We start from the raw sequence: 262,765 nt of genomic DNA on the forward strand, positions 1-262,765 counted from the left end.
GACTTGGGGATCTAAACATTAGTTAAGGTAGGTTATTCCTTCTGTTATTTAATGTGTATGTTTGAGAACTGCATAGTAGTAGGTGGGTAGTAAATAGTAAGTTGGAGTGTAGTTCATTTTTAATTACAGAAACATTTATATTAATTATTACCCATCTGCAAAAATCTCCATTCCACCCGAAACAAAATCTATGAAACTGCCCTACACTTGCAATGCAGTGGTACTAAGAGGTAGCATAACTGCAGCTACACTGGAATGAGAATGCTGTTAAGAATGACACCACAGTATGCTAACTATACCCTTCACAATACCCCACAATCTTCAATTGCAAAGCAGACAGGCAGCGGCCTCACAACGCCAATGCAGTGGTTCTGCTAAGGGGAATGGCAGCACAGTATGCTAACTGTACCCTTTACATCATGACAGTAAACAATGTTTGTGTACTGAGGGACAGCAGGATGTCTTCAGAGGTGATGTCAAACCAGCGAAATTAAACCGAAACAAGGAATGGCGGGACAAACTGAGGCGCCACGGCACTCAGCGTTTTATTAAATAATAAAAAGAAATATTTAAACAGAACAAAAACACTGATATAAACAAAAGGGCACAAGGGCCAAACAAAACAACACAGAACAATGAACACAAGTAGTATGCTGGTTCCAACTCCCAGCATACGTAGCAATTGTATTTTAGATGTTTTTCAATAGACTCACGTCTCTTGTCTCGCCTCTGACACTCTCAACACTGTGCAGCCAAACTGCGGGTCTTTTATATTCTGTCCAAGGGGTTAATTAGCTAGTTATTATCGTATTACCCCTCGGCCAGAGTCTGCACGAGTTTAATAAGGATGCGTGACTGTCATCTAATTAAATACTCAGTAGCTGATCAGTCACGCATCTTCACAAGGTATTTAAAACAATGGCTTTTCGTCCACGCCGCAAACAATAATATAATACAAATAATACATAATAATATTGGCTTTTAGCCATAAATCATAATAATAACTAATAATAATAAATATAAAAAATAAATATATACAAAGGGGCGCCACACCATCACATCATGACAATGACAATGGTTGTGTACTGAGGGACAGCTATGTTTTATGAGGCTCTTTTTGGTTGAATGGCATCACAGTATGCTTACTATACCATTTCCCAGTTATCTACAATGACAGTGGTTATCTATTGAGTGATAGTCCAGGGCAGCACAAAGAGAAGTAGCTACCATTGGTCGTTAGTGCTACCAGCAGTACCAATGGTTTGAACATACAGTGTACACTGTGAATATATTGCAGTACCAATGGTTTGAACATACAGTGTACACTGTGAATATATTGCAGTACCAATGGTCTGAACATACAGTGTACACTGTGAATATATTGCAGTACCAATGGTCTGAACATACAGTGTACACTGTGAATATATTGCAGTACCAATGGTCTGAACATACAATGTACACTGTGAATATATTGCAGTACCAATGGTTTGAACATACAGTGTACACTGTGAATATATTGCAGTACCAATGGTCTGAACATACAGTGTACACTGTGAATATATTGCAGTACCAATGGTTTGAACATACAGTGTACACTGTGAATATATTGCAGTACCAATGGTCTGAACATACAGTGTACACTGTGAATATATTGCAGTACCAATGGTTTGAACATACAGTGTACACTGTGAATATATTGCAGTACCAATGGTTTGAACATACAGTGTACACTGTGAATATATTGCAGTACCAATGGTTTGAACATACAGTGTACACTGTGAATATATTGCAGTACCAATGGTTTGAACATACAGTGTACACTGTGAATATATTGCAGTACCAATGGTTTGAACATACAGTGTACACTGTGAATATATTGCAGTACCAATGGTTTGAACATACAGTGTACACTGTGAATATATTGCAGTACCAATGGTTTGAACATACAGTGTACACTGTGAATATATTGCAGTACTGTGGTACCATATCAGCACCAGACGGACTGCTGTGCTAAAGGTTCCCCCTTCAGGGGAATACACTGGGGTTATAACTGCAGCCCAGTGGGGTTTATCAAACATCTCAGTAGTTCAGGGGATATGAGGTTAATCAGACACATGCCATTAGTTTAGTGGCAAGGGTTTTCCCCTTATAAAAGTGTGCCACTGTATTTTTGCATGGTATATTTACACTTTTTACCAGGCTTTTCTCATGGTTATACTATTCATTTACCATAGTTTACCCTGGCTTGCCATGTTTTTTTAATATGCTTTACCATACCTCCCTGTGCTTTACAATGCTTCCCTATGCTTAACCATGCTTTCACTGTGCTTTATTATACTGTGCTATGCTTTTACTATGGGAAACTTTTCTAAAGGTTCCCTTTCAAGTACGAAATGTAACCATTACCTCATGGGTATTAATTCTTTGAAGTCGTGCCCGGAGACAGCAAACACTCAAAACATCGTCATTTTTTCTTTTATCGCCTCAGAGAGAGAGAGATCTACGAGCAGCTCAAGGCACTACGGCTGGTGAATAAGAACCTGCTCCGATATCAGCCTCGGCTGAGGTGCCGTGTGGAACGGCAGGGGAGCGCAAGGAGTATGGAGATCCTGCCACAGGCAGTGTTTCTAGCCTTGAATTTTTTTTTTACAGGAGGTTCAGGGCTGACATGTGCTTGTCCGGACGGACAACACTACTGTGGTGGCATACATAAACCACCAGGGCGGCCTCAGGTCCCCCAGTCTCCACCGGGTTGCTCACAAGCTGTTGCTTTGGGGGCACTGTCACCTCGTTGTGGGCAGTACATGTTCCCAGGGTGACGAATTGGGCAGTGGATCTCCTTTCAAAGACAGTCCCCAGTGCTTCAGAATGGAGGCTTCATCCAGAAGTGGTGAGCCTCATTTGGCAACAGTTCGGGAGAGCACAGGTGGACCTTTAGTTCTCAATAATGGGAGCTGGGGACCCGCTGGTAATAAATATCTTGGCACACCAGTGGCCGAGGCAACTTCTGTACGCCTTTCCTCTACTCACCATGCTTCCTCTGTGCTTAGAAAAGATCAGGTAGGACTGGGCCAGTGTTTTATTAGTAGCCCCTTATTGGCCCAGGAGACTGTGGTTTTCAACCCTGATACAGCTCCTGAGAGGCCAGCCGTGGAGTCTACCAAAACTCTGCGACCTGCTCAGTCAGACGCAGGAGACCTTGTGGCATCCCGACCCATCGAGCCTGCAGCTCTAGGTCTGGCCCCTGAACGGCACCATTTGAGCCGTCTGGGGCTTTCTAATAGAGTCACTGACTCTACAGAATGCCAGAGCGCAATCCACGCATTCCCAGTATGGGTACAAGTGGGGCGTTTTTCAAGTGTGGTGCCTGCCTAAGGGGTTAGACCCTACAACCTGTCCCATAGCAGTTATACTGCAATTTTTACAGGACCTATTCGATCAAAGGTCTAATTAGGCAGCCATTTCGGCTTGTCATATTCAAATTGATTCAGTCTCCCCAGGAGCTAATTTCCTGGTGGGGCAATTTTTAAAGGGTGCTCGGCGGCTTCAGTCACCTGTGAAGGACATTGTCCCTCGTTGGAGGCTTAATATGGTGCTGGAAGTGCTTATGAAGCCTCCCTTTGAGCCCCTGCATTCAGCAGAGCTGAAATATTTATCAATGAAAGCGGCTTTCTTGCTTGCTGTTACATCTGCTATGCGGTTGAGTGAGATGCAAGCTTTTTCAGTTGCAAAAACCTGCTTAATTTTTGCAGAAGCCAAGGCAAAATTCACACTTCACACTAATCCTGCTTTTTTGCCAAAAACCATCTAGGCATTCCACATAAACCAGATGGTGGAGCTTGAGGCTTTTCATCTGCCTCCTTTCCAGTCTGATAGAGAGCGGCAGTTCCATACGCTTTGCCCGTTGCGGGCACTAGCATATCCTATGGACAAAACCAAAAGTTGGAGGCAGTCTGAACAGTTTTTTATCTGTTATGGGGCTAAGTCCCATGGGAAAGCTCTGTATAAACAGAGGCTATCAAGATGGATCACATATATGGTTCAGACTGCATATGATTGAACCAACTTGCCCGCTCCAGAAAAGCTCACTACCCATTCTACCAGGGGCATGGCAACTTCGTGGGCTTTGTTCCAGGGCGCATCTGTCAGGGACATTTGCGATGCAGCGGTGTGAGCTACTACCCACACTTTTACACGGTTCTATCGGCTGAATGTCGTGGATCCACAAAACCCTGGTTTTTGAACAAGAGTGTTAAGGGCGGCCTAGAGCTCAACCATTACAGCATAAAATGAGTGGTGAGTTTCTCTCAATCTTTTAGCCCTGTTACTTGTACTGGGGTTCCTCATGGTAACGCGCAAGGTGGCCTTGTCCGAGCCTTGTAGCTTTTCACTTGGTCTGCAATTTTCCTTGCGACAGCTTTGGTATGTCTACCCATGAGGTAATGGTTACATTTCGTACTTGAAAGGGAACGTAAGGTTATTATCATAACCCTGGTTCCCTGAAATAGAAATGTATTAACCTTCAAGGTCACTGCATCTTACTGCAGCAGCCTTGAGGGAAAAATGATGACGTTTTGTGTGTCAGCAGTCTCTTTTATGCCCTCAGGGGCGGACGTGACTGCATCACTGGCACTACGTGCAGCTTTGGATTATCTATTCAGGTTAGACGGTATCAAAGGGTTAATACCCATGAGGTAATGGTTACATTTCTATTTCAGGAAACCAGGGTTATGATAATAACCTAACATTATCATATATTCTCAGTGATCATTTACTGTGGGAGTTGAAGCCATCATCGCAAATGCTTGATAAGTGACTCTGAAACCGAGCCAACAACACTGTCATGAATATAGCAGACATATTTTATTCATAAAAACAAAATGCAGTTTGATATTCATAAAAAACTTGAAAAAACTCATGAAACATATTATTGGTAGCACTTTATAATAAGGTCCAATAATAAACACTTTATTAACCATTTATAGATGATGAATACATAGTATATAAATTATGGACAAACAGGTTATTCATATTTATAAAGCACCTTATTAATGCCATTATTAATGCTTTATAAGGTCAGCTAATAAACACTTTATTAACAATTTATTAATGATTAATAGATGTTACATACGTATGAAAGAGCAAGCTATAAATATCTATAAAGCCATTTATAAATGAGATTATTAAGGGCAAATCAGCATAGGGAGCTGAGATTATTCAAGCACATTATAAATGTCATTATTAAGGCTTTGTATGGTCTACTAATAAACACTTTATCAACCCTTTATTCATAATTAATAAATGAGAGATAAAATAAACAAAGAACATGAAATAATGGTAGTATATTATTTTTTCCATGTTTGTATTGCAGGACAAAGCTGTTGCATCCCACCATTTCAAGCCATAAGCCATGCGTATTGTTCATGTCATATCAATCAAGAAAGGGAAAAACTTGAGAATACTGTTAAAAAAACAACAACATCGAGGTCCTGAAATAGCATAACTAATGTGATAATAAGAAAATTGGATATATGTATGACAAAGAAAAAGAATGAATGTTACAATACATAAAAGTTACACAATGCATTTAAGTTATGTTATTTTATTATTTCTAGGTACACACTGCTACCGTGAAACATTTCTCCATGACTGCTAAAAATACAATTCAGTAAGGCATGCAGATCAGCGAAAGTGGTTGAGCAGAATGAGGAAAGCTGAGGAGCACTATTAAACCAGTTGCCAAATGACCTCTTCTCTGTCTGTAAATCCAGCAGTAACTTACCATTAGATTAAGAGGACACCCATTGATGTTCAGTCCTCTAGGGTTGCTTAAGATGCGCTGGGGTGAAGTTATATGCACAATATACCTTCACAACACTAGAATACACAGACAACACTAGAACGACTGTGTTTATACACATACCTAGAACAACCATGACCGGTCAATTTGACAGACGTTTTAAAAACAACATAAATTTTATAATGAAAGGACAAACAATTGAATATAAGTCATAGTTTTATTCAGGAACGTCATATAAAGCATCTACACAACCGAAACATTGTAAATAAACTGATATTTGAACAGAAATGTGTTTAGATACAGACATAACACGCAAACTCAAAAAATGGTTAAACATGAAATAAACAAATATTTGAAAATAAATGTGTGTATATACAGGTATGTCATGTACATACAAAACTGTACAACTGAATGATGTAAATAAGTATAAAAAATTAAAATAAATGGGTTTATATTGCCTATATAACAAAGCTATGCGTTTATACACAGACGTACTATAATTGAAATGACATGAATAAATACACTTTTTAACAGAATGGGCCTCATTTGCAATCGTTTACAAAGTCTTAAGTGCTGGCACAAATCACACAGATCCTGCGCTTTTCAAAATATGCAGTGCACTTACCACAGACTGTCTTTGCGCATTGGCACAGCTATCAACAGTAACCTAGGTTTCTGGCACCAAAAGCTCTACGGGTTTATACTAGTACAATGAAAACTTCTAATTCCTCCAAGGGCATTGACCAGGGATCATCTTGGTGTCACTGCTGGAAGATTCATCTTCGCAAACCCAGTCTGCTTCAGAGCCACATTTGTCATGGTCCATTTCTGCTGCATCAGAATCTTGTTTGGTAAAATTTGCAGTAATTCTGTTTTGCTGTCCTGTGTCTTCAGAGATCCATTTGCAATGTGTATTGGGGTAACAATTGATTTCTTAGAAAAACAAGTGACTTATAGTAACCAGACTGCAGACAGACAGCCTGGCACTGTGAGCTGTCAAGGCTGATTGATGGGCTATCAGGAGTCTCATTGAAGCAATAAAAATGTCAGAAGGCCTCACTTGAGGAAAGCAGACTGATATAATCAAACTTCAATACATGGATGGAAGTCCCGACTGATAAATACAAATAATACTGCAACATTTCATTGTTATAATATGTTTTATATGTATGGGTCAATTTGACCGCCCCTGGTCAGAATAGGCATGACAGTATTTTATCTCCCTCATTTTTGCAGCTACGTGATTCTTTCTTTGTCAGGGGAATTAGTACATATATTTAGGAAAAGTCAGGAAAGCACAGCTCTGTATCTTAAACACACGCCCCGCAATTTCAATTTAAATTCCAAAAATGGTCAAAATGACCGCCTTGGTCATTCTTAAAGGTGATCAGAGATAATGTAGCTACTTGAAAACCCCAGTGTTACCTACCTCTGTAACATATAACACTCATGAATTATCAAATATAATTTTGAAGTCTCAGGTTCCCCATACTACTCAAATGTATATGTATATCAATAAACAATAGATAGATAGACATACATAGATAGATAAAGACGTTTAAAAACACAACTATAAAGTGTGTGAAATACAGGTATATAGTGTAGAACCCCCCGGGGTAACACTGTTAAAATGTGTATCTATGATATAATGTAATTTATAATACATTAATAAATTAGTTATAAATAGGCTTGCTACTTTTCAATATTAATCGGTAAAGCTTGTAAAACGTCGAATTCCGAAAAAATATGAGTTTGACTGAAATAAATTTATATATGATAAACGTCAGTAAAACCTCTCGCTATTTTTTTTTTCTTACCAAAAACGCTCCTGTGTTTATTTATAATATTTGCCAGTAGCCCCAGCGCCTGTTGGAGACCGGCGACTATTTGAGACTCTGTGTTTATTATGTAAGGTCACTAACATCTGCAAATACTTCAGATGCAATCATGAAAAAGCTGCCTGCACACAACCTTATAGAAACGAAATACGTAAATTACATTCCAGCAACGTCATTAAAGGTTGTGTCAGTGAGTAATAACAAGTTTGTATTGTAATAATAATAAAAACAGTAAAATCCACTAAAGACAGCGCTGTAAATATCAGAACACAAGCGTGCGTTAAGGTAGACTTGCAGGACAATAATAAAAAATTAATAAAAGCAATAAGTATCATCTTTATTAACACATATTATATTTATTGTTCATGCTCAAAGTATGTACATTGGTAAGTATGGACAATCGATGAAAAATTAACCAGCAACGAATCTTCATTGCAAAACAACCGCATGAAATACTGTGTTAATACGAAAAATAAGTTCATACCGTTGGCCCACAAGTACAAATATACTAAAATGCAACCCTGTTAATATCAGAAAACAAGTTTGTATTTTACTTACTTTCAGCACGCTTAAAAAAGCTTCACAACTGGTTTTAAAATGAATAACGTCATAAAAAAAAATATGCATTACGTGTACCTTAAAATAAATTAAATTCAGTTTTCTTATCATTCATTCTGAGCCTCAGGGTCTCGTCATCACTGTTGAAAAACAAATTGGTAAGCTTGCTGTACAGCCGTGTGTGTATTGGCTGGACCATTCAGTATGACACGCATTATATTATTATTCATAACCTGGCGTTTAACCTGGAGTTACCATATTTCCCAGAAGCCCTTGCGCTTATTAGAGACCTGGCGAGTATTGGAGACCAGCGATTATTTGAAGTTTTACGGTACATTAATACATGAGTTATACATCCTTAGACATCTATAAAGTCTCTATAAGGCAGCTACAGAGTGTTTTGCAGATCCCAAACTGAAGTGTACAATTATTAATATCTATAATGCATGAATACATCTATAGATCCTTAATAGGCATCTATAGACATCGAATGAGTTATAGCACTAAACACAGAAATGCTGTTATCTTAAGTACCACCTACCTGGATTATGTGCAATAATAAAAAAAGGCTGCAAAAAAGACAATTGTTTAATAACAACAATATTCCTTTAATCACAGCAGAATGTTACACTCACGACACAGGAGATGGCTGAAACTTCAGTCGTGTTTCTATTAATGTATTTGCTTATGATTGTGACATTTACACATCTATATCACTAAAAGTCTGGGTGAAAATAACTTTTTAAGTTCATAAACCCGTGGAGACAAGCAGATCGGTGTGTGATCATTGCAACCCCTGTCTGTACATAGCAGGGTTTAGGACCCAGGGGAGTCCTGTGCAGGCATGCATTCAGTGCACAAGGCAAGTTCACATACTTAGCCATGCACCTGCACCCCCCACCACCCTCCTCTTGATTTTGTATTTTCAGAAGTTGACAGGTCTGAGATTTCAGTTTACAAAAGCTCCCGTGTTTTGAAAACTCAGTGTTGAGAGGTATGCACACTACACCACAGAAGCCGCTAGGCCCGAAATGGGAGTCTGTCCTGGCCTGTCCTGGAGAGACTGTCTTGTGCTCAGAGATCTGCAGTTTCCATTGTGCTGCGATCTGGAAAGTGTATTCGATGGAAAGGGCATTATTGCACTGCTCCAACAAGACACAGGGTGATCCTTGTATTTTAACAGCGTCTAAAACATACTGTTAAGAAATAAAATGTAATCCAGAACAAACAGATCCACTGTCCTCTATACATATCTTAGTATAATAAAATATATTCAGTAAAAGCTTGCAGCACAGAAAGGGTTTTGTTTGTAATGATTTGCTCATCTCTCTGTGCTGTCAGGCCCTGCTATAAATCAGCTCAGTTTGCATGTGTTTCTTCACAAGGAGCCAGTCTCACACTCACTCTGCAGTAATCACATCACACTCCTCACAAGAGCCTTACTCTCCGCTGCGCTGCACCCTCGGGGGCCACAGTTATGTAAGGAACAAGCTGGCTTTGTGAATCTTGTCTGTGAAACATGTGCCTTGAAATGGATGTAGCCTTTGTTTAAGAGCAAGGGCATGTACTTCAGCACAATGACTCAAAAACTGCTATATCTTGGAAAGGAAAGGTTTTGCAGTTTTACAAGAAAGAGGACACATAATTGTGTGGCAGTATGAGTTGCAGGTTTGGGGGCAGGACCTAGGGGTCTATTCATAAAGGGTTAACGTCTGTCGAAATGAGAAAACAGGAGTACATGATCGGATTTCATCCATAGCCGCCTATTTAATGGCAGTTGCTATTCGTAAGAGATAATTCAGATGTGTCGTTAAGCCCCAGCGATTTTCGTCTATGAAGACATGTTTTTAACAAATTGAGAGAAAGGTTAAGATGACCTCTTTAGCATAAAGTTTTCATCGGTCCTGAGCGTCAGCCTGCTATTCATAAGAGTGAACGACAGCAAAATGCTGTCGATAACTAGGAGTTATTGAACGCTTTCTATCGTCAAGTCTAAACTAACGACAGCCTCGGCAGAACATTTTTTTAAAGACATATTTTATTACTACTCTTACTCTGTTATGCAGTTTGATATACCCATGATTAATACTGCCTATTTTGAAAAAAATAAATAAATCTGTAGCTTTATATGAAGGAACATGTTTAATATAAATATATACTCACACAAGAACATATTCTCTGGCATAATCATGTTGAAACAGCGCTGTGAAGCGGAGAGCAAGTGAGAGACTGAGAATAGACAGTTATTTTATTATTATTCTTTATTTGCCATGATCCGCGGCTGACAGCGGTCCTTTTCTTTTTATTTATTTTACATGTGTTCACAGTAAACAGTTTGGATGAATACTGCCTGTGTAAACCTGTTTACTTTCATGGAGCGTTACAATATACAGTATACCAGTGCTGCTGATGCAGTCGGTGGGGAATTTGGGCTTGCTTGGTATTGCAAAAAACACTGGAGCCTCAGTGCGAGACGCGCGAAACGCGTGTTCGAAAGGGAGTCTTTGTTTTTTTGTCGCGCACCACAAAACGATCCATTTTGTGTACAGTGTGCAATACAGCGTGAAACCTTCACTGATTCATAAACATACTCGCCCCTGATTGATTATTATTATTATTAATATTATTATTATTATTATTATTATTATTATTATTAATAATAATAATAATAATAATAATAGTTGAGAATTTGTAAGATTAACATTTAAAGTTTTCAAAATGATGATGATTATTATTATTATTATTATTATTATTAATAATAATAATAATAATAATAATAATAATAATAATAATAATAATAATAGTTGAGAATTTGTAAGATTAACATTTAAAGTTTTCAAAATGATGATGATTATTATTATTATTATTATTATTATTATTATTATTATTATTATTATTATTCCAATGTCCTCCTACAGTGCTTTTTGTTTATTTTTTTTATTTTTTATTTGGTCCTGCAGTTAAGAACGGAAATCTTATGTGTGCATATGGAAATATGTTTACCAGCGTTGCCAAACAAAATGAAAATACAAAGTATTTATTTGAAAAATATTTTTTTTCTAATTTATGACATGTCCCGAATTTTTGGCAGACGTGATAGGGGCATCAGAATCAGGTTTTGCAAACTGCCTGTGCCTGGCAGCTGCAGACTCGGGTTTCAGTAGTACTGTCATTGGATTCCATTTCCTCAGATCATTCTCAGATCATTTTATGAATAGCAATATGGACGACTTTTGTTAGTTTTAAATGAAATTAGTTTTATTACGGCAGTCGGCAAGTACTTCTATGAATAGGGCCCATAGTGATTTACTTTGTCATTAAACTGATAGCTCTAATTTAGTAGATTTGTAGATTTGTTTTAGTGTGTATATGTACATATTAAGCTATTTATAAATATTGGTAAAACTAGGAGTAAAACCAATATATGATATTATTTTCCTTAAGGATTGATTGTATTCAGCTGCAGCCAAGTAATAGGAAGTGTGCAGATGTGGATGTAATGACCCTTTACTAATGGGTTACTGTACCTTTAAATAATGTATATAGTTCAATTGCACCACCTACTGGGTTGAGCTCTGCTGAATATCCGAGTTGCAAAGAGAGCAGAGAGCGGTGCAGACATGCCTCGCTTGTATCCAGAGTAACTAGCATGATAAATAATACAAGTAACTCACTGTGTGACATGTACGTTACAGAATCGAAGTATGGAACTAAGCTGTGTCTGGTCTGAAGCAGTGTACTACTAAAAGAAATGTGTTCTGTGCTTGTACCCACAATCTGTGTCTGTGACTCTGTACTGCCTTCTGGCCTTGATTAACCTCAAGCAGCCTGCCCAGCGTTACAGGTAATGCAGCAGCTGTTACTGTACCAGGTGAAAGAATCCGGCACTAGCCCTTGTTTAAAGGGACAGATATATATCTTGGTTAAGATGTTTCGACTATGGTGAAGGGAGCTTGTTTACGTAGGGGTCATGACCTTTTGAAAGCCCTGTCCTGATAATTCCGTCTGGGTTTGTGAGCATTGTCTTCCGCTTCAGTGTCACTGGAAGAGTGAAGGAGATCTGACACACAGCAAGATTATATTCAGCAATATTACAGCAACTCACAGGCAAAGGGACATGTGCTATAAAGGAATGAAACTAATTGAACGGCTCCTGTCTCCAACTATTATATTTTTTGCTTGTATTTTACCGCTAATCCCAGCCAGTGGTCTCATTTAGACTGATCTTCATCTGCGAATCCTGAGCTACTTTTGCATTCAGATATTGTGTAAAAGTAACTGTTACAGAGTACAGTACATCCCCTTCAGTCACGTTTTTTAAATTACATTTTAAGAAAGTTTGTGTGAACTCTATGGAGTTCGAGAAGTTGCCCTGCCAAAACTTAAAAAAAAAACACATTATATATTATAAAATAGATACATAGATAGGAAACCTAACATGGTACAATTATACAAACAGTGACTGAAAAGGATATACAATACAGTGACATGTACTAAAGATTCCAGAGCAAAGTATTGATCAATATTCCTAAAACTACTTAGTAGTAAAACCAATATATGAGAAGTATTTATTTTTTCCTGTAAGGATTGACTGCATTCAGCTGCAGCCAAGCAAGTGGAAGTGTGCAGATGGGGTAGTGGAGTTGCTGTTACTCTGCAAGTTGAAAGAATCCCTCATTAGCCCTTGTTTATACTGGCTCTGCTTTAATTCAGCCCAGCTGTGTGCGATAGAGAGAGCGCAGACGAAAAACAATGAAACAAGCAGGATAGAGAGGCTCTTCAATTCAGAAATGAAAGAGCACAGAAGAAAAACAATGAAACAAGCAGGATAGAGAGGCTCTTCAATTCAGAAATGAAAGAGCGCAGACGAAAAACAATGAAACAAGCAGGATAGAGAGGCTCTTCAATTCAGAAATGAAAGAGCGCAGACGAAAAACAATGAAACAAGCAGGATAGAGAGGCTCTTCAATTCAGAAATGAAAGAGCACAGAAGAAAAACAATGAAACACGCAGGATAGAGAGGCTCTTCAATTCAGAAATTATTATTATTATTTATTTCTTAGCAGACGCCCTTATCCAGGGCGACTTACAATCGTAAGCAAATACATTTCAAGTGTTACAATACAAGTAATACAATAAGAGCAAGAAATACAATAACTTTTGTTCAGCAAAGTACAAGTGTGACAAACCACAATTCAATAATACAGCAGATAATAGTGATAGTTACATCAAGATATGATTAAATAGTGATAGTTACATCAGGATGTGATTAAATACAAAGTACTACAGGTTAAACACTTGGCAGATTACAGTATTCTGAAGTACAGGATTAAATGCAGTAAAATAGGGGGCAGATGAGAGCAAAATAAAGCACATTTACATGAAGGGTGATAGTGTCCCAGGATACAAACAGAGGAGTTCTACAGGTGCTCTTTGAAGAGGTGAGTCTTGAGGAGGCGCCGGAATGTGGCCAGGGACTGGGCAGTCCTGACATCTGTAGGAAGGTCATTCCACCACTGCGGAAAAAAACGGGCTCGTCCGGGATTTGAACCCGGGACCTCTCGCACCCAAAGCGAGAATCATACCCCTAGACCAACGAGCCAGCTGAAATGAAAGAGCGCAGATGAAAAACAATGAAACACGGGGGATAGAGAGGCTCTTCAATTCAGAAATGAAAGAGCACAGAAGAAAAACAATGAAACAAGCAGGATAGAGAGGCTCTTCAATTCAGAAATGAAAGAGCGCAGACGAAAAACAATGAAACAAGCAGGATAGAGAGGCTCTTCAATTCAGAAATGAAAGAGCGCAGATGAAAAACAATGAAACAAGCAGGATAGAGAGGCTCTTCAATTCAGAAATGAAAGAGGATAGAGACGCTCTTCAATTCAGAAATGAAAGCACAGACGAAAAACAATGAAACAAGCAGGATAGAGAGGCTCTTCAATTCAGAAATGAAAGAGCACAGACGAAAAACAATGAAACACGCAGGATAGAGAGGCTCTTCAATTCAGAAATGAAAGAGCACAGACGAAAAACAATGAAACAAGCAGGATAGAGAGGCTCTTCAATTCAGAAATGAAAGAGCACAGAAGAAAAACAATGAAACAAGCAGGATAGAGAGGCTCTTCAATTCAGAAATGAAAGAGCACAGACGAAAAACAATGAAACAAGCAGGATAGAGAGGGCTCTTTAATTGAGAAATGAAAGAGCACAGACGAAAAACAATGAAACAAGCAGGATAGAGAGGCTCTTCAATTCAGAAATGAAAGAGCGCAGACGAAAAACAATGAAACAAGCAGGATAGAGAGGCTCTTCAATTCAGAAATGAAAGAGCGCAGATAAAAAACAATGAAACAAGCAGGATAGAGAGGCTCTTCAATTCAGAAATGAAAGAGCACAGACGAAAAACAATGACACAAGAAGGATAGAGAGGCTCTTCAATTCAGAAATGAAAGAGCGCAGACGAAAAACAATGAAACATGCAGGATAGAGAGGCTCTTCAATTCAGAAATGAAAGAGCGCAGACGAAAAACAATGAAACAAGCAGGATAGAGAGGCTCTTCAATTCAGAAATGAAAGAGCACAGAAGAAAAACAATGAAACAAGCAGGATAGAGAGGCTCTTCAATTCAGAAACGGACCTGAACAGTAACTAGACTGGAAACATAAGCAGCTTTTAAAGACACAGCTTTAGAAGTGCAGTTGACATTCCCCTATACAGTAAATGGATGTGGCTGTGTGAGTTCTATATGCTACAGGAAAAAAAAAAAAAAATATATATATATATATATATATAATTTACTGGCTCACTATGTGAATACATTTTCAATATGAATACAATCTAGGTTGATATTTCTGAACAGTCTTTAACAGTCTAGAGTTGTTGACCTTTATTTTGTTATATGAACTCATACTCTGTTTTCAATAAGAAGTCTCCTGCTAATCCCAACCAGATGGGACATGGCCCTATTCAGATTACTGATTAGTTCATTCTACTGATCCTAATCTGAACCATACGGAAAACGCCTTGTCTAGTCTTTGTTTGACGTTTTTGATACTAATAATCTTTTGTATGGGAAGTATAGAGATGAGATTGCTTTAAGTGCCCTTTCATTGTGGTAGCATGTTTCAGATGACAGGTCTGTTCAGAACAGCAGGGTTCAGATCACTCACCTCGTTTGCTGACTTGATGACATCTAGGTCACATATCAACCAGAGAAACCTAAAAGGTCACAGATGTTTGATCTAATACACTTGGCAAAAAAATGGCTACAACCCAAGGTCCGCACTGCTGCAAAAATCGTCGAAAGGGTCGTGATGGAGCATTTCCTTAGAGGTCTACCGCCACCTTTGCGGAAATGGGTTGGACAAGGGGACCCCTCAACTGCTGAGCAGCTGATTGCACTTGTAGAGCGATACCCCGCAACGGGCGAACTACTCCAAACCACCGGACCAGAGCGACCCCCAGAAGGTAACCTTAGTGGCTGAAAATTTAGTAGACCACACTAAATTGGATCAGTCCCGTAAACTCAGCATTCCCATATCCGACTGCTGTAGTCCACATACAAACCAATGGCGGGTCTGTGGATTATCGAGTGGATGAAGACATTTCTGAGTCAACATAAACTCCTAGGTCTTTTTCATAGATTCCTTCTTCAATTTCAGTATCTCCCACGTGATATTTATAATGCACATTTTTATTGCCTGCGTGCAGTACCTTACACTTTTCTCTATTAAATGTCATTTGCCATGTGTCTGCCCAGTTCTGAATGATGTCTAGATCATTTTGAATGACCTTTGCTGCTGCAACAGTGTTTGCCACTCCTCCTATTTTTCTGTCGCCTGCAAATTTAACAAGTTTGCTTACTATACCAGAATAAATGGATATTTCTACTAAATGGATATTTCTACTGCCCTTGTGGGATGGAGTGCTCATTAAAATCCTTTGCATGCATTTCAAGAGAGGATGATTATCTATTCAGGCATATAAATCATTCTGTCACGTCTATAGAAATGGGAATGAACTTACAACTAATGGTCATACTGCATTTATTCATCTTTCCCATTACTTGTTGGAAGGAAGTATACATCTGTATGCGTGTCGGAATATGAAGGAGCTTTGCTTGAACATTATCTGTAAGATGTAAGTCATGCTACGTCTGTCTTTTCATATGCTACACTTTTGAGCTTTATCTTAAAAACCATTCATCTATCAAACTTGGTATGGTCATTCCTTAACACCACTGTAGTCCCAATTGTATATACTCTTGTATTACCAGTATCCCTTCTTGCAGTAGCATTACATTTCCATTGTAGATCCATTGTCTATCTGCATGGTAATTTGGTAAGGGTACATCCAGGCTTGATAGTTATTAACAAATTGCACAGACTGTATCTAATTATTGTTTCATGAGCTTTTTTTTTCTTGTGGAATCCAGAGAAGGCTAATTAATACCGCTCTGCCTGTTGCTCTAATGGCGAGAGTTTTGTAAACTAGAGGTATTAGCATGGTGTTAATGTGCTTGGAGGGAGATGGCTGAGTGAAGAGAATTAACATGCAAGAAATCTGATTAAGAGCAGCCCTCCATCTGTAGAAAGCGAGTTAACAGCATTACACCTAATTGATGTGGCCATGCTGTTCCAGTAAAGGAAGGGCTTTATTTATGTTTTAATTTGTGAATTTAGTGCTGATGAGAGGTGAGGGACAGTGGCTTTGACTACAGTCAAACACAGGGCTGACAGGCAGGCAGGCAGGCAGGGAGAAGGGAGAGAGAGAGAGAGAGAGAGAGAGAGAGAGAGAGAGAGAGAGAGAGAGAGAGAGAAGGAAGGAGAGAACGACAGACAGAGAGGGAGGAAGAGAGGGAGAGAAATGGAGAGATTCAGACAGAGAGAGGGAGAGGGGGTGGCAGAGAGAGAGAGAGAGAGAGAGAGAGAGAGAGAGAGAGAGAGAAAGAGAGAGAGAGAGAGAGAGAGAGCACCTCAATCCTGACCTGAACACCCCCTGCCTGCCATTCAGTCCTGGGCCTCTCTTAAGTAGAGACCTGGGCTTGGAGTTGCAACCAGCTGCTCAGGTTTCCTGGTGTTGTCTTAAAGTTCCATGTTCATCAATATGGTCCCAGGACTCAGTCTGCTCAGAGATGTGGTTCCTGTTAGAGCAATACTTTCAGTTATCTTTCCTTTTTTATCTTTTGGAATGATTTTACTAGTAAGCTGTAACATAATTGCTTTTTCATTTTGTGTTTCTGTTTACTTTTGTAAGTTTTCTGATGTGTCTGAGGCTTTTGATGATCTCTATGAATTCTATGAATTCTGTTAATTGTGACATTTGTATTTTGTATTGATCAACTTATACATAAGAAGATAAGAAGAGCATAAGAAAGTTTACAAACGAGAGGAGGCCATTCGGCCCATCTTGCTCGTTTGGTTGTTATTAGCTTAATGATCCCAGAAAAAAAATAAAGTGACATATGTATAATCTTATATCTTGTAACAATTGTAAGTCGCCCTGGATAAGGGCGTCTGCTGAGAAATAAATAATAATAATGCATTGTAAAGTTTTAACATTATTTCCCTTGCTTTAAATTCAACACTTTTCACTATATATCCACGTATCTTGTTGGCCTTTTTTATAGCTTCCCCACATTGTCTAGATAAAGACATTTCTGAGTCAACATAAACTCCTATGTCTTTTTCATAGATTCCTTCTTCAATTTCAGTATCTCCCACATGATATTTATAATGCACATTTTTATTGCCTCCTCAAAAAAATCAAGCAGGTTAGTTAGACACGATCTCCCCTTCCTAAAACCATGCTGACTGTCTCCCAGGATACTGTTACCATATAGGTAATTTTCCATTTGGATCTTATTATAGTTTCCATAAGTTTATATATAATAGAAGTCAGACTTATTGGTCTGTAGTTACCTGGTTTGGTTTTGTCTTCCTTTTTGTGGATCAGTATTACATTTTCAATTCTCCAGTATGCAGCCCTAAATCAGCTCAGGTGCAGATGATTTGTTTAAAAGGTCACAAAATTAGTGAAATGGTTTCAGCCTGTGTGTATTCAGAGTGGTTTATCTTGTAGACAATTTCCCTCAGGTATACAAAGACTTCCAAGCTGCAGCTCACATAGTGATACAACAAAGCAACCATGAAGACCAAGGAGCTTTTGAAACAAGTCAGGGATAAAGTGTAGAGAGGCACAGAGCAGGAGAAGGGTACAAGAAAATTTCAAAGGTGCTGATTATCCCTCTCAGCACAGTGAAGTCCATCATTAAGAAGTGGAAGATCATACCACCAAGACACTACCCAGATCAGATCGCCCTCAAGCAGGAAACTGGTTTGGGATGTCACTCTGAAGCCAACAATGACCTTGAGAGATCTGCAAAGTTCTGTGTCTGAGATGGGAGTCAGTGTTCACACATCAACAATATCAGTGATCACACATCAACAATATCAACGGGTGGCAAGAAAGAAGCCATTACTCAAAAAGCCTCATATTAACCCTTTGTGGTCCATTTATTCAGCACGTCTCAGATGTGTCAGGTCCAATTTATTTTCACACACGCAGTTTATTTTAGACGCGCTGTAAAACAGGTTTAAAAGGTACTGCATATCAACAGGACACTCAGTACTGCATCTCCAGCCCCGCCCCACCCCTTGTTCACTGTATTTTTCACGTACCTCTTCATAGTCGTGCATACCGATAAATCATCTCCTGATCACTCGTTTTATCACCAAATTCCTCAATAATGCGATCCAGGTCATTATTTTATTACTATAACATCTCAAAAAGCTCTGCAAATGTCTGTTATATTCTTTGAGCACTGGATGCAGAAGCAGCTATCTTGTTTGTTTATGTCCGTGTTATCTCTGTGGTGACGGGGCTATGTGTATTGCTGAGATTTTTTTTTCCTGGCTTCACTCGGCTCCTATCGGTCTCACTCGACCATTGAATGGTTTTCTCGGCTTTTTCCAGAGAAAAAAACGACTAGAGACCTGTGTTTTAAGTCTTTTTGATGATGTCGGACAGGGTCCGACATTGGAGCGGAAAGGGAAAATTGTAATGTCGGACCTGGTCCGACATAGGACCGCAAAGGGTTAAAGAATGTATGGAGTTTGCGTTACAAATGTTTGGCGCAAGCCCATTCCAAGTGTTTGGTGCAAGCCTACACTGCACATCACCCAGTCAACACCATCCCAACTGTCAAGCATGGTGGTGGCAGCATCATGTTATGGGGATGCTTCTCTTCAGCAGGGACTGGGAAGCATGTCAGGATAGAGGGGATAACACTATGTAACACAATTTTTGTTCCTGGGTAGTAAGTGTTATTTCCTAATTGCTTATGCCTCAAAAGTATAGAAAATGGCTATTATTCCCCACAAACTTTGCTTTTGTGACCAGGACAGTGATATTTTGAAATTTACCTATTTCCAATGAGAAAATGGACGAATTTGTGTCTTTTCGTTCACATAAAGTCAGAAAAAAACAACATATGAATCCAAATGACATGTATTTATACTAAAGTAATACAAAAATGACTACAAAAGATTTAGAAGTGAGTAGTTTTTCGAGATTTACGATTATACTGTAAATCACTTTCACGAATCAGCACCCAAATGTAGTCTCCCATCATGTTCTCGTTATACTGTCCTTGGTAGCGGCGTTCAAAGTCCAGTATATCCTGGTGGAAGCGCTCGCCTTGCTCCTCCGAGTACGCTCCCATGTTCTCCTTGAATTTATCAAGATGAGCATCAAGGATATGGACTTTGAGGGACATCCTACAGCCAATTGTGCCGTAGTTCTTCACCAGAGTCTCAACCAGCTCCACATAGCTTTTGGCCTTGTGATTGCCCAGGAAGCTGCGACAAAGCCCACTGCGACAAAGCTGTTCCAAGCCGCTTTCTCCTTACTAGTGAGCTTCTTGGGGAATTCATTGCACTCCAGGATCTTCTTTATCTGTGGTCCGACGAAGACACCGGCTTTGACCTTTGCCTCAGACAGCTTAGGGAAGAAGTCTTGAAGGTACTTGAAGGCTGCCGACTCCTTATCTAGAGCTCTGACAAATTGTTTCATAAGGCCCAATTTGATGTGCAGTGGTGGCATCAGCATCTTCCAGGGGGTCCACCAGTGGCTCTCACTTGACGTTGTTCCTCCCCACAGAGAACTCGGTCCGCTGTGGCCAGTCCCGTCTGTGGTAGTGCGCCTTGGTGTCCCTGCTGTCCCAAAGACAAAGATAGCAGGGAAACTTGGTAAAACGCCTTGGAGACGCATCAGGAATGCCACCATTTTGAAGTCTCCTATGACCTCCCAGCCGTACTCATCATACTTCAAGGCATCCAGCAAGGTCTTGATGCTGTTGTAATCCTCTTTGAGGTGCACCGAGTGAGCCAGGGGAAGAGACGGGTACTTGTTACCATTATGGAGCAGCACGGCTTTGAGGCTCCTGGATGAGCTGTCAATGAAGAGGCGCCACTCATTCTGGTTACAGGCTATTCCGATTGCCTCGAACAGACTGGTCACATTGTGGCAGAAGCAGAGCCGATCTTGACGGGTGAAGAAGCTGGAAAAAAGGTTGGTGACGCTTCCTCTGATCTGCGACTTGCACACTTTCATCCAACAAATTTCACTGCTTGAGCCTAGACGTCAAAAGCTCGGCATTGGACTTGGTGAGACCAAGATCTCTAATCAAGTCGTTGAGGTCTTTTTGGTTGGGGTAGTATGGGTTTCTCTCCTCAGCTCCACCTCTGAAATTGTCATCTGGATCTACAACGTCTTCCTCGCTCCCTGACTTGCTGCTCTCTTCTAAAGATGGCTGCTCTCTCTCCGGAGGAGTGGGTACGGGGAGCTCATGGCAGTGTGGCACCGGGGCGATGGATGAAGGAAGGTCCGGATACGTGATAGCAGGTGCATTCTTGCCAGTCCGACGTTTGGAAGGGTCCACCATGCAGAGGTAGCAGTTGCTTGAGTGGTCAGTGGGTTCCCGCCAAATTTTTGGGATAGCGAACTTCATGGCTCTCTTTTCCCCTCTGTACCATCGTACAAAAATACATTTATTTCACCCGTGACTAATGTGTAAGAGATTCTCGCAACATTTTTCATATACAATATATTTTTTCAATAACATTGAAAATTGTAAAACATTTTAAAATTAAAAACTTTTACAATTTTAAACATTTTAACAAATTTTATAACATAAAATTCCGAGCAACAATTGTCCATCATACCTTCCAGAGTTTTTTTGCAGTGCTCGCAGGTGAAATGAGGTGCCCAGGGTTTGTCTTGATCCCTGACAGGCATGCCGAAATATGCCTTGTAGGCCTCACACTTCTTAGCAGATGCTTCCACTGAGTACTTTTGCGCTCTTGTCTTGATAAATTGGCCGCAGACATAGCAAAATGCGTCTGCCGAATGCTTGCAGCCTCTTGATACCATCTCAGAAAAATGCAGATATGTATCCACTTAGGCAGCTGGAACTAAACTGAACTGGTGGGCTTAAGGCCCCTGTATTTATACTACTATTTATATTACTGGAAAGTTCTAGAAAGTTCTAGAAGTTACTCCAAGTTTACTCAGCACTGAATCTATCTGGAATGTTCTGAAAAATGGGTAAATTTCAAAATATCACTGTCCTGGTCACAATAGCAAAGTTTGTGGGGAATAATAGCCATTTTCTATAATTTTAAGGCATAAGCAATTAGGAAATAACACTTACTACCCAGGAACAAAAAAAAATATAAAAAATTGTTACACGGTGTAATGGATGGTGCAAAGTATAGGTGAATCCTTGAGGAAAACTTGTTTGAGTCAGCCAAGACTCTAAAACTGGGGAGGAAATTCACATTTCAGCAGGACAATGACCCGAAGCACAAAGCCAAAGCCACACTGGAGTGGTTGAACAAGAAGAGAATTAATGTTCTTGAGTGGCCCAGTCAAAGCTCTGACTTGAATCCAATCGAAAATTTATGGTGAGACTTGAAGATTGCATTCCATCGACGATCCCCAATAAACTTATCAGAACTGGAGCAATGGGCAGAATGGGCAAAAATTTTACTGTGCAAAGCTAGTAGAGACCTATCCAAAAAGACTCATAGCAGTAATTGCTGCAAAAGGTGCTTCTACCAAGTACTGACTTAAGGAACTGAATACTGCAACCAGTAAATTTCATTTTGTACATTTTCTTCGCAAGTTTTGCTGACATTTAACCTCCTCCTCATATAATAGTGTTCAGGTTAACTACTACAGCTTTGAATAAAAACATTTGTTTGAAAAACTGTGCATAAATTATTTGTAATTCAACCAAAAGGCACGGGGCCCGGGCTGGCGAGGAGGAAGGTAGGCACTCTATCTTCAGTGGAACACAGTCCTCATCTGAACTGCGGTTTCTATGAGAAAGCCTGAAGCACAGACCCTGGGGTCTAAACACAGCTGCAAAAGATGGCAAGGTAACCTTGGCTTCCTGTGCTGGCTTGAACTGGCCGCTCATGAACTCTTTACCAGTGAGAGAGAGTGCGAGAGAGATCCCTCAAACGTCAACGTTACTCCCAGTGTAGTTCTCTTAGCTCCCATTTCGCACAAACAGAGAAAACCAAGAGCAAATATCACCTCTCGTCATTTAGATCTTGTTAGAATGTTTCCCAAAAAAGAATGAACCAGATTGGCTGGACCTTTTCCGTGATGTATGATGCACATTATACTGTGGTGAATTAGGTATTATATTCTGTGAGTGGAATGGACACTGCAGTGAATAGATCAATGGTGGCTTCAGATGCAGATGCAGTCAATTTATCAACTGAAAAGGACTCCAGGAATATCCGTGCTTCCAGGGGTTTCTCACAGACTTTACATCACTAAGGGGTGGGCACCAGTGCATTAGTAGCAGCCTGAACTCTTTAAGTGCTGGGAGTAGTTGCTAAGCAACCTGGTATATTGTGTGACATCCTGGCAGTTTTCTAATGTCATTCCTAAGATAACACTTCAGCTACTGACTGCTCGAACACTCTCTTTGAAACAGGCGCCCCTGGGATGATAACCACAACAGTACACAGCATTGTGAACAGCCCTGCTAGTGAATGCATTCTCAATACTGACAGTGTGGCTTTCTCTAGAAACACAATGTTCTACATCAGCAGAGATTGTTGTCCAAGTCATTGCACTGCCCACCCACTCACATTACATTCGGTACCAGTCTTGACAGCCAGTTTGCAGAAAATGAAGAACAAATATATCCCCCCCACCCACCCCCCCATCAATGTGCATTGGTAGTCCATGGAAGATATTTGGGTTATCTACTGCATATCTTTTGCATGTCAACTCCTCTTCATATCATTCCTGTTAACACCATCCTCCACTTATTATCAGCACAGTGGAAAGTCCCATCCAGAATATTATGAGTCAATAGGGACAGGCTCCTGAAAATATCTCTCTGGTTATTATTTGGTTAATATCAATCACATTTACTAATCATGCAGCTGTTTTCCACCCCATTTAATATCATTTAAAATTAAAAGATTTACAAGTTGATGAACAGTGGTCTCACTTATAAAGCACAATAGCCCAACATTGCATATCTGCATTGCATCGTGAATGTTTACAGCTTTATTTTGTACTTTTTAGAATATGTTGTAGAAGTATAATATGCTGCAGTAGACTTATTTATTAATGAACATTATTGTAGTGATTGCACTGTATTATTTTTCACATTCCACAGCAACTCCACTTACTTCCCTTTGAAGTCATATTAAAGGGGAGATTATCTGTTCAGGGATACCAAGAGTACCTTTAGTAAGCAAGGAGACCAATGATGGCAACGTTTGTCTGTTTGACCTATAGTACAATTTTATAATCCCCATCACTCTGCGTTGGTCAGAGACACTGTTCAGTAGTACAAAAACATACTTTACAGATCCAAATAATGTAGTAATTACAAACAACCATTACAATGGTGTGCTGTACATACATTCATTTACATATTGTATTACTTTGCATGTGGTATACTAAGTGCATTGGTTTATATACAGTCGTTAACATCATAGAATTCTGGGCTGTTAGATGATAACGCTCCAGACTAAATGTTGAGAAATGCTGATTTATGACTCATGATGTGTGATTAAAAATGTCAAAAGAGTCGGCAATATAATAAAAAAATATAATGCTGCAGTATTGATGACATGGCACACAGCAAAGATAACGTAATGCGTTTCTTGTAACTTTGCAGAGTGTTCTCTAACACTGTAAACTGTTCACGGCACTTGTGCCCGTCCCCCCACATGCACCCTGAGCTCCAGCACTGCTGCTGACAGGGATGCTGCTGGCAGCAGGGGCTCAGCTCCATAATGGTATTAATTACAGTAATGACTGCCACTTATCCACAGATTGATCTTATTCACTCATTTACTCCCTGCCTGTCTGTTGCTGTTTTACACTCTGCTCGTTGGGACTGTGTCCCAGTTATTGATTGGCTGTCATCTGAATGAGCTGGCCTGTCATTATGATGTCAATCAATAAGTGAATGGATTTGATAGTTGTGAAAATAGGCAATGTGTGTTTTTAGGTGCAATTCACAGCCAGTACCTAGAGCAGGGGTTCCCAACCCAGGTCCTGGGGACACATGTGTCTGCTGGTTTTCATTCCAACTGAGCTCTCAATTACTTAACTAGACACTAATTTAACTAATAATTTCCTTAATGAGACCTTTTTAGTTGTTTTCAGCTCTTAAACAGATCCAGATTTCAAGTTAGCTATAACATTTGACAAGTAACTTGAACTGCAACTGTTTGTGTGTTTTTGTCACAGCAGTACAATTGCTAGAATTCAAATCATTTTTGTTTATTGCACATATTTTAGTTCTAGTGACATAGGACCCTATTCACAAAACTTTTAGGACTGTTGTTTTCACTGTCCCCTTGTCTGTTTTTATGTTTGCAGTCATTCCGCGTGGTTCTGATTGCAGTTACTCAAATATATATATATATATATATATATATATATATATATATATATATATATATATAGGAGCTGCTCTAGTCGCCTGACACAGAAATCTGTTTCAACCAAACTGTCTTCATATATCGGTTATATATGTCTCTGACAGGCAAGTAGAATTAATAACAGCTCCTGAACACATGTCAAAGCATCTTAGCACAAAAAAATGTCAAGAATAATTTGTAATAAGAATCTCCATGGCTACCTGCAGAGTCCCTTAACCACCTAAAAATAAACAAAACCTCTCCGATCGCACGTACTGGGTGTCCTGGCATGGCTTACCCTCTGCTTCTTGATCTCTTTTGACAGGTGTCCCCCAAGGCTCAGTCCTAGGACCCCTCCTGTTTTCTCTCTAAACCCGCTCCCTGGGTCCCCTCATCTCCTCCCATGGCTTCTCGTATCATTTCTATACTGACGATGCCCAGATTTTCTGCCCTTTCCCCCCTCTGACTATCAACATCTCCTCCCATATCTATACCTGTCTCTCAGCCATCTCCTCCTGGATGCATTCGCATCATCTCAAACTCAACCTCTCCAAATCAGACCTCCTTTTCTTCCCCCCTTTCCTTCCCCCGCCACTGATCTCTCTATCTCTATTCCTCTTGAATCCACCACCCTCTCTCCCTCCTCATCTACCAATAACCTTGGTGTCACCCTCAACCCATCCCTCTCCTGCTCTCTCTACTCTGGCACACTCCTGTCGCTTCTTCCTCAGCAACATATCCAGAATTCGCCCCTTCCTCCCTGCCTCTGCTATCCGTCTGCTCCAGCTCATCCAAAACTCTGCTGCCCGCCTTGTCTTTTCCCTTCCTTGTTTCTCCTACAATGCTGCGCCACTCCCTCCACTGGCTCCATATCGCTGCTCACATCCAATTCAAAACTCTTGTACTTGCCTATCTGCCTCGACCTTTCTGCTCCCTCTTATCTCCAGACTATCATTTCTCCCTACACCCCCTTTCGCCCCCTGCGCTCCTCTACTACCAGCAGATTAGCTGTACCCCCCGTCTGCTCCCCTGTTCCAGAGCCTGCTCCTTCTCCACCCTTGACCCTCAGTGGTGGAACAACCTAGCCACGGATATCAGGACTGCTCAGTCCCTGACCACTGTCCAGTGCCTTCACAAGACACACCTGCTCAGACAGTATCTGTAAACCTCACAACTCCGGACTATACTGGACTAGATGGCAACCAATTGTACCACTACTTGCATCAGCTTGTACTTGCACTGAACTGCCCCATATTTTGCCAAATTCTACTACTGCTCTTAATTATAACTATTTTCTGTATCTTGTAGTTGATTTTACTCTTAATGGTATCCGTATCCACACCTTTTGTAATTGCTCTTATTTGAAATCGTTCTTATCCGTTTATCGTACTTACTACGTGCTCTTAATGGAATTTACTCTTATAAGCAAATATTTTTACTATAAATTTAACTGCTCTAAGTCAAATTTGCTCTTAAATGTAATTATTTACTGTATTTATTTTGCTCTTATTTGAATTTGATCTTATTTTCTACTGATTTTACTGTACTTTATAACTGTTCTTATCTGCAAAGTGATATTCTGTAATGTGATACTTTGTAACAACTGTAAGTCGCACTGGATAAGGGCGTCTGCTAAGAAAAACATAATAATAATATTAATAATAATGTGGAGTGGGCAGTTAATTAAATTGATGCGTCTAAGTGTTACCTGAAGAAACCTACATTCAAATTGCAGAAGCTGCATTTTCAAAAAATGGTGAGGGACTAAACTATGCCACTGGTAGCCATGGAGATAGCTTTACAGAATGAGGAAGCGTAAGAGAAATTACAAAACATTTCAAAACCCTTTCTTAGGTCATACAAAAATAATAATACGGCTCCATTTAGCACTTGTTATAATGATTACAAATATGATAGAAAGTGAAGGAAAGGTAAAGGAACCTCGTTCAAATGTCATGTGAAGATACTGTACTGGCTTTTGAAAGAGGTCAGGCATCTATCTGAAGACAGCCTGCTGATCAATCTGCAGCCTTGTGTTTGACAGATCCATTGAGGAGCTAGCATAGCTGACATCCTCTCTTTGCAATGGAGTGGGAGGCTGCACTGGCTCTGGGAAGAACATGGTTTGTTTGGATAGGAGGCTCGGTGAATACACATCGTAGGAGTTTTAGCATACTGCACCGATAGACTTGTTTCTGCTGCAGTGTAACGCGTCACTGTCTGAAGTCTGATAAGAACGCTGGTCTTATTAAATGACCTTTAATGCTAACGTCATGACGCTGAAATGACAATGAAGTTATACAATGGTGTGCCATTGGAAGAACATTTCACTGGTACCAGTAGCAGGCAGACAGTATGGCACTGTATCAGTTTCACTAGTGTGCAATATTAATTCCAAAACCATTGTGATGTCATTGCTGGTAGTGCTGTGGTCTGTAGTTGACTGGAAGAGGCCATAAGGAATTACTATGTTACACTACACATGTGGATGTTCTGAAGTGTCTTCATATTTCAATAGCCAGCCTGTAGCAGTATGATGTCACAGTATCGAATTCGCCAGGAATTAAGAGCTCCCTACAGCAATGTTTAATAAAGTAAAACAAAAATAAATAAATTCAATCAATCTGTCATCAGAAACAAATGTACTTATGAACAGAAATACAATGGTTCTTCATGGGTAATAATGAATTTGTGAGTATAGAGACTTTATCTTTCCTCACTCATTGATTATGTTTACATAACCCACCTAGAACCATGGTGTATCCTCTGTATTTGAAACTGGTACATGTCCTTATAGAGAATGACATGAGGAGTCACTGTGGATGAAATCAGCGTTTTCGTTATTTGAAATAGAATATGATTGAGAGTAACACTGTGAAGACAAAGTGGATCAGAGGTTAGCTTCTCTTCTCTCTCTCTTAATCTCAACCCCTCTGTGTGGCTTGATGGTGTCAGGTCACTGTCTTTATGCAGTATTTGATGGTTAGTGAGTTAAAGGACTCAGCAACTAATAGCGCTGCTTTACACATTTTTTTTTTTTTTTTTTATAAATTTAGTCGTTGCCAATTATTTTTTATTATTTTCTCCCAATTTGGAATGGCCAATTATTTTATAATGCTCAGCTCACCGCTACCTCCCCTGCGCTGACTCGGGAGGGCGAAGACGAACACACACTGTCCTCCGAAGCGTGTTCCGTCAGCCGACCGCTTTTTTTCACACTGCGGACTCACCATGCAGCCACCCAAGAGCTACAGCGTCAGAGGACAACGCAGCTCTCGGGCAGCTTACAGACAAGCCCGCAGCTGCCCGGCCAGTCTACAGGGGTTGCTGCTGCGCGTTGAGCCGAGGACACGCTGGCCGACCTAGCCCTCCCTCCCCCCGGGCGGCGCTCGGCCAATTGAATAGCCTGGATTCGAACTCTCGACGTCCAGACTATAGAGTGCATCCTGCACTCTACACGAGTGCTTTTACTGGATGCGCCACTTGGGAGCCCGCTTTACACATTCAAGTGTCGCTTCAGAGCTGTTGTTTTTTATACTGTCATTTGTATGGTGTTTCTATCACCAATGGTTCTGATTGGTCACTCGACTGTTGGGATTTCATTACATTTTTGATGTGCTTTGAGCTGAGTTCACGTCAGCTTGTTGAAAAGATCCTTTACAATTGGTTACTGTACCTTTAAGTAACGTATATTGTTCTTTAGCTGTACCTGGGTTGTACTCTGTGGAATATCTCTCAGTTGCGAGGAGGACAGAGAGGTGTGTAGCCTCAGATGTATCAGGATACAAAGACTGGTGAAGGTGTGGAATGGGTTACCTGGCCATGATCTTGATGATTGGGTTTTAGAGGTACTGGACAAGCACTGATAAGTCGAATAACCTCCTCGCTTTTGTGCATTTATGTTCTTAATATTAATACTGATGTGCAATTTGTAAAAAAAACTGAATTTAAGCTTGGCACACAAATGTATAAATTGCACACATTTATAAAATGTAAAAAATAAAAACAGTGAAGTGGTTATTCTACCAGGAGCTATAGAAGCTGTGGTGAGCAGTGTTTGCCAGCTGCACTGTGCAATACGATCTTATTCCATGGCCCTCAACAAAGCAAACAACTGCTGCTAACTGGTGGTAATGTCCTCTTGGCTGGCTGTTATTAGTGCATTAATAGTCTGCTTCCCATTAAAGAGGGCTGCTGGATTGCTGTTGGATGGATACGTCAGCTGTTTAATCTAGTGTTTATGCATGTGACATTAATCCAGGCTTCTTTCTTCATTTATAACTTCGTAACCCTCCTGCTAGGATCCCAAAATGGGACTCTTCAGTTTCAGAGCCATTCATCTGCTTGGTTATGACGCTCAGGTCTATCCCAAGTGGGGTTTAAAACAAACAGCCTGTGATTTTCTCACTTGACAAATGAGAAGAAAAACGCAAAAACAATAAATAAGGAGTAGTGATGGCAACTCATATGAAAATACACAGTAATTGTTACCCAAACGTCTTACCTCAGCATTAGCATCTTTATCTATCAATGTGTGGACAATATTTTCCATTCTTCATGTTTTTGTTTGTTTGTGCAGATTTTTCAAGCATCACGCTGTAACAATACAGGAGTGTTTACCGAGCTGTAGAGGGTTCTTGATTTAAAGTAATATAAAATAGTCCAAAGTATGTTTTTTTTTTCAACTATAAAGTACCAGTTATAATATTTCTTATGCTGGTTAGAAACGCTCCCTTCGGCGGTGGAGTTGACAGGAACATTCACAGACGCTGCATGTCACAAAGACCTGGAAGGCATCAGGTCTGACAGGGAGCTTGGAGTGATTTACCTCTCTTATCGCAGACAAGTGGCACAGCTATTAGACTGGCATTCTTTACCCGGCTTTTTCATTTTTGTTCTTGTTGATTTCTTCTGTCATTTTATCTTCTTTCTTTCTTACTAAATTTAATGATAAACGTTTCAACTAAAATATTTCTTTACTTTTCTTTCCTTCTTTCTTTCTTTCTTTCTTTCATGTGTCTTTTCATTTAATTTTTGTTGCACACATGTCACTGAGTTTATTAGCACGCATGCAGAATGTGGGTCAAAGGGTTTGGGGTTAGTGAGACCCCTTTTATTCCATTTGTATTAAACTTATGAGCTATTTTTACACTGTATTTCAGTGGAAATATATCTTAGGATTGGGAGGCTTGCTGTGATTCTAGGGGTGAGGCTGCATTGCCTCCCTATCACATCATTTGTCAGTTTAAATTCAGTGCGTCCCTTTTCCAGAAAGCCTGGAGTTTCTTTCTCCTCCTCCGCCCCTCGCCTCCTTTGTAGCTGTCCCTGTAGGGGGTCGATGGGTCCCGTCACACAGCCTGGTGCCCTGTGACTGCTGTCAGAGGCTCCCCTCAAGAGAGAGTGGCTCCCATTGGCCCTAAAGAGAGATCCTGGGTCACAGTGTTGTAATATAACACTGCATCTAATACATGTTATTATTCCTAATCTTTATCTGAGCTGTTGCCTCGCTCATTGAATCACCAGGTGAAGCTTAACCAAGCTAAATGAGATTCCTGACTGTGATAATTTGCTCACCATCTGTCCAGGTTTTATCCATTTAAAATCATATTAAAACCATTTATAGTTTATAGACTCTTGTCAGGTGACTGTGTTCTGTGATTTTGAGTGACTAAACAAGGTGTTCTGGAATGTTCTGGAAGCTGGCATTTTAAATGGCCGGGAAGGATGGGAGGATTTATAATACATAGAAGCAAGAGGCTGAATTTCAGCTGAGACTTCCTGGGGCAGAGAGGAGAAATGTTTCTGACTTGGGTTTGGACAGATGGAGGTACAAAGTGTCCAAATGAACAGCAATAGCAGCGAGCCCTGTGTGTCACTACCCCAGGATTACATTTTAAGTTAACGGTGCAAGACATGTCTTCATAATACCATTTCAGAGCAGTGTTGTTTTGTTTTTTTTTACGTCTTCGCTCCATTTATGCACCACTGAATCGGCGTTTGTAGGAGGAGGGAAAAAACATGTTGGAGTAAAATATGAAGAGGGGGCCTGGGGCTTCCCTCCTCATCCTGTTTGTGTTTGAAACAGCATGGTTTTTCAATTAGAGGGGGCTCTGAGGGGGTTTCCCAGGTCTGTTCGGAGACTGAAGAAGGAGAGAGAAGCCAGCACTGGGCTAGCATAGCAGCCCTCTTTCTCCATCTAAATAGCTATTGTGCCGGAACCAATGAATTATAAATGAGACACAGAAAGATAAGAGGCAGGTTCAAACCGCTGCAAAAGACACATAATATAGTACAGTATTTCATGTTAGATTTCCAAATGTCACATTTTTCAATTTTTGTCTGTTTTTCGTTAAGTATAAGGAAAATTACAAAGCAGTATGTGTTTCAATAAGTTAATGTAACATTATTCAGCAGGTTTCATTCGACTTTGTGAAACAAAATGTGTTAATTCTAAGAGTGATGCAAAACTTTTGTCAATGTCGATGTATAGGATTTTAACGTTCATAAAACATTCAAAATGCACATCCCCAGCAGCTTATTAAATAGCTTAATATTAAAACAGGTTTTCATATCTTACATGAATAGATTCATATTCATTAACCAAGATGTATTCTTTTATTGTTTTTTTTCCCTGAAAACATCCAGATTGAAAACTATAATCATTAGTTTAAATAAAGCTTAACAGTTGTATTTCTTAGAGCATGGCAATGTTGAATAATGATTAGAATTGAAAAACTATTTGCCAACTATTCATACCTTACAAGTTACAAGAAAGAAAGTTTCACGAGTTGGATGGGACAAAACGCCCATGTTAAAAACATCGATAATACATACGATTTCCAAAGGAATTAAAATACACATTTTTAAACTACTGCCATTTGTGCATATACAAAGCAGTAGTGATTTAAAAACTGTATTAATCATATTTTCAGCATGGTTCAACTGTGCCTTTTTCCCAGTCCCAAACGGCACTGCTGGCAAAGCAACACTGATAACAGGACCAGTTTATCTTTCCTTGCGATATACAGTAGTTTTGAGTTATCTGAAAATAAGTTATAGGAACTCACCAGTATTGCTTTTCTGGTCAGCTGTCTGAATGGGTCCATGTTTAGAATGCTCTTGAATGAGACGATCTTTTGTCACTGCATCACATTAAAAAAATTCTAAACATGCACATTTAACCTCCTCTATACTGTACTTTGTGTAAAGATTTTTTAAACTGTGTGGAGTCGGCGGTTAACGTATTTCCAACGTCTATCCAGCCAATCAGAATAGCTTAATAGGCAAGCTGCTGGAACTGTTTTTAAGAAAGTGTATTTTCGAGTGTATGGCTGAGACATCCAGCCAATGGGAGCACTGCTATCCTGATACCTCCCCAAGAACAAATCTCATCAGCCCCATCAGCCCCTGGCAAAAGTAAATAAATACATTTAAAAAAATTTAAAAAACTGCGTTACCCATCCTGACGTGGCTACTGAGGCAATGTAGCTACGCTAGTGCGCACACACACAGATTCACACTCACACAGACACACACACACAGATTCACACTCACACAGACACACACAGACACACATGGACAGACAGACACACACAGATTCACACTCACACAGAGGAACAGACACACATACAGACACAGACAGACACATACACACACACAGACTGACACAAACAGATTTGCACATACAGACAGACAAACAGACACAAAAACACACTGACACATACACACACACAGGCAGACACACAAAACAGCCTCATGTGATAATCGTGGGCTTCATTCACACTATTCAATGTGAGTCAGGTGTCTCTCAATTGAGCAGTTAATAGGTATTTAGTGTGATTTCCCATGAATGCAGGGCTGTCAGCCACAACTCTTTATAGGATATGTGAGGAGCGTGGGGGGATTTCACGCTAGTCTGTCTGTCTGCTTACCATTCTCACAGGAAGCTGTGTGCAGTCAGTGGATTTTTGATACCTGTTCACAGTGGTGTGGTGGAATACATGATGATAATAAAGGACTTGTAATGCAAGAATGTTTTTAATGATCTATACTGTATGGGTCTCAATATCAGCACCATTTCAATTTATATAACAGCTTCACAACATGGGACGGTAGGGTCAGTGTGCATTGAATCTGAGGGCTGAACAGCTTCACATGGACGGTAGGGTCAGTGTGCATCGAATCTGAGGGCTGAACAGTTTCACATGGACGGTAGGGTCAGTGTGCATCGAATCTGAGGGCTGAACAGCTTCACATGGACAGTAGGGTCAGTGTGCATCGAATCTGAGGATTGAACAGCTTCACATGGGCGGTAGGGTCAGTGTGCATCAAATCTGAGGGCTGAACAGCTTCACATGGGCGGTAGGGTCAGTGTGCATCGAATATGAGGGCTGAACAGCTTCACATGGACGGTAGGGTCAGTGTGCATCGAATCTGAGGGCTGAACAGCTTCCCATGGACGGTAGGGTCAGTGTGCATCGAATCTGAGGGCTGAACAGTGACCTCGCTGTAGAAAACATCACTCTTTGCAAGCTGTGCCTCTCTTCAAACTTGTATTATCTCCTCAAAAAAAGAAAATAATAAACACTTCTTCCATTATGAACAAGGGATAGGGGAGGGGGTCTTTTATACAGACAATTGTAAGTGCTCACCTGCCTGGTTGCCCTGGTAACTGTGACAAATGGTCTCTGTCAGAGGGGTCAGCGGTCAGTGTTAAAATCAATACATGATGGGTGAGCAAGCACACAGCTCTTAACAATCAGTCTCAATGTCACACTCATCCAAATGCAGTAGACAGTGGTTGAAATGGGCATTGCCACAGCCATTCTGCATTGGTAATAAGTGGATTTTTGGTACCACTGCACTGGTAAAATTGCCTGAATAATGCAAACACACCACTCTCAACAGAGAGACTGACTCATATGCTGGATGGATAATTAGAAACACCTGCCATACCATTGTCAATAGGGTGAAGGGCCACCTTGGGAAGCCAGTCCGGCACTGATTGAAGGTGACTTCATTTTATTTTTTAAATATACAGTACCTTTATGTTTTTGTATTGGCATATCATCCCTCACAGATTACAGCCTCTGAGTCCTTTTGGGAAGTTGTATTGGATATTGTCCACTATAAATGTGTACTTTTTTCTGCTTGATTCATTGCATGTGTAAGGACGGAGGGTGACGTGACCAGTGACAACACACATGCCTGTTTGTGGTTATAGAGCTTGTGGTTATAGAACTGGCACACCGACAGGGGTTAGAATCCACAACAGCAGTGCCTCACACAACATGAGCACTACAGCTTTCATTTAGTAGTCTCTACTTGTTTAATTTATGTTTCAATTTCAAAAAGGTGCCCTCTGATCTGGAGCTTCTCTGTCTGTGTATGCCTCTATGCCTGGTATTTATACTCTAGTAGGCTCAGAGCTTTTAAGTCTAGTAGGCTCTAGTAGTAACCAATGCACTTAGAGATAATGAATGAGCAATTAATAATTAGCATAATGAAAATGCATGTTTTATAGTCTAATTTAGCAGCACTTACAGTGGAAAGTGCTTACGTATTAATAATGCAGAATGTATTATCAAACAAACATGTATTTTATACATAATGGGCCTTTTTTATTTGTAAAGCACTCTGTATGTTTTGAATATAATTATATATTATTATATAATATATTTCCAATGTGTGACTGCTTATTGTGCTGCTGTGTTAGTTAAGATACAGATATGTTGTCTGTGTTTCTTTTTCTTCTTTGTCTTTAATTTCTGTCTTTATTACATTTTGCATCTTTTCTTTTTTTACTTTCTGTGTCTGTAATCGTATGTTGGTTTTTCCTTTGTTTACATATTTTTCTTTCACAAATTCTTTCATTCTTTCTTTTTTTCTAGCTTTCTTGAGCCATTTTTTCAACACAGTAACTTTCTAGATTCCTTTCCCAGGGATACCTGCATTTTAAATAAGTGATATAGCCACCCATTTTGTGTGATTGTTTTATGAGTTCTCCAGGGGTTGTGCTTGTTTGCGTGCTGCATTGTGTCTTTTGATTCCTTGACTCCTGTCCACCTGGTTTGAGCGTGCCAGTATGCTGGTGATCCTGCTGAACTGTGTCACTCTGGGAATGTTCCACCCCTGTGAGGACAGCTCCTGCGCCTCGGAACGATGCACCATCCTCCAGGTGAGAGTCCTCCCTCTGTTGCACTGCTCCTTGGAGCTGTCTTGCTCTGTAGTGAACTCCAAGTGTAAGTTTTAAAAATGATAGTAAACATGGAATTAACTACTTTGTTGCGCTATAAGGATGAGACCAGACCATGCTTCAAATCTTAACAATGAGTTATTCAGCTGTTACTCCACTCAGGTGCAACCAACCAATAACCACTCTCCTTTGCAAGGTTACTGTGGTTTACCATACTTCTCTTTTCTCATACTTTCTAGCACCTGCTTTATCACTCAAAATTCTAAGCCTAAAGCCAGGTGGGTCAAGGCCTTAGCAACTCTACTCATGCCAAAGTCACTTTCAGCCAACTGGTTTTCTGCCACTCACTCTAATCATTAACATTTCCCTACACAAGGATGAAGTCCCTTGAAGAACAGACTTAAGTTCATACCGACGTGCTCTTCTCTTGCATGCACACACGACTCCCACAAGGGAACGATTCTCTCATCACATGTGGTTCCTCTAATCGAGGGAGCACCTCAGTTTAACTTGAGCCGTCTTGACCCTATGATGAAACTTGGTAAGGGAATGTATTAGCTACAGAGTACTAGAAATACATGGAGGGCCGTGTCTTGGTCTGTACATTGCTGAGCACAAGTTATTGAGCGTGTCACTATCTGGAGTATATATGAAGGCATCTGTCCAGTCAACTAGTGGATATGCAGGTGGGCATTGCTAAAGTTCTGTTTGTTAAAGGGGAGTTATCCTTCCTGAATGTAATATAAATGGTAATAACTACCAACAGTTTGTGCTCTTGCATGGTAAGTGCTGGTGTAATACAGTATGTGTGAGAATGAACTGGGCCACTATGTTATCATGTAACTACATCAGGTTCTTATATACAATGATATCAGTATGTAACTGTTTATGAGAAATTATAAGACACTTAGTCAACTTATAAGAAACTTATAGAAACGTTTTACCTTGGAATTATGATTGAGCGTTTTGAAGTTGTGGTTAATTGACCACTGTTAAGTAACTCTTATTACAATGTAATTAGATGGCTATGTATGCTCTATAACCTACAGTAACATGCATCCCCCACCATGGAGGTCTAAAAAACAAATGGACGTACAAACTGACATCACATATCCCCACACCTGATCACTGGATTAGTGGTGTAAGTGTGGTATAAGTACATAGGTAAAAACAGACAGACAGAGAGAGAGACAGACAGAAAGTCCCACATTCTAATTGTGCAATAGTGTCCTCACAATGTTTCATAGGCTTGCTGCTATTCGATTTTAATTCTTTTGCCATATCGACAATTATTATCGATGTTTATTTTTGAAAGAATTTACCGTTTTTTTTTTTACTATCTTTATTTTTCAATTCAAGCAGAGAATGGGTGAAATTGACCTTTATGCTTTTTAAAAAAACAGAATTTTTATGCCATTTAGAAACGTCTCATTTAGCGAAACCCCTTTATCATATTCAACATGCAACAAAACCATGGTCATTAACATTGTCTTGAATAAACCGTAGAAAACAGACGTTTATAGCATAAATTTACGAGTACAATTAATATGCACACAAAACATTAGATAGTTGAACAGAACTAACTTGCACTTAGTATTCGGAGTCTGAGCTCCCCCCTCTCCTGCTTCAGCAGAGCTGGACTCAGAGTCACTGGAAGGCAATGCAGACGGGCCCGCTTTGTCCTGCCGTGGAGTCTTCAGCCGTCTGTCAGGGTATTGTGCACAATACTCATTAAGTGTTTTCCTCTTGCATACCATTTTCAAATCAAACTAGTAACTGTCACTGTATAACTATAGCAAAAGCTTACCTCCACCTTAACCTGCTAATTTCAAAGTAGGCGCTTTGAATGACAGGCGCTATAGCTGGCAAATGAAAGTGCACAGTCGGTGCAGGTCTTGATGATTGACAGTCATTTAAACGAATGAGAGCATTCTAGCGCTGCTTCAGTTAACGAGATCTGTCAGAACAGGATGAAATGACAGTGAAACTACAGTACTAACGGACCACTGAGACGGGACGGAGACGGAGACAGACAGCAAGTATAAAAACTACACAAACTAGAGATGATTTTTGGTAAGAAAATAAAAAAATAGCAAGTGGTTTAAAGACGTTTATCCTATGTACATTTATTTCAGTCAAACTCATATTTTTGGAGAATTCAAAGTTTAACGAGCTTTACCGATTAAAATCGAAAAGTAGCAAGCCTATTCATAACCATTGTGCTTCTCTAGATGAATCTCAAACTCTAAAGGCACTTTATATATTATTTTATAGCAGCTAGTAAAAAGTATCAAAATATACATCATAGGATACTTAAAATCAAAATGTATTCAAAAAGGTATATGGAGGAAGTTCACTTCCAAAATCTTGTTGGAGGTTACTATTGTAACGACAGTTAAAAGGCACACTTGAGCTGCTTCTGTCTTGCTGGCATCCCGGTGATTTTTCAAAAGATTTCCACAAAGATTTTAGACTAGAAAGTAACTCCTGTCAGAAATTGTTAAGGATTTTAAATTGAGTTGTTTTTCCCTTCAACTGTTCACATTTAAAAGGAAATTGGGGGTTGCTTTTTTGTTGCTGTTATTTAGGTTTAGTTATACATATATAACAAAACAGGTCTACAACACATTGACTATTCATGGTAAGGTATGGTGAGCTGAGCTTGAAGGAGGTAGTGCATTATTTCATGGTAAGGTTTACAGTTCCTTCTCTCTGTGCGGTATAGAAAGGGCAGGTATGGTGAGCTGAGCTTGAAGGAGGTATTGTATTATTTCATGGTAAGGTTTACAGTTCCTTCTCTCTGTGCGGTTTAGAAAGGGCAGGTATGGTGAGCTCAGCTTGAAGAAGGTGCTTGAAGCAGTTTTGTTGCATTATTGATTAATTTATTCAGCAGCATTAAGTTCTTCCAAATCCCCTCAAAAGCCTACATAAAGGATATCTGCAGAGGGCCTGAAGCAAGTGGTTTTGTCCACAATAATGGAAGTAATAGTCCTGTGTTAAGGCTTTCGTTTAAAACAATGTGTATCTGACGTATATATGCTTAAACATCGTGAAGTAAGCTTCAGTTAGGTTTTCCTGCCTTTTATCACACAGACAGATATCTGAGTACTTTGAAGGAATCATCTGGATTTGAGCCGCCTATTTCATTGAAAACACTAATCGCTTTTCAAGGAGAATGAAGACGAACTGGCAGCCAAATGCCTTTTAAACACTTGAGATCTGAATAGGAATCCTCTGCTTTTCTGATCCTGTAAGTGAAATTGAATTGAAAAGTGACATTAGCTTCAGTGAAACTAAGAGAACATTAAAACTGCTCACAAGCAGTGGGAGGCAGCAATCTGGAAGTGCATTTAAAACGTTACTCTTTCTTTTTCTGATTCAGAGGCACTCTGACCCTGGTGATTCTGTTTTTTTTATATAATGTATTAGCATATAGATAATGTTGAATGGGCTTCATCGTGTGTAATTTGCAAGTCGGGACACCAGCCTGTGCACTGGGGCTGGAGGATGGGAGTGTGTGCTGTGTACTCTCCAATAGCTTGGTTATTTTTTTGCACTGATAATTTAATCACCACCCTTGAGCCTGTCTACATCAAACCCATATTCAGTGTTGAGCAGGTCTGTTGTGTGTATGTTTATGAAGCACTATTGGCCTTGCGAGTAGCATCAGAACCTTTTGGATCACTTCAAAGGCACTACAAAAACACTGCTGACTGTATCTGGAGTTCAGCAATAACCTGGCGAAATGGATATGTGCTGTGGAATTAGAAATATAGCAGTAGAAATTGTACTGTATTCAAAAATGTTTTTTGGTAAGCCTTTATATTACAAAGTTACCAAGTAATACTATATAAAAATTAAAAAAAAAACATAATTACAGTATAAGGACCATTTTTCTTTATTTCCTAACGATTTCTCAATAGTTACTATGGAATATAGTGAAACAAAAAATCATTCAGACAGTAATTCAAATAATAAACGTGTACTGTGTCCAGCCCATCCATAAGTATGAAACATTCAATACTGATGAGTAAAGATATACTACAAGAAACTACAATTAATTGATTAATAAAATGAATTTCTCATCATAGAGGGAGGTCACAGCACACAATTGACATTTTAAAGAAAACAATGCCATTTTTAATTAAAAAAATAAAAAAATAAAAAAAATCCCCTTCTATCCCAGTATTCTAAATCACTCAAATATATATATATATATATACAGTGCCTTGCGAAAGTATTCGGCCCCCTTGAACTTTGCGACCTTTTGCCACATTTCAGGCTTCAAACATAAAGATATGAAACTGTAATTTTTTGTGAAGAATCAACAACAAGTGGGACACAATCATGAAGTGGAACGAAATTTATTGGATATTTCAAACTTTTTTAACAAATAAAAAACTGAAAAATTGGGCGTGCAAAATTATTCAGCCCCCTTAAGTTAATACTTTGTAGCGCCACCTTTTGCTGCGATTACAGCTGTAAGTCACTTGGGGTATGTCTCTATCAGTTTTGCACATCGAGAGACTGAAATTTTTGCCCATTCCTCCTTGCAAAACAGCTCGAGCTCAGTGAGGTTGGATGGAGAGCATTTGTGAACAGCAGTTTTCAGTTCTTTCCACAGATTCTCGATTGGATTCAGGTCTGGACTTTGACTTGGCCATTCTAACACCTGGATATGTTTATTTGTGAACCATTCCATTGTAGATTTGGCTTTATGTTTTGGATCATTGTCTTGTTGGAAGACAAATCTCCGTCCCAGTCTCAGGTCTTTTGCAGACTCCATCAGGTTTTCTTCCAGAATGGTCCTGTATTTGGCTCCATCCATCTTCCCATCAATTTTAACCATCTTCCCTGTCCCTGCTGAAGAAAAGCAGGCCCAAACCATGATGCTGCCACCACCATGTTTGACAGTGGGGATGGTGTGTTCAGGGTGATGAGCTGTGTTGCTTTTACGCCAAACATAACGTTTTGCATTGTTGCCAAAAAGTTCGATTTTGGTTTCATCTGACCAGAGCACCTTCTTCCACATGTTTGGTGTGTCTCCCAGGTGGCTTGTGGCAAACTGTAAACGACACTTTTTATGGATATCTTTAAGAAATGGCTTTCTTCTTGCCACTCTTCCATAAAGGCCAGATTTGTGCAGTATACGACTGATTGTTGTCCTATGGACAGAGTCTCCCACCTCAGCTGTAGATCTCTGCAGTTCATCCAGAGTGATCATGGGCCTCTTGGCTGCATCTCTGATCAGTCTTCTCCTTGTATGAGCTGAAAGTTTAGAGGGACGGCCAGGTCTTGGTAGATTTGCAGTGGTCTGATACTCCTTCCATTTCAATATTATCGCTTGCACAGTGCTCCTTGGGATGTTTAAAGCTTGGGAAATCTTTTTGTATCCAAATCCGGCTTTAAACTTCTCCACAACAGTATCTCGGACCTGCCTGGTGTGTTCCTTGTTCTTCATGATGCTCTCTGCGCTTTAAACGGACCTCTGAGACTATCACAGTGCAGGTGCATTTATACGGAGACTTGATTACACACAGGTGGATTCTATTTATCATCATTAGTCATTTAGGTCAACATTGGATCATTCAGAGATCCTCACTGAACTTCTGGAGAGAGTTTGCTGCACTGAAAGTAAAGGGGCTGAATAATTTTGCACGCCCAATTTTTCAGTTTTTTATTTGTTAAAAAAGTTTGAAATATCCAATAAATTTCATTCCACTTCATGATTGTGTCCCACTTGTTGTTGATTCTTCACAAAAAATTACAGTTTCATATCTTTATGTTTGAAGCCTGAAATGTGGCAAAAGGTCGCAAAGTTCAAGGGGGCCGAATACTTTCGCAAGGCACTGTATATATATATATATATATATATATATATATATATATATATATATATATATATATATATATATATATATATATATATATATACGCTGTGTCACAATGTATATATTTAACACATCATGTGATGTTGAAGTGTGTGGATTCAGGACCCATGGTGACACTTTAAAACTTTGACACCAAATAATTTAGCAAACTATGAATTTCCTTGTAATTGTTAATGCTTTTTGTAAAGGGCAGTACTTACTTTTTTTGAGTTTTCTACTCATGATGTCACTTTTCAAATATTCAGACCGCGTTCCATCGCAGGGCATGACGTCTTGCGTTTTGGGAATATGCAAAGGTCAGAGGAGCGGGACATTTATAGACTCTGGCATTGGGAATGTGAAGACCAGCATGAAGATTAGATATACTGTATGTCATGCAAGAACAAACCAGACAAACTCGCTTCTCACATGAGCTGCCTCAATAAAATAGGGAGGATAGCATGCAGCGTCCTGTGCTGGTTTCATTAGCGTTTGCAAAGGGTGATATCATCTCTTAGCACAAGAAGAGAATATTATAGCTGCCTCCTCTATAAATGATAACTAATGCTTTAAAATCAATTTTCAGATGACGGCCACCTTTTATTTAAGAATAAAGTCGTACTCTATATTTCTGTTTCTGTGGCAATTAGGCATTATGAAAACAGTAGAGATCCTATACTGGTAATTTAACATGTTTTACATGATAGTAAGAATACAACTGTACAATTCTGATCAGACTAGGCTTAGGGGAATCTTTATTGAGGGATATATGTGTATAGGGTGGTGACTATCCATATTCCACACTTATGGAAACAACAAATGATTTACAGCAAGACTATGGGGTATGGATTTTATTGCCCATTTTTCCTCATTCAGACCCTTTACTTACTAAATATCTTGGTATCCTGAATAGATAATCATCCCATCTTTAAAAATATGCTAAATATTTTAATGAGCAAGACATCTCACAAATAGAATAGTCCCCTGAAATGATCTCCTTTTTCTAGGAAAGCAGTAGGGATGGGGAGTTTGTTGCCGGATAACTTTACTCAGACTACTTGCTCACTAAATATATTGGTATTCCTGAATAGATAATTGTCTCCTTTATAAAAATATGGAGAGGGTTTTAATGAGCAGTCTGTCTCACAAGTTCAGCAGTACCCTAAATTTACATATTTGCATTTCTCTATTTTACCCCAAAAATGATTTTCTGAGTGTTGACTGTCGAGACTGGTACCGTATTCAGTGTAGTGTCCTTGGCTGTCCTTGGGCAGGAACCTGTTTTTGTGGATATAGTGAGTAAATGTCAGACCCAGTCTTTCCGCATGGTAATAAGCACTTGTAGGAGAGACTGTCATTAAAATCTCTTGCATATTTTTTAAAAGGAGATTTTCTATTCAGGGATACCAAGATATTTAATGAGAAAGTAGTCTAAGGGAAGTTACCCAGCAACAAACTCCCCATCCCCAGATGCACTGCTTTCCTAGAAAAAGGAGAACAGTTTGCATAATTTGGATACATGGTGATCTACTTTTCCATGATACTGATAATTATGATGCTGTCTGGGATGGGGCTGGTCGCCTGTGCCTCCATACCGTAGCTATGTTATAGTTTACATTCTGCCATATATCTGAAAACCTGCTTTTACAGTTGTGATGATACTTGCTGTTAACATCCTCAGATTGGGGGGATATATGGAGATGTCTTGTCATACTGAAGGATCGGATTCAGAATGTACAGCAGTGGCAGGGTCCGGGTGTTACTGACAGACTTGTTTTGTGTTTGCTGTTGTCGTGGCAGGAAATAGCTTTGACTTGTTTTGTGTTTTGTTTTGTTTTGTTTTGTTTCTAACAGAAATTTGATGACTTCATCTTTGCTTTCTTTGCTGTTGAAATGGTGATCAAAATGGTGGCCCTTGGAATTTTTGGGAAAAAGTGTTACCTTGGCGACACATGGAATCGTCTGGACTTCTTCATCGTTGTGGCAGGGTGAGTGAGAGGCTCCATTTACTGCATGATACAAAGAGATTATAAAGACCAGACAGCACTGGGGGAGAGGGGTGGGACAGAGACAGACAGTGTGGCAAATTACAGAGTCCAGTGCTGCATGAAGGGCTCCACTCTGGCCCATAGGTGGCGCTTCAGTGTGATTTCCATTTGCTTCAATTCCTGGCAGAATGCTGTAAACAGCGCATTAGAGTATATCTTAAAGCTTCAGCAGCTCTGGTCTTGTTGGCACAATCAAGGCATACAATGCATATTCCCTGTTCCTGGATCAGTGCTGGACAGAGTCAGAAAAGCTTCCTCTTGAGAGCACCTCAGTCCTGACCTGAACACCCCCTGCTTGCCATTCATCCCTGACCTGAACACCCCCTGCCTGCCATTCAGCCCTGAGCCTCTCTCAAGCAGAGAATGACAATAAAGCTGAATTGCATTTTGTTTGTTTTTTGATGACCACTTTCTGGGGGCTATGTTGAGACCCAGCTCCTTCACCTTAAGACCTGGGCAGCCAGATTGGAACCAAGGCCTCCAGAGGTGATTGGCAGAAGAGGCATACACACAGACACACGCACTGACACACTGACACACAGACGCACAGACGCACAGACACACAGACACACACACTGACACACAGACACAGACGCACAGACACACACACTGGCACACAGACGCACAGACACACACACTGACACACAGACACAGACGCACAGACACACACACTGACACACAGACACAGACGCACAGACACACACACTGACACACAGACGCACAGACACACACTGACACACAGACACAGACGCACAGACACACACACTGGCACACAGACGCACAGACACACACACTGACACACAGACACAGACGCACAGACACATACACTGACACACAGACACAGACGCACAGACACACACACTGACACACAGACGCACAGACACACACACTGACACACAGACACAGATGCACAGACACACACACTGACACACAGACGCACTGACACACAGACGCACACACTGACACACAGACGCACTGACACACAGACTCACAGACACACACTGACACACAGACACAGACTCACAGACACACACACTGACACACAGACACACAGACACACAGACACACAGATGCACAGACACACACTGACACACAGACACAGACTCACAGACACACACACTGACACACAGATGCACAGACACACAGACGCACAGACACAGACTCACAGACACACACACTGACACACAGACACAGATACACAGACGCACATACACACACACTGACACACAGACACAGACGCACAGACACACACACTGGCACACAGACGCACAGACACACACACTGACACACAGACACAGACGCACAGACACACACACTGACACACAGACACAGACGCACAGACACACACACTGACACACAGACGCACAGACACACACACTGACATGCAGACACAGACGCACAGACACACACACTGACACACAGACACAGACGCACAGGCACACACACTGACACACAGACGCACAGACACACACACTGACACACAGACACAGATGCACAGACACACACACTGACACACAGACGCACTGACACACAGACGCACAGACACACACTGACACACAGACACAGACTCACAGACACACACACTGACACACAGACGCACAGACACACACACTGACACACAGACGCACAGACACACAGATGCACAGACACACACTGACACACAGACACAGACTCACAGACACACGCACTGACACACAGATGCACAGACACACAGACGCACAGACACACACTGACACACAGACAGACTCACAGACACTCACACTGACACACAGATGCACAGACACACACACTGACACACAGACGCACAGACACACACACTGACCCAGACACAGACGCACAGACACACACACATGCACGCACACACACACGCACACACTGACACACACTCACACTCACACTGACCCGCACTCACACTGACCTGCACTCATACTGACCCGCACTCACACTGACCCGCACTCACACTGACTCATAATCACACACTATCTTCAGACTGCAGACACCTGCTTTCTATTAGGTCCCCCTCCTACTCTCAGGAATAGAGACTTTGACAGGTACTCCAAAATAGAAGCCTTTTCTGGCACGGGACAAACACATGTGTGTTATTTTGGCAGACAAACAGGTCAGACTTGTTAAACTGTGGAGATGGAATTTTTTTTTTTTTTAAATGAAAGGATTCACTTACAGAATACCAGGGCTTCTCAATGTTAAACTATGGTTCTTATTTAAGTGGCGTATAAAATATTTGCTTCCATCATGAAATACCTGAGTCTTTAAAAGAGAGCATGAAGTGTCACACAGCCTATATCAGTTAACACACCACATATATTAGTTAACACACAGCCTATCTCAGTTAACACACAGCCTATATTAGTTAACACACAGCCTATATTAGTTAACACATAGCTTATATTAGTTAACACACAGCCTATATTAGTTAACACATAGCCTATATCAGTTAACACACAGCCTATATTAGTTAACACATAGCTTATATTAGTTAACACACAGCCTATATTAGTTAACACACAGCCTATCTCAGTTAACACACAGCCTATCTCAGTTAACACACAGCCTATCTCAGTTAACACACAGCCTATAATCATTCATGTTGTTTGTTTTCCTATTTACATTTTAGTTTTTCATTACACCCTTGAAATGTATTATTTAAAAGTCTGAGCACTAACCGCCCTGTATAAACATAAGACACAACTCCAAACCGTCAATCTCAATGTGTTCTGTGTTATCATATAAACGGTGTGTTTTGGCGAGAATATTGTTCTTGGGGTTAATTGGAAATAGAACGCGTCAGGTCACATGAAAGAAGGGTTTACACTTCCCCAAGAATATAAATCTCAGGGAACACACACACACTTAGTAAATCAAATACCACTGACAAAGACGTCATACATTTCAACATAACCCTTATGGAAGTATCCCATCGTAAAAGCATTGCAAAATGTAATAAAGTACAGTGAAATTGTGATATAGCATAGGTAAGCATTGTGAAGCCCAAAGAGGTATGTTAAAGCATATTTAAAAACATGGCAAACTGTGGTAAACTATGCTAAATGCATAGTATAACCATGGGAAAACTCACTGCGGTAAACTTTTATAAGGGATGAACCCATATATTAGACTATATAGTTAAATATATTCCAATATATTTTTAGGGACATTCAAAATGTGGAACCTTATGCCTTAAGCATGCAGATTGTGGCCCTCTGTCTACCTGTCTTGCTGATAAACACAATAAGTGCCTAAAATCTTCTCCATAGAGTTAGCGCAGAGCCCTCGCCTTGTGGCTATATGTGGGTATACTGGGACAATTCTTATACTTTCTAGATTGATGTAGTGTAAAAATATGAGGACTATGAGAATATGTATGTGTGTTTTCCATGAGCGTGTTTGCAGTTTGTTTTCGAAAGTAGCTCTTATTGTCATGGAGTTTGATTGACCACAGAGACAGCTGGCCAGACTGGGAACCCCTGCTTTCTGATTGAGAAGCCGTGAGGCTGGAGGCTCATATAAGCACAGTGCTGTGAGAAGAGCAGCCGCCCACCCTCCTGTCATAGAGCTGTCAGCTCTCATATCCTCGTCGGGCCTGTGCGTGAGTGTCAGCGGAGCTGCGTGTGCGAGGCTGTGCACATGCTCTGCCGCCAGGCTCCCTGTGCCGTGACTGCGGACCGTTTGTTTTTTCTCTCCTTTGTTTTTTCCTTCTTTTTTCCCGGATTTCACTACTGTTTTGCGTGGCTCCGGACTCCCTCACATCTGGCTTCCATTAGGCTCAATCAGTGCTGACAGGCCCTCCACAACAGACTGCAGAAACACTAAACCGGAACAGCACCAGCCTCGGGACTGCCCTTAACTCTTTACACCCTCTCCACTCCACTAAACAAGAACAGCACCAGCCTCAAGACCGCCCTTAACTCTTTAAATCCTCTCCACTCCACTAAACCAGAACAAAAAAATATTTTTAACAAATAATGACAATATACAGCCAACCTGTTGGAGCTCTTCTTAACCCTATAAGAATGAGCCTGTGGGTTAGTTCAGGCTTTCATTTACACATGCAGCACTTGAATCATGAATTCGACCACCAATCAAGTCCCACAGTTTTCTCAATTTCAGGCACATTCTCACATGGAAATTAAGTATTTAAATTAAGGCTCAAAATGAACCCTTTCCTGAGAACATTTATAAAATAATAATTTTAACACATTTAGATATGAAAATAACTGAATTAATGTAACTGAATAAGTCTGCACATTTATACTGTAGAATATGGAAGTGAATGAAAACAAAATAATCTTTTTATAGAAAATAAATCACACAAATGAACATTATTTTCATGTGAGGGTTTTTCACCCCGTCACACTGGGTTTGTATTGTTAAGAGCATTGAATCTGATGTTTCCCAAGACTGGGAACTTCTCAAGTTAAAATACTATAGTAGCACTGCCAGTTTGTGCTGTACACATAAGCGCCGAGTTAGCGGGGGGGAAAAGGGGCATTTGCCACTCCAATATTTATTTTGAGTGGCACATGTTCCCCAAAGTAAAGCTTATGTATGTGGAGTACATGCTACTGCACTCATAGTTGTATAACACAACAATACCATCAACTCGTACAAAGGCACACAACAGCTTGGGTAGCGTGATCATGTGATTATTTCAAATGAAAAACGCTACCCTGTGAAGAGCCATACGCGGGGAGTAGGCTACAGCAGAGCTTTAGAAATTGTTTTTTTTTTAAAGTCAGGTTTCCTTAAATTAAGTTATTAATTTTCGTTTTATTTTAATTGAAATGGTATCCAGAAGATATGGATAAGTGGATAACTAGTGAACCTCGTGAAAAGCTAATGACTCGAATGAGCCAGGCCAGTCTCTTCCATGCACTAGCGCTAACGTTTCTGAAACGTTAGAGGATTCAAAAGCAAGTTCTGAAAATGCTGCCTCAGAGGTTTTAATGCACCCCCATAAATGCTACTGTTGAAAAAAGACATTTTCGAGAGGAAACATACTGGCTCATCTTTGATGAAGGGGAAAATAATGTTTTTTGTAAATTCTGTTCTTTGTGCGAGGAGCAGAATATGTTTCCATTTTCAACAAAGAAAGAACAAGCTTCATCTCGGTAGGTTTTGATAAATGGAGAAAGGCAACTGAGCGATTTCAAAATCATGAAAAAAACATGTGCTACAGAGAAGCAACATCAAAAATAAGCAGCAGTTGTGATGCATAGTTCACCCCCAAGTCTCTGTAAGTCGCTTTGGATAAATGCGCCTGCTAAATGATAATAATTTACATTTAAGTTACTTACCTTTTTTTCGGCATAACTGTAAGGAATGCTGTGGATTATTACTTTTTGAAGTTGACCTTTTTAATTTTAGTATGTTATATTAATTTAGTATTTATGCTACGCTGGGGACAAAGAAAGTTCTTGACAAGTCAGCATCTGTGGCTGTATGCTCAAATGATGGTTTTAAAAGCTCCTCTGTGTCCTCTATAGGGCTCTCAAACATGTCTTCTCCAAGTTCAGCTGGTACACCAGAGTGTAACCAAGGCTGTCCCCATGCAACACTCTGCCCCCAGTGGCTATAAGAAGTACCACATATGTTCTATGTAGTATTTCTTACTGATGTAATTTGTCTCCACTGTGGGCAGGGTGTTAGTCGTCACACTCTGGTGTACCAGCTGTACTTAGACATGTTTTAGAGCCCTTTTGGGTCCACAGGGGTGCTTTACATTTTCTAAATGGCATCACATTGTGACGACTGAAACTGGAAATGATATACAAAGTGAATCTAAACAAGAATAATAATGCACTGTCACATTTCAGAGCCATACCAAGTTGCTCTTTATGTATTTTATATGTATTTGAAGTATTTTTACATTCCTTGGCATGATGTAGGCCTCGGTGCTTAGGGCTAGTTTTCAAATTATGTTTTCATAGGATTTGTTTTTATCCATTTGCTGAAGTCAGCATTATCTACCCTAAGGGATAGGATGAGTCTTACAGGCTCATCTGAAGCGATCATGAAGCCATTATGAATGGTGAAAATAAAAGCAGATTCTTAGCAGAAAGACAATGGAAACAAATAAATACACTCAACTCTCGCTAATCCAAACCATTTGGGCCCAGACCCTGTCTAGTCTTTGTTTTATGTTTTGTATACATATCCATCACAAATGTGGAGTAACACTTTGAAATAAAAACACAGACACAGCTGGAAGTGTTTTCCACTTGAAGTGTGGTTTTTGCAGCTGCTATCAGCCAGCATTTCATTTGGACAGCATAAATCGGTTTATGGGTCAGTTCGGACTAGCAGGTTTGTCACATGTTTACACACGTCATAAGTCCTGGGGTGTGAGTAAACTTATGAAAAATAATGTTTTAAAAACAATGCATTCCTTTGTTTTTAAGCTAAACATAGAACAACGACTAACATTACATTTATTTTAATGAGTCAGTTCCAAGTGTTATCGTAGTGTAAAAGTTTCTGATCTCAGATTGAATGTATGATGTGATTGTCTTTTTGAGTGATTTTGTTTTTTTTAATGATGTGAAATTACTGCTGGTAACCTTCCCAGGACACTCTTGTAAACGAGGCCCTGTCTTAATGGGTTTATTCCTGATTAAAGAATGAATCAATAATAATAAATGGTGTCTGAGCAACAAAGAGCACCATTGTGCGGTACAGTCTTCTCATTCCCAGCAGCGTGTACCCGCCGCGTTTGTGTGCAGTTCTGCTCTCCTCCACTGCAGACATGCTCGCTGCTGTTAAGTCACTGTCTTACTGCCGCTGGACTCTTCACTACCCAAGCACGTGTTTGTTTGTACCTAATGAGAGTTCTGCTCCCCCTTTATATGTATATCCTAATTGTTCATAGTTTAGCTTTGTGCAATTGTTCATTTCCAAAGAAACAGAAATGAGAATACTACAGAAGAGCTTCTGGTGGTCGGGATACAATATTTATACAATGGATACATAACTCTGTATGATTTTGGCAGCCTCATTCCATTGCAGCTGCCATTGTTCCACGCAAACAGAACCATGTGTAGAGCCACTGTCTACATTGCCATTGAAGATCATCTGGGTAGGGTATGGTTAACATACTGTGGTACCATTCTACCAATCACAACACCATTATAGCTGCTCTTGTACTATCATTGCCCCCTACAGTATAGTACAATACCATTGCCTCCTCCCTCACCCTACAGTATAGTACAATACCATTGCCTCCTCCCTCACCTCCTCCCTCGACTCCCTCTGTCCCCTCACCTCCCGACCTGCTCACCCCTCCTCTCCCCAACCCTGGCTCTCCTCTGCGCTCCACTCAGCAAGAATCACACTGTGATCTGCTGAAAAGAAATGGAAGAGAACCAAACTCCCTGCTGCCCTAGACCTTTACCGCACTCTCCTCTCCTCCTTCTCCTCTACTCTCTCCTCTGCTAAATGTACTTATTTCCAATCTGTAATCACTAACACTAACAACCCACGTAAACTATTCTCTACCTTCTCCTCCCTCCTAAACCCTCCCCCCTCCTTCTCCCTCCTCTATCTCCCCTGATGACTTTGCCTCCTTCTTCTCTTCTAAAATCTCAGATATCCGCAAACTCTTTAACACCTCTCCCTCCCCCGCACCCCCTCCTGCTCCAAGCCCTACACCCACTGCATCCCCTACTAACTCACCCTCCTTCTCCACCTTCTCGCCCATCTCAGACTCTGACCTCTCCTCCCTGCTCCAGGATCACAAACCCACCACGTGTGCCCTGGACCCCCTCCCCACTCACCTCTTTCAAGCTGCTGCTCCTGCTCTACTTCCCTTCATCTCCTCCCTTCTCAACACCTCTCTCCTTTCTGGTCTCTTTCCCTCTGCCTTCAAAAAAGCCTCTATCACTCCCCTCCTCAAAAAACCTACCCTCGACCCCACCTCCCTCCAGAGCTACCATCCTGTCTCCCTCCTACCCTTCCTCTCCAAACCCTCGAGCGGACTGTACACCGCCAGCTCTCTGCTTTCCTGTCCAACCACTCTCTGCTCGACCCTCTCCAATCTGGCTTCCGCTCTGCTCACTCCACTGAAACCGCCCTCCTGTCTGTCACCAACTCACTAAAGTCTGCCCGAACTGCCTCTCTCTCCTCTGTCCTAATTCTCCTCGACCTCTCTGCTGCCTTTGACACTGTTGATCACTCTATTCTACTATCATCTCTTGCTGACCTGGGGATCTCTGGCACTGCTCTGGCCTGGATCTCCTCCTACCTCTCCAACCGCACTTACCAGGTAACCTGGTGTGGAGCAACCTCCACACCTCACCCTCTCTTAACAGGAGTCCCCCAAGGGTCAGTCTTGGGTCCTCTCCTGTTCTCTCTCTTTACACCCGCTCCCTGGGCCCCCTCATCGCATCCTATGGTTTCTCATACCATTTCTATGCTGATGATGCTCAGATTTTCCTCTCCTTCCCCACCTCTGACTCCACCATCCCCTCCCGTATCTCTACCTGTCTGTCTACTATTTCCTCCATAAGACATAAACCCATTTAATCTCTAAAGAAACCCATCTTTACTCACTATTAAAAATCTATTATAGAAACAAAATATAAGCGTGAACATTATGCAATGACAACGTGGGGTACAGCTTAGATAAAGCGATGCTGTATTTTTAGACCCCGCTGCATTAGGTAGAGTTAATTACCACTAAATGTACATTTTGTATAATCTCATTATAAACTCTTCAGAGCTTACAGTTTGCAGAGTGCCCTATAGTCAGTCTGGGGGCCGCATAGGCCTGCTATTAGCACTAATTGCTGAGGCCGTATTACAAAATGTGTGATTATCATAACGCTGATTGAAATGAGAGACGTGACGAATGCATAGGCTTAAAGACTTGTAACTGGGCTTTCTCCTTGAGAAGACAGACAGCAGACCTTAGAGCTTAACCAGCAGGCTGGCAGTAATGCAGTTCCTTTTCTGATTTATTATAGTTGCTGTATACTTAAAGCCGTGCTGAGCATCCATTACTTACATCTGCCTGTTTGTCTGCCTGTCTGTCTCGACCATGAGAGTGGGTCTATCACAAGAAGCAATGAGGTTCCAGGAAACAGACTGTGCTGAATTAAAATACAAAAACAGCACAAAAAACATATTTATCTGGACAATAAGAGGACCAGTGATAATGTTGCTAGTACCGATACGGGATTAAGAAAGCGGATTTCAAAGCAACGGTTAGCACTCCTTTATAGGAGGATTGGTGATCATGTTGCTAGTGCAAATAGGAGGTAAGGACTTGGATTTAAACCCTAGGGGCGTGGGGGCGACAATGTTGCTGGTGCTTTTTAGGATCAGATTTGAAGCTCTTTCTAGTCCCAGTAAGCTGCTGGCTAGGCTACTGTTTTGTCTCTTCTCTGTGTGCTGTGTGGCATGCTGTAGTTCTCTTTTTTCTTTTTCAAACCATAGTTTTGTTCTTATGAATTTCAGTGTGCCCCAAGGGCTCTGAGGTAGAGTTTGTTGTTGTGGCTGATAGTTGAGCTATGGGAAGGGGTAAGTGTGCAATGCTGAAGGCTGTTGCTGTAGATTGCTTGAGGGGCATAAATAATAAATGCTTCTCTCCCTTATCACGAGCTGTCAATTCTGTTATCGCTTCTAAACCTGGCTGATATAGTGCTCTGTGTGATTTTGTGGTTGATTGTTAGGAGTGCTGGAGACTGACATGGTGGTTATGAAGTCAGTTTGCAATTCTGAAATGCAGAATAATTAAATCTGGAAACCAGAGAAGGTGCTGCAGTGTGTTCAACACCAAAAAGAGTGCTATTGTACTGTCAGCTTTTTTTAACCAAGGCTTTAAAAATACACTTGTCAGATCAATTTGCTTTCAAACTTTATAAAGATATTGGTGAATCCCATCTATCCTGCCAAAACACTGCAGATCTACTGTCTGTGCAGCAGCTATTCGGATCCCACCTGACACAACTTAAAGTCCAGTTTTCAGCAAAGAGAGTTCCGTGTTACCAGTGGGGTCCTAATACCCGTTGCACAGGGGGTGATCTCCAGAGTGGTAGGGTTAGGGTTAGGGTTAGGGTCTTCAGAGTGGTGGTGGTAGTCAGTTAAATAATCTTCTCAAGACATGCAATCCAGATATCGACCAGGTATTCCATTGACAATAGTCGCTGCACTGAGAGCACTTTATAATTCAGCAGCAAGTAATGTGTAGACACTTCACAAACTCTTGAAATGCAACAGAAAAAATGCATGCTCATGTTATTATCCAAATGAGAAAATAAAAGCCATGTGATCAGTAATGGATTGATCACTGAATCACTGCATCTCTGCACCTAGCTCAAAGTGAAAACAAAGTCTGGAAAACAAAAGATAAGCATTAAAAAGGGGGCTGATGAGGGGACACCATTCCCACAGGAATGCAGCATTCTGGCTGGGACACAACACAGCACATCTTGATGGATGACCACCCTTCAGATTGGAATGGTTTTTAATAATTTAATGAACTCACTATCCTTATAGAAAACACCACAGGGGAAAGCGTCTGGGTCACTCATTACTATAATGGGTTATTTTTATCCATAGTGTACAGTTTCATTCACATCCAGTAGGACTGCTCTCCTTGTATTGGGCTCTTACACCTATTTGTTCCTTCGTTGTGTTATATATTAATGCAGATATGCAAAATTAATTTTTCTATACAATAGTATAGATTAAAGGTTGAAACTTCCTGGTTATTAATCATTTCCTTTCTGTAGAGCAGTCTTACTGCAGTGGTCTAACAGCAATCAGATTGTGTGACCTACAGTGATTAAGGTATCAGGAAGCAGGAGTTAAACCTGTGTAAGCACTGTCCAGACCTGGGATCAATTATAGTTAGAATTACAATTCCAATTACAGCAGAATTGTTTGCTGAAATTGCCATTACAATTACAATGCTATTTTATTCCATTATAATTACCATTATACTAAAAAGTAACTTTAAGCAAGTACACTCTAACATGTTTATTTATTCTAAATAACTCAGCAATAATCACAGGTACAAATACAGAAACATACTATGTAACTTTTTTTCAAACAAATGGGGTCACAAAAAAAAGGGTTTGAAAATACAAGAATAATGCTTGGATGATAAATAAATGCATAATTGAACTGTGTGTGCTATAATTACAATTACAAGTACGCAGGTGTGCCATAGTTCAAATGCTACTATGAATGAATTAACTATGAATTGCACAGATTCATCCCCGGCCTGGTACTATTAGAAATGCTTGTCAGCTTGACCTTGTGGATTTTCAATTGAGTGTTTTGAAGTTAAGAATATAAATCAAATGTAACAGTCATACAACTGATTTGAAGGCCACTTAAAATCCCTTTAGAAAATAAAGGTGCAGCAGAGAATTGAAATACAGAACACTGCAGTGTGTATCTTTACAGCTTCTGAACAGCAGACAGGATTCAATGAAAATCCATTTGGAGACATTGGAATGAGCGAGGACACTATCTATCTAAATATTAACATACACTACTATAGGGACCACTAGAGAACTATAGTTATAAACCAGGTACACAATCATGTTTTGTACTGTATTCTCTAAAGTTTCCCAAAACATATTTACCACCTACTGTATGATCTGCAAGTACCAGAACAGGGCTTTGGGTATTTGAGGTATTCTTCTTTTTGCTGGTACAGAAATCAAGACACCGATGAAGACTTCTCGTTGAAATCTTTCTTTGATAACATTTTTTATCCATTTCCTTTCGTATTGCTAAGAACATCCCTTTTAAAAGTTTTCCATAGTAAGAGCACAGCAAAATGTAACAAGGCAGAGTGAAAGCATGGAAAAGCATAGATATGCATTGTAAAGCACAGTGAGGTACTGTATGGTAAGCATATTTAAAAAAAAAAAAAAAAAAAAACTATGGTAAATGCATAGAATAACCATTGCACATTTAGCCTGGTAAGCTTTTGTGAAGGGTGTTTTATGTTATTTTTGAGATCTACAGTAGAAGAAGTGCTTATTTTGCCTATATGAAGTTTTTCACCAATGACTGCACACTCTTCTCTTCCAGGATGCTGGAGTACTCCCTGAACCTGCAGAACGTCAGCTTCTCAGCGGTGCGCACAGTCAGAGTCCTCCGGCCCCTGAGAGCCATCAACCGGGTTCCCAGTAAGTCATGCCTGCTCTGCTATGCTGTGACCTGATTACTGGAGCCAGGGAGGGTAACATTGTGGGTGAAGCAAGGAGGCCGCTGTGATTAATAACCCACACTGTGAATATTGATGAATACATTCAAATATTCCATCTGGAAGAGTCTCTTAGTAATTGGGTCAAGCCTGACAGTGAATCAGCTGGGTCCTCTAGACTGCTCTGTATCACTACACTAAAACTCAGTACAAAAGTTCTCAGTACAAAAGTTATTCAATTAAAGCTAACAAAATAATCCCATCATCTTTACCTGTTGTCCATTCACAACATAGGTCTCCATAGGTCTCAAATGTGCAGTTTTGAAAGAAAGCTGGCACTACATTGGGTTAAAGAAACGTCTCAGTTTCCATGCCAATCTGTTACACTTCCTACTTCATTTCACCTCAGCAGTCTTCAGGGTCATGGCATGTTACTGGTTGACAACGTGTCAGTCAGTAGGAGAAGCAGCTGGTTGGTGACAGCAAACTGTTGAAGCGGTGGGTACAATTTCACCCTTCTGGAAGCATGGCTTGCAAACAGATATTTCTTTAACTGTAGTACCAGATACCATGGTCTTATGTTTACTAAAAGATGTGTCTCTTTGAGACAAATTGACATGCACAATATAGGCAAGATTCCTGTATTATTATTATTATTATTATTATTATTATTATTATTATTATTATTATTATTATTATTATTATTATTATTATTATTTATTTCTTAGTAGACGCACTTATCCAGGGCGACTTACAATTGTTACAAGGTATCACATTATTTTTTACATACAATTACCCATTTATACAGTTGGGTTTTTACTGGAGCAATCTAGGTAAGGTCATATTATCTACATTTTTCTAATATTTCATGTGTTACCTGTTTAATATCCTACTGCATGCATGCACTCAACAGAATATTATAAGTCCTTTCCTACTGGATCAGCAGCTACACCTATAAAGTCGCTGAGAGTGGAGATTTTGCACTCAATGAAAAGGCATTCTAAATGTTTAAACCACAATCTGTTCTTTAAAACACAGCAGATATGTTAATATCAAGTTTTTATTTCTATTTAATGACTTATAATATGTTCGTTAGTAGGGATGTGCAGAAACTCGTTTCCTGCGCTCGTTATTGTCTTTAAGAAGTATTTATCAGGAGGTCTTGAATAACGTTCAATAATGTGTTGATTGCAAAACTAGAACAGCTGTCCTCCCCTCACCTTTACAACGCAGTACCAATCAATGGCAAATCATTTATTTTCAGAGATTTGCTCCAAACTACTATTCTCAAAAGCCCTCACACCACTGGCGCCTTTGCTCCTGTGCATCTCATTATTGCAGAGTTCCAATTCTCAATCCGAAAAGATGAGCAAGAGAGTCCATTTATCGCCATTATTTTACACCTGCTTTATGGTGGTGTGAAATGAGGAGCCAGCTATAAAACAGGGTTATCAATGCAAAACAGTTTGGACTGTCCACAATGGCTTTCTAGGCAACTGAGAAATCACAAACTGCACTTTTTACACTTTTAATTTATTCTGGTACTTTTAAATATGATAATTAATGATAATGGCTTTAAACCCTTTGTGTGGTCCCATACATGTTACCTTAACATACTGGTTGTTACAAATAACCATTAAACCACAAAGAATTACAGAGGTCAATCTTTTCAAAAAGCTGAATTACTTTTACTTTGTTTTTTTCCTTTCCGGTTTATTTTTTTTTTTTTTTGCTTTCAGCCTATTTTCATTAACGTTGCATGGGCAGCAGTGTGGAGTAGTGGTTAGGGCTCTGGGCTCTGGACTCTTGATTGGAAGGTCATGGGTTCACTCCCCGGTGGGGAACACTGCTGCTGTACCCTTGAGCAAGGTACTTTACCTAGATTGCTCCAGTAAAAACCCAACTGTATAAATGGGTAATTGTATGTAAAAAATAATGTGATGTCTTATAACAATTGTAAGTCACCCTGGATCAGGGCGTCTGCTACGAAATAAATAATAATAATAATAATTGCTGCTTGCACCTGTTTGGCAAAGCAAAAGAGAATTAAAAGGACAAATCCTTTATTTCCATAGGAATGAATAGCTGCATATTTGATTGTGTGCAAAAGCAGGAAAGTTTTACTCCAGAGCAAGTCAGGAGCACATTAACATATACAAAATGGAGCAGAGCAAAACCTTTGAAAGTCAGACTGCGAGTGTTTTAAAAGCTGATTGGAAGAATATTGTTTTTAAAAAAAAAAAAAAAACACAGTCACAATCAAGCTGAGACAGGGATTATTTCCTAACATTCCTTGCGCTCCATTTTAATTGACAATTTACAGATTCTTAATTCTCATTCAGTCTGGTTTTTAATATTCTTTTTTTGACGTGGTCGTGCCACACTAATCAATCGCTTTTAATTACCCCATTTATATGGAAATAGTATGAGTTATTAAATTCTGGGTTATTCAGCAGGGATCTGACAGGGCTGTTTGGGACTTGGAGATGTGCATTTTTATGAATATAAATTGCTGTCTCCCATTTAATAAAATATTCTTAAAGCTGGAAAAACTAGAGATTTACATCTAAGACCTCAGGGCTTAAGGCAATGCAAACCGATGCTCTCAGATTCATCTTCTTATTTCTAGTGGCACTAGCAGCCTACCCTGCTGCTCCTTTGCTTCTGAAGGTCTTTTTTCTTTCTATAGTTTAATTCAAGATATGCAGAGATTTCAAAAACTGCACTACACATTTTAAAGTTGCTGCCACTTCCTGTGTTGTAGGTCAGTTTACCCCAAGTCTAAGTGAAATCATATTGTATGACTTACAGCAGTGAAAAAGATGTTTTAAAGCTCCCCTGTGGTCTCAATAAAGCTCTCAAAATCATGTCTGACCACCAAAGTGCATGCCTGTGCCCCTGCAACACCCTGAACCAAGTGGATGTAAGACATGACACATTTGATCCATGTGGTATTTACCCATTTATTTTGTATTCATAACTACAAAACACTCAATAGTACTACATTTAGACTATAAATACAAATTCAATGGCTAAGTCTTCAACACATGACATGAATTTATTAGTTTATTTTAGCATTTTTTAAATTATTTCTTTCATCAACTAAATGCACTGTGTTGCAGGGGGACAGGGTAATGGTAACACTCTGGTGTACCTGCAGCACTTAGAGGTTAGCCAGTATTCTAAGAGCTCTGTTGAGACAACAGGGGTAGTTTAAACTTCTTGTGATGTGGTGCTTAAACAAAGATACAAAGTGAATGTAAACAGCATAAACAAGAATAGAGTGGGATAATCTCCAGGCTGCTATATTCCAAGCCCTGACCCACACAAACTGTTCTACTCACACGTCTGCACACACAGGTGTGCTAAAGTAGGTTAGAAGAGCCTCCAGCGGGGATGTTGTTAACAAAACATAAATCACGATACTCTACAACACAAAGAAGTCTATTTGCATAATTCTGTTACAGTCCGGCCTAATGTTTTCATTACCAATTAATCATCACAGATTATATTTCTAATAAATGAAATCAATTTGGAGGCTTTGGAAAGGTACAATTAATATCAGAACCTGTGTCGTTTCAATTACCAGCGGGACTCGGCGCCAACAGTCCATTGAGCTCTTCTCAGGTTTTACCCGTTCTTTACAATTAACATGTGCGTCACCAGGAACTAAGAAAAGACACATTTTTCACTTCAGCCTCCTTGATTTAATTGTGACCATAATTGGGGAATTCATTTCAGAATAATTTCGGTGTTGCACACCTACTGTGAAAAAATGACAGTATTGTTCCTGCTTAATCAAGACATATGACACCGAAGAAAGATCTGAAACAGCAGCATCACTCTTAATCAGGAACTCAGTGACGGCAATGCTTCTATCATTATGCCAGCAACTTTATCTTGCATTCTGAAAGTGTGTCAAAAGTCGTTCAAGTGCAGAGCGATTAGTTGTCTTTTCTGAAAGCTCTTCTTTTATAAAATGCCACTGTAAATTTGCATGTTATTTTTGCAGTTTTCCTCCATGCTTTTTCCATGGTTGCGCTATGCATTTAGCATAGTTTGCATGTTAGCATGTTTTTTTTAGAATGATTTATTATGCTTACCTATGCGTTACCATGCTTTTACTGTGATTTATTACACTTTATGATGCTTTTACGGTGGTATATTTTCGTAAGTGTTGTTCACATGTGAATTGGTTGGAAATGTGGAGATGCAGTTAAAAAGTATGGTATTTCATAGCTAAGTGTGTGGAATACAAGTCTAGGGACGTTTTGCTAAAATAATTGAATTGTTAGATCCTATTTATTATATGGTGTTGCAAAACGTAACCCATATCATGTCTTCAAACTTACAGTAGCACAGAGAATACAGAAGCAGCTGCCAACCAAGCACCTGTATCAGCCCTCTGCCAAAGTGTGTCAGACCATTGTTACAAACTTGCAACAGGAAGATGCAGCTTTTATATATTACAGAATGTCAGGAAACCATTTGCATGAAAAAGAAAGAATGTAGTGAAACATCAAATGTGTTGCATATTGCAGCTATTTCTATTTTTATCCCTTCAACCTGGCTTTGAAACATCATCTTATTTGCAAAATAATGGAAAACCCTCAAGAGGCCGCTCATGCACGTGAGCATTGTACTGCCTGCAAAGCACTGCTACTCACTCCTACACACTGACAATATGGAATTGAAAGTCAGGGTTCGGGGGTAATGAGCGAATCAGGGAATACATGAAAGAGGTGATGACAGAAAGAGGTGTCAAAAGATAGACGAGGCAAAAGGAAGAGGAGCTATGCGTACCGGCAGAGTGGAACTGAGACAAAATGATTTAACACTCAAGGAAAAGAAAACATTTATCATTTCAATGCACATATGCTTTAGTTATTAGCTAGGTGCGGAAACTGCCATCTGAATAGCCATGTCCTTGCCTAACTTCGCTTCAGCACCCTTTTCATCATTGTTTAGTTTTTCTTATATAATCATATCTGAAGTTACACAAGTTGTGCACGTCAAACACTTTTAATATCACTCCCTGGAACAAAAATGGTGACAAGATACAGAGTTAATTGTATCACGAGTTCATCAATAACCCAGCAAAATAAGAAACTCAGGGGGATGCGTACATTCCTGACAGCCATTCTCTGGTGTATAAAGAAGATCACATGCATTGTAAATGTAACATCTTGTTTTCATTGGTTTCCTGGTGTAAATCTCTTAATTTGAGCTTCAGCACATACAGCCAATGTTACATACACAACGAAAGCATGTAGAAGCAATTACAAGAACCAGGGATTCACTGATCCCTTTCTTTGTAGTTCAAACTGGCTCCCAGAGAAAGGGAATCTGCAGTGTCGCCGCAATTTGATGCAATTTAGTGACATCTTTGTAAAAAAATGCATATTCTGTATTTCTGCTTTAAAACAAGTTTCACAAGCTATGGGAAGAACAAATGATGACTCTATGACTATGAAAACTCTTTCAATGACTACGTAGATCTCATAAACACTCATAGCAAACATTTCATTTCAAATATCAGCTTCCATTCTAGGTTAAAGGGTACATCAGCACTACATAAAAAAAAAAAAAAATGCATAAACTATCCCACCTTGCTGTTCTGAATGTATTTGGTCATTGTATAATAATCCTTATGCGCCCAAACATCTGCATAATGCTACACTGCTATGTCCAAAATCACTGTTCTCGAGCATCTCTTCTGAGTCAAAAAACATGACTTCCTCATGTACCCTCACATGTGCTCTGCCCAGTGAAGCGTTGTATAAGCTATATTAGCTCTGTGTGGAAACACACTAGTCTGTGTGACAAACATGCTCCGTCTAATTTTCCATAAGGAAGGAACTCTCCAGGAGAACATTACCTTGGAAGTGCAAAACTACCTGAATGTAACGCTTTCTTCAACCTAGTGTTGTTCCATATATATATAAAATTCAAGAAATTATATATTGGTATCCCTGAATAAATACAATACAATACAATACAATGCAATACACCAGTGCTTTAAACTGAGTTTTCTTATCTCCTATTAGCTTTCTTAACATGAATTACTGATCTCCTTATCATTGTGCTGAGGATCTGTGGTTCTTCACTTGATTTTTTTTTATTTATTTAACATTATTTCAGGATATGTAACTATTTCAAATAGAAATCTATGGAAAAACTGCTTCATCCTGGTACCTGTGCTGTAGGTCACATGGTCAGATTGCAGCTAGCCCATTGCAGTGAGTTTGAACTACAAGACAGGAAGTGGTTAGGTACTACAGGAAGCAGCAGCAGCTTTCCATCTATAGAATTTGAGATATTCCAAATTGAAAAATATAGAACCAAGTGATTTTCAACAAAAGGGTGACTAGTGATTAGCTAGAGCTAATTAATGGTAAGAAATTTGATTTAAAAGCCTTTGTTAGCACTGTTTAAGCTTAACAACAGAAACTAATAATCGCACACAGCGTCCCGGATATATGACTTTACTACAGCAACAGCAGTAGAAGTCCACTTTTTAAATATGCAGATGATTTTAATGAGCAAGTCGTCTTATCAGTGCAGCGGATGTATGTTTCAGCATTACTCTTTCAAAGCACTTATTACCAGTGCAAGTAATTAATCATTACCTGAAATCCACCCTACCCTGCATGAAGGCCAATATATCCTGTTTGTTTCTTGTGAACAATTTAATCTAGCTATCAATAGGTGAAAATCAAGTCCTATTGTATTATACCCTTTACAAATAAAACATCAGAAAGATTATTATTGTATTTGTCTTTACAAGATGAAGGAGCAGAAGGGTTTTATTTTGCAGGGTCGGCTCCAGCAGACATGCATTCTATAGACATGGAAACAGCATTAACTATGCACTGTGTTCTTTTTGTAATAAGCTGATATGTACAGATGGCCCTATCATATGGTATAAGAGAGCTATCACATCTGTCCATATTCATTTATATAATTATGCTGCACCAAGACACCGCTGGCACACTGACGTCTCATGTATCCTGTGAAAGCCGTTGCTTATTGATCTCTAATTAAATGAACGTTTGTGAAACATTAATATATTCATTTATTGGACTATATACAGGTAATTCAGTAATCAACCGCGCTATGAAGTATACCCTAAAAACATAAGACCATAAGACCATAAGAAGAAGCCATTCAAGCCTATCAAAACTTTTGTCAAGTCGGGTCTTAAAGGACCCCCATGATTCAGTATCAACTTGACAGCAATAACACACAGCAGGCTGTTCAAATATGGTCCAATATCCACACACCTAGTGGTGTTGTTCTTCACAAGGCAAAGCCAAGTGCCATTAAACAGGGCTGCGGATTCTGGACCATATTCAAAGTGTGTTATTGTACTTGTCACCCATCAATCTACCGGACCGCTTCCAACTCCTCCCAAAGTTAATTGGTCGTCCAGTGAATTAGGCAGAGTGGTTTTGAAAGTTCCAAGCTGTGCTGGTGTGGTTACATATTAGCACAGGTTGGAACACTTGTCAGCCAATGAGATTGCTCCCTCTGAAGCATTCCATACCCTCACCACCCATACCCTCAGTATCCCCTACCCTCTGTCCCAAATGCACTTTATTTCCAACTCAGTCCATTTGTCCTGGTTCCTGTGCTGCACTTATAGCACTGGTTAGGGTTAATTTTTTGAACTCCTTTTAAGATTTAAGACCACAGTGTCTGTCTGTGTGTGTGTGTGTGGTGAGTCTGACAGGCCTCTCTCCCTGTAGGCATGCATATCCTCTGTGTGTGTGTGGTGAGTCTGACAGGCCTCTCTCCTTGCAGGCATGCATATCCTGTGTGTGTGTGTGGTGAGTCTGACAGGCCTCTCTCCTTGCAGGCATGCATATCCTGTGTGTGTGTGTGTGGTGAGTCTGACAGGCCTCTCTCCTTGCAGGCATGCATATCCTATGTGTGTGTGTGGTGACTCTTGACAGGCCTCTCTCCTTGAAGGCATGCATATCCTGTGTGTGTGTGTGGTGAGTCTGACAGGCCTCTCTCCCTGTAGGCATGCATATCCTGTGTGTGTGTGTGGTGAGTCTGACAGGCCTCTCTCCCTGCAGGCATGCATATCCTGTGTGTGTGTGTGGTGAGTCTGACAGGCCTCTCTCCCTGTAGGCATGCATATCCTGTGTGTGTGTGTGGTGAGTCTGACAGGCCTCTCTCCCTGTAGGCATGCATATCCTGTGTGTGTGTGTGGTGAGTCTGACAGGCCTCTCTCCTTGCAGGCATGCATATCCTGTGTGTGTGTGTGGTGAGTCTGACAGGCCTCTCTCCCTGTAGGCATGCATATCCTGTGTGTGTGTGTGGTGAGTCTGACAGGCCTCTCTCCCTGCAGGCATGCATATCCTGTGTGTGTGTGTGGTGAGTCTGACAGGCCTCTCTCCCTGCAGGCATGCATATCCTGTGTGTGTGTGTGGTGAGTCTGACAGGCCTCTCTCCTTGCAGGCATGCATATCCTGTGTGTGTGTGTGGTGAGTCTGACAGGCCTCTCTCCTTGCAGGCATGCATATCCTGTGTGTGTGTGTGGTGAGTCTGACAGGCCTCTCTCCCTGCAGGCATGCGTATCTTGGTCACTCTGCTCCTGGACACTCTGCCCATGCTGGGGAACGTGCTGCTGCTCTGCTTCTTCGTCTTCTTTATCTTCGGCATCGTGGGCGTTCAGCTGTGGGCGGGACTCCTGCGGAACCGCTGCTTCCTGCCTGAGAACTTCACTCTGTGAGTACAACACTGTATGAAGCAGGGTTGAGAACCAGTGCTCTGAGAACTACCCCCAATGAAGTCTATTGTTTAAATGAGTTTGAGCAGTCAGGCCCCAGTTAAATAAATTGTTCATCCCCTATCGGCACATAAACAACATAAACCTACAGTCTCAGGAAAGACTCATCAAATCAAGTGAAGTGCTGAAAGATAGGAGCACAGTGCACGCTATACAGCTATGGAACAAAATAGAAAATAGGTAGTAGTCTCCTTCGGGGTTCATAGAATAAGCACCAGTTTATTTATTTATTGTTTGTTTGTTTTTTGGGGGGGTACTTGTTTGTAATGTATAATTGATAATATGTTGGTGAGAATGTTACAGGGTGTTTGAAGTTTAACACACAGTAATGGATCTACTCCTGGCAGGTGGTGAGTTAATAATACTGAGACCATCATAAGACATGCACTAGTACTTACCTCTCCACTGCAGAGCTTGCCTCTCCATTCAGTTCAATGGGCTGAGATGCCAGGTCATGACAACACACACACATATGGCTTAGTACAATAGCACCTGGACTGATTGACTGCTTGCTATTATTTAAGCAATACATTCTAAGTTCTGTAATCCCTGGAGACAAAAGTTAATTGACTGATTTATCAAACAGAGCGCGAACCAAAAGAAGGAGCATCTGTTTTATTTCTTTATGAATATAACACCATGAATATTGCATCGCCTTAAATTATTCAGTCATTCTTAACAAGTATTCCCATCAAAATGATTACATGCCGAGACAGATAACACTCTATTACTGTGTTCGTATTTATTTTTATTCAAAAATGAGTTTAGAGGAAAATGAAAAGATTTACTTTAATTATTTTGTTAACTCTACCCTCATAAAAGTTTGTCATAGTGAAAACATGGAAAAGTGTAATAAAGCATGGTGAAAGCATGGTAAAGCATACTGTTAGGTAACTATTGTAAAGTCCAGAGAGGTATGGTAAAGCACATTAAAGAACGATGCATAGTATAACCTTGAGAAAAGCAAAGAAAAACCTTACTGCACAGATCTACTATGTAGTGTACTTTAGGACCGTGCTTCTATTCTGTAAATAATGAATCCCTCTGGTACTCCCCCCGGTTACTGCAGCCCTGCATCCCTTGACCAGTACTACCACACAGAGAACGACGATGAGAACCCCTACATCTGCTCGCAGCCGCGCGAGAACGGCATGCGATACTGCCGCAACATCCCGACGCTCCGCGAGGAGGACCTGGAGTGCACGCTGGGCTACTCCTCCTACAACAGCACTGACAACACCACCTGCGTCAACTGGAACCAGTACTACAGCAACTGCTCTGCGGGCCAGCACAACCCCTTCAAGGGAGCCATCAACTTCGACAACATCGGATACGCATGGATCGCCATCTTCCAGGTATAGCAGCACACCACTCGCACTGAGAGGTGCTGGGGGAGGAGTTTCTTATTGAATGTTCACACCAGGAAGCTGCTCCGGTTGATCACCTGTTAGATAGTTAAAACGCGTACCAACGTTAAAAGGTTATGAAGATCAGTAAGGCATTTTGGTATTTAAAAACGAGTGATTTAATGAATTACCTTGAATTGAAATTGAAAAGAGGTTGGGGATTGTTTTCAGGTTGGGGCTAGTTCCCATAAGAGGAAAGGGCCTGGGGGAGTTACGAGGGTGTGGTTTCAACAGGCACTGCTGTGATTGGATACATTTTCTCGGATTCTAGAATCTTTTTAAACTCCTCCGCTTGTCATTTGAAACCCCGAGGTGGACCAGAGATAAAGTCAATGTTGTCTCAGAATTGGTTATATTAAGTTTTTTTTTTTTTTTTTTTTGGGGGGGGGGGGGGGGGGGGCGAGGGTGTGGTTAAAAGAAAATAAATCGGTATCACTGCAGTCCCTCAGTTTAAACCACACCCTCGTCCCTCTCTTATGTCCTTTCCTCTTATAATAATAATAATAATAATAATAATAATAATAATAATAATAATATCTTTATACAGCACCTTTCATAGTGGACCACCATCACATATATGTAGAGTCACATACAATAGGACATTGATTTAACATCTCATCCGCAGGGTGGAGCACAAGGAGGCTAAATGACTTGCTCGGGGTCACACAGTGAGTCAGTCAGTGGCAGAGGTGGGATTTAAACCGGTGACCTTATGGTTAGCTCACCTTCGTTCGCTGTCACCTGACCCCTGTTTGTGTTTCTGACGGGTTTTTAATTACTGTTGCACTACAAAAGAACTTGTAAATTCAAGTCAAGCTCTTTCTATCTTTAATTGTAGGTGTGACATTAAATGGTTCAGTTGTTGGCCTACAAATGCCTTAAGTATTTGGAGCCTAACAGCTGATTTATCACTCTGCTCATTATTTTACAGTTTTTCTGGTGTCATACCAAGACTGGCAACTAGAGCTAATCACCTAGCAGCTATTTGTGAGCCCAGAAATTCTACAGACAAAGCGCAAAATATGTATCATTCAGCAAGTATTCCAAAATAGGCTCATAACTTAGTCTAGCCAAACAACGTTTCAACAAAAGTCTCTTTCACTCTAAAAGGTTTGTGGTTGAAGTAATCATATTATAGGCAGTAGTAGCTCAGCATCATTTGCTTTCCCCTTGGTGTCAATGACTTATAATGATTTTTCAATGCGATCCCCACGGAATATAGTGGAACCCTTATAAACGTTTCCTGTAGTAAAAGCATATGTGTGCATTGTAAAGCATAGCGAGGTATGGTAAGCATATTAAAAATAAAAAAAAACTGTGGTAAACTACGGTAAAAGCATAGTAGAACCATAGGAAATCTGTAGAATGACTGTGCAAATGTATTGTTGTAAACTTTTATAAGGGAGGCACTGGTACTGGTGTATTTTATTCTACATTATTTCAGATGAACGTTCTAATCCAGAGTAGATCACATGTTCTCAGGAATCTGTTACACTTCCTGGGTCATTTCACCTCAGCAGTGTTTTCTAGGTCAAAGCATTTTACTGGCTGAAAACATATCAGTCAATAGGGGAAGTGGCTGGTTAGTTAATGACAGGAAAGGGTTGTGCAGCAGTATAGTATTTGAAAAGGAGACGAGTACTAGTATGTAGTTACCCTTATAAAAGTTCACTATAGTAAATACATAGCAAAGTATAATAAAGCATGGTGAAAGCACGGTAAAGGATAGGTAAGCATTGCAAGGTATGGTAAAGTATATTAATAAACATTGCAATCCAGAGTAAACTATGGTAAATGCATAGTATAATCATGGGAAAACTGCAAAATACTGTAGTACGATTGCATAAGTGTGTATACGACAAGATATTTAGTAAGCATGCAGTCTGAGTTGGGTAAACAGGCAACAATACCTCACCTCTGTGCTTATGCATTTATTTATCAGTCCCAATACTTGTCAAAAAGAAAAGTCTGCAGCAGAACAGCCCCCATCATATCCACCTGCTGTGCTCTCATGAGTTCCTTATGGGAGTTGTGGGGGAATGAAAATCATCCAGAGGGCTTCTGGTCCTGGGCCCTGCATTAATATGTGAGTTTGTCTCCTCCCCTCCAGGTGATCACACTCGAGGGCTGGGTGGACATCATGTACTTCGTCATGGACGCCCATTCCTTCTACAACTTCATTTACTTCATACTGCTGATCATAGTGAGTGATGTTTGCAATCTTTTCATTTGGCTGCTACAAGTTTAGCGTCCAGGATCTGGGTTAGACCTTTACATGTGTGGGGGGTGGTAAAGCATTTTCTCCAGTGTCAAGTGAGTGCTAATAAAGGCTTTTAAATCCCTGTTTCTTATCTTCTATGAGCAAAAGCAATGTAATCACTGGTTCCTTTTGAAGGATTGATAATCTGAGCTTTAAAATCCATGTTAAATAAAGGTAATAAAGTCTGCCACTGCATGTTTAAAATAAAATATGACACTGAGAAAGAGTTCTGGTCAAAACATTAGTCATTGACTTGATTAGGTTTCTTGTAGTAGTTCTAAATGTGTCAGTATTTAATGGTTAATAGTTATGGATAACTTCTTATTAGCACTTACAGTGTCACTAAAGGAGCGCTAGTCTAGTTTTAAAATCCAGTTATTGTTTGGTATTAGTACTAGTAACCCTGTTTTCTAGTACAGCTCTGTAGAGTTCTGCTACCTTGTCATTTCCTGTGCTGTAGGTTATGTGGACTGATTGCAGTTAGACCACTGGAGTGAATCTGACCTAGGAAGCGAAGCAAGAGAGATGTTTTTTTTTAATCCATGTATTAAATATCTTCTCGTCTGTATTTAAGTAAAATAATCAAGAGATTGTGTGTGAAAGAAAAGGGGACCAGTGATAATGCTGCTATTGGTAAGGAGAAGAAACAATACTTGTGAAGCTTTGGTTAAGCACAGTGTTTCTTTAACCAAGCTCCCAGCTAAGCACATTGCTCTCGTAGCCCAGGGAAGGTGCTTTTCTCAGATAAAACAATAAAGGCTGTGATTGATTCCTTCAGATGTCGCCGCTAATAATGTGTTGAAAAGACCATTAGCTGCGTGAACACTTTCCTGCTGTGCTGCCCCTGAGGGCGGACACAAGCAGCTGAGTCGCCATCAATAACAACATCAGAACAGAATCAGGGTTACTGGATAGAAGCTGCTTTAACAAAACTTACTTACAGTGTACTGCCTTGAAAAAGGCACAGAAGAGACCGGGCGTCTTAAAGGTGTATTTGCTACATTTAAATATGCCTTTATCATGTATCTTGGTAATCTAAAGAAGGGCTATTCAGTCTGAGCTGGTCAAATCTCAGGAACAAGGTTAGGCCTGCTCAGTACTTTTAGGATTACAATCTGCTCTCTATCTCTCTATAGCATAGCATAGCGTAGCGTAGCGTAGTGTAGTGTAGTGAACATTTTGCAGTACCTTACTTTTAACTTCTCCATTCTTGTGTATACAGAGATGTATTAGATGTCCAGGACTTTAAGATGGAAATGCTATCAACGACTGCATTATTTCCCTGATCTATGTAATTATTCAGTTAAACTCATTGGGATTTAAATGCAGTGATGTAGTGTCCGTCTATAAGTGGAAGTGACAGAATAGTGGCATAGAACATGAAACTAACACAGATGTTGCATCTGCTAGGATACGGTTCTGGGTCTTGAAATGCAGTTCAGCTGCTCAATAACTCCCCCCCCACCTCCGTCCTCCTTTCCAGGTGGGCTCCTTCTTCATGATCAACCTGTGCCTGGTTGTCATAGCAACCCAGTTCTCCGAGACCAAGCAACGGGAGAGCCAGCTGATGAAGGAGCAGCGTGTGCGGTTCATGTCCAACGCCAGCACGCTCGCCAGCTTCTCTGAGCCAGGTAGCTGCTACGATGAGCTACTCAAGTACCTGGTCCACGTGGTGCGCAAGGCCAGCAGACAGCTAGCCCAGGTCTATCTCACTGTAGCTAGCAAGACAGGGCTTCCTGTGCGGGTCAGCAAGAGGGCGGACCAGCGGCCTTCCCGCAAGAGAAGGAGGAGGAAGCAGCAGCGGGCTTCTGTCCACCACTTAATCCACCATCACCACCACCACCACCACCACTACCATGTGGGCAACGGCAGTCTGCGGGCCCCTCGGTCCAGCCCAGAGCTGGGGGACGTAGAGACGGGTTCCCTTCAGAACAGCACTGGCCGTCTCATGCTCCCAGCCCTACACGGCACCAGTACCACCCAACTTCCTCCCCCTCCTGGCAGCGCAGACTCTGTGCACAGTGTTTACCATGCAGACTGCCACTTTGAGCCCATCCGCTGTACCCCCAGCCCAGGATTGATGCCCCTTGAGGAGCTGAAGAGGAATACACCATCCCCGGGTGCCACTGCCTCCAGCACCGCATCCGCTGTGCCCAAAAATTACCCCACTGTGCACCTGTCCTCCTCCCAGGACATCCAAAAGGAGAAGGCACTGGCAGACCCTGCTAACAGTAGCTGCGCCGGAACCCTAACCAACCTTAACATCCCACCAAGACCATTCAGCACCATGAACCGCTTACTGGAAACACAGAGTGCCGGTGAGTCCTTTGACATGGTCTGTGTTTAGCAGGGCAGGATTGCGCTCTCTCTTGCTCCTAAATCATGCTTTACTGTAGCCCAATCACCACTAAATTCACAATCAAAATAATACCCCAGAAATTACCCAATGTTTTTTTCATGGCTGTCAATAATTGTAATGGTCCAATCCCAGTAAATTTAAACATGCTGCTCAGGTTAACAAATTGTAATATAACTAAAACCGCACTAAAAAGAATCACAGTGAAAGTTAACATATTGTGTTCATAATCTTGGGACACAAAAAAAACATTGAAATGATCTAAACAGTGTCGCTATTTTAAATAGGTATTCATTACTTTGATGATAATGTTAAACTGATAATAAACTAAACCAACTAGTTCAGCAAGTAGCCTAAATGTTTGATTACTTGACTTTTTATGAATTGTGTAGACTCCGCTGTCTTTTTATGAATTGTGTAGACTCTGCTGTCTTTTTATGAATTGTGTAGACTCCGCTGTCTTTGTCCCAGAGGTGACATCACCCCCCTGATTTCAGTCCCTCAGATTTCAATTCTTTCTCTTCCCAGGCCCCTGCAAAGGCTCCTGCAAGCTGTCCAGTAACTGTGGAAACTTAGACAACCTGACGTGTGACCCTGAGAACTGTCCCTACTGTGTCAAATCCCTGAACAACGACTCTGAGGGCACAGACAATGAGACCATGGACTCGGACAGTGAGGGGGTCTACGAGTTCACCCAGGACGCCCACTACAGCGACCGCCGCGACCCCAAGAAGAAAGGTTTTAAGAGGGCCAGGCAGGTCCTGAAGCTCTGGAAGCTGGTGGGCGAGACCTTCCGCAAGATTGTGGACAGCAAGTACTTCGGACGAGGGATCATGATCGCTATTCTCATCAACACTCTCAGCATGGGCATTGAGTACCACGAGCAGGTAACAACTGGGGTCTCACACTGATAGAACAACTGGGCTCTCACACTGATAGAACAACTGGGATCTCACACTGATAGAACAACTGGGATCTCACACTGATAGAGCAACTGGGATCTCACACTGATAGAGCAACTGGGATCTCACACTGATAGAACAACTGGGATCTCACACTTATATATACCTGTCCAGTTTCTTGGGATCCTTTAAAACTCGACTTTGTAGGGTTAGGTTTTACAGGATCACAATGATTCTGCATCAACAACATGGCTAGGTAACACATCCCATACCCTCCCCACTCTTTTACCCTGTGTCCTAAGTCTCCAACTGTCTTTCAACTGTCATTTGATCCTCGTATGTCACACAGGGTTTGATTAGTAACTTAATAAGAATATTCAATAGAGTAAGTCATTGAGAGTGTCAGAATCTGGTAATATATGGATTATTATAAACCTCATACATTTTGTAGATTTAGGCCATAGGGATGTGCTGCAGGGGGACAGGTTAGTGCTTACACTCTGGTGTACCAGCTGTATCTAGAGAGAAGACATGTTTAAGAGGTCTTTTGAGACCACTAGGGTGTGTTCAAATTTTTAACAATTCAACAGTATGCTATGACTGAAACAGAAAATGATATACAAGATGCTTCTAAACACATAAAGAATAATTTAGTTAAGATAAATTAGAATTTTTCAAACCAGAAGCAAGTTGCTCTAACTGCAGTTTGATATGCATGAAAATGGTCATTACTGTTGCTAGCGTCTTTAAGAACACTAAAAAAGCATTTAATGAGCATCAAACTTTATTTAACCCATCAAAACAGACTTAACAAAACACTTAATAACCTGTGAGCTGTTGCCTTTGTGACTGGATTAGATATGTGGACACCACTGTAGTTCTACAGTATAAAAGGCTGAAAAACTCGGGGGTAGTTTTAAAACAGGTTTGCTGCACTTTTCGTTCAGGGAGAGCAGAAAATGGCAGAGGAATTCAGATTTATAAGGTTACCAGAGTTTTTTGTCCCAGTTGCTGAGCAAATAAAATTTCTGTGAGCCTCCAGTCCATTAATTGCATCTGGTATTTCTCTGTAAAGTTCCTGGAGATTTTCAGGCTTCGGTCAACCTCTCTTTCTCTAGCTTGCTCGCCCTCTCTCTCTCGCTCTCTTTTTTTGTTCACTGTTTTTGGAAAGGAGAGCCATTCTCCAGGAGAACATTTTGAAAACCTGAGCAAAGCAGACACAGTTAAACACCACTTCCAAGGCCTAACTCAAACCGGCTGTGCTCCATGCCTGCTCTGCTAGGCTGGAGCCAGAGGTCAGTCAGGGCCAGGTGCTGAGCTGAAAACAGACAGGAACAAAAGCACTGCACGCTCAAGGAGCATTGTTAGCAGCTCTATATACCAGGTACTGTACCCCCTCGGTGCGATGCATCAGCCCTCCTCCAGGTACTGTACCCCCTCGGTGTGATGCATCAGCCCTCCTCCAGGTACTGTACCCCCTCGGTGCGATGCATCAGCCCTCCACCAGGTACTGTACTCCCTCGGTGCGATGCATCAGCCCTCCTCTAGGTACTGTACCCCCTCGGTGCGATGCATCAGCCCTCCTCTAGGTACTGTACCCCCTCGGTGTGATGCATCAGCCCTCCTCCAGGTACTGTACCCCCTCGGTGTGATGCATCAGCCCTCCTCCAGGTACTGTACCCCCTCGGTGTGATGCATCAGCCCTCCTCCAGGTACTGTACCCCCTCGGTGCGATGCATCAGCCCTCCACCAGGTACTGTACTCCCTCGGTGCGATGCATCAGCCCTCCTCTAGGTACTGTACCCCCTCGGTGCGATGCATCAGCCCTCCTCTAGGTACTGTACCCCCTCGGTGTGATGCATCAGCCCTCCTCCAGGTACTGTACTCCCTCGGTGTGATGCATCAGCCCTCCTCCAGGTACTGTACCCCCTTGGTGCCATGCATCAGCCCTCCTCCAGGTACTGTACCCCCTCGGTGCGATGCATCAGCCCTCCACCAGGTACTGTACCCCCTCGGTGCGATGCATCAGCCCTCCACCAGGTACTGTACCCCCTCGGTGCGATGCATCAGCCCTCCACTAGGTACTGTACCCCCTCGGTGCGATGCATCAGCCCTCCTCCAGGTACTGTACCCCCTCGGTGCGATGCATCAGCCCTCCTCCAGGTACTGTACCCCCTCGGTGCGATGCATCAGCCCTCCTCCAGGTACTGTACCCCCTCGGTGCGATGCATCAGCCCTCCTCTAGGTACTGTACCCCCTCGGTGTGATGCATCAGCCCTCCTCCAGGTACTGTACTCCCTCGGTGTGATGCATCAGCCCTCCTCCAGGTACTGTACCCCCTTGGTGCCATGCATCAGCCCTCCTCCAGGTACTGTACCCCCTCGGTGCGATGCATCAGCCCTCCACCAGGTACTGTACCCCCTCGGTGCGATGCATCAGCCCTCCACCAGGTACTGTACCCCCTCGGTGCGATGCATCAGCCCTCCACCAGGTACTGTACCCCCTCGGTGCGATGCATCAGCCCTCCACTAGGTACTGTACCCCCTCAGTGCGATGCATCAGCCCTCCTCCAGGTACTGTACCCCCTCGGTGCGATGCATCAGCCCTCCTCCAGGTACTGTACCCCCTCGGTGCGATGCATCAGCCCTCCTCCAGGTACTGTACCCCCTCGGTGCGATGCATCAGCCCTCCTCTAGGTACTGTACCCCCTCGGTGCGATGCATCAGCCCTCCTCCAGGTACTGTACCCCCTCGGTGCGATGCATCAGCCCTCCTCCAGGTATACATACTGAAACGAGGGGGGGCTGTGGGTGGCATTAAACCAAACACCCAAATACCACTGCATTTAGAAAGGGCTATCAGAGGCTTGGAGGCTTTGGGGGTAGGACAGAAGTTCAAGGAGGTTTGTCAGACACACAGACACGATTCATTCCTAACAGTCCCAGTTTTGAACAAGGACCCAAAACAGTAGAATAAGAATGACAAATATAAAATATAGCAAACTGGCCTAAAACTGCAAATGAAGATAAAGAACAGCAAATTAAAATGAATGCAAATCAAATGTATTTGTAAACAATTATTTTAAAATCAGGCTCTCAGTGTAAACCGCATTAGGCTTCTAAAGAAATATGGTTACCTACAGGTAATAATTCAGGGGAATTTATGTGACATGTCGTATATGTATAAATTTATTATGTATTTTCAGATGATCCCACCCATCCACTGGAAAACCCTATAGGATGTATAATTCCATCCCCCTTAGATAACAATGTCTACTTGCAGGTTTATTTCAAGCGATTGTGTGGCTCCCTAAAGCTCCAGGACATTAGACAAATGACCCCAATAGCCCCCCTCCCCCCGCCCCCCCGTAATCCTGTCTTGTGAGCTGGCACGCTCCCCCATCCTCCCTGCATCCTATCAGCAGAGCTCTGTCAAGTATTAAGAGACAGTAGGAGCAGGGAGCTCTGTCGGGATGAGTCTGACACTATCCAGGCCTGTGCCCCTCTGGCCTCCCCACTCTGGTTCAAGTGTTCCCTATCAGAGCTGCTCAATATATATATAGCTCGTTATCTCCGGGAGCAGTGGGGAATGTACCAGACAGAGCACTTGGACCTTTCCGCTTCCTCTGAGAGTAAACGATGCACACCCTGCTGTGCCACAGATTAAACAGCCAATTACAAAATCAGTCATTCAAATCATCAGAAGTTCTATGAGTCAAAGAATTCAGTTGATAAACATTTTAATTTCTTCATCAGTGACGCTAGAAACCAAGCAGACAAACCCAATTTAACTCACTCAGACCCCTTGCTTCTTAAAGTGATTGTAGCTGACACAATAATTTCATAAACCTTACCTGTCCCACACCTCCTGAGGCTTGATTGTGCAGTTTTCAATGAATCACGTTACATCATTTTTGTTTTTGTTTTAAAACATTATATCAAGGCTATACTAGTCTATCACTTCCTTGATCATTTCACCTGGAGAGTGAAATTGCCCCTACTCCTTCAACATCTTCTTTCAAGTCAGTAACCAACCAACTGCTTCTCTTTATGACTGACATGCTCTGCAGCCAATGAAATGTTTTGACCCAGAAGATACTGCTGTGGTGAAATGACCTAGAAAGTGAAGCCGTAACAGACTTCCTTACAATAAGGTGAGCCTCTTTACCCAATCACAGTACCAGATAGCATGTTGAATATGAACATGTTCATGTGTTTCCTTCAAAGCTGCACATTTGAGACCTCAATCGTGAATAGAAGCTGTGAGGTGTGAGGTGTGAGGTGTAGTACCGCTATAAATATCTTGTTATTCCCTGAACAAAGATTTTAACCATGAAACCGTCTCAGTAGTGAAGTGATACTGCCAAAAAAAAATCACTGGATGGAATAACTACTCTCCATTTTACACTAAAACTTGGGTTTCTGTACTGCTGTCTGCCAAGACTGGTACGGAATTCAATACTTATTATTAAGCACTTTGATGAAATGCACTTTGTTTTTTCTCCTTAGAAAACAGTTTTTAATGTTGTTGCAAATAATAACTGAATTACAAAGCATGTCTTTCTTGCAAAGTCACAGAAATACAAACTACAATTAACTTTACAATGGTATGCTCACACACATGGCCGCCACATGTCTAGACATTCAAGTAGGTTTTATACTGTATTCATTTAACCTTCTCAGATAACAACAACATTAATATATATGCATGAGCCAGCTGTGCTTCAGCTTCAGCTCACAGACGGATGACATTCTCCTGTAGAATTCTCTGATACAGAGCAGAATTCATGGTTCCTTCAATAATGGCAAGGCGTCCAGGTCCTGATGCAGCAAAGCATCCCCAAACCATGACATTACCACCACCATGCTTGACCGTTGGTATGAGGTTCTTACTGTGGAATGCAGTGTTTAGTTTTCGCCAGACATAACAGGGCCAATGTCAGCCAAAAAGTTCCACTTTTGACTCATCTGTCCATAGAACATTGTTCCAGAACTCTTGAGGATCATCCAGGTGCTTTTTGGCAAACTTGAGATGAGCATTCATGTTCTTCTTAGTGAGCAATGGTTTTCGACTTGCTACTCTGCCATGAATCCCATTTTTACCCAGTGTCTTTCTGATGGTGGAGTCATGAACACTGGCCTTAGCCAGGGCGAGAGAGGCCTGCAGATCCCTGGATGTTGTTCTAGGGTTCTTTGTGACTTCCTGGACGATTTTACACCTTGTTCTTGGAGAGATTTTGGTAGGAAGGCCACTCCTGGGAAGATTCACTACTGTCCCAAACTTTCTCCATTTGGACAATATGGCTCTGACTGTGGTTCGATGGAGCCCCAGAGCCTTAGAAATGGCTTTGTAACCCTTTCCAGACTGATAAGCATCATCAACTTCAGGAATTTCTTTTGTTCGTGGCATGATGTGCCTCTAGAACCTGTGTGCTGACAACTTCACTCTGATGGTAAGGGCCAAAGTTAGTCAGATATATATTGGGCAGGGTTGGCCCAAATCAGGCCTGGTTGTTAACTAAAGTACTCAAACAGCTGACCCTAATTACCCCTTTAATTGGGTTGAGTTAACTGTGGGGGGGGGGGGCAATAACTTTTTCATACCTGAAGATTGCATGTTTGATTACCTTGCACACCAAACAAATGAAAGAAGCGCCAAACTTTGGTGTCATTTTTTCTCTCAGACTCCCTCTATATACTACTACAACCCACAAAAAAATCTGACCAAATACAATGTGAAAAATTTGCAAAAATGCAGAAATATATATATATATATATATATATATATATATATATATATATATATATATATATAAAACAGAATATGTTTTAACACAGAACAGTTTCAATGTGAGAAATAAACAGTATTTTATTAAAGAAAATTAAATGAAGAGAACGCACAACATTTACCTGTAAATAATCAGCAGCTTCTTCTGTTTGCTGCAAGCCTGGAAGAGGTCTGTTTTGCTTCCAAAGTCCTGTTTTGAATGTAAAGGTGTAGTTGGTTGCACTGATTTGTCAACAGTTAGACCCAGTAGTACGTGGGTATCGATGTGATTAGTCCTACAGTGAAAATGTGTGTTTGAATGATACTCGCTAACTGGAGGTTTGTCATGTATCGTTATCAAGGTGTGCAGGACACATTTCAAGTAAACATTGGGAGTATTACAATATGAAACTAATATATATTCTAGCATATGTGGCAGGGCAGGGCCCTGATTAGTATATAGTGTGGTTTGTGTATTGGTGGTGGTGGTTGGCAGGGATGGGGTTAATTCCTATCCCTGCCAAATACATGTGAGAATGTGGCTGGAGCCTTAATTGAATGATTAATGGTTAATTAGCCAGCCACATGGTATTTAAGGAGAGAAAAATCCTTTGTTTGAGGTTGGTGTTTGGGTGAGGGTAACCTGTGGGTTAAAATTGTGTGTTATTCTGGGGTAGTGTGGCAAAGTGGTTTGCAGTGCGCAGGTGTAGAGTGTTCAAGAGAATGGTGAAACGATGGTTTGAATTGTAATCCAAAGGCACTTGACAACAGTAAATAATAATGAGAACTGGCAATACACAACAATGTGCATCCACAGGGTTCAGTCCCGAAACAATAAACACAGTTTTAAACACACACAAGACAGTGTGTGCTAAAGTGCTCGTGGTGAAATACAATTTATTTGTGAACAGTTGTGCAGTGTTGTCCAGGTTTGGTGCTGGCCTTAAGCGACAGCTCCGGATCGTGTTAGCCGTCTAACAAGAACAAACAAGTATTATGAGACCTGACAAACAAACAAAACTCTCACGGTTAGTTTACAGTTTTTTCCTTTCGCGGTTCGCTCTTAACCATAACAAAAGGAACAGATCACCTCGCCACGTTCCCTTTTGTACCGTCAGTCACGCCCCCTTGGTTAGCGAGTGCAACTGTTTCTCCTCCAATCTGCGATTGCCACATCGCTTCCCTTCTGGAGTGATGACTTGGTGTACCATAGCTCCGCCCCCTTTCTAGATGGCTGACTTCCACCTAACCCTTGGAATGAATCGTCCGACCATTCAGTCCGGGGTACTCTGTTCCCTTTATACCACGCTCTCACAGGTTGGGAGAGATTTATAACCATGATTCATTCTTTCTCTGTTGCAGGTAGTCATAAGAACATAAGAACATAAGAAAGTTTACAAACGAGAGGAGGCCGTTCGGCCCATCTTGCTCGTTTGCTCGTTAGTAGCTTATTGATCCCAGAATCTCATCAAGCAGCTTCTTGAAGGACCCCAGGGTGTCAGCTTCAACAACATTACTGGGGAGTTGGTCTAAAAAAGTGCCTCCTATTTTCTGTTCTGAACGCCCCTTTATCTAATCTCCATTTGTGACCCCTGGTCCTTGTTTCTTTTTGCAGGTCGAAAAAGTCCCCTGGGTTGACACTGTCAAAACCTTTTAGAATTTTGAATGCTTGAATCAGATCACCGCGTAGTTTTCTTTGTTCAAGACTGAATAAATTAAAAAATTTTAGCCTGTCTGCATATGACATGCCTTTTAAACCCAGGTGAAAGTGAATGCCCAGCCTGACAGCACTGTTGCTATTTATTATTGTTTTGTTTGACCTTTTTATTTTTGCTCTGTGAGCAGTGTGCTTTTTGTTTATTTTGTTTAATAAATGTGCGCCCCAGCACTTAAAACCACAGATACTGTCTCTGAGTCTCAATAACCCTCAGCCATCCTGTCACATATGGTGGCAGAGTGGGATTCCGGTGCCACAGAGAGATGAATGTGGTTTTAAAAAAAAAAGTGAAGTCCAAGGAGAAAGAAATACAGAAGAAAGCTCCAGTCACAAGGAGAGACTGTGTCTGGCTGGACCCTGCCTCTTCCCAAGCTCTCTGGGACTGTGGTTTGGAAGACTTCCTCAGGGCCATGGAGGACCAAGAAAGGTGTCGGGTCTGTGGGGAAATCGGATACAGCGTTGCCTGCTGCCCACTCCTGGAGGAGAAGGGCGGCCACTTCTCTGGGAAAGTTTAGGAGTCCCAGGGCCAAGCAGCGGACCCTCAGCAGCCACCCAAAAACATAGGAAGAGGTGGTAGTCACGTGTTCCGACCCTACTGGGACCCTGTGGCAAAGTGGTTTGCAGTGCGCAGGTGTAGAGGTGATGCAGTGCTCAGGAATAACAACCCAACAACAGTTCACAGTAAAACAAAGCTTTATTGATGCTTAAACAATAAGACTGGCTATACACAGCAATGTGTAAAGCCCAGTCAAAATCCATGGGGTTCAGTCCCAGCATAATAACCCTAAATAACACACACTTTATACACATACACGATCACCAGTCCAATAGAGAGTGCTCCCAGTGCAAGTGGTGAATTCATACAAGAGCAGAGACAACAGTAGTGCAGTGTAGTCTGGGGGTTGGTGCTGGCTTTGTAGCAACAGCTCCCGGATATATTAGCCGTCTATAAATGGCAAACAGACCATAGACAGACAAAACAACACAAAACACTCACGGTTATGTTACAGTTGGTTCTCCTTTAGAGGTCCTTTCGTAACCATAACAAAGGAACAGATTGCTTTGCCACATCCCCTGATATACCCTCAGTCACGCCCCCTTCGTTAGCGAGTGCAATCGCTTTTCCTCCAATCCGCGATTGCCACATTGCCTATTGCATTAAGGCGATGACTTCTTCTATTGTGACTCTGCTCTCTTTTTGGATGGCCGACTTCCGACTTTCCCTGGAAGAATTGCCAACCCATCCAGTCTGCGGCACACTGTTCCTGATATACAGAGCTCTCACAGATCAGGAAGGATTATGACTTGGATTCACGCGCTGTCTGTCACAGACCCCTGGACTGGTAGGCAGAACAGGAGCAGTGGAGGACTGAAGGGGCCCCCCTTTGCGACGCGTGTGGAGAGTTTGGGCAAGAGCAGAGGACTGCCCCTATGGAGACCCTTCCTACGAGAAGGCGTGGAACAAGGGCCTAATTGGGGACGCTGCAGACCAGACCTGGCCATCCCCAGCTCCAGAAAAGGCGGAGATGCCGTCTCCAGCGCTCAAGAAGGGGAAAACCGCATCAGAGCCCAAGAAAGGGAAGCCTAAGTCTCCAGCCAGTTCCCATCGCCTGAGGATGCCAGTTCGAATCGCCTGGGGGTGCCAGGTCGCCATCGCCTGGGGATGCCAGGTCATCATCGCCCGGGGATTTGTTTCTACAAGCGACAGTTTCGCTGACGGAAATTCTGTGGCCGGAGTCCAAGAAGAGGGAGCTGCCGGCTACAGAGAAGGGGGGGAGGTCAGGAGACCACCTCCACCAACAGCAGTTTCACTGCAGGAAGTTCTGTTGCTGGAGCCCAAGAAAAGGGAGCTGCTGGCTACAAAGAAGGGGGGGAGGTGAGAAGACCACTTCTACAAGCAGCAGTTTTACTGCAGGAAGTTCTGTTGCTGGAGTTCAAGAAAGGGGAGCCGCTGGCTACAGAGAAGGGGGGGGAGGGGGGGGTATGTGGCAGGGCAGGGCTCTGCTTGTAAATAGTGTGGTTTGTGTATTGGTGGTGGTGGTTGGCAGGGATGGGGTTAATTCCTATCCCTGCTAAATACATGTGAGAATGTGGCTGGAGCCTTAATTGAATGATTAATGGTTAATTAGGCTCCAGCCACATGGTATTGAAGGACAGAAAAATCCTTTGTTTGAGGTTGGTGTTTAGGTGAGTGTAGGGATGCACCGAATCCAGGATTTGGTTTCGGATTCAGCCCGAATACCTACTTTTTGAGCAGGGAATACTTAGGATTCGGTGAACCAAATTCGAATCCTATTTCCGTCAAGACACACATCCATATATCCCTCCAATGTGTGTGGTTCTTCTTTAAATAAAAGACACGAATCCGGTATTGAACGTAACTTTTGTATTTAATAAGAAGAACATGTTTGATGAACTCTGTCGCGGCTCTCAACTCCCTATTACTGGTGGTGCACGCACTAAACACGTCATGCAGCTGCTGAATGCAAACATACACCCCGTATGCAACAGCACAGTCACATCACACTTTTCATGGAGTAACGTTATGCAGTAAACCTGTAATATATAGTAATGGCAAACTGTTGTAGACTTTTGTGCTTTGTTGCTTTGTCTGAGACATGTTCTAGAGATCATACTGAAAGAAAAAAATAATAATCGGTGCACAGAAATACATATTTTTTGTAACTTTACAACTGTAAGATGTGCAAGACGTTGAACAATATGCTTTACTAAATAAAATGTTACGTGACTGTAATGTGCCAATACAAGTTGAACCATTTGGGAACTGCTGTGTTTTATTACAATAACCCTAACCCTAACCCTAACCCTAACCCTAACCCTAACCCTAACTATTTCATAGCCTATTTGATATGTGTTACACACACGGTGCATTTAAATCAATGTGGGTTTTATTTCGCTGGGAGATTCAGGTCACTCATCACGGTAATTTTTTCCACATAGCTCTCAGATAGGGTTGCCAGCAGGCTCCAGAATCTCGGGACACTTTAAGGCAGGTCAGGTTTTTTTAACTCACCTCTCTAAACTGCAATGCATTCGACATGTAAAGTGAGTGTGAATTGCTTCAGCAGTTTAGTAAATGTATTTAATTGTTTAATCGTGGTGGCGATTCTATCCGGAGAGCCTCGTAACAAAGATTAATCGTATTGCTTGAATTTTTTTTATACAGTAAACAATAGCTCTATAAAAATAGTGCAACACCATTATTATAACTTTGCATTCACCGGCACTCTTTCATTTAACCTTGTAACAGCAGGTAAAGTTTCTATTTGTTTAATATTTCTTGCTTCACACAGTCCCGCCCAGTCAGAGTCTCAGATAGTCAATCAGCTGCTGTATAGGTCTGATTGATGGAAACGATCCTCGCAGGAATGTGTGTGCTTTTGGTAACAACTAAGTAAAACAATTCAATTAATGTAGCGACTGTTCACACAATTCACACTCACATTACTGAATACATTACAGTTTAGAAAGGTAAGTTACAAAACCTGACCTGCCTTAAAGTGTCCCGAGATTCTGGAGCCTGTTGGCAACCCTACTCTCAGATCAGGTGACACAGGTTGAAACGGCATTAAAGAAAATAGAGGGTTATGGCAAAGATGTAGCTCTCCTTTCTTGTAAGCAGTTCTGTATTTTGACATTTCTGTTGGGGGGAGGGGGCTAGTGGTATATTGTGTAAGTTTCAAACTGAAATCTTTTTCAGGGATATATTTCCATTCGGTAATACAAATACTATGAACTAAAAGGCTCAAAACAATAGATTGTGTGCGTCCCTTGTTAGTAGCTGCCAGTCTGTTTTTCATTCAACCGTTTCCTTCAATTTTCTTGACAGTTTTTGTAGATTCAGCATTCGGTTCGGTATTCAGCCGAATCTTTTGAGATGGATTTGGTATTTGGCCAAATCTCAAAAACTTGGGATTCGGTGCATCCCTAGGTGAGTGTAACCTGTGGGTAAAATTGTGTGTTATTCTGGGGTAGTCAGTGAAGGCGAATGTCCAGTCTGCTATTTATTATTGTTTTGTTTAAACCTTTTATTTTGGCCCTTGTGCCAGTTACTTTGTTCCTGTGTTCTTGTTGGTTGTGTTCCTGACTTGTTTTGTTTGGCCTTTTTATTTTTGCTCTGTGAGCAGTGGGTTTTCTGTTTATTTTGTTTTATAAATGCATGCCCCAGCACTTAAAACCATAGCTACTGTCTCTGAGTCTAAACTCTCAGCCATCCTATCACAGCATATATAAACTAAACTGTATTATTTTGTTGGTTCTCCATTTTCGTGTCACATTATCAGACAAATGTCAAGAATCCTGTGCATGAGTGAAACGGTCCAGACTAAACGATTAAAAAAATATTCTGACCACCAGATCTGATCACTCAGGCCTGTCATGTCCTACAGCTAAGTGTGTCTATGCGTCCCGTTCCCATGGATACGGCTGAGCGACACCGGGGGCGTTGTTCACAATGTGCCTCTGTGTGAGCCGGCTCAGGGACCACTGCGTTCACAGTAGAGCAAAAAACAGACCAAAGCCGTTGCAAAGCCCCGCACTGGACCAGAAATTAGGATGGCTGTGTTTACACTACAGAAAGTGCTAAGCCCCAAAGTCGTTTAAAGTGGCTAGTGTAAACAGGGTATATAGCTCTGCCCCTTTTTCTGCAGTTTTTATATATAAATACAATTCACATGTGGCTTGATGAAACTAAAACGTATTTACTTAAAACATTCAGAAGCGATGGTAGTAAATCTGTAAAAATCACTGCAGAGCTATTTATAAGGCAAGCTATAGGGCTGTACGAGGTATGGGTAATAAATACACATACAGAGAGTCTTCAAGTCTCGGACTGCATTCATCTATATGTTATTGGATTTGAAAAAAGTATAAGGTTCTTTATATTTCATTATATTAATTATTGCATGACACAGAACTGTTATAGCCTGTTGTTATTCCTGCCGGGGATATAGTGGAGGCGGGCATAGGTTAGCACATGTGACTCACTCTAGGTAACTGTTGTGATGAAACGTCTTGACAGCCTCTTTTAGCTCAAGACATTGAGTGTTTCATTATCTTAAGCTTTGTCTGTCTGTCTGTCTCTCTCTCTGCTCGAATGTCCATCCATATGTAATGCAGCTTCTAAGGACATGATTTAGCTCAGGAATATAAGAGTATGGGGGTACAAAGAGGTTGTCTATCTGTCCAACTGTCACATAACATTTTTCTTACCGTATATCTACAGCTTACGCAATTGTGATAAACTTGACATTGTGTAGCACAAGCGATTGAGACTATCAGAGGTTATATGAAGGCATCTGTCTGTCTGACCGTATGTCAAATATTTTTTACATGAGCATACAGTGGGGATCCATAGCTGATAGCATCCTTTATAACACATGTTTAGTTGCATAATGGATTATTAATAATAGATTATTTAAACTAATGTTTTACAAATATTTATTTTGGCAAACTGTCCCCAGGCGTTTGCGAAATGAAGTGTATGAAAGCTTCTAGTTGGCAGTCTGGAAATGTTTGGAGATGTAAGTCTGAAATATTCTATGTTGCAGCTCTAGTAAATAATTGATCTGCCAGCTTGTTTCAAACAGTTTAGAAATGGATTGCTGGCTGCGCTCTTCTGCAGCAGGTAATGACCGGATGGTAGTATCTGAAAAGATGATAAGACCTTCTAATGAGCCTTTGATGGGACCAGAGTTTGTTCTGGTGGGGGGGTAGCGTTATACCATAACTTTGAATTGGTGCAGTTAATGCTTGAGGTGAGCATTAAAGGAAGCTTTAAAAGAGTAGCAATAGAAGGCGTGCAAACAGAGATTCAGTTAACCAGATATCATGTTTTAAAATCAAAATACACATTTGAGATCTATTTAGTGAATGGGTGTATTTTGTCTGCTACAGTCACTTTAAAGCTCAGTTTATAAGCTGATGCAGCCCACGTCTCAGAAGGTTGAAAACACTGCACCTAGGATTTTTCCGTTAAAAGAAATATTTGTAAGAGAGTAATTTTTCAGTAATTTATAAGAGAGTTAAACTATTTCTGCTCTTACTGTAGTAACTACAGAACAGTAACTTGACCACCCCAGGAAATGAATTAACCAGTAGATTCAGTGCCTTATAACAAAAAAGAAAGAAAATGAGCACAGATGTACATGTTAGTATAATGGATTAGTTTACTGCTCTGCAGTTTTGAGTTATCTTTGTGTAACCATGATTTACAGACTTTTACAGAAACCTAAGTATTGAAACAGATATATGTACCTTCAGCTAAGAAAGGGTTCATTTTTGCCAGTTGAGATGCATAGGTAGCCCCTCCCTCTGCTTGTGTTCTAAGTTGGGATATCAAGTTACAGCAGGTTGCTAAGTTGAGGGACACAGAGAGAAAAAAGATTGAACAGAGAAGAAAACGCCAGAGAAATATTGAAGAAAAGTTATAGCAGAAATTCTAAACTAAAATGAATAAAGATTTCCAGAAAAAAAAAACTACATTTAGAAGATTATAAGAAAATTATCTTTTGAAACCTGTTTTTTTTTTTTTTCTTGATTGGATTTGAACTTTCCTGTAATGGAAATGGCAAGCTAGACCCCGATTGGACCAACAGCATAAACATACATCATCATCCACCATTCTGATTCTGGAAAACCGGGAGGGCAGCTCATGGAATAGGTTTCAGTGTGGTAGGACTGTGCAGTGTGAACTCCACAAAGGAATTGAGTTTTACCAACTGGATATTGACTAGTCAGGGCTGTCTCACATTGTTCAATTTTAACAGATTGTTAAAAAAAGGGAGGTATATACCATAAACACCTGAACTGACACAGGAAGGGAAGGGATATACTCACCACTTCCAACATTCAAATCATGAAAGGTATTGTTGGCTTACCAGTAGCTGTCAATTAAACAAATAATACTGCTGGAACGATATGGAACAGCACTGGCTACAGCAATATAGGATGTCTAATGAAGTCAGCACAAAAACGTTCCCAAAGTCACTTGAGAGCCACTGCTACACTCAAAACTTTTGGACAAACCTGGATTGATATCCAACTGGATGAGCAGAAGCGTAGGGGTACAATACATCACAATGAGCAAGCAAGAACAAATTGTGAACTTCTAAACGCTTGATTGATTCTGTTGTTTACCTTGGCAAGCAAGAACAGGCATTCAGTGGGCACAATGAAGGCTCAGATTCCTCAAATAGAGGTAATTATGTGGAATTACTTTCTCTGATCTCTGACTACGACAGCATGTTAAGCAATCGCTTGTCAATAGCCACAGTATTCTCGGGTACCTCTAACAAGATTCAGAATGAATAAAAGCAGAAGTACAGGAAGCCAAGTACGAAGCTGTAATGGGAGATTAAACAACCAACATTGGAAACGCAGCCCAACTGTCTTGTGTTTTCAGGAATGTGACTGACAGTGGCCTGAAAGTACAGTTCTTCTGTGAAAATGTGTTACATTTACAAAAATAAAAATAATAATAAAAATTATTTAAAAAAGACCAAATTCCTTTTGAGCTTTTTTTTTTTTTACATTGTATTGATTTTTGTACTATAAAATGTGCTCGGATTAATCTACCGATTAATCAATTAATGCTCCTAAATTAGCAGATCACAATTTTTAATCCAGTGACAGCCCTAGTTAAAATACATGGGGGCATATTTTTTAAGCATTTCCTACAAAAAAAAGTGTAAAACATCTATTAATTTTCAAAAACTAGAACCAATATATAATCAAAGTTCTTGTTTGTTTATCATATTGTAAATTAACATGATTTTTTCTCTTTAAAAAAAATGAGCTAATTAAAGACTGGAGTAAACACTTTGAAAACACAGCCCATTGGGTTTAATGATCTAAACAGTGGTGGTACTGTGACCCTCTGACTATATTAATATCACTGGGTGATTTACTGACACCCTCTGACTATATTAATATCGCTGGGTGATTTACTGACACCCTCTGACTATATTTATATTGCTGGGTGATTTACTGACACCCTCTGACTATATTAATATCGCTGGGTGATTTACTGACACCCTCATCAACATCAATCTCTGAATACAGTCGTCTCTGGCTAAGAGAACACCCCTTGGGAAGCAAGCGAAGTGTTCTTATAGTTGAAGAGTCCTCTAAGATGTAGTTAGCCACCAGACATAATATGAATCAATAAATAAATAAATAAATATGTATTACTTGTCATGACACACGTGCATCTACATATGAAAAGAACTGAATAAGTAAAAGCAAAACAATAGGCAAGTGTATGTTGATAAACTATAATAATAAAGTAACTGACAAAATAACGTTAATAAAACTAAAGCAAAACAACACAGTCAAAAAGCTTGAATCGCTATGTACTATGAAATTAGCTGGCAGGTGTGTTTTGGTCTATCACAGTGGCAGAGGCAAACATAATGGCTGTTATTTAGGATTAATTTAACGTTAATAATCTATCAAACTAAATTAACACAGCACCCTGTGACAGAGAGCGAATGAATCAGTGTCAACAAATCTCCCTCCTGACCTGTTAGGGCGCTGTGTAACAGGAACCGTATGCCCCGGACTGGATGGTTTGACAGTTCATTCCAGGGTCAGTCAGAAGTCAGCCATCCAAAAAGGGGCCGAAGCCACAATACTAGAAGTCAGCGCCTTCCTGCAGTAGGCGATGTGTCAGTCATGGATTGGAGGAGACGTGATTGCACTCCAAAAGGGGGAATGACTGAAGGTATATCAGGGTGTGTGGTCGAGCGATCTGTTCCTTTGTTATGGTTACAGACTGACCTGTAAAAGGAGTACAGAGATAAAATAACCAAGAGTGCTGTATTTTGTTTGTGTTTATAACTGTTTATTTGTAATTATTAGATGGCTAAACACCAGGAGCTGTCGCTGTCAAGCCAGCATTAAATCCCGGATTACACCGGCACCAGCACAGGAGCTGTGTAGTTGCCCGAGCTGTTAGTGAACGGTGCAAAACCAGGAGAAATAAAATTAAAAGAAGTGTTTGCACCATGAACTCTATCTGGGTGTTATTGTTGGAGCACTGCATCACCTCTGCACCTGCGCACTACAAACCACTTTGCCACACCCCAGACACGTTACAAAATGCAGCAGCAATATACAAGACATGCACATTATTTAACAGAATGGTGAAGCAACTCACCAGAATGGGAAACGGTGGCTTGTGTCTGATTCAGGTTATTTTCCAACTTTTTGTAGCAAGAGAGACACAGCGGTGCATTTTGCCGTTTGTTTACATGCCATTTTGTAGCGATGAGGTGCACTCGTGGAAATCAGAATATAAAATAATTCAATGATATGACGGCGGTTCTGGAAAGATTTAATAAACCAATCAGTGTGCCTCACACACTCTCGAGATGACAAGTTGCTTTTTTACAAAACAGTACTGTATCTGTTGTGAATGAATCACTGTCAGTGCCAAGAAGGTGTTCTTATCAGCGAAGTTCCTGTTTAGCTGGAGCATTTATAATGGGAAAAATCTGTTACACCACAAGGGTGTTCTCTTAGGCGAAGTGTTCTCTTAGGAGCTATTCCTATATGCAGAGACTACTTTACAATACAAATAAATTGCTCCCTTTTTATTGTACTATCTGACATCAAAAACAGTGAAATACTTGTGCAATTTACAGTCAACAAATGAGTGATATCGAAGTGTGCAATATCGAGGGAGCATGGCAAGACGTTGCCGAATGAACATCTCTATACGTATCAGGGCAGCTGTATTAAGATTACATCGTTAAAGCAGACCGTTTGTTTTTCGTGCTCCAGTATTAAATGTGCTTGATAAGAACCTGTTTTCCAGGCAGGTTCCAGCAGTGTTGCTACACATTGGGCAGCTGATACCTCTGTATCAGAACTGCTTAGAGCTTCATACCAGGGAGTCAGCGGGCTCTCAGCACGTCACCCCAGAGCTAGCAGCTCTGAAAAGGAAGGGAAGGCTCTGGAAAGCCACTATCTTCCAGCTCAAGAGCTTTACCTTTTATGGTTTCAGATGGGATATTTGTACGGCAGCCAGAAATGTGACACGATTAAGATTCTGTTTATACAGAGTTTAACATAAATGTTTCCCTGTTTAAAATTCCAGGCCTGACCGTCACAGGATGTATTGTTGCTGGGTGAAGGCTGTGTGTTTTGAAGTGTTGGTGTCTTGAGAAATCGCTGTGTGGGGCTTGGGTCTGGGGTTTGTAGAGGTGGATTGTTGACTCACAGGACTTATACAGGGGCACCAAAAATGATTAAGGCTCCTCCAAAGCACACAAGAGCCCCCTTTTAGCAGGAAAAACTGGTACCTGGGTGGTGGGGGGTATTTATAAAGGATAGAGAATAATATGTGTTTGTGATTAAAAAGATACTTGTCAGGCCCTATTTAGCAACAAATGCAAAACAATAGTGTATATCACTATGAAGTGTTTCAAGGGGACATGTTAATGGTGACACTCTGGTGTACCAGCTGTACTTAGACATGTTTTAGAGCACTAGTAAGGCCACCGGGGTGTTTCAATCAGTTGTGCGAGGGACAGTCCATTTAGATTGCAGTGTATCGCATTTTTTATTGCCTGATCACTGTACAACACTGTCCTGAGTTAGCAGACTGTGTGTGTCCCTACGTTGCTAGGAGCCTGCTAGCTTGTTTTGCAGTGTTCATGACTGTGCTGTGTATCCGTTATGCAGAGAGATTTAGTGGCGCACTGCCGCTGTTTCAGCATGACAAATGTGGTATTAAGTTTACATTTAATCAAACATAAATAAACATTCTTGCGGCCAGGCCAGACAGTAAATTGGAACAGGGTCAGGAAAAAAAGACTTAAATCTCTATTGCGAAATATTTTGGGGGAGATAAAAGGGCAGAACTTTACATGAGAGATCCAGGTTGAGTCAGCTCCAGACAGATCCCTGCCAGTGAGCGTTATGTTCAGGGTAGCAGGGGCTGATCTGTAGATCCACAGCGTGCAGACAGTGACACTGAACTGGGAACACAAGGGTCGCAGACCACAAAGCCTAGAATGAGATGAAGCCGTTAATAATGTGTTTGTATTGAGTTTGCGCCATGCTTTATTCATAATATCGATATGGCTGACGTCACCTACTTTAAAAAATCACATCTGAAGAACCTCTCGGAATTGGGCACGTGTCTGAGCCACTCATCAACTTTTTCTCTCATTTCAATAAAATCACAATGAACTCAAATAAGGGTGGGCATAAGTAGAAAACAAATATGGCTGTTTTTTATACTTGTATATTGATGATAAAACAATAAATAAAACCCATTTAAATTAAAATACATTTGAACAGATTTGAAAAATGTATTTGCCAGGGAGTTGGATTTTAATATTTGTGTGTTTACTTGGTAACTGTTGGCAGGTGTTAGTATAAACAAATAGGCATCTGGATAAGATATGCCACTATCTAACAGAGGGACTCCCAGTTATCAGACAGTCAGAAGTGTCCCAGGACCACTGCAGCCTCCCCAATCTTATGCCACTCAAGAGCTCATGATAGCGTCCAAACTGGCAACACAAGAGACCTGTCACTGCTTTAGCCTTTCCTGTGGAGCTCAGTCAGTGGTCTCAACCTACCCCCTGGTGGGCATTCATCCCCCATCAAGGCTGTAAATACTAAATGTAGAGCTATCAATCAATCAATCAAGCAATCTTTATTTTATATAGCACCTTTCATAGTGGACCACAGAGGAGATGTGGGCATCAAAGGGGAGGTTGCTGTCATGAAGTACACCAAGGCTTCGTACAGTGGGGGAAGGCAACAGCAGACAGTTTCCGAGGTTCAGTGCAGCTATATTGAGATTCTTAAGTTGAGTTTTAGATCCTACTAGATTTGCTAGTGTTCAGCTGAAGAAAATTGGCAGACATCCAGGCCTCGATGTCTTGAATGCAAGCCGAGAGCCGGACCATGGCAGAGGGGCTTCGAGGGTTGAGTTTTAAGTAGAGCTGGGTGTTGTCGGCATAGGAGTGAAACATGAGGCTATGTTGGCGGATGAGGTGACCCAACGGAAGCATGTAGATATTGAAGAGAAGAGGCCCAAGAACAGATCCTTGGGGGACACCACAAGTGACTGGGTTTGCGACACCACTGCATCCAGCATAGAAAACAGACTGCATGCGTCCGGATAGGGAAGAGGACATCCAGGAGAGACAGGTTCCAGGGATCCCAGCATTGTTCTGAAGTGTGAGTGTTTACCATAGCACAAGCACAGTGGAAGCACTGTAATTATTATTATTATTATTTATTTCTTAGCAGACGCCCTTATCCAGGGCGACTTACAATCGTAAGCAAATACATTAAGTGTTACAATACAAGTAATACAATAAGAGCAAAAAATACAGTAACTTTTGTTCAAGCAAAGTACAAGTGTGACAAACCACAATTCAATAATACAGCAGATAATAGTGATAGTTACATCAGGATATGATTAAATACAAAATACTACAGGTTAAACACTTGGCAGATTACAGTATTCTGAAGTACAGGATTAAATGCAGTAAAATAGGGGGCAGATAAGAGCAAAATAAAGCACATTTAAATGAAGGGTGATAGTGTCCCAGGATACAAACAGAGGAGTTCTACAGGTGCTGTTTGAAGAGGTGAGTCTTAAGGAGGTACCGGAATGTGGTCAGGGACTGGGCAGTCCTGACATCTGTAGGAAGGCCATTCCACCACTGTGGAGCAAGGGTGGAGAAGGAGCGGGCTCTGGAGGCAGGGGAGCGTAGCGGAGGTAGAGCCAGTCTTCTAGTGCAGGCGGAGCGGAGAGGTCGAGTCGGGGTGTAGGGAGAGATGAGGGTCTGGAGGTAGCTGGGTGCAGTCTGGTCAAGGCATCTGTAGGCTAGTACAAGAGTCTTGAACTGGATGCGAGCGGTGATCGGGAGCCAGTGGAGCGAGCGGACTAGTGGAGTAGCGTGGGCGAAGCGAGGCAGAGAGAACACCAGGTGGGCAGCAGAGTTCTGGATGAGCTGGAGCGGACGGGTGGCGGACGCAGGGAGGCCAGCCAGGAGGGAGTTGCAGTAGTCTAGGCGGGAGAGTACCAGGGCCTGGACCAGGAGCTGGGTAGCGTAGTTGGTGTAATGCATAGGTAAGCATCGTAAATCCCAATAAATGGTTTCCATTAATTCCCACAGATGCTTACTTCATATCAACGCATATCAACTCACCACACACCAGCAAGGGTATGGCACAGGATGGGAGAACAGACAGAGCCACTCTATATACTCCCGGATTCTGTTACTCTCAGAAACCCAAAAGAATGTTCTTTGTAAGTTTCATGGCAACAGGACAAGCGGTTCTCTAGTTGTAAAAAGTGTTGAATACTGTACATCCATGCAGCCATCTACACTGTATCCCAGGGAAATAACCCCAGCACAGTTTAGCACAATTGGCAGGCTGTGCTTGAGAGAGGGCCAGCACTGAAAGTATTTTAAGCCATATTTTTTCAATATATTTTTAATACTGTATCTGTGGACAGTTCAGGTATCTGTGGTAGAGCCTAATTGATAGCTCTCATCAGTCGACAGTTCATGCTTTTTTTTTAGATAATGACACAAACTGTTTTTTTTCCAGTTAATGATACAAAATGTATTTGTCCTAAACTATATGCATGTGTTTAAATGTAAAGAATGACTAAATGTTCAGTATTAAAACACTGCTCTTTAATTAGTTTTCTTTCTTTTTTTCTCGCACTCGTCATGTGCTGTCATAGGCAAACGTGAAACTCGGTTTATATCATGACCTGCTTTATATCATGAATTATGCCTGCATGGCAATCATGAGATAAAGCGAGTTCATCTGATGGAGTAAAATATATATATATATATATATATATATATATATATACACACTGTATATACTGTATATATATATATATATATATATATATATATATATATATATATATATATATATATCGACAGGAGAATGTGTAGCAGTGTAGGGTTCCGTTGCTGGAAAGGGTACGTCTGAATCCACTGTTTGGAAAAATTACAACATTGTTGTGTTCAGCGATAAAAAAAGTCCATGTGGCTTTGTACAATGCAAATCTTGCAAAACTATTGCAAAAATACGGGAAATTCATCTTTGCAGTGGCACACTGAAAAGTGATGTATTCGTCCTGTAGCTGTGTTAAAAGCCATATTTGTGATACAATATTTGTTTTTGAATGTTAATTTAGCAGTTTGATATGATATAGGCTTGTCCAAAATGAATATGTGAATTTGAAAGAGCATCTTCTGTGTGGCTATTTATGGTAACAACGTTTTGAAGAAGCCTGTTGTTGTCTTCTTTTAAATCATGCAGTGTTAGATTATTAGGAAAGGAAGTAAATGAGATATGATTAATTGAGACTTTTTTTATTTATTTATTTATTTACGTTTTAACTGGAAATCGGGAATACTCTACAATGAAGGTACTTAGTTGCAGTAGCGTATGTTTGGAATATATTTGTGGAGCTGGTCGGGTCGGGTATTCAAATATTTCAAAGGTCTCAGGCTTGGGTCGGGTTTGGATTTGTTTGGTCGGGTTCAGATCAGGTTTTAAATTTAGGCCCGAGCAGAGCTCTAATCTGAGGTGTGGCAAGATGACAGAGGTTTAGACTCAGAGACAGTTTGAAGTTCAAAATAAAGCTTTTTAATAAACAAAAATAATCAAATAAATAGGCATAAGGGCCAAACAAAAAGGTTTCAAATCACAAAAAACACACAAAACAAAACTTACAAAAATATGACTTCCAGGCTGGGCATTGCCTTCACTGGTTTGCCAAATGAACAAAAACAGCACACACAGAAAAACACTTGCTGCTTCTCCTTCCAGAACTCTCCTTAGCCAGGGCCTCTCCCCTGGCTTTTATCCCCTGTGGCTGGAGCCCAATTAATCAATAATTGCTGATTATTCAATTAGGGCTCCAGCCACATTCTCACATGTTTTCCTGGCAGGGAGGAATTTTAACCCCCTCCCTGCCAGTCCCAACCACGGTCATAAAGACGGGGCAGTCCCCCGTCACATGAGGTTATTATTCACTGTAGTTCCAGTACAACCGGCAGGTATTTTCCCACTGTCACTGGACTGGACTGGACTGGACTTTGTCACTGGACTGTACTGGACTGTACTAGACTGGACTAGACTGGACTTGCTCTGGTCTGGCCTCCTGCCTCCTTATTTCAACACAGTCATTGATTCTGATTATCAAAGTGGAATGCTGGTGGCTTTCCCATGTACAGTGTGTAGGCACCGCAAGGCTTTGGCTTTCTTTTGTTTTCGAACTGCAATCAGTAATCAAAGGCAGCTGGCAAGATAAGGGCCCTTCAGATCCCCTCTCAGACTAATTCTGCTAAAAGCTCCTTTGACTGAGTGAGTCAAGAGACTTTAAAGTGCCGGGTCTCCTTTGAGAAGGAGAGAGGGGGGCGGACAAGCGAGCCCAAAGCACACGCTGAAAAGATAACAAGCCATTGGAAATGAATGAATGAAAAACCAAATGCAGTGGCTTGAGAAAAGGCGTTTTGCTAACGAGTCCTGGCAATGTTGAAGCAATCAGCGTGCTTGGGCTTTGGTTTAGTTCTTTGTTGAATTACTAAGAGTTTTAAAAAAAACTGTTGGGATCAGGGAACAAGTGAAATGAGTTTGCAAATATTAATATTAGCGTCCATGAAACTCCACGCAATTCTCTGCTGTTTATGGATTCGTCCATTGAAAAGGCTTTGGGTACATCCTCAGCTCTCTACACACAAACTGGACATAGCTACAGCGCGTCTCTGCACAAACTGAGCACTCCTCACTCAGGATGCTTCAGAAGTATTTCCACTTCAAGCAAAATAATTGTAAGAAATGAACAGGTTGCTCCAGGAATCTTCCACTTAAAAATTTCCTTAACCTAGTTTTATAAATTGGTTAATACAACTTATAAAATTGAAATATTCAATTTCTTCAGCCCTGGTGTTAATCAGTGAAACCCTAGTGAGACTAACAGAACACCCTAACAGTATAGTTGATGGGGTGGCAAGGCTGGTAATGCAGACACTGCAATGGCCTGTCACTGTTTCAATATGTGAAGAAGATGTAATCATCCTTAGGAGACACAGGCAGCTCAAGCATAATTGTATCCAGGGATTAAGAAGGGACGCTTTTGAACTCTAGCTAGTTTTCAGTCATGACTACAGCCCCAGTAGAGAGTTTATTTATTTACTAGGAGCTTTCTCATGCATCTTTTCCAATCTCACCTGGTAAAACCCTGTATTCCATGGGTGTATTTCTTGTCATTGTTGTGAATGAAGTTCTCAGTAACATTGTCCTCTCTCTCTCTCTCTCTCTCTCTCTCTCTCTCTCTCTCTCTCTCTCTCTCTCTCTCTCTCTCTCTCTCTCTCTCTCTTTCTCTCTCTGTCTCTCTCTCTCTCTGTCTCCCAGCCTGAGGAGCCCACCGATGCTCTGGAGATCAGTAACATTGTCCTCCGTATCTCTTTGTCTCTCTGTCGCTCTGTCTCTCTCTTTCTGTCTCTCTGTTTCTCTCTCTCTGTCTCCCAGCCTGAGGAGTTCACCAATGCTTTGGAGATCAGTAACATTGTCTTCACCAGCCTCTTTGCTCTGGAGATCAGTAACATTGTCCTCTATATCTCTCTGTCTCTCTGTCTCTCTCTCTCTCTCTCTGTCTCTCTGTTTCTCTCTCTCTGTCTCCCAGCCTGAGGAGTTCACCAATGCTTTGGAGATCAGTAACATTGTCTTTACCAGCCTCTTTGCTCTGGAGATGCTGCTCAAGGTGGTGGTGTACGGGCCCTTCGGCTACATCAAGAACCCCTACAACATCTTCGACGGCATCATCGTGGTCATCAGGTGGGTGAACAGTCTGCCTGAGTGCACATCACAGAGATACAGCCAGCAAGCTGCTCATAACATTGTGACAACTAGATTGATAGAGATGAGACTCAGTAGTGAAAAGAGCTTCATGAAGTTGTTCACAGCAGGGACTTTACTGTACTGTATATTATACACAAGACCCTTTTTCACTTAAAAAGTTTATTTTTTACCAAATAAATTTTACTTTTTTTATTTTACAGATTTCTCACCCAAAATTTGAAAATAGTTATTCATCAGAAAGAAATGTTTGCCATACAATCTAATCAGCTGAAGAATAAAGCTTTGCTTGTTAAATAATAGGATAAGAAAATTGCTTTGCAGTAGGGCTGCACACAATGTGCGATGAAGGATTTGGTTGGGACCTGAAGATTTTTGGCTTAGCTTTACCTTGCTCCAGTTGACCATGGAGATATAAGATGGTCATGGGAAATAATTTAAAATGAGTTTAGGTGTTATGTACAGCGCTAAGACAGCAGGATGTAAATTTAATGTATCAATTAATTTGACCAGGTTTGTGTCTGTGGCTGGAGTAAAGTGACAATGGTTAGGGGTTTAAAGATTCATCAAAGGAGAATGAAATGCTTGAGGAAGAAAGGACAAGGGCCTTGCATTGATCAGTGCTTTTTACGAAGTCAGTCAAGTCAGTTGAGTGAAATCCAGTGACAGGAAGCAAACCACAGTTCGTAGGATATCAGCACCCCTGTCATAGATGAGAGGAGGACTTCATAAACACAACTAGTGATGAACCTAATGAGCCTTGTGAACCTGGTCAGATGAACCAGCGTATGACAGAAAAGAACCTCAACAGGCACAAGCCTGGAGTTTTTGTTTTGCGTTGGAAAAGTGGAACAGTCGAAAAGAAGCTGGATAAATTTGGGGATACCTTCTACACATATGGAAGCGAGAGGTTTGGAGTTGAATAAAGAAAGGAAAAAGTACAAACTATTGCTGTAAAGTCTAGACGGCAGCAGGAGATTGAACACTTAGTTAAATAAAGGAGGCAGCTGAGGAAACAATGGAGGAGAGCAGAACAAAGTCAGAAGGAGGCACTCAATCTACTAGAAAGGGTCATAAAAGATAAGCTTGCAACATTGCCCAGAGCGGAGCACCTACGGAAACGCTGCAAAAAGAAGGACCATGTGAGAACTAACTTTTATAAAGACCTATTCAAATTTATTCAAAGAAGTTATTTACCAGGGAAAAAAATGGCACACTAAAAGCAACTAAGTCTGAGCTGGAGAGATATCTCGAGGAAACGCACACAGATTAAAAAAGGCAGGAGCCTATGTCGATTCCTTCAGACATCCCACCTACCAATCCACCAGAATAGCAAATGGAGGACTGCGTAGAGCAAGTAGAGCAAGCTGTGAAAAAGGCAAGGGCGTCATCATCTCCTGGGCCTAATGGAGTGTACAAGTGTGCCCCTGGTGTTCTACGAATGCTGTGGAAATTGATGAAAGTGGCATGGGAAAAACAGTTGTACCAAGAGCATGGCGCTGAGCAGGTGGGGTCTTTATACCCAAAGAAAAAGATTCTATGAGTATCGATCAGCTTCACCCTATTTCTAATGCATACAGTTGAGTATACCCAGGACAATAACAAACTTAGTGAAAGCCTACTTCAGAGATTTGCAATTTTGTTTTTCAATTTCAGAATTCACCACTATGTAGCAATGTCTAGGAATTGGAATAATGGCAGGATGCATCATTTCTCCACTGGCTTTTACCATGGCAATGGAAGTAATTATTAAGGCGTCAAACTGGGTTTGGGAGGAGAACACTTGGCTTCTGGAATGCCACCAATTGGAGCATACATGGATCACATGGCAATCATGACTTAAAACAGTAGCCTGCACTAATCAGTTATTGGGCTAATCTAATCAATAACATTGAGGTTGTGTGGTCCAATGGTTAAATAAAAGGACTTGTAACCAGGAGGTCCCAGGTTCAAATCCCAGCTCAGGAGGTCCCAGGTTCAAATCCCGGCTCAGCCACTAACTCACTGTGTAACCTTGAGCGAGTCACTTAACCTCCTTGTGTGCCGTCTTACGGGTTGGTGTAAGTGATTCTGCAGTTGATGCATAGTTCACACACCGTAGTCTCTGTAAGTAGCCTTGGATCAAGGCGTCTGCTAAATAAACAAATAATGGGCACAAATGCAATTCAAGCCCACTACGTCAAGGAGCATCTCTATAATTAAAGGTAAAGTAGTGGATAAGAGGTTCTACATTAAAGGTGAGGCAATACCAACAGTGTCTGAGAATCCTGTGAAAAGTCTTTGGAGATGGTATGATGGGGACCTAAAGGACACAGTTCGTGTGGGAGAAGTGAGACAACAAGCAGTGGAAGGGTTGAAGAGCATAGACAACAGCGCTTTACCGGGCAAACTGAAACTTCTGTGGCCACTCACTGTGTATGAGGTTTCCTTGACAACAGTAGAGAAGCTGGAAGCGTTAATCAGTTCATACATCAGGAAATGGTTAGGAGTTCCACACTGCCTCACCAGAGTGGGATTGTATGGTAAAAGGATACTGCAGCTGCCAGTCTCAGCTATAACCGAGGAGTTTAAGGTTTGATAGGAAATTACATTGGTAGAGTCACACGAAGAATGTGTGAGGGAAGCACCTGTGTTGAAAACTGGAAGTGGGCAGCAAAGGAAGCTGTGGAAGATGCAAAGGCTGCCCTTTGTATCAGTGATATTATGGGGCAAGTAAAGCATGGAAGAGGAGGCCTTGGTCTCAGTTCAGCTGCTCCTACATGACACAAAGCAGCCCCAGCTCAACCGCGGAAGCTAGTAGTCAATGAGGTGCAAAAGCAGGAGGAGAGGATGGGGTGCGTAAAGGCAGTTTCCCAGGCCAAGCAGGGAGAATGGATGAGATGGGAGAGACAGGATCAGTTTCCTCATCAGGTCAACATATGATGTTCTCCCATCACCACAGAACCTTAATCTATGGGTAGGAGAGGATCCATAGTGTCCTTTGTGTTCATCGCCAGCTACATTAAGGCACATTTTGACAGGATGTAAGGTGGGTCTTAGCCAAGGACAGTTTACTTGGTGACCAGGTGCTGCGATGTTTGGCCTTAGCATTGGAAGACAAGTGCAGCATGACCAACAGGTTGCCACCAATTACTAGCAATATATGACACACGAAGAACAACATTACTCCGTCCAGGGCAGCAACCACCAAGAAAAGGTATTAAAGCCAAGACTCGTCTAGGACAACTGGAAGCTGCTAGAGACTGGAAAATGCTGACAGATGTTGGACAACGGCTTACTTTCCCACCTGAGATTGCCACCACTAACCTTCGACCTGATATTGTCTTGTGGTCTGGATCAGCACACCTTGTTCACCTGGTAGAGTTAACAGTGCCATAGGAGGATGCTGTGGATGAGGTTTATGATAGGAAGAAACTTCGGTACGCTCAACTAGTTGGTGAAGCGGAACAGCGAGGATGGAGAGTCCAGGTTTACTCAGTGGGGGTGGGTTGTCAAGGATTTGTGGCACACTCTACAACCCGGTTTCTCAGAGACATCGGATTCAGTGGTCAAGAGTTATACGCATAGTGAAGAACTTATCTGAAGCAGCAGAGAGAAGCAGCAACTGGCTGTGGTTGAAACGAAAAGATTCTGGTTGGGGACCTGAAGCATCATAGAAAGAAAGCAACGATGTAAAGGAAGTTAAGTAAGCTGGGCTTAGCTGAGTGAGGGACGGAGTGGGGTGATGCTGGGACGCCATAATCACTGTTGAGCCTTGTTAAGCATTACATTTCAGCCATCAACACCAGGCAGAAGGATATCTACATGATAGATGGAAGGAAACGCAAATGGATCACATTAGTTTACAGTAAAAGAAGCTATGTCTTAGTTGGTGCTTATCTTGACGAGAGCTGAGTCCAATATCAGCATGAAGTTTTAACACCTACTCTCATGTATTGGAAATCATCAACCAATATTGAAGAATAAAATATATACTAAATAAAACAAACATTATTTTGACAAAAATGCATTTCATTAGAAGACACACCTGATGTTCAAAGACAAACGGTGGTGCACTGCAGTAATTCTACTAATTTGTCTCAGTTGAATAAAGCCATTATTTATCCATGGAATATATACAGTGCTGCAGTGTATATTGAAAGTTGGGAGACCTGTCTGCAGTGCAGCAGTTCCTCTGTATAAATATCAGAACCCTGGCCCTCTTCCAGGAGGTCCCACTTCTACACTTACTGTCAGTGCTGGGAGTGGGATGGCAGCCAGTCCTTCTGGATTTCACTGCACGCTTTCACTGTGTGCTTTTCCTTCTCAGTGATTTGGCTCAATTTATTTGTGGAGGTCAAACTGTCTGCTTTAGTTAAGCGCAACTGGCCTGCAGTCACTAGGCTTCCTCAACTACAGGAAACTCCCATGTTCATGATTTCTGTGTGCGTGTGTGTGTGTGTCTGAGTGTGAGTGTGAGTGTGAGTGTGAGTGTGAGTGTGAGTGTGTGTGTTAGTGTGTGTGTGTGTGTGTGTGTGTTTGTGTGTGTGTGTGTGTGTGTGTGTGAGAGTGTGTGTGAGTGTGTGTGTGAGTGTTAGTGTGTGTGTGTGAGAGAGTGTGTGTGTGAGTGTGTGAGTGTGTGAGTGTGTGTGTGAGTGTGTGTGAGTGTGAGTGTGTGTGTGAGTGTGAGTGTCTGTGTGAGTGTGTGAGTGTGTGTGTGTGTGAGTGTGAGTGTGTGTGTGTGTGTGAGTGTGTGTGTGAGTGTGAGTGTGTGTGTGTGAGTGTGTGAGTGTGTGTGTGAGTGTGTGTGTGAGTGTGTGTGTGAGTGTGTGAGTGTGTGAGTGTGTGTGTGAGTGTGTGTGAGTGTGTGTGTGAGTGTGTGAGTGTGTGTGAGTGTGTGTGTGTGTGTGAGTGTGTGTGTGTGTGTGTGTGTGTGTGAGTGTGTGTGTGTGTGTGTGTGTGTGTGAGTGTGTGTGTGTGTGTGTGTGAGTGTGTGAGTGTGTGTGTGAGTGTGTGTGTGAGTGTGTGAGTGTGTGTGTGAGTGTGTGAGTGTGTGAGTGTGTGTGTGAGTGTGTGTGTGAGTGTGTGAGTGTGTGTGTGTGAGTGTGTGTGTGAGTGTGTGAGTGTGTGTGTGAGTGTGTGTGTGAGTGTGTGTGTGTGTGTGTGTGTGTGTGTGTGAGTGTGTGTGTGTGTGTGTGTGTGTGTGTGTGTGTGTGTTTAATGCACACTATAAAATGAATTTGAGTTTATTAAAACTACACTTTATATCATTTACCTGTTTCAATGTGTTTCCTGTTTATTGTTGACTGTAATTTCTTTCCCCTCTGAAACTATGATTTGGGATAGAGATTTTCTATTTACTAAGAGTTTCAGAGGGCACAGAGATTACAGCTGCAAGCCCCTAGCACCTTACCACCTCACTTCAGAAATTCAGCTGTTAGGAGTAGTTGAAACTTTTTTTTTTTTTTTTTTTTTTTGCTGGAATAGCCTGGTGAGTAATAATCTCAGCAGGAACAACGATAGAGAATCTACACAAGGAAGAAATGAAATGCTGAAATGTACACAGTGTAAAATATCTTGTGCTATCTAGGATATGGAAGCCTAACAGAACCTCCAGATGTGCCATTGAGAGCATTGTGACAGATTACATGTCAAGATTACAGTTTATAAGGAATCGGTCACGTAAGGGACCGCCCAGATATACAAAAGTATGGGTTTCATATTACAGGTTTTTCACATCTCTTTCATCCAACTTTTACTGAAAACCCATTACAGTACATATGCACAATGTTAATGATGCCTAAATAATGATGGGTTTGAAAACAACTGGGCCCAGTTTTACAAAGTGCTTCTATCTTAGCTGTCTTCTTTCTGTGGTGTAAAAAAACTATATTTCAAGACAGGATGGTCTGGTTTTGTAGAAATTAGCTCTGCTAGTCTAAGTGATTAAAAAGTAATTCCTTCAGTGAGATTGCTGGCTGTGAAATTGGTGTATGGTCTGGTATCATATCACACCATTATTAACAACAACCTGAAAAACAAATTGAAAAATGCCATCTACTGCCACTTTAGCACAAGCATCGTTTTCATTTTTCCCTGGCAGTCTACAGTATTTTTTATAGAAAATTATTATTTCCACCAATATTTTATTTCATTTTTGAATAAACACCAATCAAATCCCATACATATAGTTACCATACATATAGTTAACTCTTTCGAGAGATCTAGGAGAAATAACTCCGCTCAACACAGCACAGCAGTCTTGGGCATGCCCCTGCTGTATACTGTGTATATTTGTATGACTAACATATTTATTTAGTTCTAGTTGGGGTCGTTTTCATCAACCTATAAACCACAGCTGGATTTTTCATTTTAAAGTACTAGGGAATCCATCTGGATTACATTAACCAAGGAGTAATCTTGGGATAACCACAGATAGGTAGTTGATGCAATCCTGGTAAAATGATCTGAAAAAATCCAGCTGTGGCTTATTCCTGTCAAGGTATTGGTTAATCAAATCAGCCCCTAAGTTCTGAAATAAATCATGAGCCACAATGTGCCTTTCAGAGCTGTAAACTGTCTGTGGCATGTATTGAGCTGTGTGTGTGTTCTGTCCCCCCTCTCTCTCTCAGCGTCTGGGAGATTGTTGGCCAGCAGGGTGGCGGTCTCTCTGTGCTCCGCACCTTCAGGCTCATGCGTGTTCTCAAGCTGGTGCGCTTCATGCCGGCTCTGCAGAGGCAGCTGGTGGTGCTCATGAAGACCATGGACAACGTGGCCACTTTCTGCATGCTGCTCATGCTCTTCATCTTCATCTTTAGGTAGGACTGGAACCCTGTTGAGAGCCCATTCAGTTCACTGGAACCTCATTGAGACTCTATTCAGTTCACTGGAACCCCATTGAGACCTCATTCAGTTCACTGGAACCCCATTGAGACCCCATTGCAGTTCACTGTAACCCCATTGAGACCCCATTCAATTCACTGGAACCCCATTGAGACCCCATTCAGTTCACTGGAACCCCATTGAGACCCCATTCAGTTCAATGGAACCCCATTGAGACCCCATTCAGTTCACTGGAACCCCATTGAGACCCCATTCAGTTCACTTGAACCCCATTGAGACCCCATTCAGTTCACTGGAACCCCAATGAGACCACATCCAGTTCACTGGAACCCCATTGAGACCCCATGGGAGTTACAGCACTGTGATATTGCAGCTCAGGTGAAAGAAAGAAGTTTAAAATTATCCAAATGTTATTTGAGTTGGTTGGTTTGGTCGCAGTTCAAGGGTACACTGGTTTTATGAACTAGCTTTCCTGGTTTCTGTTACAACATCATTCTGCATGCAACCTGAGAGATGAAGGGCGCAAAACACCTACAGCGCAGCAGTAAGCACATCTCAACAGCTGTCTAAGAACAGGCTAACTCCAGATTGCACAGGTTTAATTTACCATTGCAATGGGATATGTTGTACACTTTGAATCAATCTTAAAAAAACAAATGCCCCTTCTCTATAACAGCAGTTTTCTCTCCCTGATTCAGTATTCTGGGGATGCACCTGTTTGGTTGTAAGTTTGGCTCTGAAAGAGATGGAGACACGCTGCCAGACAGGAAGAATTTCGACTCTCTTCTCTGGGCCATTGTCACAGTCTTCCAGGTAAGGAGAACCATGCGGAGCAGGCAACCAGAATCCTCTCGACCAATCTTCCACAGTCCATAGGTTACCATTCAAACAGAGCAGGGCTGTTATTGTAAAGTTAAACATTAAACAGATTGAGCATCCCAAAATACATTGGGACACCAGCGATCGGCAGCATGGGCCATCTGCAGACCAGCCAGGCAGGACGAGCACATGGCCGCACCCCGCAGCACTTGGGCATCTGGGTCGGGTGAGATACTGTAGGAAGTTTACATGCATTAGTTTTGGTGATACTCTCAATCTAGGATTGCGTGCTTTTGAAGTTTCAGTTACAGGGCACATAATGTATAAGCAATAAGTAATTATTGAGCTAGGACAGAATAATATTGTAAAACGCCATTATACTCCAATCATGAGGGAGTTATTGGAGCATTACTGGTAACTATTTACTAATCACTGCCATTTCTATGGTATTATATAGTGATTATGCAGTCACACACTTGTGTTTAGATCTTCCAATTATCAGCATTGCATTTGTGTAAATGCTGTATTTAGTGCTTGAACTTTTGTGTGGATATTTTGTGTGTCCACAAATACCCTTAGAAATCACTCACCTTTTTTAGAAGAATGTATTTGCTTTTAGAGGCTTTGTCACTTAATGTGATAATGAGTGCCTGAGTTCGAGGGCCGAGGAAAACAATGCTGTGTGAGCGCAAGATGGATGTCAATCATATGTTATGACCCACCTTATCGGCTCAATCCTCCAATAAGGATCCAGTGTGCTCATGTCTCATAACGAATCAGAAAGACTTACAGGACTAGGTAATTCAGGTCCTCTGATTCATGAACCCCCAAGAACCTTATTGGAGAATTGAGCTGTTAAAAGGTGGATCAGTGCTGCCTCAACTAGAAGCAGGTGTTGCAGTGAGGGCAGGTTATTGCTTACACAATGGTGAACTTAGACATTCTTGAGAGGTGCTTTAAACTTTTAAAAAAGTCACCAGGTGATTCTAAAAAAAACACAAGAAGAATCTTAGTTAAGATAAGTGTGATATCTGAGACTGCATATGAAAGCCTGGACGTGGTCACTTGTGGTCACTGTGTGAGTAAATACTGGACTGTCTCATGCTGCTCCATGCTGGTTCCTCACCCAGTGTGTACCTCTCCCCTGCAGATCCTGACGCAGGAAGACTGGAACAAGGTCCTGTACAACGGCATGGCCTCCACCTCTCCCTGGGCAGCTCTGTACTTCATCGCGCTCATGACCTTCGGGAACTATGTGCTGTTCAACCTGCTGGTCGCCATCCTGGTGGAGGGGTTCCAGACCGAGGTGAGCCAGCAGGGGGCACTGTTTCCATTCATTCAAGGGGATTAGACTGGAGCAGTGGATTAATTACTACCACTGTTACTACGGCTGTGTTCCCAGTAATTCATAATTCATAATCAAATATAATCATTTTTGGTTCATGCAAAAAGCAATTTTAAACATTCATCTAATCAATGACTGGTCAGTAAACATGAGAACTTACATGTACCCCTTACAAAAACAAACTTTAAAAAAACTTGACCCATTTGGGACAAAAACTTAAGTTGAACTTCAGTGTCTTTTAGTTTAGATAACTTTAGTTTATGAGGAATATAGTTCTGATAAGTATAGCAAAAATTAATTACCAAAAACTAAAGTTTACCGTGCACGATATCGATATGCAGTCTTCATATCGTTGCCCACCACTACTTTGAAGTGTTTTTGTTTGCAACAATACCTGTGATAAGGAAGAGTGCTAAACAATGTTTCAATTTTCTTATCTCTTATTAACACTAGTAATATGCTCACCGGCCACCTTTAATTCCATTGAAAAGATTTTTGTTCTACGCTTTTATTGTATACCACAATTTAGAGCATGCAGATGGGTCCAAGACAATATATGATTGGTTGCTGCTGCTTCCTGGTACCCAATCACGTGTTGTAGTTCAAACTCACTCTAATAGTCTTGCTGGTAGCACACCATGTGACCTACAGCAAAGTACCAGCAGCTTGTCTATAGAGTTGTATGTAAATATGTACATAATCCTGAATTAACATAAAAAAATAACCATGAACCAAAATATTCTCAGACAATAAAAGGAGGATGAATGATTAGGTTAACAAAGCTAATAAGAGGGAAGAAACTGCCCCCTCGGGGGCAGTTTCAAGGCAGACACAAAGCCCTTGAGGGGAGGGCAGATTGGTCTTGGAGCCTCAATCTGGGGAGGGCTTGGCATCCAGTACTATACTGGGAACTGATCTGAGCTGGAGCCAGAGTCATAAACACAGCGCTACACAGCACCTAGGCAAGACCAGGGTCAAAACAGGGGGCGGCCAACTGTACCTTAGATTGATTTGATTTGTTTTTTAAAAAAATATTTAGTGTAAAGTGAACCATTCTAGGCAGCTATTGAGTTCAATTGTGGAATTGTTTTCTTTCACAGTTCCACAATTTCCAATATAACTTTTGCGATCACTCCATAATGAGAAAAACATCATCTTCTGCTCTATACTTTATGGAGGTTAATACAGCCTTATTATTTCCTTAACCGCCACTGCATTCGCTTCACAAACTAGTCTTTGTGCACTTTATTGAACAACAAAATACAAAAAAATGCTGTATTTTATTTGTATTTGTTTTGTTTTTAATTGTATAACCTCATGTTTTTGCAAGAATGGTACGGTCGAAGGAGGATCAGAAATGTCACAAACAAAAGGCCAAACCTACTAACTGAGTCATATGTCAGACTGCAGCGGTATCCAGGGAAGGAGAATAAAAATAAAATTGATTTTATTTTTAACATATAATCTCTGGTACTGCACTAGTTTAAAGAAAGTTCTCAGTTTCTATGCCTCAGGCAGTCTGTTGTTGTTGCACTTCCTAGGTCATTTCACCCAAGCCGTGTGTTAAAGTGTGTCACTGGCTGCAAAGCTTGTCTGTCTATATGGGGAGAAGCTGGTTAACGACAGGAAAGAAGGGGAGGGGACGACTGTGACATGACCAAAGAAGTGCAAGACTGCCTAAAACAAGGCTTTCAAACAGAGATGCGTTTAACCTTGTAGGAGAAAAACATCTAAGCTACACATTTGAGACCTATATAGCAAATAGAGAAGGAAGGATCATGGAATTATTTTGTCAGCTCTAAGCACTTTAGTTGAAGCCTGTTGCTGGAAGCATACTGCAGAATAATTTGTAGTAATATTATTGAAGGGATGTTTGAAATCTTTAGGGCTTCACAGCTGCTGATCAAGACAGCCAGTCCCATTGGCAGCACTGTGGCTCCTTTGCAGGGGGGTATTACTTGGCTGACAGTTTAAAGAGTGACTCTAATGCATCTTGGCTGCACCATTCAGGGGGTTTATTCTCTCGAAGCCAGACCCCACTCCGGGGATCACTTGACCCTCCTTCCAGTGCCAGTGAAGGAATAGCTCTTTCATGACATCACCGTGATATTCCAGCCCCTGTCTCCAGACACCCCTCTCATTTCAGTTTGTATAATCGTCTGTACAGCCTGAATGAATCCCTGCTCTCTGCCATGATTAGCGCTCCTTCCCAGAATCCTCAGGGAAAGTGGATTTGTTGTACAGTACGAGTTCATGCAAAATACAATATCTGTACCCCATACTCTGGGACCGACCATCGACACAATTTGAGAGAGGGAAAAGCTCTTGGCCCACTGGCTTTTCAATGCAGTCTTCCAGGTTTGCATCGCACTGCAATACCATTGTGGAACATGAGAGCTCAATGGCACGACATGCAGCACAGCAGTCGCCTCCTGCAGATCAAGGCAAGCATGCATTTCAGATATTCCCCAGATTGCAAACAGATATGTTATGCATTGATACTTTATCTTGAGGTTTCTTTTAATTAAGGATCCCAGTCTGCTCCAAATTAATTAATTTATTATATTTGAATAATAGCAGGACAGCTGCTCCTGGTCTATAGTGGCTCAGGCTGTCATGCACCCACCTCCCTGAATCCAGGCAAGACAGCTGCTCCTGGTCTATAGTGGCTCAGGCTGTCATGCACCCACCTCCCTGAATCCAGGCAAGACAGCTGCTCCTGGTCTATAGTGGCTCAGGCAGCACTCTATATCACCAGATTGTCGCCTTTGGGAACTTGGCATTACTGCAAGTGAATATTTCACTATGAGTTTCCACTTAAAGTGTTTTTTGCTGTCAAAATAATTCCCTAGATCTTACCTATTTTGCACCACTGTAAGCTACATAGGTCTCAATGTGCAGAGAGAGAAACTTATTCTGTCATCTTTAAAACATGATATCAGGATTGCCATGCCTTACTCGCAGGCAATCTGTTACAAGTGCACATCCTAGGTCAAATGATGAATGTTACTGGCTGAAAGCATATCAGTCAAGCTGGTTGGTTAGTGATAGTAAAGAAACTATTGAAGGGGTTGGAGTAAAATTACGAAAGAAATGCAACAATATCTAAAAGTACGACATATGCAAACATATTTATTTAACCAAGTGTAATACCAGATATCATGTTTTCAAATACAAATACATTTCATGGACAATGGCAATGGCTACATTTCAGTTGTGATCTGAGCTTCCACGACAGACCTCCAGAGGTGGAACGCACAAGAAAGAGCCACTGTGTCACGTAGCACTGTTTTTTCCATTCCTAAGTGGAAGCAAAGATTTTGATACACACAGAATTTTGACATCAAGCTTTTTTCCAGTATATTAACATGAAATGGGGTGGGTTCTCACTCAGGCCCCAGTGACTAATGTAGAGAAGAATGCCTGTTGCCTAAACAAAACCAACCCAATCTGTAACAAAAGATATAAATAGGAGAGCAGTACAAGGCTTCCTTGTCACGTCCCTCTCCCTGCCTCACTGTTGACCTGGCTGTGTATGAGAGTGCCAGCGACACTCAGCAAAGTACCAGTCTACCAGGGCCACACTCAGCAAAGTACCAGTCTACCAGGGCCACACTCAGCAGAGTTCCAGTCTACCAGGGCCACACTCAGCAGAGTACCAGTCTACCAGGGCCACACTCGGCAAAGTACCAGTCTACCAGGGCCACACTCAGCATAGTTCCAGTCTACCAGGGCCACACTCAGCAGAGTACCAGTCTACCAGGGCCACACTCAGCAAAGTACCAGTCTACCAGGGCCACACTCAGCAGAGTACCAATCTACCAGGGCCACACTCAGCAAAGTACCAGTGTACCAGGGCCACACTCAGCAGAGTTCCAGTCTACCAGGGCCCCATTCAGCAAAGTACCAGTCTACCAGGGCCACACTCAGCAGAGTTCCAGTCTACCAGGGCCACACTCAGCAGAGTACCAGTCTACCAGGGCCACACTCAGCAAAGTACCAGTCTACCAGGGCCACACTCAGCAAAGTACCAGTCTACCAGGGCCACACTCAGCAGAGTTCCAGTCTACCAGGGCCCCATTCAGCAAAGTACCAGTCTACCAGGGCCACACTCAGCAGAGTACCAGTCTACCAGGGCGACACTCAGCAAAGTACCAGTCTACCAGGGCCACACTCAGCAAAGTACCAGTCTACCAGGGCCACACTCAGCAGAGTTCCAGTCTACCAGGGCCACACTCAGCAGAGTACCAGTCTACCAGGACCACACTCAGCAAAGTACCAGTCTACCAGGGCCACACTCAGCAGAGTACCAGTCTACCAGGGCCACACTCAGCAGAGTACCAGTCTACCAGCCATCTGCAGCAGCATCACAGCAGGACTATGCAATCATATCCTTAAAACACATTCTGTACTGCATTGGAATATTCTTAGGTCAAAAATGACTTTTGTCATGTATTTGATTTAAAATCTGTCTTGAAGCAAAAATACATTTGAACATCACACACAACGACAATATAAACGTCTGTGATTTTTGTCTTTTTTATTTTCTTAATGCACGATCCCAAACGCATTGGGATCTTTTTCCTCTAATGTTTGATTTTCCTGATCATGATGGGAACCCAGATATTACCCTTTTGGGGTGGATTCAATCTAGAAATACTCTGTTGCTCTGTTGCCTGCACTATTACCTTTTCAACCTACCAGACGCAGGAGGACACTGAACAAACAACTACAATACAGGGTTCAAAATAACCCCAGCGTCTCCCCTAGCAGAAGCATTACCACTTGGAGTGCAGGGTGTCATACAGACTGGTTTGAATCCCGGTCACGTCAGGCTTTGCTGGAGACCCACTGGGAGAGCCGTAGTCAGGGATAATAGTTCACCAGTGACCCCTAGTGGTCAAATAGGAGACGAACGAGGCTGAGCCCTCATCTCCAGGGTTCAGTAGCTTGTAGCATCGTTGTTTATGGTGAAAAGAGGCGATTGTGGGCAGTTCAAATTGGCTGGAAAAACATAGTAAAATAATTGATAGAAAATCAGCATGTTAGTATTCATTCATAAAACAGAATTTATAAATGGTTGTATCAAAAAGATACAAAGAAAACCAATGCATAAAATAAATGAAATAAATAACCCATATTGTACTGTAGAGAAGAGTATTTTAATTGGTAATTTGATGGGATACAGGTTTGATATGCTTCTGGGTGATTTACTTTACTGAAATATGGTATGAATTGTACTTTTGTTTTCTAGCTAATTTAAACTGAAAGTATGTTTGAAAACTCATTTAAATTTTGAAAGAATATTCAAACACGAATAAACCATGTCCCAGCACTAGTTTAAAACCCATGTATAGCACGTCTCTGGAAGTTGAATTGACTGGTTATTTCCCTGTTCTTAGAGATGCAGCAGACATGGGTTTTAAATGAAATGTGAACTCTGTTGCCGCTTCTTCTCCAGTGTCAGGATGTGTCCTCCGACAGTCTGATTGAAAAGCGTCACAGAAGAGCCAAATAGCCTGGCTGTTAAATCAGTGCTGAGTATTTTGATCTAATCCCCCTTTAAGAAGTTTCTTTAGTTTTCTAACGTACAGTTTTTCCCTCAAAATGGCCCGTTTGGTCTCCAGGAGGTCCCGAGGCGGGAGGACGTGGTTGGGCCTCTCAGCTGTATTCAGCTGCCTGTGGACTCGGGGGTATGTAGCTGGTCGCATGACATGATCACCATGGAAACTAACAGTGCAGAAGCCATGCCTCTGTGGCGCCTCATCATGTGTGGTTGTGTTTGTGTTGAAGCAGGCTTGCTATGAAGTCCCTTGAAAACACTCAGGCTGGGTTTACGTTGGACAATAAGGGTTACATGCCTAGGCTGAGACCAAACTCTTCAGGAGAGTGCCGATGCGCCACATAGCCCTTTGCAATTTTGAGTTTCAGTAGTTGTGCTAAATTCACTGTAAGAAAGTGCGCACCCATGATGAAGACATTGGATGACTTTACCTGAAAAGTTTTTTCCAGCTAAAAGTTAATTGGACTGGGCCCTTTGCGATAGATGAGAAACAATTCATTGAGGCTACAGAGATGAAAGTTCCCAGCCTTTACAAACATTATTACATTTGAAAGTCCAATAAAATGACCAGAGTTCTGCTCCCAAACCTCTTAAAGCATCTGCAGTTTATGAGACTGGTGAAAAGAGTGGAAAGGGACTTTCAAGCAAGTGTGTTTGTGAACATCAATTATCCAGACCCATCTTAACTGTGTGTTCCAAAGACGCCACATACCGGACTGTATTACCATAGCAGCTGTAATAGATGATGTGATTGGACAGAAGGAGAGCGAAGCCCCTCCCTCTAGTTGCCTGGCTCGCTATTGTCCTTATCTCAGAAGTCCTCTTTCTCTACCCACCCCACCCTGCCTGCACCAAACAAAATAGCTGCTGCTGATATGAAAAGTGTAGGGGAAATAAATACTTTCTCATTTGTGAGTCATTTTGTACCCTCCAGCACAAACCCTCTTCTGGGTATTAGTTTGTGTACTGTAGCATATGATGCAATTGCTTATAATAAACTAAGCCCTATAAAATATTTTCCAATTAATTATATCAGATACTAACCAGGGCATTCTTTCACGATTGTCTCCTGGAAGAAGGGAGACAGGTAACCAAGCTCAGGGTTGACAATGCTAATCTACTTGCCTATGTCTTTTTGGTGCAAAGAAAATACATTGGGGTGATGGCAGGTTGCTTGGTAGGTTGATGGGCATGCTGGTGGCCAAAAGTTGGAGAAGCTGAACCTCCCTTTTGATTGGCTGAAAGGCCAGCAAAGGGTGAGGCTGGCTTTGTCCCATGATGCTTTGTAATGTTGCTCTGCTGGGTTAATTCTATCACAGCTGCTCTATACAGGGTGGAATGATGGGAAATTGAGTTTTTCATTTATTTGTGTTTTTGAGTGTTGTACTGGCTTGATAGTGTTGTGTTTTGTAAAATAAGACACTTTGCGTTGTGTTTTCTGTTTGTGTGATGGAAATGTGGTGGTGTATATTGTTCATGTTTGAATACGTTTGAAAAGTTATTTGGTTGGTGAATGACACTATACTGCTTGGGATAGGTCAAAATGAACCACTAAACTTTTTAAAGTAATTACTAGACAATATAGAGATGACATAAGAACAGTAAAATGGATGGAGCACACAGTTTTATCTTCCATAAAACACATTTAACATTATCGTTGTAAATTAAGAAATGCAACAGCAATGAAAAGCATCTCAATGTTTGAATTAGGCAATAAATCAGTTTGAAGATAATTTGTGTTAAAGAGTTGTGATGGGGTGCCAGCTCGCCCCTATAAATTTGTGTTTTGTTATTGTTGTATTTTTACTATTTTTATTATGGTTTTTGTGATTTTTGGTTTGTTTAAAGCCTGTTTTGTGTTTGTCTTTTTGGTTGGCCATCGTGCCTTTTTATTTGTGTTTTGTTAATTAAAATATTTTGGTTTCACTGCACTTTCTGTCTCTGAGTCTTCCTTCTGCTGCTATCCTGCCACAGGTTGGTGTCAGAGTGGGATAGCGCCCCCTGGAGACTCAGAGCGGAAGTGCAGTTTTTTTGTTTTGTTTAAAAAAAAAAATCACAATTTATAGGGGCGAGCTAGCACCCCATCACAAGAGTACATGACATTTTCTTAGTCTTTTTTGTGTACTGTCCCCTTACCTTATTATGGTTTTATTGCAATAACATTGTGTGTTTAATCTGTTTTGAGAAGTCTGTATAAAGCTGCTTTCTCCTGAGTTCAGTAACTAGAACAGAAGAGCAGCTCCTGACCTCCGGTGAAAGCACAGACTTATCCAAAAATAAACAAATACTCAAAATAAAAAGCTACCTAATATCCTGTTTGAATACAGCAAGTCTAGATGTGTCATTTTGCAAAAAGATGCATCTTTCCCAAGACATTTGTTAGAGTTATTACCACTGGTGTCAACAGTAGATCACTCTCTCTTGCACACACAAAACAGTCGACTGACAGCAATTCTACAACTGGCACTGGCTGACACATACATTCTTGTGGAATAAAATAAAAATTGATAACAAAATATTTCGACTTCACAGAACTCTTCACATCCCAAATTGCCATAGAAAAGACACAAGAGACCGGGGATTGCTCCTGAAGTAAAATAATTACCACATTGCTCAAGAAAAGACATGCTTATACCACAAGAAACTTGCTGGAGTAGATTAATTACATACTTGCCAACATTTGGAAACTGTTCAGCGGGGCACTCGTCTTGGGGGGGGGGGGTCATACGCATCATACACATGGGAGGAGTCATACGATATTATCATATAATAGACGTACCCCCCCCCCCCCCCAACTCAACACGATACGACCATCATGACAGTAATAATAGACATCTTACCTTTATATAAGTTAGTGATCAGCAGATGTGTCAGCCGCACGAAGAGCACAGTCGTGTGGTTTTCACTAACTCACTGTGCAGAATAAATGATTTTTTTCTATGGGTAAATATCTGGACTTTCTTCCTATGCATCGGGACGCGGGACATTTGCTAGGAAATTGGGACTGTCCCGACCATATAGGGACTGTTGGCATGTATGTAATTACCACATTACATCAAAGATACAGATTGATTAAAAGCAACTTTACAGACAAACTCAGAGACACTGCAATGGGGTAAAAGAATTAGAATACTTGATAAGTTGTTGCTGTAGTTTTAGGGCCTGTTTTTTCACTGTGGGCAAATTGCCCATGTTACACATTTACTAGGGGGCAATTGGCCTGCAGTTTGTCCATACGGAAAATATAGTCAAAAGAACTGCAGCAACAGGTTCTGTAAGGTATTAAGAATTGATACAGTGCAGTTTCACTGAACAATTGGAAGAATTAACTAAATGTACACATGAGTGGTCTAATTCTATCAAATTGTACTCAGGGGTGATGTATATTGTATTATACCACACATTAACACTGCTGTCTCTTTCTCGGCGTTATCTGCTGTATTTGACTAAAATAGATGTGTTATGAATTTGGCGCAATGCTTGGCAGTACATTAGCAATGCTAATATATGATAAAGATTACATTATATTATGGTTTATACCTGTTTTTTTAATGCATGGTAAAAAAAAAAAGTAATATTGGAAAATATTGGAAAATATGAATAATATATTTGAAGCTTTATTGCATAAAAAAAGATTATACATTAATTTTGGATTAATGCAATTATTATTGAAATACTTCACAAGGACTTAATTTTATAAATGCATAATCAGAGACTTCCATTTCCGCACAGTTATTTGAAAACACTTGCAGTAATTAAACCATCAGGTTAGGTGATTCAATCCTCTTAATGTGTCAGTGTGGTATAAAACAAGAACCTCTAGTTGGAGCAGCATGCAACACTGCTGATGGAAACTAGAAGAACTAGAAACATTTCCGATCTGCAGTTTGATATGGCACTATCCCTCTCTCCCTCACACTCTCTATTCCTCTCCCTCTTTCCCCCTCTTTATCTCCTCCCTCTTATGCTTTTTCAATCACTCTCTCTACCTTGTTCTTCCTCTTCTCTCTCTCTCCCTCCTCCATATCTCCCTTCCCCTCTCTCTCCCCTTTCCTCTATCCTCCTCTCTCTTCCTTCTTGTTCTCACCCTGTCCCTCTCTACCCTCTCCTCTCTCACCCTCTCTACCTCTCTCTCACCTCCTCTATCCTTCTTCCCTCTCTCCCCTCCTCTCTCCCTCTCCCCCTCCTCTCTCTCTCCCTCTCTTCCTCTCCTCTCTCTCCACCTTCCTCTCTCCCCCTCCCCTCTCCCTCTCTACTTCTCTCCCCCTCCTCTTTCTCCCTTTCTCCCTGTCTCCCCATCCTCTCTCTCCCTCTCTCCCTCTCCCTCTCTCCCCCGTCCTCTATTCTCTCTCCTCCTTCCTCTCTCCCTGCCACTCTCTCCCCCTCCTCTCTCTCCCTCTTTACCCCTCTCCCACCTCCTCTCTCTCCCTCTCCCTCTTCCCTCTCTCCCCCTCCTCTCTGTCCCTCTCCCTCTCTACCTCTCTCCCACCTCCTCTCTCCCTTTCCCTCTCCCTCTCCCCCTCCTCTCTCTCCCTCTCCCTCTCTCCACCGTCCTCTCTCCCCCTCCCCTCCCTCTCTACTTCTCTCCCCCTCCTCTCTCTCCCTTTCTTCCTGTCTCCCTGTCTTCCCCTCCTCTCTCTCCCTCTCTCCCTCTTCCTCTCTCCCCCCTCTCTCTCCCTCTTTACCCCTCTCCCACCTCCTCTTTCTCCCTCTTCCCTCTCTCCCCCTCCTCTCTCCTTCTCTCACTCCCTCTCTCCCCCTCCTCTCTCTCCCTCTACCACTCTCCCCCTCCTCTACCCTCCTCTCTCTCCCTCTCCCTGTCTCCCTCTCTCCCTCTCTCCCCTCTTGTCTCTCTCCCTCTCTCCCCCCTCTCACTGATTCTCTCTGATGGATTAGGGGGACGCCTCCAAGTCGGACTCTGAAGCAGAGTCCTACTCCCCGGGCTCGGAGAAGGGCCAGTCTGCCTCTGCCGGTAGGTGAATCTGGATTGATATTCTTATTAACTATGTGAGTTGAGCCCCTGCTGATTGTGTGTATAACGCTTGCTGTCTCTCCCCTGCGTGGCGAAGCCATGGTGCCGCTGAATGGTCACTTGGATTTGAAGAGCCGCCTGACCCCGCCCCTCATCACCCACACTGCCGCCACACCCATGCCTGTGCCCAGGAGTACAGGGGGGCTGGGGGAGCTGGCACTAGGCTCCGAGACCCGACGAGGAAGCAGCACCTCCGTCGATCCTAACTGCTACGATGTCAAGTCACCGGTCAGTCTGAGACACACACTGCTGCAGGGCAAGAGGGGTAGCGTCTAAACAGCAGAGGATCGAAATGGATTGCATCCAAAAATAAAGCCAATTAACAAAATTAATACAAATAGTAGAACTATTATGGACAACGTATGACAAAGTAATAAGCACTTTCTTTTTAATTATTCCAAATTACTTAGCCTTAGTAACTGTTACTGAGCGTTAAGCAATTCATAGATCATAGTTATTCGAAGTAAAGTTTGTTACATTCTTTATTTAATGTTAGTAAAAGCAAAGAAGTTACTGCATTCAAATAGTCAATTTCATGTTTTGCTTGCTGAAAATCAAGTAAATTAATAATACAAACATGGTACGATTGCCAAGAAGAGGTGGAATAGCATTGGCATGTTGACAATGTCATTCTGCATGAATATCGACTGAAATAGAAAAAAGATTCTCAAAGTGCTGAGTCGATGTTCAGTTATCCACAGTGGATTATTTGCCCTGACTCACCTCTTGTTTATCCCTGACTCTTCCTTTCCATCTCCCCCTGCCCAGCAGTGCAGTGCTCGCAGCTCCCCCTACGCCCCTTGGAGCACGGCGAGCAGCTGGAACAGCCGTCGATCCAGCTGGAACAGCCTCGGCCGCGCCCCCAGCCTCAAGAGACAGAAGAGGCAGTCCGGGGAGAGGCGCTCGCTGCTCTCAGGGGATGGCAAGTCCAGCTCGGAGGAGGGCGAGGGCTCGGAGGGGGAGGCGGGCTCCGTCAGCAGCTCTCTGCACCAGCAGGGGTCGTTCGACCTGCCGCCCGACACCCTGCAGGTACCCCACCACCTCTGCCGCTCCGCGAGCATGCACAGCGCGCGCCCCCCGCTGGCTGAACACCAGGACTGCAATGGGAAGAACTCAGCCCGGCTGCAGCAGTTCTCGATGGACGAGCCGTGCAGCGAGGAGGAGAATATCGAGGATGATGGGAACATGGTGAGGGAGAGCAGGCACATCCAGTGATAGCGCTTTAACCTGTTCACTGCCATGCAAATAAAGAGTTTGTGAAGCTTCCATATCTCTCTATTGAAGTCCTTGTTAATTTATACATGCACAACATCAGTAGTTAATACAATCTAAGATACTGTTTGGATTCGGACAGGGAATCAGAAATCTGTAGAAGCTGGGGAGTTTAAGAAAAGAATCTGGAAAATGATCCTTAAATGAGCCATTGCAGGTACCTTATCTGTATTTTAAAACAGCCTCAATTAAACCTGATTGGCTCCGATATCTCACAAGATTTCAACTTACCAATCAAAACAGGAACCCACATGGCCGGATATAAACAGTGTGTTTAACCCATTAAGTGCCAGTGTCCTCATTTGAGGACAGGCTACTTTGTCCTTTTTTGGAGCATTTTTAACCTGTTATTTTAATTTTCTCTTTAATTACCACCCTAGTGTTATGATAACTTGCTCTAATTGTGTTAACTGCAAAAGTCAAGTCTAAATGTAATGCATCAAATGACATAAATACAGCTTCCGTTCTGATTTTTTCAAAGAAAAATGTATTTGGTACTTAATGGGTTAAAAGAGACCACAATTACACACTCCTGTAAAAATGACTGGTCCACTGATTGTCCTACAGCGTTGTCATTGACAGTGATTGCTGTGCTTGCTGTGTTGATGCAGGGTCGCAGAGCCAGGCTACGCAGGTGGGCTCGGAAGCGGCAGCCCGCGTGGTGTCGGGAAAGAAGCAGCTGGGCCCTCTACATCTTCCCACCACAGTCCAAGTAAGCAGGGAGTCACTCAAAGAGTTTATATGAAGTGCAATCAGGTTTAATAGTCCAGTATACTATAACCAGCGTGCTCACACAGAACACAATGCAAGAGTAAGCACCATAAGACCTGACAGAACCACAGCAATCAGACTTAGAAGGTTTTTATGTGTGAATCAGATTGCCTTGCTCCATTTCAGTGCATGCCTTGCTTTCTGGGACTCGGTTACTGCTGCACTTCCTAGGTCATTTCTAGCTGTGTTTTAGTTCCAGACATGCTGAAAGGCTTCAAATATCCTCCATCAAATTCACCATGAATCCTAGTGGAAACTCCAAATTCCATCATGACGTGAACACTAAGCCATGGAGACACGTATAGCACATTTCACTATAGATATCAGCGTTGTTTAGTTGATTTGGATTTTCCATTATGATTCATGATGAATTTGATGGTGGATATTTTGAATCTTTCAGCTCGATTTAAAACTACCTGGAACAGTAACAGGAACAGGCTATCCGAAAGCAAGGCATGCAAACTGAGAGCTTTCTTTAACCAATATTATTTTTATTGAAATGAAATATGTGCTGTATTATTATTAGCAGACGCCTTTATCCAAGGCGACTTACGGAGACTAGGGTGTGTGAACTATGCATCAGCTGCAGAGTCACTTACAACAAAGTCTCACCCAAAAGACGACGCACAAGGAGGTTAAGTGACTTGCTCAGGGTCACACAATGAGTCAGTGGCTGAGCTGGGATTTGAAACGGGGACCTCCTAGTTACAAGCCCTTTTCTTTAACCAGTGGACCACACAGCCTGTCTTGATGTCTGCCTGTGAATGTTTTTTAGGGGTTTTTTTCCGACTGCCTGTTTGTTTCTGTTCAAGGTTCCGGACGACGTGCAATAAAATCATCTCTCACAAGATGTTTGACCACATCGTCCTGGTGATCATCTTCCTGAACTGCATCACCATCGCCATGGAGAGGCCCAGGATCGACCCTCACAGTGCGGTAAGGCCTGGGGGCAGCACCTTCTCTCCTGCCTCTCCAGGGGACTGGGTATCGCAGAGAGTGGCCTAATTAACTATCATCTCCTGCCTGCACCTCTAGAGGCCTGTATTTAAATCCAGGGCCTAGGGTCACAAGTGAAATGTGTTTGGTGGTCTCAGTCACATCGCAAAACAAACACTACACAGTGGGTAGGATGAGTCCTATAGTCAGGGTAGTGCAGGGGTCCCCCGAGGTCTCCCCTGGTAAAGGCAAGGCCGCGTGGTGTTCAGGGTGAGTCCTATAGTCAGGGTAGTGCAGGGGTCCCCCGAGGTCTCCCCTGGTAAAGGCATGGCCGCGTGGTGTGCAGGGTGAGCCCTACAGTCAGGGTAGTGCAGGGGTCCCCCGATGTCTCCCCTGGTAAAGGCATGGCCACGTGGTGTGCAGGGTGAGCCCTACAGTCAGGGTAGTCCAGGGGTCCCCCGATGTCTCCCCTGGTAAAGGCAAGGCCACGTGGTGTGCAGGGTGAGCCCTACAGTCAGGGTAGTCCAGGGGTCCCCCGATGTCTCCCCTGGTAAAGGCATGGCCACGTGGTGTGCAGGGTGAGTCCTACAGTCAGGGTAGTGCAGGGGTCCCCCGAGACCTCCCCTGGTAAAGGCATGGCCGCGGGTAATTTAAATTAAATTAAGGTAACATAGGCACAAAAAGGATAATTACACAATTACTTGTGAGTTATGGAATGGGTGTTTACAAAAGATAGACTCACAGGCCACTGTTTAATTTCTTGAGCTTTAAGGGAGCAGGGATAATGTTGCCAGTGCTAATAACTATAAAAACACTATGGTGGAATACATAGTAATATTAAAAGAAACATATAACATCATTTTTGACAAACGGTGGCTCCACTCCTAAATGTTAAAGTGTGAAAAAGTTAGGTTACAGATGTAACCCTGGTTCCCTGAAAGAGAAGACAACCAATAACCAATACTTTTGGGGTATGCCTGCCACAGGTCAGGTATTTACTGAGCATTTTATGTCAGAGCTGCCGATAGGCCCTTCCTGGGAGTGACGTCCTCGGTCCCACCTACAGAGGGATTAAGTAGTGCATTGAACCTGCGAATGTGAGTGATGCGACCTCACAAGGTTTGTTGGTTGTCTACTCTTTCAGGGAACTGGGGTTACATCCGTAACCTAATGTTCCTTTTGAATTCAAAGACGGCCAAAACCAATACTTTTGGGAAAAGCATACCAAAGCTGTCACGAGGGAGTGTGAGCGGAGACAGCAGACGAGGGACGACTCGACACCGCAAAACCACAGTTAGTGGTGCGAGCGTGCAACCTCAAGGACCCTTGTGCCTAATGAAGGCATGGATGGATCTACCATTGAGTCGATAGAACCTGGTGAATGTATCAGCTAGCCGCAGTACAAATATCAGTCAATGAGGCTCCTCTAAAGCTCATGATGTAGCCACTCCTCTGGTAGAGTGTGCGTCCACTCTCCCAGGTGGGGTTAGGCCGGCATTAGTATATGCAGTCGAACTTGTGTCCACAATCTAGTGAGACAGTCGCTGCTTCGAGAGGGCTTGACCCAGGGTCCTTTCACCATGACAGACGAAGAGCTGGTCAGACTGACGCAGCACTCTCATCCTATCCAACATAACATCTCAATGCCTGAACCGGTCAGAGGGAATTCAATTTCCGATCCTCCTCCGAAGAAAAAGGTGGAGGATGGAAAGCCTCTAGTTCCACTGATTGATTCAAGTGGAAAGCTGTAACCACCTTAGGGCTAATAAAGGCTGTCTTCATAGAGATATATTTCAGCTCTATGGAATGTATAGACTCAAACGGGGCCTAGTGAGAGCCTCCAATACCATGTCTAGACTCCACTCGGGGAGAACGTGCTTTCTAGGAGGATGTAAGCGCCGAGGGCCCTTCAGAAAACGGGTCACTAGTAATGAGCGCCTGGGGACCCCGAGTCAATGGGGACATGGCATGCAGATATGGCTTCTAGTACACTTTCAACGTAGAGGGGGATCTACCCGCCTCTAGCAATTCTTGCAGAAACTGTAAAATAATTGCTATAGGGCAATGGATGGGGTCATGACCTCTGGTCATACACCAATTTTGAAAATACCTGCACTTACAGGCATACAAAGACCTTGTGGAGGAGGCCCTAGTGTTCTGCAGTGTACTAACGACTGCGTCGGAGAGCCCTAAGGTGAACAGACCCATAGTTGGGGGTAAGACAGTCACCAAGCTAGGCAGGTGAGCTGTAAAAATCCTTTATTTTATACTTATATTCTTTTTTTCTTTTTTTTTAGCTGCAAATCGCAGAGCGCTGTAAGGTTAGAAAACAAACTACAATCTGGTAGTAGTAGGCTGGTGAAAAGAAAATGATTGATTTTCGTAGCGGTTATAGCTCAGTTCACAGAAGCGTTTCTGATTCCAGGGAAGTGGCAAGCCGACTTCCAGCAATAAAATTGCAACTTGAGTGAGAGCTCTTTCACACAGACTCAATCACAGCAACTGGACAGGTTAGTTATACCTACCTACAGTTACCTGATATGGGAAGCAAAAGAGAAAGTGAGCTCTGCGGAGTGACTACTTATTCCCTCGGTAGGCGGGACCAAGGATGTCACTCCCCGGAGTGGCCTATCGGCAGCTCTGACATAATATGCTCAGTAAATACCTGGCCTGTGGCAGGCATATCCCAAAAGTATTGGTTGTCATCGAATTGAAAAAGAACCTCTTTTCCATGAGGATGAATAAGAGTCTTCTGGTTTTGCACAGAGCCGACATTACCACTTCTAGTCACCTAGGCAGGATTTCAGTTCGAAGGTGTATGTGTCAGTGGATTGGTAAGAGAGGGTTCGAATCAAGCTCGAAGACAAGAAGGAAGAGATGTGTTTTATTGGACATCATCCAGATCTCAGCAAGTCTTTAAAAGGGAAGACTGACAATGTGAAATGACAAAACCTGAACCAGTTTTTCACTTTACATTGATGGTGAAAAGTGCAATGACTTATGGCACCCAGAATGGAGCGTTCTTTTTCTAGAATTCTGATGTCATCATACCGCCATCATACTGTACTTTTCTAGATTTGGGAAATGTGTGGAATGTCTGGAGAGTGTTCCATTGTTCCATGAGTGAAAATGTGTCAAATTCAGTAGACAGCTTGAAGAATCATCCTCTTACTGAGACAGGAGTACATTTACTTAACTCCTGTACTCTTGTTGCAAGTGTTAAGAACTACTGATCACACAACTTCAGAACAAATAAAGCAAGCCCAATGAAAGAGCACCACGCTACATCAGGGCATTCCCACGATTGTCACAAATACATTCTCAGGAATTTCACCACAGATGTATCTGACTAATGTTAAAACAGGTTAATCTGTTTAGAATGTAATTTGTTTTATAAATATAAATTCCCATTTCACCACAGCTGTACTTGTTTCTTTTTTTGTTGTTGTTGCGAAATCATCCATCTCTAATGCCTTCATATTAAAATATGCTGACTGAGCATGTCATTGAAAAACAGCCAAGGGCTAAGACACCCCCTCCTTGGAAACACTCCTATCTTTTGCCTGTGTGCATAGGATCTTTTTATAGGTTAGATGTGTAATATATATATATATATATATATATAGAGAGAGAGAGAGAGAGAGAGAGAGAGAGAGAGAGAGAGAGAGAGAGAGAGAGAGAGAGAGAGAGAGAGAGAGAGAGAGAGAGAGAGAGAGAGAGAGAGAGAGATTAGGATTGTGTAAACTGTTCTAGGGCTCGTTGTGATAATGCAGCATGGAGTTTGGGATCTGGGCTTGTTTTGGGTTTATGTAAAGTTCATGGACCCTAACCCTGACCCTAACCCTAACCCTAACCCTAACCCTAACCCTGACCCTAGCCCTAACCCTAACCCTAACCCTAACCCTAACCCTAACCCTAACCCTGACCCTGACCCTAACCCTAACCCTAACCTCAAGCCTGTCATAATTTCTTGGAGCTGCTCTTCAGTTCTAGTGGGCTGCCATAGACATATATAATCACAACCTTTCCAACCGAAGGATATGTCACGATACACCGTCCTTCGGATGAGACGTGAAACCGAGGTCCTATTGTAAGTGACTCTGCAGCTGCAGTTGGAGTTCACCCCCTAATCTCTGTAAATCGTTTTGGATAAAAGTGTCTGCTAAATGACTAATTAATGTACATGACAGTTTTTTTTATTTCTGTTGTGTATGAAATGGAACTAGTTTAAGCTGGTAAATAAAAAAAAATCCCATCACCACAGCAAATGTCCAAATTTATTCAGGTAAAAAAAAACAACACAAAGTAAATAGTATTTTTCTATAAAGTAATGGTATATAATAAAGAATTCGTTTTTAAGTTGGGCAGGTGTGACGAAGTTCCCGCCCCTGTGTGTATTTTCTGTTATATGTTGTGTGTGGTGTGTTAAATGTTGGTGTATAGTTATTGGTACACGGGATATAAACGGGTCTGTGTAACACGAGTGTTTAAAATGTATATTTGTATTTAGGCACGAGGATGGCACAGCACTTCACGTGCAAGTAAAATGTAATATGTGAGCACGGGGAATTGCACTTTATTGATTCACGTGCAGTTGTACCGCGACTCCAATTGAATGAATGATTAGCAATCGAGTCTCGGTACAACTGCATAAAAGCAGCATGTTTTCACTCACTCGGGGTTGGGTGTTCGAGAGTGGAGAACGGGAGAGAGAGAGGAGTTAAAATAAATGGAAAGAATAATAAAAATAATAGTAAGTGTTTTCACTCACCGTGTTTGTTTGTCTCCGTGCACCGTTTGTTAAGTGTCTGTTCGTTTTTGTTTACCTGTTTATTTTGGCCGCAAGTGCCGTGTCCTGTTTTTTTGTATTCTCTTATTTTGTTTATTAAGTGCTCAGCTTCACCAACCTCACTGTCTCTGTGTACTACTTCCTGTTTCTGGTCTGACGCCACCCACTCGGGCCATCTTTGTGACAGCAGGCCTTCTCATTTATTTGGAATGTTTACCTCCTGGTATGTTACACTTAAAGCTGTTTACTGCCAGCAAAACTAAAGGAAACGTGTTTCCAAAGTGGCTGATCACTAGATGGTGCTGCTCTTCTATGAAGACACTTTGATCTATTCTGGGTTACATATATCTATGGCAGGTGACTAGAACTGAAAACCAGCTCTGGAACTCCAAGGAAAAAGCACCAGAGTTCTCTGTACTTGAGTAACTGCAATTGAAGTACACACAAGAATTAGAAACACCATGAAGGGGAAGAGCTGCTTCCTCTTTTAAAATCCCTGATAAAAATACATAATACAACAATGCAATGGGATCCAGCACTGTGGCTGCTGTATGGGTTCAGTGTAGGTCAGGCCAGTCTAACCATCAGACTTGCAGATCTGTGGGGGATTTCTGTCCAGGACACAGAGATATACTGCAGTAGCATGGGGAAACACTGTAGCTTTTATATGGTAATCCATTGGCATGCAATATATATTGAGCTCTTGTTTTGGATGGTCTGTATTAGTTAGTTATACCAACACAATCAACAGCTTTACATTTTAACAAAATTAGATAATGTACAATATAGAAGAATAGAGGAAAATAAATGGATAGATAGTTTCTTATACTGAAAATACATACTAATGAGCATGTATTATAGTCCTATATAAGACATAATAGTTTACTGGTCTGCAGTGTGGAGCGGAGTTCTCTTTCCTATACTACTAGAGTGCTCTGCAGTGTTGAGTGGAGTTTCAAGCTGTGTTGATCAGTTAGATTTCAAGCACCCTCTGTAAGCCATGAATTCATCACAAGCATATAAATGGAGAATGTCACTCCGGTGTTTTCCCTTGCATTACATGACCACCTGCCTCTGTTGGGAATTGCTTCCTGGTCTCAAGTGCCTCCTGTTTTGAAACTCCATAATCATTTCAAAAGTGTGACTCCACTTTACATGCCTGACAGGAAGACAATCGCAAGATCAGCCTTCACCAGCGTCACATTGTCATGTGAAGCTAGACGTACTGTGATGACTCAGTTTAGTGAGACACAGGCTGGTGAAAAGATTGAAGAATGTAATGAAAATGACTTGTAATAAATGCAAATGTATATGGTCATGTGAAATGTCCTGTGATCCACAAGACCTCTGTAAGCTGGTTGAGAGTGGCATATTACGTTAATTCTTGAATTGTTTGGCCGTCAAGTGTAGAAAGACGTGTCTGAGCACTCCACTAATGGAGCCTGGTGCTTTTGGCACAGCAGACAGACAGACAGAAAGACAGACAGACAGATAGACAGACAGACAGGCAGACAGACAGACAGATGGCACACTGGTCTCTGTGTCAGCAGAGCAGGTTTCAATCCCCAGTCTGTCTCTGGATTGTGTTAAAAACTATTCCAGTGAGGTGTTCTAGTTTTGGAGCCTAGTGTGAGTGCCAGGCCTCACACCCAGACACCATGCCATAGTTCTGACAAGCAGCTCTGCCAACTAGGCAATAAGGTCAGCTGGCATTCCCATGGTGCCCCATCGCTCCAGCTAGCTCGTTGTTTCCAGCTGACATAACGAGCGCTGATGATGGGTGGCACAGTGTACGGACATGGCTAGATTTTCAGCTAATTAACTTTATCTGGGATATGTCCTGTGACAGTGATGTAGAGGAGGTGACTGAACCTATCGGCATTTCTCACCACTCATCCAATTGTGGTGAGACCTGGTGTGGGCATTCCTTTGGGTATCAGTGATAGCAGGGGCTCAAGCCCTGGCTACACAGCTCCTCAAGGGAGTTTAGACATTTAAGGCAGGACAGCCCTAGCTGATCACTTCTGGTTCCTGTACTGACTGAACCTGACTCACCTCTGTCCTCTGTCTCCCCTGCCTCCCCTGCTTCCCCTGTCCCCTGTCTCCCCTGCCTCCTCTGTCTCCTCTCTCCCCTGTATCTCTTCTCCTCTCTCCACTCTGTCCCCTGTCTCCTCTCTCTCCTCTCTTCCCCTTTGGCCCCTCTCCTCTCTCCTCACCTCTCTCTCCCCTCACTTTTCACTTCTTTCCCCTCTCTCCTTTCTCCATGTTTTCTCTTCTCTTTCCTCTTCTCTCTTCTCACTCACCTCTCCCCTCTCTCTCCTCACTTATCTCTCTCATCTCTCCTCACTCCCCTCTCTCGTCTCTCCTCTCTCTTCTCACTCGTCTCTCTCTTCTCTCTCCCTCCACAGGAGCGAATCTTCCTGACACTGTCCAACTACATCTTCACTGTCATCTTTCTGGCTGAGATGATGGTAAAGGTAGGTGACGGAGCTGACATTTGTAATGTGAGGGTCTGTTGCATCAAAATGACACCAGTAAACAAATTAGCCTCTGCAGGAGGCCGGCAGACTCTGACCCCTTTAATGTACACAGCAGCTTCAATTAAAATCAATGGTTATGTTTTTTGCTAACCTTCGCGTAATTATGTTAGGAATGCCTGGTTTTAGACCATTGTAGGCTGCAGTAGGTAGACCTTGTTTAATGGTTTGAGTTATACAGATAGAAACATAGCATAAAGTGATTCAGAATGCTTTAGAATTGAGTTATACAGATAGAAACATAGCATAAAGTGATTCAGAATGCTTTAGAATTGAGTTATACAGATAGAAACATAGCATAAAGTGATTCAGAATGCTTTAGAATTCATTTCTGATGTTTAACAAGTGAATGTAATAAATAAATAACAGAACAACCCTTTCATGCATGCGACATCATGTGGGGACGGATACAAAAAACTCTCTTTTTCCTGCTTTCCTTCCTGTGTTTTGACCCCTGTCCCTCTGCAGGTGGTCGCTCTGGGCTGGTTCTTTGGGGACCGGGCCTACCTGAAGAGCAGCTGGAACATCCTGGACGGGCTGCTGGTCCTCATCTCCATCATCGACATCCTTGTCTCCATGATCTCCACCAGCGGCACCAAGATCCTGGGCATGCTCCGAGTGCTACGCCTGCTGCGGACCCTCCGCCCCCTCAGGTACCGGAACAGTGCAGGGGCACTGAACACAGGGACTAGACAGACACAATGCAGAGGCACTGAACACAGGGACCAGACAGACACAATGCAGGGGCGCTGAACACAGGGACTAGACAGACACAATGCAGAGGCACTGAACACAGGGACCAGACAGACACAATGCAGGGGCACTGAACACAGGGACCAGACAGACACAATGCAGGGGCACTGAACACAGGGACTAGACAGACACAATGCAGGGGCGCTGAACACAGGGACTAGACAGACACAATGCAGGGGCACTGAACACAGGGACTAGACAGACACAATGCAGGGGCACTGAACACAGGGACTAGACAGACACAATGCAGGGGCGCTGAACACAGGGACTAGACAGACACAATGCAGAGGCACTGAACACAGGGACCAGACAGACACAATGCAGGGGCACTGAACACAGGGACCAGACAGACACAATGCAGGGGCGCTGAACACAGGGACCAGACAGACACAATGCAGGGGGACTGAACACAGGGACCAGACAGACACAATGCAGGGGCACTGAACACAGGGACCAGACAGACACAATGCAGGGGCACTGAACACAGGGACTAGACAGACACAATGCAGGGGCGCTGAACACAGGGACCAGACAGACACAATGCAGGGGGACTGAACACAGGGAACAGAGAGATGCAATGCAGGGGCTATCAAAATAAAGGTGCAATGAAAACGGTGTGCGCTACTCCCTAAGGCATGGAGGTCCTGCTATATACACCTCGCTCACTATACATTAGTGGGATCTGCAGTCCCTGAACTAATCTTCTCTGTTCAATTATAAACAAACACCGACTCCGATTGCAAGAAGGGCGGTCGGCGGTTTCGCTTTCTTTATCTTCTGATCCCGGGTCACTCTCACGGCAATCAGGATTATACCGCCAGGTCTCCATGTCCAGGTAGCGTGGACCATGTTCAGCCCATTGTCCTTGGTGTTGCAGCAGCCGCATAAACGGGACCTCTTTATACCTGATGCCCCGCTGGAACACACCTACCTGCTGATTATCCAAAGCTGACAATCACACACAGTAGAGGAAGTAGAGTCAAGTCTGAAGTAGAGTGCCCCCGAGCTACTGGGAAGTAGTGGTGGACACATCGATCTACAGTATCGATATTTCAATCCTAAACAGAGATTGATGCAAGTATTGGTCAGATTGGATTACATAACAATGCTCTGTATACAATATTAATTATGTCATGTCACGGTTATGCAGTTAATTTCTGTCAAGAACAGTCTTCTTTTGCATACAATACAGAATAGCAGCGCTCTTATTTGAAGTTTCCAATCTCATATCAACATTGTGGGATTGTCTGGTGTTGTATGCTGAATCATTTGGGTCCTTTAAGACCTGGCTTGACAAAAATGAGTTTTGTGATTTTGTTAAGTACAATATGGGGACAGAAGTGCAGCATTTAAAAATCTGCAGGGAGCGATCAGCATATCCGTGAGTAGCTTAATAGAATAAAAAAAATGAGAGACACGCTCACCATAATGTCTGCATGGTTTAAATAGGGTAATGTGAGGTTTACACAATAATTTTACTGTAGTTCATATTTACATGAACCACAATTATTGTGTTAGCTGTTTGTACTTGGCAACAGCAGGTGGCATATCGTTTATTTACTGTGGCAATAAAAAGTAGTCTATTATGGTCTCCCCAGGGGAAATTCAAGTTACACTCAGTGCAGCCTCTTCCCAGCCCAGACATCAGCATCGCTCTGGGACATCTGTGATGGAAACAGGCCCATAACGCTCTTTGTTGCCTTGGTAACTTCTTATGTTTTTTCTTAAACAATTAGGAAGAGAGAGAAAAAGAGAGATTTGAGAAATATTGATGTACGCACTCAGCAGGAAATCAAATTATTTATTGTGAGACTTGGCAGCAGAACTCTCAACATCCAGGTCTCCCAGCCCTTGACCCTTCAACTCCGGGGTGGGTGATGAGGTCATCGTCATTGTGTGTTCTGTGCCTGCTCTTTGGAATTACTACTAGATGTTTCCCACAATCATGTTTTACACTTTCTGATTCATTAAATAAAAGTTCTCCCATAGTTTAGCCTTCAGTGTGCTCCACTTCACCAGACACCAGTGTTGGCTCAGCAGTTGGTTTACATTATCTAAGGTAGTAAGCTGCAGGCACACAAGCTTCCTTTCTTTAAAGGTTTCTATCCTTAAAGATATATAGCCATAAATTAAAACAGACATGCTCCTTCTACTGTCTGTAGGTATGAATGGGGGCTTTGTTTTAGCTCAGGGAAGAAAAAGTGAAAGGCTAGCAAAGGACAAAAAAGGAGATGTAACATCCCCTCCTTTGTTAACATTGTGTGCCTTCTCATACTGATAAATAGGGATGCTAGTTTTCCACATTAAAAAAGTCATAATGAAAATCTGTGTTTTTACATGATTGAAATAGTAACATTGAGTTTCCCCCCTTGCCACAATATCCATAGATAAGCAAGCAACAGGATCGGGTGTATTTATTGATACACATCTACAGGAGAGCCTGTTTATAAACTGCAGTACACCGGAAACTCGACTTGTATGTTTATGGAAACGTTACCAAAAAAATATGACAAATTGTTCCACATCAGTGAATTCCAAGCATCCCAGCTAATATTTTCAACATTGGCCTGTGACAGAACAAACTGTTCGCAAATGCAGAAGAATGACAGAATATACAAATTCCACTTGCATTTTAACTGATTACAGTGGGAGAAGATTTTGAGCTGCTGTTTACTATATATATAGTGTGCTGGGTCGCCGGTTCACATCCAGTCCTGCTTAGCAGTAAAAAGATAATATTCGGGGTGTGGGACGTCCCATCAGCACAGTCTACCGGGAGTTCCTGGAATGGTTTCCAATAAGAATGACATCCCAACTCATGACAGGTCACACTCGCAAACGTGTGTAAAGATAAGTGCTACAGTGGCCCACACCACAGAAACCTGGACAAGGCACACTTTCCACTGGCACAATGTGTCAGGAGCTACACATTATATACACATACTGTGTGTGTTCTACATTTCCTGATTCCAGCAGTGCCCCTCATCCCCACTGTTAGTGCCCCCTGCTGGAGACCGGAGGAGAGACATAGGTGCTGTCCTAGTCTTGTTAGACAGCGCTCTGTTAGTCACACAAACTTTTCCAGGACAGGCGAAAATAAACAGCTAATTCAAAACACATGTCCAGGGTAATCAGGGGAATGTATTTTTAGAGTTCCAGAGAGCTGGGCTTTTGTTTACACTTTTGCAGATCATTATTTTCACGTTTGAGTTGCTTTGAGGGGCGCGGGGGGACGGATGGGGATCTTATGAGGAATATTTATTGCTTTGTTAAACCAAGGCGCCCGAGAAACTGCTTGGCTTGCAGACACTGGGCCACGTTTCATCAACTGGAATGCTGCTCCAGGGTATGTACTGTGGCTGACTGGGGGAGGGGGATCCCGAAATCTTGGACAATATTATTCAAAATACATTTTGAATCAAAAGAATAAAAGAAAAAGTAAACAACAACACTGATTAATTTAAAATGATATCATTTGCAACTTGAAATAAGAACCCATCAATGAATGGAGTGTACATACAATCATATATGGATAATTTTTTACATATAAGTTTTATTTTGTGGATTGTACAATGACTGTCGTGGGCCTGCCGGTTTTAGTGTCAATTTGCGGGTCTGACCCTCGAAATGTGGGTCACTTGGGTGGTCTGCAATAGCGGGTGTGTTAACACACAGCACTGTGATGCATATCAGTTATTAGAAGGGTTTATTCTTCACTGATGGCTTCTTTAATATGCCTGTCAACTCAAGAGACTCATAAAGGTATTTAGCCACCTCAGGTTGGGAATGTGTCATTATCCCCATTCCGACTCCTTATATACTAACTACCTACCATTTCTCTTTTATCAAGTATTGTGCCAGACTTGTTTCAGACTGCAGTAGTAAAACCCCTTCTTAAGAAGCCTACCCTTTATCCCATTGTTCTTAATAACTACAGGCCTATTTCCAATCTCCCTTTTCTGTCCAAAGTGTTAGAAACAGTAGTGGCTGGCCAACTCAATAGATTTCTTGATGCACAGAATATTTCTGAGAAACTTCAGTCAGGTTTCAAGCCTTATCATAGTATTCAGACAGCACTAACCCGAGTAGTGAATGATGTTCTGCTGTCCTCTGACCTGGGCTCACCTTCGGTCCTTGTTTTACTTGATTTAAGTGCAGCTTTTGACACCGATGATCACTCTGTTTTAATTGATCGTCTTGAACATTTGGTGGGATTATCAGGCACTGTCTTGACCTGGTTCCGGTTTTATCTCGCAAACAAGTTTCAGTTTATAAAAATTGAGGAGGAGACCTCCTTTTTATCAGCGGTTACTTGTGCCGTCCGTCAAGGATCAGTTGGATGCTGGCTTACTGTCTGTACCGATTATTCAGAAAAAAAAACTCAGGTGGTAGATCTTTTAGTTATATGGCACCTAAATTATGGAACAACTTGCCTATCACAATTAGAGAAGCCCCTTCAGCCAATGCCTTCAAATCTAGATGAGCTGATATACTCTTGTCTCTATATTTCAATTGTTGCTCTTTTTAAAACTAGACTAAAAACACATTTTTATAATTATTATTATTATTATTATTTATTTCTTAGCAGACGCCCTTATCCAGGGCGACTTACAATCGTAAGCAAATACATTTCAAGTGTTACAATACAAGTAATACAATAAGAGCAAGAAATACAATAACTTTTGTTCAAGCAAAGTGCAAGTGTGACAAACCACAATTCAATAATACAGCAGATAATAGTGATAGTTACATCAGGATATGATTAAATAGTGATAGTTACATCAGGATGTGATTAAATACAAAGTACTACAGGTTAAACACTTGGCAGATTACAGTATTCTGAAGTACAGGATTAAATGCAGTAAAATAGGGGGCAGATAAGAGCAAAATAAAGCACATTTACATGAAGGGTGATAGTGTCCCAGGATACAAACAGAGGAGTTCTACAGGTGCTCTTTGAAGAGGTGAGTCTTGAGGAGGCGCCAGAATGTGGTCAGGGACTGGGCAGTCCTGACATCTGTAGGAAGGTCATTCCACCACTGCGGAGCAAGGGTGGAGAAGGAGCGGGCTCTGGAGGCAGGGGAGCGTTGCGCAGGTAGAGCTAGTCTTCTAGTGCAGGCGGAGCGGAGAGGTCGAGTGGGGGTGTAGGGAGAGATGAGGGTCTGGAGGTAGCTGGGTGCAGTCTGGTCAAGGCATCTGTAGGCTAGTACAAGAGTCTTGAACTGGATGCGAGCGGTGATCGGGAGCCAGTGGAGCGAGCGGAGTAGTGGAGTAGCGTGGGCAAAGCGAGGCAGAGAGAACACCAGGCGGGCAGCAGAGTTCTGGATGAGCTGGAGCGGACGGGTGGCAGACGCAGGGAGGCCAGCCAGGAGGATAATATAACTTATATATCCAAATTTTTTACCCTTTTTAGATATTTTTGTTTTTATTCTGTTTTTTGTTGTTTATTATTGTTTTTTTTAATATGTATCGTTTTTATCCGTGTAAAGAGCTTTGTGGCGACCTGTTGTGAAAGGTATATAAAAATAAAATTGATTGATTGATTGATCTTGGTATCCCTGGCTAGATAATCAACCCTCTTCAAAAACAGATTTCAATAATCAAGTGAAGTGGCACCCTCAAAAGTTATGTGCGGAAGCTAAATGTGATGAACCCTTTAATTGGGGATTGTACAGAAACCAGTATGAGAGAGCGAGAGAGAGTGCAAGGAACAGAACGGGTTAAAAGGTGAAGGCAGTCAATGATCATGTGTCTGTTTCTTCATTGTTTTAATAACTAAGATGTCCCATATATCACTGTGTAGATGTATGTAACTGAATTGCACAGCACTCGTTACAGTATGTAACACAATTTTTGTTCCTGGGTAGTAAGTGTTATTTCATAATTGCTTATGCCTCAAAAGTATAGAAAATGGCTATTATTCCCCACAAACTTTGCTTTTGTGACCAGGACAGTGATATTTTGAAATTTACCTGTTTCCAAATTGCGAATTTTTGTTCACATAAAGTCAGAAAAAAACAACATATGAATCCAAATTAACATGTATTTATACTAAAGTAATACAAAAATGACTACAAAAGATTTAGAAGTGAGTAGTTTTTCGAGATTTACGATTATACTGTAAATCACTTTCACGAATCAGCCCCCAAATGTAGTCTCCCATCATGTTCTCGTTATACTGTCCTTGGTAGCGGCGTTCAAAGTCCAGTATATCCTGGTGGAAGCGCTCGCCTTGCTCCTCCGAGTACGCTCCCATGTTCTCCTTGAATTTATCAAGATGAGCATCAAGGATATGGACTTTGAGGGACATCCTACAGCACATTGTGCCGTAGTTCTTCACCAGAGTCTCAACCAGCTCCACATAGTTTTCGGCCTTGTGATTGCCCAGGAAGCCCCGAACCACTGCGACAAAGCTGTTCCAAGCCGCTTTCTCCTTACTAGTGAGCTTATTATTATTATTTATTTCTTAGCAGACGCCCTTATCCAGGGCGACTTACAATTGTTACAAGATATCACATTATTTTTACATACAATTACCCATTTATACAGTTGGGTTTTTACTGGAGCAATCTAGGTAAAGTATCTTGCTCAAGGGTACAGCAGCAGTGTCCCCACCGGGATTTGAACCGACGACCCTCTGGTCAAGAGTCCAGAGCCCTAACCACTACTCCACACTGCTGCTTCTTGGGGAATTCATTGCACTCCAGGATCTTCTTTATCTGTGGTCCGACGAAGACACCGGCTTTGACCTTTGCCTCAGACAGCTTGGGAAGAAGTCTTGAAGGTACTTGAAGGCTGCTGACTCCTTATCTAGAGCTCTGACAAATTGTTTCATAAGGCCCAATTTGATGTGCAGTGGTGGTATCAGCACCTTCCGGGGGTCCACCAGTGGCTCCCACTTGACGTTGTTCCTCCCCACAGAGAACTCGGTCCGCTGTGGCCAGTCCCGCCTGTGGTAGTGCGCCTTGGTGTCCCTGCTGTCCCAAAGGCAAAGATAGCAGGGAAACTTGGTAAAACCGCCTTGGAGACCCATCAGGAATGCCACCATTTTGAAGTCTCCTATGACCTTGATGTCATCTCAGAAAAATGCAGATATGTATCCACTTAGGCAGCTGGAACTAAACTGAACTGGTGGGCTTAAGGCCACTGTATTTATACTACTATTTATATTACTGGAAAGTTCTAGAAAGTTCTAGAAGTTACTCCAAGTTTACTCAGCACTGAATCTATCTGGAATGTTCTGGAAAATAGGTAAATTTCAAAATATCACTGTCCTGGTCACAAAAGCAAAGTCTGTGGGGAATAATAGCCATTTTCTATACTTTTGAGGCATAAGCAATTAGGAATTAACACTTACTACCCAGGAACCAAAAAAAAAAAAAAAAAATTGTTACAGTGTTATTGCTCCCCTGGTGTTTTTCCTCATGCTGGTGTTGGGCTACCTTGCCTTCATTTTCAAATTGTTTTATCTTGACATAGTTTTACAGCAAACTGTGCCTGTGACAGTGTGGCTCATTTTTAGGCTAATTAAGGAGGGGCTACGATAATATTCTGTGTGTCAATCATAAAAAGAAAAGTGTGTAAATTAAACATGCATTGCATTAAAAAGGGTGTTTACAAGGACTTTGTAAGATGTTACTATGATATTACAGAAACGTTCAGATTTGACTTACCTAGTCGAGGCTGCCCGGCTCTGCTTGTCTCTGATGATTTGTTAAATGTTTCCGCTAGTAGTAATTGCATTGAAGTTTATTTTGTGACTGTTAATGTGTGCTTCATGCATTTATCCCTCGTCAGCAATGCAATCTTCAGTATCAACAGCTTCACTGGAATATGAATAAAACCAAAATGTTGACATCTTTAAGTTCAAACAAATAGATATATATGATTCTTAACTCAAAATCAGTTCCATTTTCAAAGAGAGGTTATAACTGCTATAATTATAGTCAGATTATCTTTGTATTAAAATACTTTTCAAGAGCATGATTATATGATTTTAAGGAACGCAAGAGAAGGTTTCACTGACGTAGCTGCAGAGAGAGCTTGGTGCTGTGGTTTTATCAGCGACCGTCTGGAGATGTTTATATCTCTATACTGTACTTTATATTTAAAAGAATGTACAGTAAAAACACATTAACCTGCTTTGAGATTATTCAGAGAAGTATGTTGTGAAATTCCTAATAATGTGGGTTTTAGGAAGCACTGATGTAGCTCTGTGCCCTTTTTCTGGTTGGCTTACCGAGTTCCATTTGCTCAGTATTATTTGTTCTGAAGTTGTGTGATAAACATTATATTTGACACATTTTGACCCAGTGAACTGGCACTGGCTTACCCCCTCCACGTGTTCCACACCTGGATCGTGCATTTCCCAAATCTAGAAAAGTATAGTATAATGACAATATGATGACATCAAAATTCTAGAAAAAGAATGTTCCAGTCTTCTAGTGCTTTCACCTGAGTTCAGGAGCTGCTCTTCAGGTATAGTTGACTGCCACAGACTTATAATACGCAGGCTAGATCAGCCCAAGTGTCAAAGTGACAGATCACCCATAATGGTAATTAACTGCTGCCCTCTATGGGTGGAAACGTTGACGATCATTTTCCACCACCTTGTCCTGTCTGCTGCCAGCTGGTGTAGTTCACATGCTTTCCATTTCTCTCTCTTAGGTCCACCAGTATTTGGTCCAGATATTTTTGTCTCCCTTTTGCTCTCTTCCCTTCAATTTTACCAGTTAGGCTCAGGTTTTCCAACCCATTCCTCCTTAAAATACAGTGCCTTGCGAAAGTATTCGGCCCCCTTGAACTTTGCGACCTTTTGCCACATTTCAGGCTTCAAACATAAAGATATGAAACTGTAATTTTTTGTGAAGAATCAACAACAAGTGGGACACAATCATGAAGTGGAACGAAATTTATTGGATATTTCAAACTTTTTTAACAAATAAAAAACTTTCAGTGCAGCAAACTCTCTCCAGAAGTTCAATGAGGATCTCTGAATGATCCAATGTTGACCTAAATGACTAATGATGATAAATAGAATCCACCTGTGTGTAATCAAGTCTCCGTATAAATGCACCTGCACTGTGATAGTCTCAGAGGTCCGTTTAAAGCGCAGAGAGCATCATGAAGAACAAGGAACACACCAGGCAGGTCCGAGATACTGTTGTGGAGAAGTTTAAAGCCGGATTTTGATACAAAAAGATTTCCCAAGCTTTAAACATCCCAAGGAGCACTGTGCAAGCGATAATATTGAAATGGAAGGAGTATCAGACCACTGCAAATCTACCAAGACCTGGCCGTCCCTCTAAACTTTCAGCTCATACAATGAGAAGACTGATCAGAGATGCAGCCAAGAGGCCCATGATCACTCTGGATGAACTGCAGAGATCTACAGCTGAGGTGGGAGACTCTGTCCATAGGACAACAATCAGTCGTATACTGCACAAATCTGGCCTTTATGGAAGAGTGGCAAGAAGAAAGCCATTTCTTAAAGATATCCATAAAAAGTGTCGATTACAGTTTGCCACAAGCCACCTGGGAGACACACCAAACATGTGGAAGAAGGTGCTCTGGTCAGATGAAACCAAAATCGAACTTTTTGGCAACAATGCAAAACTTTATGTTTGGCGTAAAAACAACACAGCTCATCACCCCGAACACACCATCCCCACTGTCAAACATGGTGGTGGCAGCATCATGGTTTGGGCCTGCTTTTCTTCAGCAGGGACAGGGAAGATGGTTAAAATTGATGGGAAGATGGATGGAGCCAAATACAGGACCATTCTGGAAGAAAACCTGATGGAGTCTGCAAAAGACCTGAGACTGGGACGGAGATTTGTCTTCCAACAAGACAATGATCCAAAACATAAAGCAAAATCTACAATGGAATGGTTCACAAATAAACATATCCAGGTGTTAGAATGGCCAAGTCAAAGTCCAGACCTGAATCCAATCGAGAATCTGTGGAAAGAACTGAAAACTGCTGTTCACAAATGCTCTCCATCCAACCTCACTGAGCTTGAGCTGTTTTGCAAGGAGGAATGGGCAAAAATTTCAGTCTCTCGATGTGCAAAACTGATAGAGACATACCCCAAGCGACTTACAGCTGTAATCGCAGCAAAAGGTGGCGCTACAAAGTATTAACTTAAGGGGGCTGAATAATTTTGCACGCCCAATTTTTCAGTTTTTTATTTGTTAAAAAAGTTTGAAATATCCAATAAATTTCGTTCCACTTCATGATTGTGTCCCACTTGTTGTTGATTCTTCACAAAATTACAGTTTTTTTATGTTTGAAGCCTGAAATGTGGCAAAAGGTCGCAAAGTTCAAGGGGGCCGAATACTTTCGCAAGGCACTGTATGTCCTAGAAATGTAAGCTATCTTGTTCTCATTTGTGTCAAGATGTTCCTGGTGGTGTTTCCTGTGTTAAGTACGTCTTTCTTTATATTTATTTTTAGTCCCCGAGCTTCACTTGCTTCAGGCACCTTTTGTACTCATTTTTTACTTTGTCTTCTGAATCTGCAGCTAGTACTGTATCATCTGCATATCTAATATTATTTATGTTTCTTCCACCTATTGTTATCCCCTCCACATCTATTATACTACGTAAAATCTTCTCTCCATAGTATCCAGAGCTATAGAAGTTCAAAAAGATTTATTTCTATGTTTCATAGACTATGAAATACCTTTTGATAAAGTATGACATACAGATATGATCCATATGTTAATGGAGGTCGACATTGATGGCAAAGACCTAAGACTAATAACAAATCTATATTGGAACCAACAGACAGCAGCAAACATAGAAAATAACCTAACACCCTGGACAAGAATACCTATTATTCTAATTATTATTATTAATAATAATAATAATAATAATAATAATAATAATAATAATAATAATAATAATAATAATAATAATCGCAAGTTGTTTTGAATGATTCTCTTAATTATAGATGCCACATGTTATATACACTGTAAAGAGTAAACTGTACTACTACAGTAGTCTCTCAGCGTGTAGGAACACCTCCTAAGAGAACACTTCGCCTAAGAGAACACCCTTGTGGTGTAACAGATTTTTCCCCATTGTAAATTCTCCAGCTAAAGGAACAGGAACTTGGCTTAAAAGAACACCTTCTTGGCACTGATAGCGATTCGTTCACAATGGGTACAGTATCGTGATAGTGTCTTGAGGAACACTGATTGGTTTATTAAATCTTTCCAGAACCGCCGTCATCTCATTTAATTATTTTGTATTCTGATTTCCACGAGTGCACCTCATCGCTACAAAATGGCATGTAAACAAACGGCAAAATGCGCCGCTGTTTCTTTTGCTACACAAAGTTGGAAATTGTTCGAGCTCTTGGAAAAAACCTGAATCAGACACAAGTCGCTGAGCAATTTGGCGTTTCCCATTCTGGTGAGTTGCTTCACCATTCTGTTAAGTAATGTGCATGCCTTGTATATTGCTGCTGCATTTTGTAACATGTGTAGGGGTGCTGTGTTCATTTAGTTTGATAGTTAGTCTATTAACATTAAGTTAATCCTAAGTGACGCCCATTATTTTTGCCTCTGCCATTGTGATAGCCTGAAACACACCTACCAGCTAATTTCATAGTGCATAGTGATTTAAGCTTTTCAAACACATTGTTTTGCTTTAGTTTTTATTAGTTTTATTTAGTTTGTTACTTTATTATTATAATTTATTAACATACACTTGCCTATTATTTTGCTTTTACTTATTCAGTTCTTTTCATATGTAGATGCACGTGTGTCATGACAAGTAATACATTCTGATTCTTTTAATTATGGATGACACATGTCATATATTCTGCACATGTAAAGAGTAAATGGTATTAATGAACTGATGGTTCCAGACAGGTAATTACAGTTTCAATGTCAACAGATTCAATTTAGTCTCGCTTATAAACAAAAAGAGAGAAACTAATTAGAGCTGATCAACTGAAGAATTAAACAGCTGTTCAATTCTGAAGTGTTTCATCCTTTCTTAACATCTCAGTGAAGCATAGTTAATGGATAATTGATTCACACACGCAAACACACACACACACAGTGTTTTAAAGGTCTGACTGTCTGCTACAATGCACTACAGACAGACATACAGACAGACAGACATTGCATTCATCTCTCAAGACCAGGGTTGAATCCTCAGTCGCTGCCTTTTAAATCTTTAGACATGTTTCATTGAACTCTGAAATTTCTAGAGCTTTGTTGAGGCTGCAAGGGTGCTTCAGAAATACAAACTGAATCTAAACCACAACAAGCTATTAAACCAGGACCTTGCTCTCCCATAATAAGAGGGTATGGAACTTAGGGTATGATTTATTAGTTTCCCTTCACAAATGTAAACAGGCCTTATTATACAACAATTACTCTATTACTGTCAAAATCATTCTGACAGTTTAAATGGTTTAACAAAGCTTGTGTTAAAGGACACATTGAGCTGTTTAGACTAATTGGTGTTAAATCTCCCGCAGCCTCTGTCTTCCGGCCCTCCTTTCCCCGCGGCCCCCTGTCTCTCTCAGCCGCCTCTCCTGCAGTCTCTCTCAGCCCTCTCTCTCAGCCCCCCTTTCTCACAGTCTCTCTCAGCCCTCTCTCTCAGCCCCCCTCTCCCCTGTCTCTCTCAGTCCCTCTCTCTCAGTACTTCTGTCTCAGCCCCCAGGCCCTCTGTCTCTCTCAGCTGTCTCTGTCAGCCCCCTCTCCTGCAGGCTCTCTCCCCAGCCCCCTCTCTCAGCCCCCCTCCCCTTGTTTCTCTCAGTCCCTCTCTTTCAGCCCCCCTCTTTCCCTGTCTCTCTCTCTCCCCAGCCCTCTTTTTCAGCCCCCCTATCCATGTTTCTCTCAGTCCTTCTCTCTCAGCCCCCCCCCGGCCCCCTGTCTCTCTTAGCCGTCTCTCCGGTAGTCTCTCTCAGCACCCCTTTCTCCCTGTTTGTCTCTCCCCAGCCCTCTCTCTTTGCCCCACTCTCCCACAGTCTGTCAGCCCCCCTCTCACCCTGTCTCTCTCACTCTCTCCTCAGGGTGATCAGTCGAGCTCCAGGGCTCAAGCTAGTGGTGGAGACTTTGATGTCGTCCCTGAAGCCCATTGGGAACATCGTGGTGATCTGCTGCGCTTTCTTCATCATCTTCGGCATCCTGGGTGTGCAGGTGGGTGAGGGGCTGGCCTGTGGGGAGAATGCACATGGAGGGACAGACAGACAGGCAGGCAGGCAGGCAGGCAGGCAGACAGGCAGATGGACAGGCAGAAAAATATGATAATAAATAACTAGAAATATATCAATGGAGGCAGATTGACTGACTGACAGACAGACAGATAGATAGATAGATAGCTAGATAGATAGATAGATAGATAGATAGATCAAGGACGTAGGTTTGGTTTGAACATTGGTGGGGACACAATTTTTTAGGGGGGTGGAGTCGCGGTCGCTAGGGGGGTTCAGGGGTGTGCCCCCCCGGGAAGACATTTTTTAGGAGACAGCTATTAAATGGTCACTTCTGGTGGCTTGAAATGAATGACGAGGATAATCTGATTGACATGAAGTTGGCTGGTATACACTTAAAACACTATGATAAAGTGGCCCTCCTGGAAGCTGGTTTGACATCCCTGCTATAGAATTACTAATAACCTGAATCATAACCTATCCCAGCCTTACTGTAAGCTACCATTACCCCTACCACTACAAGCATGCACGCTCACATGCTCTGCCTACCTCTCCTGTGTCTGTGCTGCTGCTCGTACCTGGGTGCATTGCTTCATTCACCTGATAAAATAATAAATTGATGCATGTCATATAGAGAGAAAATATATGGCTATGCTAACTTTATTTGCTGAGTATTACAGCATTAGTCTACTATCATATCACAATGTGCCTCAAACAATAATATATCTCAAAACTGAGTCTAACACTTTCACTTTTATTATCACTAAGCCGTTGCAGACCTCACCTGCGACCCTGTTGCTCCACCTGCCTCTGTACTGCTTTTACCAGGTTGTACTGCTACATTCACCTGATAAAATGATAAATTGATGCATGCTGTTTAGAAAGTATTACTCTGCTAACTTCATTAGTAAATTATTTTTTCATTTGCTATGAGAATCATTATCAATTGTGTTTATTACTTTAACAACATCTTCCTATTTACACTTTGACTTTTTGTAAATAAAAACTTCCTTATGTCCATCTTTATTTTTTTGGCTGCCATTATGCTTTAGTCACCTAAAGCCAAATTGAAGTGATTAGCTAACGTTAGTTGCTTGACGATATCAAAACATGCTCACGCACACTGACACACTCTCTCTCTCTCTTTCTCTCTCTCACACACACACACATAATGATTAGCTGTGAAATAAGCTAGCTAGCCACCAAGGACGTGGGGTTAGCAGCTAGCAATGGGTCGCTAACTTAATAAACCTACTTACCTACCCATTAGGTAGGTAGGTAGGTTTATTCTCTCAAACTATGTTGCTGACGAGCTGACAATACCTTCAGCCGCGGTACCTGGCTTTCATTCAGTCAGTGGCTCTCACTCATATCAGACTGACCGGCAAGCTGCAGCTTCAGATGAGCGTCTTTCCAGAGTCCAGCCTAAGCCAGCGGGTCTCAACCTTTTTTTTACTCACGCCCCACTGAAATTTATTTTTATATCTCCTCCCCCCCCCCCCCCCCCCCCCGGTTAATTTGACTTTTTAATATATATTTTTTTATGACTACCTATATAATATAGACCGTTTATTTAGCCGCCTGGATAGTCACACTGTCCATTCAATCAAATATATGTTCGTGTTCGCTTTTTACACACACGATACAAAAATATCAAGCAAGGAGTAAGTTAGTTACAAAGGGAGGAAGGAGGAGGATTGAAATAATGTGACAACGCATTAACCAACAAACACAAAATAAATATCGAATTTAACTGATTACATTTGTTCTTATTTTTTAAAATAAATGTGAAAAATGTGGCACAATATACACCGTTTAAGATTGACTAGAATGTTCCTTATTTTAAACCCGAAGAATCACCTTTCACTCCCGAGTCCTTGTTCACTTTCGCGCCTCAATGAAAACAGAACACTCTGCTTGGTCCCTGACGTCAGCTGCGCACTGAGTCCGTGTTACAGTGATGCATTATGGAATTTGTAGTTTTCTTGTCTGCTGATTACATCCCAAAACCCCACCAAACACCTACAAATCCCAGGGTGCCATTCTTTTTAATGATATCTCTTTTTCTCTCTTTAATAACTCGCTGCACTCAAAGGGTGAAATCGGGAGTATCGTTTAGCACGTCACTGTTATTATTACTAGTACGTTATTATTCAAACGTTCACCGCCCGGTTGAGAACCTAGTGCCTAAGCCAATCAAATTAGCGTTTTTTTTTTGGAGGAGGGAGGAGCAACGAGGGGATCTTGAGAGAGTTAACCCTTTGTGGAGCGGATAAAATAACATGACAAAAGACGTTTCAGATTTATCAAAATTATTGGTAGGGACAATTCAACGGTCCCTTGACATTGGTAGGGACATGTCCCTACCATCCCTAGCTCAATCTACGCCGGTGAGATAGATAGATAGATAGATAGATAGATAGATAGATAGATAGATAGATAGATCAAGAAAGGGGAAGACAGACAGACAGTAAATGTATGGCTAGATAGAGAGGTGCACAGTCTGTCAGTAACCCCTCCTGCTTGTCTCAGCTCTTTAAAGGGAAGTTCTTTGTCTGCCAAGGGGAGGAAATAAGGAATGTCACCAACAAATCAGACTGTCTGCTGAACAACTACAAGTGGGTCCGACACAAATACAACTTCGACAACCTGGGCCAGGTGAGTGGAGACACCAGGATTAATGCAGAGTGCTTACTAAATCTCTTGCTGTCCCTGAAGAGATCATCTCCTCTTTACATACAAAAGATTTTAATGAGCAATCCGTCCCACAAGTGCAGTGGTACCCCAAATATTGTCCATTTACTAAGCTAAGCCACTAACCAGCATCTTCTCGAAAGAACCAATGTTCACACAGCAGGATTAGTCAAACACTGTAACGTATTTTTAATTACAAAACAAATAAAAAAATTGAGCAAGAAAATGTAATCCGGTTTTTGGATCCTAACTTAAACGCCAGGTGATTCTTCTAATCTGAATAGGGCCAGGCTAAACCTGTTTGCCCTGTAAGCATTGGTTTAAACAAAACCTTGTTTCCACGCTCTTTTGTTTATGCTGCTGAAATGAAGTATAGGATTGAGGTGCTTGCTCTCTCTCTCTCTCTCTCTCTCTCTCTCTAAACATTGTCGTTTCTTTTAAACAGCCCCAATCAAACAATTAATGTAAACAATTGTACAATTAAGAGATCGTCAGGAGACCTTCACCAAGATGGACTCCTAACCTTCCCATCTTTACTAAGATGGAGTGTACACTCCTTACCCCCAGGGTCCTAAAGCCTCCAAATTCCGGTTAGGAATATACACCATCACAATATACATTGAAATGCGGATGAAATGCAAACACATGTGTATACAAAGATGGTAATTATATACTAAAATAAGTTATACAATTATTAATTCTTAAAGTCTTGCTCTCTTCAATTCAATGCAACAAAGATATTACCTCTAGTGAAAACAATTATCAAATAATTGTAAACTTTTAGTATTACTGCATAATCTAGCAGTGCGTGTTTTTATAGCTCTTGATTGAAAATGAGTGCTGAACTAGGCAAGAAAACACGGAAGTATTTGTTTTATTCCCAATGTTCCTGAGTGTGCATGCCTGTAAATAGTAAATAAATACATAAATAATTTAAAAAATAAAAATAAAATTGCATGACTCATCTTGATGTGGCAACAGCCCCAGTCAGCCACAGTGTATCTGCGCTAGTGATCATTGGTAAATATTGAATCACCCTTTTATCAATCAGCATTTATTTCTACATCTTTTAGTCATTCAGGGACATATCATACCTAAATGTTTAAATTATTAATACGTTTAAATTATTAATAAGTACACACGTTTCAATATGAAAGCTGAACATTAATATCAGCAAAGAACAACTAAGTTACACGTTTTTAATGAAAAACCAATTGTAGCCAATGTTTTCACTACAGTAAAATCAGGCTTGTGTGATTGTAAAATGCCACTTTTTGATATATTTACTACTGCTTAGTCTAAGTTAAAAATAAAAGATGTTGGTGGGACTAACATGTTCGTGGCCCCGCAGCAACATTACCTTCATTTTTAATTCTAAAACCCAACATTATTTAATTTTTAATACTCTCTCTTCCTTACCTTTTTCTTTTAATAATGGTCTATACTCTCTCTTCCTTCAGATATTTTGCGAGTAATAAAAATATATGCCTATATTTAAGTATTAATATTTCATGCATCTCTCTGACCGCCTGCCAAGTTCACATTCACTTACCAACAAAGCCACACAACAAATGGTTTCCTCTTCGTGTGCTTCAATGCAGTTTGTTTACACTGTAATGCAGTGCTAATTGAACAGATTTAAAAAGTATTTTAACTCAACCAGAAAATTGGGCATTCTGTTGCCTGACCATCTCAGATTTTGCTAGAAAAATTCACCTGGGGGGTTTTGGGCCCGCTGAATTCAGAAATGCTAATCTTTTTTTAATTTTTTTATTTCCCCTTGGAGCTGTGACCTGGAAAAGGTCAACCTAAAGTGAAAAAGTAACCCTGACCAGAAAAATCACCCTGGGCTCAACTTAGATGCTACCTCGTTCTACTAATGAATATGGCTTTCAAGAAAAAATACCAGGAGCACCTAACTTACTTGCCAGATGAGGGGTAAGTGACGAGTTTTATTCAAACTGCAGCCCAACCCTTTACCATATAGGGGATGTGGGTCCTAAAATGTAAGTATTGCTGTAAGAATCTTAGGGACCACTCTTCCAAATGTTGTGAAACACTTTCGGTTTCAAGCCCCCCCCGGTGATTAACCCCCTCCGAAATTAGAATTTTTTGGTATCTCTACCAAGTTTAGGCCTAAATAACTCATGTGGGGGGGCTCCAAAAAAACACCCAAAGATATTTTTGGATATATGTTGATGAGATCTACAAGAATACCAACATTTTGATATCCACAGACTTTGGATTTTTGGCAAATTTTTGAAGTTGCAAAAGATCTTAAATATTTTCTTGAGAGACGAACATGACCTGCACACCAGCTCCGTCACTGAAGTAATGTATATGTTTCAAGTCAGGGACCGCCCACTTGATCAAGGGAATGACCTCCTTCTGAAACGCACACACTGTCGACGTGGAGTGTTGCATTTCATTACTCATCACTGCAACACTCATGTGCTTGAGTTCACCGTCCCGACAGAAGTAGAACACACTTGGATGGAGTGTTGCCTGAGAATTGTCCAAATGAAATCCTTGGGCAACGTCTTGGATCACAAAAATATAATTTTCTGCAAAATCGAGCAGGCAGGTGGCATGGTCCTCTTTCAGATCTTCTTTTAGGCACCTCAGGAAGTTTTTAAAACGCACCTAAGTGAGGTTTTAGTAGTTTCAAATGTGTCACTGTAACAAAGTTCCACACGCAAGTTCATAACCACTCAGCTCCAAGCTAGTGCCACTGGAAGCACACCCTGTCATTTTTTACTATAGAACCCCAGACAATGCAAAATTGAAGAATAACGCCAGTTTGGTTAGGACTATGTGGTATTTTAGCCTCACCAAAGTGGCCATAAGCAATGCTCGAATGCATGACAAATGCAACTTCAAAAATCTGCCAAAAATCCAAAATCTGCGGACACCAAAATCTTTTGCTTGATTCTTGTAGATCTCATCAATATCTATCCAAAAATATCTTTGGGTGATTTCTATGTCTTAGAGGGGGTAAATGACCAGTTTGGGGACTTGAAACCAAAAGTGTTTCACAAAATTTGGAAGAGTGGTCCCTAAGTTTCTTGCAGCAATACTAACATTTTAGGATCCGCATCCCCTACAGGGTAAAGGATTGCACTGAAGTTCAAATAAAATTTGTCACTTACCCCTCATCTGGAAACTTGCCAAAAGCGAGTTAGGTGCTCCTGGTATTTTTTTCTCGAAAGCCCTATTCATTATGAGTCGAACAAGGTGCTACACATGATGGTAGCATCTAAGTTGAGCCCAGGGTGATTTTTCTGGTCAGGATCGCTTTTTCACTTTAGGTTGACCTTTGCCAGGTCACAGCTCGAAGGGGAAATTTTAAAAATGATTAGCATTTCTGAAGTCAGCGGGCCTGAAAACCCCCAGGTGAATTTTTCAAGCAAAATCTGAGGCGGTCGGGCAACGGCTCTGGTTGAGGTGGTATGGAATGACCCTTTGGTATTCTTGTTAACTACTTCTTTGTGTATTTTAGCATACCTTTAGATTTGTAGCAACAACGTTTTCTTTATTCATCGTTTGAATTAAGATCTTTTCTTCAAGAAGTCGTTTTCCAGCAGCTGTTTGCTTTAGTTTTCATTCCGTGAAGTTGAAATGTTACAGCGATGTTGTTGAGTCTTTTCAGCGATTCAGTTCAATTGTACACACTTAGATGTTTCCGTGTAGCTTTTCCATTGAGAGTGTAGGTGTTCTTTTGCTTTGAGATCAATCTTTGCTTTGAGAGAGTGATCATGTCCTGTGTTTAAATTTTTATAAGATTTGAGAATAGGTGTGTCTCTCTGATTTTCTCATTCAATTGGTCGACTCTCCTAGCCATTCCATTGGTAAACCTTCCATCAGGTAAGTTTATTGGCTGTATTAAATGTAAGCAGATTACATCATAAATTTTACAAAATGCATTTAGTTAAATAATCTTTTGTGAAATAACTTTTCCCAAGTTATACATTTTTACTTAATAACCACATTTCTATTTTCCTGATGTGATTTCACACAATGCAGTACTAAATAAAATCACATACGTACAACAATTATCATTCTAATGAATTATATTTTAATCCATTTCCTGAATGATAAATGGCTTATTTTTTACTGATTTAAGTAAGGCTTTTAATACACTACATTTTCAATGTTTGTAAATTTATGAGTTCACAAGAATACTGCTTTTATACCAGTTAACATATCTTTCCATTGAAAACAATGGTAATTTGATTGCAAACTAGACCTTCTCCATCGTCCACTAGATAGCAGTGTTACTCTATGTTTGACCAGATTCCATATGTAATACACATTCACAGCCATCAAGTCTGTCCCTAGACAGACATTGTCCTGTTATCAGTTTCAAGATGCAAGGTGTAAATAAAATCTGTTTGAAGCTCGATACTTAGATCTTAGAACAATCAGCATTTGTTTAAAAAGTTTAAGCCTGGCTGAGCTTCACAGCAGGGGATTTAGCTTAACAAATGGTATTCTGGTCCTATATGAGATAGACAAGATTGCTTTGTCAGAGTCATTTTAGGAATACAGATTCAATGAGCATATTCTCATTTAAACAAATATAAATTGTACTTGTTACATCACAGTGTCAGTGAGTGTAAAGCTGTCCTGCTTGGCTGTCTCTCTCCCAGGCTCTGATGGCCCTCTTTGTCCTCGCCTCGAAGGACGGCTGGGTGGACATAATGTACGATGGTCTGGACGCAGTGGGAGTGGACCAGCAGGTACAAGTAACACCATTGCCATTGCCATCGGCACGTCATCACAGCATATACATGCATATAACATTACCCCCTCATCACAGCATATACATGCATATAACATTACCCCCTCATCACAGCATATACATGCATGGAACATTACCCCCTCATCACAACATATACATGCATGGAACATTACTCCCTCATCACAACATATACATGCATGGAACATTACCCCCTCATCACAACATATACATGCATGGAACATTACCCCCTCATCACAGCATATACATGCATGGAACATTACCCCCTCATCACAACATATACATGCATGGAACATTACTCCCTCATCACAACATATACATGCATGGAACATTACCCCCTCATCACAACATATACATGCATGGAACATTACCCCCTCATCACAACATATACATGCATGGAACATTACCCCCTCATCACAACATATACATGCATGGAACATTACCCCCTCATCACAGCATATACATGCATGGAACATTACCCCCTCATCACAACATATACATGCATGGAACATTACCCCCTCATCACAACATATACATGCATGGAACATTACCCCCTCATCACAACATATACATGCATGGAACATTACCCCCTCATCACAACATATACATGCATGGAACATTACCCCCTCATCACAACATATACATGCATGGAATAGCCTGCCAGGGAAAGCAGTAGCATCTAAAACACTAGGGTTAGATCCTCCTAGTAAGGACAGGTGATGTGCTAAGAAGGGACGAGCCTTGATGAGTCGAACTGCCTCACCTTGTTCAAAAACTTTTCTTAAGTTCTTATGTTCTTATGTAAAAACTTTTCAGTTGAATGGTTGAGTCCTTGTTGTGCCTGGTGATAGAGTTGGAACAATTATCAATTACAATATAATTTCTTTAGTCTTATCTATTGATAACTATTCCAGATGTTTTATTCTTCTCTTTACCTGTTTAAGAGAGTTCAAGTGCCACTTATTAAACATAGTATAGGAAAATGACTTTAATTCAGTCCTCCCGCAGCTGTGGTAGAGAACAGTGGTGTGGCTTTACAGACTACCAAAATAAAAGCAGACCATGAAAGAGTGTGTGAAAGACAAAGGGAACGAGTTGTATTAAGTTGAAACGTGGCTTAAGATAATGGTGATTAGTGTACTATGTTTTTTAAAGTAGTTCTTTCTCTCTCTCTCTCTCTCTCTGCAGCCTGTCATGAACTACAACCCCTGGATGCTGCTCTACTTCATCTCCTTCCTGCTGATCGTCAGCTTCTTCGTGCTCAACATGTTCGTGGGCGTGGTGGTGGAGAACTTCCATAAGTGTCGCAAGCACCAGGAGGCGGAGGAGGCGAAGATAAGAGAGGAGAAGCGGCTCCGGAGGATGGAGAAAAAGAGACGGAGTAAGGAGACGCAGCAGACTGGTCGGTAGTCTTTCCACATCTTTCTGAGTCCTGCTTGACCTTTGACAGAAACAAAACACACACACACCCTCCTTCCCCTGCCCCCTGCTCAATGCCTGGTGATTGGGAAAAGTCCAGAGCATGCCCATGTCAGAAATCTGCATGAACGACAAAGTTACAAACTGGGGTTGCTATGGAGACTGTCTCCGTGCCTCATGCATGCAGTGCCGTGCATTTAAAGGAAATCCCCGAAAGAACGATTCAGTCGGTTCAGTCACAAATAGTGAGCACAGTTTTGGAATACAATTGTCTGCAACCGGGCTCACTATTAGTTTTATTACAACCTTGTTCAATGCAGCTTATTTCTTCCAAATTTGGCCTGACGAAAGAAAGAAAGAAAGAAAGAAAGAAAGAAAGAAAGAAAGAAAGAAAGAAAGAAAACGCAGCTGACCTTTTGCAGGTCATTTGAGCTCTGCAATCTATACAACTGGAGGCTGTACAGGAAAGAAAACATTTAGTATTTCAGTTTGGTTTGCATTTGAAAACATAGACCTTGAGGAATACAGATGACTCTCGGCTTCTTACAGAAAAGCAGACCAGACTACTCAATTTAAAGTGCGCTGCTATCCACACTTCCCAGACTAGATGCGAGGAGGAGTTAAATCCTGTTCTGTGGAGTGCAGGGGGTCATTGAGGAGGAGGGGTTGAATCATGTTCTGTGGAGTGCAGGGGGTCATTGAGGAGGAGGGGTTCAATCCTGTTCTGTGGAGTGCAGGGAGGTCATCAAGGAGGGGTTGAATCCAGTTCTGTGGAGTGCAGGGCGTCATCGAGGAGGGGGGGGGGTTGAATCCTGTTCTGTGGCGTGCAAGGGGGTCATCGAGGAAGAGGGGTTCAATCCTGTTCTGTGGAGTGGAGGGGTGCCTTCAAGGAGCGGTTCAATCCTGTTCTGTGAAGTGCAGGGGGGTCATCGAGGAGGTGGTGTTGAATGCTGTTCTGTGGAGTGCAGGGGGGTCATCGAGGAGGTGGGGTTGAATGCTGTTCTGTGGAGTGCAGGGGGGTCATCGAGGAGGAGGGGTTCAATCCTGTTCTGTGGAGTGGAGGGGTGCCTTCAAGGAGGGGTTCAATCCTGTTCTGTGGAGTGCAGGGCATCATCGAGGAGGGGGGGGGTTGAATCCTGTTCTGTGGAGTGCAGGGGGGTCATCGAGGAGGGGGGGGTTGAATGCTGTTCTGTGGAGTGCAGGGGGGTCATCGAGGAGGGAGGGGTTCAATCCTGTTCTGTGGAGTGCAGGGCATCATCGAGGAGGGGGGGGGTTGAATCCTGTTCTGTGGAGTGCAGGGGGGTCATCGAGGAGGGGGGGGTTCAATCCTGTTCTGTGGAGTGCAGGGCGTCATCGAGGAGGGGGGGGGTTGAATCCTGTTCTGTGGAGTGCAGGGCGTCATCGAGGAGGGGGGGGGGGTTGAATCCTGTTCTGTGGAGTGCAGGGGGGTCATCGAGGAGGGAGGGTTCAATCCTGTTCTGTGAAGTGCAGGGGGGTCATCGAGGAGGTGGGGTTGAATGCTGTTCTGTGGAGTCCAGTGGGGTCATCGAGGAGGAGGGGTTCAATCCTGTTCTGTGGAGTGGAGGGGTGCCTTCAAGGAGGGGTTCAATCCTGTTCTGTGGAGTGCATGGCGTCATCGAGGAGGGGGGGGGTGAATCCTGTTCTGTGGAGTACAGGGGGGTCATCAAGGAGGGGTTGAATCCAGTTCTGTGGAGTGCAGGGGGTAATCGAGGAGGAGGGGTTGAATCTTGTTCTGTGAAGTTGGCTGTGGCCTACAGAAAGGGAGGAGGAAAGGCTGGGTATAGTTCATCCCATCGTGCTTCAGAGGCTTCCCAGGCCTCCAGGGTTCAGTAGCTCAGCAGGGTGGAAAGAGGCAATGTACTAGACAGAAGGAACGGAGGCTCCTGTTGCAATCCAGTCCTTCTGGTAAGTGGGTTGCAGCAGTGAGGCGTCAGTCGAATCAGGCATTTCAAATTGGATAGAAAAACAATTGATAAAAAAAATAATTAAACAAAAACAAATTAAACAGGAGTTTGGATATCTTGTTTTTAGAAGACATTTGTAAAGCTCTTAGTTTTGGAGGCAGCCTCAGTTAAACTCCTAGTTTGAGTTAACAAGACTGTAGGACCCACTAACACTTCCTCCTGTCTGGGCCTTGTGGGGTGACAGCGCACTTTAATAAATCCTTTCAATAAATAACTACTTTCCATTTTTTAGTAAAGAATATTTAGCAAGACCGCCATCTGGAAATGGTCAAACTCAAACAGGAAATGACCAAACAAGCAATGACCTATAGGGGTCAGAGGTCAGAGGTGCTCTCCCATCTTGCATGTTTCATGAACTCTTTTCTTTACTCTCATCTTTTTTATTCTATGGCTTCTTATTCTCTCTCTCTCTCTCTAACTGTCACCCCACTGCCACAGGCTTTAATAACCACTTCGAGTCACATCATTCTGAAAGTATTCTGTGTCGGATTTGAGGTTTTTAACCTGGAACACAAAACAGTTCAAACAGCACCAGTCCCAGAAATTTCTGTGGCTGTCAAGTCCGGAGCTAGACCTGCCAAGCCCCTAAAACAATAAGACACTGCCAGGTAGCTGACACGTTCTTCAAAGGCAGAGTTGAGCAGTTAGCTGACACGTTCTTCAAGGGTAGAGTCGAGCAGGTAGCTGACACCTTCTTCAAGGGCAGAGTCAAGTAGGTAGCTGTTCTTCAAGGGCAGTCGAGCAGGTAGCTGTTCTTCAAGGGCAGTCGAGCGGGTAGCTGACACGTTCTTCAAGGGCAGAGTCGAGCAGGTAGCTGACATGTTCTTCAAGGGCAGAGTCGAACGGTAGCTGACATGTTCTTCAAGGGCAGTGTCTAGCAGGTAGTTGACACGTTCATCAAGGGTAGAGTCGAGCAGGTAGCTGACACTTTCTTCTAGGGCAGAGTCGAGCAGGTAGCTGACACGTTCCTCAAGGGCAGAGTCGAGCAGGTAGCTGTTCTTCAAGGGCAGAGCCGAGCAGGTAGCTGTTCTTCAAGGGCAGTCGAGTAGGTAGCTGACACGTTCTTCAAAGGCAGAGTCGAGCAGGTAGTTGACACGTTCTTCAAGGGCAGAGTCGAGCAGGTAGCTGACACGTTCTTCAAGGGCAGAGTTGAGCAGGTAGCTGACACGTTCTTCAAGGGCAGAGTCGAGCAGGTAGCTGACACGTTCTTCAAGGGCAGAGTCGAGCAGGTCGCTGTTCTTCAAGGGCAGAGTCGAGCAGGTAGCTGACACGTTTTTCAAGGGCAGAGTCGAGCAGGTAGCTGACACGTTCTTCAAGGGCAGATTCAAGCAGGTAGCTGTTCTTCAAGGGCAGAGTCGAGCAGGTAGCTGACACGTTCTTCAAGGGCAGAGTCGAGCAGGTATCTGACACGTTCTTCAAGGGCAGAGTCGAGCAGGTAGCTGACACATTCTTCAAGGGCAGAGTCAAGCAGGTAGCTCTTCTTCAAGGGCAGTGTCTAGCAGGTAGCTGACACATTCTTCAAGGGCAGTGTCGAGCAGGTAGCTGTTCTTCAAGGGCAGAGTCGAGCAGGTAGCTGACACGTTCTTCAAGGGCAGATTCGAGCAAGTAGCTGTTCTTCAAGGGCAGAGTCGAGCAGGTAGCTGTTCTTCAAGGGCAGAGTCGAGCAGGTAGCTGTTCTTCAAGGACAGTTGAGCAGGTATCTGACACGTTCTTCAAAGGCAGAGTCGAGCAGGTAGTTGACACGTTCTTCAAGGGCAGATTCGAGCAAGTAGCTGTTCTTCAAGGGCAGAGTCGAGCAGGTTGCTGTTCTTCAAGGGCAGAGTCGAGCAGGTAGCTGTTCTTCAAGGACAGTTGAGCAGGTATCTGACACGTTCTTCAAAGGCAGAGTCGAGCAGGTAGTTGACACGTTTATCAAGGGTAGAGTCAAGCAGTTAGCTGACACGTTCTTCAAGGGCAGAGTTGAGCAGGTAGCTGACACGTTCTTCAAGGGTAGAGTCGAGCGGGTAGCTGACACGTTTTTCAAGGGCAGAGTTGAGCAGGTAGCTGACACGTTCTTCAAGGGTAGAGTCGAGCGGGTAGCTGACACGTTTTTCAAGGGCAGAGTCGAGCAGGTAGCTGTTCTTCAAGGGCAGAGTTGAGCAGGTAGTTGACACGTTCTTAAAGGGCAGAGTCGAGCAGGTATCTGACACTTTCTTCAAGGGCAGAGTCGAGCAGGTAGTTGACACGTTCTTCAAGGGCAGAGTCGAGCAGGTATCTGACACTTTCTTCAAGGGCAGAGTCGAGCAGGTAGCTGACACATTCTTCAAGGGCAGAGTCGAGCAGGTAGCTGACACGTTCTTCAAGGGCTGAGTCGAGCAGGTCGCTGTTCTTCAAGGGCAGAGTCGAGCAGGTAGCTGACACGTTTTTCAAGGGCAGAGTCGAGCAGGTAGCAGACACGTTCTTCAAGGGCAGATTCAAGCAGGTAGCTGTTCTTCAAGGGCAGTGTCGAGCAGGTAGCTGACACGTTTTTCAAGGTCATAGTCGATCAGGTAGCTGTTCTTCAAGGGCAGAGTCGAGCAGGTAGCACTTCTTCAAGGGCAGTGTCTAGCAGGTAGTTGACACGTTCATCAAGGTCATAGTCGATCAGGTAGCTGTTCTTCAAGGGCAGAGTCGAGCAGGTAGCTCTTCTTCAAGAGCAGTGTCTAGCAGGTAGTTGACACGTTCATCAAGGTTAGAGTCGAGCAGGTAGCTGACACGTTCTTCAAAGGCAGAGTCGAGCAGGTAGCTGACACGTTCTTCAAGGGCAGAGTCGAGCATGTAGCTGTTCCTCAAGGGCAGAGTCGAGCAGGTAGCTGTTCTTCAAGGGCAGAGCCGAGCAGGTAGCTGTTCTTCAAGGGCAGTCGAGCAGGTAGCTGACACGTTCTTCAAAGGCAGAGTCGAGCAGGTAGTTGACACGTTCATCAAGGGTAGAGTCGAGCAGGTAGCTGACATGTTCTTCAAGGGCAGAGTCGAACGGTAGCTGACATGTTCTTCAAGGGCAGTGTCTAGCAGGTAGTTGACACGTTCATCAAGGGTAGAGTCGAGCAGGTAGCTGACACTTTCTTCTAGGGCATAGTCGAGCAGGTAGCTGACCTTCAAGGGCAGTCGAGCAGGTAGCTGACACGTTCTTCAAAGGCAGAGTCGAGCGGGTAGCTGACACGTTCTTCAAGGGCAGAGTCGAGCAGGTAGCTGACATGTTCATCAAGGGTAGAGTCGAGCAGGTAGCTGACATTTTCTTCTAGGGCAGAGTCGAGCAGGTAGCTGACACGTTCCTCAAGGGCAGAGTCGAGCAGGTAGCTGTTCTTCAAGGGCAGAGCCGAGCAGGTAGCTGTTCTTCAACGGCAGTCGAGTAGGTAGCTGACACGTTCTTCAAAGGCAGAGTCGAGCAGGTAGTTGACATGTTCTTCAAGGGCAGAGTCGAGCAGGTAGCTGACACGTTCTTCAAGGGCAGAGTTGAGCAGGTAGCTGACACATTCTTCAAGGGTAGAGTCGAGCGGGTAGCTGAAACATTCTTCAAGGGCAGAGTCGAGCAGGTAGCTGACACGTTCTTCAAGGGCAGAGTCGAGCAGGTCGCTGTTCTTCAAGGGCAAAGTCGAGCAGGTAGCTGACACGTTTTTCAAGGGCAGAGTCGAGCAGGTAGCTGACACGTTCTTCAAGGGCAGATTCAAGCAGGTAGCTGTTCTTCAAGGGCAGAGTCGAGCAGGTAGCTGACACGTTCTTCAAGGGCAGATTCGAGCAAGTAGCTGTTCTTCAAGGGCAGAGTCGAGCAGGTAGCTGTTCTACAAGGGCAGAGTCGAGCAGGTAGCTGTTCTTCAAGGACAGTTGAGCAGGTATCTGACACGTTCTTCAAAGGCAGAGTCGAGCAGGTAGTTGACACGTTCTTCAAGGGCAGATTCGAGCAAGTAGCTGTTCTTCAAGGGCAGAGTCGAGCAGGTTGCTGTTCTTCAAGGGCAGAGTCGAGCAGGTAGCTGTTCTTCAAGGACAGTTGAGCAGGTATCTGACACGTTCTTCAAAGGCAGAGTCGAGCAGGTAGTTGACACGTTTATCAAGGGTAGAGTCAAGCAGTTAGCTGACACGTTCTTCAAGGGCAGAGTTGAGCAGGTAGCTGACACGTTCTTCAAGGGTAGAGTCGAGCGGGTAGCTGACACGTTTTTCAAGGGCAGAGTCGAGCAGGTAGCTGTTCTTCAAGGGCAGAGTTGAGCAGGTAGTTGACACGTTCTTCAAGGGCAGAGTCGAGCAGGTAGCTGACACTTTCTTCAAGGGCAGAGTCGAGCAGGTAGCTGACACATTCTTCAAGGGCAGAGTCGAGCAGGTAGCTGACACGTTCTTCAAGGGCTGAGTCGAGCAGGTCGCTGTTCTTCAAGGGCAGAGTCGAGCAGGTAGCTGACACGTTTTTCAAGGGCAGAGTCGAGCAGGTAGCAGACACGTTCTTCAAGGGCAGATTCAAGCAGGTAGCTGTTCTTCAAGGGCAGTGTCGAGCAGGTAGCTGACACGTTTTTCAAGGTCATAGTCGATCAGTTAGCTGTTCTTCAAGGGCAGAGTCGAGCAGGTAGCTCTTCTTCAAGGGCAGTGTCTAGCAGGTAGTTGACACGTTCATCAAGGTCATAGTCGATCAGGTAGCTGTTCTTCAAGGGCAGAGTCGAGCAGGTAGCTCTTCTTCAAGGGCAGTGTCTAGCAGGTAGTTGACACGTTCATCAAGGTTAGAGTCGAGCAGGTAGCTGACACGTTCTTCAAAGGCAGAGTCGAGCAGGTAGCTGACACGTTCTTCAAGGGCAGAGTCGAGCATGTAGCTGTTCCTCAAGGGCAGAGTCGAGCAGGTAGCTGTTCTTCAAGGGCAGAGCCGAGCAGGTAGCTGTTCTTCAAGGGCAGTCGAGCAGGTAGCTGACACGTTCTTCAAAGGCAGAGTCGAGCAGGTAGTTGACACGTTCATCAAGGGTAGAGTCGAGCAGGTAGCTGTTCTTCAAGGGCAGAGTCGAGCAGGTAGCTGACACTTTCTGGAAGGGCAGAGTCGAGCAGGTAGCTGACACGTTCTTCAAGGGCAGAGTCGAGCATGTAGCTGTTCTTCAAGGGCATAGTCGAGCAGGTGTCTGACACGTTCTTCAAGGGCAGAGTCGAGCAGGTAGCTGACACGTTCTTCAAGGGCAGAGTCAAGTAGGTAGCTGTTTTTCAAGGGCAGTCGAGCAGGTAGCTGTTCTTCAACGGCATAGTCGAGCAGGTAGCTGTTCTTCAAGGGCAGAGTCGAGCAGGTTGCTGACACGTTCTTTAAGGGCAGAGTCGATCAGGCAGCTGTTCTTCAAGGGCAGAGTCGAGCAGGTATCTGACACGTTCTTCAAGGGCAGAGTCGAGCAGGTAGCTGTTCTTCAATGGCATTGTCGAGCAGGTAGCTGACACGTTGTTTAATGGCAGAGTCGATTGAATCTTTAGAAGAAGTATCAGGACAGACCACTCAATGCTGAAGCACTGGGCTGGGGTACTGTCGTATTTGTTGAGGTTTTGCAATACTGACTTTCTTTACTCGTTCTTTTGTACATGTCTAAGTAGTCAGTATTATAAAACAGATGTGCCACCCTCAGGTCTGCATTGTTAATAACTGGATAGTGTTCTGAACACCACTGTGCTTGTGAGACAGTATGCAGTAGAGTCGAGCAGGTAGCTGACACGTTCTTCAAGGGCAGAGTCAAGCAGGTAGCTGTTCTTCAAGGGCAGAGTCGAACAGGTAGCTGACACATTCTTCAAGGGCAGAGTCGAGCAGGTAGCTGTTCTTCAAGGGCAGAGTCGAGCAGGTAGCTGTTCTTCAAGGGCAGAGTCGAGCAGGTAGCTGACACGTTCTTTAAGGGCAGAGTCGAGCAGGTAGCTGACACGTTCTTTAAGGGCAGAGTCGATCAGGTAGCTGTTCTTCAAGGGCAGAGTCGAGCAGGTATCTGACACGTTCTTCAAGGGCAGAGTCGATTAGGTAGCTGTTCTTCAAGGGCATTGTCGAGCAGGTAGCTGACACGTTGTTTAATGGCAGAGTCGATTGAATCTTTAGAAGAAGTATCAGGACAGACCACTCAATGCTGAAGCACTGGGCTGGGGTACTGTCGTATTTGTTGAGGTTTTGCAATACTGACTTTCTTTACTCGTTCTTTTGTACATGTCTAAGTAGTCAGTATTATAAAACAGATGTGCCACCCTCAGGTCTGCATAGTTAATAACTGGATAGTGTTCTGGACACCACTGTGCTTGTGAGACAGTATGCAAAGAAGCAGCTGTCTGTTTAGGGATTCTAATATTTAGCGAGGGATAAAATGGTGAACCAATGCCTCACCCTCAGTAGATATGTATTCAGTCATCTGTCACGATACCTTTTGGTGTAATGAAACATGAACTTATCAATCTTTATCATTCAATCTGAAGTTAATCATTTTTCTAAGGAACACAACATTTACCTATCGTCCTTTTAGATGTAGTGCTGGATGATGTAATATGGGACAGCTCGGGATAGGCAGCGAAAGGTACAGAGCCTGTTTGCCTGTGCTGAGGTGAGGGGGCCTGTCCCCTTCAGTCTCTGTTCCACTGAACTGCGTGGAAGTGTTGTCTGTCCGGGTCATCGCACATGTGCAGTACACATTCCTCACTTCTCACTGACCGCATTCTCTAAGCACAGGGACGCTGGACACTGTCTGTCTGGTATTGAATGGTGTAATGGTTCTGCAGCGTGCATTGTGTACCACTGGCATGTCAAAATGTGATTGCATTGTAGTACCATTCTACCCTAGCCTTGTGCCATCATTGGATCACTGACCATTGTTTATCTGCATTGTGCTGAATAGCATAGGGAGAGACACATTGGGTCAAATTATCACAACTTTTTTTTATTCCAAATCACCATTACATGATTTTCAACTGAAAGGCGAAACTGCAATGATGCGACAAAATGAATAGAACCTATACTTTTGATAAGTATTTCACACCACAGGCAACACGATGGGTGACACGGGGGCAACACCATGGCGACACTGGAGCGACGCAAAATAAATAAAATTGAATCCATTTTTTTTGCGATTTGTCGTGCGACAACTAGGGAATTGACCAATGAGAGAACAGCTTCAATGCACTTGGTCCAACAGGGTGAAGTCATATCCAAAATGATGGAGGAAACAATAATACTTGCCATACAGTTTTATGACAAAGATCATCGCAGTTATAAAGATACAGAGATACTACATCATGTCGACGAATATATACCAGTCTTGATCATAGTTTTGCCAATAGCAATTTTCTCTAGTTTTATTGATTTGGCAGTTTTCAAATCAGGAGCAGGCTTCCTTTAGTGGGTGGGACCCAAATCTGCTTTTATCAGCAATGAAAACTTAATCTCCACACACAATGATCAGGGAGGTAGTTAAACCGAACCTGTGCAAATGAACACTTAATAAACTTGCCGGAAAGAGTGTGGTTGTTTTCAAGACTTTGGTTATTAAGGAAAGGAAAGCAGTTTTGTACTAAGAATGAGAAAAGGCAATGTCTTGCAGTAGAGCACTAGTGAGTCTAGGGCTAGTTTGACATCACTGATCCCAGGACCCCCTGTGAAGATTATGTCTTGGATTGCTCCCCTCCAGCACTGGCTGTTAAAGGCTGTCTTCTCTCATTCTTCACCTCCTTTTCTTCTGTCTGAATCCCTGTAACCCGGCTTCTGACTGTAAAGCAGTCACTGCATTAGCATTATTCACACTTGAAGAAGTGTGAACCACAAAATCCACTTTCTTATTCCCTATCACCATGAGCAACCATCACCAGCCCCCATTTTCATTGGGACTGAAACATTTGCTTGTTTTGTTTTATATTCGTGAACTGGACACACTAAAGCAAATTAAACAGTTGCTTCCTAGTACCTATTCACTTCTGATACAGTAGATCACATGGCTGGATTGTAGCTTGCCTATTGGACAATAACACCAGGAATTAGCAACATCTTTTCATTGTATCTAAAATAATGGCATATCTTAAATTAAGTATACAAACCAGCAAAGACCCAAAAGAAAAAGGAGACCAGTGATAATGTTGCAAGCGCTAAGAAAAAGATTAGAAATGGATATTATCACCAAGCTTGCTTGTGATCTGTTACATTAGCATGGAAGAAAATCCATGTCAAGGAATGTTCATTGCAATACCACTCTCGGTTACTAGAACCCTATGGGACATATTTGCAAAGCATTTGTTCCAGTCTTTAATTTACTCCTATTTTTTGAAAGGAGAGACATTCATGCTGTTACAAAATAAAAAACAAAACAACTAGTTATAGTTTTGTAAAATGAACAGGCATTTTACCTTTCTTATAAAAATAGGACTTAACTAAACACATGATGTGAAAATATTTTCACAAATAACCAATTTTTTAAAAATGTATCCAAGTGAGCGTTGAAACAACTCATGAGTTTTGTGAATTGGGCCCATAATAACTCAAAAGTATAGATAAAGGCGTCTGCCAAATAAATTACTTCTGGGGCTGTGCAGTGTTCAGATTTAGTGACCATAGTTACACTCACCACAGCCACTATAGGTTGGTCCAGACCTACCTGACCAATCACATCGCACCATTTTAATACTTTACCAGAGTGTAACTATACATATCAGAGAACAGCACTCTGATGTCACTTACTGTCCAAAAAGAAAGACTTCAACAACTAACTAGCAAAACCATGTAGGCCACAGCAACACAAGAGACACAGACAAACCCAGACTAACAACCAATCAAAGAGATGGTGTGCTGGTACATCTCACACCAATTCAAGTCATAATCGTCTTCTCTGTATACTAGTATAACAAGGCTATTGGGTTAGTCTGTGTGTGTGTGCTTGGAACGCCTATAACCTATATTAATGCATAGATCTGAAAACAGAATCCTAGTACACAGTTTCTTTAAACAGATAGTGGTTGGTAAGGTAAGGTTTCGATGAGTCATCTCTTGACAAGAAGCAAAGAACAGAAAAATCAGCTTATTCCATAGAAACCAATTCTCATTTTACCCCCTGAGCAGCAGCACCACCTCCAGTTGCATAGTCGCTTTAATTTCCATTGATTTTCCATTCCAAAATATCCCATTCTCTCAAGTCAGACTCAGAAAGAACCGTGTGGCTTGTTTACCATGTCTGTGTGTGTGTGTGTGCGTCTGTGTGCATGTCATGTTGTTTGGTTTTGTGTTTTGCCTGTTCTACTGGATTTCTCAAATATATACAGGTATGTGGGTGTTTCTTTTCTATTGTCGAAATTGGGGAGTCCAGTAGAATGTTATTTTTGGTCTGCTTCAGAAGCCTTCGACTCAGTGTATGCTGGAAGTGCTAAAGGAATGCTGCTCTAAACGACACTGCTGCTTCTCCCATCTCAGGGAGTGTGTTCAAGGTACTATAAATCATGCAGACACTCTCAGCCAATCAAAACCCCAGATTTGAAATCATTCCACTGTCATCTCGTGCACTGTAGACTGTTCACCATTAATCATTCAATAGACATGGATGACAGCATTAACTGCGTATTCCTTTCTTTACATTAAAGCATGATTTATAATAAGCTCAGTTCAGTAGTCTACTCTGTCTCTTACAGTATGAGAGTATCTTCTCATTTCACTCTTTGGGTGACAGAACCGCTCAGTTTCACAGACCTCTTACCCGTGAGAAGACACTCTTACACCATAGGAGAAAGACAGGGTTAACTGGATATATTTACTTATATAAGAGACCGGGGCAAGTGGACGTAGTCACTTATATATGGGGCAGCAGTGTGGAGTGGTGGTTAGGGCTCTGGATTGTTGACCGGAGAGTTGTGGGTTCAATCCCAGCAAGGGGACACTGCTACTGTACCCTTGAGCAAGGGTATTTTACCTAGATTGCTCCAGTAAAATAAAAAAAAACCTGTATAAATGGGTAATGTATGTAAAAATAATGTGATATCTTGTAACAATTGTAAGTCGCCCTGGATAAGGGCGTCTGCTAAGAAATAAAAAAATAACTTATATAAGAGACCGGGGCAAGTGGACATAGTCACTTACTGTACCTTGTATTTCTTGGAGGAAAAAAAACAAGCTGCTGAAGTAGGTTCATTTCATAGATGGCAGTCTGGTAAAATCTAATATAGTGTTATATTAAATAGGTGGTTGATGCAGCTAGCAGCAACAAAAGTGTGTATGTGACTTTTAGGGTATAAAAGCAGTGGCATCCCAAGATCACTTGTGTATTTGGTATTTTAATTATAATTTCTGGCTAGGTGTCATTGTCTGTTACATTGGCAGCACCCCCTTGCAGCCATGCGATCAGTAAAACCACATTAAGAAAAGCAAGCTGGCTATGCAAAAACAATAGTGAAGATCTGGTTCTTGAACATGCCAGAAGTGCAATTCATAATAATATGGTGATATTTGTACACTCCAGCTTACATTGACTCTGAAGGCTTCCTGTAGTGCCTTTTCACCATTCCGTATAGGTATTGAATGTGTATGTAAAACCAGCATCCTTTAAAAAAGCTATGGATCTGGTTTTCAATCCATTTTCTCTCGTCACAGACATCGCTGCCATTCTGAGTTCTGTTGCATTCCTCACGACCTTCTCTTTCGAACATTTAACCCATTCAGGGAAAGGGCCTCCAGCGATCTTGACTAGTGTGTTAGGGTGCCCCTGAATCAGTCTCCCCCAGTGTCGGTCAGAGCTCTTAATTGTGTCCCCCACCCCTAAAGCAAAGGCCTGAAGTTGAACAAAGGTGTTCAGACAATCCTCATCTCTTTCTACGGGGGCACTATAGAAGATAATACTCAATTCACCAATTGTGTTGCAATCATGTGTAATATCTACAATTTCTTGGTGATATGTGTACTGTATATATATATATATATATACATGTGTGTGTCTCTGTCCTGTAACGTGGAGTTGCAATACTGTGTCTGTATTTCTCAACTAGTAATACATGTTGATGTTTTCTGCTAACAAATTATCATCTCTTTTTTCTCTTGAATTTAAAAAAGGGTTGTTTTTTATTAATAAGTGACTGTTCTGAGGTTGTGAGACTGAAGCATGTTATAACCTGGTTCAATATTTAAATAAATTGGATTTTTAAAAAACCCTTTGCTAAAGATTGAGGGGTAGATGTACTAATGTGTTGCAGCTGTCGGAAGTCGCAAACCAGTTGCAAACGAGTCGGCAGTCTAGGGTGAAATGTACTAAACATGCGCAATGCTGTTAGCGACTTTTTAGGGAATGCTTTGCGGCAGCAGTTTTTCTTTGCGGTTCATCCTTAGATGAATATGTAATAATGGGCGTTCCTGCTTAAATTCGCAAAATGGATGGAAATGAGGGATCTTAAATTTTATAATGAGATGTACTAAAGCTGCCGGCAATTGTGACACTTACAGTTGCATCAATTTGTTAAGAACTTTTGAAAGCGTGATTTAAACAGTCGCAATTGTTGCTGGCATTTCCCTGCCTGCTTCTTCTCGTGCGTTGCCAGTTGTGCACAATGCGTTTTTGAGGCGAACACCCAAATGCCTATTTTTTCCTAAAAGCAGGGTATACTTACAAGCCTTGTAAACAAATTTCTGTGACATTTCTAGTTTCCCCAACGTGCTGCCCAGCTAATTCTGAACATCTGTACAGGAACAGGAAACACACCTATTCTATTAATGTGCAGGTGGTTTGTAATTGTGCACAATTTAGCACTGCACCACTGACTAACTAAAATAAAAACTAACAGTATACATTTGGCTTATAGGCTGCTCACGATAATACGAATTAGTGGTATAATGCAAAATTTGTTGCTGGTCCCTTGAAATTCGTATTAAGAAGAATTGACTGTCCTGCTGTAAGTATCATAACTTGTCAATGCGGCACCATGATCTATGTTGTGTTAATTGTCTAAGTTTAATTGTCTAGTTTATTTGGGGGTGAAGGTGGGGGCTCCACTATAGAATCTGATTTGATTAAACTGCCTTTCATTATTTATTTGAAAATATGTCGTACGACTCTCGCAATACTCATTAAGAGGACATATTGCATCTCTCTTCAGTAACATATTTTCTCTTAGTACGTATGACAAAATGTATACTTTGCGAATTGTCGCAACAAAAATGCAAACTGTGGTATGTTTGCCTTGCGACTGGCCCATCTTAGTACATCTACCTCTGAGTGTGAATGTGATTATCAAGGACTTGTTTACTGCATGCAGAGCAGATGAGCGTGGGTCTGATGGGTTCAGAATGAATGACAGCATGACCTGCATGAGAGATAGCTCCAGAGCAGATTACAGCCTGCATTGTGCTGCTCTGTACGGTTGATGCGCTGGAACACTTTCCAGCAGGGGGCGACAGTGACCTACATCCGCAATAGAAGGAATATAATGAGCTTGTTTGAAATTGTCATGTTGAAAGCAGCTGGAATGTGTTTCACTTTACAAACATCTTATTTTATATAACAATTATTGCTTTTCGACCCATGTTGTTGTGATTATACTGCTTTATAGCAATATCTCACGTTGCCTCACTAAGCGCATGTTCTTCTTTTCCTATGGGCCTCTTATTCTGAGTTTAAATTGTTGATGTTCTAGAAAGGCACAGTCTTCTGAACATAAAAAAAGAGCATTCTGGGTTTGGGTAAATTTTTATCTGCTACGGAAACTGCTATTTGAAAACAATAATTTCTGTCAGGCATTCCACTGGGGCGCCTCCTGCAGCCCATATTCTGCCATTTTGAACATTACAATAGAGTAAATGGTAATATTAGGGTTCAGTTTTATTTATATATTATATATATATGTGTGTGTGTGTGTGTGTGTGTGTGTTTGTGTGTGTGTGTGTGTGTGTGTATATATTATATACTGTATATATTATTTAACATTCTTTACATCTCAAGTACATGATAGGATTTTTCACAGTGAGCAAATTCAGAATGGCAGGCCTCAAGTCTCTGTTGAGATAGAGCTAGAGGTTATGGGAGCATGAAGATAAGACTTCAGGTGTCTGTTGAGACAGAGCTAGGGGTTATAGGAGCATGAAGGTAAGTTGTCTCAATGTTTTCTAAAAGGTTGTAGGGCCAATTCAATAGGTACATTGTCAATCCTAATCCCTCGCTCTGTCTTAGTTTTATAAGGATATTCTGTTTCTTGTGTAATATAAAAACATCTGTAGGGCCGTGTCCTGGGGATAAGGCAGTGAAAGGTTGTTGCAGTGGCGTTACATACCATTTCAATTACACCTTTGGAAAGATAAGGAGTTGATTTTATCAGCCAACACTTCTATTATAGCATTTCACAGCACTGGGGAATCCCCTGGATGCAACAACCACTTTTAGGGGGTAATCCCATGATTACCATGGAGAGGTAGCTGGATAAAATTGCCTTCCCACGTGATTCCCAGTGCTGTAAAATACAAACCCTGCTGTGGCTTATCAGGGTCCGGGCTGATCAAATCAATGCCTTGAGTCTCTGTAAGGGAGCTCCTCTTTTAAGACAGGGTTCAAGCCCATGAATGGCCCCTGCTGTACAGTGTATAGTTTGGAATATGTGGCTGTTTTATTCTGTCAGGGTTGCAGCAGCTGTCAGTCTGCCCCTGGCAGTGTGGTGCAGGCTTCACCAGGGCAGGACAGGATAATATAACTAGTCCTTGCCCCAGGGGTACACTGGCCTCTGCTGGGATTGGATGAGCAATATAGATATATACACTTATATATGCCTACAATAGTGACGGCCTGGACGAGTATCACACTGCACGCTGGACCAACCTTGGTTGTCACCATTGCAGAAACTCATAACAAATATCGCACATTAAGAGTATGGGGGTAAAACCAACACATTGGTTTCAAATAAACTGTCATTTCTGGTGGAGAAAATCCCTGACAGACACATTATCAAGAGACATCTGTATACTAGCAACACCAGCACTAATCAGTCTGGCAGGTTTACTCTTTCAATCCCTTCACCCTGGTGTGAGGAGGCCAGCTGGTAATCCTGCTAAGGACCTGCAAGCATTCCTCTGCTGGTTATCCAAGAAACTAGAATATACATGTATATAGAAATAGATTTTTTTCTGCTTCATACATCATTATGCTAATTAAAAAAGAGCCCTAGAGCTTTCCATTCATACGGATCTTGTCATGTCCTAGTTGAGCATTGTTTGTGTTTTGCATGAATCCAGTTTTAGTGGTATGGTGGATTCATCGCAGGAGTTTCAGAAGAAATAGGAGCCCATAGGAAAAAAATACAATACATTTAAAAAATAAGTAGCGGGGTTCTGGAAAATATAGTGTTATATGTCCCCAGGTGTTGCTACAACTGTTGAAATAACGTACCTGGAATTTTTCATTTCATTGTTAACATTCTGACAACTTTGTACACTTATAACTTTAAAGTCTGTTTCAAAGCTCTTTTCAAAATGGCCGCTCTAGTGCACTGGGGTTTGGGATCTGTCCTCTAAATCACTGCAGCAAGAGCGATAAACATAACAACAAGTGCTCTGGCTTTTCTGTGGGCAATTATCCGGACACTATCAGTGCACTAAAGCTGACATTTTGAAACAAGCTTTGAAGCAGACTTTAAAGTTACAAATGTAAAAGGTTTTCAGGATGTTAATGAAAAGACCAATTATAGGTACGTTATTTAATCAGCTGGGACCCCCGCTACTTACTCTTTAAATACTAATGCTAAGCAAGTATGCAAACAACTCTGTACAGACGCAGTGAGGCAGTACTGCAGTGTTGGGGCTGCAGAATCAGTGCTTGTCTATAAACTGGACAGCTCCATACAGGCGCAGTGAGGCAGTACTGCAATGTTGGGGCTGCAGAATCAGTGCTTTTATGTATCCCAGAGATTGCAGATGGCCATTGAGATTCCCATATATTCAATTTAAAACCAACAAGAAATAAATCCATTGCTGTTACTGATTTGTAAAATTCCAATAATATCCTATCCTGTATACATGTGTTATGTTAAATTGTAGTACAGCCTTGGTTGTGATTTGTGTGTAGGGTGTATTCTTTTTATGACACAACATTTCGCAAAGAGAGATCCTACACAAGATATGGTCACTGTGTCGTATTTGGGCAGATAAGAATTATAATCAATCCATTTTACAACATATTTAAAGCAATATGTAATTTCCTATTACAATACTACTAATTGGCAAACCGTTTTACAATAAGAGTTATACTCCATCTTAGGAACAACAAAATGTCAAAGTAAAACTGTGAACAGCACTCCCTTTGAGTAAGCAAGACCAAATGTACTTGTTGTTCAAGTAAGAACAAAGCAAATTATTAATTTACTGAATTCATTTAATGACTGACATCACTGGGTCTAGTTAAAAGTTTAGTGAATTGCTAGATGTGTTAGTAGAAAACTGAATTTAAGCACATAGCACACATTTAAATGTGAAAGCTAAGCTCTAAGAACTAAGAACCCATTTAGACAAACATACTAAAATATAACCAAAATACAGTGGCTCCCTTCACAGTAAAATACTGACGCAGACAGGTATTTGTTTGCTATGTTATTTTTCCTGTCAAGTAATTACAACAAAGGAGAACTGAAAATGTTCTGTGTGCACTTTCCACACAGAGCAAGCACCCTAATGTCCACTAGCTCATGCTGGCTTTGCTGTGCTATGTTTACCCTGAATTGCGTGGGCAGCACTTGAAATGTCTAATACAAGCAGTCTGGGGCCTGCGGTACATTTGGGAGTACTGCTCATGAGACAGATGCTTTCCCTGCTTCACTGCGCTCTGCAGGGCCCTGTTTCTCCCATTCCTAACTATTCTGGTAGCTTCTGCGGATCTGCAGCTTCATTAAAAAAACAGTTACCGATTCCCACATTCTTCTCGCACATTTCAAAGAACTAGGCCAGGGAAACCCCCTTCTCCCCCCTCCTGCCCTGGTAGAATCTCTCTTCCTGGGTGCTGGCTGGAGGAGTGGCGGCAGTGCAACCCCCAGCCCAGTTGCTTGAGAGTGATAAGCAAGTAGCCCCACATGTAATTACTGCTCCTCTGCATTCCAGGTCAGTCTGGTGAAGAGTCTCTGCTTGCAGTGCGAGCAAGCTGAGCCCGGCCTGGTGGAGGACACTGGGGGAAGAGGCTTCCCCTGAAGGGCTTTTAAAAAGATCAGGCCATGCAGTCACTGCTCCCCTCTCCACAAATTGATACACTCCTCCAGTGTTGCTGCAACAGCACAGAAATTCACAGGGGTTAAAAGTCTTGTGTTATAATTTCATCCACAGCTTCAAACACTCATTGAGGAGGAAGAGTTTCTTCAGTTTATTGTCTCATGGTTTCATCTGCTAAACGATCACATACTGTATGAGAAATCAACCCTCACAGATTTGAACATATGGCATAATTCTATAGTTACATAAAAACACGTTTTAATGTGTAATAGCATCTCCTGTGTACAATCTTCGATTTTTGTGTTCATAAGAAGTTCATACGTCGACTGTAATGTGTCTCTTATTATAATAGACGTTATTCTGCATGGTTTGAGGTGCTTCCGTTTGTAGGGTGTCTCTTATTATAAGAGACGTTATTCTGCATGGTTTGAGGTGCTTCAGTTTGCAGTCCTCTCTGAAACAGCACGAGATGACATTTCATATAAAACAAGATACCCTACACACTAAGCTTTAACTTTTTTGTGCACTAATGTCTGCCTTTCATTCAGACCGGACTTTTCACCTTTTTGATCGCTAAGTGCCTTTAAAACCAGCCTACTTTCCCCTCAGAATGTATGGTTGAAGTTACGGATGACGTACAGTACAGTATCAATGCCAAGCTTACTTGTGCAGGTGGACTTGCAGCGAGGGGGGTGAGTGTAACGGCCTGGTCTTTTCCTGGACTCGTATGACTGTATATGTGGTGTGATGTCTTTCTCCCCCTGGTCCCTGCTTGCTCTCTGACTCTCTCTCCCCCTCCCCTGTAGAAGCGCAGTGCAAACCCTACTACTCTGACTACTCCCCCTCCCGCCTCCTCATACACAAGATGTGCACCAGTCACTACCTGGACCTCTTCATCACCGTGGTGATTGGCCTCAACGTCATCACCATGGCAATGGAGCACTACCAGCAACCCAAGGTAGGCTGCTCTTATCACTGTGTACTGTGTGTGTGTGTATGTATGTATGTATGTATGTATGTATGTATGTATGTATGTATGTATGTATGTATGTATTAATTATTCAACGCCTGTGGTGATACATTTTATGTGATAAATCTAGTTCTCACCTACACTGGAGATATTTTGCCACTGGTTTCCAGTATGGGTAGCACTTTATATTGTGTCTCTAATTACTGTGTATTTACAGTAGATAGTAGTTACTTGGTAAATACATGTGTACTTATGCATAATTACAATGTCATTATGCATAGTTACAATGTACTTAATGTGTAAATCTTTTTGCACAATATATGTAAGTATACTATTGTATCAGAAAAGGGTTAAGATTAGGTTTAGAGTAAGGGTTATATTGTGCAAAAAGATGTACACATTAAGTACATTGTAACTGTGCATAATAACATTGTAATGATGTGTAAGTACACATGTATTTACTAAGTATCTATTATGTAAATATACAGTAATTAGATACACTCAATGTATCTAACTACTGTATATTTGTTACCCTAACAAATATACTGTATAAGTGTTACTGTATAAGTGTTACCCCAATATGATGTCATAATTCAGTCAGTATGATGATTCTGTTTGAGATTTTATCCATATTCAGAAACAGCTCTGTCCTTGAGTTCAGTCAGTATGATGATTGTGTTGCTAAGATGTTATTCAGTCTGTATGATCATTGTGTTTGATTAGATGTTATTCAGTCTGTATGATCATTGTGTTGAGAAGATGTTATTCAGTCTGTATGATCATTGTGTTTGATTAGATGTTATTCAGTCTGTATGATCATTGTGTTGAGAAGATGTTATTCAGTCTGTATGATCACTGTGTTGATAAGATGTTATTCAGTTGGTATGATGATTGTGTTGAGAAGATGTTATTCAGTCTGTATGATCATTGCGTTTGAGAAGATGTTATTCAGTCTGTATGATCATTGTGTTGAGAAGATGTTATTCAGTCTGTATGATCACTGTGTTGATAAGATGTTATTCAGTTGGTATGATGATTGTGTTGAGAAGATGTTATTCAGTCTGTATGATCATTGTGTTGAGAAGATGTTATTCAGTCAGGTGTTTTAGTATGCTATACCTCTCCTTGTTTTCCAATGCTTGCCTATGCTTTAACATGCTTTTGCACTCTTTGCTGTGCTTTTACTATTGGAAGCTATACGGATACACCTGTTCATATATTTTGAAAATGTTTAAATTACATTTCTTTTCATATGGTGAGTCCCTTAAGTATACAATTTAAATGAAGGGTCTTTTTCAATGCAATTGATAAAGGAAAGTGTACATTCAAGCCTATGCTATGCTTCAGTTCATGTTTTGTTTTTTATTTCATTTTGAGAACGCTATAGGGATCACTTATAGGCTGTCCTCAATTGTGTGATACATCATTACCTCAGGCAGTATAGGTTATATAATATATACCAAAGTCTTAGCCCTGTATAAACTAAACTGGAGCAAATGGAATCATACTGGAATCAAACTGGAGCATATTGCTCTTTCTACTGCCTGAAATGTTTTTTGAAATGCACAGAATCAGAAGTTTAAAAGCACATACAAATTATACAGAAGACAGTAGAGAAAAGATGTATGTGATTGTATCTACCAGCAATACCACCTTTTGTACATATGGTGTTGAAAAAACAAGATGTGCAGTAACGGCTGTACCACCTTAAAGAGTGAAATGCATCATTTTATATTCTGCTTACTTCCTTACTAAAGGTGGTCGTTAGTTACTATTGTAAAAGTGGTTCTAGATGAAAGTGTAAGATGCATCAGGGATATGCCTTTACAAAGTCTCCTGTAGTAAAAGCTCAGCCAAGTGTAATAAAGCACAGCAAAAGCGTTGCAAAGTACAGAGAGCTATACAAAATCATGACAAACCATGGCAACCTATGGTAAATGCATAGTATAACTGTGGGAAAAGCATTGGGAAATCTGTAAAAATATTGTGCAAAAATATTGTTGAAACGTTCTAAGTGTGCAGTCCCTGCAGGAGATAATAACTCATTCACAGGGAAGTCCCTCTTGCATTGAGTCTGGAGATAAGGAGTGATGGGTCGGGTGATAACAATACTGTACTGTGGCAGAAAAGGGCTGATTGCTTTGAGCCCCCACACCGGCTTGTGCTTCCTTTTTTAATAGGAGTTATTAATCCTTGTTTAAACTAATGTCATGTTCTCATTAAAAGCCATGTGTTCCCTTAGCCATCATCACTGGATCACTGAACCCAGCACAGGGAGAGGAAATATCACAAGAAACATTATAGTGTTTTCATTGCCCTGATCTCCAGGACAGAAGGAGATCACCGAAATAAAGACAGTTTGGAAACGTCAGAGACACAGCTATAGACTAAACCCTCTTTGTTCTGTTTTTGTTTTTCATTTCTGTATATTATATTTAAGAGGTGATAACCAAGAGGCTTATTGGTGAAAAAACCCTACCACCGGATGGCAGCCGGACAATCATTTATCTCAAATTACACTTGAAGAGATCCCTAAATATTGAAGGATATCTCAAAAGCGTTTACAGATACCCTAAAATGAATTACACGTATCTTTAAATAATTTGCAGATGTAACAGGATGGGTGCTGGGTGCGAACCGGCAACCCTGCACACTGCAAGTGAGAATGTTAACCACTGTGCAAAATGACTTCTGCGTCCAGGGTTTTAGAGTTTTGAACCCATCTCATCTCACCAACAGGGCAGAATCTGCCCCGTACACAGTTATATAATTAGGTCTTTGTGAAGATATTTAAGCTATGTTTAGAGATACCTGCAAATCAATTGACGATATCTAGATTCATACATAATGATTGCCCTCTTCCATTAGGAGAAAAATGTTGTGTTTTTTTACTTGTTTGCTCCTAAATTTGTCCCACCAAATGTAAAATAAATGGCTTATGTGAATAATGATTCCAGGCAGTCAGTTTAACATACTGTAATGTACCGTCTGGCATAGAGGCCATTAACTGCTTGATTGATTTCTGTATGAGGACATTTATAAAATGTGCTTTTAGACTTTTAGACTTATATTTTGGACTGGATCACTTTGGCTACTTGAAAATGATATTGCCGTTTCAAGTGAGTTTCAAGAACCTAAAGTCCTTTTAACTGAGAGAGGGCAGCTGTATGATAATGATAGCTCTGCTTGGAAGAAAATAGGTTGAGATGATCCTTAAGGTATATAATACAGATTAACTTGAACCCAATAATATTGCTGGTATTTACCTGGAAAACTGGGAAAGTAATTCACCCAGTTTGTATTATTTTAAATACATTTCCAGATTTTATATAAAATAAAACTGGAAATTAATTTCCCGAATTGTATCCTGCAATTTGTCCATTCCTGTGAGCATTGCACTTGCAGCCATGCTTATAATACATGTATTTAATTCTATCTGCTTATTAGAAACGAAAGAGTATTTCAACATACTTGTGAATTGTGAGCATTCCCAGGCCTGCAGCAAGCAGTGTCTGGAGACGGTCCCCTGCCTGTTGAAGATATCTTTATCAGCAGTGATGATAGTGACACGAGGACAGGCAGGCAGGCATTCCAGGCTCTGCTAACAGGATTAATCTGTGCTAAAGGGAAGCTAAACTGTCCCTGTTGTTCCACACGCAGATTGACAGCTTTCAAATTGCTCTCATTAGCCTCCCGCTTGAGTGTTATGCAGAGTGGCTGCTGAGTCAGGACTCGCAGGCAGGCTGCACTCAGGTCACAGAGCAATCTCACAGAGTCAGAGACTCCACACCGACCCAATCTCACAGAGCCAACGACTCCACACCGACACAATCTCACACAGCCACAGACTCCACACCGACCCAATCTCACAGAACCACAGACTCCACACCGACCCAATCTCACAGAGCCACCGACTCCACACCAAGCCAATCTGACAGAGCCACAGACTCCACACTGACCCAATCTCACAGTCAGAGACTCCACACTGACCCAATCTCACAGTCACCGACTCCACACTGACCCACTCTTACAGAGCCAGAGACTCCACACCGACCCAATCTCACAGAGTTACCGACTCCACACTGACCCAATCTCACAGAGCCACAGACTCCACACCAAGCCAATCTGACAGAGCCACAGACTCCACACCGACCCAATCTCACAGAGCCAGAGACTCCACACCGACCCACTCTCACAGTCAGAGACTCCACACTGACCCAATCTCACAGAGTCAGAGATGCCACACGACCCAATCTCTCAGAGTCACCGACTCCACACTGACCCAATCTCTCAGAGCCACCGACTCCACACCGACCCAATCTCACAGAGCCACAGACTCCACACCGACCCAATCTCACAGAGTCACAGACTCCACACCGACCCAATCCCACAGAGCCAGAGACTCCACACCGACCCAATCTCACACAGCCACAGACTCCACACCGACCCAATCTCACAGAGCCAGAGACTCCACACCGACCCAATCTCACAGAGCCAGAGACTCCACACCAACCCAATCTCACAGAGTCACCGACTCCACACTGACCCAATCTCTCAGAGCCACCGACTCCACACCGACTCAATCTCACAGAGCCACAGACTCCACACTGACCCAATCTCACAGAGCCACATACTCCACACCGACCCAATCTCACAGAGCCACAGACTCCACACCAACCCAATCTCACAGAGCCACAGACTCCACACTGACCCAATCTCACAGAGCCACCGACTCCACACCGACCCAATCTCACAGAGCCACAGACTCCACACCAACCCAATTATAATGAACAGGTATTTTTCTCATTTCAATTAAAAGCTGGAGGAAATGGTTTTACTTGGTCTTACTTCATTTCTGTCCTTAACTTTCATTTTTGCACAACCAGTTGTCAGAAAAAGGTGTCTAAAAAGGGTTGTTTCAATTATAATGAACAGGTATTTACAAGCGAAAGCAAGTTCTCAGTTTGCATACTGTACTGCACTATCAGGTACTCTGGCACACTTACACTTCCTCTGTCCTTTCATCTAAAGAGTGAAATTGTCCCCACCCTTGAGCACATTATTTCCTGTCCCACCTGTCATTAACCAAGCAGTGGCTCTGCAGCCAGTGACATGTTTTGACCTAGGAAGTGAAACAGCATCTGACCTGAAAATAAATCAAGCAAAAACTGAGAACTTGTATTTATCTAGAACTAGAAATATGTTTAAAAATGACATGGTTACTTAAAACTGCACGTGAAAGTAAACATGAAGATGAATGAAATGATGTAATAACCCCTTTAAGATCTTTCACGACTTCCCTTCAGCACACGAAAGCGAGAGGGCTCCCTCTAGTGTCTATTGTTCCTTATGTATTCCTGTATTTTAAACTGATCCCACACACTGTGTCCTGTTTCTAACCATGCCAGAGAGTGGTCTTTCTTTTTGGGTTCATTTACTGAAAGATTGAAGCAGACTGGTGTCACACTGAGAGATTGAAGTAGACAGGTGACACACTGAGAGATTGAATTAGACAGGTGACACACTGAGAGATTGAAGCACAAGTGACACACTGAGAGATTGAAGCACAGGTGTCACACTGAGAGATTGAAGCAGACAGGTGACACACTGAGAGATTGAAGCACAGGTGACACACTGAGAGATTGAAGCACAGGTGACACACTGAGAGATTGAAGCAGACAGGTGACACACTGAGAGATTGAAGCAGACAGGTGACACACTGAGAGATTGAAGCAGACAGGTGACACACTGAGAGATTGAAGCACAGGTGACACACTGAGAGATTGAAGCACAGGTGACACACTGAGAGATTGAAGCACAGGTGACACACTGAGAGATTGAAGCAGATAGGTGACACACTGAGAGATTGAAGCAGATAGGTGACACACTGAGAGATTGAAGCAGATAGGTGACACACTGAGAGATTGAAGCACAGGCGACACACTGAGAGATTGAAGCACAGGTGACACACTGAGAGATTGAAGCACAGGTGACACACTGAGAGATTGAAGCACAGGTGACACACTGAGAGATTGAAGCACAGGTGACACACTGAGAGATTGAAGCACAGGTGACACACTGAGAGATTGAAGCACAGGCGACACACTGAGAGATTGAAGCACAGGTGACACACTGAGAGATTGAAGCACAGGTGACACACTGAGAGATTGAAGCACAGGTGACACACTGAGAGATTGAAGCAGATAGGTGACACACTGAGAGATTGAAGCACAGGTGACACACTGAGAGATTGAAGCAGACAGGTGTCACACTGAGAGATTGATGCAGACAGGTGGCACACTCATTCTTTGAAGTTCCTCTGATTTAGTAAAGCTAGGGGGCCGGTGGTGTAGACAGACTCCAGGAACATGTGTTACCCTTTCAGTCTTTCAGTCTTTCAGTGCTGGAGGCCTGGGTTCAAATCCAGCTAAACCCAGCACACAGCATTCAGCACTATTGGTGCAATAAGACAGCCTCTGTCCTGACATGCTGAGGTCTGAATGGCAGTCTGAGGGTTTTCAGGATTTTTTTTAGGATCCACCAAGTTCATATCAGGGTACCCTAAATAGAATTGTATTGTATGGTACAATTACCCCAATATTTACCAACTGCTGAATTTACACTGAAACCCAAAGGTGAAGCCCGTGTAACACTAAAATGCTTCCCAACATCACTTCCTGCTTTAACATGAGCATTTTAGTTTAATTCTCATATTTTTGCTGAATGTTTTTAAGGCCCCTTTAAAATAACTACTTACCCCTCCCTCCTCCCATGCTAAAATGGATTGTTTTTGATCTTTTAAATAAAATATCCCCATATCTTCAGTGACTCCTGATCATAATAATTTCTAGATTACTGACCAGATGTTCATTCCTGATAAATCATGTGTTAATTCTTTGTTCAATTTGGTGAATTACACGCTGCATATTTAGTTGATATTGTGACAATTCTTCTATGCTGGGTAGTATTGCTTTTATCTTGTTAGAAGTGCTGGGTTGTTCTATCACCAACAGTTGCAGGCGCTTCTAAGCTGTTAATTGGAACACACATTCACTGGTCTGACTTTCTTTACTGGTTCCAATCTGGTCTGTATTAACTTATCATTCCCATTGTTGAAGCAGCGTGTCTATCTGAAAGCAGCTCTCAGCAGCTCTGAGCAGGTGAAGGATGGCCTGTCATTGCTGAGTAAAGGTCCTGACCTGTGTTCTCTCCCCAGGTTCTGGACGAAGCTCTCAAGATCTGTAACTACATCTTCACCATCATCTTCGTCCTCGAGTCTGTCTTCAAACTGGTTGCCTTTGGGTTCCGACGCTTCTTTAAGGAGAGGTGAGGATATCCTGGGGGTGGGGGTGGGGGGTGGGGGGTGGGGGGGGGGGGCAGTTGATCAAACTAAAGCCGTGCTCTTGAGCTACCCCAGACTTCCCAGTACCAGGTAGCAGCCGCCCTGAAGCTAATCAAGATTAAAAATACAGGGGGTGGTTTAATGATAGGCTACCTATGGATTCAAATAAATGTAGTGCATAATACTACAGGAAACTATGGCAATGTTTAAATACTAGTCCTAATTAATGGTCAAGTTCTCTGTTTTCATTATAATCAATGTCAAGCACTATAATTAGGCTTTCTCTTTTTTGTTGTTAATTTTGTTTGGAATGCATGTCTTAAGAATCGTTCATTTGTGTTTTTTTTAAACAAACGTATTAGGCCAATTTGTTTGATCGACTACCAGGGAGTAGGAACCACCCCTTATTTGAATACGACATGCCTCTTCTCTGTAAAGTTACAGTTTTTTCGGAATGTAGGCGTGAGGCTTTTATTGCCTGTATTTTTTTTCACTGGGACCTCTCGCTCACTAAATATCTTGGTATTCCTGGATAGATAATTGTCTGCTTTTTAAATCTGTCCAACCAGTGTTAGCCAAAATATTACCATTTTACTACCAATGCATAAAGACTGTATTGTAATTGTATTTAGTAAGTAAGTGAGTGGGATAGAAAGGGCAATAACTCTGAATTCTGTTTCAAGCTGGTGACAGCTAGTGTGAATATGCATTGCTGATTGAAAAAACACATGATTGGTTAAAGGCTAGGTTGTAAATAACAACGCTGTCTGATGCATTTCCTTTTGAGATTGGCAATATGGCAGCTTTGCTCCCTTGGCTTTGAGAGAGACACCCCTCCAAGAGTGTAGGGAGTGCATGCAGCCCCAGCCCCTGTGACTCTCAGTGTAGGGAGTGCATGCAGCCCCAGGCCCTGTGACTCTCAGTGTAGGGAGTGCATGCAGCCCCAGCCCCTGTGACTCTCAGTGAAGGGAGGGCATGCAGCCCCTGTGACTCTCAGTGTAGGGAGTGCATGCAGCCCCTGTGACTCTCAGTGTAGGGAATGCTTGCAGCCCCAGCCCTTGTGACTTTCAGTATAGGGAGTGCATGCAGCCCCAGCCCCTGTGACTCTCAGTGAAGGGAGTGCATGCAGCCCCAGCCCCTGTGACTCTCAGTGTAGGGAGTGCATGCAGCCCCAGCCCCTGTGACTCTCAGTGAAGGGAGTGCATGCAGCCCCAGCCACTGTGACTCTCAGTGAAGGGAGGGCATGCAGCCCCAGCCCCTGTGACTCTCAGTGTAGGGAGTGCATGCAGCCCCAGGCCCTGTGACTCTCAGTGTAGGGAGTGCATGCAGCCCCAGGCCCTGTGACTCTCAGTGTAGGGAGTGCATGCAGCCCCAGCCCCTGTGACTCTCAGTGAAGGGAGGGCATGCAGCCCCTGTGACTCTCAGTGTAGGGAGTGCATGCAGCCCCTGTGACTCTCAGTGTAGGGAGTGCATGCAGCCCCAGCCCCTGTGACTCTCAGTGTAGGGAGTGCATGCAGCCCCAGGCCCTGTGACTCTCAGTGTAGGGAGTGCATGCAGCCCCAGCCCCTGTGACTCTCAGTGAAGGGAGGGCATGCAGCCCCTGTGACTCTCAGTGTAAGGAGTGCATGCAGCTCCTGTGACTCTCAGTGTAGGGAATGCTTGCAGCCCCAGCCCTTGTGACTTTCAGTATAGGGAGTGCATGCAGCCCCAGCCCCTGTGACTCTCAGTGTAGGGAGTGCATGCAGCCCCACCTGTGACTCTCAGTGTAGGGAGTGCATGCAGCCCCAGCCCTTGTGACTTTCAGTATAGGGAGTGCATGCAGCCCCAGCCCCTGTGACTCTCAGTGTAGGGAGTGTGTGAAGGCCCCAGCCCATGTGACTCTCTCCTGTCATCACAGGTGGAACCAGCTGGACCTGGCCATCGTGCTGCTGTCCATTATGGGCATCACCCTGGAGGAGATTGAGGTGAACGCCTCCCTGCCCATCAACCCCACCATCATCCGCATCATGAGGGTCCTGAGGATCGCCAGAGGTCTGTACTCCGTCAGCAGCACCTTGTCACCTCCTCTTCAGACTTTAAACACCTCAACGAAGTCCCCCTAGAACAGAAGAATCAGGACGGGCTTGGTTGAAGTCTTTAAAATCCCAATGGAGTCCATAAAGTGAACCCTAACCAATACTTAAAGACTAGCACAGAAACCAGAACCACAGGACACAGCTGTAAATAGACTGATGTACCTTCAACACCAACCATCACAGCTTCTACCAAAGAAGGCTACTTGTATGAAGTTAATATGTACAGCTGACCCAATCTCTTGCGGTATAAGAGTATCTTGGCACTGTAAAGTGCCGCTGATCAGTTCTGTCAAGTGCAAAACAACACAACAGTCTTATACTATATGAGACAGGATCAACTATAGATTCGGATTTATTATAAAACATGTTTTCATAAAAAAATATACATATATACATTGTTAATGTCGTTGGACAGCCCCCCTACTGAGCTGGATGTGGAATAATAGCTATCATATATTACTAGCTAAGTAGAATACTGGCACACAGTCAAATCCACAGTGTGTCTGGTTGTTTATGTGGTGGATCTGATTGACTGTTTTTCCATAACAAGCTCAATGGGGGAGCTGCCCTCTATAGCAGTGTATAGGAAATGGCCTGTGATTGCAAAGGTAATTTAAAGAGTGTGTGTGCCCTGTGTACCCAGAGAAACCCTTAGAATAAATGCTCCCTGGATGGTAATAACACTGAGAGGGACTGAGGGCTTTAGACTCAGGGGCTGCTGCATTATTGCTGTATATCAGGAGCACCTGTACGCTGCTGTTTTTACTCAAGTGTGCTTTCTCTCTGCTGCAGTTCTTAAGCTGTTGAAGATGGCTGTGGGAATGAGATCTCTGCTAGACACTGTAATGCAGGCGCTACCACAGGTAAACACCTGTGATTTGGTCCTTTGACAACAGTACAAGATGACATCTCTTGTTGTCCGTTACTGACACAGTGGAGGGTCCCTTGCTTTAACGAATCAAGACACATTTACATGAAATGTACTGCAGGTGTAATGGTTTTTCTAAATTTGATTGTTTGGAACCAGCTTGCAAATCAGTTAGGTAAAACGTCACACTTCATGTCACCACTGTGGTTCTGCATACAGGCATGTCCCTTATTGTTTGTCAGAGCAATGCAGAAGTGTATGCGTGGGGCTCTGAGTCAGGCAGTCTGCCTCTGTCCAGTGCAGTGTGGGACTGTGTGTCTGTCTGTCTGTCCATTGCAGCGTGTGACTGTGTGTCTGTCTGTCTGTCCAGTGTAGTGTGTGACTGTGTGTCTGTCTTTCTGTCCAGTGCAGCATGTGACTGTATGTCTGTCTGTCTGTCCAGTGTAGCGTGTGACTGTGTGTCTGTCTTTCTATCCAGTGCAGCTTGTGACTGTGTGTCTGTGTGTCTGTGTGTCTGTCTGTCCAGTGCAGCATGTGACTGTGTGTTTGTCTGTCTGTCCAGTGCAGCGTGTGACTGTGTGTCTGTCTGTCTGTCTCTGTCCAGTGCAGCGTGTGACTGTGTGTCTGTCTGTCTGTCCAGTGCAGCGTGTGACTGTGTGTCTGTCTGTCTGTCTGTCTGTGTGTCTGTGTCTGTCTGTCCAGTGCAGCATGTGACTGTGTTTGTGTCTCTCTCCCTGCAGGTTGGGAACCTAGGCCTCCTCTTCATGCTGCTCTTCTTCATCTTCGCTGCTCTGGGTGTCGAGCTCTTTGGAGACCTTGGTAAGGATGATAGGAGACCCCCTACCCTGCCAACAAACCTCTTCTATTGAGAATCTGGGCTATTGTATAAAGGGGCCTGTGAACAGGAAGACAGTTCAGACTTTCATCTATAAAGTTATTAATTGTGGTTGGAAACAGTAACATTGAATGTCAGTTTGAAACCATTGTTTGCTATATGTAATAAGAATGTTATACGTGATTACATGATACATAAATAACCTCCCATACTGGCAGGTCAATGTGGTGATTGCAAGCGAAGAGTTTGATTGTATGGTTGAAAGTGTCCAGACTTACCTGAAGCTTCCAGTACTGTGGTCCTCAAAGCTGTGCCCCTGGGAGGGTGAATGTGTTCTTGCGAGACCAGAGGGCTGGTCCCGTGACCGCAGCGGACTTAATCTGGAACAGATCAGTGCTGCTGATTAGGAGGGGAATGAATCATTACAGTCATCTACTCTAGACTCTCAGTCCCTGCTTCTGTACCGTTTGTTAAATCTGTAATTTTATTTCATTTTAATTCACATTTTGAAAGAAGAATTTTGTTAAATTTTAGAAAAGGAATGTGAGCATGATCTCGACACACGAACACTGAGCAGCACTCTTGTGGCACGCTCCAGGTTCTCTACTCTGTCTTGGGATGATTTTGTAACTGTTATCTGTCCTGTTTCTGCTCTCTTCAGTTTGTGATGATACCCATCCTTGCGAGGGCCTAGGGAGACACGCAACTTTCCGCAACTTTGGCATGGCGTTCCTCACCTTGTTCCGTGTCTCCACGGGAGACAACTGGAACGGAATCATGAAGGTCAGTATCCCAGAATCCCATAGTGCCCGGCCTCCTGCTGGGCCTTTCAGAGTCAACACGAGAGTTGAGACAGACAAGAATCAGCCAGGGACTGCAAAGACAGAGGCCAGCGCTGTCTGTCGGTTTGCCTGTCTGTCTGTCTTAATTTGTAGAGTAGACTCTAGACACTTCTCCTTTATATAAACTACCCATATATTTACAGCAGGTTTCTCTGGATCTTTCAGTGTTGTGGTGAAAGACAGACTATTCAGATCATATCCATTAATCACTGCAGTGCAGTTTCTTATTTTTTATTTGCATTTTCCTCAGTTTTCAGTTGGAGGTCCCAATCCAAAATCACTTTAAAAAAGGAAATAATGAATTTAATTGCATTAAACAACAAAATGACAGAAGTCGTACAAGTTAACAGGCTTCATAAAGATTCAATGGGAAACCCCCTCTAATATGTTTGAAGGTTTAGATCAGCCAGTGGTACCTAGTTCTAATACTCAGAGAAAACCAAGATAAATCAGAAGACAGCGTTATTGTATAAAGTACAGGCAGCTGTGGGGCCCCTGTGTGGCTCACCTGGTAAAGAAATGAGCGTGTGGTGAGTCATACAGTCAGGGCAGGGAGACAAACCCAACAAGGACTGTTTCTCATCATCGTGCTGCAGCGCATCCTGCTGGCCAGGCTCCTGGTGAGCTCAGGCAGACACCCGCAGGGTTGGCCTTTGTGTCTCCAGGGGCCGGTAGCTCGCTGGCATCCACTCTCGAGCTCCGGAGGCAATTGGCTCGGTCGCGGGATCGATCGACCTTCAGTTTTTCTGAACTATTGTGGGGATCGCTGCTGTGAGGGAACATCATTGAACCTTCTAAACAGGGTAGAAGAACTGGGGCAAAAAAAAGTCAACAAAATTATAAGTGGGATCTGACTGGTGTACAATTTCCCTGCACGGTATTCTGATGCTGGTAATAAGAAGTATTTGTCTGGTGTGACAGTGTTGGAGAAGGTACTTTAAAAAATAATCCATTATAACTGTTTCTGTTCCAGTCGCAGGAACCGCTCCCAGACTCTATTTTATTGACTGGATCACTATTTGTAAGGTTTGACTTCCACTGTGTTGAAGCGCTTTCTGATTTCCACGTTGTGCATTAGCCGTAGTCCTTTTTTTATGTAACAAAAAATTGCTACATAATATTTTCACATCAAATGTAATGCGTTACCACATTTCATTACCTCTCTGAAAAAGGAACCATTCCAGCTATTGAAAGATGTAATCAGATTACATGTGATGTTTCTCCTCTGCGGTGGGCAGTGCTGAGCTGTGCTGTGTGTGTGTGCTTGCAGGACACTCTGCGGGACTGTGCCCAGGACACTGGCACCTGCTACAACACGGTCGTGTCTCCACTCTACTTCGTGTCCTTCGTGCTTACAGCGCAGTTTGTGCTGGTCAACGTGGTGATCGCCGTGCTCATGAAGCACCTGGAGGAGAGCAACAAGGAGGCCAAGGAGGAGGCGGAGCTGGAGGCGGAGCTAGAGCTGGAGCTGCGCAGCATCAGCAACCCGGCCCCTGTGACTGAGGGGCTTCCCTGGGCCAATCGCAGACCGGACAGCCCCGACCCCGCCCCAGGCAAGGGAGACTCGCCCCTCTCGCTGGAGCCCCCGCTGGTAAGACCTCCAGGGGGTTGTGGGAGCACAGAGCTGTGTGTACCAGGGTAATATCCAGGGGGTTGTGGGAGCACAGAGCTACGTGTACCAGGGTAATATTATAACATGAGAGTGCGTAAGGGGCAGGGTCTATTCTAAATTGTATTACATCAGATAACATGAATGCAATCTTATAATACAAATATATTCTCAGATATAGAAGTTCATTCATACATGCATAAATCTAAACCCACAACCCAAACCCATACCTTCAGTGAGAATTATTACATAACAGGAATAGTATGAGAACAAAAGTCACTGCAGTGAGCCGACAGTAATATATATCATACCTCTATTTTTGTAATTCATTTAAAAATGGGCCCCACATTTTAAGGAAGTAATTATATTTAGTCATTTTAATTTCTGCATGTTGGGCGTAACATCTTGTGCGATGCCATTTAATAGAAATGATGTTAATATTGTCTTAAGCCAGTGTTCACTGATACTAAAAAAGTTCATCCTTAAATACTGGAAAGGAGAGAAATGTCCAACTTCCACAGAATGGAAGCATCTAATGCTGTGTGTATTACAGCTGGAGAGGCTCCACCAGACAGATAAGGGACAATGTAATTAACTCCTGTAACATTGTTAGGTATTAATTACATGAATTAAATAAAACAAAACCCCAATGACAACCAAGCAGTAAAATGTGTTTCTGTATGATATGAAAAGGAACACAACCCAAGAACAGACTACTTCCCAGCCCTAAACTGACAGTTCTGATTTGATTATTATAGGGTTGGTAAATTTACAAGGTTTGTTTTTTTCTTTTTTAAACAACTGCACCAATAACGATTTGAAGTAAAGAGTTTTGAGAATCCAGCCCCTTAATGTACTACTAAGGGTTTATATTGACATTCTAATTGAATGTTACACTAAAAAATACTTCGTGACACAAGCTTCTTTTTTATAATCTAAGAGAAAACACTTTGTGCAGTTATAGAATATAGAATATAGAATATAGACTTCCGACTAATCTCAGAAACATGTATACGGCCTGTACTTGCTGTCATCGATGTTTTCTGATGAAGACCCCCCCGAACATCAGGTGCAGTGCGATTGTCATAAGGACCCTCTGTATGTGCCGCAGTGTTTGTTTAAGGTTTTATGACCACACCTCTCGTCGTTGGCACATTAAGAGAACAGTAAGGTGACGGGGCATCTTTTTAAAGGCACTGGAAAGGTTCATAAAACAAGATTCACCATGAAATCATTTTACAATGCAACACTTTCCTTCTGCTTGAAGGAGCTTTTCTTTTTCTAAAAGTTATTTAAGGATGACACGATTAATCTTTTGTGAAATATGGCAGTTTGAAATAGTGTAGTTGTTTGAAAAAACGTTGAATTTATCATGCTGAACCAGTGAGGAAGATCAAGGATCTGACTCAGAGGAGACTATACCATCTGGTGGATACCATCTAAAACTGTGCCTACAGAAAGATGAACACCACTAGCAACAATAGTTTCTGTAATATGTTAAATACACCCCCGCCCATATTTTAAACACAACCCCATTCCTAAACTAATTGAGGTGTCAGAAAATTAGATATATAGTCAAATGTGTAGTACTTGTAGTAGTAGTGATAATTAGTAATTTGTGTTAACAAAGCAAACACTGTGGGCACAGCTTATAATTCAATATCATCACAAGTATTATATCCCAAACACTGTTCCTTAAAAAACTGCTTTCCTCTCTGCGAGAATAAACTGTTATTACCAGCATGTTCTCTGTCTCCTCTCTCTCACTGTCTGTCTCTGTCTCTGTCTCTGTCTCTCTCTTATCCCCCTAACCCCTGTCTCTCCCTGACTGGGCCTACCCTCTCTCTCCCCTCTCTCCCTCCATCTCCCACTTCTCATCCATCTGTCTCCTCCCTGTCACCGCTCTTCTCCCCTGGCCTCTCTTTTTCATGTACCCCCTCTCTGCTCTGCCTCTCTCTCCTCTCTGCCCCTCTATTTGCATGATGGTCATTGTTCTTCCCTCTCCTCACTCTACCCTGCATGTTGCCTGTTCTCCTCTTTCCACCCTGGATGTTGCCTGTGCCCCTCTCTCCCCCTGCACACTCCCTGTCCTCTCCCCTCTCTCTCTCTTCCCCTCTCTTCCCTGCATGCTCCCTGTCCTCTCCCCCTCTCTCTCTTCCCCTGCATGCTTCCTGTCCTCTCCCCCTCTCTCTTCCCCTCTCTCCCCATACACGCTCCCTATCCTCTCCCCCTCTCTCTTCCCCTCCACGCTCCCTGTCCTCTTCCCCTCTCTCTCTCTTCCCCTCTCTTCCCCTGCACGCTCCCTTTCCTCTCCCCCTCTCTCTTCTCCTCCACGCTCCCTGTCCTCTTCCCCTCTCTCTCTCTCTCCTCTCTCCCCATGCATGTCGCCTGTCTCACCCCAGCGGAGGTCCTTGTTTGACACAGTCTCCCTGCTGCTCCAGGGCTCCATGGAAGGAGAGCTCACCCTCATGGATAACCTGTCTGGCTCTGTGTGTCACCACTACGCCCTGCCCCTGCCCGGCAAGTGCACCTCCGAGAAGCAGGTTAATATCACCCCCTGTCCACCTGTCTGTCTGTCTGTCAGTCTGGGTCCTGCCACCACAACATTAAAGCAATTTGAATTCCTCAAAACCTAAAATTGCATTTTGTAAAAGTAGAATGGATAATGTAGATTATCCTTAATTTGAGCCTGTATCTCACACTATAGCTTTCAGCCCATGTTCAATATATCTCTCCAGTAGTGTTTTGGTGGTGGGACTGTGAAAGAGGTACCGACTGCTTCCAGTCTCTGTGGGGTGGGTCACAGTCTGTCCAGGAAGGTGTGCAGCAGCCTGCTTATTTGGTAACCTGCCCAGATACCGAACCAAGCAGGGCTTGTATCTGTCATTGAGCTCTTCACTCTGTTTCATGCCTGGTGTTCAGGGTAGAATGTGCTCTCCTATTAAAGAGACTCCTCCTCTCTTCCCTGCCCCAGCAGGTCTTCACTGAATGCACTGCAGGGATGCGGGGGCGGAACTAACCTGTCTGATAATGTAACACCTCGCTGTCTGAGATAAAGGATATTGCAACTGCAAAACTCTGCAGATTAAGGGATATCTGAGGGCTGATTGATGTTTTGATATTAATCAACACTTCTTGCTCTCAGCCTGTCCCTGAAAGATGGTTTAATTTGGTCATTTCCAGAATGCACCACACTATGTCCAGCTCAGTGCCTGTTTTGAAAACATATGTTTAGATGGCTTTGGCTGCAAAAACAAAACAAAAAACATGCTCTAATGACTACCATGTTAAAATGCTTGAGTTTACACTTCACCCTCAGACAGCAGTGCCGTCTAATAGCCTCAACAGGCAAGTGATTCAGTATCATTCACTAGGGCTTTGTGTCTGAGCAGACAGTCAACTACATGGGGCAGCGGATTGCAATTGAGACGAGGAACTCAGTCTCATTTAAACACAGTCCTGTGAACACCAGGGAGCAGCAATGACTGTGCACTGAGTAACCTCTCCACTGTGCACTGAGTAACCTCTCAGCAGTGACTGTGCACTGAGTAACCTCTCCACTGTGCATTGAGTAATCTCTCCACTGTGCACTGAGTAACCTCTCCACTGTGCACTGAGTAACCTCTCCACTGTGCACTGAGTAACCTCTTTATTTCATATGTCAGCATGCAATTGTAATCAAGATGTATACTGGGGTTGGACAGTAAATCATAAACACCTGCCAAAACTCTGTCAATAGGGTGTAGGACTACTATGGGCAGCCAGTACGGTACTGAATCAACCATGTTTAAATTGTTTTTACACATATGTGTGTTCTGTATAGCAGGTGTTTCTAATCTATGTCCCTTCTTTCCACAGTTATATCCCCAGAAGCTGGGGCAATTGGGGATCTGTTCAATCCTCCTGTCCTTCCCAAAGGGCTGTGCTCCCGTTTAAACAGGGTGCTTCTTAAACCCCAGTGTGGTTTATTTCTCGTTTGCTACATGGGTGCATTTATCCTTTCTGAGGAAATAGCTTTGAACCCACTGTGTTTTATTCCCCAACTGATTTCAAAGCCATCATGATTATTTTGATGTGATTTTAGTGATATGTACATGGCGGAGAAAGCAATAGTAAACAGTGTGCTTTTAAACAGGGTGTCCCACACCTGTTTCATTTTACATGATATAACCTTAACCCTAACACAGCGAGCAATCCATTAACAAGAAAACATTTACAGTGCGTCCTTGTATTGCACTGATACCAAGCTGGCTGAACATCTGGGATACACATCAGAACACAGATACATTAACTACACTGTATAGCATTTATTACAGGTATTTATAGGGGGAAAAAAACTTCAAATATAATTCTAAACTGTATCAGTTGTTTATTACTGGTTTGGTAACTTTGTATCTGAAAACAAAATTGCTAAAGATTTGGAGAAAAGAGCTTTGAAAGTCGAGCCCATAATGTGTGGCATTCCATCATAACCACAAAATGGTGTGCAGTAATGCCCCTCTCAATAATACTCCTTCATTTGAAACCCAAACCATCAAACTGACCTTAATCCTCAGACCCCCCAGTCCCTAACCCTGGCCCAAGCTGTGTTGGGGGTTTGTATATCTATAGCTGAGAATTGTGCTGCTGGTGCATTTTGCCTGCTATTGATTATAATAACCCTGGCGCAGTTTGCCCTGGAGGAGAATTAGATTCCACGCTGCAATAAAAACCATATGCAATGAGAGAAGTGATTGAACCTCTCCACCCTCTCACACGCCACGCTCTGCCAGCACTGCAGCACTAATTAGAGGACACACCGCCCTTATGAAGAGCCGTTATTATGAAGTCTCTATTGGATTATGGTAGTGTGCATTGTGGAGCTTTTGATCCTGTCACACATTGAAAAATCCAAATAAATACAACTCAAGGATTCTAAATAGCTTTGGTAGTGTTTCCGATTCATCTTGTAAAACTGGCATTTTTTTAACATTAGTCCTCATCATAAACATTTTGCACAATTCTTCAAAAATGTAAATGTCAGCTCTGTGCCGGATAGAAGACAGTGGTGTTGTCCCTCACCAATTTCAAAAAAAAAAAATTCACTTCATTTTTGATGCATATGAGTTCTATTCGCAAGTCTTTTTTAAGACTGTGTTTTTTAAAGAGTGTCCTCTCTGGTAAACAGTGCTTCAACAAATACCTTTTTCTAAAGCAGTTGAAAAACAATTCAAGAACAGCGGGGTTGATTTTATTAATCCAAATGAGTTTATAAAACAATCCTTAAAACAGTCCTTAAAGTGGGTGTAGCTTACAAAACCATTCCCTAATATTACCTGTCATGCACTTCCACCTGCTAGGTATGTCTCAAATCTTCCTGAAAGTAAGGCAAGCAAAGAGAGAACTTTCTTTAACCTAGTGCAGCACCACAGATCATGTTAGATGGTGTAGTATAATGTATGGAGTGTGCACAGGAAGATTTATGAAATCACTTTGTTATACCATCCCTTTATTCTGATGCAAAGCTTCCATCTGCTCACTGTCAGGGCCGCCCCTCCGGTTTCTAAAGCAGGGCCCCTAATTGTAGAGACTTCCGGGGGCTCTGAGAATCTACACCTAATTAAATATCCAATGAGTTGTGAAATATTTCTATCTTATGAGCGCTGTATTATTGATGCCTGGACTCAGGGGGAGCCCGTCAGAGACACTCATTTACTTGAGTGTATTCATCTTTGTTGTGGTATAGCCAGAAAATAAGTTAATGTACATAAAATCAACATCTTGCTTAAATCTCCTGAATTGAGAAAGAAAACCCATTAGCGATTAAGTAATGTCATTACTTTTAGTTACTTGAAATGACTTTAAGCACTATTACAAGTATTTAATCAACAGTATAAACTACAAGTTAACATGTAAGTTAGTGTGTTCAGTTCAGGAGCAACAGGACTACAAAGCTGAGCGGTTCAGTCACCCAAAGTGCAAATCTTCAACTCAACGAATCTTCAAATCAGTTATTCTTAAGAAACGTTAAGAATAACTGAATAACTTATCGTTAAGAAACGGCCCAGGCAGTCTGCAAACAGTCAGGGGGTGGATCTCTCTGTGTTTGAATTCCTTGTAATTCTTCCTTGTACTCTCCTTGTCTGAACACTGTGTGTCTCACGCCTGCCTCGTCTCTCCCTCTTTAGATTCCTCTAGCGGAGATGGAGGCTCTGTCTCTGACGTCTGACATTCTGTCGGAGAAATCGTGGTCCTTAGCTTTGACGGACGACTCTGTGCCTGACGATATTAACACTCTCTTACTAAATACTCTGGAGAGCAATGTACTTACTGTAGATCAAACAACATGTGTTCCAGCCACCGCCTTGCAGGGTTCCAAATACTCCTCCGCTTCCTAGTCTTTATATTGCTATGGCAACACAAGGGGGGAGCGGGAGATATCTCCGCAAAACCAAACCAAACAAAACCCTCTGAAAAGCATTCTGAAATTGGAACACTGTCTCCTGGCAATTATTCTTCAGTAATATTCTTATAAATTATAAGTTTGAATACTAAATATTCATTCTAGTTGTCACTTTGACTGGAGGAAGATCCCTCTTGTGCAGCCACCACATCACTTCCTGGCCCTCTTCACTTCCTTCTTGTGCAGCGCATATTGAACCCCACCTGACCCAATCATTGCAAGGATTGCATTTGTTGTTAGTGCCAAAGTAATGGCTGGTTATAAGAAAGAAATGTCTGGATAAGGGATATGAGAGTCATCTCAAATAATGTATTTGTCTGGTTGTTTATATTCACTGGCAGCGTTTTCTCTGTCACCACATCTTTGGGACAATTTTAAATTCAGACATGATTCTGAGAGCTCTGCTGAGACAGTAGGGAGGTTTAAGTGTTTAAAAAGTCTCCAGGAAGTGATGATTGAAGCAGAACTGAATAAATATAATCCAGGCATTTCATACGAACAACAACTTGTTCTTCGTGATAACTTCTGCACAGGAGAAAAGAGAACGGAAAAAGGGTTTTTATATCAAACGTACAGTTTGGTGATAGGAAGTCAAAGTGAAGAGGAAGTCTGTGATAAACGGCTTATTGGTTTGCCTCAACTGGAGAGCATGTGTATTATTCTGCCATGTGGAAGCTGGAGTATCTTGAGCCCTGCACTGGTGGATAACCATCTGCACCTCTCCCTCTCCCTCCCTCTCTCTCTCTCTCTCTCTCTCTCTCTCTCTCTCTCTCTCTCTCTCTCTCTCTCTCTCTCTCTCTCTCTCTCTCTCTCTCTCTCTCTCTCTCTCTCTCTCTCTCTCTGTGTTTGTTTTCGTAGATTGTAGAGTAGTGCTTCACTCTATACGACTTCTCTTCAGGCATCTCTGAGTCCATTCTGTCACTCTGCTGCTCTCTCCTACTCAGATCTTTGTTGATCAGCTTCTGTGGGTCACTTCGATGGTTCATGTTGTGTTTGCTGTTACCTCAGACCATGGCAGAGATACAAAGGTTCAAATACAGGAATAAAAGGCATTAAAGTAATTGTAGCAATTTTGCACTTTCATTAGCAGTTTTAAAAGAAACACATGCTCATTTTAAAACATGACATTACTGTTCCTGAGCAAACCTTATTGGGTTGTGCGTAACCCTGCCATGGTTTGTGTGTCATGTTGCAGTTTGGTGAGTCGAAGTTGTGTTGGATTTGGGTGGGCACCACAAGGGTGCGCTCGAAAAGACTAATTAACTGACCTTCAACATACACAATATATCTATATACAGTATATAGAGTGATCCATGAAACAACAAGCACATGCAAATAAAACATTATTACTGAACATCATTGGCCCAGCATTTTATTTGCACAGAAATTCTCAACGACACTGTGTCGTTGGCTTTGGCCAATCTGGATACTTTTCGTGGCTGATAAACCATTGATGAGTTTAAGAGCATGTTACAGAACTGGGGCATCGCCCAGGATTGCATCAACCATCTACCAGTGGTTATTCTGGGATTTCCCCAGTGCTGTAAAATGCTCTAAAACCCAGCTACGGATTATCCCATCAAATCCATCCAGTCATGAATCTAAACTAAAAAGACATGTGCAGTAATAATGTTTTATTTTGTTTTTTATTGTATCGTTATAAACCACAAAGAGACAACACACCAAAGCTGCAGGAAGGGCCAATTGAATTCTTCTCAGAAGCCTTTTGCTAGTTCTATTTGAGTCAGGAGCTGCATCTCTGAGGTGTGTGTCCGGTCCCAGGCATTGCTGCGCTGTGCTCGTGGGGTTGCTGTGCTGTGTTCTGGTGTCTCAGTCTCAGTGTCAGATCCCTCTCTCTTCCTCTCTCTGTCTCTCAGGAGCTGGCCCCAGTGCTGCAGGGGAACCTGCTGTCTGTGCGGAAGCCCTCGGTGGGGCGTGCACACTCCCTGCCCAACGACAGCTACATGTTCCAGACCCTCGACCCTGCAGCCTCCCCCAAGAGGGACCAGTCAGGTACATTGGACCTCTGTCTATCTCTGTCTGTCTGTACTCATGTGAACTGCACCCCCACATGGTAATGTGAGGGGCCTATTAATGGGACAAAACCTTTTTCTTGCCATTGATAAAGACTTCTAGTCGAAACATTTATAATTGAATTCATTTTAGTATTTAGTATCAGCTGGTCAGAAGCTAAGAATACATTGAAAATGATTGCATTGAGTAGCAAGTCCCAACAACTGGAGCACAATTCATTTCATGATGTTTCAATAAAGAACTTGGGTCCGTTACCGAGTCCAAATAAACCCATTACTCTAAAAGGTGAGTGATTTATTACAGCACTTTGTGAGCCCCTGAAATATAAACATTGAAAATGAGCAGGGCTAGTAATAAGGTAAGAAAACAGATTGACAGCATTGGCAATCACTCCTTCATCCTGAGTACCTGACAGTAACGAGGAGTGCTCCCTCTACAGGCTCCACCACCTCAGTGCAGTCCCAGCCCACTGGCTCCAGCACCCAGCACCTGGCCGTACCTGTCCAGCTTTTCCGTCCCATCAGCCCCCCAGGACACCCGGGCCCCTCGGACTGCGAGAGCATTCCCAAGATCCCCCCCCCTCGCCGCTCCTCCAGCACGCACCGGACTCTGCACAGACAGGTGAGAGCATTGACACCCACACACCATACCAACACATACACCTGACACACACACACCAGACCAACACACACACACACACACCATACCAACACACACAAATACACACACCATACCAACACACACACACACACCATACCAACACACACACACAACATACCAACACACACACACCATACCAACACACACACACACCATACCAACACACACACACACACCATACCAACACACACACACACACCATACCAACACACATGCACACACACACCATACCAATGCACATACACACCATACCAACACACACACCATACCAACACACACACACACACCATACCAACACACACACACACCATACCAACACACACACACACACCATACCAACACACACACACACACCATACCAACACACACACACACCATACCAACACACACACACACACCATACCAACACACACACACACACCATACCAACACACACACACACCATACCAACACACACACACACACCATACCAACACACACACACACACCATACCAACACACATGCACACACACACCATACCAATGCACATACACACCATACCAATGCACACACACACCATACCAACACACACACACACACCATACCAACACACACACACACACCATACCAACACACATGCACACACACACCATACCAATGCACATACACACCATACCAACACACACACCATACCAACACACACACACACACCATACCAACACACACACACACCATACCAACACACACACACACACCATACCAATGCACATACACACCATACCAATGCACACACACACCATACCAACACACACACCATACCAACACACACACACACACACACAACATACCAACACACACACACACACACACCTGACCAACACACACACACACACACACACCTGATCAAAACACACACACACCTTACCAACACACACACACACACCTGATCAAAACACACACACACCTTACCAACACACACACACACACACACACACACCTGGCCAACACACACACACCAGACCAACACACACCAGACCAACACATACACCATACCAATTTCAATTAGTATTTTACTGTAGTATTCTAGAAAACAAGCATGATTTATTCTTTATTTTTTATATTATATACACTATACACACTGTACAAACCTGGTCTTAACCATTCAGTAGTACTATTTAGTTTATACTTTATGAAATAAACACACAGACACATGCATACACATTGAACACCTGCCCTTCGTGTCACCTGTATAATGCTGTTGTTCTGTGTTGTACTATGGCAGGGCAGGCAACCTTGCCTCTTCCAGTAAATCCATTCCAGGACTTTGCTCCAACCAGTAACTGACCCTGCTGAAGATCAGCTAATTCCTTGCCTAGTTAGAATAAAACCTGGGATGGAGTGAGGTTGCCAGTCCTGTTCTAATCTAATCTTTTATGTACTTTAAATGATTTCAAGTTTGTTCATTTAAATGTTCTTGTTCTTCTTCTTATTTTGGTTGTTGTTTTGAAATACACCCTGTTCAGTCCAGCCTGGTCCATTACAAACCAGACCCCCACATTCTCCTGCGCCACAGATACTCCTGCTTCTAACCCCACCCCCCCCCACCCCCTACCGCCTACCCCCTACCCCCTACCCCCTACCCCTACCCATCGAGACTGGAAGCACTTCCCTGAGAGGTATATATAGGGGGCACCAGAGAGAGTCAGCACAGGGGCCTTAGAGCCAATTCTGACATTCTGAAACCACACCCCCTTTCACAGCATGGGGTTTTTACATAGCAGACACTGCCACCAGCAGGCAAACCCATATTGTTTTGAATGTAGGCCTCATTTTGCGATTGTTTTTAATGTTATTTTGTGTGTGCAAAAGGACAGAGTGCCCCCAGTGGTTGAATGTTCTAGTTGCGGCAGTAGTTTGAAAGGGAATGTCCGTCTGTCTGAACACCCCTTGCGTCAGCCCTCAGACTGAAGGAGAAAGAGGTATAGAGCTGGCCTTGACTTTCTCTACCATAGTGTAATCTTCTAGTGTAAAGTGTTGGGACGATAATCAATATATTGATAAGATTTCGAAGCAGGCAAGGAAAGCACATACATGAACTGGAGGTGCTTGTGTTGTGCAAAACATGAGCTTGATTCAGTGAAAGTAATCCCACGTGTATTATTCCAAATCTATTTTTAAATGATTGTTTGAAAAACACACTTTTGTGATGCGCTATCATGGTCATTTTTAAGGGTAGAATGCAGAATAAGAAGCTAAATCGTTACATTCCAATTCCATTGTTCTAACACTAGCTGCTGCATTGCCCCGTTGAATCCAATTAAAGATGTTTTAATCAACTACATCGTCACTTTTATAATAATCTGATTATTTGTTGCTTCTTCCTCGTTAAAATTGAACTTTAAAGGTTTAAAAGCTTATCAAAACCATACCTCAAAATATCATCACGGTCTTCTGCTGTTTTCCACATTTATTTGAATTTTTAACAGGGGCACAACTTATCCTGCCAGAGCTGTATGTGCACTTCCCGTAAGGGGCCTGTGAGAGTGTGGCTATGCTAACGGGAGTCAGGAACATGTTTTAAAGCCTTGCAATTCCACCTTCAACCCTACTGGATAGAGCTCTTACGATCTGTACAGTACAATCCACATTGTGTAGTGATTGAAGATTGTAGCAAAAGGCACTGGTGTTCTAGCACTAAAATAAGTGTGACTGCAAGTTAAACTACACGCACACACATGCACTCACACATATGCATGCACGCACAGGCACACACACACATATGCACACACATGCACACACACGCACATGCACATGCACGCATACGCACACACACATGCATGCACGCACAGGCACACACACACATGGAATGGAAATGATACAATGATGACATTATTGAATGTTAGGCATTAATATGTGAGGGTTTCTTTACTTTCTAATGAAGTATACCACATCTAAATTAAATAACAGTTTATGACACTGCTATAGCTATACCTTATAATGACCATGGCGGCGTCATAGTTTTGATTTAATGCAGACCCCAGTCGGCTCAAAAACAATTCATTACACTTTAAATTGGAGGAGAAAACTGCAACCCATCCTATAATGATGGAAAATAATAGAGGCCGATACACAGGTTATACAGTACGTGCAATATGGCCCTGCGGCTGCCATATACACAGGTTAGAATAGAGTTACAGTACGTGCGTGCGGGTCTTTCTCACACATGCCTATCTGAGTCTGCATGATGAACTCTGAACAGACATGTGGTGCCCCCCCCCCCCTCAACCCAACCCTCTCCCTCTCCAAAAGCACCCCCTGCAGTAGATCAGTGGGGGAAATGCTTGGGATTGGATTCTTTATTCTGTTTAATAGCCTATTCTGCATTGCTGTTTCTGCTCAGATCATCGTTAATCAGGCACACTGTCTCTGCATCTTCTGAAAGCTATATTTCTGAAATGCCCACCAAGGCTTGTGCTGCTGTATTTCCTGTTGGTTTAGGAAACAGAAAATCACCATGTATACTCAGAGCTGCACAGCCCATGAGAATTAAGCACAAACAATGCCATAGAATGACAGACAATGCATGTAATAGATATTAAACAGGTAAGAAATGCATGTTCTGGCAGCGTAGAGGAGTATTGCTATGTGTCTGCACTGCAATGTGAGTCCACCTCACACTCCCAGAGCAAGACTCCACATCCATCTGCAGCAGAGGTTTATGCTGGGTTATACAGCAGAATCAGGTAGATAACTCCAGCATGGTTCACATTCTTCTATATGAGTCGACTGGCAGTCTGGCCCTGGTGGGTTGATAAATCGTACATTATAAATGCATGTGTATTTACAATGTAATAAAAAGACGACTTAAAATGTATTTACACATGTTGTTATATAGTATTAACATAGTCTAATTATTAACGCCACTTCACATTTTTCGTGGGGTCTCTTTCACTTGCATTCTAAATAAGGGGAAAGAATCCAGGGATTTCCCACCCACTAACCTGTCTCCCTTTCACTCCCCTGCCTCCATCCCCATCTTCTAACCGTCCCCTAACACCCTCCAGGTAGCGGTAATCAATGACTCCTCAGAGACTCTGTACACTGAGAGCAAGGAAGCAGCCCAGCCCCCCCAGCAGAACGAACTGTCCTCAGCAGGACTTGCCTCCCCTGCCGTGCTCCTGGTTCCAGCCACTCCAGGCGCCTCCCCTGCCCTGCTGCGCTCCAGCGTTCACACCCAGTACAACATCTCCAGCCAGCCCCGGCCCCAAGGCCCGTGGCCACGCAGGAACCCCTTTGGAGGGCACCCATCCCTGGACCCTGCAGACCAGGAGGTGTCCCACATCACTGCCGGCCCCGTCCTCAAGAAGTACCACAGCGTGGACGTCCAGGCCCCCCAGCAGCGCCTCCTGCTGGCCAGGCCCTCCTCCTGGCTGGATGACCCTCGCAGGCACTCCATCGAGATCTGCTCATCCGTGGAGAGCAGTCCCCAGCGCTCCTCTGGCTCCTCGGGCTTCGTCTCACGAGCAGAGAGCTTCCAGCTGCCCTCCCCGCACCGCAAGAAGAAGATGAGCCCCCCCTGCATCTCTGTGGAGCCCCCGGAGAGCCAGCCTAGCCTGCCTCCACTGACCGGCAGGGACTCGTGCCTCCGCCGGCGGGCTCCTTCCTGCGACTCCAAGGACTCTGTGGATCTGGGAGGGGAAGCTGTGCCTGCGGACGGGCCTCCCGTCTCCCCCAAACTCCTGACTCTTCCCTTCTCTTTTGAGAAGATGGATGCTGAACACTAATGTAATTGTAATAATAATAATAATAATAATAATAATAATAATAATAATAATAATAATAATATAATATTAATAATAATTATATTGATCAGACTTTCCACATTGCCAAATAAAACAATGACTGTTTATCTTTCTTCCACAACACTTTACCCTGGCTGCTGTTGGGATGGCACGCCCAATATAGTCAGAGGAACCCCCCTCCCCCTCTATCTCCACCTCCTCCAGACCCCACCCAGGGACACGGACTCCCCACGGATGTGATGCAAGGGGGAGCCAAAGCTGCACTCGGCAAGACAGGGATAGCAGGAGGTTCAAAGCAATATGAACGTTTCGACAGAGACACGACTTCTATTTTCTTAAATTATTGGCCACAGTATTGAGGATGATGATACAGGATGTTGTGATTTTATTTTTTGTTTGTTCATCCTTGTTTGTTTTTTATCACCAGATTTTTAGCTTTCTCTGATTTTGTAAAAGACATTTTTTTGTTTGTTTTTTTTGTCAAAGTGCTTGTTTGAAACCGTAACGACTGATGGAATTAAACCCCTCTTTGATTTTAAGCACAAGCAGTAGCCGATAGTGCAAAATATATACAGGGTGATTCACAATTCACGCAACATTGTTGTTTTACATTGTTTTCAATATTACTTGGAATGTTGGCATTATTGAACAGCCCTCTGGTGGCCAAATAGTGCACCACAGTGTCTCTGTTGCAGACACTTTCCTTTGCATAACATCCCCCAAGTATTCGCCATGCAGTATAGTGCATGAATTATGAATCACCCTCTATATATTGTAAAATTGACCCATTTGTATTTATGGAAACATTAATATGGGTCTGTGATTGTTTATCTGTTGTTATCCATGCATTTCTGATTAGAAAAAAAGACAGAAAACACAAAAGGGTCTGCGTGGAATTTGTGCCTGCAGGAATGTACTGTGTGTTTGAAATGTTTTATAGGCAGATTCATGATGACAGGAGTATATTTGAATTCTATAAACAATGACAGATCTTAATGCAACCACCCTAACCCTCCAATCCCTTTCTTTGCAGGACCTCTTTCCTCTCGTTTATTGTATTCAGTGAAGTTGATAAGAGTCACAATGAATATAGTGACAGGGCGGTAGTTTTTGGCTCCTCCGCTGTGTAGATCATAAAATAGACCCGAGACATACAGAAACATAATGTGGACAAAGGTTTTCTGCAGCGCTGGATTTGCAGGTTATGAAAGAAGTATATTCAGAAGCTCTTATAACTTATTATTCAGAGAAATAATATTTTATAATGAATTTTTTTTTCTTTTTTTAATAAACAAGCTGTCGATATTACACAACATGGAGTAATATCAACAGTGCAGGAGACTTGGTTTGCTAATAAAGTGACCAGTCCGATGCTGTCAGCATCATACTGGTTTAGTGATGGGTTTGTTAGCTTTCAGCTGGTCATGATGGGTCTGGAGACTGTGAAGCTGGGGATTTCAACTTGGAAATGATTTAGCTAGGCAAACATCTTTAAAGTACATGAGCAAACAAAACAATTGCATTGATCTTCCCTGATTTATTTCTAGAGCTGGTGTTTTCTTTATATGGTACCGGTTCAAGTTACAGCTCGCTTCTTGCAGATATTTAAAAGCTGCACTTCTTCCACATACCCTGGGTGCTACTTCAGGAGGTCCCTGGAAGGAATGAGAGAGACTCGTGAATTTAGTTCAATTGTATCATTTAAATTGTGAATACCCATTTAACATAATATGTGCGTCTTTTACTGTATAAAGAAAAATGTGAAAGTACGTGATGCTTTTTGCTCTACATACTTCAAAAAAACAGCTTTTTGGGAGGAACTGTTTTCAGACTGTCCAGTGCCTTGCTCCTGGTTTGCCAAGAGGCAAAGCACAGGACAAACAGAAAACCTTTCCTTGTATGACGCTGTAGACGTATTAAGAACTACTGGTGATTTTAAAAGCAGTGTTCAAGTTGCCCATGAAATGTGGTTCTCTCTTACCAAGTATTTGAGCTGTGTGTGTGTGTTAGATGAGCTAGTGTTAATAACTACGCTGATATTCATAGCCATGGGTTTTATTGATAAAGACGAGCAGAGCTGTGTATTTGGCTAAAGGTTATACAATGAATGTTGTAATGCCTGACTCCATAAACAACTTGACAGAAAAAACAAATGCAGACCTTTTTCTGCTCATGCACAATGGTCCTGGATAGGTTTAGAAGCAGCTCTCCAGGATCCTGATTTAGCAGTAGCCAAATAAAAAGATACCCTTTTTTTGCATTCATAACTCATTATTTTTGCAGTGTGTCATTTCTGGATTCATTTTACAATAAAAGCATTGTTTTGGCAGATTGTTTAGCGAAATATCAGGTGGATTCAAGGTGGGTTCTTTGTACAACATAACACTTAAGCACTGATTCAATCAAATTGGTTGTATGTTTGTGCTTCCCTCATATTCTCTATGAAGGTGAACTGTAGACCCTTTCCAAGACAAGTCATGTTGTATGACACTACAGTAGAATACTCTGGTACTGTGATGTTGGGGCTGGAGTGAGTTCCCAGTATTGCTGGGCTGTGCCACACCAACTGGACACCATGTGCAGCAAGCTACGGATTGGTCACTTCTATCAGGACGTTAGGGTGAGGTTGCCACCCAGTGGGATAACACGGTATTGCATTTCTGAGTTATTATTATTATTATTATTATTATTATTATTATTATTATTATTATTATTATTATTATTATTATTATTATTACTGGTGTTACAGGGCAATACAAGGCTACAGTGCAAAAACTTTAAATACAGTATAGTTTACAGTAAGTGATTTCCATTACATGAGAGTAGATGTTAAAACTTCATGCTGATTTGAACTCGGCTCTCGCCGAGATAAGCACCAACTAAGACGTAGCTTTACAGTAAACTAATGTGAACCATCTGCGTCTCCATCCATTTGCGTTTCCTTCCATCTGATCATGTAGATATCCTTCTGCCTGGTGTTGATGGCTGAAGTGTAATGCTGGCTCCAGGGATCAGCTTATTTGCCTCCCTAGCGCATAAGCACACACAACGGCTGCAATGCTGGCTCCGGGGATCAACCACAGTGCAGACTTCCTAGCTCATGAGCATGACAGCCGTCTGGATTGAGCTAAGTAGGGTACATCTCTGGGGTCTTCAAGAGGGCACCTTCCGTCCTCGGTGTTTCGTCCCAGCATCACCCCCCTCCGCCCCCCACTCAGCTCAGCCCAGCTTACTTACCCATACATCAGCGTTTCTTTCTTTCTATTGTGCTTGAGATCCCCAACCAGAATCTTTCCGTCTCAACCACAGCCAGTTGCTGCTCCTCTCTGCTGCTTCAGATAAGTCTCTGAGAAACCGGGTTGTAGAGTGTGTCACAAATCCTCGACAACCCACCTCCACTGGGTAAACCCGGACTCTCCATCTTCGCTGTTCCGCTTCAGTATAGTTTACAGTAAGTCCAAATACTACTAGAATACAATATGAGATAAGAAGTAACAAGTTAGAATTAAAACAATTTGTATCTACAATGACATAATAGTACTGCAGTAGTGCAAGGATAGTGATCAGCTGAGCATCCAGTAATGTGGTGTTGAAGTCCAATGCATACTAGGGCAAGAGATCTCCAAGCGCAGGTGGGTCTTGAGGAGGCAGTGAGAGATGGAGCAGTCCTGAAGTTCTCCAGTAGTTGGTTCCACCACAGAGGGGCTAGGGAACAGGAGCGAGCACGTGAGGATGGAGAGTGGAGGAAAGGCATGACCTGGCCAGTAGAGGAGGAGCGGAGAGGGTGAGAGGGACTGTAGGGAGACACGAGGGATTGGAGATAGGAGGGGGCAGTGTAGTGAAGAGAGCGGTAGCTAGAACAAGGGACTTGAATTGAATGCAAGCAGAGATAGGAAGGTGTGAAGCAGAAGGATAGCGTGAGAGCAGTGAGGTTGGGAGAATACAAGACGAGCAGCAGAATTTTGAATGAGCTGAAGGAGGGAGACCAGCAAGGAGAGTTACATCAGTCCAGTCTGGAGAGTACAAGAGCTTGGACCAGGAGTTGGGTGGGATAAGTATTGAAAAAAGGACAGATTTGGTAGATGTTGCTAAGAAAGAAGAGGCAAGTGCATGTCAGGGAAGAGATGGGTTGAGAGAAGGAGATGGAGAAAGTGATAGTCAAGGGATACTGAGATGGAGAGGTCAGAGGAGGGAGAGGAAGCAAAAGGAAAGTGAAGGTCAGATTTAGAGAGTTTGAGTTTGTGGTGGTGAGAATGCATCCAAGTTGAGATAGCCGAGAGTCTCTGAGATGCGGGAGAGTCAAAGGATGGAAAGTAGAGGAAGATCTGGGCATCATCAGCGTAAAGGTGGTAGGAGAAGCCAAAAGAGGAGATGAGAGTACCTAGCGAGCGGGTGTAGAGTGAGAGCAGGAGGGAGCCAGGACAGATCCTCTAGGTACACCTGTAGAGAGGGGGGGAGGAGAAGAGAGAGAGCCACGCCAGGAAACCTGGAAAGAATGGTTAGATAGGAGGAAATCCAGGCAAGAATATTATTTATTTATTTCTTAGCAGACGCCCTTATCCAGGGCGACTTACAATTGTTACAAGATATCACATTATACATTATACAGATATCACATCATTTTTACATACAATTACCCATTTATACAGTTGTTTTTTTTTTTACTGGAGCAATATAGGTAAAGTACCTTGCTCAAGGGTACAACAGCAGTGTCCACCACTGGGGATTGAACCCACAACCCTCCGGTCAAGAGTCCAGAGCCCTAACCACTACTCCACACTGCTGCCCTGTGCCTGAATAGAATAGTGCCTGAGGTCCCCATGTCAGAGAGAGGAGAGGAGAATAGCATGATCGACAGTGTCAAAGGCTGAGGAGAGGTCAAGGAGAATTAGAATGAAGGAGAGGGAGGCAGCCCGAGCAGAGAGGAGAGAATCAGTTACAGAGAGGAGTGCTCAGAGGAAGGGTTAGCAGCAGCTTTTTCTTTTGCAGCTGCCAGAGTTCAGTGGAGTCTATCGCTGCAGAGCCCAGCTCCAGAAAGCCCTCCTGACAACCTGAGAGTGTAGGGTGGCATAGAGGAATGTGATATTGAATGGGGTTGACTGTTTTATCAAGCTATGCTTTCCCCTCAATATCTCTTACAGTAATGATGGGGTAAAACTCATTAAAATCAATTGTCTTCCCTATACTTGGCACCTCTTACTAACAGCATCTATAATAGCATTCACCTGCTGGTCTCAAAAAGCTTGGATGATCAGGCTTTCATTGTATGTTCATGTATTGTTATATATTGTGCATTTCATATAAAAACAATATCCTGCGTGTGTGTGTGTTCAATGGACTCCTCCGTGCTTGAAAGGAAATGCTCGACTTTCAAAACAATATTTCAGCTGACGGTCATGAAAAATTGATTCCTTATCTTCTCGCATTCTTCATCAGCTATGCAGTTCTGTGTTGCTATGGTCTGTGAGAGCAATGTATCTGAACACAGATCAGTGTCACATACCTGCATTGATCAGCAGGGGGCGCCAGTGACCTACAGGAGAGCTTACTGTTAATCAAAGCGGAGAAATGCAAACACTGTCATAAATACAGCAATGCAATTTATTAAAACACACTAAGCAACCACTCTGTCACACAGACTAATATGTGTATTTGTTTCTTATTACAGCATGACTCAGAAAATCTGGATAAAACCAACAGCATTTGTTACTGTTAATTGTTCGTATTGATGGGACATTTATTGCACACTGCGTTTCTGAGTGGTCAACTTTCAGAACTGCACAATAATGTTTCAGGACAAGTGTAACGCTTCTCTTAGAAAGTAGAAGAGACAAACACATGGTGATGTTACAGAATCTGTCAGGTAATTCTCTCCAGAAAAAAATAGGTTTTGTTTGCCTTACATGTTAGGCTAGCTCAAGTTAAGGTGCATCCTTTGGGTGAGATGGAGGTGCAGCGAGAGGGGGTTTGCCTCCCAGGTCAGTCACTAAAGTGGGATCCAATTGACTGGACCTCCTGGCTTCCAGGCAGGCCTGGTCCATACAACTTTCAAAAGCATGTGTGGCTAAACCTTTGGTGGAATGTACACAAACTGGAATGTAAACAAGACCTGTCATCTGCTGAAGCTGACTGTACACATGAAACACTGAAGACTGCCATACCAAAGAATTCCATTTAACTATTGAATGACTGACTGTATGACACAGCTGCCCGTGTTATAGTTTCAGGGATATCATCAGACGACAAGGAAACATGTAAAGAAAGGATTTTGTTGTTGTCGGTTTCAAAAGCCTTGTGCGTAATCTACCATCTCCTCAACTCATCATGTTTTCAATGACATAAAAAATGTTTATTTAACAGATTATACATTTAATCTTACAACTCCCACACTGCAATTCCTCAAACAGATAGTGAACCACCACCTGTCCACCCATATTTATTTTACATGCACTGGCATGTTCTTTCTAAGCGTGTATTGCAGAAGACAGGCTACTTCAAAGTACAGATAATAGCCCTCTTACTATCACTGATCAAAGGGTAAACAAGAATCCGTCTTACAAAAGAACTATATATATATATATATATATATACATATATATATATACACACACACAGTATATATATATATATATATATATATATATATATATATATATATATATATATATATATATATATATATATATATATATATATATATATAGCCTAGCCTGTCTCTGAACCAGAGAAGGGGAACTCCAGACTGTGTGGAATCTCCCAGGCAGGAAAGAGGAGCCTGGCTCAGGGGAAGCACCAGGAATCCTGCAGCTCCACCAGAATCAATCTTCCCACTGGTGTGTCTCATTGTCATCCTGCCTCTACTGGGAGATCATCAGGAAAACTGTTTCCAATAGCTTTAGAATAGTGAGCTGCACCAGAACTTCACTGGTTCACCAAATGTCTCCCCTGGAAAAGGCACAGCTGTGTGGAGGGCATGGTGAGTCACATAGTCAGGGGAGTGCAGGTGAGCATCATTGCACCCAGTGAGCTCAAAGCTGACAGCTGCAGGGCTGGCCTTTGTCCTCTAAAGGCCGGTAGTTAACCAACACCCACTCTCTATCTGGATGTAAAGTGGACATTTTCTTAGCTGTGGGATGGGAGGACACCACATGAACAGTTCTCCCAAGCTGTATGGAAAATAGCTGCCATGATGGAGCTGAATATTCTAAATTGGGGAGAAAATAGGGGGTAAAATAATTGGGCACGCTAAATAAAAAAGGGGGTGCTAGCTACACCCACTGTATCCCCTACTAACTCACCCACCTTCTCACCCCTCTCAGACTCTGACCTCTCCTCCCTGCTCCAGGATCACAAACCCACCACGTGTGCCCTGGACCCCCTCCCCACTCACCTCTTTCAAGCTGCTGCTCCTGCTCTACTTCCCTTCATCTCCTCCCTTCTCAACACCTCTACTTTCTGGTCTCTTTCCCTCTGCCTTCAAAAAAGCCACTATCACTCCCCTCCTCAAAATACCTACCCTCGACCCCACCTCCCTCCAGAGCTACCGTCCTGTCTCCCTCCTACCCTTCCTCTCCAAAACCCTTGAGCGGACTGTACACCGCCAGCTCTCTGCTTTCCTGTCCAACCACTCTCTGCTCGACCCTCTCCAATCTGGCTTCCGCTCTGCTCACTCCACTGAAACCGCCCTCCTGTCTGTCACCAACTCACTTAAGTCTGCCCGAGCTGCCTCTCTCTCCTCTGTCCTAATTCTCCTCGACCTCTCTGCTGCCTTTGACACTGTTGGTCACTCTATTCTACTATCATCTCTCGCTGACCTGGGGATCTCTGGCACTGCTCTGGCCTGGTTCTCCTCCTACCTCTCCAACCGCACTTACCAGGTAACCTGGTGTGGAGCAACCTCCACACCTCACCCTCTCTTAACAGGAGTCCCCCAAGGGTCAGTCTTGGGCCCTCTCGTGTTCTCTCTCTACACCCGCTCCCTGGGCCCCCTCATCGCATCCTATGGTTTCTCATACCATTTCTATACTGATGATGCTCAGATTTTCCTCTCCTTCCCCACCTCTGACTCCATTATCTCCTCCCGTATCTCTACCTGTCTGTCTGCTGTTTCCTCCTGGATGCACTCGCATCACCTCAAACTCAACCTCTCTAAATCTGACCTCCTTTTCTTTCCCTCCTCCTCCCCCTCCTCTGATCTCTCTATCTCTGTTCCTCTGGAATCTACCACACTCTCTCCTTCTTCCTCCGCTAAGAACCTCGGGGTCACCCTGCCTCTCTTATTCCCAGCACATCTCCACTCTGGCACGCACTTGCCGATTCTTCCTGAGCAACATCAGAAGAATCCGACCCTTCCTCACCAACTACACCACCCAGCTCCTGGTCCAGGCCTTGGTACTCTCCTGCCTAGACTACTGCAACTCCCTCCTGGCAGGCCTCCCTGCGTCCACCACCCGTCCGCTCCAGCTCATCCAGAACTCCGCTGCCCGCCTGGTGTTCTCTCTGCCTCGCTTCTCCCACGCAACTCCACTGGCTACCGATCACCGCTCGCATCCACTCCGCCTGCACTAGAAGACTGGCTCTACCTCCTCTACGCTCAACTGCCTCCAGAGCCCGCTCCTTCTCCACCCTCGCCCCGCAGTGGTGGAATGACCTTCCTACAGATGTCAGGACCGCCCAGTCCCTGACCACATTCCGGCACCTCCTTAAGACTCACCTCTTCAGACAGCACCTGTAGAACTCCTCTGTTTTTCCCCTGGGACACTATCACCCTTCCTTAAATGTGCTTTATTTGCTCTTATCTGCCCCCTATTTTACTGCATTTAATCCTGTACTTCAGAGTACTGTAATCTGCCAAGTGTTTAATCTGTAGTATTTTGTATTTAATCATATCCTGATGTAACTATCACTGACACTGTTATCTGCTGTATTATTGAATTGTATTTTGTCACACTTGTACTTGCTTGAACCAAAGTCATTGTATTTATCTTGCTTTTATTGTATTATTACTTGTACTGTGATTCTTGAAATGTATTTGCTTAAGATTGTAAATCGCCCTGGATAAGGGTGTCTACTAAGAAATAAATAATAATAATAATAATAATAATAATAAATAATATTGTGACAAATCTAAGGGAAACATAAGCAAATGTTCAGTCATCTTGTGTTTTATGAATGACAACAGTGGTTGTTGAGATTGAGGGACAAACCATGACAAACTACTACTTCCTTCCAGCGACCAAAGGTTTTTGTTTTCTATGTGTATGCGTCTGTGCAGTGTGTGTGTGTGTGCAGTGTGGCTCTGTGCAGTGTCTGTGTGTAGTGTGTGTCTGTACAGTGTCTGTTCCGTGGCACCAGAACTATTCGGACAGTTACCCTCGGTTTAATATCCATAGTTCTATATATTACTTGAGTTGGAGGAACTAAAAATAATTTTAAAAATTAGTATACTTAAAGCAATACTTTATATCCCAATACCCAAATATTTCCTATATTTAATCTTCCTATATTTAATTTGTTACCTGCTTAAAATCCAGTAAGCATGTTCTGTATGGTTATCTATTGTAATTTCTGCTTATTATCTGCCAAGCTTACCAACGATTCCAGCAAAACTTGCATCTGAAGAGTGTCTTCAGGGTGGATTGTGAGGAAGCATATTAACGATGCACAGCGCAACACAAATATGCATGCCCACCTCATTTCATCACCATCAGGGTTAGGTATTTTTTCAGGAGTTATTGTGCTGGAATCTGTCAAGACTCAGATGTGATGGCCAACTAACATTAACAGGACTTTAAAAATACATACAGTGCCTCAGGAAGGTTTGGGAATAACAGAGGTGTTTTATACCCCAGGTAAGAGTGCATATTGCGCAACTTTTAAACAACATTCAGTGCATTTCCACTCAATGCATCAATGAACACCTTGACAGGATTCAGATTCAGAAAATCTCAAAAACATTTAGACTCAGAATAATTAATTATAAAATACATGAGGTTATGTTGCTTCTTTTTCAACAGATTTATTTTCAATTTCTTGTGTTTACACCACAACAATGGGAACATACACACAGTTTAAGAAAGGGAGAATCCATTCATCCAAAACAGAAGAGGCACATCCACTAGATCAGAACATGTGAAGAGTTTCAAGATGGGATGTTTCAACATTATACTTTCCTTTCCTTACCATAGTGAATAACATAGAAATGGCATGGAGCTCTCTGGGCTTTTTAAATGAATAATATGGGTGCATTCAATCAAAATATATCTATATCACTAGCAGTCATACAATGGAAATGAAAAACCAGAGAGAATAAATGTGCTCCCCATTGAGTAGATGCAATATTGAAGGTACAAACAAACTGTTCAAGGTACAATAGAGTGTCAATTTAGTGGCCTGAGTTTAGTGAATGCTAAACGTTAGCAGTAGTAAACTAGACGAAGCAAGTACAAACTTTACACCCCGATATACATCTACAGCCAAAAGTTTAGCATTGCCCTACAGAGTTAGCTCATTTTGATTCATAGTCGAATGAAACCTGTTAACTAATGTTACGTTAACATATTGAATTACATACCGCTTTGTAGTTTTCCATATACTTAAATACAATTTAAAAATGTGACATTTCGAAATCTAACAACATAGCTGTATGGAAAACAGGATCAGCACAAAGTATGTGTCGGCACAGTATTGTTTTAGAATATGTGAGTCTGCAGTATTGTTGTAGAATATGTGAGTCTGTGCAGTATTGTAGAATATGCGAGTCTGTGCAGTATTGTTGTAGAATATGTGAGTCTGTGCAGTATTGTAGAATATGCGAGTCTGCAGTATTGTTGTAGAATATGTGAGTCTGTGCAGTATTGTTGTAGAATATGCAAGTCTGTGCAGTATTGTTGGAGAATATGTGAGTCTGTGCAGTATTGTTGGAGAATATGTGAGTCTGTGCAGTATTGTTGGAGAATATGTGAGTCTGTGCAGTATTGCTGTAGAATATGTGAGTCTGTGCAGTATTGTTGTAGAATATGTGAGTCTGTGCAGTATTGTTGGAGAATATGTGAGTCTGTGCAGTATTGTTGGAGAATATGTGAGTCTGTGCAGTATTGTTATAGAATATGTGAGTCTGTGCAGTATTGCTGTAGAATATGTGAGTCTGTGCAGTATTGTTGTAGAATATGTGAGTCTGTGCAGTATTGTTGGAGAATATGTGAGTCTGTGCAGTATTGTTGTAGAATATGTGAGTCTGTGCAGTATTGTTATAGAATATGTGAGTCTGTGCAGTATTGCTGTAGAATATGTGAGCCTGTGCAGTATTGTTGGAGAATATGTGAGTTTGTGCAGTATTGTTGGAGAATATGTGAGTCTGTGCAGTATTGTAGAATATGTGAGTATGTGCAGTATTGTTATAGAATATGTGAGTCTGTGCAGTATTGTTGTAGAATATGCAAGTCTGTGCAGTATTGTTATAGAATATGTGAGTATTGTAGAATATGTGAGTCTGTGCAGTATTGTTGTAGGATATGCAAGTCTGTGCAGTATTGTTGTAGAATATGTGAGTCTGTGCAGTATTGCTGTAGAATATGTGAGTCTGTGCAGTATTGTTATAGAATATGTGAGTCTGTGCAGTATTGATGGAGAATATGTGAGTCTGTGCAGTATTGTTGGAGAATATGTGAGTTTGTGCAGTATTGTTGGAGAATATGTGAGTCTGTGCAGTATTGTTGGAGAATATGTGAGTCTGTGCAGTATTGTAGAATATGTGAGTCTGTGCAGTATTGTTATAGAATATGTGAGTCTGTGCAGTATTGTAGAACATGTGAGTCTGTGCAGTATTGTTACAGAATATGTGAGTCTGTGCAGTATTGTTATAGAATATGTGATCCTGTGCAGTATTGTAGAATATGTGAGTCTGTGCAGTATTGTAGAATATGTGAGTCTGTGCAGTATTGTTGGAGAATATGTGAGTCTGTGCAGTATTGTTGGAGAATATGCAGCCCTAGTGCAGGTGTGCTCTTGTTGGCACTTGTCTCACAGACCCAGATTCACACTATTTACTTTGGCATTACATTACTATGAATCCACAAAACTTGAATGCATATCCAAATGAATCTCTGTCAGGTCCCTTGTCTTGACATGTTTCTCAATACAAAGCTGAAAAGCAAAACAAGCCATCAAAACAAACAGAAAACAGTTACCTGTTGAACATGCTTCTGTTTATCACAAAGGAAATGTGGTAAACAGAAGAATCTGCAACAGATAGTTGAGATAATTGACTGTGACATGCATTCCTCCAACCCCAGGTGCACATACGTGCCAATTAAAATAGCACTGATGTGAACAGAAACTGAAAGTCAACAAAGTGAACCCTAGACCCAAGTGGAAATGCAGCACCAATATGTACTGATTAAACCACACCAAGAACTAGCAAGGCTCTTGTTTTTAAATGAAATGCTTCATAAGGAAAGTGCACTTAATTGTATATAATTATACAATTAATAAACAAAGGGTTTTACCTCACAAGCCATTGTTGACAATATTAGCTTTATACACTAAGCGTAAGTTTACCAAAACACCAATAATCTGCTCCCAAAAATAGTTTGCAAACACTCAGCTGCTCATTTCATAACGTTATTTGTCTGTACGCCTGAGCTGTATATGATACCATAGTGTTTGTGCATGAGCTATCCAGCTGTCTGTTATATAGAAGGCAGTAATATACTGTTTACAGTGTTCTCTATAGAGGGCAATACAAGAGGTGCACATTATACAGTAACTCAAGTAGGTATTTCAGTAGGTACTCTTGCTAATCCGAACCACTCCACCATAATGAAATGTTGTGAAAGAAAATAACACATGGATATTTTCAATATTATGCTTCACTTCCTAAATGCATTTCTACGGTTGTAAGTAATCTTACCAATAACAAACAGCTGTATAAGAAGCTGTAATCAAATAACAGCCACAAGCAACAAACACATTTCACCCCGCGATTCCCAAACACAGAGGAGGAAGCGGAAACAGCTCCAGTTCCTGCTTTAAGAATGAAAGGAAGTTACAGGTATGGGAATGTCAGCTTCCTGTTTACCCCCTGGACAGCATTCGTACCGACAGCAATAAGGTACACTGTAAACATTCATTTTTCATTAGGAAGGGCCTTCTCTTGTGAAGCTCCTACGTTCTGGAATGCTCTACCACCTTCTGTCAGGGAAACAGGACTCTTAGTGTTACTAAATCAAGACTGAAAATGTACAGCTTTTCTATCTTAGTTGTTCTAAACTGCATTTTCTTTTTGTCCTTTTTTAAATTCTAATTTTATTAAATTCCATTGCTACAAACTAGCGTTTTTTTTTTTTACAATTAAAACATTATTTTTTTAAATCTCTTTTTAAATCTTTTTTTGTTTTCAACTAATTCTGTATTAGACTGTTTTTAATTTAATGGTTTAATTGTTCTGGTTTTTTTTTTGTGTGTGACACATTTTGGTTTCAGAAATGCCAGTGAGAGGCCAAGGAATGGCAGGCAGGGGGTGTACATTTGGTTTTGGTATTTTATGCAGTGTTTCCATTAAATAATTTCACACAGTTCTGATAGATTTAGCTATTTGGTAGAATTTAAAAGCTACCATAAGGATAGCAAGCTTTTAGGAGCTCTCCCAGAGCCTGCCTGAGTGCTGGCATCATGCCTGACTGTAGCCAGTGCCACTGCACCGCACCTTTCACAAGACATTCACAATTATAAATGAAAAAAGAATCAATAATGAACTGCCATCTACAGGGCAAGGAAAAGGCTCAATGCACTTCCAGTTTCAACGTGTACAGTGTTGAGGTGTAGCACACCCCAGATGATTTGTTAAGTGAATCGGTGTGTAGTTGTAAGGCTTGATCCAACTCCACAAAGTTAGCCCAGTGCGCTGATTAAAGCTTGCAGTGACTGGGCAGTGTCTCATTACCATATTGAATTACATACCACCTTGTAGTTTTCGATATACTTAACGAAAAACTGACAAATTGAAAAATGTGACATTTGGAAATGACATACTGTACTGCTCGTACGGCTTCCAGTAGACTTCTGCGACACCATTTTGTAATTTCCTTAATTACACAAAATCAAAGATTGAAATTATATCTAGTTTTTTTTAATGATATCTCAATCCTAAGATTGTAGGTGATGCAAAACATTTGTCCATAGCAGCAGAATTGTACCCAGCAGACTCCCTCATAGACTAGCCACTTTCAGCATGTCCCGCACGTCCACTAGCTTCTCCCGCGGTTTGCCAACCTCTCGGCCCCTCGCCGTCTCCACAGCGTCGATCTTCTCCCAGCCAGCGAAGGAGACAGGCGTCACACCTTGGCACGAAAAAAGGGACACATATGGGAACATTTTTATGAGTGACCATAAACATATACAAGAATTATAATGTGTTTGCATTCTCCCTTTGCTAGTTTCTGTAACACGTCCGAACTGGTGAAAACAATATGTCATGATAAACTGACATATCTCCTTTTGTTACTTCAAAAACCCAATCAAAATACACACGGCAATAATAATATTATTTCATACTTTATTAACCCTTTCACGCATGCAATATTGAAAACAACTGAACAAAAGTAGTTTTGGAACATAAATAAATATATTTTTAAAATTCCATCCTCACATGAGGTCATCATGCATGTGCATCTTCCCAATGTACATGTCCCCAATACAAAGACTAGAAGAGATTTTGTTTAATCCACCCCCATATGAGGTTGCCATGCATGAAAGGGTTGAATAACTTCTTGTAAATGATGTTCTACCGGGAGTGTGCTTCCTGCTTTGAAAACCCCTGAACGAGCAAGTGATTGGGAGGCTGTATGTGGTCCTGGTGCTGGAGAGCTATAAGGCTGTGCCCAGGGTTTGTGTCTGATAGGCAGCGTTAGTGTTTGGTGCTGTCTGCCTCTTCAGGTTTCAACGTTAAATATTTTTGCTGTCAAAAGACTACTGATTAAGACAATGGCCTCAACCTTTGTAAGTGTAAATAAAAGGTAAATAAAATTGAACTGCAATTAAAAGTTAAACAAATAAGACTTTAGTGATGAATTATACAGAAGGTGAATGCATTGATGGAAACTGAATAGAGAAACACTCAACAATAAGAGGCCAGTTTCAAGTGTGCAGTGTTTTTATTCAGATACGCTGATAACCACGCATAGCTTTTGGATGAAGATGTGGTTAACAGATACTGCTGGTGTACGTACCTCTCTGTTTCAGGAGAGCGTGCAGCGTGCAGGACCCTGCTCTGGGGGTGCTGGTGTACGTACCTCTCTGCTTCAGGAGAGCGTGCAGAGCGCAGGCCCCTGCTCTGGGGGTGCTGGCAGGCCCCCGCTCTGGGGGTGCTGGTGTAAGTACCTCTCTGTTTCAGGAGCGCATGCAGCTTGCAGGCCCCTGCTCTGGGGGTGCTGGCAGGCCCCTTCTCTGGGGGTGCTGGTGTACGTACCTCTCTGTTTCAGGAGAGTGTGCAGAGCGCAGGACCCTGCTCTGGGGGTGCTGGTGTACATACCTCTCTGTTTCAGGAGAGTGTGCAGAGCGCAGGCCCCTGCTCTGGGGGTGCTGGTGTACATACCTCTCTGTTTCAGGAGAGCCTGCAGCATGCAGGCCCCTGCTCTGGGGGTGCTGGTGTCCAGCTGTCCCGACTCCATGTCCTCCAGCACGGAGCAGGCCGTGTCGAAGCTGTCATTCATGGTGGTGGCGATCACCCCTGCGGGGCCCCTCTTCACCCAACCACTGCAGTACAGGCCTGGAGACAGGACAGCACCCGCCATCAGAACAGACAGACCACTCAAGACCAGCAGATAGAGATGCAACAATTCAGCAATTAATCGATCACCAGGGCTTTTATTAAGTGAGCCTCAATTAAACATTCGCAGATTGATTAATAGCCCTGGCGCCCTATTTGGAGCCTCACCTGCAGACCTTGGGTCAATTACAACTCCAGTTACAATTACAGCAGCACTGTTTGCTGAACTTGCAATTCATTGTGTTTTGTTCAATTACAATTAAAATTACATTGCTCAATTACAATTCCAGTTCCAATTATGCTGCAGTAATTACAATTACAATAAAAAATAACATAAGCAACTCCCCACATGAACAAGTTTACTCTGTTTACGATACAGGTACAAATACAGAAACAAATAGGATCACCAAAAGTGGCTGAAAATACAAGAACAATGATCAAATGACAAATAAATGCATGAGTGAACAGTAATGGATCAATTGTCTGGTATGATTACAATTACACAGCTGTGCCAGGGTTCAAAAACAATGACACTGTAAATGCAATGAATTAGGAATTTCACAATTCCACCTGTAACTGAGCCCAGGTCTGCTAGCTATCCAGTAACACCTGCTTTCCTTGCACTCTGCAGGACAACAGACCTTCAGTTCCTATTTGTTTTGTGATGTGTCACTTAATGGATTTGTGTTGATATCACCGGTCTGATACTTCAGTGGAAACTGGTGGCTGACTGACTGCACTGAACATACAATAACCCACCATACCTTTACTGTAACATGGCTCATCCTTCACTAGAACTAGGCTGTTTTGCACATGTGAAATGTCCTTGGGCAGATATCAGTTCTTTTCCTTAACCAGTATTTTGTTGGTCACACACATACAGAGGGTCCTCATAATCACGTAATACTCACACAGTACCTTTAACCACAGTAAAGGTACAAATATTAGGATAAAATCAAGAGTTTATAATACTATAGGCAGTTATCATGTTCACTATGTTATCATTCTGACAGACAGACAGAAGGACAGAGGGCCGGACATGATTTGTGATTTGAACCCGTTCCTCCAAAAAAGTCTAATACCTGGAAACAGACTTGACCACGATTGGCTAACTTGGATGCTGGTAGCTTAACATAGGGGGAGAAAAATCTATGACCATAAGAGCGTTAGAGTTTAAATTGCATTCCCTCTTTCAGGTCAATCACCACAAGCATGCAGAGCTTCAGGAAGACCTGCTTTCATTGACTACAGGCTTTGCTTTTTCAACAAGGAGAATAAAAAGAATCATTGACTGCTTATTTATCCTAATCTATTAGCAGATAGTGCCCGAAACACGAGTACAATTTAAACAGTCAGAACAGTTGTAAAGATAGTTTTCCCCATCAAGTTCGGCCATGTACAGCGTCTCTTTGGTAGTTGCTCCAGCCATTCTTCTAAGTTGAATTCTGTACAGTATGAACATTGATTTTCCACTGATTCCATATTTAATAAAAAGAGTGACTGACCGGGAGCCTGCTGCACACGGCCCATTCTGTTGGGAATGATGGCCTGCCGCAGGTCAAAGGGAACGGCCGGGTCAATGGGCAGACTCTGGTAACCGATGCTGCTCACGATGAGCCCGCACTCCACCTCCTCCACCTCCCCCGTTAGTACCGCCCGGGCATGCTCCCCCGAGCCCTGCAGAGACAAGCACGTGGTCAGAGAGAGAAATTTCAACACCTCTCCCGTCAGCACTGCCCGGGCATGCTCCCCCGAGCCCTGCAGAGACAAGCACGTGGTCAGAGAGAGAAATTTCAACACCTCTCCCGTCAGCACTGCCCGGGCATGCTCCCCCGAGCCCTGCAGAGACAAGCACGTGGTCAGAGAGAGAAATTTCAACACCTCTCCCGTCAGCACTGCCCGGGCATGCTCCCCCGAGCCCTGCAGAGACAAGCACGTGGTCAGAGAGAGAAATTTCAACACCTCTCCCGTCAGCACTGCCCGGGCATGCTCCCCCGAGCCCTGCAGAGACAAGCACGTGGTCAGAGAGAGAAATTTCAACACCTCTCCCGTCAGCACCGCCCGGGCATGCTCCCCCGAGCCCTGCAGAGACAAGCACGTGGTCAGAGAGAGAAATTTGAACACCTCCTCCACCTCCCCCGTCAGCACCGCCCGGGCATGCTCCCCCGAGCCCTGCAGAGACAAGCACGTGGTCAGAGAGAGAAATTTGAACACCTCTCCCGTCAGCACCGCCCGGGCATGCTCCCCCGAGCCCTGCAGAGACAAGCACGTGGTCAGAGAGAGAAATTTGAACACCTCCTCCACCTCCCCCGTCATCATCGCCCGGGCATGCTCCCCCGAGCCCTGCAGAGACAAGCACATGGTCAGAGAGAGAAATTTCAACACCTCTCCCGTCAGCACCGCCCGGGCATGCTCCCCCGAGCCCTGCAGAGACAAGCACGTGGTCAGAGAGAGAAATTTGACCACCTCCTCCACCTCCCCGTCATCATCGCCCGGGCATGCTCCCCCGAGCCCTGCAGAGACAAGCACGTGGTCAGAGAGAGAAATTTCAACACCTCCCCCGTCAGCACCGCCCGGGCATGCTCCCCCGAGCCCTGCAGAGACAAGCACGTGGTCAGAGAGAGAAATTTGAACACCTCCTCCACCTCCCCCGTCAGCACTGCCCGGGCATGCTCCCCCGAGCCCTGCAGAGACAAGCACGTGGTCAGAGAGAGAAATTTGAACACCTCCTCCACCTCCCCCGTCAGCACTGCCCGGGCATGCTCCCCCGAGCCCTGCAGAGACAAGCACGTGGTCAGAGAGAGAAATTTCAACACCTCTCCCGTCAGCACTGCCCGGGCATGCTCCCCCGAGCCCTGCAGAGACAAGCACGTGGTCAGAGAGAGAAATTTCAACACCTCTCCCGTCAGCACTGCCCGGGCATGCTCCCCCGAGCCCTGCAGAGACAAGCACATGGTCAGAGAGAGAAATTTCAACACCTCTCCCGTCAGCACTGCCCGGGCATGCTCCCCCGAGCCCTGCAGAGACAAGCACGTGGTCAGAGAGAGAAATTTCAACACCTCTCCCGTCAGCACTGCCCGGGCATGCTCTCCCGTCAGCACTGCCCGGGCATGCTCCCCCGAGCCCTGCAGAGACAAGCACGTGGTCAGAGAGAGAAATTTCAACACCTCTCCCGTCAGCACCGCCCGGGCATGCTCCCCCGAGCCCTGCAGAGACAAGCACGTGGTCAGAGAGAGAAATTTGAACACCTCCTCCACCTCCCCCGTCAGCACCGCCCGGGCATGCTCCCCCGAGCCCTGCAGAGACAAGCACGTGGTCAGAGAGAGAAATTTGAACACCTCTCCCGTCAGCACCGCCCGGGCATGCTCCCCCGAGCCCTGCAGAGACAAGCACGTGGTCAGAGAGAGAAATTTGAACACCTCCTCCACCTCCCCCGTCATCATCGCCCGGGCATGCTCCCCCGAGCCCTGCAGAGACAAGCACATGGTCAGAGAGAGAAATTTCAACACCTCTCCCGTCAGCACCGCCCGGGCATGCTCCCCCGAGCCCTGCAGAGACAAGCACGTGGTCAGAGAGAGAAATTTGACCACCTCCTCCACCTCCCCGTCATCATCGCCCGGGCATGCTCCCCCGAGCCCTGCAGAGACAAGCACGTGGTCAGAGAGAGAAATTTCAACACCTCCTCCACCTCCCCCGTCAGCACTGCCCGGGCATGCTCCCCCGAGCCCTGCAAAGACAAGCACGTGGTCAGAGAGAGAAATTTCAACACCTCTCCCGTCAGCACTGCCCGGGCATGCTCCCCCCAAGCCCTGCAGAGACAAGCACGTGGTCAGAGAGAGAAATTTCAACCATTAAACATGTAGTTTTGACTCAATGTTTAAAAGGTTATCAGAAATGTGCATGTGAAATATACATAACAAGTGAGACATACTTTAGTTTGGGCCTCTCCACTATAACCCTGTCAGCTACAGCGGTACCAAAACAGTCACTAAAAAACTAGAGTAACACGCAAGAACAGGTGTTTATTAAGACACATTTTGGACTAAAATACACCATCAACAGAAAAAAGTAAATGCATCTTTTCTTTCACTTTTAAACAATCCTCCTAGTTATGATTCCATCGGCATAACTTTTGGCAGAAGACAAACAGCCCCTATCACAATTTCAAAGATACCAGTTTAAACTAATTCCGTTATCATTCATCTTAACTTGATTCCATCTGCAAGAAAACGATTTTAGATGGTGGTTCCATTAAAACAGACCCTATAGCAGAAAATGACCCATGATACAGAGTTGGTTGCTACTGTTTCAGGCCCTGCCTCCTACCTCCAGGCGGGTGACAGCCAATCGGATCCCTGCTGCTCTGCTCCTGTCTGGGCTGGGCAGGATGTGGGTGGGGCTGCGCAGGAAACGAAGGCTCCACTCACGCTCCGCCTCCTTCCCAGCAGCCTTCTCCAGCGCTGCCTTCATCAGGAGCTCCGTGAGACGCTTGCGGGGTCTGGGGATATCTGCAACACGACGGAGACACACACTCCGTGAGCACACCAGGACACACACGCCCTGACCACACTGTCTGCAACACACCAGGACACACACACTCCGTGAGCACACCAGGACACACACACTCCCTGACCACACTGTCTGCAACACACCAGGACACACACACTCCGTGAGCACACCAGGACACACACACTCCCTGACCACACTGTCTGCAACACACCAGGACACACACTCCCTGACCACACTGTCTGCAACACACCAGGACACACACACTCCGTGAGCACACCAGGACACACACACCCTAAGAACACTGTCTGCAACACACCAGGACACACACACTCCGTGAGCACACCAGGACACACACACTCCCTGACCACACTGTCTGCAACAAGCCAGGACACACACACTCCGTGAGCACACCAGGACACACACTCCCTAAGAACTCTGTCTGCAACACACCAGGACACACACACTCCCTAAGAACACTGTCTGCAACACACCAGGACACACACACTCCGTGAGCACACCAGGACACACACACCCTAAGAACACTGTCTGCAACACACCAGGACACACACACTCCGTGAGCACACCAGGACACACACACTCCCTGACCACACTGTCTGCAACACACCAGGACACACACACTCCGTGAGCACACCAGGACACACACACTCCCTAAAACTCTGTCTGCAACACACCAGGACACACACACTCCGTGAGCACACCAGGACACACACTCCCTAAGAACTCTGTCTGCAACACACCAGGACACACACACTCTGTGAGCACACCAGGACACACACTCCCTGAGAACACTGTCAGCAACACACCAGGACACACACACACACACACACACACTCCCTGAGCACATCAGGACACACACACAGATTTGGATGAAAACCTGCCTGGTATTATGTGGCAATTAGCATCGTGACCTGCCGAGCGCAGGAGATGGAGTGTGATGGATGGAAAGATAATCCTGTGCTTTCCATTGGCAACAGAAACATATTGAAACACGCAAAGCAGATGCAGTGATAAACACGCTAACCCCTTCCTCACCTTGTACAGCCTCTCGGAGCCCCTGGAAGTCCCGCGGGTCAAGGGCAGGCTGAGTCCCGGGCAGGTTTATCATCTCCCGCAGCTCCTGAACACAGACAGAGACTGCTATTAGAAATACACAGACACATTCACAAGAACGAAAAAAAGAACAAAAGCAAGCAAGAAATGATGAACAAAAGAAGGGAATGCTTAACAAAATAATGAATAAAAGAATGAAATGAACTAAAGAAAGTGACAGAGTGAAACAAAAAAGAACTAAAGAAAGTACAGAAACAAAGAACTGCAAAATATACCAAATGAAAGACAGAGACAGAATAACATAAGCAACTAACAATAAAGAGATGGAAAGAAAAAAGTAAGAAAGAAAGAAAGAAAGAAAGAAAGAAAGAAAGCTGAGGTTGCAGTAGAATAAAGAGGCTTTGTGTAAATGGTACCCAGCCCACCTTGATTGTGCAGGCGACCTGCAGGGGGCCCCGTCTCCCCACGATCAGCACCCTCCTCACCCTGCTATCCGTGATGGCCTCCAAGGAACCTGCAGTGATGTCTGTTTTCTGAAACGAGTGACAGGAATGATAGGGAACCTGCAGTGAAGTCTGCTTTCTGAAACGAGTGACAGGAATGACAGGGAACCCGCAGTGAAGTCTGCTTTCTGAAACGAGTGACAGGAATGATAGGGAGCCCGCAGTGAAGTCTGCTTTCTGAAACGAGTGACAGGAATGATCCTGATGAGGATCCTGCAGTGGACTGGGCGCTGTCAATGCTACTAAATCAGTGGACTGTGGCAAACGTATTCAATTCAGTTTTTATAGTTTCACTGATACCAAACAAAACAAATCCTGAAAAAAACAGATGGGTACAATTTAGATGTAGACCCAAATAGTAAGTGTATTTAAGAGTGATTTCTGATATCATTGGTAATGATTGTCACATATTTCTGAAAGAAAGAAGCATCCATCAAAATTATATTTAAAAAGGACCTTAGAGCTCACCACATAATCCAAGTAATTCTTATCAAATATAAATCACTGTCAATCTCGAGGTCTCACATTTTCCTTTATGAAAGACACACACATTGTGGTAAATGTGTTTTGAGTATTTTGTAACTGGTATTTTTAGTATCAATTAAAGAGCTAAAAATTGCACTCTCATGATTTTATTGTTAAGTGTTTAACATGATGAGCACAGAGACCCTGAAAACACATCACGGAAGAAGCAGAGGATTCCAGCTCTGAAAAAAATAACATTAACAAATCAAGCACATTTACCATAACGCGTGTGCCAATTAAGCATGAGACATAGAAGTGACAGTAATTTGAATTAGGTAAGATTTACTGGAAATGTCTGGCGAGCTCTTGCAGTGTGCTTTTAATTATTACCATCAGATAACAGATTATTGAAGTGTGCGTTGGTTCACACTGCCGGTAGAAAGCACCGGTCATGTTTCAAAGCAACAGCAGGGTTTCTTGTACTTAGTTCAGTGTTTAATAACATTGTGATACATAGTGGAAACTGCAATAGCCCTTCAGTTCAGGCAGCAGTTAAGAAGTCGGTAAATGTTCAGTTCTCTGACTTTGCGCAAGGTCACTGGCAAATCCAAATAAACAATGCTGGCCTGCAGATGAGGACAGGGGAGACACACATGAGACACTGACCAGCAAGCAACTTCAAATCTCACTTTCTTACTGATCCCTTCTGTGTCACAGAACACACACGAGACACTGACCAGCAAGCAACTTGAAATCTCACTTTCTTACTGATCCCTTCTGTGTCACAGAACACACACGAGACACTGACCAGCAAGCAACTTCAAATCTCACTTTCTTACTGATCCCTTCTGTGTCACAGAACACACACGAGACACTGACCAGCAAGCAACTTCAAATCTCAATTTCTTACTGATCCCTTCTGTGTCACAGAACACACACAAGACCCTGGACAGCAAGCCCAAGTTTATAAAGGGGAAAACCCGACCGCAAAAAGCCACGTAATGTGCGTGCTCAGTACGGCCGCACTCAGCGTCAAAATAACAACCTATTTTATAAGACTAATTAGGTGAAGCAGGCGATTCTGCATACAAACAATTTAAATACCCCTCACCGCAATTAGCGGTGGAGAATTACACATCTCTCACAATAAATAGCGGGTTTGGGTCAACTCTGCGTGTGTAGGCTACACATTCCAAAAGAAAATGAATGGCACACAAAGACCTCAGCCTGGTACTAGCCATGGTGATGAGGATGCTCAGAAGCGAAAACTGAAATTTACCAATATGGAACTGGAGATTTTGGTACAAGCAGTACTTGTAACACATGAAGATGTGTTACAAGCTCGAAATACATCACCTGGACAAATGAATAAAATATGTGTGGTGGCTTCTTAATAAACAAATGTACCACTTCAGTTTGTAGTAGGTTGCTTATACATTACGACGCATCATCCAGTTACTGTGCTTCGCATATTAGTTCAACTTCTTATTTCAAATAGAATTCCAGGCGTATAGACTTTTCAAACTTCAGAAACAATGAGTTTTATTTACTTACATCTATGGCGGTCAAACGGGTGGAAAATCCTTCCACTGTACAGTAATATGTTCAACAACAATACAGCTTCATACGAACAGTCTTCAGTTTAACTATGACTTATATCTTCTTAAAGTCTTATGCAGTTACAACTCTCCTATTTATTATGTGTGTCTGTATTTCTTACTATATGTATGATTTTAAAGTATATCTGTATAGTATATAGGGTCGAAAAACTGTATTTGCTCTAGCTACAAACTAACTGCTTCATCTTTTTTTTTTTTACTGTTTTCTTTCAAACTCGAATTTAACAAAACTGAACCAGTATTGTTAAATACCAGAACGCCATATTACAAAAAATAAATTCTGTAGGCATTACTAAAATAATGGTGGAGGATGAGCCCTCATTGTATTACATGTTTATGAGACTTTCTTTAGTGTGCCTCAGAATATCGTTCAATCTTTTCTCAATCTCCTCCACCGTTCTTATAATAATGCCTACACTCTAGAAGTAAAGGCTCTCGTTAGAACCTGGGGAGACCTTTTTAGGTGTTTCTAAGAACCTTTTATACATGGATTCTATATTCTCTATTTGCAGACTTTCTGTTTTGTCATGTAAGCTATGAAACATGTATTGAAAATTGGAGTTTGCAAAACAATATGGTACCGGCATTATAAACCGTAATTTACAAACCGACTTGATCAGAAGTGTTAAAAAATGAGCTCTTTGCAAAATGTTATTAAATGTTTCTTTGTCCTTGAAAACAATGTCTCCTTCTTGTTGCAGACAAGTCTCCCACATCACCTTGCCTGTATATAGTTTAAAATAATCAAGCAAATACGAGGCCCGCAATTACCGGCAGCTTTAATAAATTAGACAGACTATTTAATAGACGTCATTTGCAAAATCCCCTCCCAATTTTAGCAGTTTCATTAAGAAATGCCACAGAATTACATATGCATATACAGAATTACATATGCATCAAGGGCTAAAGTGCACAGAGACATTGCCCCCGCAAATCATGTATTAATTGCTTGTTTTATGCCATTGCGTGTGTTTTATAAATTCCTAGTGAGGTCACCTCTCGTTTCTAATATTAATCAAAGCACTGGCACCTCAGATCAAATGCAAACCCACATCCTGGCGTCAGACCACTTGTACCTTTGAAACACAGTCCCTGCTTCTTTGACGTTGTTACTTATTGATGGCCATTAAGAAAACCACTTCTACAGGGTTTCCTGCACAGTCATATATGACCAAGCCATTTCATAATGCTGAAAGATGAAACGAAACCCATCCATTTCACAATGCTGAAAGCTAAAGTGAAACCCCATGTCGACTGTTTAACTTGGCTTAATGTCTGTTCCTCACACTTGGCTGCTTTCACATAAAAGGTATTACACCTGAATAGTGCCCCATCACAACAGAACTAGCTGGTGTTGTATGAACATGAAGCATAAAATGCATCACTTACAGGAGTGCTAACCAAGACTATCAAATCCCTTTCTTTGTCAGCGTGAATAACCTTGCCACTGATGTTAATTGGTTCTTGTTTTGTTTTTTTCCCTAATTCATTTTTTCTTTAAATATTAAATGTACCTACCTAAACACTTCCTTTGCTGTAGGTCACAGGGTCTGATTGCCCCTCGACCACTGGATTAACATTGACCTACAGCACAGGAGTGATCAGGTGCCAGGAAATAACTGCACATCTCAAATGAAAGCATCAAATAAACAAGCAAAAAATAACCAGCACAAGAAAATTTGGGCAGTGATGGCTAGAGCTGAGGCAAGAAACGATTAAGCCTCAGTTAGCACTCGTTTATTGATTATTACAAGCAATCGCAACCAAGAAAAGGATTTCCCTGAAATCAGTTTGGTTTCACAGAACTATCCCAACTGCTGATTAAAGGTTAATTGACTGTTATCAGCACTGATTAGAGTAACCTTCACCCTCCCCATATACTGTATTGTACTGTCACAGATGGTTCTGGCATTTCCCTTTTGTACTATAAGTCATTAGATCCTTTTGCAGGGAAGGCCTCGGTTGCAAGGGTGTGCGGTTCTTTGATGGACCCAGATTCAGTTAAAATGTCTTTGCCCACTGACGATAGGAATGAGAATGTAGAGATGGGAGCCCAGCTGACAAGATGTAAGTTTTTGCAGGTATCAAGTAAAGGCCCTGGTCGCCCACACCTGTGATGTAAAACGCTGGATGCACAGGCCTGTCGTGGTGTTCACAGAGCCACTTCGAGCTGAGCCAGGAGGAGAATTTGAATCTTGCTGTGAACAAGCTGACTTATTAGATATGGATTGGATGCTATAGAATGAAATACATTGCTAACAGTAATGTTGTAGAATCCTGTATTTTGTATCCTTTTGAATAGGTCTGTGTAAGCTCTGAAAGAGAGAGCTCCTTGTATCAAAAGGCCAGGCAGACCTGCTGAAAGTTCCAAGCCTCCCTTATCAGGCAAAAGCATCTTTTTTAATTAGACTCAGAGCCTCAAAACATTCTGATCCAGCGAGAGCAGAATGGCAAACTCTATGGAACAGGGATAATATGCCATAAACAATCGAACTAGGTGTGATTATAGCAAGAAAAAACAAAAGTATTTAAACAAATAAGAAACCTAATATAATAACACTAAGTAAATGTATGAGCAGTCCTAAGTTTTAATAGGTTTTTAGGTTGCATTTGCTGCCAAGCAGGTACCTAATTAAAAATGAACATCTTCTGTGTATGTCAATGAAGTAAAATAAAATTACAATTTATAAGAGATTGCTATATCGAAGTATCTGAATTAGAAATATATGTTATAAAATAATTTAAAGTTAAACTGTTATACAAGTAAAATGATTATCCTTATATATATATATATATATACAGACGTGCTCAAATTTGTTGGTACCCTTACAGCTCATTGAAATAATGCTTCATTCCTCCTGAAAAGTGATGAAATTAAAAGCTATTTTATCATGTATACTTGCATGCCTTTGGTATGTCATAGAATAAAGCAAAGAAGCTGTGAAAAGAGATGAGTTATTGCTTATTCTACAAAGATATTCTAAAATGGCCTGGACACATTTGTTGGTACCCCTTAGAAAAGATAATAAATAATTGGATTATAGTGATATTTCAAACTAATTAGTTTCTTTAATTAGTATCACACATGTCTCCAATCTTGTAATCAGTCATTCAGCCTATTTAAATGGAGAAAAGTAGTCACTGTGCTGTTTGGTATCATTGTGTGCACCACACTGAACATGGACCAGAGAAAGCAAAGGAGAGAGTTGTCTGAGGAGATCAGAAAGAAAATAATAGACAAGCATGGTAAAGGTAAAGGCTACAAGACCATCTCCAAGCAGCTTGATGTTCCTGTGACAACAGTTGCAAATATTATTAAGAAGTTTAAGGTCCATGGAACTGTAGCCAACCTCCCTGGGCGCAGCCGTAAGAGGAAAATCGACCCCAGATTGAACAGAAGGATAGTGCGAATGGTAGAAAAAGAACCAAGGATAACTGCCAAAGAGATACAAGCTGAACTCCAAGGTGAAGGTACGTCAGTTTCTGATCGCACCATCCGTCGCTTTTTGAGCAAAAGTGGGCTCCATGGAAGAAGACCCAGGAGGACTCCACTTTTGAAAGAAAAACATAATAAAGCCAGACTGGAATTTGCTAAAATGCATATTGACAAGCCACAATCCTTCTGGGAGAATGTCCTTTGGACAGATGAGTCAAAACTGGAGCCTTTTGGCAAGTCACATCAGCTCTATGTTCACAGACAAAAAAATGAAGCTTTCAAAGAAAAGAACACCATACCTACAGTGAAACATGGAGGAGGCTCGGTTATGTTTTGGGGCTGCTTTGCTGCGCCTGGCACAGGGTGCCTTGAATCTGTGCAGGGCACAATGAAATCTCTAGACTATCAAGGCATTCTAGAGCGAAACGTACTGCCCAGTGTCAGAAAGCTCTGTCTCAGTCGCAGGTCATGGGTCCTCCAACAGGATAATGACCCAAAACACACAGCTAAAAGCACCCAAGAATGGATAAGAACAAAACATTGGACTATTCTGAAGTGGCCTTCTATGAGTCCTGATCTGAATCCTATCGAACATCTACGGAAAGAGCTGAAACTTGCAGTCTGGAGAAGGCACCCATCAAACCTGAGACAGCTGGAGCAGTTTGCTCAGGAAGAGTGGGCCAAACTACCTGTTAACAGGTGCAGAAGTCTCACTGAGAGCTACAGAAAACGTTTGATTGCAGTGATTGCCTCTAAAGGTTGTGCAACAAAATAGTAGGTTAGCGGTCCCATCATTTTTGTCCATGCCATTTTCATTTGTTTTATTATTTACAATATTATGTTGAATAAAAAATCAAAAGCAAAGTCTGATTTCTATTAAATATGGTATAAACAATGGTGGATGCCAATTACTTTTGTCAGTTTCAAGTTATTTCAGAGAAAATTGTGCATTCTTCGTTTTTTGTGGAGGGGTACCAACAAATTTGAGCACGTCTGTATATATATATATATATATATAATCTCCAGTTTAACAGTAAAAAATAAATATTATAGAGTCTGTGTAATTCTGTGTAAAGAGAGCGCACTGGCTTGAGGTCACGCTGACCATGAAACACCTGTGAAATGAGCTAGGCTTTCCCTTTCCCTTATTTAAGAGCTGCTGCTGCAGAAGCCTCTAACCATGGCAGAAGCAGGCATCTCATTTAATTAGCTTGATGGAGACATCATTTTTAAAGAACTAAAACGCAGAGGCTAGGTATTGCAAATTAGCAAAAACAAAAAAGTAACCCTTTTTAGACAGAATGACATTTGAATCTAAAAATACCTATTTGATTTTATTTGACTGTGTTGTTACTAAGCATTGAGGTTTTAAATAAAGTATTCTGATCTAATAATAGAGAGACAAAACTATCTGAAGAGAAATAATATGTTTTAAGTATTTTGATCTAATAAGAAACAGAATATTTAAACTAAGTGTTTTTGCTTGTTTAAGGCTCTACTATCATACAAATAGTTTACTGCAATAAAAAACAGAGGAACTGTTAAGTTTCAAATAAGAGAATATAATGCAGACTGTACTTAATAACTTTAGTATACAGTGAACTGATTGAAGTAAAATAACTAATGTTCTGTGCTGGGCATGAAGAAATAGGTTTTGGCAGACGAAGCAGGACTTGCTGGTCGTCAGCAGTTTTGAAACCAAGGCCTTTCTATATTGAGCAAAATTAACTACCGAAATACCTTTTGGTACCAGAATAAGGGAGTATATGGGGTAATGTCCATTCTCTTCATTATATTATAGAAATTAATGAAAACTTGGCAGCCGAAGCGAGCATTTCATTTAAATTAGAAAAGTTGTCTGCAGCATTAGTTCTTATCAGAAAGGTAGCGACGTTAATTGGGATAATGTTTGTCAGCCAAAAATGACTTCATGCAGTGAATTTGGAAAAGCGCTTACAGTGGAGTTTCATATTAATTAAAAAATAGCTTTGAAAGGTAAACAGGATGTCTAAAACCTGCTTCAACTGGGTTTTGTATGAACAAAGAAAGAGGTCCGACATAGTTCAGTCACTATAAGAATATTACATTCTAATATGTTAACAGTGGCCTGGAATTAGATGAAAATAACTTGACCTTCCACTGAAAGCTTAAATGACTTCATAACAAAAGCCTATGGCATCTGAGTTGTGGCTCTGTCAGTACAGTATATGGGGGACTTTGTCAGTACTGTCAGATTTGAACGTTCTCTCTCTCTCTCTCTCTCTCTCTCTCTATATATATATACACACAGTGCCTATAGTAAGTATTCACCCCCCTTGGACGTTTTCACAGTTTGTTGTGTTACAACCTGAAATCTTGATGCATTTAAATGGGATTTTTTTTTTCCTTTGATTTACACAACCTACTCACTTTCAATGTGTGAAAAAATGGGGGGTGGGGACAGGGGACAAATCAATTAAAAATAAAAACCTGAAAAGTCTTCATTAGATAAGTATTCACTCCCTTTGCTATGACCCTCCTAAATAAGCTCAGGTGCAACCAATTGCCTTCAGAATTTACACAATATGTTAAACGGAGTCCATCTGAGTGCAATAAAAGTGGTTCACATGATTTCAGATTAAATACACCTGTCTCTGTAAGGTCCCACAGTTGGGTAATGCATTCAAAGCAAAGATACTACCATGAAGACGAAGGAGCTTTCAAAACAACTCTGGGATAAAGTTGTGGAAAGGCACAGATCAGGAGAGGGGTATAAAAAGATTTCAAAGGCATAGAATATCCATTGGAGTACAGTCAAGTCGATCATTAAGAAGTGGAAGGTATACGGCTGCACCCAGAATCTGCTTAGAGCAGGCTGTCCTCCCAAACTGAGCAGCCGGGTACGAAGGGCATTGGTCAAAGAAGCCAGCAAGAGGCCAATGACAACTCTGAAAGACCTACAGCGTTCCATGGCTGAGATGGAAGAAACTGTCCATGTGTCAACAATAGCTGAGGTACTCCACAAATCTGGCCTGTATGGAAGAGTGGCAAGAAGGAAGCCATTTCTGAAAAAAGCCCATGTAAAATCCTGCTTGGAATTTGCAAAAAGGCATATGGGAGACTCTGAAAAGATGTGGCAAAAGATTCTGTGGTCCGATGAAACAAAAATTGAACTATTTGGCCTAAATGCAAAGTGTTACTGCGAAGCATGGTGGTGGCAGCAGCATGCTATGGAGATGCTTTTCATCGGCAGGGACTGGGAAGCTTGTCAGGGTAGAGGGCAAAATGGATGGAGCTAAATACAGGCAAATCCTTGAGGAAAACCTGCTTCAGTCTGCAAAACACCTAAAACAGCTCAGCAGGACAATGACCTTAAGCACACAGCCAAAGCGACACTAAAGTGACTTAAAAACAAGAAAGTGAATGCCCTAGAGTGGCCCAGTCAAAGCCCGGACTTGAATCCCATTGAGAATCTGTGGCAAGACTTGAAAATTGCTGTCCACCAACGATCCTCATCTAATTTGATAGAGCTTGTACAATTTTGCCAAGAAGAATGGGCGAATCCAGATGTGCAAACCTGTTAGAGACTTACCCCAAAAGACTCACAGCTGTAATTGCTGCCAAAGGTGGTTCTACCAAGTATTGACTCAGGGGGGTGAATACTTATCTAACCAAGACATTTCAGTTTTTTTATTTTTCATTAACTGTTGTTTCACAATAAAAATTCTCTTGTCTCTTCAAAGTGTTGAGTAGGTTGTGTAAATCAATGGGAAAAAAATCCCATTAAATGCATCAAGATTTCAGGTTGTAACACAACAAACTGAAAACATCCAAGGGGGGTGAATACTTACTATAGGCACTGTGTATATATATATATATATATATATATATATATACAGACGTGCTCAAATTTGTTGGTACCCTTACAGCTCATTGAAATAATGCTTCATTCCTCCTGAAAAGTGATGAAATTAAAAGCTATTTTATCATGTATACTTGCATGCCTTTGGTATGTCATAGAATAAAGCAAAGAAGCTGTGAAAAGAGATGAATTATTGCTTATTCTACAAAGATATTCTAAAATGGCCTGGACACATTTGTTGGTACCCCTTAGAAAAGATAATAAATTATTGGATTATAGTGATATTTCAAACTAATTAGTTTCTTTAATTAGTATCACACATGTCTCCAATCTTGTAATCAGTCATTCAGCCTATTTAAATGGAGAAAAGTAGTCACTGTGCTGTTTGGTATCATTGTGTGCACCACACTGAACATAGACCAGAGAAAGCAAAGGAGAGAGTTGTCTGAGGAGATCAGAAAGAAAATAATAGACAAGCATGGTAAAGGTAAAGGCTACAAGACCATCTCCAAGCAGCTTGATGTTCCTGTGACAACAGTTGCAAATATTATTAAGAAGTTTAAGGTCCATGGAACTGTAGCCAGCCTCCCTGGGTGCGGCCGCAAGAGGAAAATCGACCCCAGAGTGAACAGAAGGATAGTGCGAATGGTAGAAAAAGAACCAAGGATAACTGCCAAAGAGATACAAGCTGAACTCCAAGGTGAAGGTACGTCAGTTTCTGATCGCACCATCCGTTGCTTTTTGAGCGAAAGTGGGCTCTATGGAAGAAGACCCAGGAGGACTCCACTTTTGACAGAAAAACATAAAAAAGCCAGACTGGAATTTGCTAAAATGCATATTGACAAGCCACAATCCTTCTGGGAGAATGTCCTTTGGGCAGATGAGTCAAAACTGGAGCTTTTTGGCAAGTCACATCAGCTCTATGTTCACAGACAAAAAAATGAAGCTTTCAAAGAAAAGAACACCATACCTACAGTGAAACATGGAGGAGGCTTGGTTATGTTTTGGGGCTGCTTTGCTGCGCCTGGCACAGGGTGCCTTGAATCTGTGCAGGGCACAATGAAATCTCAAGACTATCAAGGTATTCTGGAGCGAAACGTACTACCCAGTGTCAGAAAGCTCTGTCTCAGTCGCAGGTTATGGGTCCTCCAACAGGATAATGACCCAAAACACACAGCTAAAAGCACCCAAGAATGGATAAGAACAAAACATTGGACTATTCTGAATTGGCCTTCTATGAGTCCTGATCTGAATCCTGTCGAACATCTATGGAAAGAGATGAAACTTGCAGTCTGGAGAAGGCACCCATCAAACCTGAGACAGCTGGAGCAGTTTTCTCAGGAAGAGTGGGCCAAACTACCTGTTAACAGGTGCAGAAGTCTCATTGAAAGCTACAGAAAACGTTTGATTGCAGTGATTGCCTCTAAAGGTTGTGCAACAAAATAGTAGGTTAGCGGTCCCATCATTTTTGTCCATGCCATTTTCATTTGTTTTCTTATTTACAATATTATGTTGAATAAAAAATCAAAAGCAAAGTCTGATTTCTATTAAATATGGAATAAACAATGGTGGATGCCAATTACTTTTGTCAGTTTCAAGTTATTTCAGAGAAAATTGTGCATTCTTCGTTTTTTGTGGAGGGGTACCAACAAATTTGAGCACGTCTATATATATATATATATATATATATATATATATAGAGAGAGAGAGAGAGAGAGAGAGAGAGAGAGAGAGAGAGAGAGAGAGAGAGAGAGAACGTTCAAATCTGACAGTACTGACAAAGTCCCCCATATACTGTACTGACAGAGCCACAACTCAGATGGCAGCTGTTTAAAGCTCAAGGTCTAGAAGTCCATATCTTTATTTACTCTCCCATGCTGCTTTACTGGGTATTTCCTACAACCTTTTCAACTCAGTTCTTGTAAATCAGTCTGAATAGCCAGCCAAATTATACTTTAGCCCATTTGATGTTTTCAATGTATTTATTTATTACGTCAAATCGGGAGTCAAGCCAAAAATGACAGCGACGGCGACCGTGACAAGCACCTGCCTTGCACGCTGGGAGAGGCTGCTGACTGAGAAAGGGAATCCTCTTTCATGCACAGCGGGAGAGGGGATCTGTTTTTGGTTTCATGTTGCATTCTGGTCAGGTCGTGGGTCTAAAGTCTATACAGCTTTCCCCAGGCTTCACGGTATCATACACGCAACACTGCAGAACTGTATAGAGGTCTATAAGAAAGAGAACTCCACTCAATGCAGAGTGCTTAAGTAGTATAGGACAGACAACTCCACTCAAAACAGGAGACCCATAAAGTAATCCAATATGTCATTTTCTATTTGGTTGCCAGTGCAAGTCATTAACACCTCCTCTATATTACCAGCAGTAAAACAGGCACCTTCATCCACAGTAAGTGTGCACTAGATGGTGCTGGTGCTTACTGATATAAAGAAGGCTGCTCTAGCCTTTGCTCTATAGGTGTGTGGCTAGAAACTGAAGCTGAAGAGCAGTCTCTGATGCACCCAGGGAGGGGTTACAGATGTCACACCCCCGGTGAAGGATGTCTGACCCACCTTGAGCAGCTCCAGAGGGGACAGCAGGATCCTGGCCACGTCCAGAGCCACGTTCCCCTGCCCCAGAATCACCGCCGTCTCAGCGCTTAGGTCCGGCTTTAGCTGCAAACACAGGAACACACACACACAGGTTCACTGCTGCAAACACCATGTACACATTTACATGTGCCTAGCAAGACTTTCTTATGGACTAGAGAAACAATGGGATATTATGATCTTTAAACCTTTTCTTTTTTTTTTTATACATTTTATGTACCCATTTTTTTAAACCAGCTTTTCTACCCAATTTAAAATGTCAAATGATGTTCCCCCAGTGTCCAGTTCTGCTTCCCACAACAGCTCAGGAGAACTGAAGGTAAGTGGGCGCTCTCTGGTCCCACCACACCATGCGGCCAGCATTCACCAGATGAACCACTCACTTCTCACACAGAGAATTGTGAGGGTCTGGAACCAACTCCCCAGTAATGTTGTTGAAGCTGACACTCTGGGATCCTTCAAGAAGCTGCTTGATGAGATTCTGGGATCAATAAGCTACTAACAACCAAACGAGCAAGATGGGCCGAATGAGCAAGATGGGTCGTTTGTAAACTTTCTTATGTCCTTATGTTCTATAATGTACCCTGAAACAGGTGGAGTCACTAGAGTTGTGTGAATATAATCCTGTGTATTTGTTTTTACTGTAAAATGATCGGTATTGTTGCAATACAAATCCGTGGTCGTGCTGGCAGCTCCGTGGTTACTCACGTCCTTGTTCCCTGGCACCCCGTTGTACCAGCCCACAAAGTCTTTAGCGGAGTGCACTCCAGACAGCTCCTCCCCAGGGATCCCCAGGCTCCTGCTCCCTTCAGCACCATAGCTCTGCGGGCAGAGACCCAAACACCACAATATAACACACTGCAGAGACCCAAACACAACACACCACTCTGCAGAGACCCAAACACAACACACCACTCTGCAGGGACCCAAACACAACACAACACACTGCAGGGACCCAAACACAACACAACACACTGCAGAGTCGCAAACACAACACAACACACTGCAGAGACCCAAACACAACACACCACTCTGCAGAGACCCAAACACCACAATATAACACACTGCAGAGACCCAAACACAACACAACACACTGCAGAGTCGCAAACACAACACAACACATTAGAGACCCAAACACAACACAACACACTGCAGGGACCCAAACACAACACAACACATTACAGAGACCCAAACACAACACAACACACTGCAGAGACCCAAACACAACACAACACACTGCAGAGTCGCAAACACAACACAACACACTGCAGAGACCCAAACACAACACACCACTCTGCAGAGACCCAAACACCACAATATAACACACTGCAGAGACCCAAACACAACACAACACACTGCAGAGTCGCAAACACAACACAACACACTGCAGAGTCGCAAACACAACACAACACATTAGAGACCCAAACATAACACAACACATTACAGAGACCCAAACACAACACAACACACTGCAGAGACCCAAACACAACACAACACACTGCAGAGACCCAAACACAACACACTGCAGAGACCCAAGCACAACACAACACACTGCAGACTCCCAAACACAACACACCACACTGCAGAGTCGCAAACACAACACACCACACTGCAGAGACCCAAACACAACACACCACTCTGCAGAGACCCAAACACCACAATATAACACACTGCAGAGACCCAAACACAACACACCACTCTGCAGGGACCCAAACACAACACAACACACTGCAGGGACCCAAACACAACACAACACACTGCAGAGACCCAAACACAACACACCACTCTGCAGAGACCCAAACACCACAATATAACACACTGCAGAGACCCAAACACAACACAACACACTGCAGAGTCGCAAACACAACACAACACATTAGAGACCCAAACACAACACAACACACTGCAGGGACCCAAACACAACACAACACATTACAGAGACCCAAACACAACACAACACACTGCAGAGACCCAAACACAACACAACACACTGCAGAGTCGCAAACACAACACAACACACTGCAGGGACCCAAACACAACACAACACATTACAGAGACCCAAACACAACACAACACACTGCAGAGACCCAAACACAACACAACACACTGCAGAGACCCAAACACAACACACCACTCTGCAGAGACCCAAACACCACAATATAACACACTGCAGAGACTCAAACACAACACAACACACTGCAGAGTCGCAAACACAACACAACACATTAGAGACCCAAACACAACACAACACACTGCAGGGACCCAAACACAACACAACACATTACAGAGACCCAAACACAACACAACACACTGCAGAGACCCAAACACAACACAACACACTGCAGAGTCGCAAACACAACACAACACACTGCAGAGACCCAAACACAACACACTGCAGAGACCCAAGCACAACACAACACACTGCAGAGTCCCAAACACAACACACCACACTGCAGAGTCGCAAACACAACACACCACACTGCAGAGACCCAAACACAACACACCACTCTGCAGAGACCCAAACACCACAATATAACACACTGCAGAGACCCAAACACAACACACCACTCTGCAGGGACCCAAACACAACACAACACACTGCAGGGACCCAAACACAACACAACACACTGCAGAGACCCAAACACAACACACCACTCTGCAGAGACCCAAACACCACAATATAACACACTGCAGAGACCCAAACACAACACAACACACTGCAGAGTCGCAAACACAACACAACACATTAGAGACCCAAACACAACACAACACATTACAGAGACCCAAACACAACACAACACACTGCAGAGACCCAAACACAACACAACACACTGCAGAGACCCAAACACAACACACTGCAGAGACCCAAACACAACACAACACACTGCAGAGTCCCAAACACAACACACGACACTGCAGAGACCCAAACACAACACACCACTCTGCAGAGACCCAAACACCACAATATAACACACTGCAGAAACCCAAACACAACACAACACACTGCAGAGACCCAAACACATCACACAACTCTGCAGAGACCCAAACACAACACACTGCAGAGACCCAAACACAACACAGAGTCCCAAACACAACACAATACAACACACTGCAGAGACCCAAACACAACGCACTGCAGAGACCCAAACAATACATATTTAATACCTCATGCAGAAAGCCATCACTACACCATTGTACAAAACTAACTTTCAGATGAACAGCATTCAGGTGTATATATATATGAAATAATTACGTTATTAATTATAAGTTTTACATTATGTGTATGTGTGTCTCTTACAGTTCAGTTGTTTTAATATGCTTTTATATTAAGTTTCTATACAGTATTGTGTAAGTTTCGAGTTCTTTCCTTTTTTCCCCCTTCGGCAAAACCAGCTACAAGCAGTTTTGCATAGCCTAACACGACTCAGTCACAGATAGGTGTCTGAGCTAAACGCCAAAAGACAGGAGATTAGCAGAGATAGTGTGAGATCGGGGAGGGGAACTGAAAGACAAGATGGATGCACCCTGCCAGGTACAACGTGTTATGCAACCCCCTCCACCCACCCCTCCCCCTTTCCCCCGCGGAGGGAATGTGCAATGATAGAGTGGAAACTCCTATCATTGGACAGAAGTAAGACAAATGGGAGTGGAGTCAACAATTGATATAGTCTTTTTAAATAACGAAGACAGAATAACTAAAACAGAGGTCAGAGAGCCACTGGCAAACTCAGACCACAATATGGTCTCATTTGAAGCGTTTTTTAAAACCCCAAAAGTAATGACTAAAGCTAAGGTTTACAATTTTAGAAAAGCAAACTATGAAGGTATGAAACAGAGACTAACAGAAGTAGATTGGAGTAAAATAGAGAAAACATCCACAGAAAAAGGATGGCTGTTTTTTAAAAATGTAGTACTAGAGGCGCAAAACAATTACATCCCAATAGTAGACAAATCTAAATCTAAAACAAAATGGCCAAAATGGTTTAATAGATCAATTTAAAAAAATCTTCAGCGAAAAAAGGCACTTTACAGAGCGTTTAAAAGGGACCAAAAACAAAGTACACAGAACTGCAAACACAAGACAAAAAGGAAGTTAGAAAAGCCAAGAGAGAGATAGAAATCAGTATTCCTAAGGGGGCTAAAACTAATTCCAAAATGTTTTTCCAATATTATAACAGCAAGAAAACATTCAAAGAGGAGGTTAAATGTCTTAGAGACACAAATGGCAAAATCATAGACGAAGAAAAAAAAATAGCAAATATATTAGATGATTACTTTTCACAGGTTTTTACAAAGGAGGACACGGACAACATGCCCCACATGTCGACCTGTTCCTATCCAGTATTAAATAACTTTAGCATAACAGAGGCAGAAGTGTTAAAGGGACTAGGAGCTCTTAAAATAAACAAATCCCCCGGGGCGGATGAGATCCTCTCAATAGTACTCAAAGAAATAAAATAAGTTATTTACAAACTGCTAACCAAGATTATGCAAAGGTCTCTTGACACAGGGGTTGTACCGACAGACTGGAAAGTTGCAAATGTAATACCAATCCACAAAAAGGGAGACAAAACCGAACCAGGTAACTACAGACCAATAAGCCTGACTTCTATTACATGTAAACTTATGGAAACTATAATAAGATCCAAAATGGAAAATTACCTATATGGTAACAATATCCTGGGAGACAGTCAGCATGGTTTTAGGAAAGGGAGTTCGTGTCTAACTAACCTGCTTGATGTTTTTGAGGATGCAACATCGACAATGGATAATTGCAAAGCATACGACATGGTTTATTTAGATTTCCAGAAAGCTTTTGACAAAGTCCCGCATAAAAGATTAATTCTCAAACTGAACGCAGTAGGGATTCAAAGAAATACATGCACATGGATTAGGGAGTGGTTAACATGTAGAAAACAGAAAGTACTGCTTAGAGGAGAAACCTCAAAATGGAGCGAGGTAACCAGTGGTGTACCACAGGGATCAGTATTAGGTCCTCTGCTATTCCTAATCTACATTAATGATTTAGATTCTGGTATAGTAAGCAAACTTGTTAAATTTGCAGATGACACAAAAATAGGAAGAGTGGCAAACACTGTTGCAGCAGCAAAGGTCATTTAAAATGATCTAGACAGCATTCAGAACTGGGCAGACACATGGCAAATGACATTTAATAGAGAAAAGTGTAAAGTACTGCACGCAGGCAATAAAAATGTGCATTATAAATATCATATGGGAGATATTGAAATTGAAGAAGGAATCTATGAAAAGACCTGGGAGTTTATGTTGACTCAGAAATGTCTTCATCTAGACAATGTGGGGAAGCTATAAAAAAGGCAAACAAGATGCTCGGATATATTGTGAGAAGTGCTGAATTTAAATCAAGGTAAGTAATGTTAAAACTTTACAATGCATTAGTAAGACCTCACCTAGAATATTGTGTTCAGTTCTGGTCACCTCGTTACAAAAAGGATATTGCTGCTCTAGAAAGAGTGCAAAGAAGAGCAACCAGAATTATCCCAGGTTTAAAAGGCATGTTGTATGCAAACAGGCTAAAAGAATTGAATCTATTTAGTCTCGAACAAAGAAGACTACGCGGTGATCTGATTCAAACATTCAAAATCCTAAAAGGTATAGACAATGTCGACCCAGGGGACTTTTTTGACCTGAAAAAAGAAACAAGGACCAGGGGTCAGAAATGGAGATTAGATAAAGGGGCATTCAGAACAGAAAATAGGAGGCACTTTTTTACACAGAGAATTGTGAGGGTCTGGAACCAACTCCCCAGTAATGTTGTTGAAGCTGACACCCTGGGATCCTTCAAGAAGCTGCTTGATGAGATTCTGGGATCAATAAGCTACTAACAACCAAACGAGCAAGATGGGCCGAATGAGCAAGATGGGTCGTTTGTAAACTTTCTTATGTCCTTAAGTTCTATACTGTACCCTGAAGCAGGTGGAGTCACTAGAGTTGTGTGAATATAATCCTGTGTATTTGTTTTTACTGTAAGATGATCGGTATTGTTGCAATACAAATCAGTGGTCGTGCTGGCAGCTCCGTGGTTACTCACGTCCTTGTTCCCTGGCACCCCGTTGTACCAGCCCACATCCTTCAAGAAGCTGTTTGATGAGATTCTGGGATCAATAAGCTATTAACAACCAAACAAGCAAGATGGGCTGAATGGCCTCCTCTCGTTTGTAAACTTTCTTATGTTCTTATGTTCTTAATTGTTTACAAAGGTATAAATGTCAAACATTGTAAAGTTTTGTCAGTCTTTTCAATTCTTTCAAATTGACTCCATGGATATCCGTGCTTTCTGATACAAACATATGCACTGAGCTGTACTGAGGCCTTCTCCAAAGTCAGTTTAAATCTTGTGCTTATATGATTGTATCGGAGGTATTTTGAATCAAAAACCATTTGTCATTACAATGGTACGCAATTCAGTAGTTATCTCAAGTGGGCAAGAAGCCAGACTGGTGTCAATGCTATTTGTTGAGAAATGAAAGAGAAATGGTAATAATTTCAGCTCTCTCGGCATAGTGGTTTGTGACAAGCCTTTTCCTTTCCTCTATGCTAATGCTGCATTTCCTGAACCATTAGAGAGGTGTTCAGAAGCGCAAATGTAAGCCAGCAAAAAGCAGACTTCATGAATACAACTTCATTCAACTTTACATCAATGCATTTTTTTCCCCAGTGTTTTCTCCCAGTGGGAAAATGTTGGAAAAACTTCTAGATTAAACATGTGTCAGTAAATTTCAGTTTCTTTTAGTATTTCAAAATTCAGCACTATTGAATGCTTAATAGTTCTGGATCATGGGGTTGGATCCAGCTGAAAATCCAATTAGAAAGCAGCTCCGTTAGGAGGAAGCAGGAGTTGCAAGGTCTCCCCACCGACATCACCTTTCTCCCATATTCTAGCATTTTCGCTTGAGATGGAATAACCCTATTCTAAACCTGTCTGTCATTCCAAGGGAATTTCCACACAACTAAAGAAGTTGTAAAAGGCACAGCACCCTGCAAACAAGGCATTGTTCAGCAGCACTCAGCATTCTTATCTGAGCAAATAACACTATGCGTGACAACCTTGGATTGATGGGCCTGTCACTGCCTCAACTGTGCCAAGGTTTCTAATGTCACTGTTTATGGAGGGAATTGGCTGCACTACTTAAGATGTTATCATTGCTAGCCAATCAGAATGATACATTCCCAGCTTTCAGATTCCTGTATACACAATCCAATTGTAAAGTTTCAAACAACACTGGAGTAGAAAAGCTCTGAAGACACAGAGAGAGTGAGAGAGAGGAGAGAGAGAGAGAGAGAGTGAGAGAGGAGAGAGAGTGAGAGAGAGGAGAGAGAGGAGAGAGAGTGAGTAAGTGAGAGAGAGGAGAGTGAGAGAGACAGAGAGATAGAGAGAGAGAGGAGAGTGAGATAGAGAGAGAGAGAGAGAGAAGGCAAAAGGGCATTGGGAATTTAGTGCTTCCTTCCCACAGGGGGCGCTGTTCCCCATCATTAAGAGGTTTCTATATATATGCTGCTCAATGGGATTTCCTTTTTCTTTTATCCCAGCATTTAACAAAGTAAGAGCGTCTGATCAACAAGATCACTCTGCTACCCTGTAACCCCTTTAAACACATTAACAAGCAATTTCACTCCACATAAAACAATGCCGAGGATGCACCATGGCAACATTCATGCAGTTATTCCACGCATGAGGGTGGCAAAATAACTTAGGCAAGAATTAGCACACTATGTATCTTTTTGATTTGTTTATCATTCCATTATAAGTGTTCCTGATCATCATTAGGCCTGTTTCTGCACTCTTTGACAGGTTTATAAAGATACAGCAGCATATTTATCCTGTGGGTCTGTCTCTGATCAAGCCTGTGCCAGCCTGAGCAAGGTGGATTGTGTGTAATTAAGCCAGCATAAAAACATCCACTCCACTAGGAATGTGCACCAGTATTTCCTTCCCCCCCTGAAACTGTAAGTTTGTTAAGTAGTTGCTTTGCAGTTATGAAGAGAGGAGTAGTGTGTGATAGACAGTTCAGTACATACCAGAATGACAGCATGGTATGCCTGTTTCAGCTCCTCCACTGTGACGTCCGAGCCCACGGTAACATTGCCGTAGAACCCACAGCGATCCTGGCGGGCTGTTTGAGTGAAAGTGTTGATCACATTCTGTATGCAAAAATAATCCACACACGTGTCAGTGACACACATCCCCTTCCTACAAAACTAGAGCAATCTGCAGCGTGTAAAACTAATCATTAAAACAAAACAAAAGACTAAGAACTTAATAAATTCAATGACAAATGTTACGACTAGATGTTACTGAAGCCATTGAGAAAGATTCTCGTCCAAACGTTTGCCATTGAACTTACGAAGTTTCTTGAAGTATTTGTATATCCCATCTATTTCCTCCAATGTTTTCGTGCGGTCTGTGTGTGATGTGTGCCCTTGCAACGCCTCTCCACTGTTAGTGCTTCTATCTCCAGTGGCCTTCACTCAAGGTCCTGTGTTCTCAATGATTCTTCTCAATGTCAACAAGTGTTGTGATTTCATTGCCTGAAGCCTCCTTCCACAGCTCTGACATCAACAGATGTTTGTGTTAGTTTAGCTTTCGGCCCTCTGCCCAGCCCTGCCGACAGACTGGGATGAGCAGGTTATATGAACCTCTATCACAGGATATGCACACCTCTATCACAGCACACCTCTATCACAGGTTATACATACCTCTATCACAGGATATGCATACCTCTATCACAGCACACCTCTATCACAGGATATGCACACCTCTATCACAGCACACCTCTATCACAGGTTATACATACCTCTATCACAGGATATGCATACCTCTATCACAGCACACCTCTATCACAGGATATGCACACCTCTATCACAGCACACCTCTATCACAGGATATGCATACCTCTATCACAGCACACCTCTATCACAGGATATGCACACCTCTATCACAGGATATGCATACCTCTATCACAGGATATGCACACCTCTATCACAGGATATGCACACCTCTATCACAGCACACCTCTATCACAGGATATGCATACCTCTATCACAGGATATGCACACCTCTATCACAGGATATGCATACCTCTATCACAGGATATGCACACCTCTATCACAGCACACCTCTATCACAGGATATGCATACCTCTATCACAGGATATGCACACCTATATCACAGCACACCTCTATCACAGGATATGCATACCTCTATCACAGGATATGCACACCTCTATCACAGGATATGCACACCTCTATCACAGCACACCTCTATCACAGGATATGCATACCTCTATCACAGGATATGCACACCTCTATCACAGGATATGCACACCTCTATCACAGGATATGCATACCTCTAGCACAGCACACCTCTATCACAGGATATGCATACCGCTATCACAGCACACCTCTATCACAGGATATGCATACCTCTATCACAGGATATGCACACCTCTATCACAGGATATGCACACCTCTATCACAGGATATGCACACCTCTATCACAGGATATGCACACCTCTATCACAGGATATGCACACCTCTATCACAGCACACCTCTATCACAGGATATGCATACCTCTATCACAGGATATGCATACCTCTATCACAGGATATGCACACCTCTATCACAGCACACCTCTATCACAGGATATGCATACCTCTAGCACAGGATATGCACACCTCTATCACAGGATATGCACACCTCTATCACAGGATATGCATACCTCTATCACAGCACACCTCTATCACAGGATATGCATACCTCTATCACAGGATATGCATACCTCTATCACAGGATATGCACACCTCTATCACAGCACACCTCTATCACAGGATATGCATACCGCTATCACAGCACACCTCTATCACAGGATATGCATACCTCTATCACAGGATATGCACACCTCTATCACAGGATATGCACACCTCTATCACAGGATATGCACACCTCTATCACAGGATATGCACACCTCTATCACAGCACACCTCTATCACAGGATATGCATACCTCTATCACAGGATATGCATACCTCTATCACAGGATATGCACACCTCTATCACAGGATATGCACACCTCTATCACAGGATATGCACACCTCTATCACAGCACACCTCTATCACAGGATATGCATACCTCTATCACAGGATATGCATACCTCTATCACAGGATATGCACACCTCTATCACAGCACACCTCTATCACAGGATATGCATACCTCTATCACAGGATATGCACACCTCTATCACAGGATATGCACACCTCTATCACAGGATATGCACACCTCTATCACAGCACACCTCTATCACAGGATATGCATACCTCTATCACAGGATATGCATACCTCTATCACAGGATATGCACACCTCTATCACAGCACACCTCTATCACAGGATATGCATACCTCTATCACAGGATATGCATACCTCTATCACAGGATATGCACACCTCTATCACAGCACACCTCTATCACAGGATATGCATACCTCTATCACAGGATATGCACACCTCTATCACAGGATATGCACACCTCTATCACAGGATATGCATACCTCTATCACAGCACACCTCTATCACAGGATATGCATACCGCTATCACAGCACACCTCTATCACAGGATATGCATACCTCTATCACAGGATATGCACACCTCTATCACAGGATATGCACACCTCTATCACAGGATATGCACACCTCTATCACAGGATATGCACACCTCTATCACAGGATATGCACACCTCTATCACAGCACACCTCTATCACAGGATATGCACACCTCTATCACAGGATATGCACACCTCTATCACAGGATATGCACACCTCTATCACAGGATATGCACACCTCTATCACAGGATATGCACACCTCTATCACAGCACACCTCTATCACAGGATATGCATATCTCTATCACAGGATATGCATACCTCTATCACAGGATATGCACACCTCTATCACAGCACACCTCTATCACAGGATATGCATACCTCTATCACAGGATATGCATACCTCTATCACAGGATATGCACACCTCTATCACAGGATATGCACACCTCTATCACAGCACACCTCTATCACAGGATATGCATACCTCTATCACAGGATATGCATACCTCTATCACAGGATATGCACACCTCTATCACAGCACACCTCTATCACAGGATATGCATACCTCTATCACAGGATATGCATACCTCTATCACAGGATATGCACACCTCTATCACAGCACACCTCTATCACAGGATATGCATACCTCTATCACAGGATATGCACACCTCTATCACAGGATATGCACACCTCTATCACAGGATATGCATACCTCTATCACAGCACACCTCTATCACAGGATATGCATACCGCTATCACAGCACACCTCTATCACAGGATATGCATACCTCTATCACAGGATATGCACACCTCTATCACAGGATATGCACACCTCTATCACAGGATATGCACACCTCTATCACAGGATATGCACACCTCTATCACAGCACACCTCTATCACAGGATATGCATACCTCTATCACAGGATATGCATACCTCTATCACAGGATATGCACACCTCTATCACAGCACACCTCTATCACAGGATATGCATACCTCTATCACAGGATATGCACACCTCTATCACAGGATATGCACACCTCTATCACAGGATATGCATACCTCTATCACAGCACACCTCTATCACAGGATATGCATACCGCTATCACAGCACACCTCTATCACAGGATATGCATACCTCTATCACAGGATATGCACACCTCTATCACAGGATATGCACACCTCTATCACAGCACACCTCTATCACAGGATATGCACACCTCTATCACAGGATATGCACACCTCTATCACAGGATATGCATACCTCTGTCACAGGATATGCACACCTCTATCACAGGATATGCATACCTCTATCACAGGATATGCATACCTCTATCACAGCACACCTCTATCACAGGATATGCATGCCTCTATCACAGCACACCTCTATCACAGGATATGCACACCTCTATCACAGCACACCTCTATCACAGGATATGCACACCTCTATCACAGCACACCTCTATCACAGGATATGCATACCTCTATCACAGGATATGCACACCTCTGTCACAGGATATGCACACCTCTATCACAGGATATGCATACCTCTATCACAGCACACCTCTATCACAGGATAAGCACACCTCTATCACAGCACACCTCTATCACAGGATATGCACACCTCTATCACAGCACACCTCTATCAAAGGATATACATACCTCTATCACAGGATATGCATACCTCTATCACAGCACACCTCTATCACAGGATATGCATACCTCTATCACAGCACACCTCTCACAGGATATGCATACCTCTATCACAGGATATGCACGCCTCTATCACAGCACACCTCTATCACAGGATATGCACACCTCTATCACAGTACACCTCTATCACAGGATATGCACACCTCTATCACAGGATATGCACACCTCTATCACAGGATATGCATGCCTCTATCACAGCACACCTCTATCACAGGATTTGCATACCTCTATCACAGCACACCTCTATCACAGGATATGCATACCTCTATCACAGCACACCTCTATCACAGGATATGCATACCTCTATCCAGGATATGCATACCTCTATCACAGGATATGCACGCCTCTATCACAGCACACCTCTATCACAGGATATGCACGCCTCTATCACAGCACACCTCTATCACAGGATATGCACACCTCTATCACAGCACACCTCTATCACAGGATATGCATACCTCTATCACAGGATATGCACACCTCTATCACAGGATATGCACACCTCTGTCACAGGATATGCACACCTCTATCACAGGATATGCATACCTCTATCACAGCACACCTCTATCACAGGATATGCATACCTCTATCACAGGATATGCATACCTCTATCACAGGATATGCACACCTCTATCACAGCACACCTCTATCACAGGATATGCATACCGCTATCACAGCACACCTCTATCACAGGATATGCATACCTCTATCACAGGATATGCACACCTCTATCACAGCACACCTCTATCACAGGATATGCATACCGCTATCACAGCACACCTCTATCACAGGATATGCACACCTCTATCACAGGATATGCACACCTCTATCACAGGATATGCACACCTCTATCACAGGATATGCACACCTCTATCACCGCATACCTCTATAAGACAGAGTGAAAACAAAAGAAAAACACAGTCCATCACTAAGGTCATACATCATTGTATAACGGAAGGACTGTCTTTTTAATACTGGTTGTTTGTGATTAACATTGTAAATGTGGAATAATAACAAATTGCTACGAAAGATACAGTAAGAGTTAGTTCTGAGACCAACACTGGAACTGTTTTTGTGTTTGGTAATGAATAGGTGCACATATGATTTACGAGGACACAATGTGTTACTAGCGAGGTGCCTAAGTTTATTTTAAAGCTCAGACTTTCTTTTAGTTCTGGGCGCAGCCATCTTGGGGAGCACGCATGTTGACATCAGGCTTTACCATAGCCATGAGCTCGCTTAATAATAGTTAATGTGGAGGAAAATATATCCTTTAGCTGGGTTTTAACTATAGTATGCTTAACTGGTGAGAGTGGGTATATAATGTTTAAACCAAGGGAAATTACCCTAACATTTTAATGAGTGTGAATCAGTTAAATGCAGATACTGTAACACATTTATAAGACTATACTTTAATGAAGGTGTAATGGATTAGACCTAGGGAGGGGCTAGTGATAAGGGCAGGTATAAGTACCTGTGTAGAGCTCATTTGGGCACTAGATTTGAGACTTCAGTCACTGAGTAGCTGTATACTCAGTAAATATCTGTGTTAAATACAGTCATGTGGATTTGTTTTTGTTAATAATTAGTGTTTTGTACTACCAATTTTCACCTGAGGCTTAAATAAAAGCTTACTTTTGGTATTTTAATCTCGACTTTTGACTGTTTCCTGCCACCTGCAATAGCCACTTGACCACGATACTTCACACTCTATCTCAGGATATGCACACCTCTATCACAGGGGTAGCTCCTGTTGAGTCTGCCTGGTTGCCAGTGCCAATTGTCCCTCGTCTTTATCAGCAATAAATGAATAAATAATTAAAATAACAACAGAGCAGACTGACCTTGACTTCGGGGTGGTCAGGCGCCACTCCAAACCGCACAAGGCCAAAGGGAACTGGGAGCTTCTCAAAGACATCCACCTGGACTCCTTTGTGACTCTGCAGCAGGGAGAGATGCACACCCAGTGAAAGAATGCACCAAGAATGCAAAACGACTGGGGAAAGAGATATGTGTTGTTTGTTTTACCCCACTCGGACCCCATAATTGCTCACAGCACAAGAAAAGATTTTTAAGAGCACTGTCCCACAGGAGCATCAATTTATTAGTGACAGAGGTTGCATGTGTTCTTCATTTGACCCCAGTGACTGGCTTCTACCACATGGCAGCAGTATTGCTGGTCTCCATTACAGAAAGACCAGGGTTTTTAGTTGGCAGTGTTTTGACTCCAATTGCACAGCGACTGGGTCAAGGTCATGGATTTTCTTTACACCCTGTGACAGAAATATAATGAATCTTGGTTGTAAATCTCCCTCCCGGCCTGTGAAGGCGCTAAGCAGCGAAAGTAAAGTTCTTTGGACGGGCTGGCCTGACAGTTCTTTCCCAGGGTAGGGGGGTCGGGAAGTTGGTCAGTCTGGAAGAAGGCGAGACTCCGTTGCAGGAACGTATTGACCCGGAAGGGAAATGACGTAGCAGCTGCAGATTGTAGAGACAGCTGCACTCGTTTACCAAGGGGTCATGCATGATAATATAAAAGGTGACAGAGAATCGCAATCTACTCCTTCGCTTTGGTTTATATATTTGAACTAAGAAGGACTGCGAGAGACTCCGTTGCACGTAGGAAAGTACAGTGAGTGTTTTGTTTGTTTGTCTTGTCTTGTGCTTTTACTAGACAGCTAACACAGATCCGGAGCTGTCGCCAAGGGCCAGCACTAAAACGGACAGCACTTCACCATTGTCACAAATATAAACTTGTATCACCCACCACGAACACTACTGCACGCACCCAGGACTGGTGACCGTGTTTGTGTTATTGTGGGGCAGATATTGTTTATTATTTAGTCTTTTCCCGTGTTATTACCCCATGCTGTAAACACTGATGTGTATTGCTGGGGAATTATTGTTTGGTCACCAGACCTGGAAAAATACAATAAAAACATTTCCAAACCAGATTATAATTATCTCTGTCTGCTTCTTTCACGCACTGCATCACTGCTGCACCTGTTGCCACTCAGCCACTTTGTCACACACCCCCATCAATTTATGGTAATACGTTTGCTTTGGATCACACACAAAATAAAACAACATGATCATGGAGTAGGCAAACCAGCTGTTCATAAACACCAGTTGTGAAACCTGAAGTCGCTGGATAGTACACCGGCCACGTTGCCTGATACTTTAGACTGTAGATACGGAGACACAATATATGGGGTTAATAGCCTGCCGACTGAGAGGAGCGTGTCAAACGGCAATAAAGATAATACCCGATAACAGTGCAGATTTGATTACACTGTGGAAAACACAGGGAAGAGAAACTAGACAAAGCACACAGAGCTACCAAAACAAGTCCAATAAAACCTTGTAATCACAACTATCCCGGGCATGTTCCTGTAAACAAAAAGGAAGCCCACATTATCGGAAATTGAGTGCATCTTTTATTATGGAAAATCTCTATTTGGAGATCTGCATGTATGAAGGGATGGTATGATGCATGGGAATTATGTTGTTACAGTAGCTCTGTTGAATTGATTCAAATCAGAGCCAGTGAACTATCCATGAATAACATGTCGTATCTTCATGATATGGAATTGTAGTAAAACATAAGAGTTACATTTTGGGGGTTCTACATTTTTTTTTATTGCATGAGTTGGTCCTGAGTTGTGCATCAACAATAAGCTTATGAGGGCCCAATTCTCACAGCCATGTGCTCCAAATCAGCATTAGCACATATGTATCTGAAAGGAAAAAAAAAAAATTCCAATTCTCATACAACTAAGAAACAACGCAGGACTCTTTTCAAGCTCCTCAATGCAAAGTCTGGATTGTTTATTTCGGCTTTGGTGTGTTTATCGGGTGCGTTTTATCTTTTTAAAAAAACGTGATCATGCTGATTAGGAGTGCAGTTAACAGCAGTGCACATACAATACGTGTCTAAGTGTTAACAGTGAAGTTTACTTTACCGCAGATTACATTATCTAAATAACCAAGAGGTACATTCGTGCGAATCAGGTTCTGTGAAACTAGCAGTACGTGTAATTGCCAGCATTTGCAAAGTTGGTATTTTTTAATCTGATGTTCAAAGTCTTAGAGGAAACATACTGTGATTAGGAATTATTTTATAACTATAAACATCTGTTTTGGAAAGAGGCAACAGAAAACATGTAATTGTAGAAGGTGGGTAACTTCTCAGGTGAATTTTATTTGCAATGCAGAAACCGAGAACCGTGATGGAAAAGAGGATTAATACAAACTGCCGTGTGGGTTGTGATGAGAAACCTGCTACTAAAAGAAAAAATTTGAAGAAAGACAAAAAGACAAGACTGAGGTTCAGAGAATCTGCAAAAATGACATGTGCAGTGCAGCTCTAGCATGTTCAGAGTCTTTTTTTAGGTGTTTTTTCACACTTTGTGAGCAAGACGGTGTTCCTGTTGTGGCGAGATGAAGCTAAAACGATCAATGCTATACAGAAGACACAAATGGTAACAGGAAATCAAAAAAAGCTGAAACAGTTATTTTTTTTTCTGAACAACGACATTTTAAAAAGGTCACTTTTAAAATGTGTGTATTTACCTCTTATTGGCATTTGCAATATATTCACTGCCTCCCCCTCTCCCCCTCTTTTAAAGCTCTACCGAAGATTAAAACAGCAATCGGACAGTTACCTATTCAATCTGCAGCAAAATCTTTGTGTACCAAAACAAGAACAGAGAAGGGACAGAAAAACCACAAACATATAAAACTGAATAAAATGATAATCCAATAAAAAAGTTTAGCTTAGTAAAACTAAAAAGCTTCTACCTTTTTTTTTGTCTTACTACATGAACTAAGACAGCGCTTGCCTGCAATCTGCAAGACATTCTACCAAAGACTATCAACAGTCCCTGCAGTCTCTTTCTTAATTCTGAACAGCCTTATAGGGGATGCTGCACCTCCAAATCCAAACAGATTGTGTAGCTCAATGCTATTTCACTTCTTAATACCATATGAATCGGATTGTGTTACAGAATGCTACAGCCTTAGCATATTTCTAGGACCGGCCACGATCAAGCAAGATCTGCAGTTTAATCTGATGAATTTGGCTGCACAGCAAACCCAGCAGAGGCTCTGAGAGGACATGTGACACAGCTTCTGAATAGAGGAGTGAAACACGAGTCTGCTAAAGCACTAAACCCCATTCAATAATCTGAAGCAGCACCGGCTTACATTGCAATACAGTGAAAAGTGCAGATCAAGCCATTCTATTTATTTATTTATTTATTTTTTAATTTAGTCATCGCCAATTTTTTACCCCGGTTTTCTCCCTAATTTAGTATGCCCAATTATCTGTATCCTCGGCTCACCGCTCACAACCCCCCCGCCGACTCGGAAACGGCGGCTGAAACACACGTCCTCCGAAACATGCTCCTGCCAAGCCGTCATTTTTCGCACTGCAGATCCACAGCAATGCCACCAGACCTATAGTGCCGGAGGACAACACAAATCTGGCGGCTCCACTGCAGAACCACAGGCGCCCTATCGGCCACAGGGGTCGCTGATGCGCGGTGAGCCATGGATTCCCCTGCCGACCTAAGCCCTCCCTACCCGGGCAGCACTCAGCCAATTGTGCGCCGCCCCCTAGGAACTCCCGGTCACGGTCGGCTGTGACATAGCCTGGATTCGAACCTGCGATCTCCAGGCTATAGGGCACATCCTGCACTCCGCGTGGAGCGCCTTTACTGGATGCGCCACTCGGGAGCCCCCGATCAAGCCATTTTAGGCAGAACATTCTACAAACGTTTTCTTTTTCAGTTCAACCATAGGTCTATAGTAGACAAAGGAGAGTTTAAAGGTCCTATTATCTTGTACATTCCCCTTACTGTTGTATAATGGTTGCCTTCATTGTGCATGGTCTGGTTCTTCTGCTCCAATACTGAATTCGTATCATTGTCCCTGGATCTGCCTTCAATGTGCATGGGTCTGGTTCTCCTGCTCCAAACCTACACAGAAGACCTTTTCATTGTGCCATGATGACCTCTAAACTCTTCCAGCCAGCCTACTCAACATGCACAGACAGTAGACAGGGCTGGCAGATTGATAGGTCATATTGTCATAATGAGGAAGACTTTTTAGTGGAGGTTATTCAGCTCAAAGCAGCTCAAAGCCAGGTGAGGGGAGATATAGAGAACAAATATAATAACTCAGTATTGGGGCAACCAAAGCATAGTAAGGAGGAATGTAAAAAAATATATTAAAATGACATCTGAAGCTACTTTATCTTAAATGATGTCCTGTGTGCACGCCTGTGGCCCAATGACCAAAAAATCTCTCCAGCCTGAAACAACGTGTCTGAGCATTAGCAGCTTGCACAAAGCACTGTGCTGAGTGTGACTGTGTGCGTCACAGTGTCAGACAGCTCTTTCCTGTCTATTAATGATGAATTCTTTCTTGACCTAGCCATAAATAACCCTATGTGTCTCCACCCTGCAATGAACATTATCATTTATTAATTAAACCCTGAGGTGTCAGACACTAACTTAACTCTGTAGTGAACATTATCCATTCACTAAACCCTGAGGTGTCAGACACTAACTTCATTCTGTAGTGAACATTATCCATTCACTAAACCCTGAGGTGTCAGACACTAACTTCATTCTGTAGTGAACATTATCCATTCACTAAACTCTGAGGTGTCAGACACTAACTTCATTCTGTAGTGAACATTATCCATTCACTAAACCCTGAGGTGTCAGACACTAACTTCATTCTGTAGTGAACATTATCCATTCACTAAACCCTGAGGTGTCAGACACTAACTTCATTCTGTAGTGAACATTATCCATTCACTAAACCCTGAGGTGTCAGACACTAACTTCATTCTGTAGTGAACATTATCCATTCACTAAACTCTGAGGTGTCAGACACTAACTTCATTCTGTTTGCTTGTTTGGGTTGTTTAGTTAATTCTGTACTGCTTTCTAAATGGAGGCAGTGTTCTAGCTCTACAGAGTTCACTCAAACAATTTCTGAATGTTAGTTTTACTTTTTCACAATGGAGTTGGTTCCCTGATTGCATTACTTTGTGAACTGGGCAATTGTAAACAGCAGTTTAGTTTTGTGTTGTCAGTGTAAACGGTGGTTTAGTTTCGGGTTGTCAGTGTAAACGGTAGATTAGTTTCGTGTTGTCAGTGTAAACGGTAGATTAGTTTCGTGTTGCCAGTGTAAAAGTCTGCATGGTGTTTTCATTGGAGGGATATGTGTCCATTCCTCAGTGATTACCAGCCTCTAATTCCTTCAGGGAAGTAGTATTGCAGTGAAGCTTATCATCATTTAGTATAAAGACAGGGTTAGTATGAGAAGCTTTATCCCCTAAGTAAAGAACTAGTTTAAAACCATACAGGATGTTTGCCGTCAGGTAATGACATTTTTACTTGAAAGCTGTCTGGATAATTAAGTTGGCAAAATGCACATCAATTTCATGTCTGGAATTTCATTCACACAATGAATAAGTCGTGTCAGGGTCAATATATTTAAACTAAGTATGTGCTATACATGGCAGGTATATCTTATGCCTCCTGTGTAAATGGTTCCAATGACTTGTCTCCATTCCACGCTGCCCAACAGATCCACTGCGTTCCTGTGCAATACGATAAGCACTGCACGCACAAGTCACACAACAGAAAAGAATAGGCCTAGAAAATAATTATATAAAGGACAGTGTGATACAAACTCTGCTCATGATGTCAAATGTAAACATACATGCAACATTTTCATCATACTGTACATTTTTGGTTAAATGTAACTTTTGGGCTTTGGGCTTTCAATCAAATATGAATGTATTAACAAACTACTGAACTAAATTAACTTGTGAGCAGCTGGATTCAAACCCAGTGCTCAAGTGTTGAGAGGCTAGTGAATCAGCTGATCTTTTATTACTGACCAGCACTCCTAATACAATACATGAGTAATGTCCCCATTAAAACCTAGTTATTGTACAGTACTACTCTTGAATTGAAGTTCCAGAGAAGACTTTGAATCACTGGGTCTTTGCCACTGATAAACTAAAAATACTGAGTACAAACGCTTCAGGTATTTCAGTTCATAAGACGTCACAGTTTCCAACGGTTATCATCAATATGTAAACTAGTTGCAAGAACAGCCGTATTACACACAGATCCGTGTAAACAGAGCACAGCTTTGATAGAAGGTGCAGTCTGTCTAGGGTAATCCCTGTGTTCACTGGATTCCAAGAAAGATGTTATCGTCTAATCATGACACCTCCCACACCTTTTCATATACGTGCCACACTCATTGTATCACGCCCCCAGACAGGTGCGTTATAAACAGCCTCATCCAACCCTTATCTGTTTGACTGCTTGTGTTCTACCAACCTTGTCTGGTCTCTTAGAGCAGAACAACATTCAAACTAGCCTCTCGTTCCTGATGCGGTTCTTTCTGTGTTGCACTGCATCTTCATTTCCACTCAGATGAAGCACACTGTTCCAGCCACAGAGTGCACTTCCTGTGTTACAGGTACTAGGACCCCACCTGAACCTTAAAGTTCCTTTTTGCCTGTAACACAGGAAGCGAGAGGAAATGCAGAGGAAATCTTACATTATAGTGGCAGGATAAACTTGACCTGAGTCAAGGTAAAAAACAAAGTAAAAAAACAAGCTGATTGGCAGCATAACAATAAGGGACAGAGGGATCAGTTTAATGAACCTATACCCTTAGAAAGGAGCCAAGGCAAGACTTCCCTGAAACATGTTACAGCGCTGGGGAATCAAAACAAGGGCGACTCTCCTGGGCTCAAAAATGCTCTGAACAAACTTCAAATGCAACAACGAATCAATGTTTCGATTATTGATCGCCATGGCTTTTATTTTGCAAGCCTCAATTAAACTCACTGGTCAATCAATCCCCATGGTGCCCTGTTTGAAGCCTCCTGTATATAAGATAGTTCCAGCATGTGAATGTTTTCTGACAGTGTTCGTGAAGTCGACACATTTTTGCTTCTGCTTATGAATAATGAAGCTTTCTCAATGCATCGTTTATTGAGGATTATTACCTGACAGATGTTCGATTAGTAAATTGGTTGCTGATTGCACCTCCAGCTGTGACTAATCCCCACAGAGTATAAAATGACCAAATTATAATAAAGATGCACTGAATGGGTGTCTGTACTTTCGGTTTCATTTTGACTAATTCATAAAATAATATATATATATATATATATATATATATATATAGGTATTGTGAAAGTGAGTGCAGTATTACATTACTAATAGAAGTGCATACAGAAAGCTAAATGACTGCATGTGAAAGAGCAGGGCACCAACTTTGTAAAGTGGTGGACCTCACTGCTGTGCATCTCCATGCGTCTCTTACCCTGAGCAGGTGCTGTGCTGTGTAGAATCCTGCCGGACCACCACCCACAATGCAGACCTGGGGCTGGGGGGCTGCTGTGGAGCCCAGCCTCTGCACTCCTAGACAAGGGAGAGAGAGTCAGTGGAGAACAGACTCAGGCTCTGAAACACGATACCCAGTTCTCAATGTGCTTGTAGTTAACAATCGCTTTATAAAACATATTTCAAGCCGGCTCACCGCTGCCACCCCTGCGCTGACTCGGGAGAGATGAAGACAGACACATCCTCCAAAATGTGTGCCGTCAGCCGTCTGCTTCTTTTCACTCAGCAGGCCCGCCATGTAACCACCTCAGAGCTACAGTGTCGGACGACCATGCAGCTCTGGGCAACTTACAGGAGGGCCTGCAGGCGCCCGGACAGTCTACAGGGGTCACTGGTGCGCGGTGAGCCAAGGACACCCTGGCCGACCTAAGCCCTCCCCACCCAGGCAGCACTTGGCCAATTGTGTGCTTGCTCCCTGGGAACTCTCGTCCACGGTCGGCAGTGGAATATCCTGGACTCGAACCAGGCTATAGGGCGCATCCTGCACTCCACGTGGAGCGCCTTTACCAGATGCGCCACTCGGGAGCCCCTTCCAGGGAAGGCTTTCAATCACTGGGTCTTTGCCACTGATAAACTACAAATACGGAGTACAAACGCTTCAGGTATTTCACTTCATAAGATGTCACAGACAGGTGCATTAGAAACAGACTCATCCAACCCTTATCTGTTTGACTGCTTGTGTTCTACCATCCTTGTCTGTTTTCTTATAAGCTTTATAAAACGTACCTGTTTTATTTGCAATATTGATCTAAAATGTACACTGATAGTAAACATGTATTTTCATTTTGAAACCTGATATCTATTACTCTTAGAACTCTCTTTCTTTTACATACCAGCTCATTGTTTACCATGAAAACACATGTTTGCTACAAAATGATTCTTTCAAATCAAAACTAAAACCACATTAAGCCAAGGTTATGTCTATTCATGGACATAAACCCATTCAAGGTCATTATGGTCGGATTAAATTGGTAGAACTATATTACACACAATTCTGATACAACTTAAACTTGACCGGTCTGATTTTCTCTTTTTAGCCATGTTTGAAACAACAGGAAGTACCAAACAGCCCTAGATATACACTAAAGACAGGTCCTGTGGCAGATCAACAGAGGCATGTTGCCAGTTTTACCCCATGCAGACCCCGTTACTGAATATCTTGTCACTGTATCACTGAATACTGTAAATAATCATCCTCTCTATAGAAATGGGCTCCTGCAGTGGTGACTCTCAGACCAGCCCCCTTGAAGAAACTCATATTCAGTAAGCAAGGAGTCTGAGTGGGGTCAAATGGACTGCCCCGTTCAATACAAGTTGTTCTCCATTGCTAGAAAATAACTGCAAGGATTGCTCATTAAAATCAGTTGCAGGTGAGAAGAATCTGTTCAGATACCTAGATATTTAGTAAGCACAGAGCCTGAGTGGTTCTGCATGTATTAATCAGTCCCAATGCTGGCTTTTGATTGCAATTTATTTACTGTATGTCAACCACATGTAACACTATTTTCCAGCAAACAGCTTTATTATATCTGACTTAATCAGCCCAAGTTTTAGCTTTTTTTCCAACACATGAAAAACAAACGTGTTGTTATAGCTGCTTGCAGGTTTCTGGTGTTGAAAGAATGAATGTTTCCTCTGCATCAGCTTCCAACCACAACAGCTCCAGATTACAAAACTGAAAGACACCACCACTTTCCCAAGACAGATTCTTTGTAGGTCATACGTTATTTGTTTTCAGAACAATCTCAGTACTGCAGTTCAAGGTGTAGTTCCCCACACAGTTTTAAAAGCAGGTTTCAGAGTTGAACTCCCTCGACTTGCTTTTAAAATGTTCCTATTTTTTTCCTGTTGTCATTTCTTTTCAAACCTATAATTTAAATGAAAGCCATGAATACCTTTACACTACGCGTGGGCTAATTCTATATTTTGAACAGCTTGCTGGGAAACGAGCATATTCACGTAGAACAGGTTCCAATAGGCAAGGTGTTCTGGTATTACATTCATTTATTGCTACCTGTCTGGCAAGCACAGCCTCAACTTCAGTAAATTATGACAATAATAAAACACCCCCCAGAATTCCCTGTTTGTATAGGTCAGGGGCTGACTGATTCACTTATAATGCTCTGCCAGGCAGCGCTTGGCCACAGCTGTTTTAGAGCATGTTTCTGCACTGGATTGCACCAGCCACTTATCCCTGGTTATCCCAGGATTTCCCTTAAACACATGTGGTTGATGCAATACAGGGTAGGGTTACCAGGCATCCCGGGAAAACTAGGATTGTCCAACATTTCAGCCTTAATTTTTTGTATTCACATTTCATTTTTAAAAGTACTTTATCAGTGTGCCCAGCAAGTTTATTTAATTAGTTTGTGTTAGCACCATTTAAAAATAAAATAAATAACTGGAGGCTGTGTGGTCTAGTGGTTAAAAAAACGGGCTTGTAACCAGGAGGTCCCTGGTTCAAATCCTGGCTCACTCGCTGACGCTGTGTGATCCTGAGCAAGTCACTTAACCTCCTTGTGCTCCGTCTTTCGGGTGAGACGTAATTATAAGTGACTCTGCAGCTGATGCATAGTTCACACACCCTAGTCTCTGTAAGTTGCCTTGGATAAAGGCGTCTGCTCAATAAACAAATACTAACTGTACGGATTATTTGTTTAACAGTTCTGATTTTGTGTATATCACATGTTTAAATGGCAGTAGATGATCTATATTTTCTAGTCTGGCTTTTTGTACATTTAATATGTTTTGATTAGATAACAGAAAGAAATTATGAGTTCTTAAGATCTGCAATAAATACACACAATGTTTCATTTTAAAATTATAATTGTGTTATTATATATACTGTTATTTTAACAACTTAACAGTTGCTACAGCGTCAGTGAATTGAAGAAAAAAAAGTCCCAGTTTCTTACTGTGGAAATCTGGTGACCCTAATCCAGGAGGACACACACTTTCCCTAGATTCCCTGGCTCCCAGTCCAGCTATGGCTGATCCCAGAGGGGTATAGGGGATCAAATCTACCCAACCATCAAGCAATGAGCAAAGACAACATTATTGTGACAGCATTGCACTCGCATCAGAATGTCAAATGGACAGAAGAAAAGCCTAGACGTTTGTCGTAACTAAGGTACCAGATTGTGCTAAAACTTCCTTTGGTCCGCTATGAGTAGATCTGATCAACCTGGCTGGACATGTCACCACTATGAGTAGATCTGATCAACCTGCACCCTGGTTGGACATGTCACCACTGGGTTTTAACATTACAGCTCTAATGAGGTAACCTCGATTTCCTCACCCCTGGTTTGGGGAACCCCAGAAGAGCCACAGCAAGGTGCTTGATGCAGCCCATGAATCCCCAGTGCTGTGAAGTGCTGCTATCTCAGTGTTTCCCAAACTTTTTGATTGGTGACCCAAATGAACACAGGAATAATGAACCTACGTCCCAAAATTATTCACTATTCGGTATTTTAACTTAAATACTTCTTAACCAATCAAAAAGCCATGTTTCCTTTATTTCTAACTACACTACACTACATAAGCAACCAGGCTTTGTTAGTTTTACAGGTTGCTATGTTTGCTTTTATCAAATTAATTATTAGTAAAAAAAATTGGCATTAAACTAACATATTGTAACGACAAGGCAGACAAACCTGGGGGTGGGGGCAGGGGCGGGGGCGGGGAGGGGGTGCCACTTCTATGGACACGATAGCCAGCCCAGGTGTTTGAGTGAAGGGTCCCCTTCACGTGGTCAAAAGGACTGCAGCTGATCGCAGACATGCATTTGCAGGAGAACCCCCATGGGGATTGATGGACTATGTGGGTGCATTGAGATAATGGGTGGTGGGATGGGAATGCATGCCTATGATTGGGGGAGCGCACACGACAAAACCAAATGTAAGCCTGGAAGAGGGAGGGGCTGGGTGAAGTTTTGGAGCTGTGGGAGAGAACCTGTTGTTTTTTTGAATTCCCGAGTCAGACACGCAGAGACTGTTAGCTTTGTGTGTGTTACCTGCCTGTTTATTAAACCCTTGTATTTATCCTGTGTTCATTATTGTTCATTGCATTTATTTTATTGAACTGCTTGTTTTTGTAAAATAAACCGTGCATTTGAGACCAGAATACTTGCCTGGATTGCTTCCTTTACTTCCATGTTACAGTATCAATTTAAAATGGTGTTGCAACATAATGAATTCCAGTTTTAATTTTCAATTAAACATCAAGCATTGCAAAAACACTGACAACAGTCAGTTGTGCAGTTTTTTGTTTTTTGCAATATGCATTGTAACCAGGTAGGATACATTCATCTCCTTCTCTGAGACAGTGACTGATTTTTTAAGACGGTCTTGCTTTCTTTGGGAAAACGTGTGTAATTTCCCAATGCAAAGATGCTGACGGCTTAAGACTTTCGTGAGCCAGTGCTTCACAACAAATGACACGTGAGGATGCAGATCATCCCTGTCACCAATGTAAGAAAATCCAAAGTTAATATAAAATGGTAATAGCACATTTTTTTTGGGGGGGGTGGGGGTGGGGGGGGGGCGTCTTTGAGCTGCAAGTAGAATTAGACGTGTTTTCTTTTTGCATCCATTTTAACAACTGTTTTCAAAATCACAAGTAATCACACAAACTGTCACCTTATGCTTTATTTTTTTGGTTCATATTTAAGGCTTAAGACTGGTGATAAAACAATACATTGTTTACATAATTACTGCTAATGATTTGTGTGTGAATTATATTTATTTTGAAAATAAGCATATGAAGTTGTATAGTAAAACAACATCTTAACAGTGTGCACTGAACGTCATATTTTTTTATACTGTTTAGCGACCCAACAGAAACCTTGCCCCCACTTTGGTAAACATTGGGCTATCTGACCTTGCATGAGCTGATCTATCCCAGCAACCGACCCCTATGCACAATGTAGTAAACAGACACCAAGCAATTATATATATATATATATATATATATATATATATATATATATATATATATATATACACACACTACATTTCAAAATGGAAATGACTGTTTATTTGTATGGTGTGTTTGTTCATATCTAGACCATATCATAAACAGTTTTGCATAACATACAGAATACAGTAGCGCTACAGTATAGGCAACATGCTAAAAAGTCAGGAAAAAACAAACTTGCCATAGCAACTGGTCTTCTTTGCAAATGTGGTTGCAAACTGCAGGCTGAACCCTTTGGAAACGGGTGCTCTTAATATGCAGGTGCTCATGTTGTGACACAGTGTCGCCTCTGTCAGCAAAAGATACCTTCTGAAACTGCAGACAACGAGACGAAACACGAAAAAGAAAATAGTTACACGGTGTATTGTGTTTTGGGAGTGCAAAAGCATGACGGGTATATAACCTTAAAGTCATTATTATTATTATTATTATTATTATTATTATTATTATTATTATTATTATTATTATTAAAACGACACTCCTCAGTATAAAAATGAAAGTTGTGTTGACCGTGAAGTTTGGATGAAGTGAAAGTTTTGTCTCGTCCAGGCGCTCTTTTTCTGAAGACGTGCAGCTGTATGCCGGTCCTTATTGTAAATACCCTTCGGTCATAAATAAAAACAATGTCATAAAAAAGGTAATTATACAAATGTAAGGTGACCGAGCGCCTTTCTCGTATTCCCCGATTAGAGGGTGCTTGGACTCGGGAGAGTGTACTATAACCCGGTCCGTCCTCATCTGTAAACCCTGCCCCTACGAGTTGAGACCATTAGCGTTAACCATGTGTGCTCCGTATTTAAACATATGGGTGTTGCAGGAAAATAGAACCAACTGGCTTAGCACAGACATTGGTGTTCGGTGTAATTCTTCCCTGGATATACCAACTCCGAAGAAAGGTTCCGGGTAGAATACAAATCATTGTCGATGTATTACAGAAATTAATTTCTATGTTGTCTTTTCATGTGATGTTGCATGTTTACCGTCAAGTGTACCGATAATTAGTACATTTTGGCAGCATAAAAATATTTCTAAGTCTTTTTTTTATAGATAAAAAAAACAGGAAAGTCGTTTAATATAATTTTAATGGTTCGTGTTATATCCCCTCACTCATCAACATATTTTAGGATTCACGAAACGTAAGGTGTTTTCGTTTCCAATTAATACTGTGGTAAAGTGGCACTCTATTCCAGTGTTGTGGTAAAGTGAGCACGCTCTGAAATTCACAGATTAATGTAAGGGTGCTGATCTGCAATGATTACTATGTCTGTTTGTTTGTTTTTATGGCGTTTGGGGGGGGGGGGGGGGGGGGGGATCACTGTAACCTTTAAAGTACATGTTATAATAATATTCAAATAATATATAATTGTAAACAATCTTTCATTAGACTCCATATTGCATTAAATGAGATGTGGCTGTTTTAAATGCATTTATTTCCAAAAGTAAAAACATCCCCAAATGTACTCTACATGCGGTAAAAACAACTACGACTACTATTATTATTATTATTATTATTATTATTATTATTATTATTATTATTATTATTATTATTAATAATCTATTTATTTCTTAGCAGACGCCCTTATCCAGGGCGACTTACAATTGTTACAAGATATCACATTATTTTTACATACAACTCTACTTTAGTAATCAAGAATAGACAACGAACTCTTTACACGAGATACACATTTTCCAAACCCCATATTGCATTTTCCCCATTGTGACAAATGATGAGACAAATGCGTTTAATTAAAAAAAAACTACACAGCAAAACATCGCCAAATTAACTATATTTAAATTAAAAAATATATATATATTTAAAAAAAAAAACTTTAGTATACTTTAGTAATTAACCATGCGTGAGGGTCAAAAACGCGTTATTTACTACGCGTTTCAAATATTTACAACACGTTCTCATTTGACTAGTACATGTTGTAATTCTAATTACTACGCGTAGGCCTACTAATTTTGCAAATCAGATCGCTGAAAACGAAATGAGAACCAATGAATTTAAAGAATAGGATGTATAATAAATTATCCAATTAAAAGTCGTTTTACATCTGCCGTTCCCCTCCAATTCGTGGTGGCATTTGGACTTGCCATTGGGTAAAGTCTAGTGAAAGATGGATAGACCTGTTGTAGTGTTAGGAAGTGGTACATCGTCAGAAAGCGCTATGTGTACCAAAATATGATGTGCGTAATGTCAGCAAGTGGTAGGTTGTCAGATTTTGGTGCATGTGCAATCACTTGTGATCTGATGGGTGTTTCACAAATGTGAAAAGGAGGTACGTTGCTCACTTTCTAATGAGTGTTTTGCAGCTGTGCAGAAATGCCACATGCTTATTTAACCCTTTCAGGACCAAGCATTTCTCAGTGGGATGTACCCCCAGGACCAGGTGTTTTTTGGCTGTAGTTGACTCATTCCTATAAAATTTCTCTAAAAATCCATTCTTCACAGTAGCATCTTGGAAATGGTGTCCCTTTTTCAGAACACTCTGGGGAATATTATAAAGTACTTCGGAAACCATACAAATGTTTCACGTTAATACACAATATTTAAAAAATGTTTTTATATTACGTATTCTGCTTAGAGATACATGGATAAAAATGTGTTATTCTATGACCCGTCGGACGTTACAATACTTCCTGAAAGTTTTGTTGAAAAATATTGATGTTTGGGCAAATTACAAGACATTGTTTCACCCGAGTGATTGCATTGCATCATACACGTTTATTCAGAGGGTCTTTATAAGCAATAATGGACTCTACTCTCGATTAATAAATATTTATAAATAAAATAGTTATTCCTTCCATTATTATCAGTAGTAAGAAAAATGTGCCTGATAACTTCAGTTAATTAAATGTTTTACACCAAAGTTGATAAATGTAATTCTCTGTGGGAGTTTACATATTGCTACATTTTCTTTGAACATAGTACAGTAGCTACATTTTATTTCTATCCCGGGATTAGTTTAAATCATCTGATTTAGCGTCCTCCTCCATATGAAGCTAGCGCCATAAGGTTTGTAGCCTAGTGAAAATACAAAACAAATGTTGTGTGTGTGTGTGTGTGTATATATATATATATATATATATATATATATATATATATATATATATATATATATATATATATATATATATATTGAAAACTTAAACTGGAAACATACAATCAATTTATCTAAAAAGAAAAACAAAAAAATTGCCAACGAACAAGACAATCCCAGGTGGGGACACTGCTGCTGTACCCTTGAGCAAGGGACTTTACCTAGATTGCTCCAGTAAAAACCCAACTGTATAAATGGGTAATTGTATGTCAAACTAATGTGATATCTTGTAATAATTGTAAGTTGCCCTGGATAAGGGTGTCTGCTAAGAAAGAAAGAAAGAAAGAAAGAAATAAGTAAATTAATAATAATAATAAGAAGAAGAAGAAGAAGAAGAAGAAGAAGAAGAAGAAGAAGAAGAAGAAGAAGAAGAAGAAGAAGAAGAAGAATGTGGTTTTCATGATCACATCCCATTCTAGCCTATATGTTTTCGCATAATGTCCTTGTCCTCCTGGACCTAACTGCTGCTTTTGACACCATTGATCATAGCATTCTTCTTGACCGCTTTCAGAAGTATGTTGGGATCTCTGGAACCTGTCTCTCCTGGCTGTTCTCTTACCTATCTGGATGCATGTAGTCTGTTTTCTATAATGGAAGCTGTGCTGACACAAACCCGGTCACTTGCGGTGTCCCTCAAGGGTCTGTTCTTGGGCCTCTTCTCTTCAACAGCTACATGCTTCCCTTGGGTCACCTCATCCGCCAACATAGCCTCATGTTTCACTCCTATGCAGATGACACCCAGTTCTACCTAAAACCTAAGACCCTGGAGGTCTCTCTGCCATGGTCCGGCTCTCAGCTTGCATCCAAGACATCGAGGCCTGGATGTCTGCCAGTTTTCTTCAGCTCAACACTAACAAATCTGAACTTTTTCTAGTAGGATCAAAAACTCGACTCAAGAATCTCAATATTGCTGCCCTGAACCTCAGAAACTGTCTGCTGCTGCCTTCCCCCACTGTACGAATCCTTAGTATACTTCTGGATAGTAAGCTCTCCTTTGATGCCCAGATTTCCTCTGTAGTCAAATCCTCCTTCTACCACATCCGAAACATCTCAAAGGACCGTCCCTACTTTCCCCTCCTGGATGCAGAGATACTCTGTCATGCATTCATCTCCTCTCGACTTGACTACTGCAACTCTCTTTATGGTGGTCTTTCGTCACGCGCCATAAACCGATTGCAGCTGGTTCAAAATGCCGCTGCTAGGATCCTTACCACATGTAAAAAACATGATCACATTACCCCCTGTCTTGCCCAGCTGCACTGGCTACCTGTTAAGTTCAGGATTACTTTCAAAATTCTCCTGCTTACCTACAAGGCAACCTGCTGACCCACTATGTCCCTGCCTGCAAGCTGAGGTTCTCTGATTCATGAGTGCTGGTTATACCCATGCAAAAGTGCGCCCACTCGGAGAGCGCTCTTTTAGCTTCATGGCCCCGACTCTCTGGAACTCTCTCCCAGCTTTTGTGCGTGCAGCTCCCACAATCGCTCGCTTCAAATCAACACTGAAGACCCACTTGTTCTCTCTTGCTTTCAATGCTCTCTAAGCCTATTCCAGGTTTTTCACTCCATCTTATTTGTTTAATTCTGTTTGACACACACATCCACAATGTTTAGAATTCACATCCTAGCCATGTATTTAATGTATTATGCCTGTATTTAATGTATTTGCATTGTTTTTTACTGTTTGTATTTAATGTACTATGCCCTGTATTTCACTGTATTTAATGTATTGTGCATTGTTCCTCATTATCTTGTAAAGTGCTGTCTGATGGTGGTCCACTATGAAAAGTGTAATATAAAATAAATATTGATTGATTGATTGATATTGTCACTGATTTGCCCCATTACTGCTGTACTTAATGCATCCACAGCAGGTCAAACATCAGAAAAAAATCACAAATTGTGCGTCCCTTCCAGTGATTTAAAGCGGGCAGTGTGATTGATGCCCGCTCATAAACATTTTTTTGCTATGCGACCGAATCCATTGAGGTGCGGTCGCATCGGGCAGTGTGTTCCGGGCGTAATTCTTGATTTTTTGTAAGAGTATTTCATGTCTGAAATTAAAAAGATATTATCTCGAAGGTGATTAACTAATTACGCTGCATGCCTGTATGACCAGCCCCTACATTGTTACTACTGTAAAATGCCCAGCCCATACATTGGTATTACTGTAAAATTACCAGCCCTTACGTATAAAATAATTCATTTACATTTATTTAGAACACGCAGCATTTTATGTATTCTGATTAGTCGGAATCAGTACGCGTGCTAAATATTTGAAACGTGTACTAAATAACGTGTTTTTGACCCGGATGGCCTTCCATAGCTGCAGCGGGATACGCTTTCCTTGGTGCTTGCTGAAGTATGTCACTTCCACAATTTGCTTCGCTGTTTGGAGTGGTTTGTTTCCAAGTGAACTGGAATACGTTTGGTTGCACATTGCAAAAAGTTGAAACGGATCAAAGTGTCAAATGTACAGAGACCCCTTCCAAGCGAACAGAGAACACCATTTCAAGTGATCTCGGTGTTACACTGCATGCAGATGTCATTAGGGGGTGTTTTACTGCACAGTTTTGGAATTAAATGCCTTTTAAACAGCCACGGCTCATTTGTCACAATGGGACAAATGCAATATGGGGTCTAATGAAAGATATGTATATTAAAATGTGTGTTCATTGTTTTCAGTTAGTTATTATGACTTGTACTTTTAAGGTTACAATGCCCCTCCGCCCCCCAACAAACATAGTGTAGCGATCTGTGTATTGTTTGCGTAATGTATTCCCTCTTGTTTCTACTGTCTGTGATGTTAATGCCGTTGTATTGTGTTCCTCTCCCCCGGCCTGTATTACCTGTAGTTGCGGGTTCGCTCTGTCCCTGTGGCTGTGCGAGCTATCCTGCACACATGGTGCACCCTGGTCCCTGTCATTGGCTGTTGTTTGTGTGTGCCCATTGGTCCTGGTGTACGGCTGGGGACCAATGGGATAGCTGTTCGCTCTGGCATCCGATTAACATAAAGGGGCGGGGCTAAGCTATAAAACGGGGCTTTGCACGCTCATTGGGGTCGGTCGAGAGCAAGTGGCTAGAGTAGTGGGCTCTGTATGGTGCTGAAAGATCCTAAATAAAGCTTTGAACTTGGAAGCAGTGTGTTGTCTCCTTCTGTTCTGTTTACTGCGTGAAACGCTACTTCAAACAAACAAACACTAGTATCATTGAAAATCAACAACTCGTGATAATCGCATGGTCAAATTGTACCATAAACTTCAAATTCAGAGCGTGCTCACTTTACCACAACCTTGAATTAGCATGCTCACTTTACCACAACATTGGAAGATATGACACACATGCACCACTTTTTTTTTAGAAGTGGAATCATTTTTTTTTTTATAACGATAGCATGGTGTTTCAAAACGAGAACTGGACACGTCAGAATATTAATTTCATCGATCCACGACAAGGGCTAATTTTGTTAATTCTGAATCTTTAGAAGTTCTTTATTTTGCAAAAAAAAAAAGGTTGAATGTGTGCAAACTCTTTATATTAGCTGAAATGCCTTTTTTTCACACACCTCTTTTCATTGTTTAGTTTAAAAATCACTGGAGGGTCAACACTACAGAGCAGCTGTCTCCTCTGTGCAGGTCTGCGGGTATTAGAGTCTGTGTTCGACACAGTGTCTCTTTGAAAGGGACTATTGATCTAGCAAGCAAACTTTCAATAAAGAAAGGAATACAAAGAAGACTTGATTGAAAGTAGATACAGCCTTTAAAGGTGCCTTTAAAAGCTCATTCTTTGCAAAGATTAATTTGAATAACATGTGTTTTATAGTGTGATACTACTCTTTCTTAACACAAAAAAATGTAAATGAATTTAAACGTCTAAAAATACCAAGTTCCATTTTAAAGATTTAGCTCGGAGTCAATGTGCTACAAACTGTTTGTGTTGCATTTTACTGCTGCTGTTGAACTAGTTTTGCTGAGCTGGAGGAGAATATCTGCTGTGGTTTCTAACCCTCCAGTCCCCCAGAAGGTGGGCGGTACCTTTTACACAGATTAATAATATTAATTAATCATTAACGGAAAACAGCTGTACATTCTGAGCAGTCAGATCGCAGCGGTAGTGTGATTTCTGTGCAGTTTATGGAACTTCATAACTTCAAATACTAAAAGAAATAGGCCAAGTGTATATGTGGTCCACACCCATACAAGATAAACTACATTATTACCAGAATATAATCTTAGTTTGCTTTAAAAATGACCTTTACTGTACTTCAGTCACAAGGGAACAT

General features: G+C 42.2%; 2 protein-coding genes and 1 non-coding gene across 14 annotated transcripts; 1 reads left to right on the plus strand and 2 right to left on the minus strand.

Moving 5' to 3' along the window:
• Window positions 1-13,726: 13,726 nt before the first annotated feature.
• trnap-ugg (transfer RNA proline (anticodon UGG)) lies at window positions 13,727-13,798 on the minus strand. The gene has a single exon. It is a non-coding gene; the product is annotated as a tRNA-Pro (tRNA).
• Window positions 13,799-35,208: 21,410 nt separating this feature from the next.
• cacna1g (calcium channel, voltage-dependent, T type, alpha 1G subunit) lies at window positions 35,209-196,077 on the plus strand. 12 transcript variants are annotated; one of them, XM_034039010.3, is made up of 37 exons: window positions 35,209-35,340; window positions 43,083-43,216; window positions 55,340-55,437; window positions 64,031-64,190; window positions 65,321-65,606; window positions 67,768-67,860; window positions 69,401-70,235; window positions 70,802-71,160; window positions 95,366-95,517; window positions 102,150-102,335; window positions 103,059-103,173; window positions 104,330-104,485; window positions 110,152-110,217; window positions 114,984-115,059; window positions 115,157-115,347; window positions 115,888-116,307; window positions 117,003-117,103; window positions 117,975-118,098; window positions 125,296-125,364; window positions 125,893-126,077; window positions 139,210-139,336; window positions 141,883-142,008; window positions 146,694-146,783; window positions 147,992-148,205; window positions 167,143-167,294; window positions 174,523-174,632; window positions 176,546-176,679; window positions 177,516-177,586; window positions 178,332-178,410; window positions 179,088-179,209; window positions 180,539-180,859; window positions 183,280-183,420; window positions 187,045-187,179; window positions 189,197-189,332; window positions 189,793-189,974; window positions 194,058-194,778; window positions 194,959-196,077. In XM_034039010.3, the coding sequence occupies exons 1-36, from the start codon at window positions 35,248-35,250 to the stop codon at window positions 194,775-194,777; spliced, it is 6,759 nt and encodes a 2,252-aa protein (XP_033894901.3). In that variant the 5' UTR covers window positions 35,209-35,247; the 3' UTR covers window position 194,778; window positions 194,959-196,077. The 12 variants fall into 12 exon arrangements, with proteins under 12 accessions (XP_033894901.3, XP_033894904.3, XP_033894902.3 ...); XM_034039013.3 differs by having other exon boundaries at window positions 183,319-183,420; window positions 194,058-196,077; XM_034039011.3 differs by having other exon boundaries at window positions 147,992-148,184; window positions 194,058-196,077.
• An 8,720-nt stretch (window positions 196,078-204,797) lies between these two features.
• fdxr (ferredoxin reductase) lies at window positions 204,798-256,213 on the minus strand. The gene is made up of 13 exons (XM_034039392.3): window positions 255,891-256,213; window positions 255,562-255,695; window positions 250,327-250,424; window positions 242,808-242,903; window positions 236,671-236,793; window positions 229,321-229,434; window positions 228,577-228,678; window positions 216,567-216,674; window positions 216,124-216,208; window positions 214,888-215,069; window positions 212,067-212,238; window positions 210,388-210,561; window positions 204,798-209,134 (listed from the first exon to the last, which is right to left on the minus strand). The coding sequence occupies exons 2-13, from the start codon at window positions 255,647-255,649 to the stop codon at window positions 209,004-209,006; spliced, it is 1,473 nt and encodes a 490-aa protein (XP_033895283.2). The 5' UTR covers window positions 255,650-255,695; window positions 255,891-256,213; the 3' UTR covers window positions 204,798-209,003.
• Window positions 256,214-262,765: the final 6,552 nt, after the last annotated feature.

Source organism: Acipenser ruthenus, chromosome 17, assembly GCF_902713425.1.
Source record: "Acipenser ruthenus chromosome 17, fAciRut3.2 maternal haplotype, whole genome shotgun sequence".
Lineage (NCBI taxonomy): Eukaryota > Metazoa > Chordata > Actinopteri > Acipenseriformes > Acipenseridae > Acipenser > Acipenser ruthenus.

What these genes read in the sequence shown, in the direction of transcription:
- cacna1g (XM_034039010.3), top strand. Translation starts at nt 35,248, where the DNA reads ATGCTGGTGATCCTGCTGAACTGTGTCACTCTGGGAATGTTCCACCCC. An exon ending in AGCCATCAACCGGGTTCCCA is followed by an intron (nt 55,438 to 64,030) that starts GTAAGTCATGCC and finishes CTCTCCCTGCAG; the next exon opens with GCATGCGTATCTTGGTCACT. An exon ending in TAATGCAGGCGCTACCACAG is followed by an intron (nt 177,587 to 178,331) that starts GTAAACACCTGT and finishes CTCTCCCTGCAG; the next exon opens with GTTGGGAACCTAGGCCTCCT.
- fdxr (XM_034039392.3), bottom strand. Translation starts at nt 255,649, where the DNA reads ATGAGCACCTGCATATTAAGAGCACCCGTTTCCAAAGGGTTCAGCCTG. An exon ending in AGGTCGCCTGCACAATCAAG is followed by an intron (nt 216,209 to 216,566) that starts GTGGGCTGGGTA and finishes GTCTGTGTTCAG; the next exon opens with GAGCTGCGGGAGATGATAAA. An exon ending in TGGCTGTCACCCGCCTGGAG is followed by an intron (nt 212,239 to 214,887) that starts GTAGGAGGCAGG and finishes TTGTCTCTGCAG; the next exon opens with GGCTCGGGGGAGCATGCCCG.